Source organism: Syzygium oleosum, unplaced genomic scaffold (genome assembly GCF_021117445.2).
Source record: "Syzygium oleosum isolate NSW1041296 unplaced genomic scaffold, Sole_v2.1 Sole_v2.07, whole genome shotgun sequence".
Taxonomy (NCBI): domain Eukaryota; kingdom Viridiplantae; phylum Streptophyta; class Magnoliopsida; order Myrtales; family Myrtaceae; genus Syzygium; species Syzygium oleosum.
The window spans coordinates 11,187,367-11,448,289 of record NW_026607491.1 but is presented as its reverse complement, the minus strand read 5'-3'; the positions used below and the strand labels follow the sequence as shown (position 1 = coordinate 11,448,289).

Here is a 260,923-nt window from a genome sequence, read left to right as displayed (position 1 = left end):
TATCCATCTGATTGCAGAAAAACATATAAGATTCCAAGGGGTCTCATCGACTACAGGGGGGGTCGTGTTTGTTGAAGACCCGATGAGCTCTTTACATATACATACATTGTATGTATGTCATTTTGCCACTTCCGATGGTGCTCCTTGTTCTTATTTTATTTTATTTTTTTAGCTTTTTCTCTCTACGAACGACTTGTTACTTCATTGTGAAGTTAGAAGATCCTCAGAACTGAGCAATTCTCAGCCTGCCAGCAGTAGCTGCAAACTCGCTAGGGTTCAGCAAACAAACGGAACTTTGTTGAGATTTTAATCATATGAGCTTCCTCGTTGGAGGAGCCAAAAAAAAATCTCGTTGTATGACGCTCGAAATATTACTGATAGGTGTTTAGAGATGATCAAACATCTTCAATTCCTAGCATTTCAATGTTAAATTATGAGCAACCGACCTAAGTTTTGAAATTGGTTAAGGGCAATTAATGTAGTTTATAATTTGCGCTGAGCAAGGCAATAGGTTATATTTGCATGATATTTATAGAGTAGGTCACGTGTTCGAGTTTTCAAGTCCCTCAATGACCCTAGCTCTCTCTGTCATCTATTCAGCATATTCAAGGCTTAATCAAATGCATCTTGCATTGTAAAGGCAAATGTCGGACTTTAGGAGTCATCACTCATTGGTAAGTTGCGTGGGAGATGGATTATTAATGATGCATTAATCAACCATTTTAAAATCTTTTAATCGGCTTTAGTAACCATATTAGGTTATGCCCTTTTGATCTTAGCCGAAAAGGCGAGAAAGGTTCTATATAGTATGTTATAACACATGCTTAGTTAATTTCTATTCATGTCTTTAATGATTCCGGCACTAGAATAAGTGCTCTAACTAGACCATTTTATCAATGTGAGCCCGACAAATTCATGATGAAGAAATTTATATATCAGATAATTTTACATTGTCTTTTTAAAATAAGGAAACGGATTATGCATATGTAATAGAGGTTTTCTCGTTGAAATATATATAAATAATGGTTAATTTCATGAAAAACCTCAAATTGGTACACCCGTGACAAATTTACCCAAAACTAATTTTTTGACTACCAAAAACCTCAAACTGGTAAACCTGTGACAATTTTATCCCGAACTAATTTTTTGACCACTAAAAACCCCAAACTGGTACATCTGTGACAATTTTACCATGAACTAATTTTTTTACCACAAAAAACCTCAAACTGGTAAACCTATGACAAATTTACTCTCCATTAGTTTTCGTTTAATTTTACCGTCAAATTACTAAGTTTGATGACACGTGGTAGTTGACGGGTATACCAATTTGGGGTTTTACCCCTCTGTTTGTCACAAGTTTACCAATTTGTGATTATTCGTGATATTAATCCAATTTAATAGAGAGTAAATTTGTCACAAGTGTACCAGTTTAGGGTTTTTGGTGGTCAAAAAATTAGGTCGGGGTAAAATTATCACAAATGTACCAGTTTGAAATTTTTTGTGGTAAAAAATTTAGTTGGAGGTAAATTTATCTCATATGTACCAGTTTGGGGGTTTTTTGTTTTCAAAAAATTAGCTTGAGATAAAATTATCACAGGTGTACCAGTTTGAGATTTTCCGTGGTATTAACCCATAAAATAAAAGAGTTGAGCCACTTGAGATCTATGAAATTAGTTACCTAAATTATGCATCCAGAGTTCATCTAAATAAGATGGAATTTCTTGTCATAAAAAGTTACCAAAGCTAAAGGAAAATTACCAAAAGAAAAGATAAAATCATTTTCACTTTTTCATAGAAAATAAAGTAAAAATTTATAACTATAAGCAATGATGATTTAAACTCCGGAAAATGTTGCCATGTAATTGCTCTAACACCAATAATGTTGAATGAAAGTCCTTTACACGTAATACCCATTATCGAAGTGCATGTACAGGTGCATCAAGCTGATTAAATGGTAATAAGCAGGGGGATCGGTTTCCTGGCAATTTGGTTTGGTAACTCTATAAAAATAGAGTTATTTTACCTATTTTAGACGACAAATAATGTAATATTTACGAGAAAATATTTGGATTTCCTTTTATTTACTCAAATTTTCCTTGTTTATGCAGCATAATTAGACATGGAGAAAATTTAAAAAAAATGGCAAAAATAAGGAAAGGAAGACCCACCCAGAGAAGAGTTCGAAAGTGGATGCCAAATCGAGAATTCTGTGATTTATTACCTAATTTGATGCGAAAAATAAGCAAGGAAATAAATCACATAATTTTTATTATAGTTCTTTTTTTCATTGTTCTAAGAGTTTTTCAAGTATTTTGAAGAGAAGACAAAAAGTGATGACAGGATTCTTATTCTTTAATTCAAAATGGTGGGTTTAATTTATTTTTGTTTCTTCTTCTGTTTTGTTCTAATTTTCTTTTGTTAGGGCTACGATGTAGCCTGGCCATGATGACATGAATTTCATGCTTTTTATGATCTATAAGTGAGATTTCATTCATGTGAGTTGTATATTATTGTGCTTAATACCTTTAAGTGACTAGCTACCATTTGAATGATCTGATGTGCATGTCTGAGACTAAGAAGTGATAATATGAAATTGCTCCTTATAATATATAAGGATGAATTAAATGCGGATAGAGGTATACCATATTATTTGTATGGCTTTTGGTGATAAGGTGGTCCAAAAGATTCATCATAAATCGGGAATATTCACATATTTTATGCACTTATGTTTATTTAAATTTACATAGAGATATGATGGATTGATAAACTGAGTAGATTTGTTATACCTAGAGATATGATAGTAAATAGACTAGGAAATTCCGCTATTACATGTTCGATATTGTTCTTGTATGCATAATGATATGAAATTTATATTTAGTGGTTATGGTGAAATCGGATGCTCTAACATATTTATTTGATTGATTAATTGCCTTTAATTCCGAAATTTTGTTTGTAAGATTGTCAATTTTCATTTATTCTCAATTCTATTTTGATTTGTTAAATGAATTTTATAATTAGTCCATTTTTAATAATTTATTAGTTTATTAATCATCAATCTCTGTGGGACAATACTATTTTCATTATTATATTACTTATTTGACACGTTCATGGACACATTCATTTGTATCTAGGATTTTACGAACAAGTCTTTAGCCATCCAGGAATCGGGAATTGGAACAAAGGGACCGTTTTGCAGATTTGGAACCAGAAATCGTACCATTTGATCTTGGAAACGGACCGGTTCCCGGGTGGGTAAATGGTACCGGTGGCTCTGGTCCAAGTCACTAGTAATTTGTGGACATCGTGTTGTTTTTTAATGGCTTTAGCTTATTAAATGCAAGAATCAGACGAGATCGGACAAAAAATGAAGTATCCATTCCTGCTTCACTTTACTTGTAATCATCTCTGCAAACGAATCGATCACCAGCGACCAGACCCTCATCTCTGCAAATGAAGTCTTTGAGCTTGGGTTCTTGACGCTAGACAACACCAATTACTATGTGGGCATATGATACAAGAACATCCCAGACACGACATACGTCTGGGTGGCCAGCAGGGACAGCCCCTCACGAACTCGTCCTCATCCGTGTTCGAAGACGATGAGATGCGAATATTACGTACGAAGAATGGCAAAAAAAAAAATAGAGCATTGGATATTTACTTCGATGAGATACTATTGTCATCACGATTGGCCAAAAACAAAGTGAGAGGGACGCAAGCGACTCAAGCAGGAGGGTCAAGCGATTAGCGCTTGGAGGCCTGAAGATCTATGAAAGAGCGAACGATTAGGGTTTGAAGCGAGCAGCTGAGTCGTGAGGGTTTGTGAACGAATAAGGATTAGGTTTAGTTTTTACATATTTGTAAGAAATTTTAAAAAAAAATTTGTTCAGTCCAAGTGGTCCGGGTGGGTCGTTCCACACATGGAAGCGGACCGAAAATTATTGATTCCAAAAAATTGAAACTTGGAACCGGTACCCCGCAAACCGCCCAAAACAAATCGATTTAGTCTAGTCCGAGGGATTCCTTTTGCTCACCCTTAGTTATAAATCTTACGGATAAAAGTAAGAGCGACGCTATTTCCACCTCCATTTTGGCTAAGACATTCATTTTTTTCAATTAACTGATCGAAATACCTCTCTCTCTCTCTCTCTCTCTCTCTCTCTCTCTCTCTCTCTCTCTCTCTCTCTCTCTCTCTCTCTCTCCCTCCCTCCCTCCCTCCCTCCCTCTCTCTCTCTTTAATTTATTATTTCTTTTTTCATAATACAAATGCTCAATTGCACTTGAAAAGATATTATATTATCCTGCATCCTATTATTATTTTGCCTAGAAAATGTTCTTAATCTTAATTCATGGTCTCATATATCTAATCACAAAAGCTACATAGAAGATTTGAAATTTTTATTTATGACGGCTTATGAACACACAATTATTTTCCTATTTTTACCAAATAGTTGGAGCGAAACTATATTTCAAAGTTGAAAATTAAAATTCAATCTAGTTATCTAGTCGATCTTAACCTGGTGGGTGTTTTTTCCTGAATAAGTTTGTAGTTTTTCAAAGTTAAATATTGATTATTTTATGCTTTCTATTGAATTTTTTACATTTTAATCTAAATTGCTGGATCGGGGTTGAAAATCTAGTTACATCATTTTCTCTTTCTCACTCACCTCGTATTATTTTAGAGAAAATTTTTTAGTACGAGACCATAAATTATAATCAACAAACCTTCTCTAGGCAAAGTGATAACATGATGCGGGATAAGATGATATCTTTTCGAGTGTGATTGAGCATTTGTATTGTGAAACTGATGAGAGAGATGATAAAATAAAGGCAATTTTGTTGATTAGCTTGATGGAAAAAAAATTATTAAAGAGAGATAGGGTATTTTAGTAAGTTAACTAAAAAAAAGTAGTGTCTTAGCCAACATGGGGATGGAAATAGCGTTGTCCTATAAAGAGGAAATTTTTAGACAATCGCATAAATATGATGGAAAAATACACAAAAAGAATTGAAATATTGTCATATTGTGGTAAAATCAGTCAAAGTAGAAAAATTCACAAACGGCCTCTCTATAGATTCCCCCATATAGTCGGGAAAATTACCAAAACAATCATAAACCTATTGCAATTTTGTCAATTCGGTCCTAAACCTTCTTTTTTTTTGCCAATTCAGTCCTAAATATTTTACATTTGTGCAAATTCAGTCCATCTAGTCAACGTTAGCCGGCCGGCACTGACGTGGATGCCAACCGACGCTGACGTGGAAAATTTTTTTGTATTTTTTTCGAATTGTTTTGTTTCCTTTCTCTTTTATTTTTTGTTCTTTCTTACCTTGGCCAGTCGCCAGATCGGCTAGGGGCTAGGGCCGACGAGGACACCTTGTCGATCACTGGCGAGGGCGAGGCCGTCGCGGGGGAGCTCGAGCCTCGCTCAACCATGGCTAGGCTCGACCTCGCATCGTTGGGTAAGGTTGAGGTCACCTTGCCAGCACCTCGCCAACCCTAGCCTATGGTTGGTCCGGTGACTGGCCAGGGGAAGAAGGAAATTAATAATAAAAAAAAAGGGAAAGAGAAAGGGAAAAAAATTGAAAAATTACATGTCAGCGTCGGCCGGACGTTTGACGCCGGTCGGCGTCCACGTTAGCGCTGGTTAGCCAAAATTGGTCGGATTAACTAAATTGGCACAAATGCAAAAGGTTTAGGACTGAATTGACAAAAATAAAAGGTTTAGAACTGAATTTGCACAATTGCAATAGGTTTATGGCTATTTTAGTAATTTTTCCCTCTTTAGTCAGTTGACTCTTAGTGGCTCCACCCACATGGCCCACTATAGTTTTGGGCTGGGTCAAGGCCTAGAGAAACAGATTATTAGGGCCTATACATTAATATATCAATGCTTATTGTTGGGAAAATTGTCAAAAAAGTCCAAAATTTATTATACTTTTGCCAATTCCCTTTGGGAGATGTTCACTAAAAGTCCTAAAATTTGTCGCAAAAATGCAATTGAGTCCTAAAACTTGTCAAATTTGTTCAATCAAGTCCTAAAGTTAACACCGTTAATTTGTCTAATAGGAAAATGTTGACGTGGAATTTTAAAATGAATTTCTCTCTCCTACATGGCATATATATATTTTTTATTCAAATCTTATTTAAATTAGATTAAAAGGCTAAAAATTAAAAAACAAAACAAAACAAAACTGGAAAAAAGAAGAAGAGAGAAGCAGCTTCACCGGAGGGGGGCCAACAGAGGTCACCGAAGGGGCCGGCTGAGGTCACCGACCCTGGTCGAGGGTGGCTAGCCCTCGCCAGCCCCCGCCAGCCCCGGGCGAGGGCCCCTAGATTTGGGTAACGCCAGCCCTCACTTGGGGCCGGCAACCATTGCCCGCCTAGATCTGGGTTGAGGGCACCCAGACCTGGGCAACACCTGGCCTTTGCCTAAGGCCGGCGTCGCCCAGATCTAGGCGCCCGAGGCCGGCAAGGCCTCACCTGGGGCTGGTGAGGGCCGGCCACCCTCTCCCGGGGCTAGCGACCTCAGCTGGCCCCTCTGGTGATCTCTGTCGGCCCCCCTCTGGCGATGGGCGGCGAATGCAACTCCCAACTTAGCCCTAGTTTTTTTTTTTTCCAATTTTGTTATTTTAAGTGATATTTAGATTTTTTTAGTTTTTAATTCAATTTATATAAGATTTGAATAAAATAATAATAATAATAATAAATGCCACATAAGAGAGAGAAATTAATTTTAAAATGCCACGTCAGCATTTTCCATTAGATAAATTGACAGTATTAACTTTAGGACTTGATTGAACCAATTTAATAAGTTTTAGGACTCGGTTGCACTTTTTGTAAGTTTTAGGACTCAATTGTACTTTCCTGATAAGTTTTTAGGACTTCTAGTGAACATATCTCATTCCCTTTTGACAATTTATCAATTGAGTCCATTGGGCCAATTTGGCACGAAAGTGATGACTTGAGTGTTGGCCGTCTTATGTGGCGCGGCCGGGATTATCGTTGACATTTTGTAATTATATTTTGAATTTTTATGGTTTTTTCCTTTTCTTTACTATTTTTTTGGGCTTTTGGAGTGATGACCGGCAAGGGTCGCCGACCGACCCTCACCGGCTCTAGGCACACCCTCATCGGCCAAAGCGAGGGCGTGCAAACCCTCATCCAGATCTACAACGCCCTCGCCCGATGCCCTCGCTGGCCACAGCGAGGGAGTCGCAACCCTCATTAGTCAATGTTATTACTATTGGCCCCAAAACAAATAGCCATCACGTTAACAAATTAAATCACGAAATCATAGCATGATGCATGACCATGAATGACAAGGTAGTCCCGCATTGGTGTATCTCATGTTTGTTCGTGATATATAAATATTTTTATCTAACGGCTTAAACTTTTGAATTAATTGGCCGGATACTTGACTTCAACATGGTACTGGTGATTATTTAGATGCCCATTATAACACTACGCCGATCTATAGCTAGATAGCCAAACTATGGATCTAGCACGGTGAAATTAAGCTCAAGCCCAGTATGCTTAACCATGCTCGCTTTCGGATTAAAAGCGTATGATAATCGAAGTGTATATTTCAAGATTAGATCAAACAGTTAAAACAAGTGATCCATAAGTCCCACCAATGCTTGTGTACCGAAAAGGTTGTATCAACCAAAAATGGTTTTAATACTTGATTAGGTTTATCCAGTTCTCGAGAAAAAAAATGGGAAATTTGGGGTCTAAACTATGGGACCCGTGGCGCTAACCCATGTAGTGGGACACGACCCACAATTGCTAGTCCATGAAATTTCAGTGAATTAATGAAGTAAGAAACAAACTTGGAATGTGATTGCCCATACCTATCCTATCTCTAAATAAAAAGAATCTAGATAGTGGTCTGGAACTGCATGCAATGTAACCTAACTCCATCCACTTATTGTCAGACATTGGAGGTGAGTTCATTGCGCTGTTTGGACCAAAATTAAAAAACAACAAAACAATTGAAGCCGACTTCTTTCATTTACATAAACATGTGTGTGCGCAAGAAGTCGAGAGCTTTTATCTGTCCGACCGTAAAAATTCTCACAGAATTATTGCCGACCGTTCTAAAAATTTAAGCTATCAAACGAAGATTGAACTCGGGGTCTCCCGCTCAAATACTATGTAAGCTTTTTGCGAGAGCTCTATAAGCAAAAGATTTTATTATGTCTAACAGCATGAAACAACTATAGTCCCATATATTGCACTTATTAATGGTCAACTGTTCGAGCATGGGTCGTGGCCTGGTTGGGTAGTGGAATTGGAATGAACATTAACAACCCAAAATAAATAAATAAATAAAACACATTACTTACCTTAGTGTTCACACGTGGCATATGGTACCCTGAGTCTTCTCTCATTTACTTCTGATTTACAAATGAATAGATCAATATTATTAAATACCGAAAGAGATAAGCAAGTGTGGCACTTTACGTTTTTTAGGCGACTCGTACCAGGATAATATCTTGGCACGGAAGCTTTTACTTACTTTTTAGTTCTAAAGATTGTAGGTACAGAGCAGGACCTTAAAACACTCAAAAAAAATATGGGGAAGAAATTCTTCGATACGATGGAGGCTCATCTTTATGTTCTCTCCGTATTCTTTCTCTCCGGAGAAGAAAAAGATTTGAAGAGAACATGAAGCCTACTGGGTGGTGAAAGTAGACACCAATTTTGATTGGCTATCTCCGGATAGACATGTATAGTAGCCTCCCGCGTCTAAGATGACAAGAGGGAAAGTCTCGTTTTTCAATAGGTCTATTCGTATTTCGTACAAGTCTATCAACCGATTGGCAGACCTGTACCAGGATAATATCTTGCCACGGAAGCTTTCACTTACTTTTTAGTTCTAAAGATTGTAGATCAAGCTTTGCTCCTATGAACACAGGAAAACACACCATCACTTCAACATAAATTAATGTCCTGATCAGTTTATGATCTTATGGCCACTGTCTAAGTTCCCTCGTGCACTTTAGTTTAGTCCCACGGCGCAAGCAACTCCAACTATTATTATAGGAGGAGGGCATATGATAGTCATATTATAATGTGTAAATTAGTACGGATATCGCGTGACATGCGGCATACTTTATAGCATTATTGTCATCAACAATTCAAGATTGCATTTGCAGCTTTTTTTTAAAAAAAATATATTCCCTGACGATTAGACTCGACTAGTCTCAGCACACACGGCACGCAAAATTGCATCAGGTTCATTTGAGGCCTCGAGTCCAGGTGAAATCGATCGGGCGAGACTCGATAAATTCAAGAGTCCAGATGGGTCGGACCCATGATATTAGATATCTTATTTTTGGATTGCATGCTAACTTGTGGTCTTAGGAGTGGCCCTCCAAAAATATCGGCAAACCCTTGAAAGCTCGTCCAACTATCAGGACTCGTGCAACTATAACTACTCGTACTAGTTTCCTGCCGCCACTCTTCTATTGTCTTCGTTCACTCCCACCACCCTCCGGCATGTCGCAGCCGCTGCCGCCACCTCCGTTGCGCCCCTCGTGCTAGCGCCCGTCTCTGCTGCCGCCATGACGTCTCAAAACTTGCAGCCGTCCCACTGGCGGTACACGGAGCTGGACGACCGCAACTTCCAAGTCCAAGGCCAGACCCTCTTCTACGTCGTCGTGCTGTTTGCCACGGTCCTCCTCGTCACCCTCCTCTTCCACTACGCCCGCTGGGTCTGCCGCCACCACAGCCCGCCCCCCGAGACTTCCCACGGCGCGGCGAACGCGCCCCTGCCTCGGCCCTCGCTGGGCCTCGACGCTGCTGCCATCGACAGGCTGCCCATCGTGCTGCACGGTGGCGCGCCGTCGGAGGTGGAGGAAGCCGGCGAATGCAGCATATGCCTCGGGGAGTTCGAGGACGGCGAGAAGGTGAAGGTGTTGCCGCAGTGTGGACACCGTTACCACTGCGGGTGCGTGGACCAGTGGCTCGCGACGCGGTCGGTTTGCCCGCTGTGCCGGGCGCCTCTCCCTGTCGACTCGGCCGGTCCGTGAGCCTGAGTGAGCGGAACGAGTTGGAAAGCGTAGAAATATCTTGCATCTCCACCTCCCTCCACTAGCGTCTCTTTCATCGTGTAGTATTCCTTTTCTTTTGTTTGTAGGTGGCTTTTTCTTTGGGCGGATGTTGTTTTGTGTAGAGAATTAGGAGTTTTGTACCCTTAAGTTTCTACTTTTCATCACTTGCCAAATTATTTATCTTTGTGTCGATTTCTTTCTCTTGGAAAAATACTTGTGGGTTGGAAAACAAAAAATAAAAAAAAAAGTGGTATTTACGCACACTAGCTTATATGAGAAGAATTGAGCTCCTCTATAGATAATTAGAGATATCATATATTAATATGTATGTATAATTTTATTGAAAGTAAAAAAGCCATTAAAAATCTCAAACTATACCAACTGTAACACATTTTCCTAGAATCTTTTTTGATGACATCAATAATCTCAAAATATGTCAACCGTGATACATTTACCAAAAACTTTTTTTATAACATAAAAGCCCCAAACTTGTAACTATGTGAACCATTTATCTCCCGTCAATATTCCATTAGATGATTTTTCGGCTAAAATAATATTATTTTTATTTCACTTAAGTCACGTGCGCGTCATGTCCATACCGTTTGCTTTCTTGCGTTCGTATAGATAGATTTTTAACGATGCTCAATGGCGGAATCTTGACGGAGGGTAAATATATTATACAGGTATAAATCTGAAATTTTTTATGTTATGCAAAAAAGTTGAGAGCAAATGTGTTAAGGGGGTATAATTTGAGGCTTTCGACGGCTGTTTTTCCTTACAAAAATGTTTGCCTATCTCTCTTCCTCTCCTCATCTTCTTTTGCCGTCTCGCAGTGAATCGTTGCTGTCCTCATGTGACTTGAGATGGCGACAGGCGTGTGAAAGGCAAATGAATTGGTCAATTATGCTGTCCCCATGTGAATTGAAATGGCCAAACACGCGTGATTTTGACGACTCATCGGCTAATTTCCTTTTTGGGACTCTCAATTGCTTCGGCCATGGGAGCGTCTCGGTCATCATTGAAAAGTGAAGAGGTTTACGGTCAAGAGTTCACATATCGAGAGCGTCGAAAGTAAAAAGATTGACCCCAATTCAATTGTGTCGATTGCAAAACTCGCTCAAATATGTTATTAATTACATAGAATTATACTTGTTGTACTTAAATAGCAAACTTCTTGCTGTTTAAATTTGGCCGAAGACCGGAAGACTCAACGGTCATATTTCTAGCCGTTTGAAATGTGTCTAATGGCTAGTCGAGATTTTTTTTTTCTGTAAATTGGGTTGCTCATTTTCCTATAGAGGTAGAGAGCACCGCATGCAATTGCTAAAAACTCTTGAATACACTTTGCAATCGAATCTCTTGAAAGATTAAAATCGTGTGAGAAACATTATGTAAAAAAGTGCACCCTATTTATAAAGGAGACTTTGCTCCATTATAAACCAATCTTTGTACAAGGTTCAAGTTTAGTCATTTGGGTACTACTCCCAAATCATCTACGGGAGTAGATTGAGCACGGTTTTGGAGAAGAACCACTATAAATTGGCTAAGCATTTCTCTATTCCTACTCTTTTATTCATATGCTTATCATGCGTTTGATAATTCGCCCAACACATATTTGCGCAAAAATATTTGATATAGTGATGCATATTCCATATACTTGTGCATAAATTTGAATTAATGGAATGACAACATTGAACATTTTCATACGGTCCAAAGACTAAATTGAACATGTACCAAAAGTCTAAGGATCATATTGAACAAACTAAAAGTTCATGGACGACATTTCACATTGGATTAAAGTTCAATGACCATATTGAACAAATATAAAGTTTATGAACCAAATTACACATTAGGCCAAAATTCGTGAACCATTTGTGCTGTTATCCCTTTATAATACGTGGAAAGTCAGGTATCACTTTGTTGGGCCAGGCCCAAAGGAGCTTTGGATCACACCTAGAAGCCCATTAATTTCCAAGATATTAGTCACACATTACATGTTGGGCCCAGGCCCAAATTGAGACCAAGAATTAGGGTTTCTCCCACCTATATATAAACGCGAGTTCACCCCATTCTCCTTCTCGGTGCCTGAAAACCCCCAGAGTTCGCACCTGCCGTCAGATCGAAGCTAGGGTTCCGAGGGCGAAGCAACCGGAGCGATCGTTACCTCGTCGCCATGAGAGCTAAGGTAAGCTCAAATTTCGGAAATTGGCATGGCAATGGTTACTGGGTCGATGCCAATCGCATCGTTTGTTGATGTTTTTGGTTTCCCATTTGTTTTGTGGGTTTGATGGTGGGTGGCAGTGGAAGAAGAAGCGCATGAGGAGGTTGAAGAGGAAGCGCAGAAAGATGAGGCAGAGATCGAAGTAGGGACAGTCTTCATCATCATCAAAAGCGGGTCTCATCTCTAGTCGTTCTTTCTCTTTAAAGCTATGTTCTTTTCTTTTTGGGGAACCAGTACTTGTAGAAGATTAGGCTTCTCGTTTTTGTACCGTTCCGTGTCTTGTTCTTTGTTGGATTGGAACATCTTGATGAATCTAGTTCGTTACCTTTGGCACTTCGAATCGGCGCAGTAGTTGAATCTTGATATGCTTTAAGTTTATTATATTTGCCGACGGAGACCAACGGTGACTAATAGTCTCTGTTTCCCTTTCTTCTTCGACAAAGCCGAGGCCTTTGTCCTGCAATTTACTGGGTGATGTCTGAAAGTGAGGTCTTTCTGGTGATGTTGGTATAAAGCTTGAGATCCTATTTATCTCATCGGGGCACAGAGTTCAGATTTTGTGGGCAATGACATAGGTTTCTGCGTCGGTTTTTCTGGGTTTGATATGGTTCATTTATCACGCGACCAAGAGGATTTATAATTTGGAATCGATCTCAAATTGGTTTTGATTTGTCGAAACTTTTCTTTTAGCACTACTGGGAGCTGGTAAAGTTTGGGTCGTAAGTTGAATTGAGTTCCGAAATTTTGGTCATCACTTGGGTTTCATCGAAGTTTGTGTTGAAATATTGTTCTTTGTCCATCAAAAGCAACATCCATGACTTCTTATTGGTTTGTTTCCGTGAAAGAGCTGTATAAAAGGCAGTCCTTCAAACCTCATATCTTTTAGTCCTCAGTTATTGATGAAAATAAGACTCAATTGTGTAGCCTTGTGATTGTAGTTTAAGCGTGGCAAGCCATTGTAGTTATTTTCCCCTGAAATAAGTTTTGCTGATCAAATTTAAGCACGCAACCGGCTAGTTTGATCCAAGGACCAGTTGGAATCAGCCTCTTCGGTCTGGTCACAAGCCAGTTTCAGGTGAACTGGTCTGGTTCTCATTTCTAACATTACCGGCCTAAAACCAGGCAGATTTCTAGTATTATTGAGCTTCAACATATGAATTATTACTTGTTGAAGTAACTTTCAAAATCCTACCGTAATCCCGTTATCTTCATCAGATGAGGACTTGCCGACTCATTCTCTTTGATGGCTATTATTGTATCGTCATTAGCAGTCATCACGGTGCAGAAGATTCTTACTTTCTTCCTTTGGTTTTTCTACAGAATTGTCTTAGGTTTTGATTTTGCTCTTACGGGATGATTTGTTATTTTAGAATTTTCTCTTAGAGCAGAACAGAGATTGGCCTTGAACCTGTCGGTTCTGGGACTAGCTTGTTCCAGTATAAGCTGTTTCTGCTCTCGGTTTCCTTTTTGTGGATGGTTTTACACAGTTCCAGCCTTCCATGTTTTAGTCTCGGAACTGGTCCGACCGACCCATGTTCATCCATTTTAAAACATCATTATAAGAGGAAGTGCCGACCGGCTTCGTCCGGCATGAAAATTCAGAGTTCGGCAGGTTCAAGATGGTTAATCACCTTCTCGCTATCTAAATTATACTAACCTGAGTCCATTTGTTCGTTTTCCCATCATACCTCACATCTTGTGCAAAACCTATTCAGACATCACAGGCTATGCACTCGCGGTTGCGGTGTCCGTTTCTCTAGAATCATGAAATACTATTTCCGTCACAAATCCACCAGTTTTGTGGACACTTCCCGATGCTTGTACACCGTAGCTCAGTTCCTCAGGATCACTACTCACATTGAAGAAGATCGGTGTGGGAAATGTTAGCATATGTACATAGAATTATTGCCTTCAACCTTAACTTGATGAAGATAACTACGGGCCTGCACTGGTGAACTCTCAAAATGTATAATTATGTCCATGTTATTCCTCTGATTAACCAAAGCAAAACCTAAAGGAAATGACCCAAAACACTAGAGCCGACGGCTAAGAAGAATCAAAATGATGCCTTCACGGGTCTTTAACGGTTGATGAAGATTCCGGCTTCTGGACTCCTGATGAAACTCCTTGTTGCGTGCACATTGTATCAATGTACTTCCTAACCTCCTCCGCGATCATGCGCTTCATGATCATCACCAAGCAACTATCGTCCATCGCTGCTGCTGCACCCTTCACGTCCCCATTTCGCTTCAGCGCTGGTTCTTGATCTCCGTCGTCGTGATTCGGTCCTGCCTTCTCGCCTTCCAGTGCAGCTATGAGGCTCTCTCCTGGCGGAGAGAGTGTGAGTGAAGTCCTCGGCCCCTTTGGCGGCCTCACATCTCCGTCACGACTATTCTCATCGGGCAGAACCCACAGGCATTGCCTCTTGATCTCGAAGTCGGTCTCGGACTCGGCCGCGGTGTCGTGGCTTGGGTTCTGCTTCCCGGAATTGGACTCGGACGACGTGGACGACCGCTCACCTGAGCGTTTCCTGCGCAGGGTCGAATTCCAGTGGTTCTTGATGGCGTTGTCGGTCCGGCCGGGCAGGAGGCGGGCGATGGTGGCCCACTTGTTGCCGTGGACCTTGTGGGCCTCGACGATGGTGGCGTCCTCCAGCGGGGTGAAGGGCCGGTGCTGCACCGCGGGGCTGAGCTGGTTGCACCAGCGCAGGCGGCAGGACTTCCCCGACCGGCCGGGGATGCCGGTGCTGATGAGGGACCAGTTGCGGGGGCCGTGCTGCTCAACGAGCTTGATCAGGGTGGCGTCCTCCTGCGGGCTCCACGAGCCCTTCACTCGGTCGACGCCGTCGACGCTGGTGACTTTCATGTTTTGCCCGAAACACACAAGGATGATGGAGTGTTGGGGGAGAGTGGCGGATCTGTAAGGGATTGCTGTTGGGTTTGGGTGGCGAGGATGGAGATGGATGGATGCGGTGGGAGGATTTAAGGAAAGGGTTGTTAACCGTCGAGGGAAAGGAGGGGTTGTTGGGGGCAAAGAGAACCGTGAAACCGCCCAAACCTTTGACATAACCACTTCATGAGTCGCAACAAGAAAAGCGTTTGTTTCTGTTTCTGTTTCTGTTTCTGCTGCCTATTGATTGCAACATCATCGTCGTCTTCTTCCCCTGTTCTTTGCATGAATGAGAGAGAGAGAGAGAGAGAGTTGGAAGTTGGGATTTGGTGAGAGATTATGGGGGGGAGGAGTTATTAAACTTCCTCCAAATTTTCAACTGATTCCATCTAGTAACGGCTTTTCCTAGGATTGCTTAATGCTAATGCTAATGCTAATGGAGGCAATTACACATCGCACGTTCCATGTCTCTTAAGTTGGGTTCCGGCCCATCATTATCATCCTAACCTTCGTTTGTCTTGTTACCCTATATTCATTGGATGTGCACCACGTGCCTTCTTTTAAATGAATGTTTGTTACGTTGGTCCGTAATATGTGCTCGTGTCGTGTGCCCGAAGCAATAGTAAATAAGTTGATGAAATGTATTGATTTAGTTCGGAAACCAAGTTTCAACAAATTAATCCAGCATCCCATCAAATTTAGTTCATTGAGTTAAGTGCTCATAGCATTGGCCCTAGATTTATATAGCATCATTGCTAGGAGAACATGCCCTGTATCCATTTTCGGGCCAGAGCGGGGCTTTTGTATTTTAAGGCTTAGACCCAACTTTTACTGTTCTAAAGCGCTACATTTTTTCTTATTCATATCAATAGAGTGTCAAGAACTCGGACATATCGACCAATAAAAAAACGAATCATCGTCGGGTACGTACATAGCAAAGATATGCCGCAATCTACACTACACGGGGAACTTCTTCTGTCAATCTCAGAACAGTACCAAGGCAGAGACAGAAAAAAGAGCATGTCCAAATTAATTCCTTGATATTAGCTAAAAGGATGACGAAGAAGTTACGATTTGAAAACTTTTCTTGATTGATGGGATGTTGAATATATACCAATGCGGCCGATCTTATCTTTACTTTACCTTTACTTGCATTTCGGCCACACATGTCACAGTAAAATAGATATGTTGAAGATCTTTCTTTTCTCTTTCTTTTGAAGAAAGAAAAGTTCTCTTCCTACAAATGATTAATTAGATGACATCCCCAATTCATATGCAAATATATATATATATATATATACACAACAGAACATATCAATATTATCAAAGTCTGTCATAGATTTTATTACCGTAGCATGTTAATCATGGCAATGGACTCTGACAAGGCAAGAAAAATCTCTGCCTCTTGCTTCTGATGCGACAGTTTGAGGCCATAGAAGAGCAGGCAATCCTGCTGACCACCACTTTCAGCGACTGTTTGAGCGAGCTCAAGCACGCCCCTTGATCCCCGCCGCCCCCGTTGCCGCTGTCGCCGCACAGAACGAGGACGCTCTTGATTCGGCCGCCCACGGAGGCCACGTCGGCCTTCACCGTGGTCAGCTTCAGGCCCTTGATGACCCGGGTGAGCTCCGACAGCAGCTCGGGCCGGTCGTCGCAGCAGATAGAGACCCGGATGAGGAGGACGCCGCCGTCGCCCTTATCGGGTTTGGGGTCGTCGCAGTCGATGATCACTTCGTCGACCTCGGACGGGAGGATGGTGAGGGACTTGCTGATCTCGGTGGCCTTTCGCTTCAGGTCCTTGACGCGGTCGATCACACTTGCTAGAAGAGCTGCTTTGTCCATCTGCACACATGATCAAACAATGTAATGCAAATAAATGATTGGAACATAGCCCCTTTCGAAGATGGGGGTCTTGGGTTTAGCTTATATTTAGCACCAACTTAGGAGAAAGTCCACGAGAAAGTGATTCCTTGCAAAGTTCCCTGCTTTGATAACCAGTCGATCTGCCATGGATCTAACCAGCAAAACGGCCCTAAATCAAGGACAGAAACTTGATTTGGTTGTAATAAAGTTGGGTCTAAATAAGCTCGAGTTAGGCTCACGAAAGTTCTTGACCTGAGCTAGCCTTAGCGAGCTCATTTCGTAAGTTCAGCGACAATCAGCAGAGACAAAAATGGTAAGAATAGAAGTTCGACTTCAGAATGTTAGTGCGAATTCAACAGAGTCATGTGTACAAAGCCTGCTTTATGTTGTCTTTCTTCATATCGTTGGAATACTAACACGACTACAATAAATGGTGATTAAACGACATCGATGAACCAGACAAAAATCACGCAGACAATGCGTCTTGCTTTCTGATCTCTTGCATCAGTTCAGTCGGTGCGTGCGTGTGTGGGAGAGAGAGAGAGAGAGAGAGAGGAAGGGAGAGCGGTAGAGCGTAAACCTTCTCGGATTTGGGAATGAGCTTCCTCAAAGTGGCAAGCTGTGCATTGATTCTGTCTCTGCGCCTTTTCTCGGCTTGGCTGTGACTCTTGGAAACACTCGCGCTCGCGCTCGCACTCGCGCTCGTCCCTCTGTCATCTACTACTCCTCCATCGATGGGGATGTACCACGGAAAATTTTCATTGCATGTTTGAATCGGATTAAACACAGCCGCTTGAGATGGCATCGGATATGAACCCCTGTTCATTTGTTCAACCCAATCTGCTTCTCCTGACCAATCAGAGAACCAATTCAAGTTCTCCATAACAAAGCCACAATCTTTCCCTGACAATTATCCCAAAATTCCTAGCTTTATATCTACTTCATCCATATGAAGAACCACTCTTCTTGCACTAATAATGCTGTGCCACAGGAACATGTACTAGACTGTGATTGGTGTGATGTGTTGGTGAAGAGAAACTTTATAATATGGTCAAGAAGATGGCGAATCAACCATATCTGCCTGTCACTTCAGCATGAATTTTCTGGTAGACTTTGGCAAACAACAACGAGGGCTCTCAGGAAATCTTGAAGAGTAAGAGAAGATATTGTCCGGGAAGAGTATCATAAATGGCCATGTCCACACTCGAGAATGGACAAAAGCAAGAAACAGTAGAAGAGATATCGATATGGCCCATTTGGGAAAAGCACATGTAACTTGATGCATCTGGGAATCATAGGTCTACCTAAACCAAACCCCCAAAAAGAGAGAATCAAATAGATTTCCCCAACAGCAATGGACCTTCAAACATTAATAAACAATTGAAGGACCAATCATAACCCTTTTTGCTGAATCATATCAATTTACGACAGCTTCTTGCAACCGTTACGATGAAGAAGATTGAACTTATGCGCTTTAGCTCGTTTTTGGTAATTATTTACAGGTCAACTGTGCAAATTAATGGGCTTCGAGAGGGGAAAACAGAAAAATAAAACTCGATTCCCTTTGTTTCATTCTTGTTCTGCAGTGCTATCTAATGCTGCTTGTAATCTTATTCATTTTCATTTTGGTTCTTTTGCGGTCTCTACAACTCATAACCATCTACATATGTTTTTTCGGGGGGCTATTACATCTTGCTGTCATAGCCAAAACAGAATGAGTTTCCAAATTACCTCAAAATGACATCTTTTTTCTTTACCTTCTCGTTTTATTGTTGACCAGTACTAGTGGTCGGCCTGGTGGACCCTGCAGCTTTTGCCGCAATTCTTTTTCAGTCTAAATTATACAACTTCAAGCACTTGTGGAGAGTAGTTCGGCCACAACGATATGCAAAGCGCATCAATCAAAGAGAGCTCATTTTACATGTGCCTCATTCCTTTCTCTCTTAATAATTGTGAAGCTTCGGGTGGGATTGTCTCAGTATGTTCAGCAACACACCCTTCTTTCTTTTTCTTGTGAAGACATCTTCACCTCGGACTTCATATTGCTCTTCATGAGTCACGAGGATATATACTGATTGAGAATCATTGGATCATGTTGATCTTACTTGATTCGTCGGTTGCGTGAGAAAAGGTTTGCCCCTTCGTGACCCACCCAATGCTATCTTTTAGTTCCTGTTTTTTAACTCATCGTCCACTATCATGTAAATGCAGGGGTCAAGAGAGTCCTTCGCAACAAAACAAACAGAGCCTCAATGATAACAACAGGTCAGTCACTGGGTAGGGTCATGACGGTACACGCAAATACATTGTAGATCACCATAAAGAGTGACTTTTAACGATTGATATGACCTCAAATCAAAACCCCACTCAACTCTGAAGTTTTCCCGATCTCTTTCATGATTTGTGGTGACCATATTTTCTCTCTTTTCTTGCCTTTTTCTTATTCTTGTGAATCCCACTTGTCTGGGAGTCCCGCGGTGCAGCTTCCCTTTGGGTCCCAAATTGATTAAAGAGATGATTGGCTCTGGCTCATCCATCGTAACATTGGAAAATGACACAAATAGTCCCTGAACTTTGACCCAATGTGCAATTTGATCCCTGAATTTTTAATTTGTTCAATGTAGTCCCTGAACTTTAACCTAATGTTCAATTTGGTCCTTGAACTTTTGATTTGCTCAATGTGGTCCCTGAACTTTTAATATGTGTTCAATTTAGTCCTTGAACTATTTGAAAATGTTCAATATAGTCATTCCATTAATTCAAGTGCAGGGACTATATTGAACATTTTCATATAGTTCAGGAACTAAATTGAACACATATTAAAAGTTCAGGGACCACATTGAACAAATTAAAAGTTCATTGACCAAATTGAACATTATGTTAAAGTTCAGAGATTACATTGAATAAATTAAAAGTTCAGGGATCAAATTGCACATTAGGTCAAAATTCAAGGACTATTTGTGTCATTATCCCTCATAACATAGACTGGGTTTACGAAGGAACCATTTGCTGGGTCTCCTTGATACAATCTCATGAATCAGGATTTGTTCAAGAATCATTTCTTTCTTGATGATTTCAACAGGAACATATTCTTGATGAGCATTTAAATGGTTCATGGTACATTACAGATGGGCAAGATTGGTTTTGTGGCCAGAAATTTGTACGAGAACAAGTGAGATGTCAATGCCCGGAAATGTTGCAAACCCCACATAAACAAACAGCAAGAAAAACAAGTTGCACCATGCAAGAGGAACCTTTTGAGGGGTAAACAATTGTTTATTCGTTAATGTGAAATGTCAGTGGGGTAGCTACACGGGAAATAAGCTAAAGGCAGAGATCAAGACAGTCGATTAATCAATCAAACTTGATCCCCCAAATCTTCCAAATTAGTTTTCGCTTAAATGTAACATACCTAAACTCTTCAATCTCGTATCGGCAGACAATCTACTCTTCACAACCAGAGCAACAGCTCAAAGACTGGAAGAGAGCATCCAATTTATTCGAGTGTATTATAAGCATCCAAGTATTCATAGAAAAGCAACTACATTTAGTGTTCTTCCAAAGACCCAAGTGGCATTGTTATTCATGTTATCTGATTCCACTAGGGCAAAAATTTGAATCAAACCAGATCAGGAGGGGCTTCATCATCATCTTATCTGAGCCTCTCTAGCACATGCGCCACTGTCTACTTGAGCTACTTCAGATTGTAATGCCTGCTCTAATTCAAATATATACGTACAAAAACCCACTTCGATTCAGCATCCATAAGCACCTACCTAACTTATTACGACTAAGAAGGACAACATAGCCTGTCATACCTCGAGTTCCACAAAGAAAGAGCAGCTAAAGGCATTGTCAATACAACACTTGCTGACCTCATTCCAGAAGAGATCATCATTGATACATCACAACACAGAACCAGAAAAAGAATAGACTAGGAGCACATTCAAACTTTTTGAAAGATACAGCTAAGTTTTCTCTATTCCTCTAGATTCAAGTTGGTAATTTAAATGCATTAATCTACATAGCAGAAGCTGCATAAGGTTGAACCCAACAATTTCTTCTCATCCATAAGTAGGAATGCTCAATCCATGGAAGAGCATTTCAAGTGCCTACAACTGGGATAGTTCTCCACTTCCATGTGCTCACAAATCCAAAATCCTATTTTCCGCCACCTTAGTACTCGTTAAAATGGATGGCACCGACTTTCCACACAAGGTAAGTCGTTGCGAACATCACTGTGCTGATAAGCACAAACGATAAGACGATGAAAAACAAATCAACACCACCTGGAAACTCGAATGTGAATCCCTCCTTTGGCATTCCACGCTTGCTGTCGTCAAACATGTTAGTAGGGGCTTCCGGAAGCCCGGATCTCCTCTTCCCACGATCACTCTCTTTGAGAGCATCCAATACTTTGCTACCCATTTCTGATTTAGATGTCTTTGCTTCTGAGTATCGGCTCCGAACTCGGGCTGCCCTCAGTCTCTCTCGCGCAGTTAAGGACGATCTTTTTGGTGTAGATTGCGACTTGGCATTCAGTGACTGATTTTGGTCTGGAATTGAATTAGGGACTGGTCCATTGGAAGTTACGGATGTAAAATCCCTGGAGCTCTCAACACCAATTTCAGAAACTGATTTTGCAGCATCGCCAGAATTCCTAACTGCAGAGTCTATGGAAAATTGGTCACTCTCTGCAACTGAAAGATGCAATTCCCGACGTGCTCTGCCTAAGCGAGGCATACTCAAATGGAAGAGAAAGCTGTTTTGCTTGAATTCAGAACCTTTCAGATAAGATGTAGACACCTGCCGGCTCCTTACCTGCACCTTTTGAGAAACTTCCATCATATTCAAGAACTCAGGGTAAAGACAGAAAGTGGAATTTGCCAAATCACATGATCTATACATGTAATTAGCTTAAAAGTTTCAGTGCAACTGCATCTGATTCATGCCACTACTTCAGGAAGCCCCTCATGGAAGTCCACTATAGCCAGCTGAAGCTATGAATTGTCTATCATCAAAGCTCTTCAAGAACAAGAACGTGTAACGGCAGCAAACTTAACGATTAGCTGTAAACTAGGTTGTGGGGAAGGGATAGAATTTTAATAGAGAGCATAAACTTCTGAAAGAAAGGCATGACTCCTATAAGATTCCAGTGAAACATCTAATCTTATGTAAATGTGGCAAGATAGAGATCTACAGGAAGTAATTCGATATGTGTCTGATGACCTGGTTTCATTTGAATAATTTTTATATGGTTCCAAGGATTTACAGAAGAAGAATTAATATATTTGGAGGATCCAAAGTTTTCAAAGTACATCAATCATTTTCTCCAGTTACAGTTATAAGCATCTTTTCCATTAAAGCACAGGCAGGACAGACCATTGACTCCCCTAAGTTGAGCACTATCTTGTCACATGAGAACTCTGTTTTCAGATCATTACTCTCTAGCGTGCCTGCTATTTCTTATAAGGACAGAATTGTATTGATCCAAGCATATTTCTTCTTGTGTTTTTTGATCTCAACCACCATAGTGTTTCAAATGCTGCAGCTCAACTCCCAGACAAGTTTACTTTAATAATTCCCAACACTTCAAATCTTCAACTTAGTTAAATAGGAACTCGAGCGCAAAGATCATCTTGATTCATTTGCAGCAAAATAATTTGATACAATCATTGAACGCAGCCACTCTTTCATGCACCAAAATAATTTGAGTGATGCAAATGTGCTAAATTAACAACAGTTAAGCATGTCTGCGTGTCTGCTGATGCTGTTGGATTGAAGTCCTTAAACATCGAACACTCAACACCACAAGTTTAAAGAATTTCTAAGCAATACTTCATCTTCTTAAGCTGCAACACGTAACCATCATAAATAAATACGGCAAACTTGCTGCCTAATATAAGGATATATAATTCCATCTCGTTTTGAGAAATATGGCTATTATGAAGATTTCGATATCACGAGGAGGTTTAGTTCATCAACGAAAAGTTTCATCCTTTGTTTCCCACGTTGTCAATATATTACAAAGCTCTGGTGGGTCTTGCTCCACCCTGAATGAGTTAAAGCCTAAATTGAAATGCCCGCCGTAAAAGTACCGCAAGATCACGACGGAAGAGAAGCAACCAGATGAAACACGTATTTCTACCAAGACTTGAATACGGAAATAACAGGAGCAGAACAAACTCGCTCACATCAAGACAATCTACAGTGCAGAAGATAATAAAAATCCAGTCTTTCAACTCGCTGAAGCAAAGAATCAAGAAGCGGCTAAATGGGTGTTCCCATCCAAGACAATGAAGACAAGCTCATGGGAGCAGAAACCCATGTCAAGAAGCAAGCGAGCGTCGGTTGTATCTTTACCTTGGAGCCGAAACCCAAGACTGAGTTCAAGCAAACGGCCATAGGTTGTCGTTGTTCTACGGTCGAACCATGGGACGCAGAGAGAGAGAGAGAGAGAGAGAGAGAGAAGCTGCGTGTGAGGGGGTTGTTTGTGGCGGTAGTGGAGTTTCCGTCTCCGTGGACTGGATGATCCACAGGGATTGTAGGAGACGACAGGCTTGAGATATTGCCCCGGATGGATACCGCGCCTTGCTGACACCTCGGCCTCCTTTTTCTTTTCTTTTTCTTTTTTTCTGCGAGAAGAGTTTTGTTTTATACATTTGTTTGATGGACACAAATTAGGATCATTATTCTTTTTTTCTGAATTTCAGTCGAAAGAGTGATCTAATACGATGTTATATGTCGGTTCCATTTGAAAATTCTTACGAGTGATCTTTAGATCACGACGTGTTTATGTTACTCGATAAACTACCGATAAAATATTCACGTGTAAGAATCATATGTCATAATCTTGAGCCTCTTATAGAAATCACATTTTTCAATGGTGGTAATTATTATATTATCATTATTTATGACAAAGAGTAATACGTATTATCTTGCAAATGAAAAGAAAGATATGAATGAAAATAATTCGAATGGAACTCCAGTATATAATTTTAAGCATTAACATTCACCTATGCCATTTTTATATGAAAAAAAAAAAAAGAACATGCCAATTTCTAAGCTATCATTAGTAAATATCCTATTCAAAATAACACGTCTAGGCATTTATAGCCACACAATGTATGAAGCCTCAAATCTCGAGCTCTCCATCTTATTCAGCACAGGAGGTGAAAGTGGACCAATTTACTCGTAAGTAATTCCAACTTTAGCTCGATGACTACTCAAGATAGTCTCGCTTTTTTTGAGTCAAGCTCGAGTATATTGCCGAGTCGAGCTTGTCGATGCTCATCTCGATATGCTCGCAATGGCAATCGAGTTTTCATTATTCTTTTACAAAATATGTAATAATTATAAAAAAATCACAATATATCTAAAAATAGATAATATTCAATTGTTCATTAGTTAATCGCAATCAACTTGAGTCTCATAGAGCTCGCATGTCTCGATTTTCTAATCGAGCTGAGCTCGGGTAGATAAAATAATACTCCATCGTGCTCGAGTCGAGTTCTGAACATCTAACATAGGAGGCAGATAAAGCTCGACAGATTTACCAACTCAACTCAACTTATACCCAATTATGTTCTCGTGTGCCAGTGATAGTGGAGGCAACAAAAATGGCGACAATAGAGCCAGCGCTAAAGCACCAAAGTAATTTTGGTGAAATGCAACTCATTCCAGATTCATACTCGAAAGGGGAAGAAGAAACACACAGATTCATGCAATAACTCGCTTCCACAAAGCCAAAAGACAATTTCCGGAACACTTGAATGACATTTTTCAAGTGAACCGGTCAAAGAATTTCATCCAAAAAGTTCGCCCCCAGAACATAGAATTCATGTGATTCTCTCGGTCGTGGATACACAATGAAACGAAATTAGTTTTATAATACAAGAAACCCCTCGGCTGGGCCTCTACAATAGGCCCAAAAGAATGCTGTCTTCTAGTTCTATCCCACCCACCCAAAAAAAATTATCAACAGCTAATAATAGACACACCTTTTTGAAAGCAAAAGCAATTATTTCAAAGAAACCTTGACCCTTTCTGCAAAAATGAATAAGAAAATTTACCCTCAGCCACACACGTCAATGAAGAACTCAAACTGCTATCCTGCTCTTAATTCCTGAAAAATCTGCAATGTTCCTCAAAACTCAATAACTGCCCATGGGTGGCATGCCAAAAGGTGGCATTGGAGGCATTCCCATTCCACCCATGGGTGGAGGTGGGGCAAAGCCTCCCCCCATTCCTGGTCCTCCCATGCCCGGCATTGGCGGTGCAGGCAGAGCGAGAGGCAGCAGTTGGGCATACATATTCTGCAGAAAACATAAGAATATATGAAAAGGTAAACAGAAAAACAAAGGCAAGTATGAAATTGTTTGAGAAAGGAGTAAAGCTGTATTATCAAGATGATATCGGCAAAGAGTGTAGAAAACTTTGAGAGAGAAATTCAGCAATTCAACAAACTATAAGAATTTCAGCACAGATTACCTGCTGTGCGATCACGTCCTTCTCTTCCTTCTCTTTTGCCTTAACCTCATTTTGAGCTTCAATTCTGTCTTTTACTAGCTCATCAACTTTGCCCGTGTATTCACGGATAAACTGGAAAAAAAATGAACCAAGGTTAAAAACAATCAAAGACAAAAATGGTCAATCATTCTTGGTTTGTGCCTAATGAGCAATCAAATTAATAGAAAAGCACATGTATACCTTACAAATGGTTTGAAAAGTACATAATTTCAGAATAGTGATTTAAATTACACTCCAACAATGTTCTTGGAAGCAGGAGATAGCAAAATGTTCAATAAGCATTAGTATTTACAAAGCGGGAAGTAATTACCTGGAGGAGATATGGGAAGGCAAAGTCAATCATATTGTTCATCCAAGCTAGCTCAAGAGCAATATCTGCTCGAATCAAATCATAGCACACAAATAGGCAAGATGCAAAGCATTCTTTCTTCCCCTGCAAAAGCACATAATGGCGAAGGATTACAACTCCAAACAACAAAAGTATCAAGAGTCCATGAATGTCGATGCAATTGGGTATTTGAAAGAAAAGGTAACAGCAGAACTCCAAGAACTACTGTGAAAAGCCAAAAGTTTCATTCAATTTATCGATATCTAAACTCTAGCCATTTTAACAAAACCAGCTGAACTAATTCTCTATGCAAAACCCTTAAACCTCAATTTGCAGACACCAAAAGCAATGAAGGAGAAAGCCCAGTAACCTCATCTGATACATTAACGAGAGATTTAGTCAACTCCACCAAAAGTATAGTGTCACAGGCAACCATAAGCATAAAACTTTTCTGTATCCGAAGAACTATGATGTTCTTATCTGCAACATAGTTTGGCTAGAACATCACCAATCACTCATAGCATACCTTTTCTATGAAATAAACAAGCAACTCTTCAGCAAGTTCACGTTCACCAGACTGAGAAGCTGTCTCCATTGCATCTTTGAAAAGATTGTCTTTCTTGGAAAGTGCAATTGACTGCTTCCATCGGCCAGCCTTCTTGTAAATATAAGCAGCAACTCTTCTCATTTCAAGAAGTTCGTGCTTCTCAATCTGCTCACGTGCAACAGCACAATGAGATTGAGGTTGCGTCAGGAAATAAAAGAAACAAAGCAAACCAACTGCATCTCACCTTCTGAGCCAAGCCTATCATATCAAAGTTATCATGCAAATCAATAGATTCACGTAGTCGATCGTAGTCTTCCTCTTCCACATAAATCTCATTCAAAGCCTCATTCACAGCAGACACATTATTGCTTTGAACTGCAACCATGTATGGCTTCACAAGACGCAGGTGACCAGCCTGAAATTCACAATTTTGCAGATCCCCTCTTAAAGTTAATATTAGAAGAAAGACAATTTGATGTCATAAAGCAATATTAAAGAATAAGCTAAAACCTTTCGCATGATGTCAACAACACGTGTATGGTCCACTCGCAGTGCAAGCACATTTAGAACATCATTTATCTGTTCTGGATGTTCTTGCAAGTAGAAGTGCACAGCCTTGTAGTAGAGTTCAACATTAGCAACTTTGACAATAACATCTTTAAATTGCATGTGTTCCCATGCTTCTGGGGAGTGGTTCATTATGGTAGTTGCAGCATTATCAAACTCATCATATAGAATGTACAAATAGGTAAGCTCCTTCCAATGTTGTTGCTCATCACAAGCTCTGATAAGCTTTGGAATGTTGAGACGTGTTGAGAAGAGCTTGATGTGCTCCATAAGCTTCTCAGGACGGTATCTAGCATAAAGAACTCCCAATTCAGTGAAAATGCCCATATGTGCACGTTCCAGCCCCAAACCACTCTCCATGAGTGAGATAAGCTCATTAAAGCATCCTCTGTTCTGATAGTATTCGCTGACTTCTTCCAGGTCATCCACCTACAATTTTCAGAAGAGTGAGATCAAGAGTTGCTAAAGAGAGGTCTTGTCACTCGATACCTACGAAATCTACGAATAACACCTACACATAGGAAAAAAAGAAAATCTACTTCTCACACCCAGTCCAAGTATAATTTCTCAAAAGGTCAACTGGCTATAGCTATATTTAAATGTTAAAACAGAAGTGTGTCCACCAGAATCAAAATAAAGTCACATAAACACCCACAACTCACCTGGACAATGATGTTCAAACCACATATTTGAGCTAAGCGGAACTCCTCAGCATCAACACAAGCAAAACAAACTTCCTTCCATGTCTTTGCACTGTTGGCTTTTCGTGCTGCATCAACAGCACCTTGGAATTGTTTCAGCTTCACCAGTGTGCATGCCAACTTGGCCCAGTTAGAGATAAAAGCAAATATGATCTTAGCAGCCTCATATAAGGCTTCATCAAAGAGGCGATCACCAACATTTTGCAGATTGGCCACATTAGGCATGAGAATAAATTCTTCAATTTCACCCAATCTATCAATCTTTGCATACGCATAGATAAGTTCACTGTCCACTTTTGGCTCTTTTGCCTTCTGCCTAACCATTAAAAGGTATTTCACCAAGTCATGGTAGACATTTGCATTCCCAGCAGCTTGAATAACATCCAAAAATTGAGTCGCATCATCTGCCCGAATGAACGACTCAATTGCATCACTCACCAGACCCTCCCTCAACTGAGCCTTAGCTACCTGGCTCCAGACAGCATCTTCTTCAACCCTGAATGCAAACTCCACAGCTCGATCAATGCTTCTAATATTGTCCAGTAAGACATTAACAGCCTGAACATTCATGTTGAACTTTTTGAAAATTGCAAAGGCTTCCTCATATAGTTGGGCTTCCACAGCGACTTCTCCAACAGCAGGTCCATCAAAGTTATCAAGTCTATTGACATAATCCATAACTCTTGAAGGGTCCGCCTTAATCGCAGTAAGGATAAGCAGGTTCTGTAGGTTAAAGTTCCCACTGAATGCAGAGTTCTGCAGGACAATTTTCTCCAAGAGCTCAATCAGTTCATGTGGAAGATCAGCTGTCATGAAGGCTTTAACAGCTGCAGACACTTGCTCTGGACTTTTGCTTTCAGGCAATGCTGTAGATACAACCTGATCAATCAGCTGTCTCCTATATTCATTCTCAGGGTTTAGAACCTTCTCCCACAGATCACCATCCATTCTCTCAACAACATACCTGTCATTCAACATAACAATGCGTAAACAAACTTCAACGATCTAGAGAATTCATTTCAAGCCAAAGTTCCATTAATTGAAGAAACCACAGACCTGGCTTGTAACTTGAACAAAGAGTTCTTGTTAGTTACATTGATAAGCTCCTCATCACATTGGCCTCTCCGGTAAGCTACAACTGCTAGAGTGGGATCGCGTTTTTCACAGTATTTACCCACTACACGGGAATCATAGTATGGGTTGGTGGTGAGGAAGTGTTCTGGATTGTTGTTGCTGTCTATAATTATTTTACCCAGGGCATTATGGACATGTACATCTTGGCTTCCCTCACTCACAAGATGCTCCAGGAATTGAGTAAGTAACCGCAGACGATTCCTGAAGATACAAAATAGTGAGGATACTACGAAGCTAAAAGAAGGGGCAGAGAATAAGAACAAAGGAAAAAATTGAGTATAACCTTTTTTCACATTCCTCCACAAGGGGCTCCACCGGAAGCAGAGAACGAACAGACAGAATCAAGCCTTTGATAAAGTCTTCTGGACACTCGTCATCTAGCAACTGTCCCACTACTAAGGGAGTGTTCCCAGGGTTCACCTGAAAGAGATGAACTTCTCCCATTAGTTAACCTGAAAAAAGCACCGACTAGATAAAACAGTTTCAACTTCCAATGTTCATAATACCATACCTTCTGGACATAACCTTCAATATAACGGAGCATGTTGTTGGTATAAAGGTAGTGAGTGAGATCAGGCACAAACCCAAATCGATCACAGACATTGATAAGGGGCCGTGCATCTGGAAGCTTGGCCTCCATTAAGAAGTTCTTTGTCTTTTCTGCGTCATAGAAGTTTGATTCTCTGGTCACTCGTTCAACCTCTTTAATTTGACCAGTTTTAGCAGCAGCCTCAATATATTTGAAATGAATATCAGGATCCTCACTGTAAATGCAAAGGATTAATTACCAAATCGTTCTTCCCAAAATAAGACAATCTAACAAAGTAAAAGAAAGATGTTTCAAGCGTATCACAAACAAACAAACAGAAAATTGTCATAGCCAAGCGTGTTACCTGGAACTCAAGTACGAACCAAGGAAAAAGTACAGTCCTTCATAAGACTTGAATTGCTCAAAAAGCTTTATGCAGGGCTCAACACCCAGCTGCTCACAGTATTCTTTGGCAACCTATAAAGCTGCAAGTTAGCACATAGTTGTATCAAGTAAAATACGAAAGAGGAAACTACAACAACTCACCTGTACTATTATCTGAAGGTTGCCTCGGAGATTAATCAGTAAAAGGTCCTTCATGCACTCTAAAGCCCATTCCCGTGAGAGGGTGCCAAAAAACTCGACCAGCGACTGCAAAAGACTTAAAAAAAAAATCAGTAGCAGTTACAGATACATAACATCTCATAAGATACCAGTAGAGGCATGGCTATTCATGATTACCTGTGGCTCGATAGCATGGGTATTCACGATTACACGTTTGATATCTGGGAGTTCTGAATAGTGCTGCAAGAAAAATTGGTACAGTTATGCTCTAGATCAATTGAGCTCCATGATGTAGGTTTAAGAGTTACAACATAAAGTTAGAAAGAGACATTACTTGCAATGCTCGAACATAAAGACCAGCCTTTTCACAAAGCTGGGCAATCCGAGGACGATCATAGTGGCTAAACATTCCGTTGGCCAAGATTGCATCAGCAACATTAGGGAAAGTGACCAGATTGATTTCAAGGACCTACATAGATTGAAGATAATGTTCACAAACTGCCACAATGTGAAAATATAAATGGAAGCTAATCATAAGAGGACACTGATGCAGTACCTTTGTTTGAAGAAAACCATGTTCTGGAAGATTCGGCTTCAAAACATCTAACAGAAAGGCTGTTGCCTCACGGATCAAATTTCTCTGCATAACCGAGGTACCACAAATTTTCAACCAAATAAGAAATCCAACCTTGGCTTAACCACAAAAAGTTGCACATCAAGATACTCTGTTGATGTAAATTCACAGATGCTGGTAAAATAATAGCCGATAGCAACCAATGATAACCATATTCTGCAACAATGTGATGAACCGAATATAGTTCTAGAACTTGAAGATTTATAGCTACGAGTTTAATTATAGTCCTCGAACTTGCCCTCAATCTAGCGATAAAATTATATCTATTGTTCAATTAACAGGATGCATCATCATTCTTTGCCATTATTTGACTGATTTCAGCATGCCATTACAACTGAAAATGTTAAAAGGGGTCATAAATATGATACATGATGGCAAACTATAAATTGAAAAATAAGAACAATTCAAGCACCTAAAAGATAATAGCTACCACATGACACTGATATTTATTCAGAACACAGAGGGCCGTTAGGTTGTTGAACAAACAAACCTGAAGAAAGAGATCTGTTATTGTATTGTAGTCAACTGGACATCCTCCCTCCATTTGAGACATCATCAAAGCAAAATTCAAGGCACCCTGGAATGAAAACACAGCAAATCAGCCAGCTCTGGTAAAAGATTTCTAGGAAAACCAACAGGAATATGCATAAATTGTCAAAACACAAGTCATTGCATGAGCAAAAAAGAGGAAAGACAATTCTGGGGCCTTAAGTTCTTTACACACCTGTGCATCTGATCGGAGGATTGTTTGCAAGAGAAACAGATAATCAGGGTTATACCCAACCTGCAGAAAGAAAATAAATTATGTCAATAGCAATAGTAGCATCAGCAGCAGCACTGCTGGTAGCGGCTGCAGGTGCAGTAATATGTAATGGAGAGATGACACTATTTTATGTTCGATCTGTCTTTACCTGCTTGGAGTATATCAGTATTTTGTCAAACTCTCTCCGCTCAGCAAAAGCTGCAACAACTTTAGGAGTTGCTCTGGCTTTGATGTATATTTTCAAAGCAAGATCATTATCCACAGTCTGCAGTAGAGAAAAAGAACAATCAAACATTCATGCCAAGTATATCAATTTCACTCTAAAAGTTACAATAAAAAGTGTTTCATCCAATTTAAAACCGTAAGACCAACAACGTAAAACCAAAACGAGGGAAAATACCAACTAATCTAGAAATCAAACCTTCACAAGGTCTCCAAGTTCCTCGCTGCATTCTAGCTTGTCCTCTGCAAGCCAATTCTCCAATAGGTTCTTCTTGTTTTGGTTCACAACAAGCCGCGATAGTTCCAATGATTCAAATGCATTAAGTTTTCCTCTAGTAAGAAGTGTGCCAAAGTACTGCAACAGCGGTGGTGTCTGCCCAGATTGCACAGGGACACTCTACATATGGAGGAGAGACAGTTCGAAGTAAAACCACATTAAGTATAGAATCAACTCATTCGCTCCCTTCCTTCAACTAATAAACGCAAAAGTTTCCAAATTGAAGCAACAAATATGTAAGATTTTGGACTTTTTTTCCTTAATACATAATTCTTTTACTCCAAGTGAGTAAAAGAAACTCTTTTGCAAATGATCCCGATAGCTATTACCAATAAAAAGTACTCACGCAACAAAATTTTGTTTACAGCTAAGTTCCAAATAAATGTGGCAAAAGCAGAAAACAACAAAATTAATCCTTGTGGCTAAGCATTTAACAAGTTGCACTAGCCAACCTGATGGCAACTGAAAAATTAATACCTGAAACTTGGCAACTGTATCAGGGGTGCGTAAAATTCCTTGTGGAGACTCAGCAGCAAGCTCAGCAGCTTCTTTGTACTTTGTTTGGGCAAACAGTTCTTGGAATCTTTGGACAACCTATGTTATCAAAAATGGCAGATTGATTTATTTTCAAGTAAGGTTGTCAAAATTACTAGTCTAAGATCTGAGCAGGCCTCATGATTAAGCATAAGGCCAATCTTCAAAATGCAACATTCTATAAAATTACTCGAAAATAAATCATTATCAATATAACACTAACTTTAGAAGTATTATATCAGCTTATTAGCAACATAAGCATATCACCACCTGGTGAAGGGAAGGGACCAAGGAAGAGTTCAACACTACATAGGGAACCAGTGGAACAAAAGAATGCTTGTAACTGCAAGCCACCATCTAATAGTGTTCAAGCAAAAAGAAAAAAACCGATATCTTGAGGCTTGGCGTTTTCTTTGTTTCACATATATGGATTAAATGATCAGTGGTCGAGTTGTTTCCATATTGCAGTAATACCCACAGTTTTTAGGGCAGAAGGTAGACTAGTAGCTTCAAAGGCAACTTATTATACAATTTCATAAATATTTCTGATGAGCACCTTCAAAACGATCTTCTGTGTAACTTCCAGATTCTATAAAATGAATGAGCATCACATATTTCACGCCATGGCACGTGACCTTGACAACCATGTGCATGACAAAGATCAATTCTGAGCAATAACGAGTCACCATAACAGGGCAAAACTGCACTTAGACTATGTTTTGTTGAGAGAGAAAAAAATATGTAAATAATTGTAAAACCATAACTAGGCTCAAGCTACCAAAAATCAACAAATTCATCCTTGCATGATCAAATCATTTCATGCAATTGAAGTGCAGCAACATGCTCAAATTTATGGTTGGTATACACATACAAGCTGCATGTCGACCTTTCATGGAAGAAGCATATAAAGAGAGGTCATTTCACGCAATTGAAGTGTTGCAACATCCTAAATTTTATGGATTGTGTACACATACAAGCCGCATGTAGACCTTTCACAGAAGAAGCGCGTAAAGAGAGGTTATTTCGAAAAGATCCGTGACCAAACATTCGTAAAGTCCATCACTAAATTTATAATACAAAATCTACAATAAATTACCCAAGAAAAAGGAAAAAACACTAAGGCCTTACCAGCTGCTCTGCACCAGGAAGATTTCCTCTTTTGGCAAGATTGACAGCAAGCTCCAAATTGTTTAACTGCAAAAAATAACCAGGTAACATCCAGATGTGACAATACCTACAATAAATTTTCAACCCCAGAATAACAAGGAAAATAAAGACAATAGAAAAAGTAAACTAGTCAATGCTCGTACCTGGCCACTGACAAAGGGTACAATAGTAGCCTCATTTACAGTAGCAAGTAGAACCTGTCCCCGTCTATTGATGGCATAAAATCCTCCAATAGACGAAGCTTCAGCTGTCAAAAATATTGGATCTGGACTTATTCTGTTTCTGTATACTGCAGTTGCAGTCTCCAAGTCATACACAAACAACAGCCCAAGCTTGGTAATCACATATATCAAGCCATACTGGTGAGATATCTGCAATCATATAGACAAGGACTTAAGATAAAGAAAGTTTCGGGTTAGTCTAGCATGAGATGCAAGTTTTAGTATCGTTCTACCTGCATTGCAACTGGAAAGTCATCAGCAAAATCTGGAGGAAAGAAAAGATCCGCTTGCTTTTTTGTAAAGGATGGCTTTCCTGATATAAAAAGTAATCATAACATAAGAGCAAAGTGGGACACAACACAATCCAAAAATTGAACACTAAATTAAGCTGACATGACTGGAAATAGAGCCCATGCAGAAAGTACACCAATAAGTGGGAATCAATAAGCATTTTCGAATCGCAATAAGTAGACCATAAAATAACTCCTACTGCCATAAGCCTGAAGTCAACATGTCGAATATCCCATCAGTCAGGCAATCATATCTAGTAGGGAATCTACCGAATAAAAAAAGTAGGGATAACAAAAATACACATTCACACACTCTCCTTGACAATGCTCACTGTTAATCCAGGTCCATGTTCATCCTCATCTAATAGTTCAAAACTAGCATAGCAAACCATTGTAATTCACTTTTATCTTTCCATTTCATTATCCATCCAGTAACCATCAGATCCACATCTATACCAATCCATCCATTTAATTCGCTTTTACCCTCATTTATTTAAAATTTATTTGTGACACCATCACGTCATAGAGATTCAAATATGCGCCCTTTCTAGTCACGATACAGCCAAATCATTTTGAGGGCCAATATATGTTTAAGAAAGCTCCAATATTTTTCCAATTTTTTGTTCTTGTTCATATGATCATGGCACCATTGACAATAATCTGCAACAGACTCAATGTTCTAGCACAATGAGCTAAGGAAAAGTCGCAATGCTGATGAATGAAACCGTCTCATGTCTAGTTGCCTTAATTAAGGGGGTAAAAGGGAGCAGGTAATCACCTGGCTGGGCGCCCAGTTCAATGACATGTAACTTTGATGCAACCTGTCCAGCATTAATGGTTTTCGTTGCAAAGCTTATGAGTGTAGAAGGATTCTCATTTCCTGGGACCTGTTCAAACCAAATATGGAGATATATTCTGCACATTAGAACTAAAAAGCCATGCAAAGGAATGAAAATCATGTATGGAGAAAAAAAGTCTCACTTTGAATGAGGCGAATGCTGCAGCATGCGCTTCAAGAGCTTGACTACGCTGCTGCTCCACGGAGAAAAGTTGCATGTTCCCCTTGACCAATTGTGGCCTCTATAAACAAAGAAACAGCAAATACCCAAATGAGAGATCATTGAGATACATTAAAACATCTCATTCAGAACAAGTATACAAGGGCTAGCAAATATTTATGAATCACATCAGCACTGAGTGGGATAGACCCGGATTGTTCCTGTTGTATAACTGAGAGAATGAAATGAACTCAAGAACATGTAAAGACTTCATTTATCACATTCCAATGAGCCTAAACTAGCCATATTAAGAAGAGGATATACTGCCGAGGTTAACCAAGCACAGAAAAGATGAGGTTTTAACAAGTTGCTAAAGAAGAGCCTCAAGCTACGATGGTGATTTGTGATAGCCCCAAAAGGGAAGGGAGACACTTTTCAGGGCACATAAGGTGGGATAGGACCAGTAAACTTCAAAACTAAGGTAAACATCGTCAGTGTTAATTCTATATACTGACAAATACAAAGCCTTTTATCTCTCACGTTACAATATTTTCATCAGAAACTAGGCCTGCCGTTCCTTTCAAACAAATGTATGACATCATTGAGTAGAAAATTTTCATGTACCTCCGGGGAGCCTGGAGCAATGCCGATCAAAACCAACCACTTCTCAGAAGGATCACAACGGTAGTTAATAATCTGATTGCTCGCCAGATTAGCCGTTCTCTCAAACATTTTCACGGGCTCAGAATCACCTGCAGACAGGCTGTGCTTGAGAACCAAATGAAAAGAAAGTTCTAAAGATAACGAAACAGCTATTAGCATTAACGATAATCAACCATTAACAATCCCAAAAATCTGCACAAGCAAGGTAAGGTAAGTATGCCGACTTCACCTTCAATCGACCAGTGATAAACTGCGGTTTGTGTAACTAAACCCAACATCTTAGGAGTAATCCATTTCCAAAAGACAACCTATACCATAAGCAAGGAAAATTAGTGTTAGTGTAACCGGAAAAGATTTTCGTCTCCAGAACACCAAATAAACAGATGGTAAAGTGAAACTTCGATGAGAGGTCAGACAGAAATTTGGCATTCACCTGCTCTGGCATTTGATGGGACTTCATTTTCGCTTTCATCTCAATGTTAAATATTTGCAAGTGATCTTGTGTGGTTCCCGTAAGTTGAGCTTCAAGAAACAAACATGGTTTATTAAAAAACTCATTCAGAAAAGGAAAAGAGGACAAAATAGGCATCACGAGCCTGTGAAAGCTTCCCAAGTTTAAACACTTTATCATGCTAAAAGCCATATCAAAACTACTACAGGAACAAAAGAAAGGAAGGTGTCAGACATTACATCACAAATTTACTGCTGCTAAATTTTTTTTATTAGGGGAATAAGCCTTTGGACGAAGCGTGACACTTGATTAACAGGGTTGAGAAAAAAAATTGACTCGATATTTTCAACCTGTCACTTTTTACCTATCAAAGAAACAAGCTTCCATCTGTTACTTCAAATTCACAGCCCACGCAACCATGCTGTTCTCATTGATAAGAGGTAGGGGGGAGCAGCTGTCTTCGTACTTTTTGAAGAGTGATATTTTTCACGAGAATATTAAAACTTTTCTAAAATGCTTCGCCTTCCAAATAAGATATACCTTGAACCGCTTAGATCCATCTAGCTAATTCTCTCTCCATTGCTTTCTTTTTAAAAGAAGCTAATACTCATTCTATAATTGCGCTTATGCGCCACATTTTCCTCCCGAGAATTAATAGTTAACAGCAAAGACTATGCCGAACAAGAATAAAGAACTGCACTAACAAGATCACATATTTTGATTAGTGTATTGGTCGGTTTGGGCTGGACAAAATGGATAGCAAACTTTGTCTTAGCATAGAAGTCAATCGATTATGCATCTGATCCCATGGGTTAGACTGGTAAACAACCAAAAAAAACGGGAACAAACTTCTAGATCGACAGATTCCAATGATGTACATAAGATGTGGCACGAAAACAAGCTACGGAAAGATAATAATCCACTCGAGCGGGGCAGATCATACCTTTAAGAGCAAGGATTCTAGAATTAGGGTTCATAAGGGCAGAGTCTGCAGTGATGGGCCTCCTCAGAGGTTGATTGGGCATGCTCATATCGATAATGACCACGCTGTTCTGGGGCGACGTCTCCCGAACACATATGTACTTGTCCGACTCCATGGTGACGTGGGTGAACGTGATGAATTGCGGATTGATGCCAATGCTCGGAAGCTGCAAACAAGAGCGGACGGCATGAATCAATCAATCAATAACCAACGAATCCACCGCGGGAGAAAAAACGAAGTCCCCCCACATTTCAAAAGGATCGCAGCAAATTTCAAGTCCAACATCGCAGGGGAAGCCGGAGCACGGCTCGAAACCAAATCCGCTCCCTACAGATCTCGACTAAGACGACCCCAAGCAGATCTAGCGGAGCCCCCGAACAGGAATTCGGGGATCGTCCATCCGCATCGACGGACATCCAACTCAAACTAACTCAGCACCAGAAAAAAAAAAAAAAAAAAAAGGCACGATCGGCGCCAGCTCGATATCGGCCGAGCTCGCCGGAATCGGGAACGAGGAGAAGACAGGGGGGGTGGAATGTCGAAGGAGGGAAACTCCGGAACTGACCGTGAGAGCCTCCTTCATGGCGATGGGAGCGTTGGCCGCGGCCATGGCGGCGAGGGATCGGAGGGGGGCCGAGGGGAGCTCCGAGGCAGGCGAGATCTGCGGCGGGGGGCGGCGGGGAGGGCTGGGGGTGGGGGTTGGGGGGGGGGGGGGGGGGTGTTCAAGTCGCTGCGCAGATCTGATGCAGCGATGAAACCCTGAGGGAGGGAGGGAGATCTGTTGTGCTGGCGTCGATGCAGAGGAGAGAGATGGAGGGGGGGAGGAGGAGGTTATGAAGGAGGAGGGGGAATGCGAAGGAGAACAGTGATGGTGGCTGGACTGTAAAAATGGAGGATATCGGAGGGGATTATTTGAATGGAGGGAGGGTTGGGTTCCTCTTAAGCTCGGCCATGATAGCCTCGCTGTGGTGTTCTCTCGCGCTCCGAGGGGAGACTCCGGGTTTGGTCAATACCCGACCCGACCCGATCCGATCCGATCCGGCCCATTTTTTTAAAGTACCCATTACTACGTGTGGGGGGCAGATTTACCGGAATCTTTATCGTTTGAGTTGCAGCTTTCCCAAATTTGTTCAAACTTGAAGCCCATTGGCTCTTGGAATCGACCCGGGAATTGCTCGATTTATCAGAGTTACCACAGCGTGCTAGTACTATCCTGTTTATATTTTTTTTTAAGAAAATGTTTTATCCCGTAAAAAGACTATCGCGAATCTAGTTATTGAACGGTTGGAAATTTTATTGAAAACTTAGGCTTCGTTTGTTTCGCGGAAAAAATATTTTCCTCAATTTCTAGCTTTTGGATCGCTTAGGAAAATAAGTCAACGGAAAACTTAAGTTTATAAATTCGGGAAAATGATTTCTTTCCTTGTTAAAAAGTCGATAATCATTTTTCAAAATATAACTAAATATCAACACTTGAATTTAAAACTCTGCGCTTTGACACGAAAACTGTAATGCTCGTTCCCAAGCCCCCAGCATTCGAGCCCCAATCCTCGATGTTCGAGCCCCAATCCCCGATGCCGGGGCTCGAATCCATCAAGCTCGAGCTCGGAACTCTAGTGCCAGTATCCAGGTTGGCGACGCTAGTGCCCGGATCCATCAAGGCCTAGCCTAAGGCCCCGATGCCCCAACGCTCGAGCCCGGTTCCACAAAGGTCGAGCTCGAGACCCTAGTACCCGTGCCCGAGCCCATCGAGGCTAAGGCCCAAGTCCTCAACACTCAAGCCTATATCCGGATCTACCAAGGTAGGGCCCGAGTCCATCGAGGTAGGCCTAGTATTAAGGTCTCAAGCCTGGGCACCAGAGACCCGAGCATGGGCACTATGGTCTTGGGTATGGCCTCAATGGATCTCGACCTGGCCTTTTGGGAATCATGGCTCAGGCACTATAGAAGAGGGCCCGATCATCAGGATTCAAGGCACGGACACTAGCATCCTAGGCTCAACCATGATGATCACAGCTCAATTGTCGAGGACTCAACAACAAGAACCTAGTCTCCAACCTGGCATCTATGATCTCGGGTACCAAGGTTTCGCTGGCACGGGCACTATGGCGAGGCACTAGTGCCTATGCTCTTGCTTGGGATTAGGTGTGAGTATGGTCCAGGCGGGCGGTTCCCAACATGGAACCAGGAACCGCCCACCAAGAACCGGTTCCGATAAATTGGAATCGGAAACCACTCGTTGGTTCCATGGATCCGCCCGGAAACCGAACTGCCGGTTCGGTCCGGTTCCAGGGTAGATCTATGAAACCAATCCCACTAAGTTTCACGCAAATGAAAATGACCAAGAGTGAGAGAGGGAGGCGATGAACGGTTAGAGGCGCGGCCGTGAGTTGATAGGAGTTGAGAGTCGAGCTTTAAAGTAGGTATTTTATGGTTTTCATTTTTCTAAAAATGTTTTCTTTTTTTTTTGGTTGAAATTTTTCTTAAAAATTATATATATTACCAGTTCGGTCCAAGTGGGCGGATCGGCAGTTCCACGCCTAGAACCGGACTTGTCCTCATGGGAACCGTCGGTTTCGGGCTAGTCCGGTCCAGTTCCGAGCAATCCAATCGGTTCCCGGTTCCTTTGTACACCCCTACTTGGGACCCAAGTGCCCGTGCTTGAGTTGAGGTTTATCGAGACTAGACCTGGGATCATGGTGCCCATACTTGGTTCATTGGCTGCCTGTACGTAAGTTATTAGCGCCCAAATAGTGTATGTTAATTTGATTTTCCTTTTCACACAAAAATATATCGTTATTTTTCTAGAAAATGATTTTATGAAAAACATTTCCCAAAAATGTAACATTTTTCAAAAAATGTAACATTTTCTGAGAAACGGACGGAGTCTTAGATGAATTAGACGATAAAATACTTATTCATCTCTAAAAGTGCATAATCCTAAAACGAAAATAACATCAAAAGTAAAAAGATAAAGAAATAAATCAGTTTTCACTCGTCATGTAAATCTAGAAATTTACATGGACATATCTCACACTACTGAGAGCATGAATTAAGAAGATACATCGGGGTAGAAATGGCAGAGAGAGAGAGAGGGGGGGTTAGATATTGTTGATAAGTTAGGACCTTCACATATTAAAATGTGAAAATTTCATAAAGCAAAGAGAAAGTTATGAATAATTACATACACGTATATTCACTTGGGGAATATTAGACGAGGTAACTTGTACCTTTCTATAGGGTAATCTGCATAGGTACAGGGTGGTATGACCCTAACATTGGAATTTACCATGTACTTTCCGACACCGAAACCTTGGAACTTAGAACTTATCTTACAAGTTCTAATACCCATACTGGAACCTACGCAACCTCGTTGGCTCCACAAGGTCCGTAGGTTCCACAGGTTCTCTTGATCGCACCTAGTTAGTGTCGAGGCCATTTCCCAATTTCTTTTGAGTGCTCGTCAGGTTGGATTTCAAGCCCAAAACACTTTGCCCGGGCATCAGCGTGTCTAAATGGGTGTGGATCGACACTATTTGTGCTTCGCCCTATTTGGGTCCAATTAGATGCATTGTTTAGTATCCGTTTAGGGTGCGCATGACAATCATTCTGTGCCCGAGAATTATTTCTACTCAGAAATGATTCTTTTTGATTCTGTGCCCGGAAACAATTTCTGAGCATTTGAAGGCGTTTGGTAATTGTCCAAAATTTCTATTCCTGGGATAGAAAAAAACAGAAATACGTTTGATAACTACACAAAAAAAATTTTTATTAATAATATTTTAAATTGTTTAATATTTTTTTTCTTTTTTTTTCTTTCTACCCTTCCCTTATTTGGCCATGACCGGTCGCCGGTGCCGGCGACGGCCACCGGCCACAGGCCAGGGCGTCGTGGCCCTCGCCGCCTACCTCATCGCCGGCCTCGCCCAAATCAGGCGAGGCCGAGCCTCGCCGTCGTCGCGACGGCGAGGTCGGCTCGCCGTGGGTCGCGACGGCGAGGCTCGGCCTCACCCGATCTGGGCGAGACCGACCTCGCCATGATCGACGGCGAGCCTCCTCGCCCAGGCTGCGAGGGTCCAGCCCTCACCCTCGCTGGCGAGGGCTGTGACGCCCTCGTCGGCCCTAGGCTATGGCCGGTCTCCGGCGGCCAGCCGATCACCGGCGATCGGCCACAGCCCAGGGAAGAACAACACAAAGAAGAAAAGAAAAAAAAGAAAAAGAACTCATTCTCAAAATTGTACCGAGAAACAAGAAGCAACTTTTTTTTACTTCTTGTTTCTCTTTCAAAACTGTTTCTGGGCACAAATTTTTGCAAAAATGTGCCCAGGAACAAAAAGTTTACCAAACGCATTTCTGTTCCCAAACTATTTCTGGGAACAAAAGAACAGAAATTTTCACAGTTTGGCACATTACCAAATGGGCCCTTAGTATTGTCTAGTTCGAACAACGACTCATTTTAGTTCAAAATTAAACTGGTATGCCAATATTGCTTCTAATTCAGATCTAGTCGTGGACTAATTGGATGGATTTCGTCGTTGCTAATGCAATCATCGTGCCTCCATTTTAATGTCTTTTTAGTTCTCAGGTTTTGAGATGATGCATGGAGATCACGGGCAACTTAATATATACAGTTATTTATAAGAAAGTAGAAGAAACGAGATCGATTATCCTTAATGAAAACTCTTCATAGAATTCATCTATTGTTGCCCCCACAGAGAAATTTTGTTTATTTGATCAAGTATTTTAGCTAAGTAATAAAACGTAAATTTCTTTTAATAACTTATGGGCATGAACCTAAATATGCACTTTAACCCAACAAAACAGAAAACGTGGGAAATGTCGACCAGAGGGAGAGATGAGAGTATGTATATTCTTACTTCAGATAAGATAAAAGTCGTAGAAGCTGATCACTAATCGATCTAGAATCAAAACTGAACATAGGAATAGTCAAATTTCACCTGCAAAACAAGACCGTGAGGTTCACATGACCTTAGATCTATGGAGACAAAACTATATATTAAATCTGAGATGATTCCCTAGAAGTTTGGTTCGACCACGAGGTTATTAATATAACGCACGAAGATCATGCAAGAACATGCTAGTTAGACTCTCAAAATCATGGATTAAAGAAATTCACAGCCCCAATCTAGTCGCAATTTCTCATGAATCGTAATCAAAAAGCACTTTTTCGCATTTTTCCTTTTCTTGTCTTTTGCTGAGTGAATCGCTATCGACGAGAGCTGTTGAAAGCATTTCAAGAACATGTCGCCTCCACGTCCCTCGTCCTTCTCGTTCTGTTCCCAGATCTCCGACACGTGTCATTGCATGGCCTACGTGTCAAGTCTTTAACTTCGAGCTCTCTTGCCTTGTCACCAGTACACATGTCATGCCGGCCCGCGAGCGCTCGTTCTCGTCCCGCTTCTATAAAGTGTCACCACGATGTTGCTAGTTGAATACCGTCACATTTAGCTTCCGAATCATAACAACTGAAACTTTGTCTTAGCACAGAGAGAGAGAGAGAGAGAGAGAGAGAGAGAGAGAGAGAGAGAGAGAGAGAGAGAGAGAGAGAGAGAGAGAGAGAGAGAGAGAGAGAGAGAGAGAGAGAGAGAGAGAAGGAAGTCGATGGCGTCGCAGCAGGAAAGACAGGAACTTGACTGCCGTGCAAGGGAGGGAGAGACGGTGGTTCCCGGCGGCACTGGCAGGAAGAGCCTCGAGGCTCAAGAACACCTGGCTGAAGGTGAAACTCTGCCTTTTCTTCTTCCTATCATAATTTGAAGGCGCGCATGGAATCCATTTTGGAGTAGAAATTCTACTCCAGAATGCATTCCGGAACAGAAATGCGTTTGTTAAAAAATTTCCGGAATGCATTCTTGAGCAATTTTTACATTCTGGAATAAAAATGCGTTTGTTAAAAATACTTGATTCCAGAATGCATTCTTGATTCCAGAATGCATTTTTTATTCCAGAATGAGTTTTGGGCAAGAAAAAGAGAAGCTACTTTTTATAGCTTCTCTATTCCAGAATGCATTCTCCCTATTTTCTCTCTTTTTTTCACTAATTTTTTTTTTCAGAAAATGCATAAAAATTGAAAAATTCCAGAAAAATTCATAAAAATTTCCAGAAAATAAAAAAAAGTCAGATTTCGGGAAAATAGGAAATTTGGTGAATTTTTTTCAAAAAATATAAAAAAATCAAAAATTTCAAAACTTCACAGAATGGCTTAGAATACCTTTAGGCACCCACTTTGAGTGAAATTTAATTTTTTTGAGGTGCCCAAAAAAATCAAAAAATCAAAAATTTCAAAACTTCACAAAATGGCTTAGAATACCTTTGGGCACCCACTTTGAGTGAAATTTAATTTTTTTGAGGTGCCCAAAAAAATCAAAATTTTCAAAACTTCACAAAATGGCTTAGAATACCTTTGGGCACCCACTTTAAGTGAAATTTAATTTTTTTGAGTTGCCCAAAAAAATAAAAAAATAAAAATAGATTTCTGTTCCAGAAATCAATTTCTGGAGCAGAATTAGTCATGTTTTATCAATCAGATTTCTCCTCCAAAAATCAATTTCTGGCAAGAATTTCGGAAATCAATTTCTGGCAAAAATTTGATTTCTGGAGCAAAATGGTTACCATTCGCGCCCTAAGTGTCCTTTTTGAGAAATATTTTGGAGGAAAGAAAAGGCTGGTTGTTTCTGTTTATATACTTCCTTTTGGAATTCGGATGGCCTTCGGGTCTTGATTTACATGCACTAACAAGATTTACTGGGAATTATTGCAAACATGAAAATAAATCAGTAAAAATGTCACTTAAATTTTTGTTAGTATATGATAAATTTATACGGGAATATGATTGTAACATGGACGACCCTTTTGTCATTGAAGGTTTAATCTTCGAGGTTGAAATTGGAAAGCCATGTTCGGCCGTTCTTGTAATTAATAGATATATAGAAGTTTTTTTGCCCTACAATGTAGCATATATGTCTTATCATTTGAATGTGCTGAGATCCACTACGTTATTGAGAATTTCATCATATAATGAACTGTGGCATTATATGGTAAGAAACACAGTTAGGGCATAACTATCAAGAAATCTCAAGTGATGAGGTACGTAATGATCCGATGTCTTCAACATGCGGGAAGGAGCAAAGGAGGCCAGACAAGGAAGGAGCAGCTGGGGACGGAAGGGTACCAGGAGATGGGCCGTAAGGGCCAGCTGAGCACCGGCGACAGTCGGGTGGCGAGCGTGCAGCCTGCGAGGGCATTCGGATCGACAGGTCCAAGTTCTGAACCAAGAGCTGAACACTCTCTCTCTCTCGTTAAGTAGGGTTTTTAGTTCGGTGTTTCCTGTTTTTGCGTTCAGGAAGCAATAAATTAGGTTGGTGATAGATGATGGTCGATGCACCCATAGGCGTGTGGGTTTAAACCATGATGTGTACTTGGGAGGATGAATGAATGAGACTTAGGTGCTGCATGAAAACCATTCTGGTTCTGTTCAGAACTGGTTTTTTTGTTCCCAGAATCAGTTTTGGACCAGAAACCCGTTTGGTAACGCAATTTCATTTTTCTATTTCCGGGACAAGTTTGCTTCCAAAACTGATTCTGAAACCAGAAATGAGAACCAAAAAAAAGTTGATTTTTCATTTCTGGAACAAAAGTGAGAACCATTTCCGAGGAATTCATTTTCTTCAACACACATATTCATATGAAAGTCACGATCTTTGAGGTGAGAAAAAAAAAACAGAAAATCAAAAATTTCAAAACTTAACAGAATGGTTTAGAATCTGTGGCTACCCACTTTCAGTGAAATTTAAATTTTTTTAGGTACCGAAAAAAATAAATAAAAATAAATAAAAATAAAAAATTTCAAAATTTCACAAAATGGCTTAGAAAACCTATGGCCACCCACTTTGAGCAAAATTAAATTTTTTTAATTGCCAAAAAACAAAATAAAAAATAATAAAAAATTCTAAAATTTAAAAACTTCACAGAATATTTTAGAATACCAGTGGCCACCCAATTTGAGCGAAATTTTATTTTTTTAGGTGCCGAAAAAAATAAAAAAAGCAAAAAAGCAAAAATTTCAAAACTTCATAGAATGGCTTAGAACACTTGTGGCCATCCACTTTGAGTGAAATTTAAATTTTTTTAGGTGCCGAAAAAATAAAAAAAATAAAAAATTTCAAAACTTCACAGAATAGCTTAAAATATCTGTGGCCACCCACTTTGAGTGAAATTTAAATTTTTTTATATGCCAAAAAAATAAAAATAAGCAAAAAAGTAAAAATTTCAAAACTTTACAGAATGGCTTAAAATACCTGTGGCCACCCACTTTGAGCGAAATTTTATTTTTTTAGTTGCCAAAAAAAATTTAAAAAAAATTAAAAATTAAAAAATTTCAAAACTTCACAAAATGGCTTAGAATACCTGTGGCCATCCACTTTAAGCGAAATTTAAATTTTTTTAGGTGCCGAAAAAAATAAAAAAATAAAAAATAAAAAACTTCACATAATTGCTTAGAATACCTGTGGCCACCCACTTTGAGTGAAATTTAATTTTTTTTAGGTGTCGAAAAAAAATAAAAATAAGCAAAAAAGAAAAATTTTCAAAACTTCACAGAGTGGCTTAGAATACATGTGGCCATCCACTTTGAGTGAAATTTAATTTTCTTTAGGAACCAAAAAAAATAAAAAAAAATAAAATACCATTTGGGCATCTAAAAAAAATTAAATTTTACTCAAAGTGGGTGGCTAGAGGTATTGTAAGTCATTCTGTGAAGTTTTGAAATTTTTGATTTTTTGCTTTTTTTTCACCTCCAAAAATTAAAATTTCACTCAAAGTGGATGGCCACAGGTATTCTAAGCCATTCTGTAAAGTTTTGAAATTTTTGAGTTTTTGAATTTTTTTGGGCACCTTAAAAAATTTAAATTTCACTCAAAGTGGGTGGCCACATGTATTCTAAACTATTCTGTGAAGTTTTGAAATTTTTGATTTTTTGATTTTTTTTGGCACCTAAAAAAAAATTTAAATTTCACTAAAAGTGGGTGGCCACAGGTATTCTAAGCAATTCTGTGAAGTTTTGAAATTTTTGATTTCTTGATTTTTTTTTGAAAAAATTCAACAAATTTCCTATTTTCCCGAAATCTATTTTTTTTTATTTTCTCGACATTTTGATGATTTTTTCTGGAATTTTTCAATTTTTTGGGATTTTCTGAATTTTTTTAAAGGTTTTTATGAATTTTTCGGATTTTTTATTATTTTTATTCCATTTCTAAAAAATGGATTTTTGTTCCTGGAAATAGAATTTTCTATTGTTTATCAAACGGGTTTTTATTTCAGGAAATAGAAATTTTGTGCTGTTATCAAACGGGTTTCTGTTCTAGAAATAGAAATTGTTGGTCGTTATCAAACGGGTTTTTTTTCTCAGAAACTCATCCAGGAACCAGAAATAGAAAAATCTATTTCTGGTTCAGGAACTCATTCCGGAACAGAATGGTTATCATGCGCACCCTTAGTTGCTAGGTGTGTTTGGGCTGCGCATGGCAACCATTCTGTGCCCGGAAACAGATTATGCTCAGAAATAATTCTTTTTTATTCTGTGCCCGGAAACAATTTCTAAGTATTTGAAGGCGTTTGGTAACTGCCCAAAATTTATATTCTTAGAATAGAAAAAAAAAATAGAAATGTGTTTGGTAACTACACAAAATTTCATTTTATTAATAATATTTTGAATTTTTTTAATATTTCTTTCTTTTTTCTTTCTTTTCCTTCTCTTCCTTGGCCAAGGCCGATCGCCAGCGCCGGCGACCGGCCACAGGCCAGGGCTGGCGAGGGCGTCGCGGCCCTCGCCGTCGCCAACCCAGGCTACGGCGAGGTCAAGCCTACCATGGCGACGGCGAGGTCGGCCTCGCCTTGGCTGGGTGAGGCCTCTCCGTCGCGGTCGCGAGCTGCCCTCGCCAGCGGGTGGCGGGCGACAGGCTGAAGAACAACAACAAACCAAAAAAAAGAAGAAAATAAAAAAGAATCAAAAATAGAAAAATTGTTCTAGAATCAAGAAGTTACTTTTTTTTGCTTCTTGATTTTGTTCCAAAACTGATTCTGGGAACAATTTTTGCAAAATTGTGCTCGGGCACAAAAAATTTAACAAACGGATTTCTCCTCCCAAACTGATTCTGGGAACAAAAGAACATAAATTTTTACTATTTGACAAGTTGCCAAACAGGCCCTTGTTGAACTTTGCCCTAAGTTTTTGGACGATGGCATTAGCATCGGCCTGGTTTGCACATATGAGTACAAATTCGAATATACGATCCGATACGTATTTGTTGCGGGGCTGCTGAACAATCTATGTAAGATATGAAATGCATCCATAAAGATAGGAAAAAGGAAAGACTAATTCAATATTTTCTTTGCTGGCCTTATATAAAAATGGATACAGATACGTGCAGGAAGGTTGTCTTTTTTGGGGGAAGAACACTAGAAGTGCCAAAAGTTGTGTACGGCGCTCACTTTGGTGCCAAAAGTTTCAAACGGATCACTTAAGTGCCAAAAGTTGTGAAAAACGATCACTTAAGTGCCACTTCGCCGGAAATCCGACGTGGCATTTTTTTTATTAATTTCTCAAGCTGATGTGGCTCGTTAGAGGCTGATGTGGCATTTCTTTTCTTTTTTTTTCCTTTTCTTTCTTTTTTCCTTTCTTTTCTTTTTTTTCTTCTTATTTCCGATGGCCGGCGTCCGGCCACCGGCCATGGTCCTCGGCCGGGCATCGCCTTCCTCCGGGCGAGGCCCGGCCGAGGCCGCCGTGGCCTCGACCTCGCCTTGGCGAGGCGAGCCCCGACGAGGGCTCGCCTCGCCCGAGATCCGGCGAGGCCGGGCCTCGCCCGGAGGAAGGCGACGCCTCGGCGAGGCCGCCGTGGCCTTGGCCGGGGCTCGCCTCGCCCGGATCCGGCAAGGCCGGGCCTCGCTCGGAGGAAGGCGACGCCTCAGCGAGGCCGCCGTGGCCTTGGCGAGGGCTCGCCTCGCCGGATCTGGCGAGGCGAGCCCTCGCCGAGGCCACGACTGCCTCGCCAGGCCTCGCCCGGAGGAAGGAGACGTCCGGTGAGGCCGGCCCTGGCCGGTGGCTGGCCTCCGGCCACCGGTCATGGTAGAAGAAGAAGAAGAAGAAAGAAAAGAAAAAAGAAAAGAAAGAAAAAAAATCAGAAAAAAATATTTAAAAAATTGAATTATACACGTGGAAATGCCACGTGTCATTAAAATTTAAATATAAAAGCCACGTATTAAATTTGATCGGAATTTCTCGTCGTTGGCACTTAAGTGATCGTTTTTTCTCCGATTTGGCACTTAAGTGATCGCCGGCGTAAACTTTTGGCACTTAAGTGATCCAAATGAAACTTTTGGCACCAAAGTGAGCGTCGTACACAACTTTTGGCATTTCTAGTGTCCTTCCCCCGTCTTTTTTCTATCTTTTCATAGATGTTGGGGTAGTTTTCCATCGCAATGATTTGATTTTCCTAAATAAACATACACTATTCGTGCTAATAACATGTGTCGGAATCGGGTACGGGCATTAGAGAGTCGGGTTTGGCCTCGAATCTCGATTCAGGTTCCCGATCAAGATTCACTTATTTACCAACTATTCTATTGAGTTACCGCTTTTATTTGCTTTATTCAGCAGTCATCTTTTACAAAGTTACCATCTAGTTTTACATTATTAACTCTTATTCGAATTGTTATTAACTCGCCCATCGGTGATTTAAGTGGGGGTCGTAGCGGTGGGATGCTGCGCTAGCCCCCTCGAGGACTAGTCGGGCATCACTGCTGGTTTGAGCCCTAGCTCGCCGGCCGCGCGGACACCTCGGTTATCCAAAAAAAAAAAACTTATTTTATATCTGAAAAAAAAATTCTTTTGTTTTTGGTCACTTTAATTTACCTTTCTCATCAACTCCTTACTTTTAATAATATGGAATTATCAAGCTTTATTTGAATGAATAATCAGCTTCTGTCTCGATTAAGCAAACCCAACTAAGAAGAAAAAAATCAGATAAGCATTGGTAATTAACTCAAATGAGCATTGTTAACTCAAAATTAATTGATAACTCATGCAGAAAAAGTTAATAATCCACTTAAATAAAATTTATTAATTTCATATAAAAATTGATAAATTTAAGGCATAGTTAACGAAGATAAGCGGTAAAGGATAAAAAAAATGAAACAAACAATAAAATTGGGAAGTAACTCATATAAGAGTTGGTTATTCCAAACTAATTATAATTTGATCGGAGAAGAGTATGTAAGCGAATCCAATTAAAGTTGGTATTTTTAACAAGAGTTGGTAAATTTGAGATGTTGTTAAGGAAAAAATAAAAGTTTGTAAACGAAAAGAAAAGCCGACAAGTAAAAAAGAAAAGTAAAAATTGATAACTCATTTGAAAATTTAGTAAATTTGAAAAAAAATAAATGTCGGTAGGTAATTTAATGAGAGTTGCTAGCCTAAACACAATCGACAACTTCATCTTATAAAAGTTGGCAAGTCACTCTAAGGTAGGGGTGAGCGGTTCCCGGTTTGGTCCGGTCCAACCCAAGAACCGGGAACCGGACCGATTCCCAGTTTCTAGGACTGGGGACCGGACCGGCTAGTCTTGGGACTGTGGACCGTGGATCGTGCACCGGACCGATGGTCGGGTGCCGTCCCGTCCGGTTCCAATGGGACCAATATTAAATATTATTTGTGAACCAAGAACCGATTGTTCCGTTCTTTCCTATGAAGTTGTGATTTGATCCCATAAGGCCATGGAAAAAATTGAAAAAATATATATAATATATGAAAAAATTGAACAATCGGTTCCAATGGGACCTATATTAAATATTTTTCATATATATATATGAAAAAATTATAAAAATATATATTTATCGATTCGTTTGGTCAGTCCGGTTCGATCCGGTTCCCACCCTAAAACCGGGAACCGGACCGCTCGGAAACCAGTTCCACTTTTAGGAACTAGGAACCGAATCGATATTCCCGAGAATCGGACCAAACCGGTCGGTCCGGTCCCGGTTTGGGCAGTCCATCTTGTTCATCTTGCTCACCCCTACTCTAAGGGTGGTAATTCCATATAGGAAATGGTAAATTCGAAATACTAGCGAGTGATATAAATAAATGTTGATATCGTGAGTACAAAAATCAATAGCTGCATAAACTATAAAAGGACTGGTTATTTACCAACAAGTTACCTAGAAAGAAGTCACCGCAACCATTTTTTTCACCATCGGTGTTTTGGCACTTGCTACCACTAATTGAAATTTACTAGCTTGGATCCAGAGCAGTGTGGCTAAAATATTACATTTTCATACAAGCAGTTATAACATGGTGATTTGCTAATAGAGTTAATAACTATCTTAAAATTATAAATTGCGTATATACATACATACATATATTCAAATTTTATGTACTTGAGACGGGTTTAGTTTATACATTGTTGAATGTATTAATTACTTATCTCAAATACAATTTTTTATCTGATCTCACCGTCGCGGTTACCTGCAGACTTGTAGTGATTCTGGTTCACCCACGTGTCATTCCTTTTGCACCTGCACTGGCCACGTGTCAGCTTTGTCTTTCCGTGTCCTGCCTCGTCACCTCCACGTGTCTCCATTCCCTTCACCTTCTCTTCCTATGCAAAGGTCGATCCATCGTCACTCGCTCAGCTCCAATCGTCCTTCTGTAGCTTTAAGACTACTCAGCGAGTTCATAGAGAGAGCGACGCAGAGAGAACACACAGAAATGGCGTCGGGCAGCAGAGAGAAGAGCTTGACCGCCGTGCGAGGGAGGGAGAGACGGTGGTTCCCGGCGGCACCGGCGGCAAGAGCCTTGAGGCTCAGGAACACCTCGCTGAAGGTATATCAATGGATGTCGCTTCTGATAAACCTTAATTCTTGACTCTCCTTGTTCTTTCTGTAGACAAGGATACGACACTGTCGGCACACCGTGATCGTGGGTGTCTTCAAGTTTAAGTTTCCATATCGATAACGCGGATCACGACAAGTTATTGTATGGTCCACTGCTACATGATTTATATCCCATGCGATGGTCTTTCATTCCACAGTACAACATTCGAGTCTTTTGATGAACTAAAGATCCCTCTTAACTGACAGAAAGGAGGACAAGTGCACGAGGTTCAACCGAATGATGCTAATAACCTAAGTTAAGGGAGGTTTTAAAGGAAAATGATCACATGTACATGGATTTTGATCAATTTGTTTACAACAGGGAGGAGCAAAGGAGGGCAGACGAGGAAAGAGCAGCTGGGGAAAGAAGGGTACCAGGAGATGGGCCGCAAGGGCGGGCTCAGCACCATCGAGGAGTCCGGCGGAGAGCGCGCCGCTCGCGAGGGCCTCGAGATCGACGAGTCCAAGTTCAGGAACCGGAGCTGAATCATATATCAGCAACTGCACTTAGCTAGGTCCTCCTTTTTTGGGGGTTTGCATGCTTAAGATAATTAGCATATGATCACCAGCATCTGTGTTGTATCGTATGTTGTGAGAAGTTTCGGTGCTGGCGCGGTGTGTGTACAACTAAGCTGGTGTCTGCAGTACGTGTTCGACTGTAAGTATATAGGATGCGTAGTTGTTCTCACTGCTCGGCATTTTGATCTTACTTCTGGAAAGAATATCAAGATAATTTTCGTACATGATCTTTCGACCGATCATTTCATTTCTAGCAAATCAAAATGCGTAAAAATTCAAATAATTAATTTACAGAAATTTTTTTTTATTCAAACAAAAACAGACCTTAAATTTTTTTTTCATTTTGGTTTCTAAATAAGTATTCAAGTTGGAACCTACTCGGATGCAACGGCAGACATGACATCCTCTAGTTTTGGCTCTTTACGCCCTTATTCCACGAAAGATCCATTGAAGAACTAATTTTTTTTTTAGCTCCTTAGCTCCCAATCATATATTATAACGAGGTATTGCTTTCTTCATTCAAGCAGCTCTCACCTAGCCATCTTAATTTTTTATGTCCTTTTGCCGTTTATTTCTTTATTTAATCGTTGGAAGCACCTAAGAGCAACCGGAAGCATCCCATCCATGAATATTATAAAATACACGAACTCATCTAGTAGTGCTTATTAATTAATTGCTAACATTTCAGATTAATCAGTGGTGAGCACTGACGAAACCAGCCAAAGGGGATGTCCCTTTCCCTCTTGACCATTGGGTGCCCGATGCAATGTTTAGTCGTTATTTGTCTGTAGCTATTAGGATCACGTCTCAATTTTTAGTTTTCACTGCACATACTTAATCTGGCGACCTAGAATGACCCCCTTACTCCGTTCGATGCTATTGACATGAGAACGTTATAAGTGAGCCTGCTCCATAACCGAATAAGCAGATCGTTGGAGATCCTATGCGCTGTTATAGTAAACCACGCGGATATCATGGAATAACGCATAATGGATAGATCGCTAGAGATGGGAAAATGGATGGTGAACCCATTTTGTAATTCAGATTCAAATTTAACTAGTGATGATGCGCATGAAATTACTGATGTTTTGAAATGAAAATGTCAGATTCTTCCACTGCAGGTGCTTTGCAATGAAAATTTACCACAATTGATAGGAAAGAAAATTCATGCGCTACCTGCCTCTGAACAAGCTTGGCTTGTTACTGTGGACAGAGATTTATCATAATGATCATAAATATACCTGTGAAAGGTGAGAGACAGAATCACAGATATACGACATCTTGCCCAGAATGGTTGTGGTCTTAGCAGTATCATAGGCGCATCTTAAACCCTTGCAGAAAATATGGAAAACAAACTCCATCTCTCGATCTTAAATTGAACAACAATATCGTATCAACAAAAAGTAGTAGAACGTATCAGACATCCAACGCTTTAACACGGCTACTTCTGGTCGATTTTCCTCTTTTGTGGAGATCTTGTTGATCCAACACTTCCAATACCGTTCCAATGCTCCGCCGCTTGTTTCCGCTTCTCTTGCTTCTTTTTTCATAGTGTCTTCCTCTTGCCCCTGGATGAAAGAAATGGATACTAGCAAATCAAATGTCAAATCTTTACATAACAACTCGTTTACTACCGTAAAGCTGCACCTCTAATCCCACTGTAGTGATATAATTGTGAGATGTGCTCTCTACCTTCTTAGCATTAACCCCACTTTGTTGGGTATAGTAGAAAAATGACTCTGACTACCTTTACCCATCTAGGCTATTAAGAACAAAACAATACTCGAGTTAAAATGACACTTAAAAATATTCAACTTCATGTTCACTTACTTAAAGGTAAGGTTAAACTACCTTTTGAGTGGTGGCATTGTTATGATGCATCTCTGTGACTAGTTGCTTGGTGTCTCTCTGTCTCACTATCTCTTCATCCTGCTCATTTAAGAAAATAAAGTCGAAAAACATTGACACAAACAGAGACTAGAAACACAGAATGAGTAAACCAAACCTTGTTCTTTTGTTTCAATGGATAATTTCCCGAGTTGTGGCCTCGCTTGATGCACAAATGGCATGTGACTTTTGTGCCTTGTCGTGACACTTTGAGTCCATTTTTAGATTCTCCTTCCTCTCTTATCCTTTCCTCGTTAGCCTACCAGGCACAATCTGAGGCGTTGGTGCCACGAAAGGTTCTCTGTCGAATGCCAAAGGATTGCCTCCCAATAGTGATAGTATGTCTTTAAGAAGATATCCTTTCTGTACCAGAGGGAGAAAACTTTCTATCTCCTCCCCTTTGAATAGAATGACACAGATTGCATGAGAGCATGGAATACCACTTAAGTCTCATGCCCTGCAAGAGCAGCAGTTGTTTCTCGAAAACCACAATTAATACTTCAATTCCCGTGCATAGCACAGGCTTTGCAGCTAGTGAAGTACGATACTAGAGATGCAGAAATAAGAGAGACCTCCCAAAGTTTGGACTACAGCATTAGATCAACCTCACAACTGGACAGCTACAGGACTGAGTGCGCATCAGTAGTAGTGCCCAAGTGTTGGGTATACTTTTTACCGAATTGAGCCACCCTCGGCATTCATTCCTTTAAGTGCTACCATCCTGCTGAAATGGTGCACGTTATCAGCTGATGCCAAATGAGCGGACTGATTTTTAAACCTGCAACTGTTAGTACACTTCAGTATCCAATTCGATATCATGCAAGCTTTAATAGACTTTTAACAAATAACATTTCAAGGGAAAAAGAAAGAAGAAAAAAACACGGGCAATTCGTCGAATCAATACAAGTCAAGAAAAGTCCAAGATCAGGAAGTGCACCGAACTAAACTGATCAGAGTGCAACTGGGATGATAAGCAATCTGAGCGCATGAAGACTGCTCCAATTAATGATAAGGGAAAAGACTAATTATTGGACATTAGCTTTTGAAAGATAAATTATGTCAATTGGATCCCAAAATCGCAAGTCGTGAGAGCTGATCCTTCGTTACAAGCTAAAGCAACAACAATTGAGCTTCAATATCCCAAATAGAGCACAATCTTAAATGCACATCACTAGACTCTAGCGAACTTGTCCTTCACAGTTCACACCACAAACATTTGCATATTGGGTTTCAACACAACCTCTATCGTTCTAATAGCAAAATCAACTGCAATAAGATCTCACCTCGCAAAACTTTGATTCCGAGACTTCCAACTACAGTCGATAAATCCATTGCAAGCCAACTGTGAAAGCAGCAAAAGTAAGAACTTATTAACCCAACAAAGTTCAGTAGGCAATACAAGCGATCATTTTTAGGAATATGTTTTCCAAATCATTCATTTTTCGCGAAGCAAACGGACAAAAGAAATTACAAACAGGCAATTCAAATGAAAATCTGGTGATATATCTCAAAAGAGAAAAAGTAGCTTACCTGCTACATGCACTTGTGTTAGGAAATGTGGATTATCTCAACAATTTTGACTCATCCCAGTAGTCTTCTCCAAATTCTATCCTTCCATGATCCAGTCAAACGGCCTTTCTTTCGTAATTTTGATAAAGTCGCGTTCCAAATAATTCTGGTATTGTTTTGAGCGACTTTCATCCAGAATTGTCCAATACCACTAGTTGCTCCAACTTCTTGAGCCCTCGAAACCCAGTCTTTTTCTTGCAATTTTGCACAACTAGATTGATCGAGTTGATACATGATGATGATGTCGACTCCTCAAAGCCCGGGATTTCCCAAAGTTCATGACAATTTAATAGGAACAATTTTCATAAAACAATGAAAATTTGACAAGTTGGGAAATTTTGCTAAGGGCTTACAATCCTCAATCATAAAAAGTTGTGCAGGATGGGAATCTCTCTAGGCCTTCCAAAGGAAGTCCACCAGGGGATGTTTCGAACTTCCAAAGACTCTAATCTATTAAGGCCTTGAATTTCAATTAAGTTTTTGCAATTTTGAGCATTTAATATTTTTAGACCCTCGGATTTTGAAAGGTCCAGCTTTTCAATTGAAATGCATCCAGAGATATTCAGCTCTTTCAAGAAGTCCAACTTCTCAAGGCCTTGAATTCCGACTATATTTTTGCAACTTTGAGCATCTAATATTTTCAGACCCTTGGATTTTGAAATGTCCAACCTTTTAATTGAAGCACACCCAGAGATATTCAACTCTTCCAAGAACTCCAACCTATCAAGGCCTTGAATTTCGACTAAGCTTTTGCAATTTTGAGCATCTAATGTCTTCAGACCCTCGGATTTTGAAAGGTTCAGCCTTTCAATTAAAGTGCACCCAGAGATATTCAACTCTTCCAAGAACTCCAACCTATCAAGGCCTTGAATTTCGACCAAATTATTGCAATTTTCAACATCTAAGATCTCCAAACCCTTGGTTTTTGCAAGGTCCAATCTTTCAATTGAAGCACACCCGGAGATAATCAACACTTTCAAGAACTCCAACCTATTGAGGCATTGAATTTCGACTAATTTTTCGCAACATCCAACATATAATTTCTTCAGGCCCTCAGATTTTGAAAGGTCTAGCCTTTCCATTAATGCGCAATTAAAGATACTCAACTTCTCCAAAAACTCCAACCTATAGAGACCTTGAATTTCGATTAAGTTTTTGCAATTGTTAGCATCTAATATCTCTAAACCCTCGGATTTTGGAAGGTCCAGCATTTTAATTGAAGAACTACCAGAGATATTCAATACTTTCAAGAACTCCATCCTATTAAGGCCTTGAATTTCAACTAATATTTTGCAGCACTGAGCACATAATATCTTTAGACCCTTGGATCTTGAAAGATCCAGCTTTTCAATTGATGCGTGCCCAGAGATTCTTAGCTCTTCCAAGAACTCCAATCTATTGAGGCCTTGTATTTCGACTAACTTTTTGCACCATTCAGCACGTAATTTTTTCAGACCCTTGAATTTTGAAAGATCCAACCTCTCAATTAACCCACACCTAGAGATATCCAGCTCTTCCAAGAACTCCAACCTATCGAGGCCTTGAATTTCGACTAATTTTATGCATCCATCAACATGTATTTTCTTAATGCTCTCGGATTTTAGAAGGTCCAACCTTTCAATGGAAGCGCACCTAAAGATACTTAGCACTTCTAAGAACTTCAACCTATCGAGGCTTTGAACTTTGACTAATTTTCCGCACCATCCAGCATATAATGTCCTTAGACCCTCGAATTTTGAAAGGTCAAGGATTTCAATTGAAGCACAATGATAGATATATAGCTCTTTTAAGGACTCCACACCTTGAATTTCAACTAAGTTTTTGCAAGAATGAACATATAATTTCTTCATGCCCATGGATTTTGGAAGATCCAGCCTTTCAATTGAAGTGCACTGAGAGATGAGCAGCTCTTGCAAGAACTCCAACCTATTAAGGCCTTGAAGATCTACTAAGTTTTTGCAATTTTCAACATGTAATTTCTTCACACCCTCGGATTTAGAGAGATCCAGCCTTTCAATCGAATCGCACCTTATGGTGGTCAAGCTTTCCAAATATTTTAACTTGTCAAGACCTCGAACTTCAAGTATATTATTGCAATCCTGGGCAAATAATGTTCTCAGATGGCTAAATAGTGAAACGTCCAGTGTTTCCATGAGCTTGCAGCCACATATTGCCAAGATTTCCAACTTGAAGGGAGTGTTTAGGGATTTCTGTAATTTTGATTTTTCAACATCCACCAATTGGGAGCATTCTGAAAGCTCCAATAGTGTTGACGGAAGCTCCAAGATACACTCGAGAAATTTGCAATCAAGAAGATGTAGCTCCTTGAGATGGGTCAGATGGGAAAGTGAAGGCAATCTGAGACTTTGACAAGTGACGCTCAAATATGTCAAGTTGGAAGGAAGCTCCGGCAGTGATTGGACCTCCGACAGCCATGGGAACTCCTCCCTACCATGAGAAAGAAAAAATTGCTCGAAAGAAAGATTATGGATGCATTCTGACATTTCCTCTTCCGGTTTTATGCACCATGAAACATCTAAATGTCGGAGCTTTCTCAGCCTTCTAATACCATTGGGTAGTTCTTTTATCCGCGTGCCACTAATGTTTAGAATTTCTAGATTCTGCAAATCCCCTATGTTGTCTGGTAATACAGAAAAGTTTTGACAATTTTTTAGAAGGAGTTGCTCCAGCGCTTCTAATTTATCCACTTCCGTTGGCAGCTCCTTGAGGCCCCAACACCCCGTCAAGTCCAAGCGTACCAGACTCTTCATCTCTCCAATTGAAGAGTCAATTTGCTCCAGTTTCCGACAATTTCGGAGGATCAACACCTCTAAAATCTTAAAAGCTGAGAGGAAGAAAGTTCCTTCTAAAGATTGACAATTTGTAAGGTCAAGATATTTTAGCTTCTTTGCCATCTGGTAGAAAATATAAGAAGTGTCCAGGGATTAGCTCGAAGTGATTATGATTGAACATATTGCAAAATAAAAAAGGGCGAGTACTTCCATCTTACCATGATGGAACTCCATCCTCGCCATTCTTGTGAAATCTTGCTTGCAGATAAATCGAGTGCAAGTAATTCCTTTGCATGAAAATTGTTTGCTTCAAAAGTCAGGGGACAATTCCACCATCGAAGCCATCTTAACTCATCAATTGAGTTCTTAAAATCTCCCCTAAAATGTGCCCCACTCATGTGAAGGAACCTTAGACTCGTTAAATTCTTGAATTGCTCGTCTGTGGGGAAATCGCCACTTTGGCCAACTGTTTTGCCAGATCCTTCTGAGTTGCCTTTGCTAAGATAAATGGCCTTAATCTTTTCTGTTCCCTATATATAAGAATTAATTTTCATTACTACCATTTATATCCACCTCAAGTAATCTAATATCATTTGTTCATATTAGTATTGAAATGCATCGATGTCTTTTACCGACTAGCAAAGTGAAGATGTGATTTTCTTTTTCGGCCCATAAACAGTATTTGTAAAGGATCCAACATGCAAAAGACTGGTCTCCTCTTTTGAAATTTTAAAGTTGTGTTATTTTTGTCTCATGTGCAAAAGATTGTGCTTTTAATATTTGGCTGTATACTTTTTGTCCCAGGTCCAAAAGGTTGTGCTTTTTATTTTTGTCTCATGTGCAAGAGTGAGCTATATGAATGTGTTTCAATTATGATTTGAATGTCTTTCATTTCTGGTTTATTTTGTAGATTGTCCTAGTGCTCTTTTCCATGCTTCGTACTTCACATGGGATTTCTTTATCAAGGTTGACTGTATTTTTAGATGACACATATTTTAGATATTTTGATTAAATGAAGGAATAAACTCAAAAGAAGCTCTTGTGTCAGTTTTATGAAAACCACTTTGATTTCGACTTACGATAGTACTATGAATAAAGAAGCAAAATGAGCCCAGCAAACATAGTGAAATAATTACATCAAATAATGTACCTTTTTAGCTGTAAAAGTTAGTAATGCCAAATTATTGAGACAAAAAATTTTACAGCATATTCATTTTTGTTTAGGTTTAGTTTAGTTTATTTCACGATGCTGTACGAAAGACATAATATATAGACATTGACTTTGAATTTGTTAATATATGAATTGGCTCATGAGATTATAGATAGGTTGCACGTTGAAAATGCTAATAAGCGGTAGTCTTTTGAGCAACAACTATGGGTCCAACCAAATGATGGATTCAAAGTAAGAGAGTCGAAATTATGATTAATTTCACGAACACAATACAATCACATACTTAATTATATACCAAACAGAATTTTAGAGCATTCATCTCTGGGACCTTTTATGTGGAAAAAATAAGACATTTCTCTTTTTAATGGTCATTTCATTGAATACGCTTAATCTTATGCATATCTATATATGTTCCTGTTCTATCATGTGAATTCTGGTAAAGGAATTCCTAACTTAATATTACATACAATAAGTACCCCTGTACGCTTGTTTAAAAAAAAAATCTTAGATAAGCTGCAATACAAGAGAGAGCAACCTCTTACTTTCAAGTCACATCAATGAAATAACATGAGGGCAATTATATAAGAAGGTTCTCTGTTCACCATAGCAAGCATCGAGTAGGGGCCAACGTCACTCTATCAATTGAACATGGACTGAGGGAGCAAAAGAAGAGAAACGGTTACCTTATTTCCCTTTAGCACTTTCAAGACTTCCTTCGAGTCCCATAACCTGCTACGGTACTGAGGCTCCAGCTTGTTTTCCTCGCGGACAATTTCTCTACCCAGATCTCTCAATTGGTCATGCATTATGAGCTCGTGATTATCTCCAACTTTTATTAATGACATAAATCTCAAAACTTCAATTCCCTCCTCTGGGAAAAAGTCACAGGCATCCCACATGTAGGATGCGATTCTTTCGTCAGTGCCAATGAAAAAACAAGCAATATCCAAAAATATTTGTTTTTGTGTATACTCTAAAGCTTCGTAACTAATCTTTAGCTTGTCTCGCACTTTCTTATGAGGGACTTTTCTTAACTTGTTTATCGTACTTCTCCATAGTGTCGGCTCTTTTGCGCACAAAAATGAACCTAAAACCTCGAGAATTAAGGGAAGCCCTCTGGTGGTGGATACAACATCATGAGTGAGGTCCTCAAATTCACTTGGGGGAGAGTCCCTTCGAAATGCATGTCTACTAAACAGAATCAAGGATTTATCCTCATCCATTTCTTCATGTTCATAGTTGTAGTCCACCCAAGCATTGACAAGAATACTCTTGTTTCTTGTGGTAACGATGATCCTACTTCCCGAAGAAAACCAATCACGATTTCCAGCCAAAGCCTTCAACTGATCATCATTATCCACATCATCAAGAACAATAAGGACTTTCTTAGTTCCAAACTTGGATGAGATGAACTCGATCCCTTCATCCTTATTATCAACTTGATTTTTTTGCTTCAATACATCAGAGATTAACTGATTCTGCAAGTACGCTAGGCCATTATGCTTATAGGATTCCCTGATATCAGCAATGAAGCTACGATACTCGAATTGATTGGAGAGTTTCTTGTAGATGGTTTTAGCAAGAGTTGTCTTACCAATGCCTTCTATTCCATGGATGCCAACAAATAGGGTGGCACGAGAATTATTATCTACAAATTCCATAACTTTCTCCACGTGACTATCAATTCCGACCAAATTCTCAGGATTAACCAACTCAAACTTTTTCTTCAACTCGCTCAACACTTTTCGGATAATCGATTTCACCAATTCTCCTTCATACCTGTCAAATGTGACAAAAGTTCAAATATGCGGCAATGGTAATTTTATATAGCTTATCTAATGAGGAGAAAGTAATAAATATATCTAAGGATAAATCGAAAAACTTTAATAATTGCTTTTGTCACACCTCCATATTCTTTTATATGCTAAGACTAAAGTGGTAAATGATGATGGTTGCTTCACATAGGAAGCCCCGTTCCATCATTACTCCGACATAATTTATTGAGCCAGAAGAAACTTGAGGGTATCACTAATTAAACTTGTTTTTTTTATTAAAGACATTAGGAATGATGTGGACGTGAATTTGAAAACTTTCTAGAGCGTTTGAATGAGAAAAAAATACAATAAGCCAGTCCAGTGCGAAAGTTCAACCATCAATCGATAAACAGGCCATAACTTTTGGTGCAAAAGCATTTCAGGTCCTGTAATACCAATCCGAAAAGTTGTTTAGAGCGCTAAATTGTGAACTATCGGAATACAATCGAGGGGATTTCTCCTTATTTGCGCAATTCTACACACTTCAAAGTTTCCACTCGTGTTGTGAATCTAGTATCATTCAAGATTCACATGCTTATCAACTTTCATTGCGTCGAGGGAGGATAAAAGTTGGTACTTTATTTTCTTTTGAGTATCTATTTTCTATGATTTTAATTAATCTGACATTGATTTTATTGGAAGTAGAAGAACAATTTTACCCCAAAATAAAAACATTGCTTCGATTTATGCAGGTGTATGAGATAGAAATTTTGTGTTGAAGACAGAAAAATGCATTGAAAATTGTTGAAACAAACATCTAATAAAGATAATCCCTTTTCCTTTTATATATTTACCATCACCATATACACCCAATGACATATTTCTTTCGCGAAAAAATTTTAGTAACAACTACTTGACGACATTAATGATTTAATGAATGTAACTTGGGAAGATAAAGAATTATGGCTTCGACAATAGCAGGCACGGTATATGATGTTAAGAGCTTTGAATAGGAACCACCAATAAGTTGTACTTCTAATCTCAGATAAATATGTAATTAGAAAAAAAAAATGTCGTGATGAAGATTAATGAAGCTTATACTATAAACATGAAAAAAGAAAAATTTTGGATCTAAGAGTAAAAGTTCATTTAAAAAAATCTTGAATGGGATCATTAACAACAACCAATCTAATTATAGATTGGTTAATTCTAGATAAAAAGGAATTGATTTTTAGAACTCATGCATAGCACGATTTTATTGCTTTTTTATTTAAAAAAATAAAAAAGAAAATGAAGTAGTTAGGAATCAAAACCACCAGTAAACACCCGCACAAGTTAGTAGAGAACATTTGGTGAAAAATTTACCCGTTGGCTTCCCATCCTTTCAATGAACCGACTTCATTGAGTGCTTGCTTCCACTTCTCCAAAATCGTTGGGTCCGAATGCCTCTCATGCGTATGAAATGCGTCTCCAAAACTCCCGATTTGATGTCGCACGTGAGCCGGTTCCACTTTGTAGAATATAGGCAATATTACATGCCCCGTGTCATTATTCTTGCACTCCATCATTTGAACCAGCTCGTCGAGGCACCGTTTGCTCGAACCATAATTCTCGGAGAGAACGGGGATCAGGATCTTGCTGTTCTTGATGGCCGCCAAAAGATCTGGGCCGATCTCCTCGACTTGGCGAAGGAGCTCGTTGTCGTCATCTCTGAAAGCACAAATTCCGACACCAACGAGCCCGGTGTAGAGACGATCGATGAAGCCTTTTCCAGTATCCGAGCCTCTAGAGCTCAGGAACACCTCGTAGCAGTTTCCGGTCGGTGCGGTCGACAAATTAGGTGCACCATTATTAGTTTCCGTCGGAGGCGAACCAGGTCCACCGGAATGAGTTCCTGTCGGCTCGGTCATCGAACTATCAGCATCTTCTGCAGTTCCACGCACACTGACTCTGCGTTTCTTAATGGGAAGATGCATGTCTCCTTTGCTCCGACTCTACCCTTAGCTTTTTTCCTTTCTCGAGCCTGACGGCGAAGCAGAAACCAAAATGCCTCTTTAGGTTTATACGAAACGCGGGATGGCAACCAGAGTCGCACCAACAAGTCAAACTTGTCAAGCGAGATATAAATTAGTTAATTAATTGACACCACGCGCTTGTACTCGACGCGGAAGCAATGGAAAGAAACAAAGCTTACGTATGGCTGAGCACCCGGCTCGGGTTAAACCGGGAACCGGACCAAACCGGCCGGTTTCGGATGGTCCTAACCGGTCCGGTTCTGGTTACTCCTGCGGAACCGGTCCGGAGGCAAACCTTAATGAAAGTCGAGGAGGAGCGCCGGGCAAAGCAGATCGACGGCCCGTCCCTCCCAAATGCACCGCTCCCTCGTCCCGCTTCGCCGCCTCCCTCTGCCCAGTTCCTCGCGTGCGCGCTTTTTTTCCCCCCAAACGCTCCGCTCCCCTCGTCTGCTTCGCGGAGCCTCGCGCGGAGCAAAAATTTGAAAATTTAAGGAGAAAACGGAGATCGGAAGAAGCTGGAGGCGGGTGCTTTTCCAGCTCACAAGCCCAGATTACGGCCAAACGGAAGCTGGGCGAGTTAAAAGATCCAAAAGGGTCCTCTGGTTTCTCCTTCGTTTCTGCAGAAGAGCCTTTTTTCAACTTGTGCAAAGAGCTGTGTATGTGAGAGAAGTGAGAGAGAGAGAGAGGGAGAGGAATCTGATGTCGGGGCTTTCAATTCATGTTTAATTATAATTGTAATTACGCTCTCATTTGGATTTGGCTTATCTGATTGTTTTGACCGTATTATCCCTTTGCACAGCCAATCATCATCGTCTTCTTTTCATTTTGGTAATAATGCGCTGTCCTCCTTTTTTTCTTTCTGTCCTTTTCTTTCCTCGCGAGTCCCACGTTCCTTTTTCTTCTTTTATCTTTCCACGCCTTTAGTGTTCCACTAACGATTGTGTCCCTTGTCCGTTCCCATTGTGAAGATGACAGGAATAATTTTTGAATTTTGATTTAATATGTAATTTAATTTTTAAAATTTTAATTTATTTAATATAGTTCATGAAACTTTAACTTAATGGAAGGACTACATTGAATATTTTCAAATAGATCGGGGACTAAATTGAATATGTACTAAAAGTCCAGGGATCACATTGAACAGATTAAAAGTTCAGGGACTAAATTGAATATTAGGCTAAAGTTCAGGGACCACATTGAACAAATTAAAAATTCATGGACTAAATTACACATTAAATCAAAATTCAGAGACTGTTTATGTCATTATCTCATTCTCTATTTTTTTTCTGCTTGAAACACGCCTTTTGGTGTCTCGGTTCTCTCCCATTTTTTTCTCTCAAAAAAACACTCAAACGCAATGCTAAGTTGAATGCTTCCTGCCGGTCCCTACCAAAAAGCACAAAAGGACGAGCAAATTATGAGGCTAAATGTCAAATAAACTTGTTGGTGTTACTGTTTGCTCCTCGCCAATCGCAACCTCTTCATCAGCACCATTCTTCGTCTGTCATTTGTTTATACAAACTAGCAAATGGTAAATGTCGTGTGGGGGCCCTTTTCCGTTTGGTTCTGCGAATGTCATTGCCAGCTTGAGTCTAACGCGTTTACTACTTTTAGTGCTTCGACTTTTCATCAAATATGCGGAACTTTTGGCTCAATCTCTCTTCCATAAATCCTCCTTCTTGAGTCTAAACTTTGCTCCAAAAGGCTTTGTCCGAAGCGAAATATCGAAAAAGAGGGAATAGCGAGGGATAGATAAGAACAAGAAGAAGAAAAGTGGACTCGCGAGGAAAGAAAAGGTATAAATAAATAAGAGACACGTCTACGAAATACAAAAAGATGTGAATAATACTAAAAGGTAGGCCGCGTAAGGGACAATAGGGTCGAAACCTATGATAAGGAGTGTCTAAGCCAAATGAGAAGTATAAAAAACGCGGCCCTAATTACAATGGCATGCCCTTTTTATCGACTTTTCTCTTTTCGGTTTTGTTTAAAGCTGTGCCATGTGTGAGAGTATGTATTGAACAAGGAAAGTTGAAAGTAGCTTGCCCCTTGCCAGTAAGCCATCTGCAAAATTTTTATACCAAAAAAAAAAAAAAAAGGTTGCGCCCGGAACTATTCGGTCCGGGAACCAATCCACTACGGAACAAGTGATCAAAATAGTTAAATATATACAAGCGTCGGTACTGTGGAGTCAATAATTTGCTTGGCAAATTAAAAATAAAAAGTGCGGGGTTCGTACTTTTTTAAAGCACAAAAATGTATAAATTTGTAGAGAACCATGTATAAGATTGCACCTAGTAATATCGTACCCAAAATCACATAAGTAATATGAAGTAGACGATGTATTGATTTAGTCATCTCGTGATGAAATGAATAGCTGTTTCGGACGGAAATGAATCACTTTCGTGAGTAGGCGATTGTCCACTTATAAGATGTAAATTCATTGAGTGGTGTGGAGGAGTGGTGGTTTGTAGGAGCTGAGATTAAAGTGGATAGAAACCAAGTCTATGACTTCTTGAATGATGGTTTAAGCCGACACTTTGGATTATTCAAGATATGCTAGGAAACAACTGCTTATGAGAATTGCTTTCTAGAGGTGATTCATTTGGAAAAAAGCTAGGAACGGGAAGCGTTTTAATGGGCAGGAGACAGGCCTTAGTGGAGTTGTCCCTATAGGCCAGACAGAGCTTTTCGAGGAGTTTGGAAGGCTTTCAAAAGCTTGTGCCTGTGTTGTGAAGCCCAAGTCCAGTAAAGTAGAAGCAGACCCTTGGGCAAAAAACCCACCAAGGGAGATTGGGTTAAGCTCCATTGCGATGGTGCCTACATGTTAAGGAGACTCCTGGTGCTGCAACAAACATTGTGGCAACTGGCAAGGAGACTCGAATGGAGAGCTGGTGGGAGGAGCTGGAATGTCTCTGATTGCTGAACAACCCCCAGCGTGGTTGAAGCCTGTGGCTGTCTGGCGGGCCATATTGATTGCAGGAGGACCGGGACAATGTTTGAGACGAGACATGTCATGGAAGAGAGAAAAACGTGATCTTCTGTATATGTCAAATGAAGAGTGCAAGGACCCCTATATGTAGGGCGAGAATGTAATTAGACTTAATAACAATTAGTATCAGCTTCAATTAATCTAATCCAAAATAGTAATATATCTCCGACAGCTGCTGGTTTCGCAACTAATCGTGACATTGTTTGTAAGGAGTTGGTTAAGCAGAAAGGCAAATTGAATTGGATTACAAGACTCATTGTTGAACAGATGAAAATGGAGATCGTTTCGTTCCATAAAGTAGAGTTTTTTTTGTTTCTTAGGGAAGTTATGTACGTGTGTTCATCGGGTAGTTTCTACGATTAGAAAGTAGGTGTGTCCTGTGGATTGGGTTTGGAATCCCCATCTTCTGCAAAAGCTCCGTTTGTGTCTGATGTTGCGAAAAGACCTCCATGTACAAATTTTATAACAGAGACGTATATAAAACTTTAGTCAAAAGGTTCTTGTGCTCTATTGTGATGATACATTATTTTAAAAGACAATAAAGAAGCAAGTGCTAAATTTATGTCTCGAGTTTAAACTTATTTACGAAACCCGATTTGATTGGAAGATGTATACAGGAATTCTTGATTGAATGTTTGTTTGAGTCTTGCTGGTAGAGTCCAACCAAGATAAGGCTTTTTAATTTGCTTTAACTATTCTCTTTTGGAACAGTGGCAAATTCGTAAATATCCTAGTTTGACCAAGATAAATACTTGGACTTCTGTTATTGCTGAGAAGGGAGAGCGAAGGCTTTTGGCCATAGAAAGAAGTGGGGCCCAGGGGGGGTAAATTAGAGGAAAGAAAACAAAAGAGAAATATGGATTGGCTTAGCCCTAGGTCGTCCTTTCCTTTGAAGCCACAGCCGCATAGTGAAGGTAGAGTGGGCTCCATCGGCGAGAGTCGTAACCGCACAGCAAGGGAGGATTTCGAGGATGCCGCACAGGGAACTCCACAAAGTCGTAAGTTGAGTTTCTTTTACTTGGCCGTGGGCAGAGCTGAAATATCCGACGTGGAAAATATTTGGGTATATGAACAATTATAATTCTGATTTTTTTATTATAGTGAATTATTTATTGTTGACTCCTCCCGTAAATATAGGTACTAACACTCAGATTAAGTCACGTAAAACTTTAGTGTCCTTTTATTGTTTATCGTTTATTTGTTCGATGTTTTTGCGTTGACTTGAATTGCAGGATTCTATTTAGCTTCCGCATTAAAATTACAACAATTGATATCAAAGCTAAGGATAGGATTTCCTGGATTTTGATTTGGGGCTTTTGCTTATCTGATTATTATCTAGAAATTCTGTTGTTGTAATTATATCTAGAGGGAAAGTAGAAATTGAGAAGTTTTACGGGAGGAACGACTTTGGGTTATGAAATGTAAAGATGAAGGCGCTATTAACAACTCTAAGTTTGGCCAAAACATTGGAAAGCAATTGAGCAATCGATTGTACATGTTGAAAAGATTATTTCAGTTTAGATGCTTTCATGGCTAGTTAGGACTATTCGAAAAGTCAGATGAATAGATGTATTTACTTTAAGAGACTGCAGGATAGGTCTTTGATTTATCTGTTATTATATGTTGATGACATGTTGATATCAGTTAAAAATATGTCTGATATTGATGTGCTGAAGCGGCAATTGAGTGCTGAGTTTGAGATAAAAGATTTAGGTGTTGCTAATAAAACATTGGATATGGAAATTTTGAGTGACAGAACTACATGAGTTTTACATTTGTCTCAATAGAAATATATTGAGAAGATTGTGATATGTTTTAACTTGCATTTAGCGAAATCTCTGAGTACACATTTAGTGAAGCACTTTAAAAGTTATCACCGCAAACTAAGGAGGATGAGGAACATATGTCTCGTGTTCTTTACTCTAGTGTAGTGGATAGTATTATGTAGGCTATGGTATATCACGAGCTGTGAGCATAGTTAGCCATTACATGAAATGTCCTGGTAAAACTCATTAGGAAGTTGTGAAGGTTATCCTCAAATATTTGAGAGGACAACAAACGTTGGTATAGTGTACCAGAGGAATAACAATGGCAGTAAGACTACAGAGTATGTGGATTTGGATCACGGTAGTGACTTGGATAAGTGGAGATCTTTAGTAAGGTACTTGTTTAAGCTTGTAGGTGGTGCTATTAGTTGGAAAGCATCCTTACAGAACCATGTTGCCTTGTCTTCAACCGAGACCGAGTACATGACACTAACCTTTATAGCGAATGAGGCGATATGGCTAAGGGGTTTGCTCTTGGATTTTGGGTTGGAACAGAAAAGTGTTAATATATATCGTGATAACTAAGGTGCGATATATCTGACATATAATCCAGTCCATCACTAGCGAATGAAGCATATCAACATAAGGTACCACTTCATTCTAGATATCTTAGTGAAGGGTAAGGTTGTTGTAAAAAAGATTGTTATAGCGGAGAATCCAGCAGACATGATGACCAAGCATGTTCATTTGGAGAATAGCATGGATGATGAACACTATAACTTGGCCGTTAGGACGTTAGGAGAATAGCATAGATGATAAACACTATAACTTGGCTTCGAACGTCAAGCCAATGTGGATAATTGTTAAATATATATTTCAAGTTTGAACTTATTTATGGAATCTGATCCGATTGGGGGATGTATATCGGAATTCTTAATCGAATATTTATTGGAGTCTGGCCAGCAGCGTTCAACCAAGATAAGAGTTGTTAATTTGCTTTATCTATTTTCTTTTGGAACAATGGCAAATTCGTGAATAACCTTATTTGACCAAGGTAAATACTTGGATTTCTCTTATTACTGAGAAGGAAGAGCGAAGGCTTTTGACCATACAAAGAAAAAGAAAGCAAGTGGGGGCCAAGGGGGTTTTCTTGGCTTAGCCCTAGGTCGTCCTTTCCTTGAAGCCACAGCCACACAGTGAAGGTAGAGTGGGCTCCTTCAGCGAGAGTTGTCAATGCATGGCAATGGAGGATTTTAAGGATGCCGCACACTGAACTTCTCAAAGCCGTGAGTTCGAGTGTCTTTTTCTTGGTTATGGGCAGAGCTTAAATACCCGGTGTGAAAAACACTCGAATTTATGAGTGATTGTAACTTTTATTTTCCGATTATAGTGAATTATTTACTGCTAACTCTTACCATAAACGTAGATACCGACACTCGGACTAAACCACATGAAACTTTATTATCCTTTATTGTTCATCGTTTATTTATTCGATAATTTCGCGTGTTGACTTGAAAAGCAAGATCCTGTTTAGCTTCCGCCTTAAAATTACAGCAGCAAGAACTAAAACTTGAGCAAGATACAATTATGTTCTTCTGTTTTATTCTTTTACAAGATGATGAGTGTTGACAGTCTAAGCAGGAAGATGAAATGGCCGAACTGTTGGGCTTAAGAAAATTTTGCCTTTCGGCCTGAGACAGGAAATCCATTTCATCTCCCGCCTCAGTCACCAGGCTGAACAAAGAGCCGAAGCCGATCATCTAATCCTAGAACCAGAGCAATGGGAAGCTAAGAGATTAAAGAAGGAAGTAAAAGGAAGAAATACACAGGATTAAACAAACAAATATCGAGGCGTGGATCGACACAAATTGCCAAAAAACAGGGGCGAAAAAAGAAAGTATGAATGAAGGTTAAGTGTCAAGAGTGTTGCAAAATGCGGGTGTAAATGAACTCGTTCCACGTGTCGGGCAACCCCGGGAGGCACCAATGGATGCAATCCGCGTAGGTTTGCGGGTCGGCCTGCTGCTCCGGCGTCAGCATCTTGCCTTGACGGATCGTATGCACCGAGGTGTGCGCGTCTTTCCGGTACTCCGAGAGGGTCGTGACGTTCATGAAATGGGTGTGCACTTTCATGGATCGGGTCACGTTGTTGGCGACGACGAGCAGCCTCCGATCCGTTCCCACGTTCGGCGGGGCGGTCGTGTTCAATACCGGCATCGTCTCCCTGGCACATTTGATGCCATCTGGGTTGTCCCAGTCCAAGCTCCTGTTGCATGTCTCAATAATCAGTAATTGAAAATGACCAAATCGAGGACAAAATGGGCATAACGTTAGCTCAACAATCCAACGCAACATGTAATAGTTAAGCAATGGGGTTGGTAACCCACCAAGGATTGTAAGGCAAGCAATCATTGACAAAATGCTAATAATTCTTACAAGTGAAGGACCCACCGTAACCACCTACACATGCTCACCTAAGACATGTGCATGTATATATGGTAAAAGACAACTTTGGGGAGGTGTGTGTTCATAATTAAGGCTTGGATTTAGTGACTTGTGACTTAACACAATCATATCTGATCACCTAGAACCCACACCCATGGAGATAAAGATTAACAAAAAATATTCTCGAGACAAAGAATAATGAGAGACAATTTGAAAGAAGCGAGTCGACAGTAGATATCGATTCTTAATATATATAGGAAATCGGATTGTGAACCGTCACGAATACTACCCAACTCTCGCTATAAAGATTATAGTGCTAGAAGAATCTCTAGAGAGTCAACAGTGACACATGTGGACAGTCATAGAATACTAATATTGTGAGGACTTGGTTCTTGTTTATCAAGGCCAAATATAAACAAGCTTTTCTGAATGATCGGAAGAACAAGATGTTTCTTTAAGCTCCTCTTTGTGACCAATATGGCATTAACATAATATAGTTTAGCTTAATATTTCCTCAGAGAGACATAATTGGAAAGGGGGAAAGAAATGGGTGGAACTGGAATTAACCAATGGCTGCAAGAGAACAGCAAAACAACATGGATATCGAAATTAGGGTTTGATTTTGACGTGCTTGGGCCTGATTGATTAGAGCCTTACTTGATATGGACAGGGGACATGCTGCTGAAGAAGACCGTGGTATGGTTAGGATCCACATTTTGATCCACCCACTGAGCCCATGTCCTTAGCACTCTCCCGTACGCGACCGGCCTCTCGATCTCGTCGTACTCTGTCGCTCCCTCGTCGAACGACCCCCGACTGTTTTGGTTTCGGAACCGACAGTCGAACAATCAGGCACGAGCAAAACTTCAGAATCAATGCATACACGGAAAAAATGGGTGAAAAGGAAAGGACCAGAACACAGAATTGGGTACATACAGGACTTTCATGGAGAAAGTGTTCATCCACCAGATGTAGGTGTTGAAGATGAGGTAGTCCACGCCCTTCCAGTTGCGGCCGTGCTTGTTTATCGACTCGGGCATGATGATGCGGTTCAGAATGCTGTGCATATTCGGGTCGTCCGAGTTCGATTCGACGAGGAATGGCGCCCAGTAAAACTCGATCGTGGCATTATAGTCCTAGACAATGATAAAAAATGCAACAAGAAGAAAGTCAAAACAAACAATCAATCTGAACTGGCCCACATGATTCCAGCCATGTCCCAAACCCTAATCGAGTACTCCTCCATGTGGTCCATTTTTGGCCGACACTCAAAAGAAGTCTCCAATTTGGCCCTGGAATTTCGGCACAATCCATGCACTGAACCCACAATTTTCCTACCAAATTTCGTGTTCGTTTTGCACTATGATTCTCACTCGGACAGCAAAGGAGTCTTAGGAATTCTCGAATTTATGGTCATATATAAGTTTCATATACCTAGTGATTAATAAAAGGTTGCTTGTGCCCTTTTGCAAGGAGGAGCAGGTGGCCGACCACTTTACGTAAATCAGGAAAGGAAAAGGCACAGCGTTAAGGGTTTCCGAGGGAAAATTACACGCCTCGTGCATCGACGAATATGAACAAAAGAAATTTAAAAATGAAGAGCCCCAGCGTCATCATTTGATCATAGGATAAAATTAAATTTCCCACCGAAAATGTCCACGTAATGATATTTATAAATTAAGTAATGGTTGCACCTGCTCATTGTTTTATTACGAACTAATGAAAAACATGGGCCCGCCCAAAAAATATGCCGTCACTCGAGTCAAGAAAAGACAGCCAAGAAATGGTAAGGAATGCCGCCTAGGTATCTCTCCTTGCGTGTGTTCAAAGGTACGAGTTTTAATTTATATTGCCACGCATGATCTTTCCTTTTTGGAGAATAAACATTGACCGCATTAATGGAAACTGATCAAATATGTTTAAACCCTGTTCTGCGGATGACTTTTCAAGTGAAAAATGAAACCTGAATAGTGTCTGGTTGATTGCGGATACTGGGGAAGGCTTTTTTGTTTATGGCGAAATAGAGAGGAGTTACCTCAATTCTGAAGATGTTGCGAGACCCGGTTTTCCTCAAGCTCTTCCTGCCGTGAGGGACGACGGATTGAGCCAAGCACACCATGGACTCCCACTGGTTTCGGTTCAGCGAGTCGCCCACGAACATGAGCCTCTTGTTCCTCAGCTTCTGAAGCAGCAACCTTGGCTTGAACCTTAAAAAGAAAAAAGCAAGAACACCCCATGAATTGGACTCAGGTTCCAAATCAAGAACAACGAAGAGATCATCAAAGTTTTGAAGGAGTTTACTTACTTGGGCAGAGAGCAGTCTCTGGGTTGCCATCTCCAGCTCTGGTACTTGGAGTCCTTCCTTCCATTCCTCATGCAGGTCACTTGTGCCGTGAGGAACTCACACTCGTCTTCTCCGTACAGAGGGTGTGTGACATTGTCAAAGACCCATTGCCCCGTGAAGAGGTCACACTCTTGTGGTGGCAATTCAACCTCTTCCTCATCCTCTTCAATCACTGCCATTTCGATCTTCTGCTCCTCCTCTTCCTCTTCCTTGTTCGGTGATCTTGATTTTGCATCATCAAGAGCCTCCTGTTTTGTTGATCGAGTGCTCCCGGCCAGAGCCTTCTCTGCATTAAGCTTGTTTGGCTCTGACCCTTCTTGGATTTCCTGATTCTTAGGCCATGAGAATGGGAATTCGGCAATCGACTTCACGTCCTCGTTGTACATGAAGACCCCGAACAGGAACATCGAGAACACGACCACAAAGACAGAGAGGTTGTTGCCCTTCCGGCCTCCCCCACCGCCGACCCCCGCTGCTGCATGCTTCATGGCGGCCATCTCGGACGAGAAGAGCTTCGTCTTACGGCGAGGCGGCTGCATGGAAGAAGGGAAAGTTTGAGTGCTATGGTGAGATTGTGGAGGCGAAGAGAGGAGGAAAAATATAGAGAGACTAAATTGAGCATCATGGGTGGAGAGCAGATGCTTACATCCATTAAGTTTTTTGGTTTATTGAGGTTTGGTGGGAAGGTGTTTTCTTCAACAAGACTTGTTAGGGGTCACCGGCTGATGTAGATTGATGAGTTGTCTTTCTCAGAAAATATTATTCCCCGCCTCCTAATCCACGGCTAACTACTCCATCTTGATCAAACAAGAATCGCCAGAGAGAGAGAGAGAGAGAGAGAGAGAGAGAGAGAGAGAGAGTGGATTCTAAGCTTTGAGCAGTTGGTCCTTTTTACAAGTTTGCTTCTTTGTTGCTGATTTGGACTTTGGACACAAGTAGGAAGGGTTGTGGCTGTGGCTTTGCTGGGTCCTCTTCTGGGCAATTGTTGCTGCTTCTTTATGCCTGTGATATTCTAGGAGAAGCTTCGATTCAATGGTTACAGGTTGTAAGGTTCTAATAACTTATTCGCTGATTGTATATTGAAGATTCTCTCTCCCGTGGAATAAAAAAGTCAACCGTTGTTTCACATGGTATCTATCTTCGTGAGGGTTAGTGGTTCAACGGCTGAGACTTTAGCGCTTGACTCTGAGTCATTTAAGGGTCGTTCATGTGATCATGCGGTGGCTCTACCCAAGTCAGAATGAAACTTCTACAGATCCTTTAGGACTTATCTAGCTGCTTTTGGCTCAGAAGTTACATTTAGAAATCATTTCCTCTAGTTCGTGACAACAAGTGCTGAAAGAAAAATAAGGCTGAACACTTTCATTCATGGGATCACATCCACTTTTCAGTGCGCGATTTGCCGATCGCACTGCTGCTAAAATAAACTGATCATCACAGCAAGTCAACCATAGAAGAGTATAATCATGTGATCCTTAGCTTTACAATTTGCACTTGATCATCTTCGACAGTTCAGAGTGCTTATACTGGACTTATTTGATGAGGGATTCTTGCGGGATCTGGGATCGAACGGATCCGAGTCAAAAGGCACAAATCATTTTGTAGGTTAAATGATGATAGGCTTAATCTTCGCTCAAGTGGGTGTGAGTCAAAAAGTCATCTTGATCAACTTTCGATCTCTCTCCCGACGAAAAAAGCCCCATGTGGGAATTGATCTTTCTTTTTCCTCAACAACTTTGATCATGACTTCGATCCATCGTCCAGCTCTTTCTCTAATCGTCGGCATAATTTTTAAGAGCCAAAGGACAGAGACCAAGCCTAGGACAATTAGTAATAACTTTATGTTTGAGAGAAGTAAAAGCCAAGGAACCTCTTTCTTCAATGTATTGACTACACCAACAATGATGTTGCTGTACTTGCCGGATCACGAACCTATTTTGCCATCTCGCTGGGGCCATTTTTTCCCATCCGACGTGTTAGTTTGATGGGTGCAACATCGCTTTTTTTCCAAGGCAAGGCAACTTACACAGACAAAGTGTGGAGAGTGTTCATGTGCCTTTCTCAGGTTGTCAGTTCACAACAGCAACAGGGAAAGATCATTCTCATATCAGAGTCATTGTTCGGTTTGCCTCTCTCTTTCTCTAGCTTCTGTGCCCCTCTTGTCAAGTTATGTTAATGCAAATATCATCCATACATGTTCCAACCATACGTCATCGCGCTGCATGATTAATTCATGTGGCCAAGATGTGTTGCTTTATCACTTTCGCTTCTCTTGAAAACGAGCTCGATTCTCTTCAGATTTCGTGTACGCAGGGTCCGGCGAAAACGAATCTCATCTCTCTCAGAAGCACTTCTGATGTTTATTTCCCGACATTTTTCGTGTTTAATCATCGTCATCTTTCCGAATAACTACACGCAAAAGTGCGATCGAGGGACAACTAGGAAAAGGAAATCGTCAGCTGGACACACAAAGCTGTCATCTGGTGCACATTGTACGGAAACCATTAAAGAAGAAGCCTGTTAGAACGTGGGATTATATAATCTTTTGTAAGCTGACATATTTTAATTTTCTGTTTGCTATTCTAGGACGAGCAAGTGACTAACCGCTAGTTGACTAGCTATATTCTAAAGTGTCGGTCGCGTTTGTTTGTGTAATCTCCTTCATGTCTGGGTTCCTTCTTCAATCACGTTATAAACCACCAAGCAGGTGCAATTTCCCTTTCACCACGACAGCTACTTCCCACTTTGGCACTACAGATCACGTACACATTCGGGTCAATTGGGTATGGTTGCCACAACGAGGGCCGATCCATCTCCTCATGCAACAAGAAATTACCTAAATTACCACAGGGAATTGCTATGTGAAGTCATCCGCACAGAGAAAGAAAGATTGCATAAACAGAGTACTTTTCTCTGCACTAAAACAGGGAAAAAGCCCGCCTTGTTAAGTAAATGGAGCTAGAAGGTTTTGATGGTCCGAGGCAATTTACAACTTCGTGGGACTATCTCGTCCCGTGCGCACGAGACTAATCAAGATGTTCCCAGGTGACAAGATTGACCCGGTCGAGCTTGGGAAGGAATTGGTAGCGGAGAATGCTTCAAATTTGATGTCGCGCTTGTTCATGTGACGTGTTCAACATGCAGTACGTTGTTATATATGCTCATGGGCCTGAATGTACGGCAGCCCATCGAGAAGACGGACAGAGTTTTGCATGTCCGGCCCAGCCACTCACCTCGCTGTCTGAAATTCTTCAAATCCCAGTTTGAGAATTTATTTTGGGCCTTCGAAAGTAACAAATGTAGATCAAGTTTGAGAATTGTCCACCTCTTCTTAGGGTTTAATTCAGCTCTTTAGTGATCGATCTCTCGAGTGATCACTAGAGCAAGTGATTTCTTGCAGATATAGTTTAATAAAGACCGAGGGACAAAATTACTAGCTAACACTGACTGATAGAAAAAGAAATTATGTTAGTGAGGAGGGTTTTTGGAGCACTATTATAATATAATGTGTTTTCGTCGAAAAATAACACGGGGTATTGAACGTTATGGCTTGAATAATGCGCATGGAGTATCATATTCTCTCAAAGACCAGTAAAAATTATGACCCATATGTTTCTATCTTATGTCACAACTTCTAGTAATATCTACACTCGTTTTCCAAGTATCAACGAGCAGTCTTTCATATAAATTTGGATAGCTCCTCATGCTGCCAATCCAAAATAACCTTCAAAATCATTATGTCTATGTAAGTCAAATTATGATCCTAAAAACTATATGAATTTTAACATGAGATGGTTGTTTATTCTACTCTACTTTTCATCATTTTCAATAGATAATTTGGGGGATTGCGAATTGCAAATTAAAGAGCATTCTCCAGCATCCCTTAACAAGAAAAGGGTTTTCAAGGGGGGCAAACAAACAAATAAATAAAGAGCATGAATGAAGAGATGCATACGATCTCAAGAGTTAGTAGTAATGCGGTATCTGTCGAGCGGGTCTTTGGGCGAAGAAATGACTAGGCGCTCATGATACACCCTCCATGCATAGTCCTCGAACGAGAACAATCTGAACATCACCTTTTCTTTGTCACTTGCATTAATGGTTTCTTCTCCTTCTTCTCCTTCTTCTTGATCAACATCATCTTGGTCATGGACGATGACTTTCTGCAGAGGAAGAAGGGGAGATACTGTGCTTTCCAGAGGAAGGCTCAGGAGCAGCGACATGGTTATGGTGCTTGATGGCTTGCTACTGTTGCCCTCGCCACATGCCACCGGCCTCCCTCTCACCTTCTTCAGCTTCCCATTGCTCCACACCTGCCATTTTTATGTACTTGCATATGGTGAAAATTTGGATTGATCGAGCCGTGATTTTATGCAATATTCGTGTTATTGAGAAGGATCAATCATGTCCCGATAAAGATTAATTGATCAGACGCTTGAAAACCCACGAATAATATCAAATAGTATTGTCCAAAGGAATAACATCGCACTTCACCTTTTTGAGATGTTGATTTTCACGGACGAAGGTCCAAATCAAAGGGGGCCAATTGAGACTTGCCAGCTTAATTAATGTGGAAAAAATCTTATGACAAAATGACGTCACGAATGTGCATTTATATGGTCGGGATTCTTCTCTCTATTCGGACAAATGAAATCGCTACGTACCACCTGCTGATGCACAAAGCTCCAATTATTTTATGATTGTACGAATGCGTGCCAAAAAATTGACAACGCTTGATCGATGGATTGCCAGGAATTTCAAATTCCAGCGTCCATCAAGCAAGAATTCCTCTTCCTCGTGGGGCCTCATTTCTTATTCATTAATCCCACCATCTTGTCAAGCAGCCTCTATCTATCATTCTAATATTGAAGCGTAGGTTTCCTTCTTATCATTATAGCAGGCTATATTTGAACAAAAATCAAGATCATACATTATTGAGAAAAGGGTTTTCCGAAATTTTCCCATAAATAAATCCCCGATATAGAGAAATGACGAACAAAATACGACACGGAATGATATGCTATACTTCATCTTCTCAGCTAATTAAAATGACCCGACCCGTTTTTACCCAGTTCACCTACCCCAAAATTGGCTGGACGATCGAATTAAGTAAATTCTAATCCACTTCAATGAGTCATATTAGTTTGAAGACGGAAAAATCCATCTGCAATGAAAATGAAAGCGATCACGTATAGTTAGGTAGGACTCACCTGAGCAATGTCACCGATTGCAACCATCAAAGAGCCGGCCTCCGGCGACACCGTGACCGTGCCCGAATCCGCCAACAGAGAATATTTCTGGGTCCTGATTTGGTAGCTCAACCCGACTACGAACGGGTAAAACCCGCCCGGCATGACCGCTCTCTGGTGACCCTCGTCGGAGCAGCCCTTCGATATCCACATCAGCGAACAGACCCGGGTCGGATCCGCCTTGACCGGGTTCTCGAACCCGATCGCCCGCGACATCCACTCTATTATCTCACAACCCACTTTCTCCATCGCAAGAGCGAGCTCACGCAGCGATTCTAGCTTCAGCTCGCTTGACTCGGAAGAGCAGGAACACAGCGAATCTAAACAAAACCACTCGCCGAGTCTGTCGTCGTCTTCGTCACGTTCGTATCCGAAAGGCCAGTTCTTCGGGAAGCACAGCTCTTTCTGGTCAAGGGCGAGGTCGAAGAGAGCAAGCGACTCCGACTCTGCCGAGCGAGCGAGTTTCGAAGATATCGGATGACCGGTCATCTGGAAAAACCCCGCAGATGAAGCCGACCAGAGGTTCTCGAAGAAAGAATCGTCCCTCTCATCCGAGTAGGACACGTTCGAGATGGCGGCAGGGGCGGCGGAGTTGGGTTTATTGTTGGTTGTGGTTGGAGAGAGGCGACTGGGGAGAGAGAGAGCGGGCGGGAGGCGGTGGATGAGCCGCGAGAGGAAGTCATCGGCGGCGGCGGCGGCGGAGTCCGTCCCGGCGGCGGCGGGGACAGCCGACGGGGTCGGCGGCGGCGCCGAGGTGGCGCCGTACATGTCCGGGAAGTGGCGGTGCTGCTCGTGAGCCGAAGATGCCATGTTGACGATGATGACAATGAAGGGTTTGAGGTAAGCACAAAATGCGTTGAGAGAGATCAAAAGGCCGATGACTTAAGAGTATGATTTTTATACAGGGTCAATATATAGTGGGGGAGGGGCCTTAATATCGCACGTGTGCAAGAGGCAAAGTTTAATTGTGTTTAGTGAGCCAAAAATTTGATTAGTGGAAAAGTATTTAATTTAGAGAAGCTGTTTAGGGAGGTGATGAGCTGTCTTGAAGAAGGTTGCCAAAATCATGTCACCTGGCAAATATGAGCTTGCGATATTTAGAGTATGGTATTTTTGCCGCACTTAGACCTAGACATGGAAAGAAAGATCCGAAAGCCAGACAACCCAATTTGCTAGGGCATCATATGGATTTAAATGTGAGTTATTTCGATTCATACGTAGCAAGAGTTGTAACGGCAGCTTTGATTTGGACATATAGAACTATATCGATCGTCCCGCGCGAATGTAATTAATTAGGCGCGTGGAATCTATATGAAATCTACCGGTTCTGATTGATATGTATGCGTGACACTAAGAGAAACTAAATTTTTGATGTGTCCAAATCGAGATGTTTATTTTTCGCGATTATTTCAATTAGAGAAACAAATTAATTTCCATTCTTTTTGTGGTTGTGGGAGTGGATCCATCCAACTAGGACCGGGTGAACAGCTCATGCCTTCAAAGGGGGACATAATATACCGAAAATGAAATAAGAGCAACCACACTAATTATTCTAATTTGGGCAATTAAGGCCTGTTTTAGAGCGCCTAATTCCGGAAAAAAGCATAAATTTTACCTTGAGTGACAATTTTGGTCCGAACTTTTTTTTTTGTCTTATAAAAATCACAAACTTTCACTTAAATTCCAAATCTGGCTCGAACAATTTGAAAATTTCACATCACAGGAGCCAGATTTGAGACTCAAGTAAAAGTTGATGCTTTTTATTGAAACAAAAAAGAGTTCGAGCAAGAATTGTCACTCAAAGTAAAGTTTGTGCTTTTTTTTTAGGATTAATACCGCGAAAAACTTTAAACTGGTACACATGTGACAAATTTACCCAAAACTAATTTTTTTATCATAAAAAACCCCAAACCGGTACACCTATGACAAATTTACATAAACTAACTTTTTGACTACCAAAAACCTCAAACTAGTATACTTGTGACAAATTTACCCCTTCGTTAAATTGGATTAATATAACGAAAAATCGCAAAATGGTACACCAATGACATACGGAAGGTAAAACCCCAAACCAGTACACCCGTCAACTGCCACGTGTCATCAAACTCATAAATTTGACAGTAAAATTTAACGGAAACTAACAGAGGGTAAAATTGTTACGGGTGTACCAGTTTGGAGTTTTTCGTAATCAAAAAATTAGTTTCGAATAAATTTTTTACACGTGTACTAGTTTGGAATTTTTCGTAATATTAATTATTTTTTAAATTAGCCCTTGTTTTGAAGTGGCATTGTAGGGTTTTAGTTGTCCGAGGATTAATGTTGTGGTGCGTCTTGGATGGCGTTTGGGACTCTTGTAGGAAGGAATCATATGGACATAGGAAAAAGACCAAATGGAGTACTATAGCACCCTTTTTGCATTTTGGAGTTCGTGTCCCTTTTTATTTTCTAATTTTTTTTTTTGCAATTATCTTGTTCAAATTCCAAAAAATTCCTAGACCTTTTGGCAGATGAAAGTGCCAGCCTCTTGGCCTTGTTGTGGGGGAAGTTGTGCCTCCCGTGGGGGGTGGCAGGTGGGGACTCGGCACGGGTTGGCCATCATCATCGTTCTGACTCGTGTCCCAAAACAAGGAGTGCTGAAATTAGGGAAGAAATTATTAGCATAAGAGCATAATTTAGGGGACGAAATTAATTGCTTAATCTACATAATTCATTAAGGTCGGTCACAGGGCGGAATATGATATAAGACATGATCGTTAATTTTGATTTCTATTATCCTTAACAAAAAATAAATAAAAGGTTCAACATTTTCCTTTGGTGTATTTCAATGGAAGAGGGAGAGAGATAGGTGAATCGTGAGTTCTCAGAGCTTTCTCTTTGTTTGATGTCTTCGGTGGCTTTGGAATGGAGTTGTTAGTACACGACGTGCTACGGATTTTTAGTGTGATATACTCATTTTCGGGATAAGTTAGAGAAGGGATTGCAACATTAGACACTGAAAACATGACACCAATCGCGAAATGGGATTTGCTTACCTGCTTAAATTTCGAGCCTAGAATAATTTATCTAATCTCATTTGGGTTGTTTGGTTTCTATCGATCATTCGGTTTTAATTTTTTCCCTTTTTTCCATATGAAAAACGAGTAAAACTGCCTACTCATGCTTTACAAGATATTCTTTGAATGAATGCCATCCTGACAAATAAGGAGTCGAAATTCTCACCTGGCAAGTCATCTTCGGTTGGAGGTTCCAACTTTTAATCCTAAAATGAATCTTTCTTACTACCAAGGATAAGTGTATTGGAAGTCCTAAAACCTGTCACAAAAGTGCAATCGAGTCATAAAACTTGCAAAAGTGCAATTAAGTCCTAAAACTTGTCACAAAAGTACAATTGAGTCTTAAAACTTTCAAATAGTGCAATCAAATCCAAAAACTTGTTAAATTGATCTAATCAAGTACTTTTGCTTTCGTTGATTGCACTTTTTTAAAGTTTTAAGACTCGATTGTACTTTCGCAACAAGTTTTAGGACTTGATTGCATTTTCGTGACAAGCTTTTACGACTTCCAGTGTACTTGTTCTTACTACCAAAAACGGGCTAATTACAAAAAAAAAAGCACAAACTTTAGTTGGAGTGACAATTTTGGTCCAAACTTTTTTTGCCTCATAAAAAATCACCAACTTTCACCCTTATCCTAAATCTGGCCCTCCGTTGACTTTCTATCTGAAGTCACTCTTGTTTGAGAAAAAAATGTTATGATTGTGAGTTTAGCAGATCTTGTCCATGGCTTCTGTCGACGAGTGGTGGTCTACAACTTCAAATTATGACAAAACGACGAAATCTGACCAAAGATATTCAATCTGGAAATCTTTTTGACTTATTGGCGAAGTGAATGAGATGAACAGTTTCATCGTTATTCTTCAAGTTTTGGTTCTGAAAAGAAAACAATGAATACTGCTTTAAATCCAATTACCAAGCCACGTGGATTTATTGCTGAGGTGAAATAGTTAAGATGGATAACCAATAGTTCTAAGTCAAGGGGGCCAAATTTGAGATTTAAGTAAAAGTTGGTGATTTTTTACGAGATAAAAAAAAGTTGGGGCCAGAATTGTTATTCAATCTAAAGTTGGTGCTTTTTTACAAGACAAAAAAAGTTGGGAGTCAAAATTATCATTCGACCTAAAGTTGATGTTTTTTTATGAGATAAAAAAAATTTGGGGCCATAATTGTTATTCGACCTAAAATCGGTGCTTTTTTTTTTGGAATTAGGCCTACCAAAAACAAATCGCGACATGCATTAAAACACACGGTGATTTCCCTTCCAAAGTTAATCCGGACAAACCTATGGACCGGTTTTGCGTTTCATCGATTTAATCAAAGGCCACTTCAAAGTTGCAATGCCCGTATATCAATTCAAAATTCTCAATGACAAACCTAAAAATTCCAGACCAGCCGAATATACTTTGCTTACTCAGGAAAAAATGCCTTAAAATATCCACAAAAAAAAAAAGAGAAAGACGAATTAGTCAATGTTCAGCTCAAAAAGTCTACAAATCAACCGTCTCGATCAGAGAGAGGGAGGGGCTGGCAAAACCACCGTCGTCAAAATTCTCCCATCAGATGATCACCGATCGTAATCATCCGCGCCTGCGCACCTTGGGCGAAAACGGATTTTCTCCAGCTTCGAATTGAGCAAAACGGAAAAGCCAGACCTTTTTGGCCCTCGTTCTTCCGGCGATTCGCAGGGGAGGGGGGCGGCGACGGAGCTCTGATTCGCCATGTTCGCCAAGCGGTTGTTGCAGAAGGCCGCGCAGCAGCTTCAGCAGCAGCAGCAGCAGCTGCATCAGCAGCTGCACCAGCAGCATCGGCGCCGCAGCGATCACGGAGAAGAAGAGCCAGAGACGCAAGCTCCTCAGGTTCTCCCCCTTATCGCATTTCTCTCTTTGCTCGTATTGTCGACCCGTCTGGGTTGTTTGTTGATTGGAATTTTTGTCATTGCTGAATGGCGGAATTCCGGGTTCCATGTTTGTTCCCCGAGGTTTTGTCGTGCATGGGCAGCTCGTTTTTTTTCCTCATTTCATCAATCGACCAGGACGAATTTGAAAGGAAACTCGCAATCGGATGATAATTTGATTGGTTTTGGGTAAACAGCATTGTCCGGTTAGCTGAGAATTACAGGAGTATCGATCCCCTGGAGATGGCGCGGACACAAAATGCTGAATTTGACCGAGAACTTTGTTAGTGGAAATGTCATTAAAATGATACGTGAAGGCAATGGAGAATGAGCATGTATCGATGAGTTTGATGTTTTTCCATCGAAAAGTCAACTGTTTGACGCCCCTGCAAGGCTTGGACTTGGGCCACCTGTGCCCGTTTGGCCAGATGCCGCGGCAAAATGGCAATGGCGAGGTCGCTAATGCTGAGTTCTTGAAAGATCCTTGTTATGGCTGCTTATTCGGACCTCATAAAGTGAGGAGATTCCATGACAATGTCACAAAGTCGTGCGGGTGGTGTCGATTTCAGAAGAGAAAATGTTAGATGGGTGAATTTACCTTGTTGAAGATAATCGAGTTTGTGTGTTCTTGTTCCATAAACCAGGCAGCTAGGAGGGCATTTGAGCTTTTTTGGATCTGAGAGAGTTTGTACTTAGATGGAGTTCGAGGAAATTTGACCTTTCCCATAGGCTTGAGATAAATTGCAAAGTCATCTCACTATGCAGACAAAACCGTTCCTTAGGTGGATTTGCCATTAAGAGTATTAAAAAAGGTGTTTCCTTTAGAGGATAAGTTCTGGCATTCAAAATGCCACATGCATATGCCATCTGGAGTTCATCATAGAATTCTTTGATCGTTAAATTTTAAGTTCGTCTACAATTCTTCCGGCAATTTTTCCACATCTGAATCGTCGTTCAGTTCGTATCCCGTGGATAAGGGATATATTAGGAGTAGCATGTAAAGATTCTTGTCTGTTCTAATCTTCTATGTGGAAATCTGATCAGTCTTTTCCATTACTGCTTTCCCTTTTGCAGATTAATGTGCCACTCGGAGGCTTGACATCTATGGATTTGGATCCTCGTGTTACAGTTCACTATGGCATTCCTTCTACTTCATCTATTATGGCTCTCGATCCCATTCAGAGCCTTTTGGCAATAGGAACTTTGTGAGTTGGATGTCCTGTTGACTACGTAAATGAATCTCAAGGCGAGATGAAACTGTGTTTATCTTTTATTTGTTCTGTCAAAGAATCATTCTGTAATTGTTAATCCTCTGCAAGTGTTTGACCATTGTCCCTCTGCAAAATATTGTGGTCGTACCCTCAAAGCGCCTATAGCAAAGTAGGCCGCTAGGTCATGCGACTCTACCCACTTTTGACCCTGATTCAATTCATTCAACTGCAGGGATGGTCGGATCAAAGTGATTGGGGGTGATAATATGGAAGCTTTATTTGTATCTGCAAAGCAGTTGCCATTTAAGCACTTAGAGGTCTGTCAATTTTTCTCTGATGGAGTATTTATTATCTTCATTTGCATGTTTACGGCGTTTAGAAGTAACTCTGGTGAAGTACATCATTCTGATGAAGTATAAAAAGATGAAGTTCTGTTATCTCTACAAAATCCATTGCCATTCATTTGCAAAGTTGATTCTTACCAGCTAACATTATTATGTTTTTCAACAGTTCCTGCAAAATCAAGGTTTCCTAGTCAGTATATCCACTGACAACGACATACAGGTTTAAACTCTTAAGTCCACGTGATCTTTTAATTCCAATAAATCAAATTCTTATCTGGTGTTACCTTCTTTCTGATGAATGCCTGTTTGCCTTTCTCTTTTTTCATTTTCTCAGTATAATTGTTGACACTTTTTCAATTTTGTCTTGACTGGCTTAATAGACTGTTGACATTGGCAGGTTTGGGACATAAAGTATAGGAATGTTGCTTGTACTTTACAGTGGGAATCAAATATAACTGCCTTTTCAGTGATTCGGGGGACTGGATACATGTACAAATTACAATCTCTGGAAACATTCCATTATCAGTTATTTTCCTTTATCTAGAGCCTATCAGACCCATGAGATCTGATCTTCTGTTCAGGTATATTGGGGATGAGAACGGTATGGTGTTTGTGCTACAATGTAATGCAGGCCAAAGACAGATTGTTCAACTTCCTTACCTTATTCCAGCAGATTCAGTCGCCGGTAATCTTTCAATACATTCACTTGTAAATGGTCTGACAAATCCATGCTACTTCGTTTCCTACTCAACTTGTCTTTGCATTTCTTTTAGCATCAAACGGAGTTGATGAACTCACTGCATTAGCATTATTTTGAATCTTGGTAGCTTCACATGTATGGACTGTCCAGTTGATCTGGGCCATTTTGGAAACTGATAAGCTCAAGGTTTTGGTTTCTACTTTCTGACATGGACTTTAGCTCAACGATATAAAAGTTTGATTCTTGCATGAAGTAAACTTGAAGTATGTAACTAACCGTTAGACAGTTATGCTGCTTTGTCTAACCTCATCTCATATCGACATGGTGCAAATGGATTGCTAAGATGCCTTTTCCCTTCATATTAAACAGCATTTTCTCCAAATCTGTGTCAAAAGAAAATATCTAGTCTACTGTTTGATGAATGATTTCACTGATACAAAGATAAATATAACTAAGCCTTTTTCTTCATGTAGGGATAGAAACATGGTTTCTGCCATATTATTGTGATTTATGTAGTACTTCCTACTATATATGATTATTGAAAACGGTTGACCTGGCTATGTATATATGGAATTATAGTGACTATTTGTGTTTTGACAATGATGTGTCCCTATAGTTATTTAGCTGTAGTTATTAATTCCAATTTCCTGTCCGGCTTCCAGAAGCAGCTGCAATTTCTGTGCCTCATCATCAGTCTGTTGTGGGGGTTCTTACACAACCTCGTTCCCTAGGAAATAGGTACAATAAAATACACTCTATTCTCCTTATGGTTTTTTTGTTTGATAGCTTAGCTTGATTATATAGTTTGTCCGATGCCATGTAATTTGTTCACTTTCTAAGTCATATCAAAGTCGTCTTGCAAAATGAAAACTCGATGGTGGCCAAATTAATGATTATGGTTTTTAGATTGGTGACTTGTCTTTGGATGATCCTGATGAGAGCACCCATTTTCCCATGGGCCTTTGAAGGTTTACCATTTGTTTAACTTTTTGCTTAAATGAACTTCGTTAAATGACTTCTGGCCTGGAGTGCTTCATTGTGGATGGCCTAATAAACTATGTTTCATTTTCTTTCTGACAATGTCGATCTGAATTTAAAGCAACCAACTTCTAGCTTTTGAGTGCAACTTTGCTACATATGCTGAAGTTAGAAGATTAGGGGATGGTACATTGAGCTGGTGGCTTGGTTTATTTGGAATGTAGGCCCTATGATAGGTAAAAGAACTGGGGATTATTACTCCTGTTGTGCACGGATACCCCTGGACAGGATGACAACTTAGCCAGTACATAAGTTAATGTGATCGTGCATATACTGCAGTACAAATGCTTCAAATTGTTTTATATTCTTTTTTCCATATTTTAACTAGATATTAAGCTAGGTCAACAGCTGAGACTGTTATCTTTCTAAATGAACTGATGGTTACTTTAAGTAGTGGGATGTACGACTGTGTGAGGTTTATACACTGCCCTCTAGCATATGCTGTGTCCCGGGTTAATTAATGCTAATAAAGAGATTGGATTGCTTGCAGGCTGTTAATTGCATATGACAATGGGTTGATTGTACTCTGGGATATTTCTGCAAATCAGGCTGTCTTAGTGAGAGGCCAAAAAGATCTCCAATTGAAAGAGGAAACAGTGATCACCTTGCCAAAAGTAGCAAGAAATGAGCTTTCCGAGGATATCTCTGACAGTGAACAGATGGACAAAGAGATAAGCTCTCTTTGTTGGCTCTCTGCGGATGGGTCTGTTCTGGCTGTTGGTTATGTCGATGGGGATATATTGTTGTGGAACATGTCTACAGCTGTCTCCAGAAATCAGCATGGTGGAAAAGTGTCTAATGATGTTGTTAAGCTTCAGATAGCATCTGGTGACAGAAGACTTCCGGTCATTGTGTTACACTGGTCTGCCAGTAGATCTCGGAATGGTCATGGCGGCCAACTTTTTGTCTATGGCGGTGATGAAATCGGTTCAGAAGAAGTGTTGACGGTCAGCTTTTAATCTATATTGTTGCACCCTTTAATCATCAAGCTTCATAGGAAAATTTGTGTTTGCTATCAACAATTGAGCAACTCACCACAATAGTGTGATTAGGCGAATGATCTATCTCACTACGATGAAATCTTTCCATTTTGCAAAGTAATGGTGGCCACTAAAGTTTAATGTCACTAAAATGGGAAAAGTAAAAAGATTAAAAATTGCCGATTGATTTCTTTTACCACGGCACAGGTTAGTTTTCCTGCTTTCCAGCTGTTTTTTTACCTGTAATAGCTCTTCGGCTGTTTGAAAATGCAAATTTAGTCTATTTTGCTTTTATAATGGGAAATATATGATCAATGCTTAGTGGAAGGTGTCAGTAATACATAGATTGTTGTTTATATAGCACCAATTAACTAGGTCTTATATCATTGTTTCACCGAATTTTGCAGATTCTGAGTCTTAAATGGGCTTCTGGGATTGAAGAAGTGAAATGCATTGGCCGTGTGGACCTCAGGCTTAATGGTTCTTATGCTGATATGGTGTTGTTACCTACTTCAAGTCCAATTGGTGGATTTTACACTGTGTCCCTCATTGTATTAACGAATCCAGGACAACTGCATGTCTATGATGAAGGCTGTCTCTCTGCCTTAATGTCTCAGCAGGACACAAAAGCTACTGTTTCTCCATTGCCATATCCAATGGTCATACCTACTGTGGAACCACAAATGACTGTGAGTCACCTTGGTTTTGTACATGCTGATGGGACGTTTTCTGGAGATTTTTCAAAGGTATGGCTTATTTCTGGCCTCTGTCTGACTCCTCAGTGGTCCGTTATACAGCTTTCATGGAAGTTTTAATATTCTGTCAACAATAATTATCAATCTAGGTCTTCTCCCTTAACTAGATAGTTGCAGCTGCAAAACATCACCTGAAGAACAATGTTCCAACCGGCCATACTGAGTGGCCTTTAACCGGCGGGGTCCCTAGTCGACTTCGCCTTTCAGAAGTGAATCAAGTTGAGAGGATCTATGTAGCAGGTTATCGAGATGGATCGGTTCGAATGTGGGACGCAACATGTCCAACTCTGTCACCGATCTATGTTCTAGATCCGCGGGTATGTGTCTCAATGCAGTATCCCTGAATCACCAACTGTCATTGACTGCTTGCCTTTCTTACTTCCATTACTTTCTCAGCTACTTGCAGTCTAGCCTTTCTGCAAAGGCAATTCTTCATATGACGATATCATTTTTTCTTTCTGGGGGATGAGTAAACAGCAATATAATGTATTGTGCAGGTGCAAGATATCATGATTTCGGGTGCAAATGCAGCAGTGTCTGCCATAGATTTTTGCTCAACCACTTTAAGTTTGGCTGTCGGAAATGAGTGCGGTCTTGTAAGAGTTATAAATTAGTTGCATGATGTTTCCACAACCATATGTTAACAGCACACTGAATCTCTTTTCTCCAATTGTGATTGCATAGGTTTTTCTGTACAAGTTGATTAATAGTTCAGAAGAAACAACCCTGCACATTGTGACAGAAACAGAGAATAAAGGTATGATATTAAAGTACTTGTGACTTTTTAAACAGTTTGGATCTATGCGAACGCTTGGAATGTTTCTTAAAGAAAGTGTCATGACTAGACACTAAATAAAGGAGCCATGGATTTTGGAGGTGTATGAAACAGGTTGAAGGAACCATGCAGCAAATTTTTTTACCCTTTTGTGAAGGCACCAAGCAATTAGATTTGGTCTGGAAGCGTCCCAAAGACATTTCAACATTTTTCCTGCCCCGAGATTAGCAAAAGTTGGTGATGGGGATGCATGACCTTCCTGATAAGAATTTTCTCAAAAGGCACAATGGCCATCCCACTTATTGACTATTCTATCGGAGGTTTTGATTCACAACATTATCTATTTTGAAAGATGGAGAGTGCTCTTTGAGAAGTAACTCTCTAGTCTTAACTTATGAAAGCGTGCGATATCTGTGGACTCTAAGTATACATGCCCCTAGTTGGCAGTAGCTGTTTGCTTTTACTGATATCCGTCTAACTGGCTGAGCGAAGGTGCTGGTACTCTTTTGAATGTTATTGTGTGTGTAATGGTCTGCAACTTTCGTGCAGTTCAAAATTTAGTCCAAGAGGATGGGCCACAGTGCATAGCTATATTTTCTTTGCTCAATTCTCCCATTGGCACTCTAAAATTTGGAAATTCTGGAACCAAGCTTGTTGTTGGATCTGAATGTGGCCAGGTGAGGATCATCAATTGAGCCTTTGATGATATTGTCATCTTTTACGTCCATTGGGTTCAATCTTTGACTTTTCCATCTTGGTTTCCAGGTGGCAGTGTTTGATGCTAGTACTATGTCAGTTCTGTATGTCACGGACAGGGCATCAGACTCAAGTTCCCCAGTCATTTCTCTAGTTGTGAGTTCGTTTGCAGAATGTAGCAATTTGGTAAATGGTCCAAGTGAATCTGAATGCGGAGGTCTAAGAAATCCTGAAGAGCCACCAATATTCATATTGACTAAAAATGCCCATGTTGCAATCTTGGATAGTTCCAACGGTGATATCATCGGCTCTCAGTCCTTCCACTCTGGAAATAACCACACTGCTATATCTCTGCATATAATAGGCAAGAATTTTCATTTGTGAAGAGGATTAACTTTTGGCAATTCTTTAGTGGCAATTTTTTTTAAGTTGTTTCAACTTTGAACGCAGAAAGCAGTGATCTTGTTTCTGAGGTCTCTCTTGACTCTCATCCGGTGAACTTGTCAGAGGAAGGTGAAGCCAAAGAGGGAAATGCCGGTTCTAAGTTTGACCAGGGAAGTAATCCCCTAATATCTGAATCAGCGGCCTGCTCTCAAGCTACCCCTCTTGGACTGGGACCAAAATTGTTTGTTTTACTCTGCTGTGAAGATATGATAAGCTTACATCCTTTGACATCTGCTACTGAGGTGCAATCGTTTTTTAAGTTATCGTCACCTCCTGTAATGCTCTTTAATGTGAAAGTTTGTTAACTGGCTGTCTTGCAGATTGACAATAACTTCATTCAACAAGTCAACCTCGTAAAACCATGTTGTTGGACAACAGTCCTGAAAATAGATGAGAAGGATTCTGGATTAGTAATAGTTTATCAGACTGGAGACATTGAAATAAGGTAAGGTGACTATTTGTATTCCTCCCTTCATATTACTGCTTGGGAATCCGCTGTAAGGTGGACAATCTTGACCAGAAGTAGTGGTTGCTGAGTTATGAATTGCTTTGCCTCCATATAGTTTCTATTTGGTAGTATGTTTTGACAAAGAATCTCCAGTGATGAGAATTTTCTGATGGAAATGATCATTTATGGACAGGTCTTTGTTAACTTTGGAAGTGGTGGCAGAAAGCTCTTTGATGTCCATTCTGAGGTGGAACTTTAAGACCAACATGGATAAAATGATGTCCCCCTGTGGCAATGGGAAAATTGCCCTGGTCAGTTCTTTTCTGGAGTTTAGAATATGACTTGCTAATTCTCTTTTACTATCAGTACCAGGTACAGAATTATGATAATTCTTCACCTAGATCCTTTGAAAGAGGAGAAAGAATTCATCATCATCGGAACTCTCATTTCTATCTTCAACAAGATCTGAATATAATACACACTGAGATCTTTTATTGAACCGGAGTATGGACCTTTAAAAATTTGTTAGAGCTACTTTTCCAATCGTAAAATGGACATTTATAGATGGTGAGATGTTTTCAAGGGAAAGCTTAAGGTGAAGAAACTTTTCATGATTTATCCCAGGAATCTGATCAATCCTATCTAGGTACCACACAATGACAAACAACCTTAGATGGAGTAAGCGGATGCTTCAAAAGGAAGAAGTAGCTTTGAAATGATCTTGATGGTTCTTCGCTCATGATGACATTTTTCTTTTTTCTAGGTCAACGGTTGTGAGTTTGCATTCATATCTTTATCAGCCCATGAAAATGACTGGAGGTCTCTCTCTCTCTCTCTCTCTCTCTCTCTCTCTCTTGCACAGAGGTGTGGATGTGTGCACCCACTTAAGTTTTTAGTTTGTGACTTGGGGATCACAGAAATCAATCTGTATTACAATCTGACGTACACAATCTCCTTCTGTACAATTCCGAACTTAAATTCCAAAACGAACTCATTGGATGAGAGTAAGCATTCTTGTGATCTTGTAGGATTCCTGATTCCTTGCCTTGCCTCCATGACGAAGTCGTCGCAGCTGCTGTAGGTGCAAGCACAAATTTGTCTCCAAATGAGAAGAAACTGCAGGTTGCCTTTATTTTATTTCTCTGTTGCCTAAAAAATGAATACATCTGAATCTAAGAACTATAGCTGCAGGAAACTGCCGGTCAGGGGGCTTCTGGCGGAATCATCAAGGGCTTCAAAGCGGGTGAAGTTGACGATAATTCGTATTTTAGTGAAGCGGGTTCAAATAATCCTTCGCTTCTCGAAAGCATATTTTCTGAGCCTCTAATGTTGAAGACTTCCATTCCAAATCCAACCGATCATGATGAAGTCATTGAGCTTAGTATAGGTCACAGATCTCACTTTCACCTCATTCCTAGCTCGATTTACCTTTCTTTGCCTCTCCTCCTTGACATTCAACTTATTATTGCAGATGATATTGAAATTGATGAACCTGTGACTGTCTCATCATCATCTCATCAAACCAAGCATGATGAAAGTGGTAGAACATAATTTCTTTAAGCTACAATAGTTCTATGTATTTGAAGGCAGTTTTTATAGTACCATTTTTGCTTTGCAGAAAGAAAGGGGGAGAGGGAAAGATTATTTGAGGGTGCTAGTACTGATACAAACCCAAGACCCAGAACTCGTGAAGAAATTATTGCCAAATATAGGAAAACAGGGGTAAATTGATTTGAGTTGGCGGTCTAGATTATCTCAATCCTCTTATACTTTACATAACTTACAGTGGGTGTATTTCAGGATGCCTCTTCAGCAGCATCACAAGCTCGGGATAAACTTGTCCAACGCCAAGAGAAACTTGAGGTAGGATCTTTTTTTCTTTCTTTTCGTGTCTATATTCATAAATTGGATAAATCCCTTTTGAGAAGCAATTTAAGGTTGAGGAGACCTATTATTTTTCATTTTGAAACATATAGTATTTGAGGAGGAACTTTTGTTTGCTCTCTCTATCCCTTTCTCCCGCTAATCCGCGCCCCCCCCCTTTTGAGCTTTCACCTATAATCCTCCACCCTGCATGTTGATAACTGTAGGTGTGAATGATTATTGCTAAATTAGCCATCTACTTTTTCTTAAACGTTTAGGGACAAGTGATTCTCGCTGTTTAACTTTTCAGATGTGGTTGTCCCAGGATGCATAATGATGTTGTTTTCGCACGAAGGATCCTAAGTATACTGTAGAAGAGTGTAGAATAATCCTAGATCACCTTGAAAACTGTTAAAAGCTTAATGGGCCAAAGAGTAGATAGTGGAATGTTGAATTGGAGAATTGTCAATGGAACAGTTAAAATACTTAGAGGATTTGGTTTTGAGTTGGCTTCAGAATCAAATTTTCTCGTCACCCGTCTCTGCAATACATTCCTCTAGACAGAGTCCTTATATATGGTAGGAGTCTTTTACCTTTGGAACGGATGTGACTTTGTCGCCATCTTTAACAGAGGATTAGCAGACGAACTGAAGAGCTGCAGAGTGGAGCTGAAGACTTTGCCTCCATGGCGAGTGAACTCGCAAAGAGAATGGAAAACCGCAAATGGTGGAATATGTTCTAAATGGCGGAGTATTAATTTTTGTTTTGCACCAACCGATACCTACTGCAATCTTAGTTGTCCTGGACTTTTTTTTTTTTTATAGCCAGCACGTGCGAAGCCGTATTGTTTATAGGCACTACAGTTTCCCTCCATGCATGTACAGTATAAGAACACAAACAGGGGGAAACGGGGAATAACTTTGGTTAAAGTATGTCATTTATGAAATCCTTGCATCAATAAAAAAAGAGGATACCTATGGCCAGATGCCGTTAAATTTTGTCCGTCTCTGACTTTTGCATCCTGAGTTATGTGGCTCACCCCTCACAAAACAAGAGTTTAAGCTCTGTTTTTATTTTTCTTTCTCTGAGTGCGGATTAGGGAAAATTGAGATGGTAACAGTTGAGTTTTATGCATCCATCGATCTATTGCAAGGACTTATTCAGTATGACTGAGCATTTCTAATCCTTGTTCTGTGAAGAATGGTTGAATTTCCTTCTGTCTTGGTTAAATTGGTGCAGAGATCCAGTTGTTTGCTGGTATAATCTGTATAGGTGATGTTCACAGTGTCATCACAGAAGTTGATTGAGCATATAAGCTCCGTTTATTTCGCAGAAAATATTTGAAAATTATTTTCCAAAAAATGATGGCTTATGTCTCTTGAAACGATTGGTCAATGAAAATTTTTTCATTACCCACAACTTAGGTCTATGCATTTTTCATTATTTTCCGTTCATTAATTTCTGTGAGCATTTGTCGGAGGATCTCCATGGCGTGTTCCCAAGTATGAACACCCAAAAACTTATTGATCAGGGACATGAATTCGTCTTACTTTCTCCGACCACAGAATGTGAGAAACGTGTCCCTGTTTCATACCGCGTTTGACTTTTCAAAGAGTCTGTTGTGGTGGACTAGGAATGAATTTCAACTTTATGACTTGTTTTGATGACAGGTTAGGTTCCGTCCTACTTTTCGTCCACGAGCCTAATCTTTTCGTGCTTCTCTGCGCTCTTCGCGTTTCATTTTTCAATGCATAGAACTCTTGCCTGAGAGATGTGGTGTGAGCAAAGTGAATAGATTATTGTGTTTCTTAATGACGAATACAGTATATGATGACGAACAGTGGCGTCGAATTGACTTTGTATAATTTAAATGGATTTCTTGTATTGGAAAGTTGATGAATTGATTAATTGTGAAACCTGCTACAGGACAAAAGATATATCAGTACATTGTTACGAATCAACAATATTTTGATCATTTTATGGGAAGATATTTCACTCATGGTGGGGCGCAACCGTGACATTTGAACTGCGAAGGATATACGGGAATATCTATGCAGAGAAAACCTTCGATTAGATTAGTGAAGGAAAATTCTCAAACGCAAGAAATTAAAGAAAAATAGTAGAGTCATAAAATATTTCCAATTCACCAAGAAAAATAAAAGGAAGGATCTATTATGATAGTCAAGTTACCCAAAAATATGAATTTTGCATCCATAAAAAAAAACTTACCATCTGTACTGCCCTCTCAATAGCAAAAAAAAAAATCATTAAATCGTGATTCATAACATCTTACATACTCTCCTCGTCGAGAAAAGAGCGCGTCGAATTTCAACACTTCCAAGGGCGGATATTTTCTTGAAGCATGAAGAACTTCCGACTTTATCCGTCATGATTCATCATAAGATTTAGAAATCCTATGCTCTCGAGAGCTTAGTCATGAAGACGATGTTACATACCGCGTGTTAAGACGTAGCCAACGACAATCATTTCGCGAGAGTTGTTGAGTTTGAACAAATTACCAAATCCCAGACAGAAAAGGTCATTGGGATGAAAAAGCATTTCGTTTGAGAATTGCTCTGTTCTGACTCCTCTAACCTATGACTATGACTATGACTATGATGACTATCAATAAGCAAAACTCCCCTCAATATCATGTGCTTTTGAAGTGGCTTCTTGGAATGACCTTGTTTCCATCACGTTGAAAACCCCACCAAAAGGATTTAAGAAAAAACCATATGGCTCCGCATGCAAATCGATGTTGGAAAAGGAGCTCTCAGCAGCTGTATACATCTGACTCGAGACCTTTTCTGCGCGAAGAGAATCCACGAGGCAGGTTTGACCACGTCAGACGCCTCCCCCGCCTTTCACACGCGCGGGGCCCATCCCCAAGAACTAGTGGTCAAAGTGGGATTCTTTCCTTCCCCATTTCTCAGCAGCAGCAGCAGCAGCAGTAGACACCCTCGTAGCAGCCAGTGTGAGAATCGACCCTATACCGACCTCGGCTTCGTTATAACTACGTAGCTGCGGGTGATTTAAAGACGGCCTCGTACCATGTAATTGAGCATCTTGAGATCAGAAGAGACAGAACAGGGCCAGTTGCACACGGAACGCAGGGGGAGAGAGAGAGAGAGAGAGAGAGAGAGGACAAACAACAAGCAGCAAAAATTTTCTGTGCTTTTTAACAAGCTGGTTGTGGAGGAGAGAAGCCCTTGAGTTATCTCCTCATATCCCTTTCTTTTCCTCTAGGTTTAAACCCTTTAACGTTATCTCTCTCTCCGTCCCTCCCTCCCTCCCTCCCACTCTCTCTCTCTGATTTATCAGAGAGAGACCCAGAAAGCAGAAACCAAGCATTCTTTTGCTTCTGGGTCTCCAATGGCAAGCTGGGTGCTATCAGAATGTGGCCTTAAACCCCTCCCCAGGATATATACTAACCCCAGAACTGGCCTCACGTCTAGCAGCACCACAGCTTCTGCCAAAATCAGACCTTTTCAATCATGCAAGAAGCAAACTCTTGGCCTTTCATTGAAGGACTTGAGCGGGTCGAGGGAAAGAAACTGGGCACTGAATGTGAGCACACCAGTGAAACCCATGTCACTTGGTGAGGAAGCACCGGAAGAAAATGGAATCAATGGGCTCAGCGAAGAGCCGGGTCGGTTTGACCCCAGCGCACCTCCCCCTTTCAAATTGGCCGATATCAGAGCAGCCATTCCGAAGCATTGTTGGGTGAAGGACCCGTGGAGGTCAATGAGCTACGTGGTGAGAGATGTAGCGGTGGTTTTTGGTTTGGCTGCTGTTGCTGCTTATTTCAACAATTGGGTTGTTTGGCCTCTCTACTGGTTTGCTCAGGGAACTATGTTCTGGGCTCTCTTCGTTCTCGGCCATGATTGGTAATCATCACAAACACTTTTTCAATTCTTGAATTGTGGAAGAAATCACGATGACTTTGAACAAGAATCTTTTATCTTGAAGCCTTTGTAATGTTCTTTTCAACCCATTGAAATGGGCATCTCTTTGGCAACTCCGATTTAATTGAATCTGTTTGGACATTTCCACGATTACAGAAGATGTTAATTCTGTTTGCTTTGAGAATACTTTGCTGTAAAGTACGTGAATTTCCAGACATCTTGCATTGGGAATTTAGTTTCATATCTGTGTTGTAAAAAGTTTTGTGCTTGTCATGTGCAGTGGTCATGGCAGTTTCTCCAATAATCCGAAGCTAAACAGTGTGCTTGGACATTTGCTTCATTCCTCAATCCTTGTCCCGTATCATGGATGGTCAGTTACTAAAGAATTTCTGACTCATTCTGAACTAAATAGTCGTCCTGCTTCAATAAATTGTCTGATCACCAATTTGGCCTCATCCTCCATGAAAACTGCAGGAGAATTAGCCACAGAACTCACCACCAGAACCATGGACATGTCGAGAACGATGAATCATGGCATCCGGTAATTTAAACATGGGAAATTTCTTCTGTTTCCTGTCATTTTGGTTTCTGTAAATGTATTAACGAGCTTTTTCTTTTAAATCGTCTATTCAGTTGTCAGAGAGGGTATATAAGAGTGTGGATAATATCACCAGATTGCTGAGATTCACCTTGCCATTCCCCATGTTGGCTTACCCTGTCTATCTGGTAAAGCTTTCTTCAGTTTCTGCTAATATTGTGGGGACTAATCATTTGCTGTTTCCTATGATAGTTAATTGGCAGGTTTTGCTAACGTTGTTTGTATGTTGGTGATGATGAAATTGCCAGTGGGGTCGAAGTCCTGGAAAGAAAGGCTCTCATTTCAACCCGAACAGTGACTTGTTTGTCCCGAACGAGAGAAAAGATGTGATCACATCAACTGCTTGTTGGATTGCAATGGTTGCAATCCTTGCATGCCTTTCCTTTGTTATGGGTCCCGTTCAGCTGCTCAAGCTCTATGGTGTTCCTTACTTTGTAAGCTCTCTCTCTCGCTCTCTCTCGCTCTCTCTCTGATTGTGTGTGTTTTCTAAGTGTTTGATGAAATTCTGATCCCGAATTTGGGTGCAGATGTTTGTCGCCTGGTTGGATGTGGTGACTTATTTGCATCACCATGGCCACAATGAGAAATTACCGTGGTACCGTGGCAAGGTAAACTTTCGGATACTCTCTACTTTTTAACCTCCAAAGTAGGAGAGCTGGTAGTGAAGGGATATCATACTCCTTTTTTTCTTTTGGCTAACGCATGATCTTTATAAGCCAATGAATGAAGAGTATGGCCTTTTTGCGATATCATACTCCGTGCCTTTGTGTAAGTTTTTGAAAGTATCTCTATCTTGAAGTAATGTGAGATACGAAAAGTCAGAGTGGGGTCGACTTCGAGCTAATAATGTTTATGTCGTGCTCGATTCATGGTCTTGTGTACTAGAGAGTGAGAGAGATTGATTTTGGTGGTTGATAGACAGTAGATTGAGGTTCATTCGTTGTTATAGATATCATTTGGGAAAAGCTCATAAATTTGTCGTTCTCTGGACCACAGGAATGGAGTTATCTGAGAGGAGGGCTCACAACCCTTGACCGTGATTATGGATGGATCAACAACATCCACCATGACATTGGGACACATGTGGTTCATCACCTCTTCCCTCAGATTCCACACTACCACTTAATAGAAGCAGTGAGTAACTAGTAGTTAATTTTCCTTCTTTTTGGCTAAATCATTAATCACTTGTGAGTAAGAATTTTATTTTCTGAGTTGTTATTCCACTTCCATTGCAAGATAATCTCTGATATTTTGGCTCATTCATTTGCAGACTGAAGCAGCTAAGCCAGTGCTTGGCAAGTACTACAGAGAACCAAAGAAATCTGGGCCTCTCCCACTTCACTTGCTCAGGGTCCTCACAAAGAGCATGAAGGAGGACCACTATGTGAGTGATTCTGGAGATATTGTGTACTACCAAGCAGACCCTAAGCGCAGTGGGTCTAACTCAAATATCTGAGGATGAAGATGAAATGGACTTTTCTGGTATCCAAAACCAATGCCAGAGCCTGCTGATATGACAAATTCTTTCAGACCATCCATTTAGCGTCCCACCCTTATCCCTGAAGACATGTAAACCATTTTGCCACCATCCATTCTTTTGTGTATCCAACAATGGAGAGCCAGATGTTTCTGAAGATTTTTCAGAGATCTCTCTTGTTGTACAGGGATTATAGAGTTCGTCTTATGTAATTGGAGGGAAAGAACATCCCTAACTTTCTTTGAAGTGAAAAAGACAAAAGAGAAGTTACTTTCCTCGTCATTAGCCTCGCATGATTATTTCCAGGGCACCCTACAGGCAACCTTTTAAAGGACCAGTCTTAAGTAATGGCTCTCAATCCATCCATAATTGTCTTATATTCATGTCACTTTCATCTCAGGATAAATAATTCCCCTAATTGGCTCGCATTGATCGACAGAAAGGAGCTGTTAAGAGGAATCGTTCATCGTTCACATAAAAATAAAAAAGGAAGTTACTGAGAGGAATCAGAGAGTAGAAACAGAGCACTTTCCATTGAGAATGAAAGACAATGTTCTAAAGAGAGAATTTGATTGTATGCAGATGAGAGGGAAAAATTGAAATGCTATAAAGTCTCAATACCAAATCTGTAGACAAAGAGCTCAATATTGCCCTATTCCTCATGAATCAATGACTCATGGAGTTTACAGCTTTCATGAATGACGATATCTGCAACAAATCCTTCTGGATGCCATCTGAAGCACAAATTCCACTGCTAACATCGACACCATGAGGTTTGAGGGTGGCAAGAGCTTTACAAACATTGTCAGGATTTATCCCTCCAGCCAGGAGCCACCCATGCTTACTTCTGATTTCTGGTAACTTAAACCGGTCCCAATTAAATCCTTTGCCACTGCTAGCAAAGTTCAGAATTAAGCAAATGGATCGAGTGCACCACATGAAGTAATATGCTTACAGAAGGGACAAAAAGAACACTTGCGATTCCCCTCCACAAGCAGCACACGAGCTCATACTTGCTCATTCCATACACCAACATGCACAGGAACACCCATACATGCACTCTAAATATCATCGCAGTTGGAGAAGCCCCCATGAAGAAATTGATAACAAGGCCTCCAGTGAGATAATAAGATTCTAGCTAGGCAAGAAAGCTTCCGCCAATTGCTAACTAAGAATGCTGAAGTGAGTACTGCTCTTACCTGCCACCTTTGGCACTATCAACCAGGATCCAATCAACTAAAGAAGATTCTCCATCGGAAATCTGATTCAAAAGGTGGCCTTCTTCATTTGCATGGAGAACATAGATTATCTGTTTCTCTTGGGCTAAAACTGAAAAGGCTGCCCGAGAACCACTCCCATGAAGCTGCGATACTTCAAAATGTTACCAGGTCACAAGTTGTCACATTTAACAAGATTGTCAGGATCAGATGAGCACGTACCTGTACATATTCAAGATTCGTTGCATCAGAAGCTTTTAGTATGGTGTCAGCATCATCATCCACAAAGACACCAACTGGCAGAGCCCCATATTCTCTTGCGACTTTTGAAATCTCCTTGGCCATTGAAAGTGATATGGAACGCTTTGAGTTTGGCCATAGAATCATTCCGATAAAATTTGCACCAGCTTCTGCGGCGGCGGCGGCATCTCTGGGTGATGTGATTCCACACATCTTTACCAAAGGCCACCTGGTTTTTTGATCCTCATCTTTTGAGGAGGCTTCAGTTGTTGACTGAGCAAACCTGAAAGTAAGTTTACCTTTCGCGTATGTACTCTTTCTTGACAAAACCCGTTCAGCGACTTTTAAACCTACAAATACATAAAATAAGACGAAAGTGAATAAATATATTAAATAACTTGAAGAGATTTACTACTTACTAGGGGAATTCTAAACAAATATATATGTTCAATGAATGTGCATAAAGAGAGAGATGGAGAGAGCGAAGACAGGGTGTTGAACTTGAACTTTTGGAACAACAAAATGAGTAATATAATATTCTAATGGGTTGGACATTATCTGAAAACACATACCTGGGATCTGTGTCCTCGGTGTAATTACAACTTTGGGTTGAACGTACGCGGCCGCTAACCCTGGGGACAGCAAATTATGAAATAAGAGCGTTACGGTTTCATCCTCTAAATGTGGTGATGGCAGATGAGGAAAATCACCAACATAACATGGTCACTCATTGTAGGGGACAGAGAGATGAGTTTGTCCGGTATTCTCCAGTCTAATGTGTTTTAAAACTGGCCCCATTTCAAGCATACAATCGACTGAAGGAATCATCTTCCCATGATCCAGCTTGTAAATGGTGATTCAAATGCCTGGAATTTTACCTTGTCAAGCTAACATTACATTTTATGGCACTGATACTTATCAAAAAGGAGAAAAGAATGCCTCATGCTAAACGTAAACAAGACCTTGCATTTAGATGATTTTCGATCTCACAAAAGAAAATGCCGATTCTTGTTATCTAGGCACTCCAAAGAAGCTCAAAACTTTCTGCAGTTGAAAATGCAGCTTCCTGTGACATCTTTTAGAGAAAGCCAAATGCAGTAGTTCTCATATTCTCATTGTAAATATGCCAATATAATCTCTTTTAAGATATAATTACTTCCATGCATATGAGGAGGGCCAGTCGAATACTCAAACAAACTTTTTAAAATTTTCACAACTATAGCCATATAAGCACGCAGACAAACATAAGGGAAGTTCATTTAAATCAAGACGAAACAGAGGGGGTATTCTGAGTTGTGCATGAAGCATTTACAGGAGGATGAGGACTGACATCACAATACCATTCCTCTCCTACATTGATCAAAAAGGGTATAATACACTAGAGACAGAAGCATCGTAGAAGTCCTTCTAAGTTTCCTGGATATTTTTTTTGAACCCCCCTCTTCCAAAAAAGCATGAAAATTGGAAAGCACAAACGCTTCTTCATGGAAGAGCACAATGACAATATCACACCCGTTTCCTTATACTCGAGTTGATGCTCTCCCCCCTAAAACTAGCAAACGACACATTCGTTCACACCAAGAACCAAACTAGAGAGCAGGATAAAAGGGTGGTGGAGATCAACGCAACGCCTCTCGGGAAATTCAGCAAACACTTGATGTGCCACAAAGAATGTCATCGGCACTCGTGCTTTTAACGAGCAAAAGAACGCCAAGAACGTCAGAACCACGATGAATCCATCGCAATGCGAGCGCGCGCGATCTCAGAGAGAGAGAGAGAGAGAGAGAGACCTGCGAGCATAGTTGATAGTTCGGAGCTCCAACGTTCGAGAGCGATGATGCTGTGCTCTGCTCTGCTCCGCTCTTTCCACGTGAATGTCGCCGGAACTACTCTCTATATTAGGTTTATTGATTAAATTCTTTGTTCGATAAAATATTAATGGAAAAGAAAAAAAAAATCTGATTTTATGTCGATCCCGCATGGAAATGAAAATGCGTGGGGTAAGATAATCAAGGTGCATACTTCATATGGTGGGAGCAAAATTAATGCGTGGATAATTACGATTTGCCAATTAATATGGTATATAACTAAAATGATAAATTATATAGGGTCATCAGTCTGGCAAAAACCGGTGTACTTATATAAACTAGCGCGCTCGATCGAAAAAACTAAATAACAAAGAAAAGTGTATTTCAGTCTATTTTTAAAAGGGTTAATACCACGAAAAACCCTAAACTGGTACACTTGTAATACATTTACCCCAAACTGTTTTTTTGACCATAAAAAACCCCAAACTGGTACACATGTGACAATTTTACCCCGAACATACCACAAAAAATCCCAAACTGGTACACATGTGACAATTTTACCCCAACTAATTTTTAATATTATTTTTTTTATTTTTTTGAATTTTTTGAATTTTTTCTTTTCTTTTTTCTTCACTTCAACCTCTGGTCGGTCCAGCGACCGTCCAGAGGCGGAAGCCGGCGAGGGCCGCCCTCGGCAGCCGCTGGTGAGGGCCGCCCTCACTCGACTCGGCAAGGGCGACCCTCGCCGAATCTAGCGAGGGCCGTCCTCGCCCGACGCCAGCGAGGGTCACCCTCGCTCGACTCAGGCGAGGGCCGTCCTCGCCCGCCCAGGCGAGGGCTGCCTTGCCCCAAGCCAGCGAGGGCAGCCCTCGCCCTTGCCTGGGCGAGCGAGGATAGCCCTCTCCCGACGCCGGCGAGGGCAACCCTCGCCCGACGCAGGCGAGGGTCGCCCTCGCCAGATCCGGCAAGGGCAGCCCTCGCCTGAGTCGGGCGAGGATCGCCCTTGCCCTGGGCGGGCGAGGGCGGCCCTCGCCGGCTTCCGCCTTTGGTCGGTCGCCGGTCCGGCGACCGGCTAGAGGTTGAAGATAAAGAAAAAAAAAATAAAAGGAAATAAATAAATAAATAAAAATTCGAAAAAAAAAAAAAATAATATTAAAATTTTAATTCAGGGTAAAATTGTCACATATGTACCAGTTTGGGGTTTTTTGTGGTAAGTTCAGGGTAAAATTGTCACAGATGTACCAGTTTTGGATTTTTTATGGTCAAAAAAATAGTTCGGGGTAAAATTGTCACAGGTGTACCAGTTTGGGATTTTTTATGGTCAAAAAAATAGTTCGGGGTAAAATTGTCACAGGTGTACCAGTTTGGGATTTTTTATGGTCAAAAAAATAGTTCGGGGTAAAATTGTCACAGGTGTACCAGTTTGGGGTTTTTTATGATCAAAAAAATAGTTTGAGGTAAACGTGTCACAAATGTACCAGTTTAGGGTTTTTCGTGATATTAACCCTTTTTAAAATTATATCATCGTCCATTCTTTCTTTCTTATTATATTCATTGGATTGACAAATTTTTATTACTTTCGAATTTTTAAAAATGCGATTGCCACAATTATGGTACGTTAGCATGACATGTTTAGATTATGTTGGAATTATGATTGTGGCTGTGTGACGTGGGGAGGAGCGGGGATGCACGTATGCAATCAATAACTCTATTACAATGTGAAGAGAAATTAAGAAAAATCATCGATAGAAAGATTTATAGTGCCAATTAGCAACACTAAAATAGGTAAAAACCAATTTAGAAGTAAGATGAGTATAGAGAGTACGGAAAATTCTCCTTATAAATAAAGTAAAATGATCAACATCTCGAAAACTAGAAGTCCCAACGTTAGTAATTATGAACACAAATGTGTAGTATTTTGTGATAATCTAATTATAATGTTTTAGATGTCAGTTAATACCAAACCACATTAAGCAGAATCTCTACTTCTATTAAGCGAAATTTCTACTCAATACCTGTACAAAAATGCTCTTCGAACGACGCATCCATTCAAGTTCTTTAAAAATTTACATTGCTTCTTATCGAAAAAATCACGGTCGATACTGAAAAAACAACTTTAAAGTGGTAATTTTGTGCCACATTTATTCCAAATTAATTTTTATATCACATTAAATCTCAAACTGATACATCGATGCTGTATTTACCCCAAACTGATTTTCATGTCACAAAAAATCTCAAAGTTTAGAGTAAATGTAGCACTACTTTACCACTTTGGAGAAAATGTGGGCTTCCTTTAATCCGGAGATCCATTCTCCTCTTACCTACCGCTGGCTTGCTTTCTTGCCTTGTGAAAAGTGCTCTCGCTCTGTCTCCCGTTCGTCTTCTTCCGTCTTCTTCCTTGCTCAGCCTGAGGGATTCTATCTACTAGCCAAGAAAATGGAGGCGTCAAGACAATTTACATGACACGGATAGCCCATCTCACGAATTGGATCCGAACCAATGGCGCGAGTTTTACTAGTTCGGGACTTTTTGTGACACGAAAATTAAAATTCGGAGTAAATCGGGTATGAATACACCAATTCGTGACTTTTCTGTGATAACGAAAATTAATTCAGGGTTAAATATAACCCGAGCATACCGATTTGAGATTTTTGATAGTATTAACCCGAAATCATATGGTCGACCAAAACTACCAAACAAAAGAAAACAGTCGCATGTCCTAATCGAGCCCGACGGGCCAAAAGCCCGCCCAGATCTGCGTTCTAAGGGGTCTTTGCTGGATTCTGTCCTTTCTCTCTCTCTTTCCTCCACGTATCTCATTATCAATTATTTATTTAAAATATTTTGACAAAAAGAAAGGTTGCCCCAAAGCCCAATGGGCCGAAGCCCAGATCCACGTTCCAGATCTCTCTAGAGAGAAGGAGAAGGAGAGATCTCTTTGCTGTCCACCCTTTTCTTCCTTTTCTTCTTATATTTTAATTTATTCGAAAAGTTGCCGAAATGTTCCTAATCCTATTACATTTTCGTTAAATCAGTCCTCAACTTTTCGATTTTATTCAATTGGATCTTAAAATTTTTTTATATTTTAACAATCGAATTCATCCGATTAATTTTAATCGAAATTTACTGACGTGGATGCCGGTAACGTCACGTGGCACGATCAGCGCCCCGACGTGGACCCAATTTTTTTATATGTTTTTTTTTGGGGGGGGTTTTGGGTCCATTTTAGCTTTTGGACAGATGAATGATGATGACGGTGCCGGCTAAGATTCCACTTCGGTTTGCACCTGTGCATCCCTTACTGGTTCGTACATCCTCAAAAGAGATAAAAAGGGCCCCCCCGAAAAGAAAACCCAAAAAAAAAACAAAAAAAACTTTCAAAAAGTTGGAGAGGAGGAATCGGTCAAACGGACAGTCACCTCCCCCGCCCCCGTTTTGAAAATTCAACGCATGGGCGGCTCCTCCCCCAAAATTAAAATTTCCCCCGGTGGGCCCCGACATCATCATCGTCCGCCATCAGAAATTTTCCCACCCGCGTGCCCCGGGGGGGTGGGGGGGCCCCACGCGCGGGTCCTGAATTTCCGACCGTCCAGAATTTAATTTAATGACTCCGAGAAAGAAAAGAACAAAAGATGAGTGCGGGGGGGGAAAAATAGGGAAAACGAAGGAGATTCCGAAGCGGGAAGATCTCTTACGGGAAAGTTGCCAAGAATCGGGTACCTCGCGCGCGCCCTCCTTGTCTTTTAACCTCGTCCCACGTATTGCGACGTGGACTGTTCCTTCCCTTGCTCTTTTGATGTTCTTGGGTACGGTAAAGTGGGGGACGGGTTCCGATCGGCTGTCTCGAACCGGATCCCGACGCGACGTCGTCCCGAAACCCCCCCCCCTCCCTCGAGACAGGTCTCCCGAACCAGAGAGATGTTTCTGAACGAAGGTCCGGATCCCGTTTCCGATCATGCACTCGAGAGCTCGGAATCGGCTTTAATTGTGTATCACACGATCCACCGAATAGAACACTGCTCGACCCGAGAATGGTTCGATGGTAGAGTGCTCGAAATTATGATAATGGCACGTTGATGTTGTGTTCATTACCGTAGTAAGTACGTGCCTCTTGAGGTCCAATATCACGGGGAGCATTGATCAATAACGGTGATCAACTGGTACAGGTGAGTCATCAATCAACACGTACGTACAGAGGGAGCAGCAGAGAATCCAGCTTCGTCAATGAGCGAAATGAGAAGAGAGAGAGAGATACTTTCGAGAAGCGAGCCATCGTTTTTGTCCGATGGAAACGACTACGCAGCTCTGATGAGAATTTAGACCAGAAAACAGGAGAGTAACTTCATATATTTTGCCTGACGAAAAGAAACATCAACACCCACCACCCCAAACAGAGGATATGAAAAAAATTAAAACAATACATACTAACAAAAGAATTTTGCCTTCATCATCGTCTTTTAAGCCTTCAAAAGCATATCATCTAAGTTGGGCAAGAAACCAAATTCTCTTTCTTCCCCAAATTTTCCCCTGTCCAGCTAAGAGCTTGAATCTCAAACTCAACTGTTTCCTCCTTCCACCTGCTACTCCTAAGACCATGCTGTTTGTAAGAATATAAAGAATGTCAAACAAGTCATCTTAAAGCCATCAGGAGAGAGTTCGTGTGGTGCTCTTTGCTTTAATTATGCCACCATCTGCTCCTGTTCTATGTACATATACTGCGGATACCCTTCGGGCGGAGCCGCATCCTTCACCAGTGACCCGACCCACGACACATCCGGCTCATCAGCACCGGGAGGTGCCACATTGTTTGGGTTTGCCATACTGTTGTTTCTAAAGCCGAAGGAAGCGGACTTCCTAAGCTTGTTGAGCTCGTCTCCTTGAATACCCCAATCCAGCTTCCCATCGGGCGAGCCCCAGTCCGAAAGATTGGACATCCTAGGAGGAGAATTAGCAGCTGCTCCCATGAGTCCAGAACGTTGACCCACCGCTCCACGGTCAATGAAACTCTGGCTCCGCTTCGTCATAGCAGCGGACCGTGAATTCATGACTGCTGCAGCAACCGCACTGGATGAGTCGAACCCAAACGAAGAGGTCTTCCTCACAGGAGAGGACGACATGCCGCTAGACGGGTAGCTCGCACGGAGTTGATTCAAATTCGAAATCTGAAGCCCCGTGGGAGACTGCAATTGGGTAGGAGTCGATGCTTTCATCGACAGCCCATGCAAAGGAGACAAAAGAGAAGTCTCAAGAGATCCAAACACATCATCAAGGTTAGTGGGCCTCAGCTCTGGGGTTCTGCAAAATTCCTTGTTCCACAGAGAGGGTGACGAGAGACGAGAAATCTCTTCCATCAGTTGGTGCTGCTGAGAAGCTTGCTTTTCCAGCCCGAGCAATTCCAACTCCAGATCGAAGTCCCGCGCACTCAGAGCCGACTTCAGCCGGCTGCCAGGAAGCTGCAAGCTTGGTGGGGTCAGGTTAATTTTGCTCTGCCACAAGTTCATGCCCTTGGGAGAGGATGAGGCAGCCAAAGGCGACATGGGTGGTGTCGACGTAGCAGGCAAAGGCAAAGATGGTGAATTAAGAGATAAGGGGCTCAGGGTAGTCATGTCTAGGGCACTAGCCGAAAAGGACTTGGGCGAGGGCATAGCAGAACCCGTGGAAGCATACACGGGACGCAATTCTTCGGACTTGTGAGCAAAGAAGCAAACTTTGCGAGTGCAACCAGTTTCATCCTTGCACAGCCGGGTTCGGTATTGCGCTGGGTGAAGCCACGACTCGAAGACTCCATGAGCATACTCACAAGAATCGCCCTTCGGGCACGAACCCTTGCGAAACTCAGGACACGGGACACAGCTGTAAGGGTACTTTCGTGGGTCCCTCCTCCTCGCGTTCTCCCCAGGGTGCACGAACGGGCACTCGGTCCAGTCGTGGGAGTAAGCCCTTGAGCAAGGCTTCACCTTGAAAGCATACATCCGGAAATCATCGGTACTGTAGAACCCGTTGTTTATGTCAGGCAGAGAGACGTCAACGGGATACTCTTTCTTCTCGCTTCCAAAGGAGGGAAGCGAGACTAGCTTCTCTTCTCCTTCTATGTCAAAGGATTGATCACCTTCCACGACATAGTTATCGCCTCTCAGCAACGACTTGACAAACTTACTTCTGGAATTGCAGCGAGGCTTCACGGGAGGGGGAAGCACATCGATGGGCTTATTTCCATTGCCATCTCTGGAATTAATATCCGCTGACGCCTCGATCAAGAGCTTCACGATTTCGAGTGAAGAACTGGAGCCACCCGCGGCTGCACAGTGGAGGGCAGTCGCCTTGTCGGACCCACAGGACCTATTGACATCAACTCTAGCAGTCTCGATTATATATTTCAAGACCTTAGCGCTTCCAAACAAAGCAGAGATCATCAATGGAGTCCTCTCCTCAAAACCCATCTTCTTCGAGCCGATTCTCCTACCATACCAAAAGCTGGCCTCATCAACGTCACAGCCCTTCTCTTCCACTTCACTTTTGAACAAGGAAAGATCGTCCGAGGCCGCCAGTTCGAGCAAGGCAGAGCATTTACGGGGAGCTTCGCCATCCTTCTTGCAGAATTCGCCCTCCATGACGAAACTCGAGGGGAAAAGTTTACTCTTCGAAGAACCGTTGCACATAATCGACTCCTGCATAATTATGACCACAGGATATTTAATGAACTCCCCAAATCATCCTTCACCAAGATCAGTACACGCAAGCACGGCATCGGTAACTTACCCACATAGGAAGATGAGCTAACTCTAATTTCGTACGCTCCCAAACAAAGAAACGAAACCTAAAGGGCAAACCAAATATGACCAAGAATGCCGCAGAAATGCCTCGCGACACCTTAATTTCTCAACCAAGAAACGGAAAAGTCGACGATATCAGAAGCGGAGCAGCAAATATTAAACTCCCTTAAGAAGAGTCAATCTCATCCGAAACAAAGACCCAGTCCAACAACGACACCACACAACCCGTCGACGTTCCTTACACGAGAAGGAACGGCCAAGAAACCCCCGCGGGGGAGGAGGAGGAACAACGAGTAGTCCCAACAAGCAAAACCCAACAGAACAAGATTCAAACTTTAAACACCCGCAAACAAACAAACAAACAAAAAGCCCCCATCAAATTTCCTCGCTAACCCATCAACTAGAAAAAACACACACACACCCTGAATCCGCCCAATAACAGACGCCCCGGAGCCAAAGTCAACACACCATCACCGACTCGAAGAGACCAAAGAATCAAGGGGGAGGGAGGGAGGGAGGAGGGAGTACCTTTATGAGGGAACCGGGCAGGAGAGAGAGAGAGAGAGGGGCAGAAGCAGATTCGAGCTTAAGCTCCAAAGGGGGGGAGACCTCGAGCGAGGAAGTAAAGAGAGGAGTGAGGTGAATCGGAATGATGCAAAGTCGAGGTTTTTATGTAAGTCCCGTGGGGAGGAAAAGAAAGAGAGAGAGAGAGAGAGGAAGAAGAAGAGAAGACGGGGCGGAAAGGGAGGAAGGGAGGAAGGAAGGTGCGACTTTTCTTCTTCGATCCACTGGGGGGAAGGGGGAGGGCTCGTCGAAGTCAACAAAGCTTCAGAGGTTGGGGGGGGGGGGGGGGAAGGCTCTTTCATTTCCTTTTGCGGGAAATGAAACTCCAGATGAAATGGAAATGGAAATTCAAATGCGGGGATTGAATAATTCCGGGGAGGAGGGGGGCCCCACGCGCGCTTCCCCCGCATTACGTTGATATCCAACCGCCCCAACGGGTAGTCCGTCCCCCCCCAGCAAAACGCTGCGGAGGGAGGGTTGTGAATTTTCCCTTCCGGTCATTTCACTCTAATTTTTTTTTAATTAATATTCCAATTTGGGTTAAACTCCGATTCGAAAATCCTCGCGGAAAGAAAATCGAACATTGCTTTGCTTTTCAGCGCCGTACGTAATGACGTCCGGCAGCCGTTAAAATTTGCGATGGAGGCGAATTGTGCCGTAACAAATGTTTTGGCTCCTTTTTTCGAACACGTGATCGGAAACTCCAGAGTGTCAAGGGTGGCAAGGCGCGCACGGAATTTAAGTCGATGAAGACAAAGCGAGTTCAGTCACGGGCACGGTATGGGTCATGCTTAAGTTTTTCTATAGGGAAAAACGACTCACGAGCAAATTTCAATGTAAATGCAAAAGACGGTTCCTGTCGATCGGTCATGGCTTTCACAATGAAAGTTGATGTGTTACAAATTGATTTTGTACATATATGGTTTACGTAAAAAGTCAATAGATGATATAAGAAGCAATAATATCGATATATAAATATAGAAGCCAGCTCTTTTCAATCAACACCTCTTATATAGGTAAGAAGATCTTGTTAGAATTATTTAAATGTCAAAACCATGTCTTCATTCAACAGTTTCTAAGCTTTTGGAACCGTCGGGATTTTATCAGACCATTACCGACTGTTCTGAAAAAGCTTAAACTGTCGACGGCAGTCCCACGAAAATCTCTCAGATCTCGTCGCCGTACAAATTCGGGCCCCGAGGTAAAAACGGCGGAATTCTCGATTTCGAAACCAGATGGGAGGGTGGAAATAATCTCCAAATTTGCCATGATCAACAATCAAGCGGTGCTCTCCTATACATCACACTATTTATCCTGGACAATAGAAAGAGTAATAATAATAAGGTAAAGAGAACTCGTATTAAAAAAAGGAAGGAAAATGAGGAGGTGGGGGAAAGTGCACGCGCGATGGGCGCGAGTGGGGGGGGAAGAGGGAGAAGGGGAGGGAGATAGAGACAGAGAGACAGAGAAAGCCAGTGGGAGTTTGGGTTGGGAGGGTGACGGAAAGAGAGTGTAAAGCTGTCATGCTCCATGCGCGTTTCTTTCCCCCCCATTTCCTTTTTCAATTTATATATATATATATATATATTATATACGTATCATTTCAAATTTACTCCCCTTTTTTTTCCATTTTCTTTTTTCTTTACAAAAAGAAAATATATATATATGTAAATATGTGTATAGGTGGGAGACAGAATGCGCCTTGCGTCATCCTTCCACTGTGGAAAGTAAGTTCGAATTGAACCTTCCCCCACCCCACCACCTCATCCTCTTCCCTTTGGAATTCTCTCCTCGACTTTTTTGGTCATCAAAAAAATCTTTCCAGCCCGCTGCTCCACCGTGCGATGGCATTAGGGGGGTGATCGATTCCTAGTTCGGTTACTTATTGCACGGAACTCACGATAGATGTTGTAATTTGTGTTCACATCAAATTTTATTATTGCTTATAGCTGCCGAGTATGCACCTCTTCCCTTATTTGTAATCAGTCCGGAAGTTCTGTCATTTCGTAGTAATCTGTTCTGGTGGAGAATAGTTCCCTGGACAAGGGAACGCTGTTTTTGCCTCTTGCTCTTTGGAAATGAAAATATGGTTATATATCCCAAGTGACCGTCCACGAATGGCAGAATCTTTTTCCAAAAAAAAAAGAAAAATACAAATGATGAGGATCTAATACGAACCTCGACGCTTGACGGGCGATAAAGGTAAGGTAAGGGACGGAACCAATGCTGTGTGGAAAGATGCATGGAGGAAACCTCTTCTCGGTCGAAAGCCCTGCAAAGACCTAAGAGGATACCGCGGCTTCCTTGTAACGGTGGAAAGAGGAAACGCTAAGCGAAAAAGGTGTTGATTGCTTAATGAGTTATGGCCACTAGTCATTCGGAGTTAAATTTTTCTGTGTAACTAGTGAAGACGATGTAACTTTTGGAAAGTTTCGGAGGAGGAGGACTGAAGTTTAATTAGGGTTTCACTTTACTTAATTTCTTGAAGAAATTACAAAAAATTAAAAAAATATATATAGTTGATTTTGTCCTGTCGATCCAGTTCTCTATTAGAACCGGGATTTGGATCGGCACTACTGGGAACCGGACCCAACCGACCGATTTAGTCGTTTCGTTTTGCTCACCCTTAAATTGCATCATCAAAACCCACACTTACTCCCCTTAGAACTTATGATGTAGAACAATTGACATGTAATTATCTTGACAAACGTGATCGCTAGAAACCGACGCGATTTGGCCGTGACTGATGCCGAAGCATTCTTCGAAGACGTCGAAAGCCATTAATGATCTCTTATATTTTCGAGAGTAGTTGAATGATTTTAGATTTCCAGAATCTTTATTAATTGTGATTTGTCTTCTAGGAATTTATTAAGATCTCTATTTTCCAAACTTGGATGGTTGTTCCTTATTCGCCTATAAAATGATACTACGATGAAAGAGATCGACATGACTATCAATTGAATTTTAGAATTACTTTGGAAAGCTTTTTTCCAGTTATAACTTACCCTGCGTCAACTTGCAACAAGATTTGATTTCGAAGAGCACATTGGTAGAGGCTCCCTGGAGTGGCGAGGACGAAGATTTCCCGCGGATCAAACGCGATAGAAACGAAGCGAAATTTAGGATCCATTTGCTCAAATGAAAACCGTTTCCCGAGAAAATCGTTTCCGACTTTTCGATCATTAGATGGCGGAAAACTAATCGACATATGAAAAACGATTTCCATAGACTGAAAGCAACACGTTTACATTGGAGGAAAGCAACTTTCTATTTCCAGCGAAAAAGAAATCACGTCCCTAAACTACCGAATAAGTAGAAAGCTAACCGTTTTCCCTGAAAATTATTTATTTTCAATGAGACAAACACACCCTCTAAGAACAATTGATTACAGATCCGTCTACCGGTCCATTTTCTACGGAGATTCGCACCGAGTTTACAATAAGTTACCGATACGAAGGCGACGCCGAGATAAAATATTTTCCGTTCTAGGCGAATCGAGGCATTCGTTTTGTAACAACTATGTCTCTCACCCGTCTTATTGCCTAACGTTGAATGGATGGCCAGAAAATGGTTGGTGGGAAACGTGGACAACTGGAGATTTGAATCCACAGATCCAATCACGAGTTGGGCAAAACCCGATTTAATCGGACCGAGCCGGTCCAACTCGGGTCGCTCAAAGGACTAATTTAGGTAGCCCATCACACTCGGGCCGAAATGAACGTGAAAGGTTCGAGTTAGGTGGGGCTTCGTCTAAGCCGAATTTCTCCAGTTCATTTCGGTATTTTTGCTAGAGTTCGCAAATTACGCATATTAATTCACATCCCCACTATCAATTGATCACAATAACCGATTTCGAGGTCGAAATCGCACACGTTTTGTAGGCGGAAATGATCGAAATTCACATCGTCGAACAGCCCGCGTATCTCTCTCACCTCCCGGAATCAAACTTAGCGAGACGATAGAGGAGCATTTTCTTCCCGCTCGCTGGAGAAGGTTCAGATTTGCAAAAGGGACCCCGCAAACTTCGAGTTCATCCGTTGATCACATTTCACGGTTTTCATATAAGTTTTGCAGCAGATTTTGCAATCATCGTGGGTATAATTTTAGTTGATCAATGGAAGCATCAGTTATGGAAAAGTGATACAGTTAAATGATACAGACTAAGACCAACTGATTTGAGTAAGCAGAACCATACACAAGCCCCTTTGACGGCAGATTATACATCACAAATACACAAAAACCATAACCTGAAAAAGGACCCCTCCTCCTCCTAAAACTATGGGATTGAACAGGCCAAACAAAGCTTCCCCCCCCCTATTGCACTATGTACGTTATACGCTACTGACATCAGTCTAATTCAAAAGAGAATGCGCTAATCTATCGCCTCAGTCGATGATGAGTTTCGAGGGAAGCCCGGTTTGGGTCTCTTGCTCTTCCGACAAAAAGTCGTCGCAGACTACAAGTTTCACGATGGAACGAGAGGTGAGCTTGTGCCGCCTCTGGACTTCTGCAAAATCCCTGCTCAGGGTTTGCTTCACCCAATCCACCGCCGTTCTTTCGCTCTCTGATAAGTAAGTGGCCGACATTAATTGATCCATGACTTTCGAGTCGATTTCCATCCGGCATTCGGAGCTCACAGCCTTGCAGAAGCTCTCTTTGATCTCTTTGAGTACTTTCTGAGCAAGAGAATCGAAGTCGTACGGTTTAAAGACCACCGTCCCGTCCATCTGGTCCATGAAATCTAGCAACCACGCTTTGGAGTTATCATTCATCACATCAACGTCGGTGCTTTTATCATCGGCGTCTACCACTTCATTGCCTTCTGCTGGGAGATTCAAATCGAGATGTCTACTTGATGTCTTGTTAGCTCGCTTGACCACCTGTAAATTCTCGCGCAATACTACATTTCCATTTGAACCAGCGAGCTTTCTTTTGTTCACTTGTAGATGGTTGGTGCTGCTTATTCCTGATGTATTTGACACAAGAAGGTGATTATCAATCGCGTCGTCTCCAAGAGCATCCTCAACCAATATCTTCATTCGACAGCCCTTAGCTCCCAGTACTCTCTCTTCCACAGATTTAGCAGATTCTTCCCCAGAATGTAGAACTCCGTTGACCTTAGTGAAAGTTGAAGTTGCCAAAAACACTGCATTTTTTATACTGATTTCTCTTCCGTGTGAGTCTGAAAATTTACCCGTCCAACGGGCCTGGGACAAGCTACTCTGAACCTGTTCATCAGCCTTGTCCACATTTTCAAGCAAGACAACAGACCAGGGTTTCCTCCTCATCTCCCCAGCAATGATATCAACAACAGTTTTTCCACGGTATTTCACATCATACTGATTCATTTCTTGATTTAAGATTCTGTCCACGTAGCCATTTTCGTGTTGAGCATTTAGGTCCACAAAGATGAGATGTTCCTTGCTTCCATATAGTACCTCAGAGAGAGCAACGGCAGTTCTCCTCTTAGCAATTTTATCAAGACCAAGAAAAGTGAACCACATGTCCCCTCTAGAACTGGCTCTCGACCGATCATTGTTTCTTGATTGGCATAGAGGAATTTTTTCGCTGATGACATTTATCGCCTCGACTTGCCTTCCAATCTTCTGCATGAGAGCTCCAGAAAGCGCCTTGAAATCTCTCTGATGAAGTGGATAGCAGGTGTCAGGATAAGAGCTGGACGAAGATTCCGCTAAAGTTTTGCAAGTGCTTCCTCTGAATAGATCACCGCTAGTCGGTATTGTACAGTGACTGGGGTGTGCATGCTGCTTCGATTCCTTATCATCCGGGGGAGAGCAAATTCCCAAGCCTAAACTCATCGCCACAGAAGTCACAGAAGCAGGAGATGTTCGGATTTCATCATCGACGACTGAGTTGGACCCACTGAATTTGGGGGACGCAGCAACACCCGAGTCCCCCTTACCTTCCACTATTGAAGGGTTCTCCCACAACTTGGACAGGAAACTCTCCTTATTAGTCTTGGGAACTGGAGGAAGGTGGATGCCGTAATGTGAAGTCATCATCTTACGGGATTCCGTGGACATGCATGAACTGACACTCTTGCATCCGGTCTCTCGTGGACATGAATCTGTTTTCAATTTGAGGCTTTGATTATCAGTGGTCTCCCTTCTCTCCTCAGCAGACTGGAAACCCACGACACTTTGAACTTCAGAACCCACCCGATAGACATTTTGAAGCGGTTGATTTTTAGGAGAATGCCGGGAACTTTCATCTGATTCGTTTTGCAATTCAGCATCCACTGAGCTCCGCACGGGGCCATCATCCTTCCCCTGCAGAAAAAATAAAGATACAATATGGCCATCAAAACAGATAAAAAGAACGGTTTCACTGGATTGGCCATCCTGAAGATCTACAATCGAGACAGAAGCTTCAAAAACTTCAAGTGCACCTTCAGTTCTCTAGGCGAAAAAAATTGCTTAAACTGGAACAACTTGTCATAGGCCATAGGCAGGAAAAAATAATGTTTTAAAAGTTCGATACAGACCCAAGATATTCCAGCGAAGATGTCATGCAAAAGGGACACAGAGAGAGGAAGCTATACACACCTTCACGTCAGTTCCCTTTATGCCAAGCTCAGTCATCTGCAACCATGAAGGCAGACTATTCTGATACCGATCTGCCACCGAAGCAGCACATCCTGCTTTTCTAGCAGCTACATTGTCTTGTTCACACTTGTCGTCGTATAGATGACAGGGCGTTCCATACTGGTATGACATGCTCATCACAGGACTATTGATGTCTGAGGATGTCGAGAAGAATCCCCCAAAAGGAACAAATGATTCCATCAAGCTGAGTCAAATCCAAGTTAGAAACTAGTCAAGATTAGCGTAACTACTTCAAAGTCATATAATCAAGAAAATGCATATTTTTCACAACAAGGGCTAAACATCTATTTGATTAAGGGCAATGGAGGAACTTACCAAGTGACTGTAAAAGTAAGGAAACTGTATCACAATTTTAGTTTCTCTAGTCAGAGGTACAATAATGGCTCGCATGGTATCGAAGTTAAAAGTCCCATTCCTCTGTAGTGTCTTTGAATCTCTTACTTCAGCGTGCTGATACTTTTACATGTTTTGGATAACTTAGCAGAAATAATTACTTCTTCCGGCCTTTTGATTAACTTTCTTTAAAACCAAATCATTCGGAGGTTGACTGGTCAATTCTCAGCAGTTTTGAACAAATTTGTCTCTATAACATAGTTTTAATAGACTATGGATTAAATTCTTATGAAGCACTAAGTTAAATCCATAAGATCTTCATACTCTGCTTACACAAGACGTGACCCGAAAGGAAAGGTCTCAGACCTTTTCCACTAGAAAAACGATGAAATAAGACATAACATCCCAAGAAGCCCAATAGTTCTGCTCTGGGTGGCAAGGTTTTGCTTTGTCTTTTACCTTGGCCATTTCCAACAGAGGAAGTCATAGCAGATGATATTTGTCTACAAGTCACTTCATATTACAATTCGACAAAATATTAGTCTGGGCTTATATCTTGCAAATCAGATCATCTAGCAGAAGCACCCATTTTTCCTGACAGTAATCAGGCAAATTCAACCCCCTAAAAGAAAATCGTTGTGTTGTTTAAGCATGTGTCTCTGCAGCAAGGAGTAAAACAATAGCCTAAAAAAACCAAAACCACCTTGCCTAGAGAGTTTCTTATACCTTTGTCCAAAGTTCCAAATTAACAGTATCACTTCAACTGAAGGTGATGGACAAGATGATGAAAAGTTCAGAAATTTTTGCAAACAGCAGTCGCGTAATCAAAATAATGCGTGAGTTTGCTGGATTTAGTTCCTGGACTCTTTCCCAGAAAAACTAAAAAGTACTCTGACCAGCAACTCGGCAGAATTCTAGATCCAAGCAACGCCTTAGCTGCATATTTTAAGGTACACTTGAATCTTTGAACCATAAGCCTAAAAGACTATGCATGCAATTGATATCCATAAGACGACAAGGATAGATCAACAAGTCATCTAAGCACCATGGACAAAAGTATCTATGTTCATTTAAATAAAGCATATCAAACTCAACTTATGAAAGCCTCTTCCTTCCTCAGCATTTAAATAATTTACCGAACTTCCCACCAGTCCATCTCAGAACACGTTATCACAAAAATTATGTGACCGTGATCGTAAAAGCACAAAGAGACACACACAGATACTACACACATGCACATGCTCAGGACCCTGCCTTTTCATATGAAAAAAAGATCAAGTAGAGGCCTCAGCCATAGAAACAGGATTCTTCAATCAAGACAAGATCAAAAACCAATGCTAACAACCTTACCAAAAAAAAAAAAAAAACCAATGCTAACATGTAAATCTCGATTTTTAAGCATCCCTGTTTCCGCAGATATATCAATCACTAGATAGCACAAGCAAGACAATCCACCGCCACTTACCTTGACCTTGGGCAAGATTCAGGCACCGACGGCCGCAGCGTCGTGATCGGCAGAATCTGCAAATCCCATTCCTTCTCAGCAGCTGGGAACTTACTCAAGAACTTCAAGTATGTGTCGTAGGTTGCTGCCGCCCCGATCAACCAGACCTTCCCCTTGTTCACCTCCAACAACCTCGTCAACCTTTCCACGACGTAGCTCACGGCTTCGCCGCACGCCCCATCCCCAGTCAATGTCCTTAAATCACCAAAACTCACCACCACACCGCTCCCCAGACGCTGCCTTATCACACCACCCACCTCCTCGAACCTCACATCCACACACCCTTTATCGAAACATTCTCCCACGAACTTGGGAACATCATTCTCGATGTCAACCATGCTCAGCCCAGAAATCTCCTTAGGCAGAGACGACCCATCTTTCCTCTTATCGAGACTCTCCACGAAGCTCCTGAGCGCGTCGTAAGCGCACACGCCCACGAGCAGGGGATTCCTTCCCTTGCTACTCACCATGACCTCCCCAATCCTCCGGACATTCTCGTCCCCGTCCGAGAACCCGGGGAACACCGAGAACGGGAAGTTGAACCCGGGTCGGCCCGAAGCGGAGCCGGGGCCCGAACTCTCGCTCAGGTTACACAGGAACAGAGGCGGCGGGGCCCTGGATCGAGGGTACCTGAAGAGGTGAGGCAAGGGGCGGACGATGGCCAGCTTTATCTCGGAGCTCCGGAAACCCGCCTCCCCGAAGACCCGGCTCACGACCGGGTCGTCGAGGATCGAGAGCATCAGGTGCTGGAGCTCGACCTTGACGGCGTTCATGGAGGACTGGTTCGAGAGCTGGTGGTAGAGGTGGAAGTTCTCGGGCTGGCGGCGCTGGTTGGCCTGGGACCGCTTAATGGCGGCCATGAGCGAGTTCGACACGGGCGGGTCGTCGCTGGGCTGGCCGGACGGCACCCGGTCGAGCGACACGCTGAGGCAGAGCTCCAGGGCCTTGAACTGGAGGCGCGGGGAGTAGGCGGAGTTGCGGGCGCGGGCGCAGGCCTCCCGCAGCGCCGACGACGGGAGGGCGAGGAGGGCCGACACGGCGTGGAGCGACGTCGTCTGCGCGTGGCCGCGGCGGCGCGCGACGCCCACGGCCTCGTCCAGCGCGTGGGCCGCCTCGGGGGTCAAGCATTGCCTGGCCGCGCCGACCGGCGTAGGCATCGCCGGCGACCGAGGGGGGGGGCGGGGGAAAAAAAAAAAATATCAGGAAAAAAAAGGGGGAAATTTATACAAAAAAGAAATTTATGATCGGGGAAACTATATACAAAAAAAAAGAAAAAAACGTGGGAAAGGGATGATATGGGGAATTGTAGGTATATAATAATCGAGCCCGAAAAATCCAAAAAAAAATTCTTTGGCTTTTTCTTCTTCTTCCTTTTTTTTTTTGGGCCGGCGGAGGAGAGAGTTTTGGGTTCGCGTTTTTATAAAAAAAGAAAAAAAAGAAAGAATAGGAAGGAAAAGGGAAAGGGGAAATTTGGGCATAAATGTGTGTTTGCTCGGGGGCGGGTATTAATTATTTATTTAGGAAGGGGGGGAGGGGGAGAGGAGGGGAGGAGGAAGGAGATGGCTTTTTGGTGATGGTTGAGTGGAGGGCGATGGTGTGGGGGCGGGGCCCGGCTCCCGGCCCCCCGCCCCCACGTCGGATGTTCAGGCACCGTGGAGAAGGAAATGATACGTGCTGTGACCGACCAATCGTAAGAATTGAAAAAAAAAAAAAAAGTTACCCGGGGGGGGGTTTTGGAAATTCATTCGATGGTAGGAATTGATCGAGATGTATGCCGCATGATAAATCGATCGGTCCCTTTTCGAGGAGAGGAAGGGGGAAAAAGTATGCATTCGCATGTGATGTGCAGGGAAATTCTACTTATTTGAGTATCCGATGAAATTCTTCGGACGTCGCTTTCTTTATCGGAAGTTTATTATATTGGGAGCACGATTCGTTCGTGGAGTTATCGGCTTATTTAAATAGCCAAGGAGTTAGGTTACGTCGCTTTTTATAAGCAAGTGTCTATAAAAGAGGTTCTTGTCATCCCTAATGTTATTCGTCCGTTTAGTGACCCGACATCATAAAATGATGGGGAGAATGATACAAATAGTCCATGAATTTTGGTCCAATTTGTTAGCCGTAAGCTTTTAATTTGTTCAATGTAGTCCCTAAGCTTTCAATTTGTTTAATGAGGTCCATGGACTTTTGGTACATGTTCAACTTAGTTCCTGCACTGCATGAAAATATTCAACCCGAACTTGACTTAATGGAAGGACAACGTTGAAAAATAACGTTGAACATTTCCATATAGTTCGAGGACTAAATTGAACATGCACCAAAAGTCCAAGGACCACATTGATATCGGGCCAAAGTTCATGGATCACACTGAACAAATTAAAAGCCCACGAATCATATCGCGCGCTGGATCAGAGTTCGGAGACCACCCGTGTTACTATCCCTAAATGATAAAAAAGCAAGCCGACGAGATATCGACGGCGTAAATCAATCTAGAACCGATTTGTCAGTCCGAGAATCTCCGATCTATCTTCCTATCGGTATTACGACTTTCTTGTTCACGAGACCGCTCGAATCGATCGACCGTTCGGAATCGCTTTATTACATCCCCGACGGAATCTCGTTAAATTCAATCGACGAAAACTTCCATCTTTTTTTTTACTCCCAGGCAGTAAATATTATCATCATAAAACCATGCTTTCACTTTTTATATAATAATTTAATTAAAACAGATTTTTTTTTGGGGGGGGGGGGGGAGAAAGAACGGGTGGTGAGTAGAGAGTATAGATTCTACTATATCTCAAAGATCTTTCTGTGCACATCATCATCACCATGCTTTTTCGAGAGAATGAGGGACGAGAGATGCTGCGTCCACTTAAAAACTTTTGAGTGGGCCCACCTGCCCCCCTCCAATAAGTGTCGCTCTCCGCTGACGTGGAATTTCCATCCCCCAGTACCATAGTCCCACCCCAAAAATCGTGCACACATGCCCCCCTTCCTATGCTTTCATGATTCCTCTTCTTCACCAAGACCATTTCGGGCTCCATTTCCCAAAAAAAATTTACCGTGCATTATATCCGCTCGATCGCGTGTTAATTTCTCCGGCGGATCGAGGGCGAAAGGCGGGAGCCGGCCGGGATTTCCCGCGGCGCCGCCGAGAGGAGGACCGGTTGAATCGGGAAAAAAGGGTTTTCGGATCTTCCCCTTCGATTTGATTGCGACGGGGTGAATATTTTACGGTCGAGTAATGCAGGAACCTAAAGCTTAGCTTTTGCGCCTTTGTTAAGCCGAAGACTTTTCTCTTTTTCCGGGGGGGGGGGGGGCCAAAAGAGGAGAGGGAAATACCTCGAAAAAGGTAAGTCCGAAAGGAAGACGGAAGTGTTCTCTCCCGGGAATCTTTACCTCGTTTCGAGCCCAAAAGACAACCCCCCTCAGCTCGCGAGGGCAAGTGGTGTCGTGTGCATCCGATTCGTCGCGAGCGCGGATAACGCCCGCCGTCAGATCGTGCGGATCTCGCGTCATCGGGCGCAACCGGGGCGAGTTGCTGTCCAGAACGGTACCGCCGGGGGCCGGCAAAGACCAAGTTGGGGCTGAGTCAGCGAACGAGTTCTCACACCCGTGGGAACCATTTCAATCTTTTGTAAAGGTTGAGAGCGACGTGAGGGGAGAGTCACCCTACACCCACCACCACACACATATCCCTCATCATCATCATCATCATCATCTCCATCACACCACACCGCACCGCACCGCACCACATCGCAAACCCCGGATCGCGACAGCCGCCGGGGAGGGGGAGTCGCCGAGGCCCCGAAAAAAAAGAGAGAAAAAAAAAGAAGAAATTTCCGCAGCCCGCATCCGCAACGTGGCGTGTCGATCCGGCGTCGCCGGACCGACCGGTTTCCGCCCCTCGCAACCCCGATCAAAGCCCTCCGGACCCGTGCCGAGGTTGCGCCTCAGCATGTCCCGTGATATAATTTTCCGGTCGTCGCGGAGCCCGAGGCTGGTCCCCCCCCCACCAATCAAAGGATCTCTTTTCGAGCATCCTCCCTTTCTCTCTCTTTAGAGGAGAAGCTATGGGACACGCGGAGGCGTTAAAAAAGGTGGTGATTTGATGTGTTCTTTTGTTGGCTACCTTCTTTTGTTCACTTTTTGCAACCTTTTCAGCTTCTTTTTCCCCCCAAAAAATAATACCAGGGCGATTTGTCCTCAGATATTGCCTTTCCCAGCAAAAATCGAAAGTAACGTTGAACTGCAATGGCTTCCCATCACAACCACCGCCACCGCCACCGCCACCGCCGCCGCCACCATCGCCACCGCCACCACCGCCACCACCACCACAAAAAGAAAAGGAAAAGAGAAAACAGTTGACTCGACCGAGTCAGAAGAACTCAGCTTTTTGGTGAAATAATGGTAATCTGCTGAAAAGCTATTTGAAGGATGGTGGGGGTGGTGGTGGTTTCCTCCTAGGTTTTCAATGTTAGGAGTTAACTCGTACGACATCGTCCGTTGTGTCTTAATTGTCCCCATACGGTTATGTATACTTTCTCCAAAATATATATGACCTGCAGTTCATAATCTTCGCCTTTTTTTCTTTTGCTTTTGTCGTTTGGTCCCTACCTAAAATGACAGAGGCTCGATCGGGCGTCGATTTTCCCCACTCGGGCTTTGGGATTCGATCGCAATTAACTCACACACATGGAGCTCGAGCTTCGTAAGTTCGAATATCATGTAGTTTTTAAGGATTTGGTGCCCGTTTTTTTAAGTATCGTGTTTTTTCGGAAAAAAGAAAAAAAGTGAACCCGATCGGGCTTAGTATCGACAAATTCGGGTTCGGCCGGTCAAGATGTTCGAGTAACCGGAATTCTATATCGATTCGAAGTCGGACGGATCTATCTCGAGTGATTTATCGAGTTGGGTCCGAGCCATTCTTGACGAGCTAGGCTCTTTGCACCCAATCGAGGTTAGGATTGGGTGCACAACTACAACGAAGCAGGGAATAAAGGTGAGAAAGAGAAATTGAGGCTCGAGATTTATCTTGGTTTGCCAATAAATTAGGGCTACATCCCGCATATGATTTCGCTAAAATTATTGCATCTTACCTCTCTAATTACAACTCTTAATTACAAGAGAAATATGTTACATATTCATGGATCAAAGCACAAACTACCGATAAAATATATGCCAAAACTATAAAAGCCTTATGGCAATTCGGCAGCACCGCCTTCGCGACCCCCATATCTCCACCCGCGCATTGGGGAGCGGGGCCCCCGTGCCTCCCTATCGAAGGGGAGTTTGAACCCACAATCCAACAATCAACACGGAATGTCCCCGAGTCGCCGTGTCCAACTTGGAAAACAAGCAACCCTAGGCCGAGCCAGATTGAACGAGAGGGAAGAGCCGGGCACGCGGGAGAGTCTCTGTCCGCACAAGATCACGGTTTAGGATTAGAGAGAGAGAGAGAGAGAGAGAAGGGGAAGGAAGATAAGGGCGTGTCGTGCACAAGAGCGAGGGTGGGAAAAAGCCTAAAATTAGAAGGGATTTGGTCTCGATCGGTCGGCCTGCCTTAGGTGGCGCTCGTCGCTTTCGACGTGCATTTTCTAGTGCTGTGTTGCCCTCTCGAATGGCCAAAGGGACACCACCACCACCCTCTCCAAACACCATAAAAGATTGATGTAGATAGGCAAAGAAAGAGAGAGGAAAAAGAGGGGGATTTGCGATGGAGATGTGGGGAGGAAGAAAAGAGGAGAATCTGGGGGTGTGAGATTGCTTTGGGCTGGGGAACCTACACGCCTATTTGCCACTTGATTAGTGTCCCTTTATATCGATTCCTTAGACCAAAGGGTTTGTGGCCGGGGGCGGAAAAGTAATGCCGCGTGTATTAAGACCCGTTCAAATAAAGCTTTCTACGTATGTGAAGCGGTATAATAGGAGGAGCAGGGTGTCTGGATAAAGGAATCGCGTTCGACGCTCGATAAGAATTCGATACGGCGTCGCTCTATGAATACAGTTTGTAATGCTAATCTTAGTATATCTAGCGTTGGATAGTTATTGGAAAGCCAAAAAGGGTCAAAAATAAAGAAAGAATACTTTGTGGGTTTTGATGGAACTAGGGTTGTGTATATATCGGGGATACATGCAACGTATGCCGAATTCGTGATCGTGAACTACTCCCATCTTAAGGTCGAATTTGAAATTGTTGTTGATTGCATTTAGCATGGTGTTAAAAGGAATCCCGATTCAAAAAGTTTGTTGAGCTGGTAGACGAGAACGTAGTTCATTATTTACGATGGCTTAATTCGGGACTAGGTATTGAATTTTTTTATTTATTTATATAAGAGTTTCATAACTTTGTCAGGAAATTAGGCTTCAAAACTATACGTACGATGAAGTATGAAATAGCCAATACATATTTTCATGCTTACACCAGCTGAAAATAGAAATTATATCTTCGTAATAATGGAAAAGTTAACTTGTTAAAAGGATAAATATGTTCTTTTTGCGATCCACTTAGAAAAAGAATAAATGAAAGTAAGCGAGGGGAAAAGAAAAGAAAAAAGAAAAACGATATGGGCTTAAATGCAAATCTATGTCTATATCCATGTCAGATATATATTCTTGTCACTTGCAATGCTTCCATATTCTCTTCAAAAGGAAAAATATGGCTCAATCGGTTCTAAATTTATTGTACCATAACATTTCAATATGATCAATTTAGTCATATACCTTCACGCGAAGTTCCAACCTAGTCCTTGTGGTCAATTGCCGCCGGAAATCGCCAATGCCAAGTGGGATCTTTGATGATGACTCGAAGTCACGTCAGCGATTTCCGGCGGAAATTCTAGTCATCGTTAGCCATCCTGCGTGGCAATGACGATTTCCGGCTGCCCGCATTGGGAAGATTAAAAAATTCAGTATTGAATCGACATCCGTACAATGAATTTAGAACTAATCACGCGATTATCCCGTCTACAAAATCTACGGTTATAATGTTTCCTTTTTTAAAACCTCCTCTTTTTAAAAAAAAAAAGAGCTTTTTCATGAGCGATTCTGAGAAGCTGATTCCTTCATAATAATTTCTTCTTCGTTTTTTGGTTGCTCTTCAAGGAGCAAATTTTGTTATTCAGCTTCTTGGGGGGAATATCAGCGAGATCAGTCGAGTGCTCATCGCCATCATGCTTTTGGCATCAACGAACTTCCGGGGACGAGAGCAACCAAAGTTAGGTCCTCAAGAAGTTCTTCCTTTTGGTTTTCATATAATTAGTTGGTTCGGCTTGAAAATAAGTGGGAATTTCTATCTTTTCGAATTGAGGAAAAGGGAACCGGAGGTTCTCGAACCGTTTTTTTTTTTTGTTTGTGCAAATTACTCAAACGGGTCTCTACACCCTCTTCTTTTTGCGCAACCGGGTCCAAGATGGACTCAACCGACCGTTCAAAAGCTAGTGTTTTGTATATGATCATGTTAATCCCACATCGTCAGAAAGGATAAAGCGGGGGGGTCGATGTTTCGACTAGGCATGCTTTTGTGTTGCGTGAACCGTAATATATTGTTCATATAAGTGGGTTTGAAACATGCCCATTTATCAAAAAGAATGTATTAACTTGTGTAATCGATCGTTCATATAAGCTGTGCGCAAAACATGCGACGGAAAGTTAAAAAGCTCGGAGCACATACAAACAAGCGGGAGTCAGATCAAGAAGATCTCCATATCTGAAGGAAGATGCTCTCAGAGAGAGAGAAAGAGATCTAGAGTTCTATAATTCATTGGGAAATATCATAGGGGACCATCTCCGATGCCAAATTGCGCCTCTCGTGGAGTCTCTCCCACGACGAATTCTTTAATTGGAGAGCTCGCTTTGGTGCAACCATTTTCAAAGCTCCTCTCACTTTTGAAGTTGAAAAATTCGCAGCCCTTTACATACATACATGCATTATCTATATCTCTATATATGCGTGATAAGAGTTTGATGGGATTTGACTTCATTCTTGAATGGGCCATCTCTCGAATGCGCACGACCCTTTTGGTCAACCTACTTTCTTTACGTTATTTCCCATCTTACTTTCCATCGTTTTTTTTTTTCCTTTTTTTGGGCCAAGTGGGTCTTCTTAGCTTGGGTGATGACATTGAATAATGTTACCTTGCGCCACGAGTGCATAATTGGTGTAATTATTGAAATTAGAAAGGGCTGTAGTTTTAAGCGTCTCGACTGGATCATCATCTGGAGGGACGAGAGGGGAAAGATGGCTCCTGTAAGGATGAGTTCCTCCCGTTGCAATTCGGTATAATGATGATATTTGCTTATGGGTGGCAAATTATAACGTAACAGAATTTGGTACGTCCATGGTACATCTATGATTACGTGCTCGTAGACTTTCATGGGAGGCCGATGTATTGATATGTGCAGATCCCTATGCTTTGGTAACGGCCGTAGATAATGCCGGTTCGAAAACGACACGGCTTCACGAGTTGTGTGTAAATACTCGGGAACAAGAGGAGCCATCACTATTGTTACAACAAGATAGGATGCCCCTTGGTAAGAACATTCGTACGAGAATGCCACTTGATGCCAAAACGTTCAGTCTTTTCACGACCGAAAGGAAAAAATTCCTCCCCAATTCGACCAAACATTGATGGTTTGCCCTCGCCATTGGGGCATAGATGCCAATGCCATAGGCAAAAAGCAACCAAAAAGGATTGGCATTCAACATTTATCAACTCATTATCTATTAAGGATATATCCCTTGGAACATGGAAAAATTAGGCAACAAAACATTAATTAGGGGAAAATAAGAAGGAGAGAAAATACCGAAAGAGCGAAAGGGTCGGTCCATCTGCGGACAAGCAACTTGTCCTAATTAGATCAACCTTAATATTCGGAAACCATGTGAAAAGGGGCAACGAAATAATAAATTAAACAAAGGCAAGAAGCTGCGGCTTCTGTGTGACCAGCTCCCACGGCCAAAATTCAAAAGGATATATTCAACATCGCCATCACTTGCTCTTCTGAAAATTGCACCTCACCACCGTGGCTTGCAGACATATATGCTTGTCACCAGAAAGGGTGGTCGGATATGACTTCACTTCCTGCCGTTTACTTTTCAATTTTCTTAAATTAATCAGTCAATTAGTGTCGCCCTAATCCATCCTTTCATGTCTTTTAGTGGTTCATTATCGTGTCCGAGGGAATGCCATTCTGGTATTCTTGGATTATTAGTTCTTTTGGTCATCATCCCCCAACTATGTATCATCCTACAAATGAGGTTCTTGCAGTTGGATGCACATGAATGTGGTTCGGAAGTAACGTGATACTTATCGTATTATTAAATACAAGATAAAAGGCCACAAAAAAAATTTCAAAGTATGCCCACCGTTAAGCGTTTATCATGAACTTTTTTTTTTTGCAACATCGAGGACAAAAGTCACCAAAAACCCTAGATTATGCCAACCGTAACACAATTACCCTAAACTTCTTTCTATGACACAAAAAATCTCAAATTTGTACACGTGTAGCATATTTGCCCCTCGTCAAAGTTTTGTCTACGAGAACCATTAAAAAATTTACCTACATGGACGCCATAAATCAAACAGTATTAACATGACGTTTGCGAGACTTAAATGAAATAAAAACGATGTTATTTATATTGAAAAATCATCTAACGGAACCTTGACGGAAGGTAAATGGGTTCCATCGCTACAAGTTTATAAAGAGGGTAAATATATCACGAGGGCATAGTTTAGGGTTTTTAATATATAAAAAAAATTCATGGTAAATGGGTCACACAAAAAATCCAAAATTATGCCCACTGTGACACATTTATCCTAACTATGCCCATTATGACACATTTATCCTAAATATTTTCTTGCGACATAAAAAATCTCAAATTTGTACTCATGTGACACATTTACCCTCTATCAATGTTCCGTTAGATGATTTTTCAACTAAAATAACATCATTTTTATTTCACTTAAGCCACATGGGCCCCATGTCAAAATTGTTTGCTTTCTAGTGTCCATGCAGGAAGACTTTTACCGGTTCTCGTTGACAAGACTTTGACAAAGGATAAATGTGTCAATCTTAACTTTTGGTATCACACAAATTTTTTTAAAGCAAAACATAATTTATGGTTTTTGGTGGCTTTTGGTCTAAATACAAACCGTGTTATTTTCTTTAGCTAAAGATTTTAAACTTTAAGATTAAACAGTCGGGTACTTGACTTTAACATGTTTTTAGAGTGTAAAAAATCTCGAGTTTGATTTCTCGCGCTCCTTGGCCTTTCGTGAATTTCTCGTCGTGTAGTCCTTTTGATGATGATCTCTTCCTCTTCTAAATTTCTTCTTCCCACGTTTCTCGGCCGTATACGCATCAAACTACTAAGTATAGGACATGTCTTCTTATGATGAAATACACGGTGATATCCTCTACTTAAGGAATCCACGTGGATTCAATTGTCGCGGCAATGTACGTGACTAGAGCTTTAATGATGGATCAAGCACAAACGAAACTCCCAATCTCATGAAATTACACTGATAACATAGAGCTTTAAATCCGAAATAGTTTGACCTTTAAAGAAGATTGATTCCACCGTGTCTTGTCATGTGGACATATAATTAGACCCTTTCTTCTGATTATGTCGAACTCAATTATTGCATCTCGGAATATGTGCAAGTGAAAATGCTGCAACATGCACAGCCTCGCACGATCCAATGCCAATACCCCTTCATTGCCATGCTTTCCTCAGGCTTATCTCTAATGCAGAATCACATTCTAAATCCATTCACAATGGAGAAGAAGAAAAGCTGAGGAAGGAGACAAGTAGAGATGGACTGTTAATGCAAATAGAGATTTCCCATGAATGGATTCCCAATTGGTGACATGACCCAAATTTGACAGGCCAAAGAAGAAAGGAAGGAAGAGTGAACAACCAATGAGACACAGACAAGACATCAACAGAAGACCCCTTGACATGACGCCCCACTTACCAAAAACTAAGAGCACCCTCAAGAGAAAAGCACTACAAACAGCCCTCATAACTTAGGGAGATGGGTTTGGTGCAAAGATGTACATCCACCAATGGCCACTCTACACAACTGTGGAGGAATCTACCCCAGCCATCGCCTTCACTTCCATATTTGGTACAACACTTGTTCTAAGCGCTGTCCTTTCTCTTGCCCCCACCTCCCAACCCACGTCACACTTCAGATTTCTGTTTCAATCCCTGTTAAAGCTTGAAATCAGCTGATGAAAACCCCATTCAAACACTAACACACTCCTCTTTCGCGTCATTATTCATGTGGGGTTCACCCTTGTTGTGTATGGAGGGAAGTAATGGAGTTACACCAGGTGTGCACAAGAACCCTCCAAAGTCCTATCAAAAGTTTGTGGGGCAGCCACTGGTTTTTCTTTTCCTTTGTTTCCATTTTACTCCATGTAATAATAATTGTGGGAAATTATTTGGGAGGTTAATTAGTTTGTTTTTGCCACTAGCGCTCGTTAAAGCACATCTTCCACCACCGACTACCTAAAGATTTCATGTCAAAGTCTATTTAGTGATGCCCTGTTAATCATGCACATAACTGTTAATCATGCACATATCCTCATCATGATAAATCTTTTGACTTGAAATTAATCCTATTTTGAAAATGTGACTGTGTGGTGACCAACCTGAGGATGCTCAACACTTGGACGCATGTTGGTATAAGAATCACTAATATAAAGGGGAGTGACCCAACTTCAGATAATCGGAAACCTTTGCTTCGAAGTCAGGAGGTGAGATTAGTTATAGTACATCAAGTGGGGGGTTGCTTTGTTGACCCGATTACTCTCTCTCTCTCTCTCTCTCTCTCTCATTTTAGATGCTCTTGATAATTTGGAGTGTTGGGCTTCAGTTCACATGTGACTTGTCTATTCTTCAACTTCAGAACACAAGCTTACAACCATTGAAAGTGACCATGATATATCACAAGATTTTCCTTTTCTCTGAAAGATCTGGTTCAAAAAAGAAAATAAATGGAGAACTTCTTTGTCTACACATGGGTTGGCCAATACTGAAGAGAGAGAGAGAGAGAGATGGTGTTGATCCTTGAACTGTGGAAAAAGTTGGTCTTTTCCATGGAAAGAAGACATCATACAGAAGTGGAAAAAGGGAGCAAAAAAAAAAGTTGAAATCTTGCCCATTGGATGGGTAGCTCAGTGGGCTACTTCTTGTTGCCACTTGGATTTTACTATTAATAGAAATTTATGGTTTTTTCTTTGGTGCTGGGTTCTGTCCAATTCCCCTCTCCAAGTGGGGAACCCGGTTCTTTTGCCTTTACATTGCTTTCCTGACTTTGACGAAATATCACTTCCTTTCATAAAAAAATGGAGCGAGCATTTCTTTGGTGCTGGAAAAGTGGCCACTTTGTGTGCTTGTGTGTGTGTGTGTGTGCCCATCGATCTTTTCGGATGCACTTAAAAGGCGTGTGTTTAGTAAAGCATTAGCAGAAAGAAAATCAAATGTCAAAAGCTAAGTCAATCATTCTCTCTATTTCTAGAGGGCGTATAAGTTGGGCCACCCTAAAGTGTACGGCCTGATTCATGTCTCCACCTTGATGGACTCGCTCATATAAATTAATGTCTGTCGAACGAAGGGCTCTTTCCCTTGACATACAACACTTCTCCAGCTATTCTACAGTCTAGATTTATGCATATCCAAGGACAAATTTAAGCTTATTCATGAGGATTAGTCGTTGTAATTTCATTTTTGGATAGAACAAACTTTCCATGCCAGCAAGAGCAGTCAAAACATTCCACAAAAAGAACCGGAACCTCAAGTTAGGACGATAAAGCAGAGAGGACTCCGTTAATCACTATTTTTTGAATTCTAGATGGGACATTGTTAAAGAGACAACAAGATGCAGTTTCTATATGGTGAAACGCCCTATTTGTTTGCAAGCTCATGAGCAGCGCCATCGTTGGGTCTATGAGTTCACGGCAAACTCCTTTTCGGATTGCTGCAAAGAAGAAAGCGAGAGTTCGAGACGAAAGGCTAAATACTCTAAAAGTAAGAAGCCTTTTGTTGAATGACATCAATTAATACCTTGCAATCATTTTAAAAATGGCATGGTGGATGTCGGGGGACCAAGCAAATGCAAGCTAGAAGAAGAGTTGTAGCTTCCACTTCCATCGATGAGTTTTATCTTCCTCCTCTTGTCCATGCTTAAACAACCACGCCTCTCGCCGATAATGCAATTATATTTGTGGCCCCTTTTTTATCCTTTCGCGCACCATCTATATTAAACTTGAGCCCTCGATCATACGGCGAGCCATGAGTGTGTCCTTTCCCCAAGAGGATTGGCTTCCTCACTTGTCTCCACTCTATACCTTTCCATAAACATGTTCGAAAATTCCATGAATTCTTGTATGACCAGCTTAAACATCTGGGAAGGACTTGGAATAGTCTTACCATGTAATGTTGCATTTCTAGAACGCCCCATTCCAATACATAGAATTGCTGCATAAAGGGTGAAGAATTTGCGGTCCAAGAACCATTATCTAAGCTCTCTGCCTTGGATTAAGAAAGTGGTTTCCGGTGACCTGAAGTTCCAAACAAAAAGATATAATACCCTATGGGCTCTATCTCCACAAAATTGGGACCAAGGGGCATGTAGTTAACAAATGGATTAATTTTCCTCTAAGTTTCCACACAACTGGCAAGAAGGATTTGGAATGAGAAGCACTCTACCCGAGTTGGTTTGACAAGGCGGGGCATTAGCCGCTATCCTCCGTAACAAGATCTTGTGCCGCTCATGAATTCTAAGTTTCCAAAATTTGTTTTGAATCGAGTTGCTGCCATCCTCCGAACGCGAACTTGACGACCATGTAAGCAGTTTTAAACGTGAATGAACCCCCAATAGATGGTTGCCAAATTGGTCTGTCAACCCAAATGGAGATCGAAACATGGATCCGAAGAATGGATTGGACTGAGATGGGGAAAAACACCCGAATTAGACAATTTACATCCCAAGTTTTTGTCCCTGGCGTTTGTCTTTCTATACTTCCAACACATTTTTCATGGCTAGTTCCTCTATTGTTGCAGTAGTTGAGCGCTATTCAGAATCTGAATTTTGCGAATGGGATTAATGGCTCATTTGGTTCAGTATTGCAAATAGGTTTTGGGACTCTAAAGTCCCATGGGCAAATACAAATGGCATTTCATTCGTTTTTTGCTCGACTCTAGGAAAATGCAAGGCCTTTAGCCTATGCCAGGTTTGGAGGTCCTTTGGAATGTTGGATTTTCGGAATGCAATTTTTTTTTTCTTCCAACTTTGCCATCGCCCAACGACCATAATTCTGGAAATGTCTCTACCTAACACAACATCACTGGCAAGGTTTTAGGCCGCCGGCGGGGGGCTAACAAGCATCTGGCGAGACTCTGACGAGGCCGTATGTGGTTGCTAGTGAGCTAGATCTGGCGTCAGCAACCTCGCCTAAGGTCGTTGGACCCTAGGCCATGTCGCCTGAGGTCGGATGACCCAAGCGACAGTCCCCTGGTTGTGCGACCCCAAGTGACTGCTACCTGGATTCGCGCGACCCACGTGACGATCACCTAAGGTTGCGCTCAACCTCAAGTGAGGCTGCCAGTGCCAGATCTGGTGCATCGATAGCTAGATTTAGCCTTGCCGGAGTATCACTAGCCTCTCATCGGCTGCTGAGTCTTGCCGGTTTTGTATTTTTCTTTTTTAAACTTTCAAAATGTGATTTTACCAAACACCATTTAAATTAAAGTTGTCTTTCAATGCACTATAAAATGACAATTAACCAAATACTATTTGCATTTCCAATAACCTCGCTAACCCAAAGATTTTTGCATTTCCCTTTATACCAAATGGAGCCTAAGTCTACGTTCATAAGAGTTTTGGACAGGTCAAAATAGTTATGCGTCTGAGTGCTCTTCACGGACAACTTCATGTCAACGATCGAATTTTGTATTGTGTCTAAAGTCGCAATGCACGATCGACACTTGTCCGCTTTGTCGCGGTTACGTGAAATTCAAAAGACGAACCAGTAGATTGCAGCGCTAATCCATCCATCCATCAGACAATATGTACGGCAATTTAATCAAAAGCAATTATTAACAATAAGAGAATTTATAAAAATAATTATTAACAATGTCAATGTTGTAGCCAGTCTTTTTATCTTGTAAATGCCTTACTGTTTGATTATTTATTTATTTCTGAAATAAAGATTGTATGAAAATATAAAAAGTCGATGCTCACCATCAAATTATCCAATCTGCTATTAGTAGTCTTATACCAAGATCCTTTGTCTCTAAATTTCTAACTTATATATTCGTTGTTTGCTTACGAATTAACTTATGCTCATCGTATGGCTATCCCGTGATTGATGTATTTTTTTTCTTTTTTATTTTCAAATTTTAAATTTGTGTTCAATGTCTTATCTGAATGATTTCTTCCTACATCAAAGCACGGGAAAGGATCGTTTGTTTAAACGTAATCTCCAAGCAATTACCACAACAACAACAAAAAAAGAAAAAACAAGAAGCTGTTCGTATCTTTATTTCTTCATCATATATATTTAATATAATATATCTATCTATCTGTTTTATATATTTAAAGATAGTTAACTACTGTTTACTTAATTTCCTTGTTTCTAAATAGAATAAAAGATATAGTTGATTTAGAAAACGATTATTTTCAATTGGAAATTCCTAACCCTAAGAAGAATAATACTGATTAGAATCGGGGACCAAGTTCAATTTCAATTGGGAAATACTTTGATTGTTTGTAACATTCTCTGAAAAAAAAAAGGGGTTTCCTTTGCTAAGAACGGGAAGGAAGAAAACGAATCGGTATTGCTAATTCCTCATCCTCAAATCCGTCGTCCAACCCGGAATTAATATTCTAATGAAAAGCAGCATTTTAAAATGACTCTATAGAACAAGAAATATAATAATCCACAGTTAAATTAGTCTCATTAATGAGGAGGGGGCCAAGTAGATAACCATTAGATTCTTCATTGCAGCTAATTCTTGTGGCTAAGACCAAAACTATGCTATCAGAATAGGAATTTGGAAGAGAGGGAGCAAATAGGTGTGCTTTTAATTCAAGCAAATAGGTGTGCTTCAATGGGCAGAAAAATTGAAGATTTGGACGGCCCACATCAAGAAAATTCAGTCTATCACATGAACTGGACATCTCTCTTCTAGGGTTTTTTTTTAAGCTTGAATTGGACCAGGTCAGGGTTCAAAACCAGAAACAAAGGCTTGACCACTCAAAAGAGGCCCTAAGAAAATCTTCCTAGCTATTCTTGCTTGAATTTGCTCTTTAGGGACACTTACACTGTTTCAAACGTTACTATAATGCTATGTGATCGCCCGAGCAAAACCCTCCATCGGGTCTTACTTAAATTTATTAGGAACCGATTGTAATAACCAGTTATTATAGGTTAATCCCATTAAAAACCTCGCACTGGTATTTTCGTGAGACATTACTCTAGACTAATTTCCATCTCCCAAATCTACACCCATTAGCATTTTATCTAATATTCCATTAAAATGCATGTGTGTTGGCACTCGCGGGTTTTCCATGTCGGATCTATCATTCTACCACATCATCAGATCTGTTTTGCAGTTGTCTGCCACGTGTGTTGACACGCATGCATTTTGATGGAATGGTGAATGGAATGCTTACGGAGAGTAGATTTTCGGAAAGAGTGAATGAAACTGAACACTAAAGAGAGGGTGTCCGCAATTATTGAAGAGATTAAACGAGTGGAGTTCAAGAGTGGTCCAGTCCAGGGGCCTTTCGAGAGATCTGAGCTAGTCAAACTCGACCTCATGGACGGGGGGAAGACTTCCCGCATGGAGTGGGTGCTATTGGAGCCTTGGCCCATTGCCCACTATATTGTGTTCGAATGGTCCGTGCACGACTAGACATGCTTCCCATATTACCATGTGCTTTCTTTGGTTAGTCTATGATTTATGAGTTGGACCGGGGCACCATTTGTTTATCTTTGTGTGGTTTCTAAGCCAAGAGCTCTTTGTAGAAGTTTCTGGCTCTTCAATACGTCTCTTGGGGTATCGGTTTGGATTTTTGTGACTTGAAAATTATTTTCGAGTAGATGAGTTACGGGATACTAGTTTGAGATTTTTAATGATATTAACTCTTTATTATAGTGGTCTTAAGAGTACTTGAAACAATTAGCAATCGAGATATCTTTAAAATTGTTCACATGGACGACTTTTTATTCTGAAAGCAAAAACTTCCCTAACAAAACTAACCCACCAAGAGCTAACTATTCTGATGCTTGCATACTAAGTACATGATGCATAAACTTACTGAAATACAAGCCAAGAACAGATTAATCCTAAAAAGGGGAGGAGAAAAGGAAAATGCATGCCAATCATAAAATCATATCTCAAAATAAACAAATTCTGAAATTCAAATTGAAATTCCTTTCTAGTATATAACGCTCCTACAAAAGAATATTACCTAAATTTGGAGTATTTCTAGCTGTGGCACTTTAGTTGTGGTCGAACTCATTTGATATAGAGCCATTCGAGACCAGCTAAGTTGAATCATGCGTTAAGAAACCGTGGATTGGAAGTGAGACCAACATTGAATCTCCTAATAACAAACATACATAACTTACCGTAAAGTATTCATATACTCACAATTATTATCACATTCTTCAACTTTTGGGTATAATTCTCTTCCTTATCCTCCGACTCCAATTTGGTAAATCTGCAAGTTTGTTATGATAAATGTATTCAAACCTTTGTGTTGGCGACAGAATGTGGTAGTCTCGATCGATAGTTTCGAGCACAACTTGACATCGAGTGACATCGAGTCATGATGTGCAATGTTCCTACCTTTTAAGTACTTCCCATGTGCTAAAATCCCACAAGGCCATAAGAGCAGGGCCCAGCTTCATGTTTGTGGTGTCGACATGAGTAATGCTAGAGATACCAAAACTCACGTGCTAAGTCGGCTTATAGAGTAATGCAACAAATCGAAACATACATTACCACAGTACTTTTTAAACTAATCAAGTATTCCAGCCTTAATAACTCTAACATTCAATTTTCCTTTTGTTTCAGCAGATAAAGAAAGAAATAAAAAGACAAATGCATACATATGATATTTATGGACCCAATGACACCCACATGCAAGTGCACATCATGTTAGGAACAAAAGGACCATTTTACAGGGTTGCATGCCCTAAGCTTTTGCACTGCAATTAAAAGCAACAACATGTAGAGGCTGTCTTTGACTCTTTTGCTTTCTCAAGGATGATCTCTCGTCTCCTTCATACTCTCTCCTGCCTATCTTCTTTTTCACTTATGAATCATATCCAACTTTAAGAGAAAAAGTTAATTAATGCAATACTTTTGTAATCTTGTGCAGTGACTTGTCATCTATTTTACTCTAAAAGCATACGATTGCTATATGTAGAAAGAAATAATAACATAAATAGTTCCTGAACTTTGACTTAATATTTGATGTAGTCCATTAACTTTAGCCTAATGTGTAATGTGATTCATGAACTTTTAATTTATTCAATATGATCCATGGACTTTTGGTTCATGTCCATTATAGTTATTGAACCATATGAAAATATCCAATATTGTCAATATTGGACATTTTCATATGATTCAGTGACTTAATTGAATATATACCAAAAGTTCATAGACCATATTGAATATTGAGCTAAATTTTAGATATCATTTATGTCATTTTCCGTGTAGGAATGGTTGAGAAAAGCCCAAGTACAAGTATGCGCAAGAAGCATGCTACCTTTAGACCAAAAAAGAGACGATGATAATATAACAGCCATGATTACACTCATGAGCTGTATGCCCCACATGTTGTTGCTTGTATTCTTAAATATTGAGGTCAAACTTAATTTAGTACCCCGCATGTCGAAAGGGAAAAAAGATATATGAGCGTTTTACTCGTAATAATTTGTTATTTGTTGCTCTTCACAAAAACACAGCTTAGCTAAATACGTTTTAAGCAATGTCTAATCGGTTGAATTCCGGATACTTGCCATAGTTATTCAAAGTTATAACTACAAAGAGTAATAATACTATGTTTACTAAGTTTGGGTCACAGAATTTGTATACTAAATAATATGGCAGATTATTATTGGATGTTGGAAATGATGGCTCTCACTTACTTAAGCGCCCACTTTTTTCTGTAGATCAGTCTTGGTATACCTAGTATGGCTCTGACGACAGATACTTAAACGAGTACAGGTCATGCCGGAATGAGCAACCCAAGTGTCGGTTTGACCATGTTGGCTTGGATTTAGTGACATCGGCTGGCAACAGTGAATCACATATAGTCTCGGAAAATCGCATTGCTTTAGTCATGCTTGGGACATGTTATGATAGTTCACGATTACAACGATACGACAGCTTGCACATACTCCGTTTGAAAATCAATTCACATCGCTAAATATGTACAGCAATAATTTCCATTTTCCTCAATGTACTCAGGTCAAAATTGTGCTTAGTTGGTTGGTGTCGAAAGTACTTCAATTTGACTTGCATATGTTGGCTGCAGATGCAACTAGGCCCTAGGCAGGTACCTATTTTATTCCCATATTCTTGCAAAGTGGTTGACAAGCTTTTGGCTCATGAGCTGTTTGATCTCAGAGGTTGCTCATAGTCTGCAGTAGCCTATAATAGATCATTGCACAAACACAGCTGAATAAACTATAGTATATAGTTCTAGACCAAAAAAAAAAAAAAAAACTATAGTATATAGTTCGAGAGTTACCCGAGGAAAAGAAAGGTTAGAGCTTTTATATAATTTTTTGGTTGGAAAGTCAAACTTCTTAATGATGAGAAGTACTTTCCACCCATTTAATATCGGTCAAATATATTAACTAACTTGATGTATATGTTTCAGCTGTCTTATTATCTATTGTACTTAACCTGTTGGAGTTGGCGATTTAATTTTCGATTTAGAAACCCGAGATTCCCCCTTCGAATATACTCATTCTATGATAGCTGCAAAAGAGCAATTTGGTAAGATCGAAGAAATAACTTTTTAAATATTCGGGCTAAAGAGCATTTTGGTTTCTCCATTGTGGTATGAGAAGTTTCCGAATGGGTAGGTTATAGGCATTGAACCTTGAATCTACTCCGTCGAGATAGGTTCCTAGTTTTATGAACCGGAAACCTACCCCGTATGCTTCGGAACTAATCTTGGAGCTGACCTTGTTGGTTTGGTATGGTTTCAAAGTCTACCTGGAAACCGATCAATTACTTTTTTTTTTTTTTGGTTTCATTATTTTAAAGGATAGATTTTAGTAAAACATTATCTTATTTACAATCGAGACAAATAGTAGTTACAGCAAATAGTAGAGCAACAACAAGAATACAAGATATAAGGTAAAACTAAAATGGGAGAATTAGGGTGGTCCTGCATCTAGAAGGGGAATCGGACCGGTAATAGGTAGATCAGTTCCCGAATTAGAACCAACCAGATAGGGTCGGTTCGGTCTGATTCCAGGGTTTATCCTTGAACGGTGCCCACCCCTACTCCATTGTATAAAGGCACCATCAGTCAAGCAAACTTTTCGCGACGAGTTTAGAAAAAATAGGCAAAAGCCAATAATTACTGTTATGTGGTGGAGCACCATTCTTTCTGCCAAAGCAACAGCAAATAATTACTGTAAATAAATCGTTCATGCTCTTCTATATCGTAAATTTAGAGGCTCAATGAATTATGTTTTGCTGATGAGAAGTTCAAAATTATCACGTAAAGAGACTTTTTGTCACCCGTGTGAGCTTTCTGTGAAAAAGGTTAGGAGTTCCGCCGCTAATTTCTGAAGCTTGGGGTATTCTACACGCAAAGAAGAAGTAGAACAAGAAAATTTTCTGCTTGTGAGATTGACGGGAACCAACGTGTATGAGATGGTTCTGGCTAGGGGGAGAAAAAGGGTTGGAGAGGAAAGAACGGTTTATTTCAGAAATCTGGTAAGACGATCAAGATTTTGCGCCTAAAAAGACAAGTCTTTTCATGTTCGATTCACATTTGACGCCGTATTATAACAAGGGAGTAATTCCTCGCAATTTCGACATGGATGTTTTTCTTCCGATTAGACCAAGGAGGCGGACTTAGTTTGATGATCGACGATCGCTACACAAAATTTAAAAAGAAAAACTATCCTAGAATCAATAAGTTTGTTCAAATTAATTTAAACATTAATCACAGTTCATCTTGACGGAAAGTCGCAGCATCGATGGAAATAAGATTAATCTCCGGCACTTAAGGTGAGGTTCAGCGTGCCATCTATTTCACCGTAGGTAGTTCATTCGGTCTGAAAGTTATGTATCTGAAAATAGAAGATGAATCTCTTGTCTCTCAACCACCATCGTTGCCTCCACGTCCCCATCCTTCCTCATCCATAAATCTCTCTTTGGCGCGCGCATAAGTCACTGTGCAAGGTGGCCGGAGGTGCGCCGCAGCGATCGATTGTGGCGGGCGAACACAAGCGGCAGATTAGGTGGCGGTATGAGTTCTCAATCCAATAGGCTTTCGCCTAAGAAGTAGGAAAAAAAACCCAAAAAGAAGAGGAAAAAAACGTACGTCTCAGTTATCGTATTTCACTTGGCCGATGTGTTGTTGATCGAAAGAGCCCAAATGTAGGAGACTCAAACCATGTGTATAAATATAAACTGTTGAAGCATTTAGCACAAGAATGTTACCCAGCAGAAGCATGTAAAATAGGGGCTGCACGTTTGGGTTATGGGAGACCCGTCAAACGGGCAGGTCTAGTCAGGTCGAAAATGATCTGACCCAAATTAACTCATTTAAACCGTTTTAATCAATTTCTATGCAATACAAATTCAGTGACCAATAATCGACTCAACTCATACCTAATCCATACTAGACCCGACTTGTATTATTAAAACATTTACATATTTCATACCAAAATTAAGGTGAGAGCACGTAGTGAGCAAGCACAAGATCAATAGAGGACGATAGAGTGAAAAAAGAGTCATAAATGTGGGTTGGGTTTAAGTAAATTATGAACCCGTTCAACACTCATATTATTTTTTACTTTACCATTATAAATATATTTATGATATATTTACTGAATATAATTAACACATGTAACAATTCAGCCCATCAATTATTGGTTAAGAGGTGGGTCTCTTAACCGTTTTGACAAGACTAGGATACGGTCCTAGACCGGTGGCCTCCGGTCCAAACTGGTGAAATATGCAAATGTCTAATTTGACAGAAGCGAGAAGAGATGGAATGGACCGCATTGGCTTTTCCTCAACTTTGAAGCAAATGCCAAACTCACCCAGAAGTTTTCCATAACTGTTCTCTCTTCTCATCAATGTTCATAAACTCCATCCATCAAACTGATGCTAATCAAATCCCATCCCCTGAGTTTTCTCTCCCTCCCTCTCCCTCTCTCTCTCCTGGCCTATATTCTCTTTCTGCCTCAAGGTTCTTTCTGTCCCTCCTCTCTGTCTCTGTCTCTGTCTCTCTCTCTCTCTCTCCGGCAATGAAGCTCACCAACCCCTCAAGCCCCACCACCCACCGCCCTCCTAGATGACGAGGCCGCGGCTCTCCGCCGTCATCTTCGCCATCGCCGCGGTCGTGCTCTCGGCCACCGCCGCATCCCATGCCTTGGGCACGGGGTCCACCATTGCCGTCAGCTACTCCTCTGCCACCGTGTGCGGCATCTCCTCCGCCCAGCCCAAGCAGAGGATCGCATGCTACCGGCGAGGGCAAGTAGTGGACTTGAGCCCCTACGTCTCCTTCTCCGCCATCTCCGGCGGCGCCAACTCCGTCTGCGGGCTCCGCTCCGGCGGCTACAGCTTCCTCTGCTGGGACAATCTCGACGCTACCGGCTCCACCCTCGTCCCCAAGAGGATTTACAGCAACGACACTGTTCTGTTGGAGAATATCTCGGTTGGTGATTATCAGATTTGTGCACCGGTCAATGGTACGCCATCAGTCAAATGCTGGAGACGTAACAAGTCGTTCTCTTTACCTCCAGAGGATGATGAATTCGCTTCAATCTCATCTGGGTTCGGGTTTTCTTGCGGGGTTTCGGTGAATTCGACTCGTGTTCGATGTTGGGGAAGCAATTCGATTGCAGGGGATATAGAAAATGGGTTTGGAACTATGCCGATGTCAGGTGTCGTAGCCGGTGGTTCTCATGTTTGTGGATTGAACACGACTGGGTTTGTGGTCTGCAGAGGAAGCAATGAAGCCGGGCAATTAGACGTTCCCTTCAATTCAGAGATGGAGTACTCACTCCTGTCTCTAGGTGCCAATCACAGTTGCGCAATCCGGAGACTGAACAACACCGTGATTTGCTGGGGTGGCGAAGGGCAATTTTTTACGAACGAAACTGAGGGGACTTACTTTGAAGCGATTGCTTCGGGCGCGAGTTTCACTTGCGGGTTGATGACGAGCAATTTCTCGATAATGTGTTGGGGACCGGGATGGAACAATGGATCGGGTCCTGAGCGGCTTCCATTGACGGGGATTTTGCCAGGACCCTGTGTTCAATCCTGTGATTGTGGCATATACACCGAGTCTCAGAGCCTTTGTCACGGTTCCGGTGTTATCTGCAAGCTTTGCCAGGTTGAGTTCTTGCTGCCTGCGCCGCCTGCGCCGCTGCCGCCTGTGCCGCTGCCGCCTGCGCCGCCACCAGTCTCTCCTTCCTCTTCTCCATCCCAAGGCTTGAGGAAGAGCCTATTGGCATTTGCGATCGTCGGCTCTGTCGGGGTTTTTTCAGGCCTGTGCACGGCTATCTACTTGTTTTATACAGGGGCGTGTTTTGGGCACAAGAAGGTACACAACTCAGTGCAGCCAACAATCACAAGGGCAAATTCAAACAATGCGATGAACTCGAACAGCGGCAATCTCTTCAGATCATCGACCATCCGGCGCCAGAGCTCGAGAGTAATGAGCCGGCAGAGGAGCGGGACCTCCTCCAAGCACGCCGACAGGGCCGAGGAATTCTCGCTCGCCGAGCTCGCTGCAGCCACCGACTTCTTCTCCCTGGAGAACAAGATCGGCGCGGGGAGCTACGGGGTCGTCTACCGAGGCAAATTGCCCGACGGCCGCGAGGTCGCGATCAAGCGAGGCGAGACCGGGCCGAAGGCGAAGAAATTCCAGGAGAAAGAGAGCGCGTTCGATTCGGAACTAGCATTCCTGTCGAGGCTCCATCACAAACACCTGGTGAGGCTAGTTGGCTACTGCATGGAGAAGGAGGAGAGGCTCCTGGTCTACGAGTACATGAAGAATGGAGCTCTGTATGATCACTTGCACGACAAGAACAACGTGGAGATCTCGAGCAGCGTCCTGAATTCGTGGAAAATGAGGGTCAAGATCGCGCTGGACGCGGCGAGAGGTATCGAGTATCTGCACAGCTACGCAGTCCCTCCGATCATTCACAGAGACATCAAATCGTCGAACATATTGCTCGACTCGAATTGGACCGCTCGGGTCTCCGATTTCGGCCTGTCCCTGATGGATCATCGTCACCACCAGCAACAACACGAATCGGACCGCGACCAGAGGCCGATGAAGGCGGCCGGGACCCTCGGGTACATCGACCCGGAGTACTACGGGCTGAACGTGCTCACGGCGAAGAGCGACGTGTACGGCCTCGGGGTGGTGCTGCTGGAGCTGCTGACGGGGAAGAAGGCCATCTTCAAGGACGGGGAGGGGGAGGGGGCGATGCCGGTGAGCGTGGTGGACCACGCCGTGCCGGCGATAACGGCCGGGGAGGTAGCGAGGGTGCTGGACGGCAGGGTGGCAGCGCCGGAGATGGGGGAGGCGGAGGCGGTGGAGCTGGTGGCGTACACCGCCATGCACTGCGTGAACCTGGAAGGGAAGGACCGGCCGACGATGAGCGACATAGTGGCGAACTTGGAGCGAGCATTGAGCCTGTGCGAGGGCGATAGCCATGGAAGCATCTCCAGCGCCGGCGAAATCTCCATTGTTGCGGAATGACCAAAAGTTGAGAAGAGAGAAAAAATAAGCGGGTCGAATTCGATTTTTATTTTTCCGGAAAATCCCTGCCTAATTTTAATTGTTTTTTTTTTGTCCGATTTACTCCGATGTAAGCTGCAATTTTTCTCTTGACCTTCCTAACATTTTGTAAAGAGTAGCTTCCGTTTTAACCTAACGGTAGATTTTTGGGGAAATTTTCGTCAATCTTATATTTATTTGCTGTTTCCCGAAATTATTTTTCGTCCCTGTGATTTTCATATCGACAGCTTGAGAAATTTCTTATAATTCTGTCAATTGTTATGCTCTCCTCTTCTTGTTTTAGAAATAATTGATAAGAGTCATTAACGTGCGTGCCGATAAGAGACTCACCATATTCAATGGTCGGGATGAGTCCGATTTATCCGATGCATGTATTAAGGTAATTTTTGAAGGATTGCGACGGTCCATTTTGTGTTCTGAGAAAGACGGTCCACGCTCTTGTTCAACGTTTTGATTCCACGTCAACCTATTTGCGTACAAGGTTACCCGTTACACTGCATTCATATAATAAATTTCTGGCTTACAAGACCATGCCAATGCGTGGATAATTTTGCTCTAAATTTGTGCAGAATTATTATGTATTGACAAATAATTTGTGAGGCGCGTTTGTTTCGCTTGAAAAATTCGTGATAATAAAAAATATATTTCATGGAAATCATTTTCAAGGTAAATAGAGAAAGTGATTTCCTTCTTGCCAAAATGAGAAGTCGTTTTTCCACGATCTAAGCGTGTTTTCTTTCCATAGAAAACGTTATACCGAAAAGTCGAAAACGATTTTCCAAATATAGTTTTCTTTCAAATAAATAAACCCTCCCTTATTGTGCAATTACTCTTCACAATGACAGCATTATGCTAATTGCTAGTTATAGAGCAAAGGGTGATTAGTGTCAAGTGGTGGTGATAAGATGGGCCTACCTCTGGCCTGTGACTCACCAACAAAATTTTTGTTCTCTTTCATTGTGCTGTCATATAAAACGACTGTTTTTTATTGACGGAAAACAGAATGATTGACAAAGAAAAACAAATTCAACTTGCCCCATACTTTTCGACACCATATCAAATCGAATTTAAAATGTTTTTTTTATTGTTTTTTTAAATTTTGGTTCCCATGTATGCACCAAGCTGGGAGTGGGTAGAAAGCAGAGGGGTAGATGCAGGATGGATGATAACAACAACAAACATTAAACAAAGGAATCATTATCGTCTAAGATAAGACTTCTGGAAGAAGAGGGGGCCTTGTATTGCATCATCTTTGAATTCCTGTGTCCAACTCCTGCGCATTCAAACTTGCGTCCGTTTCCCCCCCCCCTCCCCCACAAAAAAAAAAAGCGATCGGACCAAAGAAAGTAAGCGCGACCCGAGGCTCACGGCGTCAACCAAAGTAGTGCTCGCTTTCTTCAGGCGTCGCTGTCTCAGGAACTTTCCATGCTCTTTGGGAGGAATATGTAGTAGAAGACTTAGTGACAAGGTCGTGCAGTAGCGGACACACAACTTTCAGACGTCAAACTTGGCGTGTTTGCTTCATCTTCACTCCAAAACGGGTCCTTGCCCCGACCGCCGGCGCCGTCCGGATCAAGCTGTGCTACAGAGGAAGATCTTCGAGACTTGCTTTGTTTTTGGCCAAAAGGAAAAGGGAATGAATTTAGGTGACTGGCCCAAGATAAAGACAGTCACACGAGCTTGCAAGGCAGAGCATATAGATTCACAGTGTTTTTATCACTAGTTGTACCGAAGGTAACAGTCGCAAGCACCATCAAATGACAGAGAATGAGACCCAAAGAAGAAGACAATGGACAGTGAGCTACCCGGATGTTTTGGTAATTTAGGATTTGGAACAAGTTCAATAATTGCCCTATCCTAACCGACTGCAGCCGTAAGATTTGTAAGCAGTTTTAGGCCATAAGGCTAAGTTCGATGGTAGTGAAAATTTCCAGTGACGCGGACTAGGCCTTACAAAAAGGTGCGCTTGTACTCGCATGATCTATTGATGAACTAGAAATTGTTTTCCCGACCAGCGACCTAGTGAAGTGAGAATTTGACCGCAGATGGAAGCGATGCTCCCAATGTAATATCTCTAGTTCTCCCAATGTAACTCTATTTATATGGCCATCATACTAAGTCTATGGAAACAAACAGAAACAGAAAGTTATGGACCGTGATATATCAATAAGTTCAAAAGAGACGTTCAGCTCCACGTGAGAAACCTCTCCTAAATAGAAAAATGCAGGCTAAATAACTAAAGATCTTTCTTTAGAAACATAAAGATATCGGAAGCTTCTGGCCAGCCCCAGCGAATGAGTGATGACCAGTTTTAGTGCAGCAGGAGGAGAAAACATCACATAGTAAGAAGTTGATACATTGTTACTATAGGGAAAATCATACTTAAACAAAATTCGTAAATACATTCTATTGCCTCTGATAAACTTTGTCCAAGTAACTAAGACCAAAATTAGCATGAGAAAACACACAAAAAAGGAAAAAGAAAAGAAAAAGCCCCACTTCATATCAAAGATATGTGCAAACAGGTTTTAGAGAAATTAAAGGAGATCAAAAACAGACAGTTTGAATGGCAATACATAAAATTACTTTGCAGTACCCTCACCCCACAAAAAAGGAAGAATCTAATCTATGCAGGCGAACACCGTCAGTTATATTGCTCCCCCGACAAACTCTGATTTTGGGGAGGCACTGAGATCGGCAAAGTTCTTTACCCTGATTTCAATGGACGAGCTCCATTACTCAATAGCAGACTTGGTGTTGCTGCTACACTAAACTTGTCTATTTTTACATACCTAAACAAGGGTAAGTTGGAGTTTTGGCCGATTCGGCTGAGGCTCCACGACCTCCATGTGAATGTTCACCTTCTGCAAGACCCCGTAACTAATGCTTCCATCCATCTTTTTTATCTTCTGTTGCTGTTCGTCAACAAACCATTCCCCGCCTCCCTTCTCACTTCTCTCTGTCAAGTATACAGGTCCTTCGATCCCGAATCTGCAAGAGTGAACGACTTATCAGTTAAGCACAAAAGATGTACGTGTCATACATGTAGACAGCAGATCCTTCCAGACATATATTACAAAAACCATGTTCTTTCTGCACTTGCCCACGATGAGGAGAGTTAACACCATTTATTCTATTCGGGAGGGGGGTAAGATTTTATCAACTATCACCATCAAGGCTTCTTTTAGCAACACAGTCAACATGGAAAGAATGACTGTCATAGAAAAGTTGCCAACCCAATCAATCCATGGCCACATACGTGGAGGCAGGTCTGGACTAACGCCATCGGTAAAACTCCTAGGTTTCTCTAAAATCTATGTGGAAATTGTTGAACCACCATCAAGCAATTGTTTAAATAATTAAATGCTCCGACACTCGTCTGCACACATAAGCTGGAATTTCGCCTAAATTTGAAGAGTGAAAATTGATTATAAATGAGGAAACAATGAGGGCCCAAAGAGGTGCGAACACAAGCCTTCTTTAGGTATCATGTGGGAACTGCAAGACTATTCTAGAATTTTTAAGGTGTATTTGATTAGGACTGCTTAATATTTACGTGTTCTAACAATTTAGAGTGCATGTTTCTAGAGATCATAGACTTTTTCTGTTCTCTCTAAGACGAGGATAGAATTTCTCACCAGCCAACTTTCCAAGGAAGAAGGTGCCCGCTTTTCTAATCGATGGAAAGATAGGTGTCCTAGCAAAAATATCAATTTGCTTGCTAGCCCACAGCATTAAAGATGCAGTCAACAGGCTTCCAAGTCTTTCAGCTGAATGGTCAAATTTCCTATCTTCGACCAAGATGTGTCTCTTGCAAAGATTTTCGCATTTAGGGTGTAGACTGAATTGGGCACGCACCATTCTTCTTTCACATACTAAGTCTGACTTTTCTTTCCATTTGATTCTTTTGTTACTTAATGTTGTTCTTGTCAGAAGGAGGAAGGCAAGAAGTCTTTGAATGTCATAATCGGTCAAAGTCTTAAATCCTGTGGTAGGCTTACCCATTGGATATGTGAAGAAAACTTGAACAAAGAATGAAAGCAGAAACAAAATCAAGGAGAAAGTCACTTACTTGGGTACAAAAACGATAAAGCCATTGGATCTAATCTTGACAATTCTAGCTTCGGTGTCAGTGGGCCTGCAGTAGATAATAGTTGTTTTCATATGCCAGTCAGCATCAATGCATGCTTGGGTGTGCTCAATCGCGTGCAGGTGACCAAGCATAAGTGTAAGAGAGAGAGAGAGAGAGAGAGAGTACCGCTTCCTGAAGTAGATGAGTGTATGGAGCTCCACTGAGGCTCTACTAGCCATCTGAGCATTTCTATGTCGATAATTCAGATCTGGCAAAAAATCATTGGAAAAGAACATGGAGTCAGTAATTTGGAAGCAAAGAGAGAGAAGTGCAACCACAGAGAAGACTTAAGAAGTAAACATTCAGTATATGGCTGTACCATTGATACGAGAATGTTCAAAGCTAGAAAAAAAGAGGCAATGAAACGGAACAATAATCAGCTTAGTTGGATCGTTCTTGTCTTACTGTCAGCAATACTTGTTAGCTGGGGTCTGTCTTGAAATACGGCTGGAAGCTTGTAAATTCCTAATGATGCAGCAAGCAACCTGTGCACAATGACATCTGCAAAATAGTTTAGTTCCAAAATCAGCATGTGCCATCTCTTTTACCACAAAGAGAAGCATCAGAAGAGAACTGCTTCCTTACCAGCATATCGCCTGATAGGTGAAGTAAAATGAGTATATAATGGGGCAGCCAGCCCATAATGATGGTATTCTGGCAGAGTCAAGTCGCCACTACAGAAATATACTGCCTGTATGACAAATGAAATAGATCATATATAACAAGAACATAAAAAAATAAGAAATTTTCAGGTTTAGAACATTCAATTAAAATCACCTGTGTCATGCATCTAGTTGCGAGTATTCGTATCAATTTGTTAAAATATGGATCTTCTCCCTGTAGGATTTAATTGACAATAAGAGAGCGAAATATAGCATGGTAAGTTGAAAAGCACATAACAAGCTGGACCAATCCTGGGGCAAACCATCTAGAACCATCAGCTTATAAAAGTGAACGAATTAAATCAGCAAGGTAACTAGAGAAAAGAAACCCACTTGAGCCAAATTAGAGATGGTTAACATCCATATCTCACACAAACAAAAGGTTCACGGACTTCATCAGCTGAAAAAACAATGATAAAGCAACTCACCACTGCACGGTCGAGCGAATCGGCCAGTGCTTTTGATGAAGAGACGTCCAAGTCAAGACCAACAGAAGCAGCTGTACGCAGCAATGGTTCAAGCATCTCTTTAGTCGGTATAGGATGCCGCCTTTGAAAACAATCAACCAAAGATATTTGTTATATAGCCAGAACCCTCACAAATGGACGTTAATCTGAGAGACACTATCAAAGCAAAGGAAAAAAAAAAAAAAATACAAGTGGTGATGTTCAATTGCATTGATATATAATCTCAGATCCACCATAAGAAAATACTTGTGGCGTTCCCTCTAATCACAGGGTATTTAGTATATCTAGTAACTTCATAAGGATCAGGCTTCTTTCAATGGAAGTTAAAATATAATGGGGGCGTGGCATAGTAAGACTTTTACCCAATTACGTACTATAGTATTAGTTTATATTCAAAGATAATCATTGTTTGAATTATGAAGCCACTTGCAAGGTGGTTGGACTCCTAAAATAAGTGAAAACAATCGTAAAACCATCAGTAAATTGAGAAAGGACTAAAAGTAGGACCCTTCAGGAACTGAAGTACAGGATGAGGCTCCATTCTTGTCATTATTTCCAGACATTTATACTCCAAAAAGCTTTAATAATAACCGCGCATTGAGTGATGCACCAGTGTCACTTACAGGTTGGAAATTGGAAAGGATGGCCATGAAAATAAAACAATGCCGCCCAAGATGACAGCAAAAGGCAGGAAATCTAGGAAAGCTAATCCCAGATTAACATAACAGAAAACACCAGCTTACCTCAACAGGGAACATAGAGGATAGTGTTTAAGGATTTTTTCAGCAACTGAAACATTGGCAGCAAGCATGAACTCCTCCACCATTTGGTTTGCTTCTCGAATCTGATACATGCCTGGAGATTTGCGGGTGGGTGGAAATGCAATTAGTTATGAAATGACTACAATAACTATATGCTGGCTGTTGGCAAAAGCAACTGACACCTCCACTTTCAAGTGCAATAATAAAGTGTTGTCCGATTCATCCTGTAATATAGTGACTGAAGATGACCACACTGGAAATTGGTAGTAAAACAAGCTTCAACAATTTATAGATGACAATTTTTTTCCCTTTTAGTAGTAAGGAAGCCTATATACCGGTAGGTAAACCTCCTTTGGGCATTCTATTTAGATATAAAATCAGAACCATTCAAATGATTTCAAAAGGAGAGATGAGTTTTTGGAATTTTTGGTTTAATACACTTGTATACAGGCCATGTTTCACTATTGTTTGCAGCCTTGTGTAATAACAGAAACAGGAATGGTCATTCATTCTAAAATTTAATGGAGTGACAGCGAATAGAGGGTACAACTAAAAAATTACATTTCAACAACTAGAGAGAAACTGTCTATCTTTAAAGTTTACACGACGTACCAATATCAAGAGGGTCATGAGTCTCAGTGTCAATTTGAAATTTGACCTCGGCAGAAGCAAGTGTTAAGGCTCCTCTCTCAATACGCCTGTGCCTCATAATCTACATCATGAGTATAACGCACCGTTTAGAGAAAGCCAGTTTCCCCAATAAACAAGCAAACCAGGTCGAGAATGCATGCACACCTTTGCCAATGTATTCATATTCCTCAAATCTGTAGTTAAAGGATCCGCCAACCGACTATAAAATAAGAGAAAGTAAGTAATCCAGCAATTACCCGAACAAACTCCTTGCAGTAGTATACTAGACATTACCATGGAAAGCTCACCAGTAAGGATAGGAACTGCTGAATTATGTTAACATGAAAATTTATTCAACAGAGGATAAGTCATGTGGAAATAGCATGTTATTTAAATAGCAAAAGCATCAAAAGACGAAAGTGAACTTTTAAAAAAAAAGAAAAAGGATTTGGTATCTCTCATGGTCCAACTGAAGTTGAGTTCCCAATATCTGTCTAAGCATATCATACGCCTTACATGACTGCCAATACCTATCGCTGTTCACAGTCACCACAAGGAAGCTTGAACACTCTCTTTTGGCAACAGCAGACTTATTTACTAGGTGAGAATATGATCAAACTGGACGGGACTTACAAACTGCATCAAGAATTTCTTTCTGCTAGTGCCACGCAATCATACACAAGTTTTTATGACCATGTTTCAAAAATGTTATACATTGAATGGACAGTCGATAAAATCATGCCACTTCCATTTTCTACTACAGGTTCATCACCAGTCACCTTTTTCTCCCCCAACTGGGACAACAATGAATAAACCAACAGGACCAAAGAGCACAGGTATATTTCCGGCAAACCTCTTTACAACCAAGCTTAGAAATATCAGATGTAAAGGAGATAAAAGTTTTTCAGGTATTTCAACATGAATATCGATAGGATGCCAGAGATAAGAAGCGAAAAAAGAACTAGTATGGACTAAGTTTTTCAAAAAACATACTATCAGAACAAGTTTAGTACATTGTGTGAGAGGTTATACACCAGAAAAGAGCCCATATGAACAGAGGAAGAACCTACTCAACATTTATACAATTACCTGTCATCCATCCTTGCCTGAGCTTCAATATAAGACAGAGCTGCACATGATTTGATAATACTTTTTGCATATCTTGTGGATATTATCTCTGCTTCAGGTGTCATTTCCTGAAAATGGGCAGTAAACAAGATTGTTCTCCTTTTATGAGAAGATCAAACAATATACTTGTATACACAGGGCACACGAGCTATCATTTGGTGTAGTCTGGTGATGGCAGCTAATGGACATGCAATCCTCTCATCCAAAAAGAGCACAGCAATTGACAAAGAAGGTAGAACAAGAACATACCCAGATAACAGAAAAAGCCAGTCTCTCCACATCTGCCCGAAGTGAACATATATCTGAAACATAAATTCACACATTAAGTTTGATCCCGGAAGGACTATGGATTAACCACAATCAGTCTTTTCTCTGATGTCAAAGAGACAATTTTACTACTCTAAATAATGTATTACCTTCTGTCAAAGGCTTTGGAAGCATATCAATGCGGCGCTCAACAAGGTAAACAGATGTGCCCCTTTGCGCAGCCTCATCATCCAGTGGTGTAGAAGGGTGCACAAAGTTTGTCACATCAGCAATATCTAGGTGACTAACATTAAAGAAAAATTCCTGGCTTAAGTCTTCAAAAACCAAAAATTCAACTAGTTAAAATGGTTGGCCCTTGAACTCCTTAGAATGTGATGCCAAGTTACTTTGGTGTGGAACAATATTAACTTGGAGCCCATCAACATGGAGTCAAACTGAACCATGCTCAAAAGATTGATAGCAAAAATAAAGCTTCTAAATCAAGTGACTCTGAGTTTTTCAGAAATTTTGGAGACGAAGAATCATCAAATTCAGAAATCTGAGGGGAAAAAATGTGCAGAAACATAAGGCACAGGACTTATCTCTACCCAGCTCAAGGAAGGACCAAAAGAGGAGATTTAAAAGGACAAAAAAACTAAAAGGAACTTGGCCCAAGAAAGCCTCACTTGCTAGAATCGGCAAAACTTTCCTGCTAGACAATGCCATGGCAAAAAGGAAATGTTAAAGGAGTCGGTAAAAAGAAAGGCATCCTTGTCAAGGCAGGACCACCTCAGAAGATGGTGGCATTTACTACAAATTGAAAGAAGAAACTGATAAATACTCATTCAATAAGCTTGATAACAAACAGGGTGCAGCAGAGGAGTTATTCTTGGAATTTATGCTCACAGGATAAGTAGAAGTTCCATACGCAGCTAATCAAGATTAAAGAAAATAAAAATCCAGAGAAGGATCAGGAAGAAACGGAACCAGATGAGGTTTCTGACATGACATCAACTTACACTTCTGTTTACCTGATTACAAACCACAAACTTTCCTATGCAAACGACTCTAGAAATACCATTATGGCAAGATCAATCTTAACTCACAACCATGTTAAATCTAAATACGAAGCCCCGTGGAAGCCCAACTCTAAGGATACGAACTCCAACTTCAAAATTTCCACTGGAAAGGGCTGTGCAGTGCAGCGCGTCATCAATATCCTTGCATCCTGCCCAATGCAGAAGTATACATTAAACATTAAAGAGTAGAAATGTCAAAAGGGAAAAGAATTGGAAATTAGCAAGTATATACAAGTAAGATACCTGGAGGGTCCACACTGAAGACACACAAATGCCGTAAATCTTGCCTGATGGGATTTACCAAATCTTCTGAGGAGACTGACCATGGTAATGGAGGCAAACATGCCAATACTTGGAAAGAAAATGGCCTTGCATCAATGTCATTCTCAATTAATACAACCTACACACACATTGAAGGAAAAAAAATGTCATATTCCATCTCACCTTCCATTGAGCAAAAGGACAAACGTTTCTTGTTTCTTTTAAAAATCAGTACTTACAACATAAAAATTTCAATCACTCTCCACAAATTTCTCGTCCATGAAACCAAACACAGCTAAAGGACACAAAACTACAAACAAGCGTGGAAAAACAAAAAGAACGCATAATCAGGTACCTCGCTTTCTGTATCTCTATCACCTATTTCTCCAATTGTACGAACATAATGCCCAGAAGGATAGCGTGAAAGACGGTCCCAGGAGTCCACGGTCACGACAATTCTCTTGTTCAGAAGGTTTCCAAGCTGTCGAGTTTGGAGGCGAATTTTTGGAATTCTCCTGTCCTTAGAAACAAATAGCGCATGTGCAACACCCCCATCTCCCGCCGGCATGGGCATAGGCTCCAAAGATCCACAATAACTGCTCAAAGTGAGTTAAGCCAATACCAGGAAATAGGTACATAATGGAGAAAGAACCAAAATATTGGAACAACCATTTTTCGGCATACAATTGGATGTTAACTTCACAAACTAAGTAGTGGTATTCATTCGCACCCAAAAGAATGAACTTCACAAGAACTATAAAGCCAATATTAGGGAGATAATTCTTTTTTTTTGGTCGAAGGGAGATAATTCATTTAAATGCTTCCTTTTAGCAGCGTAAATCAAGTGCAGATAGGTCCACACACTTACTAAGAAAGACAGCGAACTACAATGTCGTTAAATCACAAAAGCTGATTTATCAGCATGTACAAGTTACTCACACTATCCATATATTTAAAGACAGTCCAGAAATTAAACAGTGATGGTCAACTGAACGGCAGAATGCATGCCACACCATATGGAATAAGATTACTAATGATGCAAACATGTATTTTATAGTCCAACCACCAAGTTTGAGTTAATAGCTCCATCAACAGAAAAGTAGAAAAGCTACTCCTGTAAACAAGTAACAGAGTTACACCATAATAATCCACTTACGAATGCCAGTTCCTCTTTATGATACCAACAACCCGGCCAGATGGGCGGTATGGAGGTGGACCAGCAGCACCCTGTACCAGATTTGTTGTCCTAGGGGCATCATCTGCACTGCCCGGGACCAGATGAACTCCTTCCTCTTCATCCTCTGTAATTAAATAAAAATAATGATATTTAGAAGCAGAATCTTAGGATCCAAAAGAGCACCTGGTTGAAAGCTGAGCAAAAGGAAAAAGCAAACATTCCTTAAAACAGGCACCATGTAAACTACCGTACCTTCATCTGCTAATGATAAAGAGTTCTCCTCATGCCACTGATCTTGAGGCAGTAGTTCCACCGCCACAATATCACCATCAAAAGCTCGATTCATATTTCCACGCCCATATATAATGATTTCATCACCAATACTTTCACTTCCAACATATGCTTCGAAAGGATTGTATCGATTAACACGAAGCTTCCCTTGGTGAAATATTCCTCGATGCAACCCAGAAGTAATTTCAGATAGGGGCTTGTGCTGCATAAACGAAAAATGCTAAGAACAGCAGTATATCATAATCTTCAGCTCATTCAAACATACCAACAGCTTACACCAATTTATTAGACGGGATGGTCTCAAGACGTACCTCAGCATACATAACTTTCCTCTTTGATGGTCTTAAATCTTCAACTTCTTCCATGTCTACATCCTCTGATGCAGGACGCACAAGCAAATCTAGCAGATCCTGGCGGTCCAGTGATTTCACATAGGCTTCAACTGCATCACCGCAATTAAACATAGGTTAAAGTTACAAACAAGCAGCACATTCACCATGCACACTCACCAGACATATCACAAAACATTATTTATAGTTATAAAGATCTACATACAAGTCATGTCTAAGATGGGGTGCACACAGAGGCAATAGTTACAATTGTCCCTGAAACTTAGAAAAGCATATTGTGTAACGAATAAACTGAGGAGAAAGTAAAAAAGTTATACATACTGGTCTCTGCTGGAATGCCCCCTTCTGTAGCTTTCCTCTTATTCTCCCTGTCGTTGGTTATGAGCAGAACCTGAGCAGTACCACCCAGATGACGCTGATACCACTGAGCCGCCACACGTATAGCTGAATTAGAAATTCTAGAGTGTCAGTTGGAAATTATGCAAATAGATGTGTCCGATGGAACACTAAAACAATAACTACTCAATGGCATTGTACATATTGAACAGGTAATTGAGCGATAACCATCAAAAAGGCTGGGGAAAAAATTCAAAAGAGTAACGGTGCAAGAAAATCAGACCTCTATCATTCCTATCATTTTTACTTTCACCTGCCATGTCCTGGACAAACGTATCCCTGCATAAATATTAGCCGATATGCTTAATTGGAATAGCAGCAACATAGAGAATACATACGAAGCAAAAATCAACCATAGTGAAAACTACCAACCACGTAGGATTGTAGAATGAATTCCTAACCCATGACACTTCCACATCAATAACCTAGGAACGAGAAAAAAATGAAACAGATATATATGCAGAAAGCAATGATGAATAACGTTCCACCTGTTAAAGCAGTGTGATGTCGAATCTAATGAATCACAAAGATGCGTGATCAACTACTCCCAAGAATGCAAGGGCCAAATACAGCTTAAGGAGGCCATTCAAATCAAGTCTCCCACTTTATATTATTGAATGAAAATTTATCTAAAAGCAAGTTTTTTCTACCTAATCCCGGAGAACCTTCTCATCTACGTCACCTTAGACGAGCATCCAAATTACTAAAACTACCTCTCCCATACCAGCAATGATCCTCTTTATTAACATCACTAGCATCTGTCCCCTACACAACATGAAAGCTTGCTCTCCACTAGGCAATATAATTACAAAGCAAGTACTCACTTGTGGTGCTCATTCGAGAAGACAAAGAAGTTCCTTGCCGAATTGCTGCAGAGCGCTCTGATTCTATTATAGACGGACAAATTCCTGTTCCTGACCTCTTGGAGCACGATAGACAGCACGACGACATCGTCAATCGCCGGATTCTCAAGCAAATCAATCTAAAAACAGCACCACCAGTAATCCCAAGTCACATTCCGTTACTCCAAACTGAACCGCATAGCCACGCATTATTAGCGACCGAGGCTCAGTGTTCACCTGATTGAGAACGACGTTCGTGTCGAGGACGAGGATCGGGGAAGAGGCGGAGCCGCTCAGGCGAGCGGCGGAGGAGTCGCAGGCTTTGCATATCGGGACTCCGCAGTAGATATCGTCCCGCAGATAGTGTTCCCTCACATTCTGCGGCAACCAAGTGGAATACAGAACAATAACGTCAAACGTCAAACCTAACAATCACAGAAGACTCAGAGAGCGAGAGCGAGAGCGAGGGCGATAAACGTGTCGAAGAAGTGAAGGGCGAGAGACCTTGGTGATTTTGCCCGATTTCGTCTTCTTGACGAAGGACTTGTTGTGCAGCATGCTTCGGCGTGGTCAGCCCTCCCGAGTTCCTAACGCTCTGCCCCCCGTTCTCCGCAACTGGAAGGATGGAGGGGGGAAGTCGCTTCACAGTTTCCACAGTAGAACCGACGAGAGCCGCCGGAGTTATCCGCGGCGGCGGCGGCGGCGGAGGCGAGGGGGCGGTGGCTTCCGCAAAATCGAACCGGCGGAGGTGGAGCTTGAGCTCGAGCTTGAGCTTCTCTCGCGGCTGATGAATGGGCGGAGGGACGGGGGCAGCAGTATATCTCTTTCTGCCTTCAGAAGGCAGTGCACTGGGATTGAAGAAGGCGGACGCCGAATCCGGTTCGACCGGTCCACCGCCGGCTCGATCGGCGGAACCTCTCGCGACGTCCGCGCTGCGCGCCGGCATCCCTTGTCTCGTCGGCGAACGAGATATATTTTGGGCAGTTTCCTCTTTTGGCCTCAAAAGCATATCTAAAAGTACAATTTTGCCCCTTCTAAAGAGACGAAAGCCTACTTCCCTCATCCCCCTCTCTCGTTCCATCGCTTGCTCGCTCGCTCTCCCTCCCTCGCTCGACTGCTCCGTTCCTTCCCTTGCGTGTCAATTCTTGGTCTGACGCCTCGATGGGGGTCGCATCCGCATAGAAGCCCGAAAGGGGTGCCGACGGGGAGGAGCAGCGGAAGCAGTCGCCGGAGCCGGAGCCGGAACCAACGCAGAACCTCCGCTCGTCACCCCTGACGGCGGCGGCAGCGAGCGGAAGCGCAGCCGCTCGAGGGTTATTACGGAGGAAGAGATTGAGGCCTACAAAGCGAGGAGCGCACGGAAGAAGGCGATGCTCGTCGCGAGGAGGTTGAAGTCGCGGCCGGTCGCTGGTTATTCCAACGCTTCGAATCCTTTCGGCGATTCGAACCTCAACGAGAAGTTCGTGTGGAAAAAGAAGATTGAGCGTGATTTCGAGCTGGGTGCGGAACTCGACATGTTCTCCATCAAAGCAGAGAAGAATAGGCGGAGAGAAAGAATGGCGGAGATCAAGAAAGCGAAGAAGAGAAGGGAAGAGAGAGCGCTTGAGAAGGCTCGGCATGAGGAGGAAACGGCAATGCATGCCAGACAGCGTGCTGGAGCAGAGTTTCAAGATTGGGACAAGAAAGAAGAGGAGTTTCTATTTGATCAAAGCAGAGTCAGGTCAGAGATCAGATTGCGCGGAGGACGTTGTATCGAAGCACCTCCATGGTTCAGATGATCAGGGTATCGAATTGAACGAACCTTACAGGGTCTTCGAGGGCTCGACGGCGAATGAGATGGAAGAGCTTCGCGGCGACATCAGAATGCATCTCGATTCGGACACGGCGACGGCGGTCCATGTCGAGTACTGGAAGGCGCTCCTAGCGGTTTGCGACTGGGACCTGGCGGAAGCTAGGAAAAGGGCCGCGATCCTGCCAAGTTGCTTGCGGGAGAAAGGGGTGTGCATTCCAGCGTCGAAGCAGATGTGAGGGCTTATCTGCAGAAGAAGTCCTACCGAGAATTGGAGGGTATGCACGCTGGTGTCGAGGCTTGGTTGCGTTCCGGCGCAGCTAAGGATGTGGAGTATTGGAAGGTTACCCTCGAACTTATCCGCATATACAAGGCAAGGGCTTTGCTGAAAGAATTTCATGCGAAGACGAAGTTGCGCGAGCATCAGCAGCCTGCGGATGTCGTCGATGAATGGGAAACTGCTGATGTTGATGAAGGATCAATGTCCCCAGAACCCGAAGAGGTGGTGATGGAGTCAGCAGAGGTGGCTGGATCATTCGCTCCGAAACTGCTGCATCATCACGGTGATGGAACCGAAGGGGCCGTCCACCCTGAAGAGGACAGGGCCGCATTGGAACGGAAGAGAATGGAGGTGCTGGAAGAACGGCGAAGACGGATGCAAAGAGCTGTGGCGCCAAAGCCAGCTCCATCAGCAGATAGTTTTGAAATGAAGGCCATCAAGGCCATGGGAGCCATGGAGGATGGTGATGCAGCTTTGGGCGCCAGCGTGGAGTTGAATCTGGGCTCGCCGGTTTATCGGTGGGACGACAAGTATCGGCCGAGAAAACCAAAGTATATCAACCGCGTGCACACCAGATACGAGCGGAACGAGTACAACCAAACACATTATGATCACGACAATCCGCCTCCGAAGATCGTGCAAGGGTATAAATTCAATGTCTTTTACCCCGACCTCGTCGACAAAGCTGGGGCCCCGATATACTTGATCAAGAAAGACGGGAATAGCACGGAGACGTGCATCATCCGGTTCCGCGCCGGGCCTCCGTACGAGGACATTGCTTTTAGGATTGTGCATATAGAGTGGGAAAAGTCGCAAAAGAAGGGCTTCAAATGCACTTTTGAAAGAGCGATCTTGCATGTTTATTTCAACAACTTCAAACGGTATCGCTTCGATTTTTTTCCATTTTCTATGGAGACCATACGTTATTTCAACTGTATAGACATATCCATGAATATAGACTAGATAGTGATCAGTTTACAGTTCGCAATGAGTATAAACATTTCTATGAATTGCACGACGAGGGTATGAAATTCCATATGCAAGAGATTTCGTGTGAAGATGAATTGCTGGGACGGACTTACATTTACTTGAGCTTGGTTACCGGCATCGAAAGTTCTTGATTCGAAAAGTGTCCGATATGACTTTTCTTGGAACCACTCACCGGTCCGTCCTCATTCGCGCTCCGGTTCGAGGCCTGCTGCACTAGGTTCTTCTCGGACTGGCTTTTCACCACCTCTTCCCTTAGCATCGACTATGAACGAGAGGAACCGTCTGTAGACGGCTCGATCAAGGGCTCGAGGCAGACCATCTCTCTCTGTTTTTAATTTTACTAGTGCACAGCGAGAGAGAGAGAGAGAGAGAGAGAGAGAGCGAGAGAGAAAACACCACTCGTTGTGATGCAAGGAGGATGCTGACAGCAGAACACTCCAATAGAACAGACTCCATGAATCATTCATTCTTTGACTGTAACTCTCGGCGGCAACCCGAGTGCTCACTTTCTTCAGGTGTCATTGTCACCTGAACTTTTCTACGCTCTTTTAGGAGGAACGTTAAAAGAAGCTCTCTTGAGAAGGCTAAGTCCGCTACTTTTGATTGGTCATGCAAAACAAGGCACGTACGTGACTTTCGGACTTCGAACCTACCGCGCTGTACTTCGCTTTTACCGCAAAACAAAGTCTTGGTGAATCCTCAGCCCCATCCGAACTCAGCTGTACTACAGAGGAAGATATTCAAAAGCTCTCGATGACGTTATACGGTTCTCGGATGTTCCGAGTGAATGTAAGGTTAGTTCGAGACGTCACACGAAACAGTAATAGAACCACTTGAATGCATCACAGTACAGCAAAGAACAAACATTATATTGGCCTTTATGATAAATATGTCAAGGTACAAGAATAAAAACCAGCCTAATCTCCAGGATTGGGTTTCTTAATAAAGTAAAAAAATACTAAAACTATACGGATATTTCAGCGTTCATCATAGATTAGAACATGTAAGATTGTTGTTTTCGCGTTAAGATTCATATCTAGTCGGTGGCGAATTTCTGCACAGAACTTTATCTAATCTATGCCTATGAAATAGATGAAAGAAGACTATGGTATGTGCAAATACATTACGACTAGATTCGAGGATGTCTTCGTTGTCTTTGCCTATCGATCTCATTCATCCAATCAGAAAGCCTCAATAGACCTTTGTAACCATAGTAGCTCGCTGCGATCATAACCACCGCAATGGCTAGACAAACAAGCATCCACCGCACGGCGCTGCCAAGTCTCTGTCCAACAACCAACAAAATATACTCAATCAACCAGAGAAAAAGAGTTATTGTCTCATGCAGGTTTTTGTCCAACGAAATTTATTACCTGCAGAGTCGAAGTTTCTCTCGTTTCTTGCAGCCTTTCACGTCGCTTCCGACGCTTTGGGGCAGACTTCCCTGAATCAGGCTCCTTGATCTTGAATAAAACGCAATATGTTATGAGATGCTTAGTCAATAAACTCTTCTTTTAGGAGAAACAAGTTCTTTAGTCAATATACTCATGCATAAAAGTATCTCAATCTTTATTAGCAAGGATGTTTGTGTCACATGTCACAAGTTAAATCAAGAAAAATTGGGAATAGACTGAGATCCACATAGGAGGAATAGAATAATTTAAAACGAATTATACTTAAAAGAACCCGTACATTAGATAACAAGCCAAACTTAACCAGTTTTTTCCCAGCGTTTTAGTTTCATACAGAAGATTCAATTCCGAATTCATTTTAGCATCTATTTCTGTTCTATAGAAGTCATGTTTATATGCACAGTATCTGCATTTGATACACATTAGATACAGCACATCTGAAACCTAGTCAGTGCGCTGGAAACAATCTGGAGTGCTAATTCCGGCTGCGACAACCTTGGACTTACCTCTAAAATTTTAGGTTTACGTTGCTGCAAGTCCGATTGAAGAACTTGTACTGTGCTTTTGCAGTCAGAGTTGCAAGGAAGAAGTCCATGTCCAAATTGATTCTTAGATATGTCCTTTGCATCACGGCCAGCAGCACGATATGATGCTTGGACATCGTGACAAGACCACTCCTTTTTCAAAGTCTGGCATTCACAACGAACAGTAACCTTGCAAAAGAGGATTTCGAAAGAGAAATACAGTAAATTAATTGTTCCGGTTAACTACTATATTCAAAACCTACCAATCAAGTATGCCATTAATAACTTCAATAAAGATGTCAAGTCGTCTTTCCATTTATTTGTACAAAAAGTAGCATAATACCTTTTTGCCACACTTCTCGGGAGATGGGCATGGACCGGGATGGCACTTCTCTGGGCAGAGATGGGTACAATTGGGCAACTTTCTGCACATCAGAAAGTGATAACAAGGTCTCATCAATCATCATGGTAGCCCACAAACAACCATTTCAAACCACCACAGCTAAAATAAGCTTTTGCAGAAGAAACTTAAGACACAACTCATCACCCCATGAAACCGTAACCAGCTCACCAAAGAGCCTACCACTTTGTTTCCAGAAAAATTGTTTCTTAAATGGTGCTAAAATGCACCTTTTATTGTAATTTATTGATAACTTTTCTTTTGGAAGGAAAATGTGCAAACTTTGTTTTTCTTTTGCTCCCAAACAAAGCTTTTTCCACTTCCTAGAATATTTCAACAAAAGAAACTATCAGCTATAATCATGTTATGATCACACTCTTTGCTCATGAATAGTGATGCTCTCTGTTCAATGTTGATGGAGGTTCTCATCTAACTAACCAGCATTTGCTTGAAACTCTCTGAAAATCAAGCAAAGACCAAAAGTTACCTGTGGCAGGGTCCACCACATGATCGAACAGCCATTTGCTCTTCCCCCGACAGGGTGTTGTAATATATGCATTCGAAAACATGGACCATGGCACCACAGTGACATGATCGCTTGACAAGAACTTTGCATGGTGCGCATTCACCAGGATGGCAACGGAGGGGACAGGGATGCAGACATTCAGGTGTCCTCTCCTGAATATAATTTTCCAACAATTGAAGACTGGTAATTAAATCTGACGAAAATTGGCCAAAGAAAATCCGACAGAAAAGAAAATATGCAGAGTACTTGGCCAAGAAATATTAATGACAATGAGACGTCGTGTCAAGAGCTAGGTGCTAGTGTAAAAACCTTTTGGCAAGGGAGAGTACACTCTTCACAAGATTCACCACCTCGGATCGTAGATGATGTTGAAGATCGGCTCTTCAAGGCATGGCAAGTTTTCGTGCAATAATGATTGCCACAGGATAAAGGATTCCCACATAAGTTATCACATGAGAACAGTGTTCTCTGTGAGCATACCATCTGAATAATGTATCAAGCGAAGCATAGATGAGCATTAGAAATGTGAGTGATATCATAAAGCAATCAATAATAAAAAACAGCAAAACCACCAACCCATGAGTAAAACTTACCATCTTTTCCGCCCCTGCATGCTGTCCAACACATGATCTCCAGACAAGTTCAGGACAAGGAGGGCACAGAGAACCAGGAGTATATTCACTCTGACGAACAAACTTTTTCTTCTTCGGTTTTACTGTGAATTCTGGATTAGGAGGAGGTTTAGGGCCGTGACATCTGATTGACAATATAAGCGGTCAGAATTATTGTCACAATGAAGATTCAAATCAGCTCAGTGCAAAAGACTACGAACCTCAGTTTGCACCTATGACCACATGGGTATTCTTCTTCACAAATTAGCTTGCATTGAGGGCATGCTCCATAGTGGCACTTATGTGGCTGAGGACCCAAAAGATGAGAAATTAATGCCGAGATCACCCACAACTACTTGAAGTTAGCGCTTAAATAAAGAATGGACTTGTTTTCCATACCCTATGAACTCTAGCTTTTAAGGGGGCCAAGTTGTAAAATAAGGTGGTAGATGCAAAACTCAGATAACCAAAGACATGATAAGTTGTAACCAACTGAGGGAAAGCCTTCCACTCACTAGTCTTTCAACCAATAACCAGTTCTTTACTAAATCGCAACTGATCTTGTCTTCGGGGTTCAAACTCCATCATTGGGTTTAAAGAAAGAAAGCAAATGTAATGAAAGCTTTCGGCAAAACAAAAAAGACAAAACAAAGAGGGGAAAAGAGAAGAAGAAAAGTTGCTTCGAGAGCTAGAAGAAAACCCCATAGCTCTTTTGATAATCCATGCAATAACTAGATAGGAAAGAGATTGAATGTTCTGACAAAAAACCCAAAGGCTTAAGTGAAAATTGGAAAGACTTAATCATATTTTGCTGAATGCAGGAGACCCAATACATGTCTATGTTTAAACTCAGTCCACGAAATTTAAAAAGTCCTTTGATACACAAAATAAACAATAATACCTTGCAAATTGATGCATGCCGACAGAGTGGCGCAATGGAACAAGGTTTGCGGCATCTAGGAGGTTTCTGATCCATTTCAGTACCACAGGGAACCTACACATTTAAGCAGAGGATAAGCTATTTGCATTCCTGCATGTTTCTTTAATTTTAAAAAGAAAAACATCATAACTTCTTCTCACTAAAGAAAAGTAAGCCTCAAAACTTAAATGCCTAACAAAACAATGTTCAATCTGGTAAACTAGACAGCTTCAAAAAATGGTCTAGTTACGCTGATAAACAACTACCAATCTTGCTGGCAATCGAACCTAACAGATTTGTCAAAGCAAATTTTGGAAGTGTGGAAGAAGCAAATTAAGCATCATGATATAGACATCAGCTTTTCTTAAGTTGCAAAATTTAATGATCCATAAAGATGGAGACTCCTTCAGGTGCAACCTTCACTTCGTCCAAAATCAGGTCACTGCCCATAAATCAAGTAAATGACATAATAGAGAGCATTGTATGCAAAGCACATCAACAGGAAGTTTCACAGCTATAGGAATTAGCTTCCATATCCTTAATTTTTTAGCAATTAGAAGCCTTCTAAATGCAGAGCAAGGTAATTCCATTGCTTAATCCAGTGCAATTATTAAAACTTCACGAATAATCAAATGATACAAAAGGAGGAAACAATTAGGTCAAGACTATTGTTTACAGATTAATTACACAATAACCACACTCACCTCAAACTGTGTTTCACTGCATGCACATGAAATTGTCACCATCACTGGGCAAGGCGCACAGGCACCTCTGAAAGATTGAAAGTCAAATTCAACATTTACATCCTGCTTTATGGTGGAAATAACGTGAATAGAAGCCTACCTAAGAAAAAGATCAGTAAAAGCACAAACTTCTCATTGCAAAGTCATACTCAGAAGCAGTAAGTTTCCAGTTCACCAATCTACCAATTTCAATTAGATGCCTTCTTTAACGAAGAAAAGTATGAAGACGCTCTAATTCAATGATTCCACCAAAGTGTCAGCTTCCACTTAGGGATATATTGGCTGCAGAGCACTGTATATTTTGTGAAAACAAGTGAATATTTAAGTTTTTACCATGTTGATTATGCTTGTGCACTTGCTTGCAGTCACTCTAATACTTTATTGAAAATCAGAAATAGTTCCACTCCCAAATTTACATCCGTTTCTGCAATCTTGTTTACCTTCTCCATTTAATTTCTACTTTTGTTTGTCCTCCATATTCAAGCCGCTCAATGACATTGGTACTTTTCGCCCATTCAATCTTCGGCAATATTTGGGGCCTTTGACTTTCTTGTTTCCTAGTTCAAATTTCATGATTACAAGGGACTCTGACTAATTTTTGTTCAATTCCGATTTAAATTAGGTAGCTCGTTAATAGAGAATAAGGAGATAACTTACCTGTGACATGGGGAAGGACATTTATGGTTTTTGCACCTAAGCCGCTTGTCACATATCTACAGTTAAGAAAACATACCATCAGAGAAAACCTATAAATGCGAAGCGACAAGTTAAAAAGGGAAAAGAATTAATTTTTTTATACTCACTCACCTCCGAGCATGGCGGGCAATCCCCATCGCAGCAACGACGCTTGCAAGCATGACGTCCACAGTCTCTCATTCTCATACACTTCCTTTCACATGACAAATCTTGAAAGCAAGGAACCTATTCAAGATTCAGTTATGCTATCCAGTTCCCATTTAAACGCCAATTAACAATTCAACATGATTTTTCACAAACAAGCATCAAACGTATTACCTCTTTCTTCAAGCTTCCACACCTACATAACTTGGTAACAACAATTCTACAAGTCTCAACGCAAGGTCCACGATGACATCGTTCCGGGCACCTATGATAACCGCAGCTCAGCATCTTGTTACACGTGGCGCCACACAATGGCGCGTTGACATCGCAATCCATTCCTTCGTACACTCTCTTCCTGCAAGGGCAAGTTCTTTTCCCTTGCAGTGGGCAATCACCACATTCCCCAGCATGACACCCTTTGCTACACACATGCTTCCCACAACCAAGAGCTTTCTCGCATGGCACATCACACCGAAAATCTCTATCGCAACAATCTCTCTCTTCCTCCCTCTTCCCGCATCTGCACTGATACACGCCTCTCTTCCGACATGGCGGGCAATCACCATCATGACAAATTTCACCACACTGATGAATACCACAATCCAGCAACTTATTGCACCTTTTCTTACAGGAAAAGTTCTTGAACCCACATCGGCGGACATCCCGGGCCGATCCGCAAAAGCACTCGGCCTCCACGAGCTGAGGGCAGCTGGGGCACGGACCAGGGTGACAAAGCAACAAGCAAGAGTGCCCACAGAGGGGCCTCAAGGGCCTATTACACAGCTCACCACAAGAATGCGGCAAGATCCAAGGATTATCACCTGGCGGGTTATCTACCTTGCCACAGTAACAAAGATACGATTTTGGGATCTGGGTCTTGGAGTACTCGCACCTGCATTTCGGGCAGCCCCAGGAGGCCGCCTCCGCGGCCTTGTCGGCGGAAATGGAGAGGCGGGTGGCGGCGCGGGCTGCGGCGGCATCGAGGGACTGGCGGGCCCAGGACTGGATGCAGACGAGGTGGAAGACGGAGAAGCAGAGGGAGGAGCAGGACCAGGTGGGGTCGGAGGGCCTGATGCGCTCGAGGCAGATGAGGCACGACAGGGCGCCGGAGGAGGAGGAGGCCAGGAACGACTGGATCTTCGAGAGGTCGACGGTGGTCGCGGTGTGGCCGGTGAACTGGAGGTAGGATTTGAAGATGGAGTCCGAGAGGTCCACGTGGCGGAGCGGGTGGGCGCCGGAGGCGGCGGGGTCGGAGTCCGAGTCGGAGTCGGAGAGGAGCTGGTCGGGGTGAGGGCGGACGGTGGAGGTCGCCATTCAGGCGATGGCGGCGGAATGAGGTCGCCGGAGCGGAATTCTTCGGGGATCGTGGCGGCGGATCACGAGCCCGCCACCGCCGCTAGTGCATGCTACGCGATGTTTTTGTCGATCGCGTTGGGGCATTCACAAACCAGAATCAGCTCAAAATCACAATACAGACGAGATTATATAATGGATGGGAAAATGCAACAATCGGTTTTTGAATTTTGTCCAATGTTCAATATTCAATGCAACGCGGTCCCTTACTTTTAATTTGTTTAATGTTGTCCATGAACTGTAGTCAAATATATACTATGGTCCCTGAACTTCTAATTTATTCAATATAATCCATAAACTTAAGGTACAAATTTAATTTAGTCCTTAAATTTATGAAAATATTTAATGTTGTAGTTGAGGTGCACATTGGCAAACTTTAATCCAACTCGACACCGACCCTAGGGCTGGGAATGCCTCGTGGGCAGCACTCCATGCCAATGTGTCAAGGTGACGGATGGCCACATCGTGGTTGATCTTGACCTTCGACTTGGGATCGAGCAGATCCATCTCATAGACCCGGACTTTGGGGACCGAGTAAGTAATAGTAGTAGAGCAAGTAAGGGAATAGGCTCTCGTGGCACGACACAGATTTGGTCACCATCTCGCCATTGATCCCCCTTAATTGGCCCGACCATGATGTTGTGCCTTGACCCTGCCATGCTCTTCCTGGATCGAGCTGCGACATTACAGCCTAGGACCGAAATAGCAAAGTCGAATACACACTCCCTCATGAGTAGGGCTCCTAGTCGAAGTGTCCACATGATAGTTTGCGATACCATCCGCGAACGTTTAGAAAGGAATAACAGTAATAAACAATATAAGAAAATATAATCTGATGACAGGCAGTGGGCTTGCTCATTTCATTGCCCTCGATCCTTTCGACTAGCCCAATCAAAACCTCCCGCTTCGACGCTCTGGCGCTCTCTATGGATCAGACTATGATGTCATGACCCAATATTTGAGGTGATGAAGTCTATCATGTCCTCGATGGATAACATGCAACTCTTGGTTTCTCCTTGGATCACCGCGCTCTCACACCAGCCTAGCGTGGGCCATGATCTTCTCCATAGTGGAATTCTCATCGGCATGGAAAATCTGCTGCAGATCGACTAGCTAACATAAGTTTGTGCCCTCCAGATAGTGCCATTTGAACATAATTCCAATATGGTGGGAGTTGGTCATAACTCCAAGGTTGCTGGAGTTGGATATGATTTGGTAAAAATGGATCATGTCCCCAAGGATCGCGGAATGTCTATCCGAAATTTCCATATTGCCGTGCAAGTACCGTTCATGTGCCGTTTGGTCTTCTTTTAAAAGGATTGTTGCCCAAAGTTTAAAGAGGCTTCTCGATCTGAATTTTTATCTAGGACTGTTGTTAGGATTATGATTTTCAAGACTTATCAATTGTGGGTCAATTAAGAGGTATAAACGAGATTAATACATAAGGGCCGACTAATAAAATTATAATAGCTAACTAGAAACATAATGAAAAACATGAGGGTGGAATTAAAAATCCATACAATAATTGACTTTCCTAATTCATATCGTCAGAGTTGTAACAATCCCACTCAAAAACTATAGTCCAAATGCCTAGAGACTCGAAAGGAAAGAAAGAGTGAAAGAGAAGGTTTGTTGCATGATTCCTTATCACATGTGCGCTGCGTACGTGTTTCCAACATTGAATTCTCCGGTCATGTCTATCCAATTGTTAGGACAAACAACAGTACCAAGTTCACACAAACTGTCTCAAAACGTTCAGGAACTCACAAAAAAACTCAGGAAAGTGCTTTCACCATCCGGCTCATATGCACAAGTGATCCTGGCAACAAATTTAAACGAATTCGAACCGCATAAGAAGCCTCACGGATCGGTACTTCTCTCCCTCGTAGTTATGGAGTGGAACCGATCGTATCCCTCTTCGCAGCTCCCATACCGGTAGGCATGTTTGGCCTCCAAAGTCATCCTTTTCCGAAAAGTCGTAGTCATTAACTTCGATCCGAAGTAAAGCCAGTTCCGGAACAGTTAAAGGAAACTCGAATTCTTCGTTCCAAACCGGCGTCCAATTGTCTTCCAGCGTCCTCGTTCTCTTCATTACAGTGTCCGCTGGCACTCCGGCAATTCCTACCTGCATCGATGTTTGCTATTTATATTTCAAGTTTTCCCGAACATTTCGCAGGAATCAGTCGAAATTTGTCGCGGGGTCTATCGACTGTCAGTGCCTACTCTTCTATTCATCAAAGAAAAAGAATGTCACGGTCAATATCGAAGGGAACACAACGCTTCCGTTTAGACTGCTGTGGAGCTCCATGATTTGTCACTTGATTCCTACTGCAGAGACTTTGTTCTTTTTAGTGAAAGGATGTAGCAAACTTGAGAGTAACATAAGAGACAAATAATGATCAATTATGTCTTTTCATGGCGACTAAGATAAATAGTTGCTGGAGCATGATGGCTGAAGTCTGCTCGATAGAGCAAGTACCATGATGATGCAGATAATGAAACTGGTGAACGACAGCAGAGTATGCATCTAGCTACTGTATCGACTTACCCGGGCGTAAAAATCTGGAGGTGAGTATGCGTCGAAATGCGTCGGATGAAAATCGTAATACCATCCGTCTCCCATGTACACATTCACCTGCCAAGGGATAAAGGATGAAAAGAAAAAAAGACCTTCCGAAGAGAAAAAATTCCTATTGGAAACAATGACAGGTACTGGAAGACCCTTTACAACGAATATCTAAGCAAGTAAATTCACCGACCTTCAAAGTTGTTTTCACTGGAAGTTTGGCATTGGGATCGAAAACCTCATCATCCGGGCCAGATTTCATTAGGAATTCTGGTTTCTTGACATAACCACAACCACCATTTGCTCTGAACATTCCATGCATTAGCCAGAGTGATTTTCCATGTCCCTTGTCGAAATAAGAATAGTTATCAATGCCTCTGTCACAGCAACACAGGAACCGCTATTTTTGTCCTCCCCTTTTAGAGAACAAAATAGCTTTCCACAAAATCTTTGGCTCAATCTCATCTTGTTTCACCAGAATTTAGGTTCTACTTTCACATCAAAACAAGGTCTACCAATGAAAGATCAGACTGCTCTACAGATAATGCCTTGGAAAAACAACTTTTGCTTGGATCATCTCTACGAAAGTGCAAATTATGCAGCAAAGGATTTTGTGACTAACGGCGAGGAAATAATCATACTTGCATGTTGAGTGCGACCATTTGAGCTCCGTACCTCCATCCGATCATTGGATTGTAGTTCGACGAGTCGATACGCGTGGCCTTCGGGAATATCCTCAGCAAGTTCCTCTGGGTGAACCTTTCATAGACAGATCCAGTTAAAATTATTGTGTATGATTTAAAATAGATTATGAGAAATATGGAGGAGCTACACTCATGATTGGACATACCCAGCTGAGTATATTGTCCACTACTGATGAAATTGTAACTTCATTAAATTTGATATTCTTTATCTGTGAGCTGAGATCAAGCATGCATCATTATAATTTTGACATAACCTTTCCAGCCTTAACCCTTTTGAAATAATTTTCCCCGGCATGCTTCCTCTTTCCTTTGTCTAGATGTTAAGATGTCGGCCGACTACATGCACATGCAATACCTGATAATGTCTTTCCCATGGCCAATGACTGCTTTTTCGAACTTCTGTTCGTTTAAGCTCAGGCGCATGACTTTCTCAGGATTAATCCTCAGGTAATTTTTTAGTCCACGCTTTCGTTTCACTGCGTGGATACCTATAAGCCTCACATATGCCAGCACCGCATCTCGTTGTGCTTTATCGCTGTCCTCAAGTATTTCCTCGTGATTATTGTCTTCTTCATCAGAATCGCTCTGCCAAAAGACCATGATCAATCCGTGATTGAAAGAAGTCGTTTTGATGATTTGTACGAAATCGAGAAAACAGAATCTTTCCGGCCTATACCGAATCACCAGCTGCAGAGTCCCCGCCTTCGAGTTGAGGTAATTCTTTACCCGAATCCTCTTCATCGGTCGCAGCCTTGCTCTTTTGCTTTTCAATTTCCTTTTCCTTGATTTCTTGGGCCTCAAGATACTTCTTAGGCAGTTTCGTCGACACTATCATACGCTTCTTGAGCGACTCCGGGGAAGGAAATTCCTTTAAGCATTCCGATTCAGGACAAAATAGCATTTCTCCATAGGTTTGAGTGACCATCTACAAATAGATCTGAGGACAGTAAAAGCTATACAAAAATTTGATTTGAGGTACACATTCACGCACAAATTGCAAAAAGACTCACCTCGGCCACTTTGGCCTGAAGATCCGGAGTAATGTGATCTTCGAAGGTTATGATGACTGGATACTCGGACGCAACAAACGCATGCTCCTTAATAGACCTCAGACACGTTATAAGTTGAACTGGAGGGGTTAAAGTCCTAAACAGAAGAAACCAAATTAATAGTAGCACATATGGATGAAACATCAGATTCTGCTATCTATTCTTTGAGAGGAGCAAAATAATAAAGCATATTCACAAGTTTCACGTGCCATACATTCAGATCATACCAGCATCATGTTTTTCGAGCGATTCACACTATTATAATGTTTCAGGGTGGAAAATACGCAGGGAATAAGATTGGTAACAATTCTGAGTAGGCGACATAAACACGTAGAATCATGTAGAGCGCGATGTTCGTACCCTCCATGAAGAACATCGATGTCGTCCTTAGAGGAATTTGGCCAAACATCCAATTCAATCACTCTAACACCTCTCTGGAGCGCTTTGATGATTGGAACATCGCTGGAGTCACTGCTTAGCTGATTTCCAGTTAGATATGAATTGTGGCCTGTATATATGAAATAATGAGACAGAGGGCCATCCATGTCATGGTGCACCTGTATTTGATCCAACCAAAAAAAAAAAATATTACCCCCAATTATCGTTAAGAAATATAAAGGACAATGCAAGTCGACCGTGCATATATAACAGAAACAATCATACTGTGTCACAATAGCTTTTGCTAAGATCAGTGAGACAACACCTGAATGCTAAAACCCAGAAGAATCACGCTGTTGGATTATGTTTATTGTAAATATAAATCCTTGTTTCATATTAAAAGCGCTCATATCCTTAAGTTGTAACCATCTCAATCAAGATAAATGTCAGATGTCCAAAGACGCAAGAAGACAAGACCGCAAGAAGAAAAAATTAGAAGAGAGTGGAAAAAAGATGAAACACTGATATCATCTCATTTGAACAACACAGTGCAATGTATCATGTAGCATCAATCAGATTCAGTTTGATGTTTACGTTCGGAAATAGATCTTCATACGTATTAAGAGGCAATTGTTCTATCAAATAATGGTCTGTTTGTTTCTCTATATCAGTAGTATAATTGTACTCCATATGAATCACTATGGTTCTACTGCATCGAGGCATGAAATACATTCTTCATTCAAAGATTTAATCTGAACTAAATGAAATTACATTACAAGGTCAAAAAAAAATTATTACCCCTTGATTTGGAGAGAGAGGAGGATTGGCATCGCCAAACAGGTATCTGAAAAAGGCTTCAAAGCTAAGGCCCTTCCTGAGAAGTATGTTGAGATGCTTGAGCTCACGCAGACTGTCCACTATGGCCTGTGCGTCTTGTCTTGTGGCTCTCTCTTCCTTCTGAACTTCGATCAAGAACCTGCGGAGATGATGGACCGTCATGATCCCATTCTCCGAGTACTGCGCGAACAGGCGCTTGATCTCGTCCGGCGCTTCCTCCATGCGGAGGTTGAACCTCCTGCTGAAGCATAAGCACACCCGGTAAGTCTGTTTCCACATGGGTTTCGCAGAAAAACACGATCTCTTGTCTGTGAAGACGAAGCAGAAGAAGAAGAAAATAGAACAAAGAAAGTGTGAATGTTGGAGTCGATGATGCAGGAGCCATTTCTTTTCCTTTGTTTTTTTTTTTTATAGCGGCCAACTAATAAAGTCACGATTATATATTATGGATTAACGATGGGGATTGGTCAAGTTTATCCTTGAGAAAAGGGTGATTGTGAACTGTGCAGAAAGATGCTTTCGATGTGAGGATATATTTGTTTCTTATAGAATGTTGTAGAGAGGAGTTTGGTCTGTCCACGCAAAGGTGGTACTTTATTCTTTTATTAAGTTGATCATATGGCCTCACGTAAGCCAAAAAGAAAGAAAGAGAGAAGCACGACAACTATCTTGACTACTGTAATGTTTTATGGACCTGAAAATTAAGGTAAGATATGGCTACATCAAGTTTCACGTGCATGATCATAATGCTAAGCACAGGAAAAAGTATCAAAAAAGTTTTAAATTCATTACATTTATGTTAATTTAGTCCTAAACTTTTCAATTGTACCAAATGAGTCTTAAACATTTGACATTTTATCAATGTAGTCCATCCGGCCAATTTTTGTTGGAAATTGCTGACGTGGACGCCGGCAGTCCTATATGGCATGAACGGCCGGCACTGATGCGGACAAATTTTGCAATTTATTATTATTTTTTATGAATTTCTTTTTCTTTTTTGTTTGTCTCTTTTCTTTTCATTCTTTCTCCACCGGTTGCTAGACCTTGGAGATGATAGACGACTAGCCAAAGGCGACAATCGGCGAGGGTAGCGACCCTTGCTGGCCTCTAACAAGGGACTCAGGCAAGGTCAAGCCTCATCAGAGGTCGACGAGAGAGCCTCACTTAGCTAGATCCAGCGAGGTCGAGCGTTGCTAGCCTCTAGCGGTGGCAAGCTTCGCCCGAGGCCCGTAAGGTTGCCACTCATCGACTGTGGCCTATCGCCGAGGCCCAGCGACCAGCAAAGGAAGAAGGGAAAAAAAAAGGAAAAGACAATAAAAATATAATAAAAAAATTTGGAAAGGTTGTCCACATTAGCACTAGTGGTGCTGCATAGGATGACCGATGTCTACGTCCGCGATTTCCGGCCAAAATTGGCCGGATGAACTACATTTGCAAAATGTCAAAGGTTTATGACTTAATTGGTATAATTGAAATGCTTATGACTGAATTGGCACAAGTAAAATAGATATAGAACTTTTTTGATACTTTTCCCGCTAGACATGCAATAAATGAAAACACAAAATGGATTAACTTTATTCACAATAAATAAATAAAACACAACACAACCATTTATGCGGTTCGATAAAAGGGATTCACCAAATCAAAAATCAAGAAACGTACTTTTGGTTATTTTGAAGAATCTTTACATAACTCGATTCTACAATCTATACTTAATTGTCATTGAGTCCTATTAAGAAGGAGATGACATACAGCCAAACAGAATGCATTTGATCGATCTCATTTCCATTATTCTACTATGAATATTTTTTAAAAAAGAAAGAAACTTGGTTTTTTTCTAAAAATTTGTGGAACCAAGGCATAAATCGAATTAAAGATAAAACCGAGTTGGATTAGAAAAATCAGCATAACCTAAAGTATAAAATAATCTCCTTTCAGTGGCATCTTTAGGTTTGCTATATAGTACTTTGCCATCTCTATTTGGCATTTGTTTAATTGTCTGAATTTGGAAATATGTAATTTCCTTAACAACTATACAGTCTGCATGCTCCAGTTTGATTCGGATTTTGCTTACGCGATTAAACTCAAGACATATTCTAAAAAAGAGAATCCTAAGGTGTCCCACACTTTGCCTCTAATTATTTATGGATGGGCATCTAACCACTAAAGAATTGCGAGGGAACCTAGGCATCCAATTCCGAAACAAGAGTTTGATGAAATGCTCAAAGTTATGTCCTTACTATTCTCATCAGAATACACGCTTGAACAAGAAAAGAACATAACAAAACTCTTCTGAAAACTAGCACCAACTAATTAGGAAAATATCATCCACTGAGAAATAGGAATCAAAGTGTTGGGAATCAAACCAAATGAACTACCGTGGTGAATAGTTATGATATTCTTTTCAATTGTAACTCTAATGAACATTACTCTCGCGATGATTAAAATCTTATGATTAGATGCATATGAATGTACTACTTGATTGGTTAAAGTCAAAAAAATACCCGACCCACTCAAGTTCGGATTACTGTGGTAAGAATGCGTGATATCTCGAGATTCAGTAGTCCAATTAAGATAAATTTGATATGGTTGAGAAACTCTTGGCTCGTACTACCTACTTATATCCTTTGGTCAAATATTTAAAAAGGTTTTGTATTGGTTGATTGGGCAAATTTCCAAAAAAAGAAAGTCCTAGATCAAAATTAGGTGCATGAAACACTTTAGTGAAGATCTCATAAGTCCTGTTGAGGGTGTACCTTGCTTTTCTTGCCAACGAAATAGATAACTATTATCTATAAATGGTCCTCCTAAGTAAGAGGTTAAACTACTTCGCATGAGGCATTGACCTCGGCATTCCTCGAGTGTTAAACACATAGAAGGTATTTCCTCCTCTTAGGGAAGAGAAAGATTTATGAGGGAATTAGGGAGTCTGAATGTATAGACACATGCACTTTAAAATAAGGAACGCAGACTTGTCAGTCCACCAGGTATATATACCTGGACAGGCGAGGCGGCTCCAATCGGAGTTTCGACTATGAAGAAACCTACAATCACCAAGGATCCAAAGAGTATCCCTGGTTTACAGGTTTCCTATCGAGGGTGTACTTTGCTTTTCTTGCCAATGAAATAGATAACTATTATTAAATGGGCCTAATTCCAAAAAAAAAAAAGCACCAAATTTAGGTCGAGTGACAATTCTTGCCTTAACTTTTTTTTGTCTAGCAAAAAAGTACTAACTTTAGGTCGAGTGACAATTCTAATCCCAACCTTTTTTTGTCTCATAAAAAATCACTAACTTTCACTTAAATCCCAAATCTGGCCCCCCTTGATTTAGAACCATTGATTATCCAACTTAACTATTTCATCTCAGCAATAAATCCACGTGGCTTGCTGGCTGGATTTAAGGCACTATTCATTATCATCTTCTCTGAGCCACAGCTTGAAGAATAACAATGAAACTGTACGTTTCTTTCACTCCACCGACAAATCAAAAAGATCTAAATTGAATCTCTATGGTAAGACTTCATAATCTAAAGTTGTAGACCACCGCCCGTCGACAGACACCATAAACAAGATCTGCCAAGCTCATGACCATAACTTTTTTTCTTAAACAAGAGTGACTTCAAACATAAAGTCAACGGAGGCCAGATTTGGGATAAATGGTTAAAGTTGGTAATTTTTAATGAGAAAAAAAATTTGGGACTAGAATTGTCACTCGACTTAAAGTTTGTGTTTTTTTACGAGACAAAAAATAATTTGAGCCAAAATTGTCACTCAACCTAAAATTTATGTTTTTTTGGAATTAGTGCTTTAGAAATGGAGGTATCGAAACACGTGGTGGCGTTGTGGGCCTCGAAGACAACGATGTCATAAAGTCAATGGGGTCTGAACGTTTTCTAAAACAATCCCAAAACAAAATCACCGAACTTGTCAGAATATTCAAACAATGCTTTAAAATGGTTGGCATAAAATCCAACGGGTTTGAATATATTTTTAAAACAATCTCGAAACAAAATCCCATAATATCATCGCCGTAAACTGACCGCACCTTTGCCAATCCAAAGTTATTTGAAGTTAATCACAAAGTACTTTTGCCAAGAATCTGTTGACTCTGTGCATTGGAACCGAGTTCATTTGAGTTTCCATCTCATTTCAAGAAACTAATGTCGTTCGGGCAAACAAATTCAAGAAAAAACCCAATTGCTCAGGTTGCATTTAACATTGCTCTACTCTCAGTTGATGTGTTAGTAAGTCTAAAGGTACATGTAGGTCTAATAATTGTTTTTCAGTTTTGGAACCGTTCCCGTCACGTTAATTTTATTTGCTAATCTACGAAATTATGTAAGATAGAAAAAATGACATAAATAATTCCCAAACTTTGGTAATATGCGATGTCGGCCCCAAACTTTTAATTTATTCAAAATGTTATATAAACTTTGATCCAATGTGCAATGCCGTCCCTTATCATGGACATTGGTCTAATGTTTATCAATAGTTCATGGACCGCACTAAAATAATTAAAAGTTTAAGTGCAACATTGCACATTGGGTAAAAGTTCATGGACCACATTGTGCAAATAAAAAGTTTAGAAATACCATTGTACATTAGATCAAAATTTATGGACTATTTATGCTATTATCCCTATTAAGGCAAGGCTGAACGGCGGTACAAGGAAACTAATAAGCCTTACCGTATTAGCAACTAATTGAACAAACTAACAGGTTTGGATGATTCTTAACCACACGTTCGTTGCACATGTATTTCCAGCAGTGAATTGCCGGTCACAGGATACAGGATACCACGTTCACACCAACAATCAAAAGTTTCAGGAAAGCCTTTTACAGAATCCGACTCATATTTACTGGTGATTCCGGCGACAAATTCAAACGAATTCGAAGCGCATAAGAAGCTTCACGGATCGGTACTTCTCTCCCTCGTAGTTATGGAGCGGAACCGATCGTATCCCTCTTCGTAGCTCCCATACTGGTAGGCATGTTTGGCCTCCAAAGTCATCCTTTTCCGAAATGTCATACTCATGAACTTCGATCCGAAGTAAGGCCAGTTCCGGAACAGTTAAAGGAAACTCGAATTCTTCATTCCAAACCGGTGTCCAATTGTCTTCCAGCGTTCTCGTTTTCTTCATGACAGTATCAGCTGGAACTCCGGCAATTCCTACCTGCATCGATGTTTGCTGTTATGTATTAAGCTTTCCCAAACATTTCCACGAAATCAGTCGAAAGTTTGTCATGGTTCCGATCGACTGCCAATGCCTACTCTTCTATGCAACAAGAAGAAAAAACTGTCGGTCAATATCGAAGGGAACACGAGGCTTCCTTTTAGACTGGTTTGGAGCTCCATGATTTCTCACTTGATTCCTACTGCAGAGACTTTGTTCTTTTTGGTGAAGGATGCAGCAAACTTGAGAGTAACATAAGAAGCAAACAACGATTAATTGTGTTCTTTCATGCGACTAAGATATATAGTAGCCGGAACATGATGGTTGAAGTCAGCTCGATAGAGCAAGAACCATGACGATGCAGATAATAACCTGTCAAGTGACAGCAGAGTATGTATCTAGCTATTGTATCAACTTACCCGGGTGTAAAAATCCGGAGGTGAGTATGCGTCGAAATGCGTACGATGAAAATCGTTGTACCATCCTTCTCCCATATACACAGTCACCTGCCAAGGGATAAACAAAAAAATGGAAAAGGACCTTCGGAAGAGAAACAATTGCAATTGGAAACAATGGCAAGCACTTGAAGGCCCTTGGAAACGAAAAGGCGAGCAAGTAAACTCACTCACCTTCAAAGTTGTTTTCACTGAAAGTTTGGCCTTGGGATCGAAAATTTCATTATCCGGGCCAGATTTCATTAGGAATTCTGGTTTCTTGACATAACCACAGCCACCATTTGCTCTGAACATTCCATGCATTAACCAGAGTGGTCTTCCATGTCCCTTGTCAAAACAAGAATAGCTATTAGTACCTCTGTCACAGCAACACAGGAACTGCTATTTTTCGTCTGCCCTTTATAATGAATGAAAAAATTTCCGCAAAATCTTTGGTTCAATCTCATCTCATTTCTTATCTTCACATATGCCAGTACTAAATGATAAATGACGCCAGAATTTAGCCTCTATTTTCACATCAAAACAAGGTCTACCAATGAAAGACCAAACTGTGCTCTACAGAAAATGCCTTGGAAAAACAACTTTTGCTTTGATCATCTCTAAAAAAGTGGGAATGATGCGGGTAATATTCTAGGGAAGACTAATGGCGGGCAAAGAATTATACCTGCATGTTGAGCGCGACCATTTGAGCTCCGTACCTCCACCCGATCATTGGATTGTAGTTTGACGAGTCTATGCGCGTGGACTTTGGGAATACCCTCAGCAAGTTCCTCTGGGTGAACCTTTCATAGACAGATCCAGTTAAAATTAATGCGTATGATTTAAAATAGATTATGAGAAATATGGAAGAGCTACACTCATGATTGGACATACCCAGCTGAGTATATTGTCCACTACTGATGGAAATTTTAACTTCATTTAATTTGATATACTTTAGCAGTGAGCTGAGATCAAGCATGCATCATTATAATTTTGACATAACCTTTCCGGCCTCAACCCTTTTGACATAATTTTCCCCGGCGTGCTTCCTCTTTCCTTTGTCTAGATGTTAAGATGTCGGCCAACGACATGCACATGTAATACCTGATAAGGTCTTTCCCATGGGCAGCGACTGCTTTTTCGAGCTTTTGCTCATCTAAACTCAGGCGTGTGACTTTATCAGGATTAACCCTCAGGTAATCTTTCAGTCCACCCTTTCGTTTCACTGCATGGATAGCTATAAGCCTCACATATGCTGGCACCACATCTCGTTGTGCTTTATCACCGTCATCGAGTACTTCCTCATGATTATTGTCTTCTTCATCAGAACCGTTCTGCCAAAAGATCGTGATTTCAGTGATCAAAGAAAGTTGTTTTGATGATTTTTTACAAAACGAAAAATCTTTCCATCATATACCGAATCACCAGCTGCAGAGTCCCCCACTTTGAGTTCGGGTAATTCTTTACCCCAAGCCTCTTCATCGGTCGAGGCCTTGCTCTTTTGCTGTTCAATTTTCTTTTCCTTGGTTTCTTGGGCCTCAAGATACCTCTTAGGCGGTTTTGTCGATATTATGATATGCTTCTTGAGTGACTCCGGCGAAGGAAATTCCTTTAAGCATTCCGATCCGGGACAAAACAGCATGTCTCCATAGGTTTGATTGACCATCTACAAATAGATCCGAGGACAGTAAACAATACGGAAATTTAATATGGGGTACACATTCACACCCAAAATTTCAAATAGACTCGCCTCGGCCACTTTGGCCTGAAGATCCTGAGTGATGTGATCTTCCAAGGTTATGATGACCGGATACTCGGATGTGACGAACGCATGCTCCTTAATAGACCTCAGACACTTTATAAGTTCCACTGGAGTGGTTAAAGTCCTAAATAGATAAAACGAAATCAATAGCAGTACATATGGAGCATGCAAACAAGCTAGATCAAACATCAGATCCTGCAATCTTTTCTTTTGAGAGGAGCAAAATACTGACACATTTACAAGTTTCCTGTGCCATACATTTAGAGCATCTCAGCATCATGCTTCTCAAGTGGTTTTCGTTATTAAAATGTTTCAGGGAGTTAATATGCAGGGAATGAGATTAGTAATAATTCTGGCTAGACAACATGGACATGTAGAATCATGTCACGCGCGATCATTTTACCCTCCATGAAGAACATCGATGTTGTCCTTAGATGAATTTGGCCATAAATCCAATTCAATCACTCTAACGCCTCTCTGGAGCGCTTGGATGATCGGAACATCGCTGCAATCACTGCTTATCTGATTACCCGTTAGATATGAATTGTGGCCTGTGTATATGAAATAATGAGACAGAGGGGCATCCATGTCATGGTGCACCTGGATTAGATCAAAAAAAGAAAGAAAGATGTCACTACCAATTATTGTCAAGAAAAATAAGGGATGATGCGGGTCGACAGGTCATATATTACTTGAATACTCATGCTGGTCGCCAGATACTGCATGCGGTGCTTATATCAGTGAGACAACACATGAATGATAAGCTCCAGAACAACACAGGAATGGCACTAAAAGTAAGCCGAACTGCACCACTTCTTTTATGACAAGGAAGTTGGCCTAGGTAGGTGAATCTTGGGGCATGAAGCACCCACTGATCTCACATGGTCCAATGCCCTATGAGTGGCTCAGACATAGTTTGTTCTCGTTAGAAATGGATCTGTGTCATAAATCTAAGCATATTCACTGAACTCCTAAGTTGACCTGTTGTATGACAGTGCTCCCAGTTCCTGTAAAAACTGAGTTCATTTCGTTTTTCTTCAGGACGTGCCTAGATTTGAATGTAATGAAAAGGAGAGTACTGAGCTTCTATGAGGACTTTGAGTTTGAGCATCTTCAACGAAAAATATTAATAATGTGTACTGTACCCATTCTCTTTTAATAATAGAAATAAGCCAACAAATACAGTGTTAACTGTACCGCAGACCCTTTTTCTCATTCTTTTGGAAGGGTACAATAATGGAAAGGAAAAACCCATCCTCATTGACTTTTCTAACTTAGCATCCCCAGAAGATTCACACTGATTGGAAAATGTTTTTAGAGATATAAATCCTCGTTTCTTATTAAAAGCACTCATATCATCAAGTTCTAACCATCTCAATCAAGCTAAATTTCATATGTCTAAAGACCCAAGAAGAAAGAGAAGAAAAGAGAGTGGAAAAGGGTTCAAAGAGTGCAAGGATCTCATCCAAACAACAAAGATTATTAAGTGATGGATATTCATGCAGCATCATATTTGGATCTTTAGATATAAAAATAGATTTTCATAGGTCCGGAAAAACATTTTTTATTACCCCTTGATTTGGAGAGAGAGGAGGGTTGATATCACCAAATAGGTATCTGAAAAAGGCTTCAAAGCTGAGGCCCTTCCTGTGAAGTATGTTAAGATGCTTGAGCTCACGTAGGCTGTCCACTATGGCCTGTGCGTCCTCTCTCGTGGCTCTCTCTTCCTTCTGAACTTCGGTCAAGAACCTGTGGAGATGATCGACAGTCATGGTCCCATTCTCTGAGTATCGCACAAACAGGCTCTTGATCTCGTCCGGCGCTTCCGCCACATGGAGCTTGAACCTCCTGCGGAAGCAGAAGCACACTCGGTAGGTCTGTTTTGACATGAGTTTTGCAGCAGAATATGATCTTCTGTCGATAATCCGAGAAGACGAAGAAGAAGAAAGGAAACAAGAACAAGGAGCTTGATCCTCTTCTCTCTCTTTCTCGAGGGGGGAAATGTTAATGATATGATCTTTTGAGTTGACCCATTTCTTGTCGGTTGTTTCTTGTTGGGGCCAACTAATAAAGTGATGCTCGCATGTTATGGATTGATACTTGGGGATTGGTCGACTTTTAATCTTTGAGAGTGATTCATGAAGAGGGAAAAGGTAATTGTGATCCGAGAAGAAGATGCTTCTTGCACAAAAGTTGATGTGAGGAGTATATGTTTTGCTTTTTGTAGTATATTCGAGAGAGGTGTTAAGCTCTGTCCATGCATAAGGTGGCATTTTCTTCTTCTTTTATAAAGTTGATCGTATGGCCTCATGGCAGCCCATAACAAAGGATGAGAGAAGTACAATAATTATCTTGACCATTGTAATGTTTATGGAACTGAAATCCAATGTAATTCTTGGGTGAATGAAGCTTCACTTGCTCAAAAAAGAAAAGCAAAATGGATGAAAAGGTTAAGGAAAAACCTAATACTATCTACAAAAGCTATGATCACAGATGAGTGTAAAAGGGAACTAAATAAAAAATCAAGAAACATATAATTGGTTATTTTTAAGAGTACCTACAAAACTCAATTCTACTATCTATACTTAATTATTATCGAGTCATTTTAAGAAAGAGATAATATTCAACAAAAACCCAATCACCTTCATCCCCATCTTAGTCGTGATAATAGGCTGCGTGACACCTAACTTTCCAATGCGTTTGATTGATTTATCTGCCATTATTCTACTATGAGTATTCTTAAAGAGTTAACTTGGTTTTTCTAAAAATTTGTGGAATCAGATTATAAGAATAAACTGCGCTCGACTGAAAAATTCGACATAAACCAAAGTACAAAACAATCTCCCTTTAGTGGCAACTTTAGAGTTGCCGTACAGCGACTGGCTATCCCTATTTGTCGTTTATCCGGTCGTTTAAATCCAGAAATCTGTAATTTTCTGATCGATTTTTATACTCGATTTTCGAGTGAGAATGAGAGATACGATTGGAAAGTAGACCAACATGTTGACGACGATGTTAGGCTCAAGTCGCCTTTGGAAGGAGCAATCCCAGCGTGTTCCACACATTGCCTCTGATTGCCTTTGAATGGACGGACATCGAACAACTGGCAATTAATGCTACACCACATTTCCACCATAACAGGACAAGAGCTGCTTAGTGCTTTTCATGCAGTACCAGCAATCAATGTGTGTTGCTGTTTCTTGGGCCCAAAAGAATATGATGTTTGCAGGTGTCAGTCCAAAAGAAGAAGATCCACCGAGGAAAATTACTGTTAAAAGCAGATGAAGAAAACGATGGTCTGACGTTACATTCAATCTCAAAGAACTGTGAACAAATGACCACCGTCGGCCGAAACATTGATCAACCAAGCCCAGCCAGTCATAAACCGGTGGCTGAAGAAGACACGTGTAATGCGATTCAGATAGGACACAGACAAGGGACAGCAGAAGCAAGCATCTGTCTCACTGTCCGCGACGATAAGGTCCCGGGAGAGAGTGATTGCTAAATGTTAAATATAATATGTAATTTAGGTTTACTAATCATTCTTTCCTTATATAAAGGGACTTGACCTTGTAGTTCGAATGCAAGTAATATACATAAAATTCACTCATCTCAACTTGGTATCAGAGCCGTTATTACCTGAGGAGCGCCCATTGAGTCTGCCATATCGTGGCCGCCACGACGCCAGCCGCACCGGCCGCGCCGTCCCGGTTCTCCGACAAGACCGAAGCTTTTCGTCTCTACTCGGCATACTTCCGCTGCTCATTTCGGAAAACTGAGACCACCAGCAGACTCGCCGCCCTCAGGCGACCCAGATCCTGAAATTTCATCATCAACGGCCGCCGGACGCCGCCGCACGCACCGCCCCGCGCCACTGCGCCTTGGACCCAGGAAGTCCACCGCCGTTCACCGCTGTTCACCGGTGTTTTGGACATCCTCCGCTGTGTTTTTCCAAAAAACCAAAACCAACCCACGACTCCCCGCCCTCAGTCGAGTCCGCCAGTCAAATTTCGCCGCATTCCTCCGCCAGACGCGCCCTCACGCGCCGCTTCAAGCTCTGCGCGTGAGATCCACTCGCCAGCACGAGCCTGCACGCGTCGGCAAGCGCTGGCATGCGCCTACACGTGCCTGCACTCGCCCGGCACACGCCTGGCCCACGCCGGCATGCGCCTGGCCCACGCCGTCACGCGCCTGGCCCACGCTCCCAGCTGACGTCATTTGCCACGTCACCAACACGTCATCCGTTGACTGGTCGTTGACCGGTGTTGACCAGACCGGTTTTTCGGCCGGTTTGACCATTCCTGACCGGTTTTCGGTGTTTTCCAATTGGTTCTTGAGGTATTCCGACATCCTGAGCTGGTTTTTGGTGTTATTTTTCCCATATCTGCGCTTGGTATACTACATTCCATTGATTCTATAGTAGTAAAGTGTCTTTCATGGATAGAATGGATAGAATGGAAGTCTCAATGCCAATTCAGACTATTTTGAATGGTTCCAATTATATTTTATGGTCTCAAGAGATATCAAGTTTCTTAAAAGGACGCCGGCTTTGGCGTTATGTCACTGGACAAATTAGGGAACCTACTAGAATTGCTGAAGAAACTGATAATCAATTTGTGGATCGTTTGGATGAATGGGATAGTAGAAATCATCAGATTCCAACATGGTTTCGAAACACTTCGATCCCATTTATTCGACTCCAGTTTGGCCTTTTTAATACAGCCAAGGAAGCTTGGGATCTTCTTGATCGTCGTTACTCTAGTTCAGATGTTGCCCATCAATATCGGTTGTTAGGGACTTTATATCACATGCGTCAGGAGCCAGGTCAGTCCATTAATGATTTTCTATCATCTATGCATGTTATTTGGGATCAGTTGACCTTGTGTGAACCACGCTTGGAAGGGGATAGTAACATTCGCAAAGTTGCTGAACATCGTGATCGTATTCGTGTCATGCAATTTTTGATGGCTCTAAATGATGAGTTTGAACCTGTGAGAGCTTCCATTCTACATAGAGATCCCTTTCCTTCTATTGAGACAGTTGTATCAGATTTACTGAATGAGGAGACTCGGCTCGCTACCTTGAAAACGCAACGTCCTGCTGTGCCTATATCCATGCCCACGGATGCAGTACTTGCCGCTTCGAGTTCTTCGTCCATGCGCCGTCCATTTTGCAAACATTGTCGCCGACATGGTCATATGGCATCAAATTGTTATCGGCTACGACCTATGCAACCCACAGGATCGACCACTCAGCCTCATAGCCGAGGTCCTTCACGAGGTCCCTCTGTCGGTCCATCTACCAATGCTACCACTGTAGAAGCTTCTTCCCATGGATCATCCCACACACTAGTGTCTCTAGAGGATCTTCGCACCATTCTCCGAGAATCTGGTACCTTTACCCCTCCTATTCATAGCACTTCTACTATGTCTACTACTCCAGGTATTTCTGATTCTTGGTTCTTTGATTCTGCTTGTTGCAATCACATGACATCAAACTCTGCCTTATTTCAGTCTAAATCCTCCACTTTACATGCACCTCATATTCTTATTGCCGATAATTCACATATGAGAGTTAGTCATACAAGAAACATTTCCACATCTACATTATCTTTAACTAACACATTCCTGGTTCCTAAACTCTCACTTAACTTGATCTCTGTCGGCCAATTGTGTGAACTTGGTCTTGATATTCACTTCTCTTCTCATGGTTGTCGTGTGCAGGATCCTCGGACGGGACAGACACTTGGGACAGGCCGTAAAGTGGGGCATCTCTTTGAGCTTGTTTCCCTAAATATTCCGATCTCTTTTGCTGCTTGTGCTGCCACAGTGTCATCTGAAACTTGGCATTCTAGGTTAGGTCATGCTTCCTTTTCTAGGTTAAGCTCTTTAATTTCGAGTGGTCATTTAGGTTCTGTTGACACTAAACATTTTGACTGTCTGCCTTGTAAGTTGGGAAAACATTATGCTTTACCATTTCAGACTAGTGATTCTGTGTCTCATGCTCCTTTTGATCTCATTCACTCTGATACATGGGGACCTTCTCCCACTCCCACCATGGGTGGCTCTCGCTATTTTGTCATTTTTGTGGATGACTATTCTCGGTATACTTGGGTTTATCTTATGAAAAATCGTTCTGAACTTTCTCGTATTTATTGTGATTTCGTTGCTATGGTTAAAACCCAATTTTCACGAGATATTAAGATTTTTCGTACTGATAATGCTATGGAATATAAAGATACAGAATTTCTTTGGATTCTTTCTCAAAATGGTACTATCATTCATCGCTCTTGCCCTGGCACCTCTCAACAAAATGGTAGAGCTGAACGTAAGCATAGGCATATCTTAGATGTTGTACGCACTCTGCTCATCTCTGCCTCTTGTCCTGAACGGTTTTGGGGGGAAGATTGTCACACTGCTGTTTACACTATAAATCGTACTCCATCACCTATTATAGGTCACATCTCTCCTTACGAGCGTTTGTATGGCAATGTCCCAAATTACACTCTTCTACGTGTTTTTGGTAGTGCCTGTTTTGTGCACCTTCATCCACATGAGCGCACGAAATTAGAACCTCGTGCCCATGTATGCTGCTTCCTTGGATATGGCATTGAGCATAAAGGGTATAGATGTTGAGATCCCACTTCCAATCGTCTTCGTGTGTCCCGTCATGTCACGTTTTGGGAACACAAGATGTTCTCCTCTATTCATCCCTTCGACCCCTCTACTCATGTTCCTTTCTTTACCAATCCTTCCGTGGACTTATTTCCAGAAGACACCACACCTCCATCCACATCTAACTCTTTCATTCCAGATGTACCTTTCTCTCATCTTGAAGCAGGACATTCTGGTGACCCCACTTTGGCCACTTCTGACGTGTCTGCACCTTCCGCGGATTCTCCACTAGCGGTCATTCCTTCCTCCTCTGATCGTCGCCCCACCAGAGTAAGTCAACCTTCTGTTTGGCTTCGAGATTACCATTGTTATTCTACGATAGCTTCCCTTCATGAACCTCGCACATACAGAGAAGCTAGTACTAACCCTCTTTGGCAGAAGGCAATGGCAGATGAGTTACAAGCTTTAGACAAATCTCATACTTGGGATTTAGTTGCTCTGCCTCCTGGTAAGTCCGCTGTCGGTTGTAAATGGGTGTACAAGATTAAGACAAAAGCAAATGGTATTGTGGACCACTATAAAGCTCGCCTCGTTGCAAAAGGCTTCACTCAGGAATATGGCATTGACTATGAAGAGACTTTTGCCCCTGTTGCACGTCTTACTTCTGTTCGCAGTCTTCTTGCCGTCGCTGCTGTTAAGGGTTGGCCTGCATTTCAGATGGATGTCAAAAATGCATTCCTAAATGGCGATCTCACCGAGGAAGTTTATATGGTACCTCCTCCTGGCTACACTCATTCTTCCCACCAAGTGTGTCGATTACGTCGTGCATTATATGGATTGAAACAATCTCCTCGTGCATGGTATTCCAAGTTTAGCTCCACCATGGCATCTCTTGGCTTTAAATCTAGTCCCCACGATCACGCTCTTTTTGTTCGACATACTTCTCGTGGATTTATTCTCCTGCTCCTATATGTCAATGATATGGTTATTACTGGAGATGATCGTCCCGGAATTTCAAAACTCAAGCATTATCTTGGTCAACAGTTCGAGATGAAGGATCTTGGACAACTTAGTTATTTTTTAGGCTTGGAGGTTACTTTAGACACATCCGGATATTATCTTTCGCAAGCCAAATATGCCACTGATCTTCTTTCTCGAGCAGGACTCACGGACACCAAGGTCGTTACGACCCCTCTTGAGATCAATGCCAAATTTGATGCCGGTGATGGGACTCCTCTCCAAAACCCTACCCTCTATCGACAGCTAGTTGGCAGTCTTATATATCTCACTGTTACTCGCCCTGACTTCGCTCATGCTGTTCATATTGTCAGCCAGTACATGACAGCGCCTCGTATAACTCACTTTGCTGCAGTTCTTCGTATTCTTCGCTATGTCAAGGGTACGTTATTTCATAGCCTTCACTTTTCTGCTCATTCGACATTGGAGTTGACTGCCTATTCAGATGCTGACTGGGGTGGTAACCCTCAAGATCGTCGTTCCACTACCGGTTACTGTTTCTTCTTGGGCACTTCACTTATCTCCTGGCGTAGCAAGAAACAATCCACTATTGCTCGTTCTAGTACAGAAGCTGAATATCGAGCTCTTGCCGATACCACATCGGAGTTGTTATGGTTGCGATGGCTATTGGAAGGTATGGGAGTCCGTCATCGTAGTGGGACAATCCTTCATTGCGACAATCGCAGTGCTATCCAAATTACACATAATGATGTTTTCCGCGAACGCACCAAACACATTGAGATAGATTGTCACTTCATCCGCTCTCATGTTCTTCGTGGCACTCTACAACTTGTCTTTACTTCATCAGCTAATCAGATTGCCGATATCTTCACAAAGACACATCCACCTGGGCGCTTCTTAGATCTTCTCTCCAAACTCCAGTTGACTTGTTTCAACTCATCTTGAGTTTGCGGGGGATGTTAAATATAATATGTAATTTAGGTTTACTGTTCATTCATTTACTAAATGTGGGCCAACAGAGAAAGAAGAGGATTCCCGAAAAAGAAGGAAAAAGGAGGAGGAAAAATTGACTTTTGCACCAATGCCATGAAAAATAACCACATGACCATCGAGGACATCATTTTTGCAAGGTCAAGAGACAAGTCACCATTTTGGAACCACCCACCAACTCCAAAATGAAGCTGAACATGTAGAATGAACAGGCGTCATTCGCAACTTTCTCTATGACATGATAAGTCATTGTCATTCATTGCAACTGCAGATGAGAAATCTCTACACAACAGCTTCTTCATCGGCGCAACGATGCAAACGAAATATAATCTAGCCCATAATGAGATGAAATATGTTTCTGCTTATCTAATCATACGAATTGAAATCGCATCAGAAGCTTCACGGATTTGTACTTCTCTCCCTTCTTATCATACAACGGGACCGCGCGGATTCCGGTTTTTAGCTCCGATATGGGAAGACATGTCTGGCCGCCGAAATCGTCCTTCTCGGACCTGTCGTATTCTCTTACTTCGATCCGAAGCAAGGCCAGCTCCGGGACGCCCAGCGGGAATTCGAACTCTTCGTCCCAAACAGGAAACCAGTCGTCTTCAATGATCCTCGTCTTCTTCTTGGCATTATCGGCTGGCACTCCGACAATGTGCACCTGAAATGGAAAGAAATCAGTGGCTTCAGATTAATCAAGGAGATACTAGACAGTTCAGTTTGGTTCAGTTTCTTTTTTTCATGTGACTCTTCAGAAATATAAAAAGATAAGTTCAGTTCTGAATTTTTGTCAGTCCGAACCCGAATAAAAGTTACCAAAGGAAGCCGAAACTTTTCGGCCTTGGACTACCTAACATAAGGAATTTTTTATCGGATCACTGCAAAATTTCTTCTAACCTTCGTGTAGAAGTCTGGAGGTGAAAAAGTGTCAAAGTGTGTCGGGCTAAATTCCAAGTGCCATCCGTCCCCCATATATACTCTGACCTGATCCTCCAAACACAATTTTAGGATAATCCAACAATATAAGACCAAATTATTTGGTACATTAGGATGTGTCGCAAACCTTCAATGTCTTCTTTACAATGTGCTCTCTTTTAGGATCGTGTACTTCCTTGTTAGGACCCTGCCGCATCAGAAACTCTGGCTTTTTCACATAACCACATCCTCCGTTGGCTCTAAACATCCCGTGCATCTTCCAGAGCGATTTCCCGTATCCCTGCCACGTGAAAGCTCAAGTAAGCTCGAAAGAGGCTCGGGACACATCATTTTGTATCAAACAGTACTTACAAAAGAATCTGCTTGAAGAGGAGAGAGATTCAGATTTGGACTATATCAGATAAAAACTGTTTCTTAACATTTCCGTGTATTTGCAACTGGATTCCCATGTAAATGTTGGGTTTTCTGCCTAATCGAAAGCACCTCAATCAAGAAAAACCGAGCAATAGAACTACTGAGTACTTGATAATGGATACCAACAACCTAAGAGAAGTCCTTTGCTACATAGATTGATATGAGCAGAAACAATGTCCGGTCATTGAGCTCAATCTAGAAATCCTGATTCATGCCAACCTCAATTTGTGGAAACGGAAAGAAAAGGGAATGAACCTGCATATTAAATGCGACCATTTGAGCGCCGTGCATCCAACCGAGATGGGGATTGTAATTTGAGGAAGTGACTCTTGTTCCTTTGGGATACACTCTTAAAATGTTCCTTTGAGTAAACCTGACATGAACAGCAGCAACCAAGGACAAATTATAAACGAAAGGAGCGAAAACTAAGAGCACCAAAACAACTTGTGAATCCACGATATGGGTTCTTTTCGACAAGTACCTCACCAAATCAGTGCCATGAGATGAAGTAGCTTTCTCGAGTTCCTGTTCGCTCAAACTTAGACGCCTAACTTTATCTTCTAAAACTCGTAACGCCTCCTTCAAGCCACCCTTTGGTTTCCCTGCATGTATTGTGATTAGGCGTCTGTATTCGGGTGTCTGGCTGGCATTGGTGTCTTCACAATCTTGATCGCTCTCACTCTGCGATGTACTTCAAGTTCTTTAAGGACAAAACAAAAAATCCCAATTTTAGGAAAATGGCAAATTACAAAGCCACGTCTTACCCTGTAATCGCAATCAAACTCAGATGTAGAGTCAGGTGTTTCCTTCCCCCTAGCTTCGTCTTCTGATGAATGTGAACCAGTCGGTGAAAATGAAGACTTATCCTTTGAGCTTTTAGATTCAAGAAACTCTTTCGGAGGTTTGGTCGAAATGATGATCCGCTTCTTAAGTGACTCTGGTGAAGGGAATTCTGCCAAGAATTCTGCTGTTGGGTAGTACAATGTATCCCCGAATATTTGAGTGGCCATCTGCATTACAAAACTATCTGAGTCTATAAATGGATGATCAACAACAGAAATGAATGCTAAACATTTCAACTATGAAAGAAAAAGAAATGGTATACAACCTCTGCAACTTTCGCCTGGAGTTCTGGTGTAAGATGGTCTTCTAAAGTGATTATAACCGGGTACGGCGATTTAACAAAGGCATGCTCTTTTATGGACTTCAAACATTTGTCAAGCGTGACGGGACTCGTTAGCGTCCTGCAATCCAATATGAAAAGGTTTAGAATATCATCCTTCGACCTTAATCAGTTCAAACCAATGCAAAGCCATTGATTTATCGGAGAAGTTTGTAGTCATGAACTAACTCTCAGTCAATCTAGACAAGCTCAACATTCTGACACTAATTATAACTTCAACAGGAGTGAGGACTAGGCTGCATGAGGAACGGGAAAAAGGCGAAGTTTTTGTACCTCCCGTGAAGAATAAGGATGTCATCTTTGTCTGAGTTGGGCCACATGTCGAGTTCAATCACTCTCACGCCTCTCTGCAACGCTCGTATAATAGGAGCATCGCTGCAGTCGCTGCTCAACTGGTTCCCAGTGAGGTAGGAATTGTGCCCTGTATATATGAAATAATGTGACAAGGGTGCAGTCATATCATGGTGTACCTGCCATTCGAGATATCACCCTCGTCAAGGACTAAAATGCAGTCTAGATACATTGTTCAAAGGTTCAATTCAAATCGTACTCGCTTCAAATGTCAAGCTCAGCATCAATATAACAATAAGCATTGCATGTTATGTCTAGTATTTTGGCACGTGTAGCCACCTGCAAGATTAATTCCCGCACCATCACATTGTGATGTAGACCTCAGCGGGATCGGATGCACATCAAATCGAGGCGCGGCGATTATTCTTCCTAAAGCACAAACCAATAATGACCAGGGAACCCAACATTTTCTACGTTTCCTACATTTCATGAGCAGCACCATCGGTCAAAGCAAGCGAGCTCGTGATCAAGATCCGGGTACATGTAACTAGTCACTTAATTCGACGATGTACATGAGACATGTTCCGAAAAGACCGCTCGCAGAAGGATTTTCTTCGACCCGGAGTGCATCGAACTTATGCTAGTAGAGAAAAAAGCAACGGCAATGCTACCAGTGGAATGGGATTCGATGGCTGAAAAGTGTTCAAAGGGGGGAAAAGAAAACGTCAAAGAAGCCATTTCTGCTAATCTTACTAGGTCAAGGGTGGGCAAAAACAAAAGTCACTCGCCACGTCCTCCTCGTCGTCATCGTCCTCGTCCTACAGTATCTATCACCAAACTTTCCGAGGAGAAAGAGATCAAACGTCACAGTCCCCTGCTTTGGATTTTCCTCGTCTACCAAACGGAGGAACAGAGCATTTGACATTTCAACCATCACAGAGAGAGAGAGAGAGAGAGAGAGAGAGAGAGAGAGAGAGAGAGGGGCATGACCGCTAACCTGGCACGAGATGGGCCCATTGAGATCGTCGCGCAACAGGTAATGGAAGAAATCGTCGAGCGTGAGGCCCTGCTTGCGGTCGGGGACCAGCTGGAACTTGGTGTGGAGGACCTGCTCCACCACGCGGTCCGCCTCCGACGCCGCCGCGGCGGGCTCGCACTGGTGCTCCACCATGAACCGCCGCAGCTGGTCTGGGCCCATGTGGGGCCCGCCGCCGGAGAACCTGAGGAAGGCCTCCTTGACGTCCTGGGGGGGCTCGATCTCGGTGATCTTGAACTTCCGGTTGAAGTACTTGAACATCTTGTAGTTGTAGCTCCCGTTCGACGATGCCATCGTGCCCCGATCGATCTGCTCCTCTGTTCCTTTCCCCTCCTTCCTTTCTTCGCAGAGATTGGAGGTGAGAGAGAGAGAGGGAGGGAGGGAGAGGTTGCAGGGAGGTTGCAGGGGATTGGAGGAAGAAGAAGAAGAGCGACGAGGCCTACGTTCGAGGAGTATTTGTTGCCGAGAATCGTTGGACTTTCGACGTGTCCGACGTTAGCCGCGAAGTTTTTTTTACATCCTCTCTCCCATTAAAACGGAACTTTAAAGTTTTGTTTGGTTACATTACGAGATAATTAAATAAATGCTCCCCGAAACTTTTACCCAACGTATAATACGGTCCATGACCTTTTAATTTATTCAATACGATCCTCGAATCTTTAGCCTAATATATAATTTGATCTCTAAAATTTTGATACACATTCAATCTAGTCCATCAACTGTTTAATGATGTCATTCTATTAATTCAAGTTCAGGAATAACATTGAATATTTGGACTCAATTGAATATATACCAAAAGTCCATAGATCATATTTAATAAATTGAAACTTCAAGAATGATATTGCACGTTGGGCTAAAGTTCAGGAACTATATTATACGTTGAACTGAATTTCAAGGATCATATTACATATTAGGTCAAAATTTAAGAGTCATTTGTGTCATTTATCCTATTATTGTTGACCTCCATGTAGAAATTAGTTCATGCGTTACACTTTTTTTCTTTTGCTGGCACAAAATTTCAACGTTATTTTATGGGGTGCGGTGCACATCTTTTCATCGTATTGTACCCCGAATATGCATCTGGTTTATATTTATTAAAATACAGAGCCGGCGGATGCAGCAAATTATTATTAAACAAAAAAAAAAGAAGTTGTAAAGAATGCCGTGAATCAAAAATAAAAAATAAAAAAAGAGAAGAAAAAAAAGAAAAAGTCCTTCCCGCTTTATCATAAAAATAAAATAGAATTAAAGTGGAAAGAAAAGACAACTCTTTCGTACATAAAAAAGAAAAAGTAGTAGCTAAAAGTTGTGCGTGTATCGGTTAGCGACGCACTAGCGTGGACGCTAAGGACATACCCTCATCAACTCCACTTGGTAGGCTGATAAATTATGTCTCGAATTTAAGTTACAAAAGAAACTCGATTCAAGTGAGTTTTCTAACTTGAATTAGGGATAATCGGTTCTTGGATGCGCTGTTATAGACCTAAAACATGGAATCAATCCTGTGACGCCCATTTTCGACATTTGAAACTGTAGTTCCTAAGTAGAATCAAGAATCGGCTTGATTTTTTTTGTTTTGTGTAAAAATGATATTTTTATAATAGGGTATAAAAAGTTAAACCGTTTATTTAGAAAAGCATGTGTTGGTCTAGTGATTGTGTTATTTATTCACATTGAAGATGATTGTTCAAGTCTCAGGTGGATGCAAAAATATTTTTTTTCTCCAAAACAAGTTTCGAAATCGATTCTATCCGGAAACCGAAAGGCCTTGGAACTGGTCCTAGAGAAGTTCACAGAATCCGCTTTGAATGTAATTGCGCTTGCAAAAAACTTTATAGTATTTGAGTAATTTAGGTGTGATTGTAATCTTCACTGTATTGACTGATCGATAGTGAGATCGCTTACTACTCTTCTAATGGAATATGTTCCACGGACCGAACCAAGCAAATCCAGTTTTATTCATCTTGTCATCCCGTTTATTTCAATGTTCGATCGTTTGTTTTTTGCACCAGCATATTGCAACGTAAGAAGCTTGATGGATCGATCAAACACGAAAGTTTTTGAACGCGGTGTAAAGCAGAACCGAAACGATCTCACAAGATTAATCATTCACGTACGAGTTCCTCCCTCAATCATTGAGCGAGATACGTGAGGTTGCATTTTCACATTGGTGAAGAGGCCACGGTTCATAAGATACAAACCCAGATTTGAGAACATGGAATGCTATGCACATTCGGACCATCATCGACAAGTCTTGGTCATTTTTTTTTAGGGTTAATATCACGAAAAACCTCAAACTGGTACACCTATGATAAATTTACCCCAAACTATTTTTTTGACTACAAAAAACCCTAAACTGGTACACTTGTGATAATTTTACCCCGAACTATTTTTTTGACCACCAAAAACCCCACACTAGAACACCTGTGACAATTTTACTCTGAACTAATTTTTTGACCACAAAAAACCCCAAACCGGTACACCTGTGACAAATTTACCCTCCGTTAGTTTTCGTTAAATTTTATTGTCAAATTGCTAAGTTTGATGACATATGGTAGTTGGCGTGTATACCAGTTTGGGGTTCTACTCCTCTGTTTGTCATAAGTTTACCAATTTGTGATTTTTCGTGATATTAATCCAATTTAACAGACACTAATGGAAGGTAAATTTATCACAAATGTACCAGTTTTGGGCTTTTAGTGTTCAAAAAATTAGTTTTGGGTAAAATTATCACAGGTGTACCAGTTTAAGGTTTTTGGTGGTCAAAAAATTAATTCGGGGTAAAATTGTCACAAGTGTACCAGTGTGAGGTTTTTTGTGGTCAAAAAAATAGTTCAGGGTGAATTTGTCGCAAGTGTACCAATTTGAGGTTTTTGGTGGTGAAAAAAATTAGTTCGGGGTAAAATTGTCACAGGTGTACCAGTTTGGGGTTTTTCGTTATATTAACCCTTCTTTCTATCCTTTTGATTCCAAAAAGTTTTAGGGTGCATTTGATAACGATTCTGTTCCCGAAAATAATTTTTATTCAGAAAATGATTCTTTTTGATTCCGTGCCCGAGAACAATTTTTAAGCATTTGAAAATGCTTGGTAATTGCCCAAAATTTCTATTTTTGGAATAGAAAAAGAACAGAAATACGTTTAATAACTGTACAAAATTTCTTTTTATTAATAATATTTTGAATTTTTTAATATTTCTTTCTTTTTATTTTTCTTCTTCTTCCCATTCGTTGGCCATGGCTAGGTCGCTGGCGCCAACGATCGGCCACAGACTAGGGCTGGTGAGGGCGGCTTGCGGCTTGGGCGAGTGTGGCCCTCGCCGGATCTGGCGAGGGCGGCAGCAAGGGTCACCCACACTAGATCCGGCAAGGGCGGCCCTCGCCCAGACGGCAAGGGTCTAACCCTCGCCCTCGCCCTCGCCCTCGCCGGCCTTGGCCTGTGGCCGGTCGTTAGTCGAAGAAGAAGAAGAAGAAAATTCTTTTTCATTTATGATTCTTGTTCCCAGAATCAAAAAATAACTTTTTTTTGATTTTTGATTATATTCCAAAACTTATTTGGGAACAAATATTTGCAAATTTGTGCCCGGAAATAAAAAATTTACCGAACGAATTTATGTTTCAAAAACTGATTCTAGGAACAAAAGACTATAAATAATTACTGTTTGGCCGGTTGCCAAACGTGCACTTAACCATTTGCACGTGTCGTCAACCTTTTCGATTTGTTTCAATTTAAATTAGATCAATAGAACAATAATGAACACTATAATTGCACATTATTCCCCGTCGATGTAACTGGGACAGTAGCTATGTGGTGAAAATGAATCTGGCTCTGGATACGTACACGTTGGAATGCGTAGCCAGCCAGCCAGGACAAGATCTAGATGATTACAATAATTTAAGTACATATGGTGGAGTGAATATCTAGACCGAGTCTGAACGTCAAGAACGCCGGACTTAGATTTCGTTCATATGCAATTATTACAATACCCGTTTTCATATTTGCTTATACAGGTGATGTTGAACAAGTTAGGAGTAACCGCACACGCCATCTCAGTGGCGATCCGGATTTTGCCGTGAAACCTATTAAAATAAGTCATAGACCCATTTCTTAACTCATATTAGATAGATTGGGTTGTTATATGTGTTGGTTATAATTAATAAATGGATCATAAATATTTTTAAAATGGCGAGACTCAAAATAATATAAGTGTTAAATTGTCTCATAACTTAAAACCAACCTACTTCTATGACTTTCTCCCGCTCTCACTCGATTTCAAGCTCGCTCACTCCTTACTCTCACTTTAGTTTGGGTATGAGTTTTCTTAAATTTTATTAAACGTGAAAGTATTTTGGTCGGTCGAGTATGGATTGAGTATGTGTTGGGTTAGATATGGATCACTAAATCTGTATTGCATGAAAATGAGACAGAACGGGTTAAATGGATCAATTTGGGTATGACTATTTTCGATCAGATCCGACTCACCCATTTGACAGGTTTAATTACCAGAGAAATAGTGCGTCCGCAATAGAATGATCAATGCGACCCATAAACTACAGCTCATTTCAAGCGAGCCTGTCGCCGTTATCGCCACTGCGGTGGTAATGAAAGTAGAGCCGAGGTGTTAATCGTTGAAGGTACGAGCAGTAGCACGACATGACACGGGCCATCGGGAATGCCCCCACCACATTAATGGGCCGGTCCGGTCCGGGCCGGGCACGACATGGTTAAAGCCGGGTACGATGGGCCGTGGGCCTGGTCGGCCCGGCCCGATACGTCGGTCGTTCGCCGTTCCTTGTCGAAAGACGAAGACACGCCACCCAACCAAACAGTACGCGGTGAAAAACGGAAGAGGAAAGCAAGCCTGATCGAAGAGCTCGAGCTTCGCTCATGGCCGGCCGTTGACCATCGTCAAGCGCAGAGACGAGACGGTTGACCCACGAACACCCACGAAGCCCGCGCTCTCCTTCGCCGCGAGTTTCGACGAATTCCGGGGTAAAAGGCGGGAAATTTGAGCGCGGAGGAGGGGGAGGAGAGCGAAATTTGGAAATGGCCATGGCGACGAGGACGAGATGGGTCACGATCACGATGGCGTGGATCTTGGTCTTGTTCGGAACCCTTGCTCTCATCCAGGTGATTCAACAAGCTCAGCCTCGACCCGAATCCCACCCCTATTTCTCCTCCGGATAGTTCTGAAACTTCTTGACTCGTTTGTTTGTGCGTGTAGAACCGATTGAGCGACGCCGGAGCTTCGTCTGATCCGAAACTTGTTCATCGCAAAGTTGGTGCGGTAATTCCTTGCGTCTAAGTATATCGTTATTGATCCCATTTTGTCGAGAGATATGATAATTCCGTGCTTCTTTTTTTTTTTGTTTTCGGGTGGCTACTGACTGAGTGCGAGAGAGAATTAATGATGATGTTGTTCATGTTTTGCAGGTAAAGAAGGAGCCAGACGATTTGGAAGAGGTGACTCACAAGGTTTATTTCGATGTTGAGATTGGAGGAAAACCAGTGGGTATGCACCCTGTACAATTTAAGCTCATAGCTGAACAGATTCTTTGAATACTGCACTGAATTAAATAGCACGTATCATCGTCGCGGTAGAAATAATTGAGCTAGAATTTTGTGCATGAACATTCTCCTTTCTATGCACAGAAGTCAGTAAGAAGTAAGAACTGATTGAATCTGATTGCGATAGACATCCTTGCATAGAAATCTTTTCCTCGGCGTGGTTATTGTCCTCGAGTTAGTCAAATCTTTGGCGAGCTGGTTTCTTTTCCTTTTTGGGGATGCTGGATTTGGCAATGTGCTTTTCTGTTAGTTATGATTGGTCATTATATCTCTCGCTTTTAATTAAGGATTCACACCCGTCTTTTTGTGCATGGAAATCTTCTCCTGGGTGTAGTTATCATCCTCGAGTTAGTCAAATCTTTGGTGAGCCAGCTTGTTTTCCTTCTGGGAAGTTGGGTTTGGCAATGAGCGCTTTCTGGTTGTTATGATTGTTTGTTACATCTCTTGTTTTTTATTAAGAATTTGCACCCGTCTGTTGTGCCATGCTCTTCAGAATGATTAAGAGCCTGATTTTATATGAATCCATCTTTTGCTGCTAAAATTAAATTTCGAATCTCTTTGGTAGAAGGATCTTACTTCATTATGATTTGTATGCCTCCAGGTCGAATTGTCATGGGTCTCTTTGGCAAAACCGTCCCCAAAACAGTTGGTAAGAACCTATACGCACTATGCTTCACAATGTCGTGAATTATATGTGGAAATCTTATTTCTCATTTTTCTCGCTTGCTCTTCATCTTTGTTGTGCAGATAACTTCCGAGCTCTTTGCACGGGTAGCCAAGTGACATCTGCTTCCTTTTTGAATTTCCTTTAAACCCCTGAACACTCATGACCAAGTTGAAGGAAGAGGAATCGGCTTTTTGCTGAATGATTTCTCTACAAACTAATAATAAGAAAGAATCATACATGTGTAGAGAAGAGAGAGGTATCCCTAAATTGTTACTTCCTGCCTAAACATGTCAGGGTGTCTTTCCTAGATTATTATCAGTCTTATTGCAGGGGAGAAAGGGATTGGAAAGAGTGGGAAGCCCCTGCATTACAAAGGGAGCCAATTCCACAGGATCATTCCTAGCTTTATGATCCAGGGTGGTGACTTCACTCTTGGAGACGGGAGAGGGGGAGAGTCGATATACGGGAACAAATTTTCTGATGAAAACTTCAAATTGAAGCATACAGATGCAGGTATTTGCATAATTGGACTTCCTAGTGCTTTCCAAAGAATTGCGAAAAAGTTTGTAGTAACCCTGAAGTTAACTTCTTGTGCTGTGACCCATGAATAAGAACATTTAAAGGTTTAATTCTTTACCTTGTAACAGGGCGCCTTTCGATGGCAAATGCTGGGCCAGACACGAATGGGTCACAATTTTTCATTACCACTGTGACAACTAGTTGGTAATTGACTATCTTCCTTTACTCGTTTCTTTGATAAGCAACATTGTCACCTAATTCGTGGGACATTCAGCTCATTGCTGTTACTGTTGGAGATGTTGCCATGATTTGAATGAGTTTGAGGCTATCGTTAGCTTAATCTCAGACCTTGTAGGGGAAAAATGTGCGTATGCCTACTAACATCTTGGCAACTTTATCATGGATTATTGTCATAATCTAGTTAATCTGAGTTCTTTTGGTAATCTTTGGAGTTGTTAGGTTGATCATAAACTAAACCAAGGATTTAACTCCTTGCAATCTCTTGTAGGTTGGATGGCCGCCATGTTGTGTTTGGAAAGGTGCTGTCTGGAATGGATGTTGTCCGCAAGATTGAGGCTGAAGGGAGACAGAGCGGCCAACCCAAAAGTACAGTCGTCATTTCAGACAGCGGAGAATTGGCTCTATGAGCACTTCGCTCCGGATTGCACACGAATGTAGGGCTCAGGCATCATGTACTGCTTTGATGCGTATGAAGTTTTTTTATGGTGAAGAAAACGCGAGGCAATCTTGTTCATTGGATATTGGGACATACTTGAAAGAGCTTGGATAAGATCATAGAGGCCAGGAATACAGAGCACTACTCTGAGTCTGAATTGGAAGTTACATTAAATTAGCCGAATGAAATCTAGAAACGGAAATTTTTTTTCTGAAACTGGAAAGCAAATGATGTATTTCTCCTTTGTATTAATTAAAAATCTTCAATCCATTGTCCAAATGAGAAGAGTCATTTTTGGAGAATTTCATTTTATTAATAAATTCCAGCCGAATGAACGGGTAAAAACTGATGCCGACAGCACGATTTTTGCAACGAGTGAAAGCAATATTGGAACTGGAAACAATCTCTCTGAAAATGAAAGACAAAACAAAAGACTTTTGGTAAACCCAAAATGTTCCATGTACATCGAGAGTGGTTTTGTATAGTTCTGTGACCATTACTTGATTTGTAAATTGAGAAAAGTTCCTCTGTTTTCGCAAACTGGATGTTGCGGCTCTTGCTGTGGATTCCGCGCTCTTTAAGATTTGTGTTTACCTCGTTTCCAATGTGTCACAATCGCGTTAAACAAATTACTGTCACAGATAAAATCCTGAATTGAAGAAAACCCCGTAGTGTAGACGAACCCGAAAGAGCTGAAGAAGCAGCTGCGAAGAAAGAAACGTTTACTGAACGAGCAAATATGTTGGTGGAGCAGAGCTACATTGCGCCACTAATCCAACTTTTGCCAATTGAGAGTTAAGGATATACCCATCAGAATCAAGAGAAAAGTAAGTTCAAACTTATTGGGACATAAAAGAACAGCACGCTGGAAGCCGCTTAAGAATTAAAATTGCAGTAACAACACCCTTTCTGTCCATTGACATTAACTTAAACATGCGACAATATTGTTCTCAACGAGAGCGAAGGAAGATCGTGCAAATACGCACCCTTATGCCAATAAAGAAATGAAGATTCCGTCCATTGACTTGATCGCCAAAGCAATGGCTATCACAAGTAAAGACACCTACAAACAATCGGGGCTTATGCGCAATGACGATGGGTCGTCATTGGGAGATAAGGCCCTAAGTTCAGATCGGATGTGAGAAATTACACGGTTACCTCCCATAATGTGAGATTTATACCGAAGGGACATAGCAAGTATATGAATACAAGTAAGACAGCTAGAACAGATCGAGCTCTTTACATCAGATCAAAGTTGGGCGAAAGTCATTACAGCGCTCCTAAAGCGCAATCCATCTGTTCTTGCCCAGCAAATCTGATGAAATCAACACCCACGAACAAAGATAGAAGCCGGAGAATATCTGTTCATGGCAAACCCTAGTCAATCGTCATCCTAATTTGCAAACCCAAGGCAACTGGACCTTCAACAGCAAAGAATCGACTAAGAAATATCTCATGTGCATTAAATACAAAGTGCAGGTGAATAACAGGGAAAATGACCCTAAGTACCACTCTTGATGTCAACAATCTCAATTTGCAAAAATGGATTAACATTGACCTACCAACTCCCAAGAATTAACTACTTTTTGATTGGACCCCCATTACATAGGCTCAGTCACCAAACCCAAAGAACCGTCAACTTGCTCATGGTCAATATGAAATAAACCAAGAACTAGTTCTTTATATTAAGAGCACACTTGAGCAACATTCTGTCTGTGTCATGGCCAAAGCACAGCCAAATTTTGTTTACTTGTCTTCTGCATCATTGAGAGAGAGAGAGAGAGAGAGAGAGAGAGAGAGAGAGAGAGAGAGAGAGAGAGAGAGAGAGAGAGAGAGTTCTCCTGCTCCATATATGCTTATGTTCATTGCATCACTCAGGAGCAGGAATGTCAAAAACTTCGTTATCTAAGTGAAGGGACTTCTCAGTGCTGATCTACATCCTTCTCAAGTGGTGATATCTGAACAGGCATTGTGAGGGTATCATGGTCTTGCCAACCATAGATGAATGAGATTAATTACCGAGCAGAAGAAAGACTTCCCTCATGGATGGCCCATGCATTTGTAATTACCCAAACTATACCACATGCAACTACAAACCTATGGAGTGATGAGATATTGAGGTCAGTCCACGAGTCAGATATGGAAATAAAACCAGGATATTTTAAACGAAGCTCGGTACACAACCTCCCTTCATGATTTTTCCACATAACACCTGCTACTCCTATCATTTGGAATGACATTCTCCATAATGTCTTCACAGTGTTTTGAGCATAAACTTGCAGGATGCTAGTGACACTTTCATCATCAGTGAGATAGCTCACACAAGGCAGTCCACACCTAGTCTATCCTAATTTGCTACAGATTCTGCAATTTTCACTTTCCACTCCTCCTTTTCAAGAAACTGCCCGGGTAGTAAAGGACACTCATAGTCATGACTTTTGTTTGCAGCTACTATAGCTAATCAATTTCCTGCTTTCGTTTCATTTGATTGAAGACTGGAATCGTAATGCGATTTGATAACAGATCCAGGACTGAGACAAGTTAAGATTCCAGCGGAGAGCATTACCATAAGATATGATGATGAGGATTGAGGACTAGAGATTCTTAGTTTCCATTATGTGGTTTTGGCTTCATGCTTGATCTAAGGACTAAACAGAGAAAGCATTGTTTTAATTAACCAAAGTCCATTGCAATCTGCATTTCTGACTTGTAGTAGAAACAAATACATAGTGATACAGCTACCCCAGACAACTAAACATTACACAATACCTATTAAAGAGATTGGGGGGCTTCATATCAGGAAAGCTAATCACTTGTAGCAGGGCCTCTCAAGAATCACAATATCCACAGATAAAATCCATCCACAGATTACTTCAAGTCAGTCATCATGACGAGCACAGAATCTATTAAGAGCTCTCTCCAAACAGCTTCCACTATCCAAGAAAAACCTAATCATGCAGATAACAGAGACGGGTCACCAGACTCACCACTGTAGGATGTACTAGGGTTAAGCATACACCTAATGCGTATTATTCTTAAGATCTTTATCAAGTGGTTGGAATCAAATCATATTGAGGTTTCAGAAAAATCTGCCAGCATACTTGAGCTGGAGACCTAAAAATCCAGAGGCCTGAAACTAAAGCCTCCAAATCCTGCATCAGTTCCTAACACTTATGTTAATCTGATTGACATAACTCAGACTGCTTCCTTTGATCGCTGGGCCACTCAATCTACAGCAAAGGAGCCGACTTCGAAAAGAATTTAACCCTCCAACATCAAATCGTTCTATTGCCTAGTAAACTATCTGCAAAAAGCTAAATAAAACTACGCCCTTGCCGCATACACTCTGATCAAACTTTCCCTGCATCTTCTTAGAAAGCCGAGCTCGGTGTGCATCAAATTATCATTCATTTTTATCACATTTCAGGTTCACAATTACTAGAAACAGCAGTTACAAAGCAGACCCACGACACAGCCCAGAATGAGCATAGCAGAGTTTCTCTCCATCACTGACAACAAGACAAGAGGGACAACACAGAACGACGGGACTCGGACCCAGATACGAAGCAAAATATGATTTTTATTCCCAAGACGCTCAAAAGTCTCGTCAGCTAAGCACCAACCTTCATTCCTCCAGAAAAAAATTTTCCATTCAATAGAAAGAGTTTCGATAGGGCTCACGATTCGGGGCTGCTTTCTTTGGACGCAGGGTCGGCACCGTTCGCCTCTCGCCCGTGGAACGCGGTGGAGAAATCCGAGGAGAGATCGGAGTACAGCGAGACCACCTTCGATATGTTCTGGTTGATCTCCTGGATCAGAGCCACGTTCTTGACCATGTTGTCGGCGCTCTTGGACTGGTGGTTCTCGTTCACCTGCTGGATCAGGGCGCGGTTCCGGTCGAGCACGGTCTGGACCCGCCTGAAGCTCTGGTTGAACATCCGCCACACCTCGGGGTCGCACTCGAGGGCCTCGTCGGCCTCGTCGGGGGAGCCCCTCAGCGAGTCGCCGAGGCGGGCGGTGGTGGCGGTGGTGACGGTGGAGGGGTTGGGCCTGGCGGAGGACTGGCTGCGGCGGCGGTGCTGGCCGGCGGCGGCGGCGGCGGCTCCGTCCATGCTCGATCCGGCGGCGGAGGCGGGGGAGGAGGAATCGAGCGGCGTGGTCGTCACTCCGGCGGCGAAGCTTGGGCAGACATGTCTTCTTCTTCTTCTTCTTCTTCTTCAGTTCTTCTTCCGGTGGGTTGGATATTTTCAGGTTTTTTTTTAATATTTTTTAATGGGTTGGGTGAGTTGGGCGGCGAGGCTGAATGCACGCGCGGGAAGGAGCGTGCAATGCTTACGCCCCTCATTTGTCGCCGGGCTTGCGGTTGAATTTTTTCTTTTCTTGTTTTAATTCGTGAATTTTTAAGGCATTTTTGCCCATTACTATTAATTTTTCAGGACCTAATTTTCGCAAAAACTATTCCCGCGATCCGTAATCCGTTCTTTATTTCCTTGGCTAACCCTATTTTGCGGACAAAATTGGACATAAATCTCTTTTCAATTTGGTACGCACGTTTTTATGAATGCATTAAATTTTAAAAGTTATGCATATTCATAAAAAAAAAGATTTCTCTCATCCGTTTTTTCCGCTTTTTTTATGTCGTGGCTTGCAATTATAGGGGTTTGGGACTTTTTATTGTTTGCCGAAATCCCGTTTTCTCTTTTTGGCTGCCGCTAAAAAACAGTATTTCTAAATAATTAAATTAAAAATTTATATATATAGTGAGAGAGAGAGAAAATTAGGTGGGAGGATCCGGGTACAGAGTTAAGAGAAGGGGACGCGCCGTGGCCGCGCGTGGGATTCTTTGGGGGGGGGGGAGGGGGGGATACGATCATCATGCGAGACCGCCAGAAATGAAAATATCTAACGGCGGCGTTCCATTGGACAAGCGTTGCCACGTCGACAAAAAGTGCTCCACTCTCTCTCTATCCTCCCCCTAGAAATATCTCCCCAAGTTCCCAACAGGCAACAGCCACTTCAAGCAAAAACGACACGTCGTTTAACTGCTGTCCCCCCGGCTAATAATAAAATTTGTATTCCTCGGAGGTGACTTTCTAACCTAGAAAAAAAATTTCGTTGGTAACTTTAGTTCGGGTTCGGACTTGCAAGAATCCAGGACCGAGCTCATCTATGTTAGATTTCTGAAACCGTTGCGTGAAAAGGAATCCGAACCAAAATGAACCGTCAAGTCTCTCCTCGATTAATCCTAAGTCATTGATTTTTTTTTTTCCATTTTAGGTGGACATTGTTGGAGCGCCAGCCGATAATGCCGAGAAGAAGACGAGGATCGTCGGAGACGGCTGGTTATCTGTTTGTGAAGAAGAGAATACGGCAAGTCCGAGAAGGAGGATTTCGGCGAGCAGGCGTGTCTTACCGTATCGGAGCTGAAACTCCGATTACACGCGATTCCGTCGTACGATAAGAAGGGAGAGAAGTACAAATCCACACAGATTGTGATGCGATTTCAATTTGTATGATTAGATAAGCAGAAAACTATTTCATGTCATTCCGGGCTGTGATTATATTATTGGATTTGCATAGTGGTGCAGATGAAGTTGTTGTGTAGAGATTTCTCTATCTGCAGTTGCAATGAATGACAACGGGTTATCATGTCATAGAGAAAATTTCGAATAATGCCTATTCATTCTACACGTTCAGCTTGATTTTGGAGTTGGTGGGTGGTTCCACAATGGTGACTTTGTCTCTTGACCTTGCAAAAAATGATGTCCTCGATGGTTATGTTGTGGCTACTTTTCACACGTCTTCTTCAGCCACCGTTTTATGACTGGCTGGGCTTTGGTGGGTCCTTGTTTCGGGCCGATGGTGGTAATAACGTCAGACCATCGTTTTCTTTGAGATTGAAAATAACGTCAGACCATCGTTTTCTCCATCTGCTTTTTTCCCTCCAACAGTAATTTTCTTCATTGGCGTCTGTATGAAATCATCTTCTTCTTCTTTTGTCAACCGACTCATCAAGTTCAACGGAATAACATTGTAAGGCATACCAGCACGCACTCACATTTTACATCTGCCAAGACTGAGGGAACCAGTGACATTTGATCATGCGATGGAACTGTCAGAGCTTCCTTATAGTCCTTAAAAGATGACTTTATTCAGGCAGTAAATGAGCGCTCGAGTGAATAGACCATTCGCTCAGACAACTCTCGACCGACCGCCCTCATGTACCTCCGCACTCGGGCTTCCAGGCATCTCTGCTCATCAAGATCATAGGCCCCTTGCAGATCCTTCATGGAAGAAATAGACCAGTGAGTCATCTGGTATATCAAGTGTACATACTGGAAAATCATGAGACGGATAACCCATTGGGGGCATGAATTAAAGAAAAGCGGGGCACTGGCTGAAGAACTGTCCAGACAAATAACCCACTGGCTTCTCCTCTCTATTTTAAACACCAAAAAGCCAGTGGAAACGCAAAATGACATTCAACAGTGGAACGTCAAATAACCGAAGCCAAAAGGAGCTTGCCAACCAATAAGAAAGGAGATTTAGAGTTGCCAATGAACTATTCATACCTTGTATCTCAGGCGGGACCCCCATAACTTTATTAGAGTATTTCCAATTTCATCATCCTCTGTTTCAGAGAGTTACACATTAGAGCTATCAGACTCTTGCTCTTCAAGGTCAACCATTTCTCCATCTTCAACTAAAAGATCATTCAAGTCCTTATGCTCACTTTCGTCATGCTGATGTTCACTGACATGGTCAGCAACTGGAGGCAGCAACGGCTCTTCATCTCGGTCTTTATAATCGGACAGGACAATATACTTTCTTTCTTTTTTTGCTAAATTACAGGACAATATACTTACTTCTGTCAAGCAGAGGCTTTGCAACGTTGAAGGGAACCCACCTGAGATATGCATTAACTAGCTTGCACATTAACTTTGATAATATGCAGAGGTACTATTGCACATGCAAAAGAATAATAGAGCTTACATAATGACTATTAAGTGTGAAGTAGTTGAACTAGGGGGGATGATGAATTTGAAAGTTAACTTCCTCGCATTTGGAAGACCCTTAAAAATAAAGTTTCATGCAAAGAAGAAAGAAACTGCCAGAGGGACGTACTGGTAACGGAGGGGACATAGAAGCTCAGATGGCTGATACGCTGCTTTATATCTAATCTTGCTGCATGAATGAATGTAATAGCCAAGGTAATAATACTGAAGACTCGGGCAGTGTACTTGATTCTCCTTCACCCAAGATATTTCTTGCAAAGCCGAATATTTTCCCAAAAATAAAAAGGCAAAGTCAGGGTCCCAAAATAAATATTTACTCGACAAGCATTTCGGTAGGATATCCACCACACCAACCGCAACTAATCGGCCATCAATAACATATGTCTGATGGAAAGACCCAAAACCGCAGGGAGGAACTGAACCATCACCAATGGAGGGAACATAAACCAATGGTGTGTCACTGGTTCGTCATTGTGAGAAGGTCTGGATGTGTCCCTGGAGGGAACTGAACCATCACCCAAAAATCTCCTGTACTCGCTCTCTGTGAGAAGGTCCGGATCGTCATTGTGCACTTTCAACTGATATCGTCTGTACAGCTCGAATTCTTCAGGCTCAAAAGTGGATCTTTTCAGAAGAATCTCAAGCTTCCGCCTTTTTCCTGAACAACAGTTGCAGCACCTCATCAAACATCTTCTCTTGTTTCCACTTCTCGTTGAAGACTCTTTAGAGAGAGGTTTTTCTTGGCCAGCCTTATCCGCTGAAGTGTGCTCTGCAATAGAATAAAATTTAAGATGTCCGTCACATGCTTGGATCAAGAGGCCAGATGGTTCACCCATCTGAGACAATGACTGTGCCAACTTTTCTCCAATAATTTGAGGTGGCAGCTCAGAAGGCGGCTGGTCCTCTGCTGAATTTCCAGAGAATTCTGAATGCTTTTCATCCTTTTTTTCTGACCGTGCCCGCCTTAAAGCAGCAGCCAATTGGAAAGCAATGTTACTGGTATACAAGAGATTTTCTAATCCTTTGACTAGCTTCTTCCTTTTGGTCGGGGAGACTCCCTTGACAGAAGCTTTAGGTAATTGAAGATTGGCAGGAAACGTCTCACTTTCAATGCATGTATGCACTGCCTTTTCAATTGCATCAGACGAGTAATGCATAAATTGCTCTGGCTCATTCTTTTCCTCCTCCTTTGCCCACAGAAGGTTCAACTGTGCTTGACCTTCCATGACATTCACAATCACATGCCACTTTAGAAGTACTTAAATCCTCCAGGAGCTCATACTTGGCTTCGGTGTCTAGTGTACCATCCAAAAACCTAGAAACTAGTCACCATGGTGAGAATTTCTTGTACATTATATCCAGAGCATGCAACTTTGCTAAATCATCAGCTAAAAGGTATAATTTGGTTGACATGCACAAGAAGCTGAACAATTTTACCAACCATTGCACTTGTTAAGTTTAGCTTCATGTGGAGTAAAGAAGTCCGAGAAATTTCTCAAGGAGCGAAGAAAACAAAGCTCTTTCACTTAGAGAAATCTCCTAGGTTGGAAATCTTAGTGACGTCAAACTAAACTTCCACTCATGGAGTTATCCATCGAAATACCATTCCAATGCCTACTAGCCTAGCCTCGGAGTGAGCAAATAGTATTTTGATGACCAATGCTTCTAATCAATTGACAAATAATAGACTCCAAACTTGAATGCTGTCTTGCAAACAGGGTGGTGATCGATTTTGCAAAATGCAATGACGACAGAACAATAAAAAGTCACATGCGAAGATGCAACGATCCAATGAATAGAATCCATAATGTAGAGAGGTTATTAAAGTAATACCTTTCCATCCGTCTGTATGCTCGATTGTGCTCCTTGGAAGGAGTAAAGTCTGCTGCTTTTAAGCGGATAGTATAAGAAGGGCAACACGTAGTACTACTCATATCTGGCTTGCATAGTAAAGAGCCACACCTTCTCCATCCTGGATCAAGGAGATCTACAGGATGAGTATCAAAGTATGAATTGATATTCAAAAGAAAAATGCACAATCATTGAATGTACCATAACATCTATCCAACCCATTATTGCCACAGTAGGAAAACTAGCGGAGAAATCCAGTGGGTACATTTGAAGGAACAATAAAAGGAAAAGGAAGATATAGGAACACAAACGACTCAAGTCGGAACTTCAGCATGGACCGTAACTCCCACATGGTTTCTCTGAGCTCTTGCAGTTATATACGCACATATGGAAGCATGCATGCTGTCAGAGGATAGAAAGCGATTGGGAATTGAAAATTGTGCATTGCTTTCTTATGACAATACTGTACAATTGTATCCCTATTTATAGTACATAGGGTTAAACTAATTAAAGAAAATAAGGATGTACAGTATAAAAGAAAAAAAACAATTTCCTAGCACACAATATTCTAGTTTCCATCAATGAACCAATCAATATCAATTAGGATTAATATCAGGATCGAGATCAATCAATCGAGGCAACAGTATCTTCAACACTCCCCCTCAAGCTGGCGGTCTATACACATCAAGGACGCCTAGCCTGCTTAATAGATACGCATGTTGCCTTTGACATAGGGGCTTAGTAAATATGTGCGCGGGCTGTTCCATTGTTTTTATCCCTCTTGTTTTGATTACTCCATCTTAAATTTTGTCTCTGATGAAATGACAATTAACTTCAATATGTTTTGTTCTTTCATGGAAAACCGGGTTTACTGCAAGTTTAAGTGCAGCATCATTATCACAGAATAGGATGGTTGGTTCCCTTACCCATACGCCAAGATCTTGGAGTAATCCTCTTATCCAAACTATCTCACAGCTAGTCTTGGTCATTGCTCGATATTCTGCTTCGGCAGATGACAAGGAAACGGTTGACCGTTTCTTTGTTTTCCAAGAGAGTAACGAGTTGCCCAATTTGATACAGAATCCTGTGACAGATTTTCTACTCATGGGGCAAGTCGCATAATCTGTATCACTATATGCTATCATCTCCATGTTGTTTTCCCGAGAGAGTAATATTCCTAAACCTAGACATCCCTTCAAGTACTTCACAACCTTTAGTGCAACATTCATATGGGATTGTTTCGGATTATGCATGAATTGACTGAGAATCTGCACGACATAGCATATGTCAGGTCTAGTCATGGTTAGATATATGAGTTTCCCGACAAGTCTCTAATAAGAAGAAGAATCCCTGACCAAAGGGTCGTCATTCAAGGGTGATAATCCCTTGTCATACTCAACTGTCGTCAACTTGATATTCTGTTCAATTGGAATAACAGCTTGCTTGGATCTCGATAGTCCTGCTTCTAATATGATTTCTAGGACAATTTTGCGTTGACTGAGGCAGATTCCCTTATTCGATCGTGCAATTTCTATCCCAAGAAAGTATTTGGGAGGTCCCAAATCTTTAATGTGAAATGCATAGTGTAAATACTCTTTAAATTTCTAGATAACATTTTCATCATTTCCCATAATAAGTATATCATCAACGTATATAAGCAAGTAAATTGATGATGTACCTTGACTCCTTGTGAATAAGGTATGGTCGTGAATGGATTGTCGGAATTTTGCAGCTGTAAGTGCAGTGGTGAATTTGGCATATCATTGACGAGAAGCTTGTTTGAGTCCGTATAGGGATTTACGGAGACGACATACTCTATTCTCCCCCTATCTGCGTAAACTCGGCAGAAGGTACATGTAGATTTCCTCTTCTAGATCCCCATGAAGAAATGCATTATAAATATCCATTTGATGAAGGGGCCAATCACGGAGAGCAGCAATAGAAAAGAAGGTACGAACGGTGACTTCCTTCAACACTGGAGAAAAGGTTTCTGTATAATCAAAACCTTTTCACTGTATGAACCCTTCCACCACTAGTCTTGCCGTATAGCGTTCAATGGAGCCATCCGCCTTATACTTGATCTTATAAACCCACTTGCAGCCAATAGATTTCCGATGAGAGGGCATATGAACGATATCCCAAGTTTTATTTTCCATTAGGGCTCGTAATTCATCCGCCATTGCTTGCTACCAACGAGGGCCTTTTGCAGCCTTATCATATGAAGATGGTTTCTGTCCTTAAGAGATTCTACTAATGTAGCACATATGTTCAGGTGAAAAACGAGCAAAGCTAACGTATAAAGAAATAGGATATTGTGTACCAGATGAATCCAAGGTAGGACAAATATAATCTGCTGTCCATGTGGGTGGCCGTGTAATGCGACTGGAACGTCGAGGAGCTAGTGTGGTGGATGGAATAATTCCATGTGACTCAGGATAGATATCACATGAAGAGGTAGGTGATCGAGAAATCGTGACATCCTGTAAAATATTGGGAGCTGTATCATGTGCACCCGATGACGCTGCATCATATTCAGAAGCTAGAGATGCCATTGTGGATGATATATAAGGAATTGTCATCGGTTGAGCAGATAACGAAAATTCTTCGATAAAAAATGAGCGGTAATCAGTAGCCGTATTAGTCTGTTGATGAGAAGTTAACTTGTCCTGGAAAGGGAAAACATCTTCATGGAAGATGACATCTCTACTGACAAAGAAACGCCCAATAGATGGGTCATAAACCAAATATCCCATCTGAAGGGAAGAATATCCCATGAATATGCATTTAAGAGCACGGTGATCCAATTTGTTCTGAGGGCCCACAGTAGATACATAACATAAACAGCCAAAGACATGAAGGTGACGAATGTCTAGACATTTTCCAAAAAGCAATTCGAAGGGAGTTCTTCCATTAAGGACCCGAGACGGCATCCGATTGATTAAGTATGCTGCTGTGACCACACAGTCTCCCCAAAACATTTCCGGAATTGAAGCTTGATATTTAAGTGCGCGGGCAACTTCTAAGAGGTGATGCTGTTTCCTTTCGACAACACCGTTATGTTAAGGAGTATATGTGTAGGAGCTTTTATGAAGGATGCCATCAGTAGTGAATAGTGAAGAACATTCATGATTAAAAAATTCTTTGGCATTATCAGTGTGGATCCGCCATATGGATTTATGATACTAATTTTGAATAAGGGTGAAAAAATTTCGAAGATGGGAAAGAACTTGCGCTTTGGATTACATTAGAAAAACCCAAGTTGCTCTTGTATGATCATCCACAATTGTAAGAAAGAAACGAGATCCATCACGATGTGGAGTGTGATACGGTCCCCAAATGTCCATATGCAGGAGAGAAAAAGCTGTATCGGCACGTGAAATGCTTTATGGAAAAGGCAAGCGTGATTGTTTAGCTAGAGGACAGATAGGACACTTTGGGTGAGGAAAGGAGGCATTATGGTCTAAACGTTGATGAGATAAAAATGAAATTTTTATTAATGCTGGCATTACATAAGGTGCCCTTATTTAAGGGAAAATGCGAAATATTGAAATTTTTGGGAAGAGTAGTCCAAAAGTAGAGTCCCTCGTGATTGTTACCCAAGCCCATCAGTTTCCCAATTGAAAAGGCCTAAAAAGGAGCATATGTCAGAATCGAAATGAACCCGACATCAATTGTTTTCATAGATTTTGGAGACAGAGATGAGGTTAAATTGGAATTCGGGAATGAGTAAGACATTTTTTAGAATTATGGAGGGATTGAGTTGGACGTTCCCAATTTTGGTGACGGTAGTGTCATCTCCATTGGGAAGACGCACTGAGGTATGTGGAGATGATTTTTTAATATCATAAAGGAAATGTTCATCACAAACTATGTGATCACTAGCACTTGAATTAATAATCCATGCCTTTTTTTGAAATGGAGCTTAAGCAATGAGAAGTGCCTGCATAACTGGTCATTTTATCCTGTGTCCCCATATGGCTTATAGCTCTCATAATCTGTTGGAATTGGTCCTCATTGACTGGCTAGTGGGCTTTGGCATGTGCTACGACTAAAATATCTTTTTCTTTCTTTTCTTGATCTTCTGGCTTTCCATGTAATTTCTAACAATTTTCTCGGGTATGGTAAGGACGTTTGCAATAATTACAAAATTTACCTTTCCCTTTGTTGGAATTTTGTGATTTGTTAGAATAATTTTGGCCATTAGATCCCCTCTACGTGGGTGTTGACGTGGTGCGGTGTCCACCGTTTGATCTGGTCACCGCGAGAATGAAGCCTAAACCATCTGATCCTGTGATGTTATAGGAGCCGTCTGATCGTGCGATCAGATCACGGTCGTTCATTGATCCCGTGCGTCCTAAGCCATTGGATGGCCCGATTAAATCATGCCCGTCCATTTGAGATAAACACGGGCCTTCATCTTTTTCCTTCGGATTTAGGGTTAGTGAACCCCCGCCCCTTGAGCTCTTGAAAACTCCATGGCCGGACCTTGCTATGAGCAAGCGTTGGTCCGGAGTTGCCTTGGTCTCGAGGACGACTCGGTCCCCAACCTTGATATACTCCGACGAGGCCAACCGCTACGACTCCTCTTGCATCGCGAGTTGATAGATCCGGCCAAGCGAAGGAACCGGTTCCATGGCTAGAATCTGGCTAAGAAAAGGTAAATAGCTCTCATTTAGGATCAATAAGAAGCGTGTAACCTTCTCCCTCTCTCTGATTGCTTGATATTGAGCTAGGGTTTCCTCCGGCCCTTGTAACTTTTCTTCGGCCATCTCTAACTCGTTCCACAATGCCGAGAGCAGGTTGAAAATAGTGGAAATTGACTAATTTCCCTGCTTTAGCTCAGACAGGGCTTGGATTATTGAGAAAATCTTAGCCCTATCGAGTTTCCCGTACATTTCTTGGATATTTTCCCTGAATTTTTTAGCGTCCTCGGTCGGGGGAAGTCCGGCGGCAACTTCCGGGGTGAGGTAATTACCTATCCACGTCCGGACGAGCTGGTTGCATTTCCTCCAGTATTGTGCGAGGCGCTCGTCGGCCGGAACAGGGACGGTGCCATCAATAAATCCTTCTTTGTCCTTTGTAATGTGTGCCCGTCGGAGCTCTCGGAACCATGTGGAGTAGTTCTTCGGTCCCGAAAGTTGCTGTGAGATTAGACGGAGCTCGTGTGACATCCCGAACTTTGGTATGGCTAACAGAATGAAGGACCCTAATGGATTAGGGCGCTCGTCAATAGAAATTAGGAAAAAATGAATTTGGAAATTTGGGTGCCGCACTAATGCCGCCATTGTTGTTTTGGAATCGCGAATTTTCATTCTTGGGATCAATTGCCACTGAACCGACTAACTCTGATGTTGCGTCATCCGCGTGGCCCGTCTCCTTGCCAAGCCCTTACTCTCATTTTTTTCCCTTTCTTTCCCTCTCTCACTGCTGGATAACACCGCCGTCGCCCCTTCCTCTTCCTTTCTTTGTCTGTTTCTTTTTCTTTCCCCTCTACCACTTGGCGAAGGAGAGGTGCCAAGTGGCGCCCATGCATGCAAGGAAGATGAAAGGTCACCTGATTACCTCTTTTTCCCCCTTTTTCCCGCGGCAGCTCCCTCTCTCTCTCGCTCCCTTCGATCAGCTCACTCACTCTCTCCCTCTCATTTCCACCAGCTCACTCACTCTCTCCCTCTCATTTCTCCCAGCTCACTCTCTCACTCTCTCTCTCTCGCTCGTCTCTCCGCTGAAGCTCCGCCGCCACTCAAGTCCATGGTCAACCGTCCACCGCCCGACGCTGTCCGACCAGCCGCTGTCCACTCCGTCTCCCCGTTCCCTCTCGTCACCAACAGCAACCGCACGTGAGTCCGGAACCGCCGTGCCATGCCTTTCGTCTCCGCCAAGACCGCACGCTATGCCGCCACACTCGCCATCAAGGCAAGTGTGCTCCCTCACTTCATACTAACCATGTTAGTGCGTGCATGTTGAGTTGGGTCTTGGTTTAGACAATGTGATGGCTGGTTGTTGTGGTTGAGGATGATTGATTGTGTAGTTGTCAAGCAGGTTAGTTTGGATCTTTGGAGATGAGTTTTGTGGGTCTAGGGTTGTTGCATGTTGGTTGAACTACTGGTTTTGTGTTTGCTTGGCTGAGAACTCGTGGATATCAAGTTGAAGATGATTTCTTGAAGTTCAGCCTCGGTTCCCAGAATCGAACCTACTGGACGCCTTCTGTTTTCCATTTTTATAGCACTTTTTATGGCCCGAATCTTACAAAAAGTTCCCCATCAAAGTTGTTCAGAAGATCATGATATATAACATACTTAAATTTCAGATTTTCCTGAGTTCAAATGGGTTACACAATGACCTAGTTACTTACTGTATCAGTTCTGTTTTATCTTGTAAAACCAGTGACCTTTGTGTCTTCTAAGATTTTTATAAAAATTTCCAGTTCAAATTTGATCACACTTCCTTCACGAAATTTGTTAAAGAAATCCATGTCTGCAACATATAAAAATTTCAAAGTGTTTTGAAAGAATTTGGTTTGTTAAACGAGCATTCCTCATGGTTCGGTTTCCCTGTTTCGGCAGACTAGTTTTGGTCTGACTTGGAGCTATTGAAAGTGGCTTTTACATAAAGATTCTGAGACTGTGTTCTTCATAGAAAATGTGTTAAGGTCTTGTTTATAATATATTCGAATTTTTGAATTTTTGAAGTCCATTGACTATGCTTTTGAGTCTGATTTCTCGAGCAATGCAAAACTGCCCGGTTTTGCCAGACTTCAAAGTTCCATCATTTCCTATTTGAAAACATTAGTATTTCGATTTAATATCTTCTGGGGTCAAACTCTGTACATTCTGAACTTTCCAATGGGGTATTGATGGCATCGATATGATGAGGTAAAATTGACACTCATGATTGGTTTTGGAGTCCGAGGAATGCGTGGTAAATGGTGAGATCCTTGTGAACTATGCGTGCTATGCATGTGAATGTGTGACTAAGAGATGCTTGATGCCGTCGGTCTACGGATGATGATGCCCCAAGGAGCCTGTCGGGAAAGCGGGATACCGTGGGCCGGTGGTCCACGTTGCCTAGGAAGAGCCATGCCCTAGATGCCCTAGGAGTACGAACGGGATGCCGTGGTCAATGGACCTACGAATCCCGCGCAGGCCATTGAGTAATCCGGCATATACTGCAGCAGACCGGACTGGGCGCACCGGATCCTGCTAGTTGGGATGTTCCTCCATGCGTGGCCGGGGAGCGCACCGGACATGTGTCTTGGAGTGGTGATTAAAGCTTGATTAATGTCATACAACGCTTGCGACGTGTGCTCGTGTGAATGTTTGTTCATTGATGGACGATCTTTATGCCTAGTGATTAGTGACTGAATGAAAAAGGGGGTCTATGCATTCTATGGCTGGTTTGTGGATTGGTTTAGTTGTCTATCTAATTGACCCTCTTGAGGTGCATGATATTATCTATTTAGTATGGCGTGACAGAGTTAATTTTGCTGAGCTTTCGCTCACTGTTTATTGTTGACAACTTTATTACAGATCCTTAGCCATGCTGATACTTCGCACTTCGACCTCTATTAGCTACGGAGTGCTCATTGATTTTGAGGGCCACCTGTATGAGTTTGCAGACCCTGGTTTTCCGGGGATTGTGTTTGTGAAGTGTATCTCCATCCTAACTGTTGATATTGGGACCCTTGTGGGAGGTCGAGTGAGGGCGATATCGAGGAGCAGGAGGAAGGATAGTTTTTGGATAGACATGACTGTCATTTCTTGGAAATAGAGTCGTATAGTGATGGGTGATAGCTTTTGTTATTTTTTTGGATATGGTTGGGTCTTAGTGGATAGCCGGGTTGGAGTAGTTATGTAGTCTCCCCGTGTGTGAACTCACCTTTGTATCACCAGTATTATTATTATATGAGATAGATGGTATTTTCTTAGCTTGCGTGTCCTATCATTTCTATGATTCTATGTTTCTATATCACATTCATGTTATAAATGCTAACATTTAGAAAGAAACATCTTTCGCCTGCAAATAATCTGATGACTATAGAGAATTAGAGGATTTAGAATGAAAGGGGCAGGCCTGGGACACTACAGCTCGGGTTCGTCAGCGGCGGTCATGAACAGGGGATCGCCCGGCTCTAGTCGACCGCCAAAGGTACCTGTGAAACCCGGGAAAGAGAAGGTTCCCGGACCCAAACCGTTTTCGTTCGAGTAAAACCAACCCGGTCCGGATCCTGGGTTGGGCTCAGTGGCAAATGTTGGGCCGCCTCTTGGCCCGATAGCTGGCCCACTATTTTCTGCATGGACTCTCTCCGTATGCCCATAACATTTTGGATAGGTTGGACTTGAACGGAGATCCATTGAACATAGGGTCCCTAAAAAAATTGTCCTGGATTGGGTTGAAGAAACCCGCTATTGGGCTGAATTGAGCCCGAGGGCCTCTCATTAGGCCATTCTTGGTCTTCTTCATTGGTCTGGTTTTCGTCCACCAGTCGAGGGTAAATTTTCCAACCCTTGATTGTTGGAAAGAACTTCCGAATCATCAGATGTTCCTGATTTCGAAGCTTGATTTCTTGGCATTATTTCTTTCTTTGTGAATGTGTTCTGACCAGAAAGTTCTTCACAGGTTGCGTGCGAAGAAAAAATGAAGAGGAAAGAAGAGGCTTTGTAGCTGGAAAAGAATTGGTATGCGGAAGCTAAGTTGAAAAAGGGTGGCTCTGATACCATGTCAGAGGATAGAAAGCGATTGGGAATTGAAAATTGTGTATTGCTTTCTTGTGATAATACTGTACAATTGTAGCCCTATTTATAGTACATAGGGTTAAACTAATTAAAGAAAATAAAGATGTACAGTATAAAAGAAAAAAACAATTTCCTAGCACACAATATTCTAGTTTCCATCAATGAACCGATCAACATCAATTAGGATCAATATCAGGAACGAGATCAATCAATCGAGCTAGGCAACGGTATCTTCGACACATGCATGTCTCAACAGTTGACAGAATGAGTAAGGATAAATTTCTCTCATACGGATCAAACATTCGAAATTTCTCTAGTTCCAAGCAGATATATGCACATCGACAAGCTAGAGCGGTGCCCAGACTCCCAAAAGAGGAAATTGTACCAACCTTGATAGTCATCCACGGTTAGGCTCTGCGCCCGCAAGTCTGCGATCCAAGTCGAAGAGGACATTAACAAGAAACAATCCGAAAGGGGGAAAATTGTCACTTTGTCAGCGCGAGCCGACACACACACACACACACACACAGACGAAGCAGCAGATTGAAAACTAAAGACTAACGCGATCAGCAATTCCAGCAATCGTGTGAAACCTCAACAGATTGCGAAGCTGAAAAGCAAACCGAAGCGCAGCAATTTCGCAGTTTCGGCCAATCCAAGATCCGAACACCGTAGCTCGGGGCAAACACACTCCCTCGCAACACAGGTAAAGAAACACAAGAAAACAAAAGAAAGAAACCAGAAACGAACGTACGGACCGTGAGAAACGCTGGACCCATTGCGAGATCTGCAGTACCCGCAAGAGCTTCTCCGCCGGCCGCAGTCCGCGACCACCGTCTCTCCCCTTCCGCCCCTGCCTCCGCCGCCGCCGCCACTGCCGCTAGACTCGCTGCGATAGTTGACCACCATCTCCGCTCGGAAGCTCCCTTCCGTTCAACAACTACTATTTTATCGCCAAGCCAGGGAGGGAGAGAGAGGAGCTCAGCAATGTCTCCTCTATTTCCGACAAGCTTCGGATCTTGTTGAGGACGACAGACAACGACAACGACGAACAGCAGGCTGCGGCCCCTCTCGAGAAATATGGATTTAATCTGTCGGCTCGTCAAGCTGAGTTGACTCCGTGAGTTGACTTGGCCAAATGTTCGCCCGCCGGCGAGCTCGAAACATTTCCGGTGTCGTGATATGGGCAGTTTTGTCCAAAAAAAAAATATCTGGGTAAAAACTAACAAATCCTAAATATTTTTTTATCACCCAAAACTCAAAACTGGTACATCTGTGATAAATTTACACTACAAAAAAACCGGGTTTTTCCGACGAAAATTTCTGATGAAAAAATTTTCGTTGGAAATTTGCAACGACATTTCCAACGAAAAATAAATTCGTCGGAAATTTCCGACGAAATTTTCCGACGAAAAATATTTCGTCGCAAATTTCCAACGAAATTTCCGACGAAGCACTTTTCGTCGGAAATTTCCGACGAAGCACTTTTCGTCGGAAATCTCCGACGAAATTTTCCGACGAAATACTTTTCGTCGGAAATTTCCGACGATTTTATTTTTCGTGGGACATTTCGTTGCAAATTTCCAACGAAAATTTTTTCGTCGCAAATTTCCAACGAATTTTTTCGTCGCAAAAATTCGTTGGAAATTTGCGACGAAAAAATTTTCGTCGGAAATTTCCGACGAATTTTATTCGTGGCAAATTTGCAATACGAAAAATGATGTTTTTGATATCTGTCCCGACCCCTAATTTCTCTCTGTCGACTGATTCCTCTTATCCCCTCACTGTTCTCTCTCCGTCTCTCTCTTTAATTTCTCTCGAATTACTTATCGGTGCACACGCAAATCAATCTCGGTAAAGCTTTTTCGCCGGTAAGTGTCGTGGCTAATTTCATGAATAATTGGCGACGAAAACGGTTCGTCGCAAAATTATTCATCGCTGGATTTGTATTTGTTGGTGTTATTAAATTTTTTTTTTTCCTTTCCTCACTGGTTTGGCCGATCGCCGGCCATGGGGCGAGGTCCGGTGGCCTGGCCATGGCCGTCGGTCAACCTCGCCGACGCACTGCGGGGCTAGCCTCGCCGGCCAAGCTCGCCGGCCATGGCGAGCTCGGCCCGGCCAGCCGGCGAGGCGGCCTCGCCGGCGCACCGGCGGGCCGATCTCGCCATGGCCGGCGAGCTCAAGCTCGCCCGGATGTGGGCGAGATCTAGGCCTCGCCGGCCATGGCGAGCTGGAGCTCGCCGGCGGCTTGGCTGGCCCTCGCCGGCACTGGCGAGGGCCGAGCTCGCCATGGCCGGCGAGCTCGAGCTCGAGCTCGCCCAGACCTCAGCGAGATCTGGGCGACCTCGAGCTCGCCGGCGGCTTGGCGGCCCTCGCCGGACCGGGCGAGGGCCGAACTCGCCATGGCCGGCGAGCTCCGGCTCGCCCGGACCTCGGCGAGATCCGGGCGACCTCGAGCTCGCCGGCGGCTTGGCAGCCCCTCGCCGCAGACGGCGAGGCCGAGCTCGCCATGGCCGACGAGCTCGAGCTCGCCCGCGGCTTGGCGGCCCTCGCCGGCACCGACGAGGGCCGAGCTCGCCATGGCCGGCGAGCTCGAGCTCGCCCGATCCGGGCGAGTTACGGGCGAGCTCGCCGGCCATGGCGAGCTCGACCCTCGCCGGTTCCGGCCGGGGCTAGCCTCGCCGCCGGCGAGCTCGGCCCTCGCCGATTCCGGCCAGGGCCAGCCTCGCCGCCGGCGAGCTCGAGGTCGCCCAGAACTTGCCCAGGCGAGCTCGCCGGACCGGCGACCGGCCAAGAAGAAAGGACAAAAAAAACGAAAAAGAAAAAAAAAAGAGAAAAAAATAAAAGATAATTAAAAAATTAATTTTAAGTCATTTGTTTTTATTTCAGGTACGTGTCCATTTGAAGGTCTCGCAATCCAAGTGAACGTTGCAATTCTTATCAAATAGACCACTTTCTACTACAAAGGTTTCAGTTAAATACTTGGTAAATGTTCTTGACATGGTAATTTTTTCATTTTTTTCAAGTTGAAAGTAATTATTTCGTAAAAAAGAAAATTGTAATTGTTAGAATTTTATGGTTTTAATTAACAATATTAAACAATAGATATGATATTTTTAATATTGTACGAGAATTTTTTTATTTTTATACAGACACAATGCAAAGAGATAGGGGTTGGATGTATAATAAGAACCTACCTGGACGTCAAGGATTGACCGATGAGTTTCGAATCGGGGTGGAACTATTTTTGGACTTTGCTAGTAATAAATATGAGTTCATGGATGGAAATAAGTTAAGGTGTCAATGTAGAAAGTGCAGTAATGGAAAATTTCAAGACATTGACATAGTTAGAGAACATCTTTGTAGATTTGGGTTTACTCCGAACTATTATAATTGGACTTACCATGGTGAACCATTTATATCTGATGACGGATATCGAAGAAGCGACCAATTGTTTGTTAGGGAAGAATGTAGCTATTATGACCAATTGAATCCATATCAGAGGATGGTGTTTGATGAAGCAGGCCATAATTTTTTTCCAGAATCGAATCATGCAAGTACTAGTTTAACTCCTACACTTGAATAAGTGGGAACTAGTCATGCATCACAATTGGAAGAGGCAGGAGTTACAGGTTTTGATGAGAATGTGTGTGATGGAACTTTTCAATCTAATCGGTTATGGGAAGAGTTGAAAACAGCAGATGAACCTTTATGGGCGAGGTTGTGACAACCACACGAAGGTATCGGTGGCAACAAGAAGCTTTAAATATCAAGGCGAGCATAATGTGTCTCGTGAATTGCTTCAACTCTTTTATTGAAGTAATGCGGGAAACAATGCCTCGTGATAACATCATGCCAAGTGACTTTTACGATATGAAAAAGCTAATGGATAATTTAGGTCTTCCAGTTGTAAGGATTGATGTATGTAGTATGGGTTGTATGTTATATTGGAGAGATGATGAAAATGCAGAATCTTGCAAATTCTGCAGCCAACCTAGGTACAAGATTAACAGGCGGCAATGTCGTAATCAGAAGCGTAGACCATGTAAACAAATGTTCTACTTGCCCTTAATCCCTAGATTGCAAAGGCTTTATGCGTCTTAAGCTACTGTTAAACACATGACTTGGCATGCAAATCATGAAACAGAAGAGGATCTAATGTGTCATCCTTCAGATGCAGAGGCATGGAAACATTTTGATAGAACATATCCCGAGTTTGCGATAGAGCCTCGAAACATCAGGTTAGGTGCTGTGTGTTGATGGTTTTGCCCCATTTGGGGAAATCAGGAAAAAAGTTATTCATGTTGGCCAGTTGTCTTAACTCCGTACAATCTTCCACCCGGTATGTGCATGAAGACACCTTATATGTTTTTGACATTGATCGTGACTGGCCCGCAAAATCCGAAAAAGTTGATAGATGTTTATATGCAACCATTGATTGAAGAGTTACAACGGCTATGGGATGAAGGTGTCCCTACGTATGACGTTTCTACCAATCAAACATTTTTAATGAAGGCTGCTCTTCTTTGGATGATAAATGACTTTCCAGCTTATGGAATGTTATCTGGATGGAGTACAGCTGGGATCTTAGGATGTCCGATATGTATGGAGATATCGAAGTCATTCAGATTAAAGCACGGTAAGAAGGCTAGCTATTTTGACTGTCATAGGCAATTTTTGCCGCTAAAGCATACATTCAGAAGGAATAAAAAAGAGTTTATCAAGAATAGGATCGAAAGAACACATCCACCATTGAGGTTGACCGGTGATCAAATTTGGGAGCGAGTGCAGGAGTTTCCAACGGTTGTTGAAAACCCTCACGGCACAACTATTGGGTACGGAAGTACACATAAATGGACTAAGCGCAGTATATTTTGGGATCTACCATATTGGAAGGCCGCCCATCTTATTCATCATAATCTTGACGTCATGCACATAGAGAAGAACGTTTTCGATAATGTCATAAATACTGTGATGGATGTCACTGGAAAAACAAAAGACAACTTGAACGCAAGAAAAGATATGAGGGATATTTGCGATCGGCCAACACTAGATGTGGATGCAAGCGACGGGGGACCAAAACCAAAAGCAGTTTATACATTGGACAAGGAGCAGTGACGGGTCGTTTGTCAATGGTTGAAATCGGTGCGATTTCCTGATGGATATGCTTCGAATCTAGGGAGATGCGTTGATTTGAATGAATGCAAGTTGATAGGTCTGAAGAGTCATGATTGTCACGTATTTATGGAAAGACTAATTCCAATAGCCTTCAAGGAACTTTTACCAAATTTTGTTTGGGGCGCCATTACAGAGTTAAGTAATTTCCTGCATGATATTTGCTCAACAGCGTTGAAAGCATCACACATGGAGAAACTAGAGAGAGATATTCCAATTATTCTTTGCAACTTAGAAAGGATATTTCCTCCATCGTTCTTTGATTCAATGGAGCATCTCTTAGTTCACTTGCCTTATGAGGCCAAAGTTGCAGGTCCCGTCCAATTTCGATGGATGTATCCATTTGAGAGGTAAGTTTTTTGTTAAATAAATTTTAAATTACTTCATTATATATTATGTTCCGATAAATTTTTTTGTATTGCAACTAGGTTCTTATATCATTTGAAGAAAAAAGTGAAGAATAAGGCATGTGTCGAAGCTTCAATTTGTAATGCATATATTGTGGAAGAAGTGACAACATTTGCATCATACTATTTTGAGCCGCACGTGCAGTGCAAGAGGCGGAGAGCAGGAAGAAATTATGAGGGCCCCATTGATCCCAATTGCAAATCATTCTCTATTTTCAATTATTTGGGTCGACCAAGCGGCGCAAGTAAGTTTCGGCACTTAACAAGTGAAGAAAAGCAGGCAGCCCATACATATATTTTACTGAACTGTCCAGAAGTTGAGTCATACTTCAAGTAAGTGTACATTTGTAAGTATATGTATTGTGTGTCAAATATTTGCTAATATATAAATGGTATTTGTTAATAGGATTTTCCAAAATTCAATGTTTGGACTACCACCGAATGAGTTTGACCGTTTGTGCCAGGAACAATTTGCAACATGGTTCACAACATATGTAAGTTGTATGTGGACGAAATGCAAGTTATTCGAATTTTTTATACATCATATATTAAAATATATATTATTGACATTACGTATGTGACCTTAGGTTCACAGTAATCATGATCATGCGACAGAGCAAGGATTGCTATATCATCTGGCGTGGGGTCTAAAGTCCAGAGTACGAACTTGGCCAGCATATTTCATAAACGGGTACAATTTTCACACTCGAACATATGGAATGGGAAAAGCCACAATGAATAGTGGTGTGTGTGTTCAGTCATCCAATGGTGGCAGTTCGAAAGATGATTTTTATGGATTGTTGGATGAAATCGTAGAGATAGAGTACCATAGACCATTAATTTTGCGGGTTGTGTTATTTAAGTGTATATGGTTCGACCCCGTCAAAGGAATGAATGTGCATACGAAGTTTAATTTGGTTGAAATAAATCACAAGAAAAGATATATGAAATATGAACCATTTGTCTTAGCACAACAAGCAATTCAAGTATATTATGCATCATATCCTAGTTTGAAACGTGACAAAGCCGATTGGTGGGCTGTATGTAAAACCAAAGTACGGAAAAAAATCGAGGAGCACTGGAAGGACACAGCATATCAACAAGAGAAAGTTCGTCACACGATTGAAACTGATGAATATACAATTCTAACTTTACGAGATCGATGTGGAGCGATGATCGATGTGGATCCAACTGAAATTCGCGAATCAAATTTTGAAGTTGTTACAGAACTTGATTATGAGACAGATGATGAAGATGATGCGCATGAAGTAGATGAAGACGAAAATGAAGACGAAGATGAAGACGAAGACGAAGCTGCAGATGAAAGTGAAGATGAAGATGAAGAATATGATTTTTGATACTTTTCACTATTTATGTGCAATTATTATTATTATTGCGACATGTGTTTTTTTTCTCATAAATTTTTATTATTGTTGTTGTCGTCGTTGTTGTTATAATTAGAATCATAACTAATTAGCCTTAGATTTTGCCACAGAATTAAAATAGTAGGGAAAAATATTAGAATTTTGCAACGAATTTGCATTTCGTTGGAAAAATTTCCAGCAAAATGCAATGTCGTTGGAAAACATTTCCAACGAATTTCGTTGGAAATGTTTTCCAACGACATTGCATTTTGCTGGAAACATTTCCAACGACATTGCATTTCGTTGGAATTCATTGGAAACATTTCCAACGACTTTGCATTTCGTTGGAAAAATTTCCAACGAAATGAAAATTCGTTGGAAACATTTCCAACGAATTTTCATTCGTTGGGAAAAATTTCCAACGAAATCCAAATTCGTTGGAAACATTTCCAACGAATTTGCATTTCGTTGGAGACATTTCCAACGAATTTGAATTTCGTTGGAAATGTTTTCCAACGACATTGCATTTCGTTGGAAAAATTTCCAACGAATTTTAATTTCGTTGGAAACATTTCCAACGAATTTTCATTCGTTGGAACCGTTTCCAACGAAATCGAAATTTGTTGGAACAATTTCCAACGACATCCCATTTCGTTGGAAACATTTCCAACGAATTTGGATTTCGTTGGAAAGATTTCCAACCAATTCCCATTTTGTTGGAAAAATTTCCAACGAATTATAAATTCGTGGGAAAACGTTCCAACGAATTATAAATTTGTTGGAAAGATTCCCCACGAATTTACAATTCGTTGGAAATCTCAAAATAATTTTCCCACAAAAAATTATATAAGCAAATATTTTGCCACGAATATGAAATTTGTGGGAGAAACCGTAGGAAATTTCCAACGACGTCCAAAGTCGTTGGAAATTTCCCACAAAATTGAAATTCGTGGGAAATTTCCCACGAATTTTCTCACGAATTTCAAATTTTCGGAAATTTCCCACTAACTTCAATTTCGTTGGAAATTTCGTGGGACATTTCCAACGAATTAAAATTCGTTGGAAATTTGCCTCGAATTACATCGAAATAATTTAAACTCGTACGAATTTCCAACGAATTACAAATTCGTTGGAAATTTTCCACCAATTTTCCCGCGAACGGGTACAATTTTTGGAAATTTCCCACTAATTTGAATTTCGTGGGAAATTTTGGTGGGAAATTTCCAACGAATTGTTGTGAAAATTTGCAACGAATTGAAAAAATTCGTGGGAAATTTCCCACGAATTTTACATTCGTTGGAAATTTCCCACGAATTTTAAATTCGTTGGAAATTTTGCACTTAGTCTATTTTCGCCGAGACTCCACTTTTGTTGCAAGAACAATATCGCCACGAATCTCCTCAGAGCCGTCCTCGTCGCCGTCCTCCTCGCCGTCGCCGCCTTCGTCGTCCACGTCGCCGTCGACTTCGCCCAGCCTGGTAGGTAACTCTAAACTATATATTGTTTGAATAAAATGGTGACGCGGCCGTGAGGGGGTGGCGGGGGTCGCGGCGGACTTGGCCGGGGGAGGGGGTCGCGGCGGAGTTGGCTGGTAGGGGGTGGCCGCCGAGATGGCCGTGGGTCGCAACCGAGGGGGCCGGAGGGGGTTGTCGCCAGCGAGTTGGCCGTGTGGGGGGGGGTCGCGGGCGACTGGCCGTGGGGGGTCGCCGACGAGCTGGCCGCAGGCCGGGGGGGGTCGCCGGCGAGCTGACCGTGAGGGGGGGTCGCCGGCCAGCTCGCCGGAGGGGGGGTCGCCGGAGGGGGGTGGCGGGCGACCTCGCCGGAGGGGGGGCTCGCGGCCATGATTTCGACACGGTTGTCGTTTTTTTTAATGATTTTTGTGTTAACATATAAAATTTGGTAAAACGATGCTTATGGAGGGAACAAATTAATGTGTTGCATTTGTGGCAAATTTACTTATTGAACGTAATTTGTGTTCTTTTTTTTAGGTCTGTACTAGAACTGTGCGAAATAACATATTTGGGGCATAAATTTGCATAAATGTGGCATCAGAGTTGATACTTGTTGTAATTCGTTCTGCACATTTAATATGCTTCATTTTATTTTTCGTGGAATCTGATGTGGTCCAAATTTTAATAGGTTGTTTCAACGTGGACCAAAGATTGCTATTTATCAGAGGCGATAGTCGGTTTGTTTCATTTTGTCGAGTTTATTTATTGCTCTATTAAACAAAATGGTAAGCAAAATGGCTAATGTCATTTTCAGTCCCTAATATATGTTCATATTTTTAAATATATTTGTCTAACCTTCCTACTTGTCAGTTTAAACGTGGAGGTCTCCTGCGTGGTTCGGATTCGCAAAGAAGATTAGCCCCTTCCGCTGGCTCATCCTCGTCCCCGACCCTGTCCTCTTCCCCTGCCCTTTTATGTAACCCTCAACCACAACATGTTCATGGACAACACGAACACATTGGCCCATCCTTCGACCCTCAACAACATATTAGGGTAGAACCTCGGGACATGCGAACTGAATTTACTTCAGTTCCATCTCCGATTCGATCTCCTTCAGTTCCACTTTCTTCTTCAGTGCAACACTCGAATGATGAAGAAGATACCCGATTCATTATATGCCCATGTGGAGATTCGTAAGTACTTCATTTTTTTACGTATATATAAATTATCGATGTAAATAAAATTGTTCATGTTGCGAATTATCCATATGCTTCATTGTCTCATTGTCCGTATTGTTATAACACGTTTTCAGATTCACGGATTCTACGCATGTTGTGAGGGAACTGAATAAAATAGTCAATAACTGTTGGATGGGCCAGTTTATTACTTTTAGCAGCGCTCCCGCAGAAGTAAAGACTTTGTGGTGGAATGAGTTTAAGGTTAGTGTTGTCTTTCTTCACAAACTAAGTTCGGTGTAGCATACTGATGGTCAATAATGAATTTTGTCACGAATTGTCTGGTACATTGTAATGGATATGTGACATGTGACCCTGGTGGATAATTTTCAGTTGTTTTTCTATTAATTGTAGCGTAAGTTCACGTGGGATGAAATGGAAGAGGATGAGGTTAAAAGAATTTTCAAGAAGAAAATCGGTGATCACATGCGATATGTGATAAATAGAGCGAAGAGAAAAAATGAAAAGCCGACCTTTTTTACAACTGACAATTGGACGGAAATTACAAGAACTTGGGAAACTGAGAAGTATAAGCTAAGGTGTGAACAGAACAAGAAGAATCGAGCTTCTAGTTCTAGTGACGGGTCTGCGTCTGCCACATATGCTGGGGGCTCTATCAGCATCGGGGAGCATAAAAGAAGAATGGTAAGTCTGTTTATACATGTCAGTGCATTTAATGTAATGATTAGTCATTTATGTTTATATTTTGTAGGCAGATGAATTGGGGACGGAACCCACTTTTACAGCTACATTTGAACGCACATTCCAAAAAAAAGATAAGACATGGACTGTCGCTCGAGCAAAAGCTATTAAGGTATGTAAGGTTATAGTTCGGACTTAAAGGAAACTAGAATGTTTTTAATATTTATGGTAATATATATGAATTTATTTTATTTCCATCTATAATGTTAATATAGGAAAAATATGATGAACTTTTAATGAGCACTGCTGGTGGTAGTGGTGGTGATGGTGGTGGTGGTGGTGGTGATGGTGGTGATGGTGGTAGTGATGGTGGTGATGGTCGTGCCATGTCTGAGCCATCGGTTGACAGTATGGCATTATGGGTGGAGGCAGCGGGTGGGATGAAAGGAGAAAAAATATTTGGGATGGGATCCTTGTCAAGGATGTACAAATCGAAGGTTGGTGCAACTTCATCCTCCAATGCAGCTGTTTCAAGGAGGACACGACATGAGGAGCATATAACCCAAGAATTGAGCCAACTGAAGCAGTTGCTTGTACAGAAGGACGAAGAAATGAAGTATTTACTTGGACAGAAGGACGAACAAATAAGGGTGATGCAACAACAAATGCAAATTGTCATGCGACATCTCGACATCGATCGCAATGAGGTTCCTCCTCTACCTCATATTAATCCAATTGATGATGGGCATAATGCTGAGCCACAAAATGATGCGGCGAATGGTGATGGTGATGATGATGATGCTGATAATTTTATTGTTAGTCCTTTCTAGTTCATTCTCGAGTACCAAAGCTATCAATATTTTATGGTTGTCCCGCGTTCTTTCAATGTTTTGAATGTATTACCTGATGTTCATTAGTGCTTAGCTGCCTCTTCGTATTATGAGATTGAAAATCGAATATCATCATATGAGACTTTGCAACTTATGCATTGTAGAAATTAATATTGCTTTCTTACCAAAAAAAAATTAATATTGATAATAATTAGATTTAAAATTGAAATTGTCGCTAAACAAAATTCGTCGCAAACTTAGCGACGAATTTTGTCACGAATAGCTTTCGTTGCAAATTACCAACGAAAATTGAATTTTTTTGATGGAAAAAAATCGAATTTCCAACGATTTTTGCATCGAATAATTAGCGTCAAATTTTGCAAAGTATTTTCCCACAAATGTTGTTTTCGTTGGAAATTACCAACGAAAATTGTAATTTTTTGGATGAAAATTTCGCGGATTTCCCACGATTTTTTGCAACGAATAAGGATGAATTTATATATTATTTTTCCAACGAATTAAATTTTCGTCGGAAATTACCAACGAGACTTGCTATTTTTTGTTGGAAAAAATTGCGATTTCCAACGAATTTTTTTTCGTTGGAAATTAACAACGAAAAATTTTTGTCGGAAAAATCCCACATTTCCAACGAATTTTTTTTCGTCGGAAATTAACAACGAAAATTGCAATTTATTGTGGGAAATATTCGGGATTTCCAACGAATTTTGTTTTTGTCGGAAATTACCAACGAAAATTGTTTGTCGGAAAAATTCGAGATTTCCAACGAATTTTTTTTTTTTGGAAATTAACACGAAAATTGTTTGTGAGAAAAATTCCCGATTTCCAACGAATTTTTTTTTCGTCGGAAATTACCAACGAAAATTGTTTGTCGGAAAAGTTCGCGATTTCCAACGAATTTGTTTTTCGTTGGAAATTCAAAACGAAAATTGTAATTTCGTGTGGGAAATATTCGAAATTTCCAACGAATTTCTTTTTCGTCGGAAACTACCAACGAAGATTGTTTGTCGGAAAAATTCGAGATTTCCAACGAATTTTTTTTTCGTTGGAAATTAAAAACGAAAATTGTAATTTCTTATCGGAAATATTCGGGATTTCCAACGAATTGTTTTTTCGTCGGAAATTACCAACGAATGATTTTTTCGTGGGAAATTAACAACAAAAATTGTTTTTCTGAAAAATTCGCGATTTCCAATGAATTATTTTTTCGTTGGAAATTAAAAACGAAAATTGTAATTTCTTATCGGAAATATTCGGGATTTCCAACGAATTTTTTTTTCGTCGGAAATTACCAACGAAAATTGTTTGTCGGAAAAATGGGGGATTTCCAACGAATTTTTTTTTTCGTTGGAAATTAAAAACGAAAATTGTAATTTCTTGTCGGAAAATTCGTGATTTCCAACGAATTTTTTTTTCGTTGGAAATTAAAAACCAAAATTGTAATTTCTTATCGGAAAATTCGCGATTTCCAACGAATTTTTTTTTCGTTGGAAATTAAAAACGAAAATTGTAATTTCTTATCGGAAATATTCGGGAATTCCAACGAATTTTTTTTTCGTCGGAAATTACCAACGAAAATTGTTTGTCGGAAAAATGCGAGATTTCCAACGAAATTTTTTTTTCGTTGGAAATTAAAATCGAAAATTGTAATTTCTTGTCGGAAATATTCGGGATTTCCAACGAATTTTTATGTCGTTGGAAATTAAAAACGAAAATTGCAATTTTCTTGTCGGAAATATGAGGGATTTCCAACGAATTTTTTTTTCGTCGGAAATTACCAACGAAAATTTTTTGTCGAAAAAATTGGGGATTTCCAACGAATTTTTTTTTCATGGGAAATTAACAACGAAAATTGTTTGTCGGAAATATTCGGGATTTCCAACGAATTTTTTTTCGTCGGAAATTACCAACGAAAATTGTTTGTCGGAAAAATTCGGGTTTTCCAACGAATTTTTTTTTTCGTTGGAAATTAAAAACGAAAATTGTAATTTTTTGTCAGAAATATGAGGGATTTCCGACGAATTTTTTTTTCGTCGGAAATTACCAACGAAATTTTTTTGTCGGAAAAATTGGGGATTTCCAACGAATTTTTTTTTTGGTTGGAAATTAACAACGAAAATTGTTTGTCGGAAATAGGAGGGATTTCCAACGAATTTTTTTTCGTCGGAAATTACCAACGAAAATTGTTTGTCGGAAAAATGCGGGATTTCCAACGAATTTTTTTTTTCGTTGGAAATTATCACCGAAAATTATTTGTCGCAAAAATTCGCGTTTTCAAACGAATTTTTTTTTCGTTGGAAATTTAAAAAAAAAATTGTTTGTCGGAAAAATTTGGGATTTCCAACGAACTTTTTTTTCGTCGGAAATTACCAACGAGAATTGTATTTTTTTTGTCGGAAAATTTCGCGGATTTCTGACGATTTTTGCAACGAATATTTTGCAACGAATTTTTCCAACGATTTTTAGCGACGAATTTTGCCACGAATTAATTTTCGTGGGAAATTATCAACGAAAATTCAAATTTTTTTTCGTCGCTAATTTCGTTGGAAATTACCAACGAATTTTGCCACGTTTTTTCCAACGAATTAGTACCAACGAACTTTCCAACGAATGTTTCCCACGAATTTTTCCAACGAAATTTTTCCAACGAAAAAATTTCGTTGCAAATTACCAATGAAAATTTAAATTTTTTGTCGGAAAAATTTGCGACGACTAATTACCAACAAATTTTTTTTCGTCACAAATTTCGTTGGAAATTCGTTTTCCAACGAATTTTGCCGAATTTTTCGTTGGAAATTTCGTTGGAAAACTCTTGTTTTTTTGTAGTGTTACTCTCCGTCAGTTTCCGTTAAATTTTGCCATCAAATTGTTGAGTTTGATGACACGTGGCAATTAACGGGTGTACTAGTTTGGGGTTTTATCATTTGTTTGTCACATATTTATCAATTTGTGGTATTTTGTAATAGTAATCTAATTTGATATCACAAGTGTACAGGTGGGCTTTTCGGTGATCAAAAAATTAGTTTGGAATAAATTTATCGCATGTGTACCAGTTTGGAGTTTTTGGTGGTAAAAAAATTAGTTCATGGTAAATTTACGACCGAATTGGTAAAAGTGCAATATGTTTAGACTTTCCGACGGCTTCCCGACAATTTTCCCAGAGCTTGGGTGACAATTTTAATGGTCTCCAAAAATAGAAAAAAGAAGAAGAAGGAAATGAGGATGTCGAATAGTTTCAGCGTGATTTACGTATAGATTATATTTGATTAAATCATGTAAGTTAGACATAGGTTAAGCCATAAGGCGACTAGGGGTTGACTTCACCTAATTATTGACCTAAATGATGTCGACTCGTTTAGGTCAATTGGACGAAAATTTCCGTTCAAGTTTCTCCAATCGAAATCGTTGACCGTGGAGGAAGTCATCCCAATCAAACACTATATTTCCATGAAAGAACGAGGGCTATTTCAAAAGCCTACCTTGTCTTAGAAAAAAGTTTGGTTAGCTACGAATCATATCATTTTGCGGTCGTCCTCTTGCAAAAAGCATGTTGATTTATCTTTTCGGAAAAATTACCAAAAAAGTCCTAAACCTTTTGCAGTTGTGCCAATTCAGTCCTAAACCTTTTTTTTTTCCAATTCAGTCTTAAACCTTTTGCAATTCAGCCAATTCAGACTTTTTGGCCGGCCGAAGCTAATGTGGACGCTGGGCGGCACTGACGTGGACGCCGGCCGGTGACGTGACAATATTTTAATATTTTTTTTGAATTTTTTTTCCTTTTCCTTCTTCCCCCTGGCCAGGGGGAAGCTCGCCGGCAAGGTCCACTGGGGAGGCTCGCCGTCGCCGGGCAAGGCGAGGCGTCCTCGCCCAACCTCGCCACGGCTGTGCGACGGCGAGGGCCGGCGAGGGTGGAGCTCGCCATGGTTGGGCGAGCTCGGCGTCGCCCAGCGGCGGCGAGGGCAGAGCTCACCTAGCCATGGCGAGCTCCGCCCTCGGCCCTCGCTAGTGCCGGGGAGGGCGAGCCTCGCCGTCGCACAGCCATGGCAAGGCTCGACCTTGCCAGATCTGGGCGAGGTCGCCCTCGCCGGCCGCTCGCCATGGCTGGGCGAGCTCGACCTCACCCAGATCTGGCGAGGTCGAGCCTCGTCATGGCCGTGCGACGGCGAGGCTCGACCTCACCAAATCTGGGCGAGGTCGAGCCTCGCCGGCCGCTCGCCATGGCCAGGCGAGCTCCGCCCTCGCCGGCCCTCGCTAGTGCCGACGAGGTCGAGCCTCGCCGTCGCACGGCCATGGCGAGGCTCGACCTAGCCAGATCTGGGCGAGGTCGCCCTCGCCGGCCGCTCGCCATGGCCGGGCGAGCTCGACCTCATCCAGATCTGGCGAGGTCGAGCCTCGTCGTGGCTGTGCGACGGCGAGGCTCAACCTCGCCAGATCTGGGCGAGGTCGCCCTCGCCGGCCGCTTGCCATGGCCGGGCGAGCTCGACCTCGCCCCGATCTGGCGAGGTCGAGCCTCGCCGTGGCTGTGCGACGGCGAGGCTCGCCCTCGTCGGCACTGGCGAGAACCAGCGAGGGCGGAGCTCGCCATGGCTAGGCGATGGCAGAGCTCGCCCAGCCATGGCGAGCTCCGCCCTCGCCGTCGCACAGCCGTGGCGAGGCTGGGCGAGGTCGCCTCGCCTTGCCTGGCGATGGCGAGCCTCCCCAGTGGACCTCGCCCGCGAGCTTCCCCCAGGCTGCACTGGCCAGGGGAAGAAGGAAAAGAAAAAAAAAAAAAAAGAGAAAGGAAAAAAAAATTCGAAAAAAATATTAAAATATTGCCACGTCACCGGCCGGCGTCCACGTTAGCGCCGGCCGGCGTCCACGTCAGCTCCGGCCGGCCAAAAGGACTGAATTGGCTGAATTGCAAAAGGTTTAGGACTGAATTGGCACAACTGCAAAAGGTTTAGGACTTTTTTGGTAATTTTCCCTATTTTTTCCAAAACATTCGGACCACACCCAGATTTCATCTCTTCATTCACTTCAATCTATCTGAATCATTTCAGTACTCAGGACGATGACGGCGGCAACGGATTATACCACCGCAAGAACACACCAGGACATATTTTCTTTGAGGAGCGATTTTATATAGAGAAAGGATAGAGATCAAGCTGAGCTTATCGAATGGAGGTCGCTCGAGGCCTACGTTTCTTGCTTTTCTTTTTCGATACTTAATGCCTTTTTTCGATTGGCCTAGTCAGATGGAAACCCGGTTCGCCACTCTTCGGTTTCTTTGAAAGGCTTGGGAAGTTTCAAGACTAACCGAAGAGACGCCGACTGCGACATCCGGGATCTTCGGGTACGCTATCTTCAGCAGTCAAAACTGCTTTCACAACACATAAAATGTCTCCTCCTAAGAGTAGTCTGATGTAACCGCTAACCTCAGGTCAATCAATAAAAACAATCTGATCTTAGGCCGTCAAATCATGACAAGACGACGCATTATTGAAAAGAAGATAATCTGGCAAGAATCTGGAACATACTTCATCTGAGCAGTACCCTACAACACCTGTTGGACATACTATTCTCAATTCCTTCCTTCTCGTGCCATCATACATCTCCCGTCAATATGGATCGCGCAAAGCATGCATGAGACTGTTCAGCGACCTAATCCCACTGGATTGCCCTGTGGAATGTCCATTCCGATGGATTCAATGTTGTTTTTCCATCGGCAGCTACGAGATCATATGGCGAATCCTCTGCGAATTCGGTAGGCATTGACTTCCAATGCAGAGACGGCTCCCATTCTGCTTCCTTAAGCACCTTCAGTATCTCCTCCACTACCACCTTGCTGCCCTCAGCAGCTAAATGGACACCGTCCCTGTGAAGAAGAATAGAGAACTCATTCACTTTCAACGCATTGATGTGATCCAATCTTCAATCTGGACAAGAAAGTGATGGAAGTTGACAGATGATTGTGCCTGAATTTGACAGTGTCGTGCCTCACAAACCAATGATCTGTACAATCAGGACTCATGATTTACCAAGATGGTCCAAATTTCATCCTGTGTTTTCAGCAGTATGAGCCGACTGCAACTTTAGCTTAATGCTAATAATAGCATGCAGTGTAAACATGACGGGAAAATACACTTGACCGCATGAAGAACAGTAAATATTATCACAGGACATACGTAAAGCATGTATTGAGCCAATCAGGTCTTCTCCGTATTGCACTGAAAAGATCAACAGCTGGCACCCCAATCTCCTTGCACAGCTTTAAGCATGCTTCCGAATACATTTGACACAACTCATTCGTGCGTACTAGCTCACTGAAAAACTCACTGTATTTCAAGATAAAGATGCCATTAGATGATTGATATTTAGTTAGAAAACCAGAGATTTGTCCATGCATTGGAGTACCTTGAGGTTTGACGAACTTTGTCTTCATTGACAGGAGGGCAGCTAAGAAATATAATTCGTGTTGAATCAGAAAGACTCTGTATATAAATAGCCATTAGAATCTAATTCACGTGATAGGATAGTATAACGCTTCTTAAAATACAGTGAATACTGAATAGACTAAAAATTCTAGGATCAAATGCTTGTGAAAGCATTCTTTCCTTCAGCAGAGCAAAAAATCTTAATTATGAAAGTGGAGAAGTTTGGCGACTTTTCTCACAGATAGAATTAACTGTATGATTATTGAGATCTTACTGAGACAATATAAGCGCGCACATCCTCAAAGAGCTAGTCCTAGAATTCAGATCAAATGCCTATGAATGTATTATTTCTTCCTGCACATCAAATAAAGCCGGAATTTCTTTCTTCCATGACCTCTTGTCAATGAAAGCGGGGAAGCTTGGCAAGCCTTCTCACAGAAAGGACTGTCAAGTTTATAATTCTCAAAATCTTACAAAGATAGTAAACACGTATACATCCCCAAAGGGCTTTTCATCGATTATATTCACTGTTGCACTATAAAGAAAAAGAAGAGCATGTTCTGGCATCAAAGCACTACCACACTGTTGCGGTCACCACAAGCCCCCACCAAATGCAAGGGCAAAATGAATTTCGACAATGACAATTTCATCTCAGGATGCAAATTACGTACCTTGAGATGCTCTCCAATCGTTCTCATGTTTTCGACATATTCATGAAGAGGAACATGTGGGCCAAGGCCAGATGAGTGAGGCCCCATTGAATCATTACCACCAAAATAAACTATTATCAGGGAAGGCTGTACTGCTGCATCCTAGAAAAAAAATGAAGAACACACCAGTTAGAACTACGATGTGAGAAAGCCCATAAGATCATCCCAGAGCACTGCACTTCATTGAGCTTACCCTTTGTTCAAATACCAGGATTTAGGCAACACAGAAGAGATTTTTCAAAAAGCTAAGTTCGCTATATATAAGACGTCTTTACCAAGTACTTAAACTACACAGCTGAGATTCTTTAGGACTAACACAGAGTATACTACAGCCAAAACTCTGAAAACTACTGGCCAGCAGTCTAATGTTACATGAGCAAGCTCAGTAACTGAGCCTTTGAGAAGAGATTCACTCAAGCAGACTCATGCCCCTTTCGAATTCCAAACATAACTACGCTCAATGCACGTACTTCCTTATAAAGACAACCATTCTCAATTGCTTTGGAGACACGATGATAACCGCAGATGAGAACCATTTGAAAGGTGATACTGTTAATATGCACAAGAACAGTCAAGGTACGTACGGCATCATCCATCAGGTTTCACTCCTTTGCAAAGACACAGATTTTCTCCAAAGTAATGCATGCCCATAAAAATTTTCCACTTCCTCTACCAGGCTAGACACATCGTAACCAACGGCAAGGACACAGTAAGTACAAAATGCACAAGTAATTGGACAAATGACATTTGATCACAGGAGGTGCTATATCATCACAGGATTAGGCTCCGTTTGTTTTGCGAAAAATAAGTGAATTGGAATATATTTTCCAAAATATTTTTCATCAAACTAATTATTTCAAGCGATATATGCATTTATTCTTGAGAAATTTTTTTCCAAATCACTCATTTTTTTCGCGAAACAAACGGGCCTTGGTGCATAAACAAATTCCAGGAGACAAATGCTTGTGCATTACCTTTGGAAAAACTTGATCGAGGACCTCGATGGCGCGGCGCGAGTTCCATCCATAGTATCCTCGCAGCACTATATCAGCCTGCGATGATCGGGTAATCATTAATCCATGAGCAAAACACCATGAATTCTACATGTTCAGCCCGTCAGATCAAGGGTTGGTGCGTACGGACAAATTCCCAGCACACAGAACGCCATCAATGCGCAAAAACAGACGTATTTATTCACACGACGAAACACTCCGAAAATCGAACCAAGAACAGTTGATCAAACGAAACGAAGTGGGTAAGGATCAAAACGGCATCTTTTCTAACCTTACGAGCGTAGACGTCGGAGAGGATGGCGCCCCAACCGCCGTTGCTGTAGCTGAGCTGCACTATGGAAGAGCCGAACAGGACGAACTGAGGCCTCCCTGGTCCCACCATCTCCTCCACCTCCTCCTCCTCCTGAAACACCCAGCCCTCTGTTTCTCCGGACGGAAGCAGTTCCGTTTCGGTGGTGAAGTAATTCACCGATTTTCTCGGAGAGAATGTCGACCGGAATGCGATCCGCTTTTACGGAGTGTGTTCGTGGTTGGTTGTGTTCAAGAAGAGAGAGAGAGAGACACGCACACATACGCCACTATGGTTTCGTCGAGTACGACATATTAAATGCGATCATGGAAACTTTCATTAAATTTGGTGTAAGAATTGCAGAATTTGAGTAATTATATAAATGTCGAGAAAAAAATAGATTTAATGTTGTCGTGTACTCGATCGGCGCAGTTCCAGCTCCATAAATTGCTGTCTGTTTTGGTTAGGATGGGTCGTCGTCGTGAGGAGTGATGAAGAAGAGGTCGTGGTAAGAGGATTGTCGATGAATCTGCGACGCCGGGTACTGTTGTTGATGTGCGCACCCAACCATCAGCCTGGCGCGTGCGAGCCCGCTCCAGCTTCGGCCGTCCGATCGCAAGAATCCCAGCCCGTGATGTTTCGACGGCCGAGACGAAATGGGCTCGCACTCACACGGTCCGGGCGCATAGGAGATTTTTGTTGCCCTAGCTAAGGCTGTTGTCAATAAATGCAACTTATGGCAGTTGGGGTGGGTTGGTTGTTAACCGGAGCTTGGTGGGGTCTGTCTAGCGTCGGCGCTTGAATTTGGGGGCGTTACACGTCAGTACCACCACGGCCACTTGCATTGTACGTGGGGCCTTTGAATCGAATTTCCTACGGTCATTAATCCCCCCCACCGGCACGAAGGTCGAGCCAGTCATGAGTTGAAACTGATGGGGAAGATGGGATGTGAATGTGATGTGCCTCCCCCCATGATCTTGCAGTAAATTATTCTGTCGGGTCGAAAATGAGAACGTATTTCGGTATTTTTCTCGAGTTTCGACAAAAAAGAACTCCTTTACCAGCGCGACGTGTTGGCTTCTCATGCTACTAGTTCAAAAGCTGCCTCGTTGTGTTAACAAAGGTAATTTTCAGGTACAGAAACCTGAGAAAACAATGGTTGCAAGGTTTTGAGTTCGACCGGTTTGCAATTTCCCGAAATTGAGCAATGAGCAACATGTGACGCGACAGTCCCGTCGCTTTCCAAATCCATCCGAAGCCGGAAACTTCTAACAAACTACTTTGCGGGCCGTAAGAAAGCTTCACAACATAAACTGTGAATGACAGAGACAGAACACATTCTCTTGCACGGCTAAGATCAAGCAATTATGAAAGCAGACATCTCATTTAACAGCGCCGAATATGAGTCCCTCCAAAAGAATCAAACTTGTTATTACAGTAGCTCTCCCACATCACCCCATGGGGAGATCTCAAAAAATGAAGAGTTGCCGATGTGCTACAAGGTAGATTGACATCAATTATTTGCTTGTTTCCTATATAAAAACTTGATCTGTCGATCCGGGATGGAGAATCCTCCATGTGAATGAAGAGATCGTAACCATGGAGAGAAAGAATATAATTCGGGTGAAGGTCATAAAAATAATGTTCAGAGAAGGGTAAAAGACTACAAGGAACTATCATTGTTTAAGTGAGTTATTATGGTTTCACCAGGGCAAAGCTTTTCGAAGTTGTAAAAGCCACAGGGCCAACTGCATTCCGAAAAGACGAGCTTCCACCGACATTTCCTCCAACCAGACACACAACCGGCGTAAGAGGGATCTTGTTTCGTACTTCTTTGCCTCAAGAACTGCTTCTGAAGATATCTTCCCAATGATAAGAAATGTCTCCAGTGAAGATCCCTGCAACTGTTAAAAGGCACAGCTTAGCTGGAGGACACACAATTAGTTGAACTTTTTTAATTTACATTATAAACAATTCTCCAAAATATAAGCTGCAAAATACAATGACGATACGGTCCACAAAGACAGGTAACACAAGCGTCCTCGTACCCCTCCAGCCGGTAATTTTCTCAGATATCTTGCTAATAACTTACCTTGCGTTCTAATGAGCTCTAAAACTGGAGATACCAATATCCTAGCAAAAGCTACAAGCTGTTTACCAGAGCAGTTGCATGGTCCTTATTCCTCTTCTCAGCAGAAAGGACATTTTCATAATACATTCAGCACATCAGAGAGCAGACCGAATTTATGCCAAAATCAGAGAGAATATATTTATCATTTACTCTAATTCCAGGATTTTAATAGTCTTACTGACAATTAAGGTCAAGTAGTCCCGTATTATGACAATAGGGGCATATCCACTCTCATCAACCAAAATGCATATTATATGAAACTAATAATTCAGGATACATTACTCAGATGAGGGGGACAGAAGGGGGCTTGCCATAATTTGGCTTCATTTGGCTCACTACAAACACGACCAATATGACAAGTTCTACTACTGTCAACAGGAGACTATGTACATGGTACGGAGGCAGAAATTGCCCAAAAGGTTAAACAACACAACAGGATTCTATAAATGCAAATAAAGAGGTAGCCATGCAATACCAGTGCATTGTTTACAGCTCGTAGACAGTCATTTGTCTTCAGCATCAGTAGAATTACTCGAGGCAGTCTTCTCAGAAGTTCTGAGATCTCTGAGAAATACTGAGATGCGTACATCTGCTAGAGTAAGTTAAAGAGTGTCATGTTACTACCTGATAAAATAATCGTGCTGAGCATAAGTAACAAAGGAAAAGTAAATACGATTAGAAGAAAAAATAGATCCCAACAAGCACAATCAGTGGCATTCGGGAAAACAATCACCTGTATCTCCGAACGGTCACTCTCACTGCCTTGTATAACCAAATGGTCAACAGCAGGATCAATAACTCTATTCCACGGCCTCATGGTCAAAATTCCTGCAAATAGTGCACAAAGGTCCTCCCCTGCTCCCAGCTTCACACTATTTTCCTTTATTGCTTTAGCATCAGCAAAAACCAGTGCCTATATTACACAAAATGTGAAAACATCATAAAAAAAATCAACTCATGTATACCGCATTATGCAAGTAATGAGGTAATATACCTTCCAAAGAGCAGCATAGTTAGTCCTAGTAGACACGTCAAGCTCCTTATAGAGACCATGATCTAAAAGTACCAACTGTGGTTTTTTGTTACCTAAATGATTGTAGAAAGAAAAGAGCAGAATGTTAGCACAAAGAACCAAAAACATAATATGAGACCTAGTGCTTTCATATGTGAACCTGTGTAAAACTTGCGATTTGATTTGTGAACTTTTGCAAGAGATGGATTGTCATCATTTTATACTCCAGATACTTAGGTGAATGTATCGAGTCCTTCTCAAAGTAAACAAGGGGGACAGACAACTTTGAACAGAGAAAGAATCTCAGATACAAGATGAAAGCATCAATAAAAGGAACTTGAGATTCTTACGGAAGTTAAACTTGTTCTTGTATTTAGCTGCTCATGACAAAATTAATGGTAATGTTAAGAGAACCATCTCATCATAGAACATGGCCAGGTGGATGTTAGAGATACATTGTTAAGTTTTCCTCTAATTGTTTACGATAACAAGTATGATATTGCATTTGTGCAGTGAAACAGTCTTTCCGATTAAACTCAGAAAGGTCCTCCAATTCTTTTCTTCTTGATCTACAAAAAGTACATCAAACTACCAAAGTTTCACAAGGAAAAGCTCATGCTTCCTACAGAATAACTCAACGTCTGATAAGATCCCGGATTATAAATTTAGCAGTCTTATGTGAGTATGCCAACAACATTCTGATTAAATCATCTATCTAAGTATGATCGAATCCCACAGAGCCCCCAAAGACCACATTTTCCCACCTTTAGTGATATCTGAACTTCTCTTTACAATTTATGAGAAATAAACTTATCAAATCAAGTAAATGTTATGCAACACAAGAAGAAAGCAGATCACCTAAAATACTCCTGGAAGGCATAGGACGAACTATCAAATTGGCAGCATGCGGATCACAGTGGACAAACCCATGTTTGAACATCATTTCAGCAAAAGCTTGACTGACCTGCGAAATATGAGCCAAAAGTCATCCAAAGTTTGTGTTTTCTCCCAATCATCAACTTCACTTTCCACCAGCCAGGTAAAAAACTCAATTCCAACTAGTCTAAACCATAGACATACTTCGATCTCTTCCCTTGCAGTCACATTAAAAAGGAGTTTTCATAATTCTACAGTGACTTTTAAGAAACCAATTTATAACTCCACTTAGTTAAAAGACCTCCCCGGCATCCCCCCTTTGCTAAACTAAATTGAAAAATTTTGTGATTGTAACAGTGTCTTTTTAACTGTTGCACATACTGCATGTTTGGCAAATTAAAAAAAATGAGTTAGGCGACCTATTTTGTGATAAATAGTTACTAAGAAGCATATCAATGCGTAAAAGAAAATTTGAACTTACTAGCTTTGAAACTTCACTTGGCCGAATTCCAAGCTTCCGAATGGTCTTCACATCATTTATTTGTGCACCATCCATAAATTCCATGATCAACAACTTTGAGGTACTTAGGTTCCAATATACCTTCGGTGCATAAACATAGTCTGCAATGTGGGGAGATAGCTTCCGAAAGTTATCCATACATTTCTCACTATTCTTTGCCTCAACCAAGAAGTCTAGCTCCTGATAGCCATATTTAGAAGAAATAGCAATCATGTGATACAGCTTCCCAACACAATAATATTTGCATAACAGTTACATGAATGCTACATTAGAAAAGTCTCCTTCCCCGATGAACAGATTAAAGGTATAACATTTTCAATATCATGTTCCTCACACGATATTTGCACATCTTAATTCCCAACTGAAAATATTCCGATCTTGAGATTAGATGAAAAGATCCGTAACCTTCCAGGTTTACGAGACAGCACAATAGACACCGAAGAGAGAATGATGTACATTACGGTGCAGTCACTCGGAAAAGAAATACCTCATTCCCAGCCGCACTTTATTTAAAGAGGTTTTTGGGAGAGTATTCTTCAAATGAGAAATACAATCAAAACTGGTGGAAAGCAGGTCTGAAAAGTTCCCTTAGGCAATATGCAGGCATTTTCACATATTGTATGCACAGATAGAAGGAGAGAAACCTACAGTTTCAGAAAAGCTCCCAAATGATTGAGGCATCAAAACTCACAAGCAAACAATGTCAGAGGTGACTCTAAAAAATATGCCACTTATTTCTATATTTTGCAGCATCAGAGTCAACATAGCATAGATACGATGTTTAATTATAGTGTGCAGACAGTCCAGAGTTAGCCCTTGGCAATCTGCTTTTACAGTATTCAACTTCAACAAAGTTTGTTCTTTGTAACCCACCATCGAGAAAGACATGCATTAGGAAAAAGCCATGAAGCTCAGATGTCCTAAAACCAACTTACCTTTGGCAGACTTTCACGCATTTCATCAACCAGCCACCTGTGTGAGAAAAATGAGAGATCACATTCAACATACTTGGGCCCAAAAAGCAATGTGGCTAAATGTATGATTCCGGCACCTTTATTAAGGAAATGAATTAAATTGCCAGAAAAGACGACCTATGAATGAAATCACAAACCTATATATTTACATAGACATTACACGCGGCGAGCAAAAAAAATAGATATTTACACGTATGCAATCATATATTGATGCAGCAATAAAGACTCCTTGTAATCTCTTCCTTAGAAGGATAACGTATATATTGCTAAAGATCTACCTGTAATCAAAACTGGGGAAGATACGATGTAGAGTGTTCACGATTAAATCAACAGTAGCATGATCTGCAGCTGCAGTATCCGTCATGTGAGTGTGCTGCACCTGATCATCATAAATTTTGTTGAATCAGGTCAGTACATGAAGTATCTAGGAGAAGTATAAGAAATTGCATGACTTGCATCTTTGCCTAACATATGAAGATTGTGAGTAAACATGAAAAAATGATGAAAAAATAAACCTTCACGGCAACTTTGAGGCCGTCAGGAGTGCGGGCAACATGAACTTGTGCTAGGGAAGCGCTTGCTATCGGAACAGGATCAAATTCAGTAAAAATCTGGAGAAATAAAAAGCATAGCTCAGTGATACTAGAGAAACCGAGAAAAATGAAGCATCCATGTGGAAACTAATACGCGAGCGTATGCATGGGACACTAGTCAAACTAATTAACGCAAACTCAACATATTAAAAAGAGCGTATGAGACCATAGGCAAATGCATATGATTCCAGTTACGAAATATTACAACAAGAATACATACTTTATCTGGTGTCTCACCAAGCTCTTTCTTAAAAACTTCCCGCACTTGATCATAGGAGGAAACTGGACATTTGTTCAACATAGACTCCCTCATTGTCTTGGCATACTCTTCAGGTACCAAATACTCCTGTATAAATTAACACAGCGGTAATGCTACTTGTTGATTTCCAAATCAACTCCTACATATATCCTACTCAGGTGTCTAAGATTATCGTGAAAAAGATACCAGAGGAAGTACTGTGCTTAGATTGCCTAATAGCATCTAAAGAAGCAAAATCAATAGCATACCAACTGTCCAATATGTTGCCCGAGCTTGATATATATTCCTCCATTTTTGAAACATAATTCCTGAAGCTTAAGTGCTGATCTGAGATGAACTTCGTGCTTAACTCTTGACCTTTCTTCACTACCCTCTGGCAGTCCCAACAGGGAGTACTGGTAATCTAGTTACAGAGCACAATTTAATTTACCAAAGAAACAAGAACCAACGTGTTTTTGAATAGACAACGAGCCACATCAATCACACTTGTAAATTATTAAACGAAACAAAATTTGGCCTGACAACAGAGTATTTGGAATGTAGTTACAGTTCCCAGCACAACTGAATGCATCAACGAATCAAGAACCAATCTCTCTTTGCATGCTAATGCAAGTAGATGACAAAAAAGATCCATAATTATATGAGACCGATAATATTTCTGGTAATACAAGATTTGGCTTGAATACAGTCCCTAATTCCACCTAATATTTCGTGTCAAACGTAGTACACGAATATCACACAGCCAACACATCCAATTATCACACGAGCAGCCACTTCAATGAAGGTGAAAATTCAATTGCATCAGATCCAATCCTTCCAAAGACCATGCCATTCCTCGCGCAGCTTATAAACTTCTCGAGTTCATTGTCAAATCCGGCTTGCACAGCGATAACTTTCATCGAAAAGCATCATCAATACTTTGGAATTGTGCAGTCAAGAGAGGTCGCAGGCAAAAAGCAGCGGGCGGTATGTGGTTAAAGCTCGCGTTTTCAAATACAACCACTCTACGCTGTGTCGAAACAAACATGTTCTTTCGTAATATAAGTTCTGAAGCAGTCGTCGGCACACGAGTAATTCAGATTCGCGGATACGGCAAAAAAGAAGGACATGGTCATACAGGCAATAACGGGGGCGAAGGTGCATACCGAAGGCAATCGAAGCGGCGGTGGCGGCGTCGCGGGCGAGGCGAACGGGAACGACGGTGCAGAGCTTCAAGGCGGTGGCCGGATCGTCGGAGGCCGCGACCGCCGCCCCCGCGGCGCCGCCGCAAGCGGCGGTGCCGACGACCGCGAGGAACCTGGCGCGGGAACGCCAGAGGGATCGCGCGGCCATGTCCCCGGGCGGTGGCGAATGGTCGGAACGCAGCGGCCCCAGCGCGTCGCTCCCACGGATTGAATCAGAGTTTTGCACGCCGCAGGCGTCGAGACATAAATATAGGTGCAATGCCAGGCTGTCGTGCTAACTGTTTTTGTCTCTCTTTTGGCCCAAATGCTGACTATGTTTGACTTTCGTGTAAGAAAACCCCAATCCGAACCAGACGTTTTTCTTTTTTTTTTTACCTTTGCATAGCGCGGGATTTTTTTTATATATATTTTATTGGGGAAATTATAAAGATGTAAAAGGAGGAAGAACCGATTTTTTATCATCTGAAAATAGCAAAATTAATAAACTCCTCGATAAAAAATCATGAAATAGATATTCAAACTCAAAAACAATATCTGACAAAATTAATGTAAAGGAGGACAAAAACAATACCTGACACAATTTTGAACTGAGAACAGCAAAAATTAGACGAACATAATGCCCGTCGGAATTATGCGAGTAAAATGAGCCTCGTTCCACGTTTTAAGATAAAATTGTCAATATTTTCAATAATAAAATAAAGTGAAGTTTCAAATTTCTATAGTACATTTCCAAATGGTTAAATATTGACTTAAAAAATAAAATCGAGATCTCATTCATCCTTGATAGCATCAAACAAATTAACGAAAAGTTGTTTTATATTTTCCGGTAAACGCCTCAAATTTTGCCTCTTATTTTCACAAATCATTATGTTGATCAAGAGTCTATCAAGATTTGGTCAAAGAGTTACAGGACTTGGAGTACATTTCAAATCTTGAAAATGGGTTTTGCTAGTAAAAATGAGTCTTTTTTGGCCACACGAATTCGGCGATCAATTTTGATCTATTGAGGCCAATTACTCATTTTTCACAGTAATGAAAATATTTTCAATTTTTAGATTTCGATTACACATCTCGAAACTAGGGATTATAAGTATTACAACCGTCACAAAAAATCTGGTTAAATGAGAAAGTAATAACCGTTCAAATTTCGCTCAATCCTTTTGATTCGAAAAACAAGGTCCTAAGGCCCAATACCATACCTAGATATTTTGAAATTGAACAAAACTTTACAAATTTATAAGTTATGGTAGATTATGATTATCAAAAAATGGTAAGTCATCACAATGATGCGCGATTTATTGACTTGAGCTTTAGGTCTCAGTATGACGTGATATCTAAATTATATATTTTTCTTTATTCAAATTGATCCTTTCATTTAAAAAGTATAATGCAGTTGTTAAGTCGTTGTTAATTAGTATGTGCGTGCTTCTCCGGAAGGCAACAAAGGCCATGCGATGATAGGCCGACAAGAACTCGATGACCATCCAGGTGCCTGGGTGGAGTCCTCACGGCCACTACTTCCTCTCATTCTTCTCCATTTTCTCTTTTAGGATTCGAGGGATCTTATTAATTTTCTAAAATTTTAATCCAATCAGGACAAATTAATTTAGTTAGTGCAAGATGGCACTGACATGGCAATTTATGTCAGCATTTCAATTTGCATTTTTAATAGAGTCAAGGACTTTTTTTTGGTCAAAAATAGAATCAAGGACTAAGTTAAAAGAAAAACATAGCAAAATTTTTTTTTAATAAGAATGAACAAATTAAAAATTCACTGGATTAATTAACAGTTTCATTATTCGACAAAAATAAAGTAAACTTACTGCGGTGGAAAAGCATGTAAAAGAACCCCCAAAAAAGAAAAGGGAACAAATAAAGGAAATAGAAAACCCAGAAATCGTCGCCCAGGGAGAAAGCGAAACGCCGCCGAAAATCCGAGCCGGCTGGTCGTCCGCCGCCGCCCGCCGCCCTCTTCCCTCGCCGCCCGCAGCGCCGCCCGCAACACCAGCAGCCCAAGCTGCGGGCACATGCTCCGCCGTTCTCGCGCCCAACAGCTCTCCCCTGTGGCCGCCGGCGGGCTACCATGAGGTTCAACTTCAGCTTCGCCGACTCGACTCCGGAGCCGCAACCCCGATCCCTGACTCCGAAGGAGGAAGCCCGGTGGCTCCCCCTCCAGACCCACCCGGTCTTCTCCCCCTCCGCCGCCGCCGACCCCTCCGCCCCGACCGATCCTCCGGCGCCCCGGAACCTCCTGGCTTGGGACGGGTCCTCGCGGCTCTACTTCTGGGACAATGAGCAGCGGTGCCTCCATCGGATATCCGTTCGGCTTGGAGAACCGGAACCCACTTCTGTTCTCGCCGCTTCTCCCTCTAAGGTTCTTCTACCGTCATTTTGTGTTGTGGGTTTTTTCAAATTAAGCTATGCGTTTGTATGTTGAAGTCCTCTGTGGTATTTGTTTGCTGTTTATTCCGCTGAGGGAAGAAACTGTGGTTTTTGGCGGTATTGCTGCGTGAACTGGTGCTTTCGATGCATCTATAGCGTATTCCACGTTAAGCAAATGCAACATATAGGATAGGTGAATGGCTTTTGTTATGCTAATGCTAAAGCCGTGGAACTGGAAACAAGTTCTCAGCACATCGAATGCCGAGGTTCCAGTGTTGTTGGCTTAACAGCAAAAATTAGTGGAAATTTGGTCCTTTAAGAGTTTGCAAACTTGCTTAGACGGTGGAAATCGAAAGATTGAGAACGGTGTTATCCTGTGAAATAGTTACATTTTTGGTCCGTCTTGCTTATATCGGTCGACATTGTTCATTAAATAGGTATTACGAGCAGATTTGGAGATCAACTTTGCGGTGGATAAAATCTCCATCAACAGGAACGGATCAGCATTGCTTCTTGAAGGTTCAGATGCCCTATGTGTTATGTACCTTTATGGGCGTAGTTCTGCTGCTGACGACATTATTTGCAGGTGTGCAGAGTTTGTTGTTCTATTTTTTTGTTATCAGATTCCATGTTAGCAGTATTAAGAGCATGTTATTCCATTTTTGGGACTTTTATTATTTTGATTTTGTCATTCTTCAGGGACAAGCCTAGACCTCATGGCTTTTAATATCTGCTAAAATCTTTGTCCTTGTATTTTGTTATGGTCCATATTTTTTTTCTTTTTGGGCTGATAAATTCTCATCGTGAACATTTGCCTCGAAAAAAAATTATGTAGTGCTTTTTTTGCTGAAGGACTTCTAATATGTACTGTGTTGTTTCCTCTTGACAGAACTGTTTTAGTTGGTTCTGAAATTTATTTAAATGGAAGCAATGCCTTGAGAGTTCTACGAGCTTCATGGCACCCATACAGCGACACCCATCTAGGAGTCCTTTCTTCAGATTCAGTTTTCAGGTAAGATCCCTCCTACTTTCAAATTATGGGGTTGTGTATTGCGTGTACACCTTTGCTTTCTAGTTTGGGATAGATCAAATGTTATGCTCTTCTATTATGGCCAGGTTCTCGGGTCATATACTTTAAATTCAGTTGTGACTTGTCCTCTCTTCCCTTGTGCAGCCAAATGGCAATAAGAATAACAACAACAACAACAACAACAAAAGGAATAATAAAATTCCAAATGATTATTGAGGAACAAAGGGTATGGTTCTAGTGAGTATAAGACACGAGGGACTTATTTAGGGAGATTTGGGGCAAGCGGAAGAATGCCCCAAGATGCTTTATTGGAAATATGTAAATTTTTGGGGCTGTGCATGTCAGAAGTAGTAGGAAAAACCCTCTCAAGATAGGGACGTATATCCCAAACAATGGTATTTGCTTAGCTTTGGAGGAGACGTTATTGAAAGGGCACAGTAGTGTAAAGGACAAGCCTAAGACTGGAGGGACTTTTTATGGTTTATATTTTGGTAATCTACTGCAAACGACTTTCCTCAAATTTTATCTCTTTTTGGGTTACTAAGCATGTTTCACTCTTCTTTTTTGTACTTCAATGACTACATTCTGATTGTTTCCCACTGTTTTTTTTTTTTGGTCAAGACTGTTTGATTTGTCTGCCAATGCCATGCAACCAGAGCAAGAATTTTACCTGCAGCCCGTGGAACCTGGTCAATCAAGAAAAGCTGCATCAATTTGCGCTGTCGATTTCTATTTTGGAGGTGATCACTTGTGGGACAGATTCAGCGTAAGTCATGTGGAAAAAGATTTTTTAGCACAATTACAGGGATTAGATGCAGTCCTACGCTTACCTTTGTTTGTCCTATAAATTGCATTCATAGCCAATGTTTTTCAATGTGGAGGAAAATGTTTGCGTCTCATTAATCCTTCGGCCAATAGTATTGTCATAATGTGTCTTGGAGATGCAATTTGCTGCCCCTTTTTGCAATTCTTCAGTTGATTTTGTGAGACGTTCACAAGAATTATCCTTGCCATTCGATTTTTATGTTGATTGCGACTTTGACTCTAACCCCGTGATCTTTGTTTTTGTAGGTTTTTGTTCTGTTTACTGATGGTTCAGTTTACATCCTTTGTCCGATAGTCCCATTCAAAAGGTACTTTTGTGTCTTTATTTTGTACTCAAAATTTCATAGTCGATGTCTTAACATTACTGTTGTGACGGGAAGGTGACCGGTTTGCATCGTTGAATCACCTCGTAGCAAAAAATACAAGGTGAGGTTGCATGTGATAGACAACCCTCCCCTGACCTTCGCACAGTGGGGAGCCTTGTCCACTAGGGACGCCCTTTTATTCACAAGAATAATCCTTGTCTCTGTTGTTGACAGATGCTATCTCTTCCCTTAACGCTGTATAGTTTCCAGTTCATAATTTTAGCATTAGAATTACTGACACGTGTTAAAGGGCTTAGGGTAACTATTTTTTAGCTTGCCGAATTTTTGCTTAGTAAGACTAATTGAGTAATATCAACTTTCATCAACAGTGCTCACAAATGGCAATCTATACTGGAGATATATGGTGATGCTCATACATATGGTCTAAAATCAACAAATCCAACTGCTGCTCGCAACTCTAGCATGGCAATATCTTGGTTGGAAGCTACATTTCCTGAATTAGCTCAGCAAGAGGCAGAAGGGGGAAATCCAGCTACTGTAAAGGCACATCCTTATGCATTGTTTGATGCATCTCTTTCTTTACAGGTATGTTTTGTTACTGCCTATCAAGGATGTAAATGTCCTTCTGAATCCATGATGTACGATAATATCAACAGCTGACGGGCAATGGATATTGGGAGATGCATGATTGACCTATACTTACTCAAACATCTACCTAATGAACATTGCTTGCATAGTGAAGATAATGTGCTCACACCCACATATGTGGCACGCACTGAGGTCGCCTTGGTATAATGCTAATTTTGCTGAATAGTTCCCTCAATAAATTTACTTGCGCCTAGAATATATTTTCCATCCTGTGCTTAATTTTTAGCATGGTGCAGTGAACTGAAAAGAAGTATTGGGTTGTTTTGGTCCTTTTTTCAGTATAAGATATTATGATACATGTATTAACCCATCAAGATTATATATATGTGTGCGTGCGTGCGTGCGTTTGTCTGTCTGTTTGTTTGTGTATGTGTGGTTTTCTGCAATCTAATAGTGATTTAGGCTAAGGACCAATTCTGTTTATCCTTTCATTGATTTCCAGGGGCCTCTACTTAAAGCCTGTCATGGAAGGGAAGATGATCTGGCAGTTAGGGGTGCAGAGTGCGAAGGCTGTGCAGTCAATTTTCTCTATAATTTAGTTAGCAAAGATTCAATACTTGTGACAGCTTGGAGTGGCGGTCAACTGCAAGTGGATGCCCTAGCTGATGAAATTCAGCCAGTTTGGAACATAGGCAGTCCACCTCGTCTGCGGGTTGACTCCTTCGACCGGATACAGGGTCTTGCTATGATTTGCGAGTCAACCTCTGAGGAACCTTCCAAGTGGAATATTAACAAACCATTAGAACACACGATTTGGTTAGGGCAGCCTCCTCCTCTGCTAAGATTGGCAATTGTGGATTTGGCTTTGCCTCAACAGACCAACAGTGACGCACGAATTATGATGTTCACTGATCCCCTAGTGCCAGAAAGGATCTATGCTCTTCATACTGGAGGAATTGATTCAATAGTATTGCATTTTCTCCCCTTTACGAGTCAAGCGAATGGCAAGGAGGAAGTTGTTAGAACACCCTCCATAAATCCTGTTTTGAGCACCTGCCTGGAGGAAACATCCTCACCAGCTCCTCTTTGTGGTTCTCTCTCATTATCTGATTCATTTGGTTATTCATGGATTGTTGGAGTTACTTCCAGTCGTGATTGTATTGTCCTAGAGATGAAGACTTGGGATGTCTTGCTTCCTGTTAGTGATGATACAGAGAAGAAAGATATAAGCCTGGAAAAGTCAAAGGAGATGGAAACTCCTGCTATGCTTAGCAAAGAACTTATAAGTGGTCCTAAAGTGGTTCTTGTTCCACAGACACCATCGAATCTGCGATCTGTTGCTGCTGATTCTATTGAAGGCCGGTCAATCCTTCATCAGTACTTTAAGATTTTCCATGAGAATTATGTGGAATATGCACATAAGGTAAGGACATATTCTTTAATTCTATGAAAGAGAATAGTGGGTTTATTGGTCCTTTGGTGTTTCATTAAGTAGGTTGGCTTGCTCCTTTTCTTCTCTTTCCCAGGGATGTGTATGCCAGAAACCCTATTTGTAAGCCTCATGAAACGCATTTGTTCTGTGCTTGTGTGCATATTGATGTGATTGCCTAATGTTTCCGAAAAGAACTTTTCAAGTTGTGAAGATCTGCTCCCATCTTTAATTTTTCAGGATTCTTCACTGGTTGGTTTTTATTTTGTTTACTCGCCAAATGTCGTATATCTACCTTTTAATTGCTCATAAAGTTTCTAAAGCGTCATGGAGCACGCACTTGAATGCTGTTCTATATTTAGTCAAGTATTGTGAAAAAGGGTAGTGCTTTCAGGAGCTCATTGGCAGTAAGATCGAGTTACTGATGATTACATAAATCTTATCTTCCAGGTTTACTTTGAGCTTAAGCATCATGCCCCTCAGCTAAAGCGAATAATTGATGACCAGCATGCTCGTTTAGTCGAGGCACAGGAGCGGCTTTTGAAAGTTGAGAGAAAGCAGACAGAGTTAGATGAAAGGATGGATCATGCCATCCAGCAGCATGAGATTCTGGATGAACGTTTAAAATGTTTGAGGAAGCTACCTGTAGCTCACAAGAAACCACTTTCTAGAGCAGAGCGAGACTTCAAGTGCGAGCTTGGTAATCAATATTTTTGCAGCTTCTTAAATCTTTAATTCCGAGTCATCAACTGTTTTATTTGCTGAGATCAAAGAGACAACTTGCTCAAATATCAGTTTCATCTGCTACCGATATGTCATGCATACTAGCTAATTGTCTGCAATTATACCTGTTGAGTTGATTCGAAGCCCTTGTTTTTATGAATCACATTTTTTGCGGTTATGCAGATCATTTTGCGGGAGTGGAGTTGGATGCTTTGCATTCATCTATAGATTCTATATCTGCCAGGCTACGAAGGTACACTCAATTGACAAAGAAAGAGCAGACACCGAGGAAGAAGTCAATTGTTCAAGACAACCAGATCTCTCAATTAAAATCCTCCCTCGAGAAACTTTCCCTCGTCAACAGTGACAACTTGAAAAAGGCCAAACTCGTCGAAAAAGCAATAAGCAGCAAGGAGAAGCAGTAGCGCGTGTTCTCTGCTAGAATCACTCAGAAGCGTCTCAGCGACCAACATGACAATTCAAAATCTCAAAGGGAGATGCCTTTCATTTTGCTCTGGAGGTGTCTTCGTGGTCTATGCCGCAGGCCACTAGTATTTGTCCCGGCTTTTGTACTTATACCACATTCTCTGCAAGATGGCTGGCTTTTTTATTTGGTCTTCATTTCGTGTAATGATCTTGCAGGCTTCTATTAGGGGCTTCTCTTGTGTTACATACAATTATTATTCTGTAGAATACAAGCAACGTATCAAAGCCAGCGTGACTCAAAAGAACTTTACAAGCGCGGTTAACCGTTGATGAATGTTTCACGAGAAATGAAATTCATTTTTTAGTGAGGTTTCACAGGTGTCGTCATGAAGATCGCATTAAACAAGACCTCAGATCAGATCCATTACTGTGCTTAGTAACTGATTGCGCTAGCTCTTAGATTTGGTAAAGTGACAGCACTATATGTATCATCCATGCTAGAACGCTTTCCTTGATTCGATTTCAGGATATTTCGTTCGATAACCGGGAAAATTACAGGCAAGGGGATAAGTTAATGAGTATGCTTTTGTACAGAAGCTTCATGCAAACAGTAGCAATAACCGTTCGATCTTTATTTATTTTTATTTGATAGGAGCGAAGTACATCGCATGATTCTGAAGCATAACAGTGTCAGGGCAACATGCTTCCTGGGTCATTATAACATCTAGTTCACGGGTCCGAACAGGGGACTGCAGGCTCCTCGGCGGTGCCGGGAGACGTCTTTGGTGGGGTGCGGGGTTCCCAATCCGGCAACCCGGGATTCACGGGGGTGATAACGGGGCCTGAATCGGGAACTGCAGGCTCCTCTTCGGGACTGGGAGTAGGCTTCGTGGGGGTAGGGGGGTCCCAATCCTGCAACACATCGCCTTTAGCAATGCATTAAAGGCTTAAACCTTCGCAAATCAGTCTAAACAAGAACAAGAGGGTAGAGAATCCAACGCATCACAATCGCCCTGGATATCAAATTACCTCGACACCACGACTTGTGGCCCATTTGGGGCTGGGAGGAGGTACGACGCTAGAAGGCTTTACTTCACCCGCATTAGGAGCTTCAGGTGTGGTAAGAAATCTTCGTGCCTCTGATAAGAATAAAAAAGATTTCAGTTGCCATGTTTGGGACGGTACAATAGAACTGAATCAAGAAGAGAGGGCTAGCGTATTGGAAGTGACTGGATACCTATACCACCAACGGAGCAGAAAGCGCACACGATGAGGATGATCGCAAGGAAGTGGCTCGCCATGGATCTTGCACACGATAGAGATTCACAATGTGCTTGCTGTGGGGGAGCCGTGGGAGCTCAAGAGCGATGATTTCTCTGCTTAAATAGAGAATGTCTCGTTGTTCTAGTCGGAGTTTATTGCTTGCAAGTAGAGAGTGACATGAATTAATCACAACTGTGCTTTACTAATACAAGGCACTACTATTCTTCGTCGACAGATCACAGAGCCCTGACAAGCATTTACGTTTCCTGTCTGTCCAGATTTCGGCAACAGTTTGGACTTATATCCTGATTAAGTTAGACAAACTCACGTTCAAGTCGAGCTTGATCTTCTTTTCTTGTATTCAAGGGCAAACAATGGTTGACAGAGTTGATCTCAACCGTGTCTATGTCAAGAAAAAGAAACAGATAAGAGAATAAACTGTGTTTGCACAAAAAACACCTCGCAAATCCATATTTAGAATGGTTGATGAGGCTAGAGATCACATGTATTTAGGAGTGCGACATAAGTAGCCAAGCATCATGACAGATGATGATGATAGGTACATTTTGTAATCCGTAGGATTAATCGAATGGAAGTTTCAGTCAAGTTGTGTTAAATAGAGGATGTCTCATTGCTTTGGTCGGAGTGCTTTACTCATACAAGGCACTAATATTCTTTGTCGACAAATCACAGAGCCCTGACACTTTCATTCAGTACACATTTTACGTTTCCTGTCTATCCAAAATTCGGCAACGTTTTGGACTTATATCCTGATTAAGTTAGACAAACTCACGTTCAAGTCGAGCTTGATCTCCTTTTCTTGTATTCGAGGGCAAACAATGGTTTGACAGAGGTGATATCAATGGCGTGTGTCTCGTAAGAAAAAGAAACAGATAAGAGAATAAAGTGTGTTTGCACGTAACCACTTCGTAAGTCCATATTTAGAACCCTTGATGATGCTAGAGATCACATGTATTTAGGAGTGTGACATAAGTAGCCAAGCATCACTTAACATGACAGATGACGATAGTTGCATTTTTTTTCTTTTCAATATAAATCAGTGTCGAGATTTGAACTTAATTTCAAGTTTAGGTTTTCAAGATGAGTTTGCCTTGCCTTTACAGAAAGAAAAACAAAGGCGAAGAATTATCGAACATATCATGTACCGGGTAAGATTAGGGTGATCATTACGATTGTGAATATTTTTTTTTCAATTTTTTTTAATCCTCATCTAGAGAAGAGAGAGGAAGGGATATGTGTCAATGAAAATTTAATTCAGCCTTTGATTTTTACCTTTTTCCCTTTTTCCTATTCTAGTTATAACGTCAAAGAGTGATATTATTTACCCAACGCATTTGGAATACATTAAAATGTATAAAACATTAGCGTTCAATGTTGACGTAATTTCTTGTAAATTTTGGGATTAATACTACGAAAAAATTCGAGACTGGTACACTAATGACAAATTTACCCATAATTAATTTTTTGGCCATAAAAAACCCCATGTGGTACGTCTATAACAAATTTACCCCAAATAATGTATTGACTGACTTTTCTTTTGTAATTTTTATTTGTGTCCCAAAGAAAAATTACAAAAGAATTAAATCAATACATAATAAAAGAAGAGTGTTACAAAAGAAGCAAAAGAAGAGCGTTCGGTTTTGTCGGAGCTTTCGGTGAAGGGGAAAAGCTCCAGGAAACACAATGACTGTGTTGTTCTGTAGAAGCAACGAATAGAGGATTAAGGATCAACAGATTCATCATACAACTCTATTAACGTCAGTAAACTGTTCTCCAAAAGCTATAAAGATGCATTTTAACCATTACCCTGCCGAAAAAAGTTATCAATGATGCAGATACTGTGGTGGGAGGATCATATGGAGGAAGTAAGTGCAATGGCCCATGAGAAGTTTGACAGGTTTCGACGCATTTTCTTAATTGTCTATGTGAAAAACCACTGGTATTTTTATTATGTGAAAACGACGAGTTGTTACTACCCTTCATTTTCAACGAAACTAATAAATCCTTTTGAACACGAGTAAGATATAGCTATCTTGTTATCTTAAGTTACCAAATTCTAATAGCTAATGCGAATTTTCAGTGCTTGCTTCGAGGTTTCGACTAAGACATCCATATGTGGCCCTCAGAGCTCTGGCCTCATCAACTCCGATATTGTACCTTGACGATATGACCCCAGAATGCATACCCATGGTCATCAAAGATTTTAAGGTAGTTACAATCGTAATCTCTCCTCTTCTCCTGCTTATTGTGCGTGCGTGGATGTGTCAGGCATTTAGAGAGCGGGAATGACCTGAAGAACTTGGCCGATATCGTTGTACGTGGGAGCAGCTCAAAATGATGACCCGCCAATACTACTGAAAATGGCATTCTCGGCAAAATAATTGCAGGCGTTGTTGCCTATAACGTGAACATCAGTGGAGCTGGACGCTTTGCATTTCATCCATACATTCTATATCTGCCAGGCTACCAAGGTACACTCGATAAAGAACAGGGCAGACATCCGAGGAAGAAGTCTCTCGTTCAAGACAACCAGATCTCAAGACTAACATCCTCCACCGAGAAACTTTCCCTCGTCGACGGTGACAGCTTGAAAAGGGTCAAGCTCGTCGAAAAAGCAATAAGCAGCAAGGAGAAGCAGTAGCGCGTGTTCTCTGCTAGAATCACTCGGGAAGCGTCTCCGCGACCAACGCGACAATTCAAAATCTCAAAGGGAGAGATGCCTTTCATTTTGCTCCGGAGGTGTCTTCATGGTCTATGCCACAGGCCGCTAGTATTCGTCACGGCTTCTCTACTTATACTACAGTCTCTGCGAGATGGCTGGCTTTTCGATTTGGGTCTACATTTCGTGGAATGATCTTGCAGGCTTCTATTAGAGGCTTCTTTTTTTGTTACATATAATCATTCTGTAGGATACAAACAATGTATCAAAGCCAGAGTGACCCAAAAGAACTGTACAAGCGCAGGTAACTGTTGATTGAATCTTTCATATATTAGTGAGGTCTAGTGTGACCCATCTTATCTTTTGAGCGATTTGATTCTTCCTCCATGGAACTAACTTAGACCACACCACCAACGGAGGGCAATGACCATAGTCTTCTCCTCCTTTACCCTGTTCCCTGCATTCTGCTGCACTTGAACTTTCTATTCAAATCGATTGTTCTTTGGGGTATTGCAAATAAAGAAATCTCTTCGGGCTTAAATGCTTAATCAATGCAATCGATCAAGTGCGGTTGAATGAGTCATGATTGCTTCCCACATGTGCATTACATAAAGCGAAAGCAGAGGATCTTTTAGGGGCTCGAGGGGATGCAAAAATCCAGGCACTAATAAAAGTAGACAGATAGATATTCATAACTCTGCCAAAACAAAACGAAAGAAGGGTCGATATTCATGTTTTGCTTGTGCTCAAGAATCATAAGCACAACTCCCTTCTCTCTCTCTCTTTCGTGCATGTGCATGCTAATCAATGAACGAAATAATCTCAAGAGCGTGCTATATATATAATAAGTAACTTGATTTCTTATTGGATCCAATACATTGAATCCCCCCTTACATCTCTATTCTACGACCGCTAACTTCCTTGACTTCGCCGTGTCTCAGACGGTTCGCCTCCCTGCTATATACATTGCCCGACCGCACCGTGCCGACGAACATAAATGGGATACCGCTTCTGCGTCCGCGTCGTCGGAAAGAAAACCAACTTGTCTTCCTCCGCCGGAACCCAACTGTCCCGCGAAATGAAGAGTTCGCCATTGTTAATGTCCACTTCGCGTGAGGAAAAGAAAATATAAGCAAGAGGGGGGCCGTGTTTAGTACCTGAAACGAGTAACTAGGTGGTGAAGGAATACGGATATCTCTACTCTAGCTAGCTCGTATCCGGGACAGAGTCGAGGCCCTCCTCCGAATGGTGTGAAGATGTTTCCAGGGGTCGGCGAGCCAGAATTGTTCTACATATTATCCATAATCATCCATCGTCAATTGACCACAGATTGATTTTTCGAGATCGAACCGAGAATTGCACGGGGAGAGAGAGAGAGAGAGAGAGAGAGCGCACAATACCTGCCATCTCCACGGGTTAAAAGTTCGAGCTTCTTTGAAGTGATCTTGATCTAGATGCACGGCGCGAAACGAGGCGAACACTTTCCACCCTTTAGGAATCGTATAACCTGCTCCAATAGAGATTATGGTAAGAACCAATCACCCTTTTCGACACGGATAAGCTTTTTACTGTCTCTTTAGTCGTCGACCGATCGACTCCACTTTTTTACCTTTCACGTCGACATCCGTCATCGCTCGCCTGAACACACCGCTAATGATGTTCGCAACCCGCAGAGTCTCATTGATAACCTGAAACCACATCCACAGCACCACCGCGTTCAAGTTTCGGAAAACACTAATCAAAAGCCGCCGTTGTGCTTTCGCCAACGCAATGGCCATGAGAATGCTGTCGGACTTACGCATTGCGTGAAAGGCATGGACTTGTAGTCGTTCCAGTCCAGGCTCTCGCGAGGATACTTGTCGGCTCTGATCTTGTCGTGCTCTTCCTGCCGTCCAAGACAAAGCCGCCGCCGCCGTCATCAAGTCATCACCCGTGGGATGGAAAAATAATAATAATAATAACGAAATGATAAGACTCTAATCCGATAATTAATTAAGGAAAAAAGAAAATTAAAAAGAACATCAGTTAAAATGAATGTGATCTTTCGGAAAAGACGAGAGAATCGAGGAAAATTCAACGGGCGGGAATCACATGATGCGTGCGGGAACAACATCACGTGAAAACACGACGGCCAAAAACCGTCCCTTTTTACGAGATCTTTTCGATCCTGGCCCTTGGACTCAGCAGCCCTCCCCCACAGCGCACGGTTCCCGATGCAACCCCCCGAACGTCGGGCCCCACCAAAAATAAAAAAGAACCACCTAGTAAAACCTACGTTGTCCCCGAAGCGCGCGGAATGTCCGGATCGCCCTCCGGATCTACCCCCACCGCCGGCCAACCGCGGGGGCGGTTTTGGTCATTTGACCCTTCCCCCCCTTCCTTGGTCCGGTCAAAAGAGGATCGAACGGGATTGAGGATCTGACGGTGGTCAGAGGAATCGTCGTCATCGTGATGGTCCGGTTCGGACGAATGGTCCGCTCCTTCTTCCCTCCCTCCCCCCTATCCCCTTTGACTTCACCCTTTGTACCTTTTGACCGCCCCTAATTTAACTTTTGCTCCCTCCTTTGACCCCCCGCTTCATTTCACTAAATGAACAAATTCAAAATAAAAAAGAAAGAAAACAAACAAAAGAAAACCCAATTCTCGATCACACTTCCCCAAGCTGCCCATCACTCTCCCACCAAATAAAATAAATAAAAAAAATCGACGGGCAATTAACTAGTCCCTCGAGAACACTCGCAATGCAACATATATACATAGTTCATGAAGGATGAAGCATCGAGTAAAGTCTTTATTAGCATGCCCTTCGTTTGTACGGTTTTACGAGCAGCTAGGGAAGGGAAGGGAAGGGAAGGGAAGGGCAGGGCGGGAGGAGTGACATGCATACTCCATTATTGCCACAGGGTAGGGATCGTACTGGACTTATTCGGGGGGGAGGGGGAATAATTGAAATCTCCCGTGGGGTAGTGACACGTACTCGTTCTGACGTGACATATAAGGGAGCAAATACACACAAAACAATAACAATAGGGCTCCAGTTTTTATCTCTCTCTCTCTCTTAGCAGCAACGCCACCAATGCCTATCCTACGAGGGCGTGAACGGCTGAGAATTAGATAACGAGATTTTGAGGTTTCGAAAGTGGCCAGCACCTTTGATAATGGCCATCAGGGTCCACCTCCATGGAAAAAAATTCCATGGACAAAGGACGTCGTTTTCGGCCTCGATAATCATGGTTACTCGCGTCACCCAAAAGATAAAAGAGAGAAGAAGGATGTTGTCGAGAGAGTTTGGGGATTTTTTCCATGTTTGAAAAGGATTTGCATGCATATCTATGGGGCTCGATGTCATCCAATCATCAAAACTGATAATGACGCTCGCTTAGAAATCGGGACGAAACTTTTAGTTACCTTGAGCTGAGCCAAGGCGCGGGGCGTCTCGGTGAGGAACTTGACGGCGAGGGTCATGATGGTGGAGGTGGTTTCGTAGCCGGCGACGAGCAGCGCCACCAAGAAATCGACGATCTGCTCGTCGGAGAAGCCGCAGCCGCCGCTGCTATCCCCGTCCAGGAGGGCCCCCAGCATGTCGTTCTTCCTCGTGCCCGCCTCGCACTGTTTCCTCCTCTGCCCCACCACTAAGCTCAGAGCTTCCGCCACCTTCGTCCTCGCCTTAAAACAATTAATTAAACCCTTAATCAGCTCAATGCACAGAAACCTAACGACGAAGTTCACGAGAATGGACATTAGGCTGATCCAACATTATTATATCATTGTCGCGTCGCATTAGGGTCAATGTTCATGTGAAAAAAGGTCCAGCATCATATTAACGGAGTCGAGGGCCGAAACAACAACGATACGAAACATATAAACGACAAAAAGCTCCATCATGGTGGCATTTGATTAAACCACTAAATCAAAGCCCGATGGATACAGATACCTGATTAAAGGAGGGACGATGACGGCATTAACAATCTTGCTAGGTGACAATCAATTGGACGTGCTGTTTTAACTTTAGAAAATTCCAATTCCAATTTCGAGACAAAATGTCCTATCATTGCAGAAAACGTCGCTATCACACGTGCAGTCGGGTCATAAAAGATACCCTACCCCTCCCTCCCCCCGTCTTCCTTTCTACGTCCAATTTTGTCGCTCCCCTTGTTTTGTATCGCGGAAAAAGTTGACCTAGATTTTCTCCTCTTTCTCTAAAGCTATAGCCTCTCTTTTCTTAGTCCGGATTTTAACCCATTTAACTTATACTCTCGACATCGAAAATGTAGTTTTCGGTAGATTTTTCTAATATATCTTGGACAGTAATATTCTCGGAAAGAATGAATTATTTGGAGGAACATGAATTTTATCAAATATAAAAGCTTTAAAAGAAAGAGGGGGAGAGAGAGAGAGAGAGAGAGTACTTTAATGGCTCTGCGGTAGGTGGTGGAGAAGATGGGCAAAGGAACGCTGAAGAACCCTTCGATCACAAGGACGTACTCCTTCCTCAAGCTCTCTGTCCAGTCACAAGGGTCGAAACTCATCAGCTGCTTCATCGTGAGCTCGAACGTTATCTGCAGCAAGAATTTTGCAAGCTTACTCAGTTCCGAATGGAGGAACAACCGATATCTAAACCCTTCGTTTTCCCTCTCCCCAAATCCCGAGCGGGTTAATATATGCATGTGTTGCAGGCATCAAAAAGGGAAAGAGGGTGGAGAAACGATAGATCCGAAACGAGCTTCGACACACGTGATGAGAGGATGATGATTCACAGCCTCTCGTACGTTTTTTTTTATTTTTTGTGTCGATGCCTCAACGTGAAACCAACATGGTTACCACCATTCACCATGGAAATCCGAGTCACCAGCTCTCCCTTATGATAATAAGTTGAAAGACGTGTTTCCATTGAACAGCGACTCTTGTCTCTAACTCAAAAAGAAGAAAAGTATCTGCCCACTTTCGTATTAACTTTTTTCAACGCGAACTGGTGAGGCGTTTCTTACGAAATCTAGTTCACAGACACCAGCTGAAACTAAAGGGAAAACCCGAACGACCCTTGCGCATGGGGTTAACTGATGAATATTAGTAAGTAAAAGGAAAAATTGACTGACAGCAACCAGACAACGAGATACTATAACCCGTATAAAGCTCCACAAAGTACCACAAGTTTAAGTACATGAAGAAGCAGACAAATTAAATAAATAAAAAAAAGGGTATACCTTCAGCTAAAATTAAAAATTATCACAACAACTAAGTCAGAACTAGACGGTAAATCTCATATGGGGACGCCACAAATTACTCAGACGGGTCAAAACTAAACTTCTCTACGCAAAGAAGACTCCTCTTTTGGAAGAAAAAAAAAAGAAGAAACCCTTGTTTTCCCTTTATCTTTTAGACATGCAAAACTGGAAAATCACGCACAGACAAAGCTCACCTTCTTAGCCTCCTCCATCAGGAAGACCCGGTCGGACCAGGACTCCAGGTTGAGCCGAATCAACCGGTCGATGTCCACCAGCAAGTGGTCTCTAATAATGGAAGAATTCCCAAAGCTCATGGTCAGCGAATGCATCCTCTTGTGCAGACTCCCCTTCATCAGAAGCAACGAATGCTTCCCAAGAAGATTGCAGAGAGACCTCGGATAGCTGCACTCGAAGAGCTTCCCTTCGTTCTGCAGTATGAACCGGTTCGTCTCCGGGTCGGCCGAGAATACCGTCGGCTCTCCGAACACGTGGGTCGCGAACACCGGCCCGAACCGCCGCACCCTGTCGTCGATGAACGGCTCGGGGTTCTCCGTCTTGTAGGCCGCGATGAGCTGCAGCGTCTCGCCGATCACCGGCAGCCCCAGGTTCCCGGGCGGCAGCCTGCGCCTCCGTCGGCTGGAGGCGCGGAGGAGGAGGACGAAGGTGAAGAAGAAGGCGGTGGGTATGAGCAGACATGTGAGGCCACAAGCTTGGAACAACTCCATGCACATACTGAGCCAAGGAGCAAGATTATTATTACAAACTTTTATCAAAACCAGACGATGTAGCTCATATATATATAGATACAGAGAGAGAGACAGGGAGAGAGAGAGAGTAAAGGGAGTCTGAGAATCTAAATTGGAAGAGAAGGTAATCAAAAGAGGAGAGATGTATGTGTTTTTTTAAAATCCGACAACTCACTCTTCTTCTGTAGCTAGACTGTGTGAGGACAAGACTGTGTGAAGGTAATGGAAACTAAGGTTTTAAATAGGGAATTGGAAAACCAGAAATGGGTATAAATCTTTTTGGATTTGGGAGGTAATTACTTTCTTGCATTGTTGTTAGCATACTATATATTCTCTTTATTACTGTCAAAGTAGCATAGTATATAATCGGCAATTATGTAATTAAAAATCTTGTTTAGATAGAAAGCTTTTTTCATTATAGTCGCGGTCGATATACTGAGCCAATTTTTGTTAATTGTAATATAATTGCACGGTGTTTTATGGTGATAAATTCATAATGATTTGTGACATTTGGGATACGCGATATATTTCTCTGCTATGCATCGGCAAGCAGTAATTTGAGTTGAATTTCTAAATGAAATTTAGCTTCATCTTTTATTTTTGTCAAGAGCAAACTATTCATAATATAAAAAGGTTATTCATCAAATCAAACCGTATAAGAAATTCATTTAGCATCTTTCACATTTCTACAAGTGCCCCAATGGCTCTTGATAAGAACCGTTAAAAACATTGGATATATTTTCAGCATGTCATTTATGAAAGTACAAACTTCAGCAGGGGGCTATCGCGACTCATCTATGGGCAACAAGTCCGGTGGTAGTGTCTGTTTTCCGAGAAAAGCAGCGAAAGAGTCTCGGACAACTGCAGACTTAACAAAAAAAGGGGAAAATGTGCACCAAATATATGGAAGAAAGAAATACTTAATTTTGGTACGTTTATGTATTAAACAATTAAAAGTACATGAGATTATTTATATGCCTTATTAGATGATTATTTAAAGTAAATATATTAACTAAGGCGTGCACAGTTAAAGGGAGATATAAGCGCAATTTTGAGAGAAACGGCGAATAAAGAAAAATATTTTAAATATCTTCAAATGATAAAAAATATTCTAGAGAAATATCTCTAACAATA

At 41.6% G+C, this 260,923-nt stretch overlaps 27 protein-coding genes, 2 long non-coding RNA genes and 2 pseudogenes across 44 annotated transcripts; 10 read left to right on the top strand and 21 right to left on the bottom strand.

Annotated features, from left to right (window-relative positions):
* The first annotated feature begins 9,391 nt into the window (after window positions 1–9,391).
* Window positions 9,392–10,220, top strand: LOC115671285 (RING-H2 finger protein ATL66). The gene has a single exon (XM_030592815.2). The coding sequence runs from the start codon at window positions 9,571–9,573 to the stop codon at window positions 10,036–10,038; it is 468 nt and encodes a 155-aa protein (XP_030448675.1). The 5' UTR covers window positions 9,392–9,570; the 3' UTR covers window positions 10,039–10,220.
* Window positions 10,221–12,106: 1,886 nt separating this feature from the next.
* On the top strand, window positions 12,107–12,613 carry LOC115686701 (uncharacterized). The gene is made up of 2 exons (XR_004006404.2): window positions 12,107–12,244; window positions 12,361–12,613. It is a non-coding gene; the product is annotated as an uncharacterized LOC115686701 (long non-coding RNA).
* Window positions 12,614–14,208: 1,595 nt separating this feature from the next.
* LOC115672262 (transcription factor MYB77-like) lies at window positions 14,209–15,449 on the bottom strand. Its single transcript, XM_030594035.2, has one exon. The coding sequence runs from the start codon at window positions 15,344–15,346 to the stop codon at window positions 14,351–14,353; it is 996 nt and encodes a 331-aa protein (XP_030449895.1). The 5' UTR covers window positions 15,347–15,449; the 3' UTR covers window positions 14,209–14,350.
* A 787-nt stretch (window positions 15,450–16,236) lies between these two features.
* LOC115672271 (transcription factor bHLH51) lies at window positions 16,237–18,273 on the bottom strand. The gene is made up of 2 exons (XM_030594047.2): window positions 17,613–18,273; window positions 16,237–17,011 (listed from the first exon to the last, which is right to left on the bottom strand). The coding sequence occupies exons 1-2, from the start codon at window positions 17,913–17,915 to the stop codon at window positions 16,532–16,534; spliced, it is 783 nt and encodes a 260-aa protein (XP_030449907.1). The 5' UTR covers window positions 17,916–18,273; the 3' UTR covers window positions 16,237–16,531.
* A 2,583-nt stretch (window positions 18,274–20,856) lies between these two features.
* Window positions 20,857–23,605, bottom strand: LOC115670465 (uncharacterized). Of its 3 annotated transcripts, none has more exons than XM_056313408.1 (2): window positions 23,396–23,605; window positions 20,857–21,859 (listed from the first exon to the last, which is right to left on the bottom strand). In XM_056313408.1, the coding sequence occupies exons 1-2, from the start codon at window positions 23,435–23,437 to the stop codon at window positions 21,209–21,211; spliced, it is 693 nt and encodes a 230-aa protein (XP_056169383.1). In that variant the 5' UTR covers window positions 23,438–23,605; the 3' UTR covers window positions 20,857–21,208. The 3 variants fall into 3 exon arrangements, with proteins under 3 accessions (XP_056169383.1, XP_056169384.1, XP_056169385.1); XM_056313409.1 differs by having other exon boundaries at window positions 20,857–21,853; window positions 23,396–23,604; XM_056313410.1 differs by lacking the exon at window positions 23,396–23,605 and adding an exon at window positions 21,939–23,378 and having other exon boundaries at window positions 20,857–21,853.
* A 1,169-nt stretch (window positions 23,606–24,774) lies between these two features.
* On the bottom strand, window positions 24,775–37,849 carry LOC115685855 (clathrin heavy chain 1). Its single transcript, XM_056313407.1, has 30 exons — window positions 37,699–37,849; window positions 37,095–37,299; window positions 36,134–36,222; window positions 35,930–36,008; window positions 35,662–35,789; window positions 35,021–35,119; window positions 34,818–34,926; window positions 33,983–34,062; window positions 33,672–33,899; window positions 33,490–33,555; window positions 32,305–32,421; window positions 31,750–31,947; window positions 31,477–31,593; window positions 31,290–31,349; window positions 31,056–31,142; window positions 30,488–30,571; window positions 30,266–30,400; window positions 30,109–30,171; window positions 29,914–30,018; window positions 29,732–29,844; window positions 29,350–29,602; window positions 29,122–29,258; window positions 28,761–29,039; window positions 27,666–28,668; window positions 26,947–27,432; window positions 26,681–26,851; window positions 26,416–26,601; window positions 25,872–25,994; window positions 25,523–25,633; window positions 24,775–25,347 (listed from the first exon to the last, which is right to left on the bottom strand). The coding sequence occupies exons 1-30, from the start codon at window positions 37,741–37,743 to the stop codon at window positions 25,186–25,188; spliced, it is 5,118 nt and encodes a 1,705-aa protein (XP_056169382.1). The 5' UTR covers window positions 37,744–37,849; the 3' UTR covers window positions 24,775–25,185.
* A 4,889-nt stretch (window positions 37,850–42,738) lies between these two features.
* LOC115671194 (late embryogenesis abundant protein B19.4-like) lies at window positions 42,739–51,815 on the top strand. Its single transcript, XM_056313377.1, has 4 exons — window positions 42,739–42,864; window positions 44,264–44,454; window positions 50,811–51,024; window positions 51,397–51,815. The coding sequence occupies exons 1-4, from the start codon at window positions 42,756–42,758 to the stop codon at window positions 51,558–51,560; spliced, it is 678 nt and encodes a 225-aa protein (XP_056169352.1). The 5' UTR covers window positions 42,739–42,755; the 3' UTR covers window positions 51,561–51,815.
* A 2,362-nt stretch (window positions 51,816–54,177) lies between these two features.
* LOC115681523 (disease resistance protein L6-like) lies at window positions 54,178–62,808 on the bottom strand. 2 transcript variants are annotated; one of them, XM_056312949.1, is made up of 6 exons: window positions 62,132–62,808; window positions 59,696–60,791; window positions 58,060–58,371; window positions 55,011–57,964; window positions 54,764–54,822; window positions 54,178–54,258 (listed from the first exon to the last, which is right to left on the bottom strand). In XM_056312949.1, exons 1-4 carry the CDS (start codon window positions 62,740–62,742, stop codon window positions 55,412–55,414), a joined length of 4,572 nt encoding a protein of 1,523 aa, XP_056168924.1. In that variant the 5' UTR covers window positions 62,743–62,808; the 3' UTR covers window positions 54,178–54,258; window positions 54,764–54,822; window positions 55,011–55,411. The 2 variants fall into 2 exon arrangements, with proteins under 2 accessions (XP_056168924.1, XP_056168923.1); XM_056312948.1 differs by having other exon boundaries at window positions 54,184–54,264.
* Window positions 62,809–69,109: 6,301 nt separating this feature from the next.
* Window positions 69,110–73,416, bottom strand: LOC115666546 (xylan O-acetyltransferase 1-like). The gene is made up of 6 exons (XM_030588286.2): window positions 72,975–73,416; window positions 72,290–72,861; window positions 72,020–72,191; window positions 70,921–71,120; window positions 70,642–70,800; window positions 69,110–69,805 (listed from the first exon to the last, which is right to left on the bottom strand). The coding sequence occupies exons 1-6, from the start codon at window positions 72,978–72,980 to the stop codon at window positions 69,457–69,459; spliced, it is 1,458 nt and encodes a 485-aa protein (XP_030444146.1). The 5' UTR covers window positions 72,981–73,416; the 3' UTR covers window positions 69,110–69,456.
* Window positions 71,599–73,105, top strand: LOC130138586 (uncharacterized). The gene is made up of 2 exons (XR_008816953.1): window positions 71,599–71,814; window positions 71,935–73,105. It is a non-coding gene; the product is annotated as an uncharacterized LOC130138586 (long non-coding RNA).
* Window positions 73,417–76,150: 2,734 nt separating the features above from the next.
* LOC115672992 (uncharacterized) lies at window positions 76,151–78,676 on the bottom strand. Its single transcript, XM_030595007.2, has 2 exons — window positions 77,539–78,676; window positions 76,151–76,641 (listed from the first exon to the last, which is right to left on the bottom strand). The coding sequence occupies exons 1-2, from the start codon at window positions 78,385–78,387 to the stop codon at window positions 76,288–76,290; spliced, it is 1,203 nt and encodes a 400-aa protein (XP_030450867.1). The 5' UTR covers window positions 78,388–78,676; the 3' UTR covers window positions 76,151–76,287.
* A 3,484-nt stretch (window positions 78,677–82,160) lies between these two features.
* LOC115670077 (lethal(2) giant larvae protein homolog SRO77-like) lies at window positions 82,161–92,753 on the top strand. Of its 2 annotated transcripts, none has more exons than XM_030591283.2 (24): window positions 82,161–82,489; window positions 83,602–83,732; window positions 83,971–84,055; window positions 84,249–84,302; window positions 84,480–84,571; window positions 84,664–84,767; window positions 85,445–85,520; window positions 86,311–86,767; window positions 87,208–87,546; window positions 87,663–87,872; window positions 88,053–88,151; window positions 88,240–88,312; window positions 88,880–89,007; window positions 89,096–89,390; window positions 89,477–89,712; window positions 89,791–89,915; window positions 90,112–90,229; window positions 90,682–90,737; window positions 90,947–91,040; window positions 91,110–91,305; window positions 91,390–91,458; window positions 91,537–91,640; window positions 91,719–91,781; window positions 92,413–92,753. In XM_030591283.2, exons 1-24 carry the CDS (start codon window positions 82,352–82,354, stop codon window positions 92,521–92,523), a joined length of 3,453 nt encoding a protein of 1,150 aa, XP_030447143.1. In that variant the 5' UTR covers window positions 82,161–82,351; the 3' UTR covers window positions 92,524–92,753. The 2 variants fall into 2 exon arrangements, with proteins under 2 accessions (XP_030447143.1, XP_030447136.1); XM_030591276.2 differs by having other exon boundaries at window positions 91,104–91,305.
* Window positions 92,754–94,745: 1,992 nt separating this feature from the next.
* LOC115672957 (omega-3 fatty acid desaturase, chloroplastic-like) lies at window positions 94,746–98,034 on the top strand. Its single transcript, XM_030594963.2, has 8 exons — window positions 94,746–95,668; window positions 95,967–96,056; window positions 96,161–96,227; window positions 96,320–96,412; window positions 96,533–96,718; window positions 96,812–96,892; window positions 97,281–97,418; window positions 97,555–98,034. The coding sequence occupies exons 1-8, from the start codon at window positions 95,154–95,156 to the stop codon at window positions 97,738–97,740; spliced, it is 1,356 nt and encodes a 451-aa protein (XP_030450823.1). The 5' UTR covers window positions 94,746–95,153; the 3' UTR covers window positions 97,741–98,034.
* A 238-nt stretch (window positions 98,035–98,272) lies between these two features.
* LOC115672968 (N-(5'-phosphoribosyl)anthranilate isomerase 1, chloroplastic-like) lies at window positions 98,273–101,145 on the bottom strand. 2 transcript variants are annotated; one of them, XM_030594983.2, is made up of 5 exons: window positions 101,009–101,145; window positions 99,791–99,850; window positions 99,201–99,517; window positions 98,961–99,124; window positions 98,273–98,653 (listed from the first exon to the last, which is right to left on the bottom strand). In XM_030594983.2, the coding sequence occupies exons 1-5, from the start codon at window positions 101,016–101,018 to the stop codon at window positions 98,428–98,430; spliced, it is 777 nt and encodes a 258-aa protein (XP_030450843.1). In that variant the 5' UTR covers window positions 101,019–101,145; the 3' UTR covers window positions 98,273–98,427. The 2 variants fall into 2 exon arrangements, with proteins under 2 accessions (XP_030450843.1, XP_030450835.1); XM_030594975.2 differs by having other exon boundaries at window positions 99,201–99,568; window positions 101,009–101,139.
* Window positions 101,146–105,341: 4,196 nt separating this feature from the next.
* On the bottom strand, window positions 105,342–108,047 carry LOC115672944 (zinc finger CCCH domain-containing protein 29-like). Its single transcript, XM_030594947.2, has 2 exons — window positions 107,786–108,047; window positions 105,342–107,694 (listed from the first exon to the last, which is right to left on the bottom strand). The coding sequence occupies exons 1-2, from the start codon at window positions 107,789–107,791 to the stop codon at window positions 105,706–105,708; spliced, it is 1,995 nt and encodes a 664-aa protein (XP_030450807.1). The 5' UTR covers window positions 107,792–108,047; the 3' UTR covers window positions 105,342–105,705.
* Window positions 108,048–112,514: 4,467 nt separating this feature from the next.
* Window positions 112,515–118,017, bottom strand: LOC115671187 (protein SMAX1-LIKE 6). The gene is made up of 3 exons (XM_056313024.1): window positions 116,788–118,017; window positions 114,930–115,173; window positions 112,515–114,653 (listed from the first exon to the last, which is right to left on the bottom strand). Exons 1-3 carry the CDS (start codon window positions 117,981–117,983, stop codon window positions 112,749–112,751), a joined length of 3,345 nt encoding a protein of 1,114 aa, XP_056168999.1. The 5' UTR covers window positions 117,984–118,017; the 3' UTR covers window positions 112,515–112,748.
* Window positions 118,018–139,106: 21,089 nt separating this feature from the next.
* On the top strand, window positions 139,107–141,852 carry LOC115664227 (putative serine/threonine-protein kinase-like protein CCR3). Its single transcript, XM_030586204.2, has one exon. The coding sequence runs from the start codon at window positions 139,404–139,406 to the stop codon at window positions 141,822–141,824; it is 2,421 nt and encodes an 806-aa protein (XP_030442064.1). The 5' UTR covers window positions 139,107–139,403; the 3' UTR covers window positions 141,825–141,852.
* Window positions 141,853–143,195: 1,343 nt separating this feature from the next.
* LOC115664043 (exosome complex exonuclease RRP44 homolog A) lies at window positions 143,196–155,043 on the bottom strand. Of its 5 annotated transcripts, none has more exons than XM_056313121.1 (25): window positions 154,790–155,043; window positions 154,523–154,663; window positions 154,268–154,425; window positions 153,667–153,722; window positions 153,369–153,491; window positions 153,009–153,139; window positions 152,659–152,899; window positions 152,386–152,530; window positions 151,585–151,825; window positions 151,212–151,368; window positions 151,049–151,117; window positions 150,060–150,185; window positions 149,893–149,945; window positions 149,605–149,711; window positions 148,681–148,735; window positions 148,498–148,597; window positions 147,868–147,979; window positions 147,086–147,206; window positions 146,773–146,832; window positions 146,581–146,686; window positions 146,401–146,496; window positions 146,122–146,203; window positions 145,936–146,001; window positions 144,656–144,854; window positions 143,196–143,445 (listed from the first exon to the last, which is right to left on the bottom strand). In XM_056313121.1, the coding sequence occupies exons 1-24, from the start codon at window positions 154,841–154,843 to the stop codon at window positions 144,656–144,658; spliced, it is 2,799 nt and encodes a 932-aa protein (XP_056169096.1). In that variant the 5' UTR covers window positions 154,844–155,043; the 3' UTR covers window positions 143,196–143,445. The 5 variants fall into 5 exon arrangements, with proteins under 5 accessions (XP_056169096.1, XP_056169095.1, XP_056169094.1 ...); XM_056313120.1 differs by having other exon boundaries at window positions 143,196–143,440; XM_056313119.1 differs by lacking the exon at window positions 143,196–143,445 and adding an exon at window positions 143,845–143,983.
* A 33-nt stretch (window positions 155,044–155,076) lies between these two features.
* LOC115671181 (splicing factor Cactin-like) lies at window positions 155,077–157,331 on the top strand (annotated as a pseudogene).
* An 861-nt stretch (window positions 157,332–158,192) lies between these two features.
* Window positions 158,193–164,791, bottom strand: LOC115664138 (NF-X1-type zinc finger protein NFXL2). The gene is made up of 13 exons (XM_030586111.2): window positions 163,494–164,791; window positions 163,287–163,400; window positions 163,137–163,192; window positions 162,441–162,507; window positions 161,719–161,811; window positions 161,039–161,124; window positions 160,800–160,962; window positions 160,516–160,689; window positions 160,168–160,358; window positions 159,624–159,705; window positions 159,263–159,469; window positions 158,718–158,807; window positions 158,193–158,629 (listed from the first exon to the last, which is right to left on the bottom strand). The coding sequence occupies exons 1-13, from the start codon at window positions 164,631–164,633 to the stop codon at window positions 158,474–158,476; spliced, it is 2,619 nt and encodes an 872-aa protein (XP_030441971.1). The 5' UTR covers window positions 164,634–164,791; the 3' UTR covers window positions 158,193–158,473.
* A 1,334-nt stretch (window positions 164,792–166,125) lies between these two features.
* LOC115664409 (phosphoinositide phospholipase C 2-like) lies at window positions 166,126–170,602 on the bottom strand. 2 transcript variants are annotated; one of them, XM_030586372.2, is made up of 9 exons: window positions 170,168–170,597; window positions 169,352–169,548; window positions 168,953–169,088; window positions 168,619–168,867; window positions 168,298–168,527; window positions 167,880–167,997; window positions 167,432–167,584; window positions 167,221–167,307; window positions 166,126–166,797 (listed from the first exon to the last, which is right to left on the bottom strand). In XM_030586372.2, the coding sequence occupies exons 1-9, from the start codon at window positions 170,483–170,485 to the stop codon at window positions 166,504–166,506; spliced, it is 1,782 nt and encodes a 593-aa protein (XP_030442232.1). In that variant the 5' UTR covers window positions 170,486–170,597; the 3' UTR covers window positions 166,126–166,503. The 2 variants fall into 2 exon arrangements, with proteins under 2 accessions (XP_030442232.1, XP_056169536.1); XM_056313561.1 differs by having other exon boundaries at window positions 166,637–166,899; window positions 170,168–170,602.
* A 4,309-nt stretch (window positions 170,603–174,911) lies between these two features.
* On the bottom strand, window positions 174,912–179,778 carry LOC115664319 (phosphoinositide phospholipase C 2-like). Its single transcript, XM_030586289.2, has 9 exons — window positions 179,150–179,778; window positions 177,982–178,178; window positions 177,567–177,702; window positions 177,234–177,482; window positions 176,921–177,150; window positions 176,502–176,619; window positions 176,012–176,164; window positions 175,802–175,888; window positions 174,912–175,382 (listed from the first exon to the last, which is right to left on the bottom strand). The coding sequence occupies exons 1-9, from the start codon at window positions 179,465–179,467 to the stop codon at window positions 175,089–175,091; spliced, it is 1,782 nt and encodes a 593-aa protein (XP_030442149.1). The 5' UTR covers window positions 179,468–179,778; the 3' UTR covers window positions 174,912–175,088.
* A 6,587-nt stretch (window positions 179,779–186,365) lies between these two features.
* On the bottom strand, window positions 186,366–190,479 carry LOC115670130 (phosphoinositide phospholipase C 6). The gene is made up of 9 exons (XM_030591328.2): window positions 189,985–190,479; window positions 188,970–189,166; window positions 188,622–188,757; window positions 188,278–188,523; window positions 187,995–188,194; window positions 187,769–187,886; window positions 187,227–187,379; window positions 187,061–187,147; window positions 186,366–186,824 (listed from the first exon to the last, which is right to left on the bottom strand). Exons 1-9 carry the CDS (start codon window positions 190,315–190,317, stop codon window positions 186,531–186,533), a joined length of 1,764 nt encoding a protein of 587 aa, XP_030447188.1. The 5' UTR covers window positions 190,318–190,479; the 3' UTR covers window positions 186,366–186,530.
* Window positions 190,480–194,848: 4,369 nt separating this feature from the next.
* On the top strand, window positions 194,849–197,534 carry LOC115670207 (peptidyl-prolyl cis-trans isomerase CYP20-1-like). 2 transcript variants are annotated; one of them, XM_056313135.1, is made up of 8 exons: window positions 194,849–195,151; window positions 195,246–195,299; window positions 195,455–195,533; window positions 196,191–196,238; window positions 196,337–196,360; window positions 196,587–196,769; window positions 196,904–196,979; window positions 197,284–197,534. In XM_056313135.1, the coding sequence occupies exons 1-8, from the start codon at window positions 195,068–195,070 to the stop codon at window positions 197,420–197,422; spliced, it is 687 nt and encodes a 228-aa protein (XP_056169110.1). In that variant the 5' UTR covers window positions 194,849–195,067; the 3' UTR covers window positions 197,423–197,534. The 2 variants fall into 2 exon arrangements, with proteins under 2 accessions (XP_056169110.1, XP_030447290.1); XM_030591430.2 differs by having other exon boundaries at window positions 195,246–195,308.
* Window positions 197,535–198,439: 905 nt separating this feature from the next.
* Window positions 198,440–201,674, bottom strand: LOC115670221 (protein EARLY FLOWERING 4). Of its 5 annotated transcripts, none has more exons than XR_004004485.2 (2): window positions 201,075–201,673; window positions 198,440–198,812 (listed from the first exon to the last, which is right to left on the bottom strand). XR_004004485.2 is itself a non-coding variant. In XM_056313136.1 (2 exons), the coding sequence occupies exons 1-2, from the start codon at window positions 201,561–201,563 to the stop codon at window positions 198,845–198,847; spliced, it is 453 nt and encodes a 150-aa protein (XP_056169111.1). In that variant the 5' UTR covers window positions 201,564–201,674; the 3' UTR covers window positions 198,440–198,844. The 5 variants fall into 5 exon arrangements, 3 of the variants coding, with proteins under 3 accessions (XP_056169111.1, XP_030447301.1, XP_030447308.1); XR_004004484.2 differs by having other exon boundaries at window positions 198,440–198,872; window positions 201,075–201,672; XM_056313136.1 differs by having other exon boundaries at window positions 198,440–198,866; window positions 201,133–201,674.
* A 3,250-nt stretch (window positions 201,675–204,924) lies between these two features.
* Window positions 204,925–216,079, bottom strand: LOC130138656 (arginyl-tRNA--protein transferase 2-like; annotated as a pseudogene).
* A 15,401-nt stretch (window positions 216,080–231,480) lies between these two features.
* Window positions 231,481–234,881, bottom strand: LOC115664812 (GDSL esterase/lipase CPRD49-like). The gene is made up of 6 exons (XM_030586702.2): window positions 234,580–234,881; window positions 234,270–234,347; window positions 233,257–233,397; window positions 232,566–232,642; window positions 232,337–232,486; window positions 231,481–232,026 (listed from the first exon to the last, which is right to left on the bottom strand). The coding sequence occupies exons 1-6, from the start codon at window positions 234,688–234,690 to the stop codon at window positions 231,813–231,815; spliced, it is 771 nt and encodes a 256-aa protein (XP_030442562.1). The 5' UTR covers window positions 234,691–234,881; the 3' UTR covers window positions 231,481–231,812.
* Window positions 234,882–235,962: 1,081 nt separating this feature from the next.
* LOC115664811 (putative ABC1 protein At2g40090) lies at window positions 235,963–242,393 on the bottom strand. Its single transcript, XM_030586701.2, has 12 exons — window positions 242,108–242,393; window positions 241,211–241,365; window positions 240,924–241,049; window positions 240,626–240,721; window positions 240,389–240,489; window positions 240,072–240,108; window positions 239,098–239,316; window positions 238,599–238,704; window positions 237,723–237,814; window positions 237,462–237,641; window positions 237,204–237,317; window positions 235,963–236,501 (listed from the first exon to the last, which is right to left on the bottom strand). Exons 1-12 carry the CDS (start codon window positions 242,292–242,294, stop codon window positions 236,301–236,303), a joined length of 1,614 nt encoding a protein of 537 aa, XP_030442561.2. The 5' UTR covers window positions 242,295–242,393; the 3' UTR covers window positions 235,963–236,300.
* Window positions 242,394–244,031: 1,638 nt separating this feature from the next.
* On the top strand, window positions 244,032–250,155 carry LOC115670121 (nuclear pore complex protein NUP88). Its single transcript, XM_030591316.2, has 9 exons — window positions 244,032–244,520; window positions 244,966–245,114; window positions 245,418–245,540; window positions 246,180–246,324; window positions 246,630–246,691; window positions 247,078–247,294; window positions 247,800–248,720; window positions 249,177–249,426; window positions 249,633–250,155. Exons 1-9 carry the CDS (start codon window positions 244,230–244,232, stop codon window positions 249,872–249,874), a joined length of 2,400 nt encoding a protein of 799 aa, XP_030447176.1. The 5' UTR covers window positions 244,032–244,229; the 3' UTR covers window positions 249,875–250,155.
* A 331-nt stretch (window positions 250,156–250,486) lies between these two features.
* LOC130138678 (vegetative cell wall protein gp1-like) lies at window positions 250,487–251,271 on the bottom strand. The gene is made up of 3 exons (XM_056313509.1): window positions 251,113–251,271; window positions 250,905–251,014; window positions 250,487–250,787 (listed from the first exon to the last, which is right to left on the bottom strand). The coding sequence occupies exons 1-3, from the start codon at window positions 251,174–251,176 to the stop codon at window positions 250,605–250,607; spliced, it is 357 nt and encodes a 118-aa protein (XP_056169484.1). The 5' UTR covers window positions 251,177–251,271; the 3' UTR covers window positions 250,487–250,604.
* A 3,199-nt stretch (window positions 251,272–254,470) lies between these two features.
* Window positions 254,471–259,983, bottom strand: LOC115670186 (3beta,22alpha-dihydroxysteroid 3-dehydrogenase). Its single transcript, XM_056313321.1, has 9 exons — window positions 259,965–259,983; window positions 259,238–259,775; window positions 258,228–258,377; window positions 257,227–257,484; window positions 255,617–255,703; window positions 255,428–255,506; window positions 255,219–255,325; window positions 254,976–255,106; window positions 254,471–254,884 (listed from the first exon to the last, which is right to left on the bottom strand). Exons 2-9 carry the CDS (start codon window positions 259,772–259,774, stop codon window positions 254,776–254,778), a joined length of 1,458 nt encoding a protein of 485 aa, XP_056169296.1. The 5' UTR covers window position 259,775; window positions 259,965–259,983; the 3' UTR covers window positions 254,471–254,775.
* Between the last annotated feature and the right edge of the window lie 940 nt (window positions 259,984–260,923).

Excerpts from the sequence above, each read along its gene's own strand:
- LOC115671285 (XM_030592815.2), top strand. The coding sequence starts at position 9,571 with ATGACGTCTCAAAACTTGCAGCCGTCCCACTGGCGGTACACGGAGCTG.
- LOC115672262 (XM_030594035.2), bottom strand. The coding sequence starts at position 15,346 with ATGTCAAAGGTTTGGGCGGTTTCACGGTTCTCTTTGCCCCCAACAACC.
- LOC115672271 (XM_030594047.2), bottom strand. The coding sequence starts at position 17,915 with ATGGAGAACTTGAATTGGTTCTCTGATTGGTCAGGAGAAGCAGATTGG. Across the intron at positions 17,012-17,612 it reads TCATTCCCAAATCCGAGAAG|ATGGACAAAGCAGCTCTTCT; the intron begins GTTTACGCTCTA and ends TCATGTGTGCAG.
- LOC115670465 (XM_056313408.1), bottom strand. The coding sequence starts at position 23,437 with ATGGCCGTTTGCTTGAACTCAGTCTTGGGTTTCGGCTCCAAG. Across the intron at positions 21,860-23,395 it reads TCTTGGGTTTCGGCTCCAAG|GTGCAGGTAAGGAGCCGGCA; the intron begins GTAAAGATACAA and ends GTTTCTCAAAAG.
- LOC115685855 (XM_056313407.1), bottom strand. The coding sequence starts at position 37,743 with ATGGCCGCGGCCAACGCTCCCATCGCCATGAAGGAGGCTCTCACG. Across the intron at positions 31,948-32,304 it reads ATACAGTTGCCAAGTTTCAG|AGTGTCCCTGTGCAATCTGG; the intron begins GTATTAATTTTT and ends CTCCATATGTAG. Across the intron at positions 29,040-29,121 it reads GTGGAGGAATGTGAAAAAAG|GAATCGTCTGCGGTTACTTA; the intron begins GTTATACTCAAT and ends TTGTATCTTCAG.
- LOC115671194 (XM_056313377.1), top strand. The coding sequence starts at position 42,756 with ATGGCGTCGCAGCAGGAAAGACAGGAACTTGACTGCCGTGCAAGGGAG. Across the intron at positions 44,455-50,810 it reads ACTCTCTCTCTCTCGTTAAG|GTCGATCCATCGTCACTCGC; the intron begins TAGGGTTTTTAG and ends TCCTATGCAAAG. Across the intron at positions 51,025-51,396 it reads TCAGGAACACCTCGCTGAAG|GGAGGAGCAAAGGAGGGCAG; the intron begins GTATATCAATGG and ends TGTTTACAACAG.
- LOC115681523 (XM_056312949.1), bottom strand. The coding sequence starts at position 62,742 with ATGCATCTTCCCATTAAGAAACGCAGAGTCAGTGTGCGTGGAACTGCA. Across the intron at positions 60,792-62,131 it reads AAAGGATGGGAAGCCAACGG|GTATGAAGGAGAATTGGTGA; the intron begins GTAAATTTTTCA and ends CACATTTGACAG. Across the intron at positions 57,965-58,059 it reads GAGGATGGAGTTCCATCATG|ATGGCAAAGAAGCTAAAATA; the intron begins GTAAGATGGAAG and ends ATTTTCTACCAG.
- LOC115666546 (XM_030588286.2), bottom strand. Across the intron at positions 71,121-72,019 it reads GCAACATCTTCAGAATTGAG|GACTATAATGCCACGATCGA; the intron begins GTAACTCCTCTC and ends ATCATTGTCTAG. Across the intron at positions 69,806-70,641 it reads ATGTCCCCTGTCCATATCAA|GAGCTTGGACTGGGACAACC; the intron begins GTAAGGCTCTAA and ends GACATGCAACAG.
- LOC115672992 (XM_030595007.2), bottom strand. The coding sequence starts at position 78,387 with ATGGCATCTTCGGCTCACGAGCAGCACCGCCACTTCCCGGACATGTAC. Across the intron at positions 76,642-77,538 it reads CAATCGGTGACATTGCTCAG|GTGTGGAGCAATGGGAAGCT; the intron begins GTGAGTCCTACC and ends TAAAAATGGCAG.
- LOC115670077 (XM_030591276.2), top strand. The coding sequence starts at position 82,352 with ATGTTCGCCAAGCGGTTGTTGCAGAAGGCCGCGCAGCAGCTTCAGCAG. Across the intron at positions 84,572-84,663 it reads ATTCGGGGGACTGGATACAT|GTATATTGGGGATGAGAACG; the intron begins GTACAAATTACA and ends TCTTCTGTTCAG. Across the intron at positions 90,230-90,681 it reads GCAATGGGAAAATTGCCCTG|GTCAACGGTTGTGAGTTTGC; the intron begins GTCAGTTCTTTT and ends TCTTTTTTCTAG.
- LOC115672957 (XM_030594963.2), top strand. The coding sequence starts at position 95,154 with ATGGCAAGCTGGGTGCTATCAGAATGTGGCCTTAAACCCCTCCCCAGG. Across the intron at positions 96,413-96,532 it reads TGGCTTACCCTGTCTATCTG|TGGGGTCGAAGTCCTGGAAA; the intron begins GTAAAGCTTTCT and ends TGAAATTGCCAG. Across the intron at positions 96,719-96,811 it reads TCTATGGTGTTCCTTACTTT|ATGTTTGTCGCCTGGTTGGA; the intron begins GTAAGCTCTCTC and ends ATTTGGGTGCAG.
- LOC115672968 (XM_030594975.2), bottom strand. Across the intron at positions 99,569-99,790 it reads ACCGAGGACACAGATCCCAG|GTTTAAAAGTCGCTGAACGG; the intron begins GTATGTGTTTTC and ends ATGTATTTGTAG. Across the intron at positions 98,654-98,960 it reads GATAGTGCCAAAGGTGGCAG|TGGCAAAGGATTTAATTGGG; the intron begins GTAAGAGCAGTA and ends CTTTGCTAGCAG.
- LOC115671187 (XM_056313024.1), bottom strand. The coding sequence starts at position 117,983 with ATGCCTACGCCGGTCGGCGCGGCCAGGCAATGCTTGACCCCCGAGGCG. Across the intron at positions 115,174-116,787 it reads GAATCTTGCCCAAGGTCAAG|CTTGATGGAATCATTTGTTC; the intron begins GTAAGTGGCGGT and ends GATTTGACTCAG. Across the intron at positions 114,654-114,929 it reads TAAAGGGAACTGACGTGAAG|GGGAAGGATGATGGCCCCGT; the intron begins GTGTGTATAGCT and ends TTTTTTCTGCAG.
- LOC115664227 (XM_030586204.2), top strand. The coding sequence starts at position 139,404 with ATGACGAGGCCGCGGCTCTCCGCCGTCATCTTCGCCATCGCCGCGGTC.
- LOC115664043 (XM_056313121.1), bottom strand. The coding sequence starts at position 154,843 with ATGCTGCACAACAAGTCCTTCGTCAAGAAGACGAAATCGGGCAAAATC. Across the intron at positions 148,598-148,680 it reads ATATGAATACATTGGCAAAG|ATTATGAGGCACAGGCGTAT; the intron begins GTGTGCATGCAT and ends CTCATGATGTAG. Across the intron at positions 146,687-146,772 it reads CAACTAGATGCATGACACAG|GCAGTATATTTCTGTAGTGG; the intron begins GTGATTTTAATT and ends TTTGTCATACAG.
- LOC115664138 (XM_030586111.2), bottom strand. The coding sequence starts at position 164,633 with ATGGCGACCTCCACCGTCCGCCCTCACCCCGACCAGCTCCTCTCCGAC. Across the intron at positions 161,812-162,440 it reads GCAGTGAAACACAGTTTGAG|GTTCCCTGTGGTACTGAAAT; the intron begins GTGAGTGTGGTT and ends TTAAATGTGTAG. Across the intron at positions 159,706-160,167 it reads TGTGGTGGACCCTGCCACAG|AAAGTTGCCCAATTGTACCC; the intron begins GTAACTTTTGGT and ends TCTGATGTGCAG.
- LOC115664409 (XM_030586372.2), bottom strand. The coding sequence starts at position 170,485 with ATGTGGAAACAGACTTACCGGGTGTGCTTATGCTTCAGCAGGAGGTTC. Across the intron at positions 168,528-168,618 it reads ACTCTGCAGCTGGTGATTCG|AGCGATTCTGATGAAGAAGA; the intron begins GTATAGGCCGGA and ends GTCTTTTGGCAG. Across the intron at positions 167,585-167,879 it reads TGGTCGCACTCAACATGCAA|GGACATGGAAAATCACTCTG; the intron begins GTATGATTATTT and ends TATTTCGACAAG.
- LOC115664319 (XM_030586289.2), bottom strand. The coding sequence starts at position 179,467 with ATGTCAAAACAGACCTACCGAGTGTGCTTCTGCTTCCGCAGGAGGTTC. Across the intron at positions 176,620-176,920 it reads CATGGGAAAGACCTTATCAG|GTTCACCCAGAGGAACTTGC; the intron begins GTATTACATGTG and ends TGTCTATGAAAG. Across the intron at positions 176,165-176,501 it reads TGGTCGCGCTCAACATGCAG|GGACATGGAAGACCACTCTG; the intron begins GTATAATTCTTT and ends TGTTTTGACAAG.
- LOC115670130 (XM_030591328.2), bottom strand. The coding sequence starts at position 190,317 with ATGGCATCGTCGAACGGGAGCTACAACTACAAGATGTTCAAGTACTTC. Across the intron at positions 188,524-188,621 it reads TCCAGGCGAAAGTTGCAGAG|ATGGCCACTCAAATATTCGG; the intron begins GTTGTATACCAT and ends TTTGTAATGCAG. Across the intron at positions 187,380-187,768 it reads TGGTCGCATTTAATATGCAG|GGATACGGGAAATCGCTCTG; the intron begins GTTCATTCCCTT and ends TTCACGTGGCAG.
- LOC115670207 (XM_030591430.2), top strand. The coding sequence starts at position 195,068 with ATGGCCATGGCGACGAGGACGAGATGGGTCACGATCACGATGGCGTGG. Across the intron at positions 196,361-196,586 it reads CTTCCGAGCTCTTTGCACGG|GGGAGAAAGGGATTGGAAAG; the intron begins GTAGCCAAGTGA and ends GTCTTATTGCAG. Across the intron at positions 196,980-197,283 it reads ACCACTGTGACAACTAGTTG|GTTGGATGGCCGCCATGTTG; the intron begins GTAATTGACTAT and ends AATCTCTTGTAG.
- LOC115670221 (XM_030591441.2), bottom strand. The coding sequence starts at position 201,563 with ATGGACGGAGCCGCCGCCGCCGCCGCCGGCCAGCACCGCCGCCGCAGC. Across the intron at positions 198,813-201,132 it reads AAAGAAAGCAGCCCCGAATC|ATATTCTCCGGCTTCTATCT; the intron begins GTGAGCCCTATC and ends TGCCATGAACAG.
- LOC115664812 (XM_030586702.2), bottom strand. The coding sequence starts at position 234,690 with ATGGTGGGACCAGGGAGGCCTCAGTTCGTCCTGTTCGGCTCTTCCATA. Across the intron at positions 232,643-233,256 it reads CGATTGGAGAGCATCTCAAG|AGTCTTTCTGATTCAACACG; the intron begins GTACGTAATTTG and ends ATTTATATACAG. Across the intron at positions 232,487-232,565 it reads AAAGTTCGTCAAACCTCAAG|TGAGTTTTTCAGTGAGCTAG; the intron begins GTACTCCAATGC and ends CTTGAAATACAG.
- LOC115664811 (XM_030586701.2), bottom strand. The coding sequence starts at position 242,294 with ATGGCCGCGCGATCCCTCTGGCGTTCCCGCGCCAGGTTCCTCGCGGTC. Across the intron at positions 241,050-241,210 it reads GGCAACATATTGGACAGTTG|GAGTATTTGGTACCTGAAGA; the intron begins GTATGCTATTGA and ends TAATTTATACAG. Across the intron at positions 236,502-237,203 it reads GAGCTGTAAACAATGCACTG|TTGCAGGGATCTTCACTGGA; the intron begins GTATTGCATGGC and ends GCCTTTTAACAG.
- LOC115670121 (XM_030591316.2), top strand. The coding sequence starts at position 244,230 with ATGAGGTTCAACTTCAGCTTCGCCGACTCGACTCCGGAGCCGCAACCC. Across the intron at positions 244,521-244,965 it reads TCGCCGCTTCTCCCTCTAAG|GTATTACGAGCAGATTTGGA; the intron begins GTTCTTCTACCG and ends TTCATTAAATAG. Across the intron at positions 247,295-247,799 it reads ATGCATCTCTTTCTTTACAG|GGGCCTCTACTTAAAGCCTG; the intron begins GTATGTTTTGTT and ends ATTGATTTCCAG.
- LOC130138678 (XM_056313509.1), bottom strand. The coding sequence starts at position 251,176 with ATGGCGAGCCACTTCCTTGCGATCATCCTCATCGTGTGCGCTTTCTGC. Across the intron at positions 251,015-251,112 it reads CTGCTCCGTTGGTGGTATAG|AGGCACGAAGATTTCTTACC; the intron begins GTATCCAGTCAC and ends TATTCTTATCAG. Across the intron at positions 250,788-250,904 it reads CCACAAGTCGTGGTGTCGAG|GATTGGGACCCCCCTACCCC; the intron begins GTAATTTGATAT and ends GATGTGTTGCAG.
- LOC115670186 (XM_056313321.1), bottom strand. The coding sequence starts at position 259,774 with ATGTGCATGGAGTTGTTCCAAGCTTGTGGCCTCACATGTCTGCTCATA. Across the intron at positions 255,507-255,616 it reads CCATGCCTTTCACGCAATGC|GTTATCAATGAGACTCTGCG; the intron begins GTAAGTCCGACA and ends ATGTGGTTTCAG. Across the intron at positions 255,107-255,218 it reads TTAACCCGTGGAGATGGCAG|AACAATTCTGGCTCGCCGAC; the intron begins GTATTGTGCGCT and ends GATAATATGTAG.